The 278,068-nt window shown below is 52.0% G+C and overlaps 12 protein-coding genes across 25 annotated transcripts in view; 4 read left to right on the top strand and 8 right to left on the bottom strand.

Moving 5' to 3' along the window:
* GNPNAT1 (glucosamine-phosphate N-acetyltransferase 1) overlaps window positions 1-1,156 on the top strand; it is a 6,763-nt gene extending 5,607 nt beyond the window's left edge. Inside the window, exon 6 of the mRNA XM_074869187.1 lies at window positions 1-1,156. This exon is cut by the window's left edge and continues 326 nt beyond it. The gene's annotated coding sequence lies outside the window, so the exon portion shown is untranslated.
* A 4,583-nt stretch (window positions 1,157-5,739) lies between these two features.
* On the bottom strand, window positions 5,740-24,436 carry STYX (serine/threonine/tyrosine interacting protein). 2 transcript variants are annotated; one of them, XM_074869188.1, is made up of 11 exons: window positions 24,172-24,436; window positions 13,674-13,706; window positions 12,749-12,802; window positions 11,543-11,640; window positions 10,761-10,821; window positions 9,338-9,374; window positions 8,773-8,812; window positions 8,643-8,693; window positions 7,984-8,056; window positions 6,941-7,034; window positions 5,740-6,246 (listed from the first exon to the last, which is right to left on the bottom strand). In XM_074869188.1, exons 1-11 carry the CDS (start codon window positions 24,226-24,228, stop codon window positions 6,173-6,175), a joined length of 672 nt encoding a protein of 223 aa, XP_074725289.1. In that variant the 5' UTR covers window positions 24,229-24,436; the 3' UTR covers window positions 5,740-6,172. The 2 variants fall into 2 exon arrangements, with proteins under 2 accessions (XP_074725289.1, XP_074725290.1); XM_074869189.1 differs by lacking the exon at window positions 8,643-8,693.
* Window positions 24,437-26,604: 2,168 nt separating this feature from the next.
* On the bottom strand, window positions 26,605-39,194 carry PSMC6 (proteasome 26S subunit, ATPase 6). The gene is made up of 14 exons (XM_074869190.1): window positions 39,063-39,194; window positions 38,249-38,328; window positions 37,823-37,862; window positions 37,566-37,618; window positions 33,963-34,030; window positions 33,411-33,525; window positions 32,379-32,466; window positions 32,158-32,219; window positions 31,945-32,068; window positions 31,538-31,599; window positions 30,367-30,487; window positions 30,195-30,275; window positions 28,191-28,262; window positions 26,605-27,086 (listed from the first exon to the last, which is right to left on the bottom strand). Exons 1-14 carry the CDS (start codon window positions 39,187-39,189, stop codon window positions 26,968-26,970), a joined length of 1,212 nt encoding a protein of 403 aa, XP_074725291.1. The 5' UTR covers window positions 39,190-39,194; the 3' UTR covers window positions 26,605-26,967.
* Window positions 39,195-39,510: 316 nt separating this feature from the next.
* Window positions 39,511-61,229, top strand: ERO1A (endoplasmic reticulum oxidoreductase 1 alpha). The gene is made up of 17 exons (XM_074869192.1): window positions 39,511-39,533; window positions 40,824-41,190; window positions 47,934-48,053; window positions 49,202-49,285; window positions 51,184-51,222; window positions 51,674-51,750; window positions 51,842-51,915; window positions 52,380-52,500; window positions 53,248-53,289; window positions 53,852-53,859; window positions 55,543-55,569; window positions 55,739-55,831; window positions 57,780-58,026; window positions 58,779-58,848; window positions 59,212-59,298; window positions 59,755-59,888; window positions 60,820-61,229. Exons 2-17 carry the CDS (start codon window positions 41,080-41,082, stop codon window positions 60,878-60,880), a joined length of 1,395 nt encoding a protein of 464 aa, XP_074725293.1. The 5' UTR covers window positions 39,511-39,533; window positions 40,824-41,079; the 3' UTR covers window positions 60,881-61,229.
* Window positions 61,230-61,961: 732 nt separating this feature from the next.
* GPR137C (G protein-coupled receptor 137C) lies at window positions 61,962-78,956 on the bottom strand. Its single transcript, XM_074869191.1, has 7 exons — window positions 78,553-78,956; window positions 71,131-71,174; window positions 70,148-70,376; window positions 66,577-66,726; window positions 65,888-66,010; window positions 65,636-65,751; window positions 61,962-64,661 (listed from the first exon to the last, which is right to left on the bottom strand). The coding sequence occupies exons 1-7, from the start codon at window positions 78,919-78,921 to the stop codon at window positions 64,490-64,492; spliced, it is 1,203 nt and encodes a 400-aa protein (XP_074725292.1). The 5' UTR covers window positions 78,922-78,956; the 3' UTR covers window positions 61,962-64,489.
* A 414-nt stretch (window positions 78,957-79,370) lies between these two features.
* On the top strand, window positions 79,371-121,626 carry TXNDC16 (thioredoxin domain containing 16). Of its 8 annotated transcripts, none has more exons than XM_074869198.1 (24): window positions 79,371-79,549; window positions 79,840-79,950; window positions 81,321-81,593; window positions 84,579-84,648; window positions 85,311-85,537; window positions 85,629-85,832; window positions 86,778-86,860; window positions 87,534-87,607; window positions 88,414-88,488; window positions 88,824-88,945; window positions 89,450-89,540; window positions 91,617-91,773; window positions 93,231-93,397; window positions 94,748-94,808; window positions 96,192-96,342; window positions 97,145-97,291; window positions 97,781-97,840; window positions 104,689-104,857; window positions 105,397-105,533; window positions 110,367-110,451; window positions 115,430-115,568; window positions 116,195-116,355; window positions 117,919-118,109; window positions 119,478-121,626. In XM_074869198.1, the coding sequence occupies exons 6-24, from the start codon at window positions 85,664-85,666 to the stop codon at window positions 119,762-119,764; spliced, it is 2,526 nt and encodes an 841-aa protein (XP_074725299.1). In that variant the 5' UTR covers window positions 79,371-79,549; window positions 79,840-79,950; window positions 81,321-81,593; window positions 84,579-84,648; window positions 85,311-85,537; window positions 85,629-85,663; the 3' UTR covers window positions 119,765-121,626. The 8 variants fall into 8 exon arrangements, with proteins under 8 accessions (XP_074725299.1, XP_074725295.1, XP_074725296.1 ...); XM_074869194.1 differs by having other exon boundaries at window positions 79,371-79,547; window positions 84,558-84,648; XM_074869195.1 differs by lacking the exon at window positions 85,311-85,537 and having other exon boundaries at window positions 79,371-79,547; window positions 84,579-84,734.
* A 20,863-nt stretch (window positions 121,627-142,489) lies between these two features.
* Window positions 142,490-147,364, bottom strand: PTGER2 (prostaglandin E receptor 2). Of its 2 annotated transcripts, XR_012629002.1 has the most exons (3): window positions 146,513-147,364; window positions 143,848-144,206; window positions 142,490-143,309 (listed from the first exon to the last, which is right to left on the bottom strand). XR_012629002.1 is itself a non-coding variant. In XM_074869202.1 (2 exons), exons 1-2 carry the CDS (start codon window positions 147,362-147,364, stop codon window positions 143,961-143,963), a joined length of 1,098 nt encoding a protein of 365 aa, XP_074725303.1. In that variant the 3' UTR covers window positions 143,662-143,960. The 2 variants fall into 2 exon arrangements, 1 of the variants encoding a protein (XP_074725303.1); XM_074869202.1 differs by lacking the exon at window positions 142,490-143,309 and having other exon boundaries at window positions 143,662-144,206.
* Window positions 147,365-150,861: 3,497 nt separating this feature from the next.
* PTGDR (prostaglandin D2 receptor) lies at window positions 150,862-156,633 on the bottom strand. The gene is made up of 2 exons (XM_074865265.1): window positions 155,709-156,633; window positions 150,862-153,720 (listed from the first exon to the last, which is right to left on the bottom strand). The coding sequence occupies exons 1-2, from the start codon at window positions 156,522-156,524 to the stop codon at window positions 153,454-153,456; spliced, it is 1,083 nt and encodes a 360-aa protein (XP_074721366.1). The 5' UTR covers window positions 156,525-156,633; the 3' UTR covers window positions 150,862-153,453.
* Window positions 156,634-168,361: 11,728 nt separating this feature from the next.
* On the top strand, window positions 168,362-183,741 carry NID2 (nidogen 2). Of its 2 annotated transcripts, none has more exons than XM_074869203.1 (22): window positions 168,362-168,580; window positions 169,197-169,505; window positions 172,382-172,614; window positions 172,871-173,283; window positions 174,132-174,281; window positions 174,359-174,604; window positions 174,864-175,064; window positions 175,226-175,447; window positions 176,015-176,158; window positions 176,471-176,599; window positions 176,679-176,822; window positions 176,902-177,021; window positions 177,107-177,352; window positions 178,014-178,250; window positions 178,444-178,665; window positions 178,824-178,993; window positions 180,409-180,538; window positions 180,723-180,894; window positions 181,510-181,667; window positions 181,916-182,039; window positions 182,798-182,910; window positions 183,001-183,741. In XM_074869203.1, exons 1-22 carry the CDS (start codon window positions 168,365-168,367, stop codon window positions 183,009-183,011), a joined length of 4,110 nt encoding a protein of 1,369 aa, XP_074725304.1. In that variant the 5' UTR covers window positions 168,362-168,364; the 3' UTR covers window positions 183,012-183,741. The 2 variants fall into 2 exon arrangements, with proteins under 2 accessions (XP_074725304.1, XP_074725305.1); XM_074869204.1 differs by having other exon boundaries at window positions 175,229-175,447.
* Window positions 183,742-183,934: 193 nt separating this feature from the next.
* RTRAF (RNA transcription, translation and transport factor) lies at window positions 183,935-198,180 on the bottom strand. The gene is made up of 8 exons (XM_074869205.1): window positions 198,026-198,180; window positions 195,849-195,973; window positions 194,215-194,314; window positions 192,930-193,016; window positions 191,746-191,834; window positions 188,624-188,692; window positions 184,986-185,034; window positions 183,935-184,268 (listed from the first exon to the last, which is right to left on the bottom strand). The coding sequence occupies exons 1-8, from the start codon at window positions 198,084-198,086 to the stop codon at window positions 184,114-184,116; spliced, it is 735 nt and encodes a 244-aa protein (XP_074725306.1). The 5' UTR covers window positions 198,087-198,180; the 3' UTR covers window positions 183,935-184,113.
* Window positions 198,181-201,630: 3,450 nt separating this feature from the next.
* GNG2 (G protein subunit gamma 2) lies at window positions 201,631-226,571 on the bottom strand. Its single transcript, XM_074869208.1, has 4 exons — window positions 226,321-226,571; window positions 206,652-206,718; window positions 205,381-205,496; window positions 201,631-204,338 (listed from the first exon to the last, which is right to left on the bottom strand). The coding sequence occupies exons 3-4, from the start codon at window positions 205,465-205,467 to the stop codon at window positions 204,210-204,212; spliced, it is 216 nt and encodes a 71-aa protein (XP_074725309.1). The 5' UTR covers window positions 205,468-205,496; window positions 206,652-206,718; window positions 226,321-226,571; the 3' UTR covers window positions 201,631-204,209.
* Window positions 226,572-231,620: 5,049 nt separating this feature from the next.
* On the bottom strand, window positions 231,621-252,357 carry FRMD6 (FERM domain containing 6). Of its 4 annotated transcripts, none has more exons than XM_074869212.1 (14): window positions 252,312-252,357; window positions 243,592-243,774; window positions 242,687-242,777; window positions 242,328-242,407; window positions 241,488-241,564; window positions 240,590-240,776; window positions 238,909-239,064; window positions 237,888-237,953; window positions 237,733-237,801; window positions 237,400-237,574; window positions 236,051-236,386; window positions 235,810-235,935; window positions 234,709-234,800; window positions 231,621-234,589 (listed from the first exon to the last, which is right to left on the bottom strand). In XM_074869212.1, exons 2-14 carry the CDS (start codon window positions 243,688-243,690, stop codon window positions 234,305-234,307), a joined length of 1,839 nt encoding a protein of 612 aa, XP_074725313.1. In that variant the 5' UTR covers window positions 243,691-243,774; window positions 252,312-252,357; the 3' UTR covers window positions 231,621-234,304. The 4 variants fall into 4 exon arrangements, with proteins under 4 accessions (XP_074725313.1, XP_074725310.1, XP_074725311.1 ...); XM_074869209.1 differs by having other exon boundaries at window positions 242,265-242,407; XM_074869210.1 differs by lacking the exon at window positions 252,312-252,357 and adding an exon at window positions 248,329-248,412 and having other exon boundaries at window positions 242,265-242,407.
* Between the last annotated feature and the right edge of the window lie 25,711 nt (window positions 252,358-278,068).

The following is a 278,068-nucleotide window of genomic DNA, read 5'->3' on the forward strand; positions in this document are numbered from 1 at the left end:
AAGGGTCCTCTGCGTTAGGAAATAAGCGCTTAGAACTAATTTTTACTACTGTTCAGTCTAAGTGAAGCTTTTTTGTTCTAGCTGAGTTGCAAAGGACTCTTGTTAAAGGGATGGTTTTTAACCAAAGGTATATATTTTTATCTCAAATTTTTTCTTGCATTGTATTTTTCTAAAGGTTTGCGCTTCTTTTCTCGGTAGCCAAAGTACAGCTCGTGGGATTCTTCTGCTGTCTGTACTTCACGGAAGGAAGGCGAGGCTCGGGTAGGGACGACACTTCTCTTCTGGAGGATTAGCGATACAGAATGGGTATTTGTTCTGCTCTTTCCATGAAAGCTCACTGATGTCAGTGCACCTCGAGTTTTATAAGCACTATTTTCCAAAACGGAATTTGTTACTATTTGTGTGGGTAGAGGAGAATCCTTACAGGCTACGCTAAAGCTGATGTTCCAAGGCTAATAATGGATGTGTAGCTCTCACTGCAGGGGTCCTGCACTTTAGCTGATAACTTTGTTTTCAGGATAATTACTTCTTTTCTGACAAAAAGAAAAAAAATAACCCCATGGTTTGTGACAGGGCGAAGGTAACTGGGAAACTGGAATGTTTGACAGAGAATAGACTCCGTCTTGAGCGGGGCTCTGGGTAGCGCTCAGTGAGAACGGGATTTGGGATCAGCAGGAACATGCTGTATGTGCATTCCTGAGGGCCACGTGGGCTGTGGTTTTGCTGGTTATGGCGTAGCAAGCTGGCAGAGAAATCCCCCATTCCGAGGGATTGTGGCTGCTTCGGAGCATCCCTCTTGCTAAATGATTTTTAGCACTTTTGCCAGCGATGGCAAGCAAAGCATGTACAAAGCCCTGGTTTCAACAGTAGTGTTTTGTGCGAAGGGTGACAAAGCCTCCGTCTGTGAATAGGGCATTATAAATACGTGAAGGTTCATACAGAACAGCCAGTCTTGTTTGTGAACAGTTTAGGCCTCATAAAATGTCTTTCATTGTGGTGTGGAGAGCTACTTTAAGCTGTGGTGGGGGTTCTATTTAATGTTCGTGATAGTACTCCACTCAATATAGTGTTTCCTTGGTGATGTCTGTTTTATTTATTGATTATTTTTTAAAGAAAATTTTGGTTTAAGCTGAATAAATGAAGACTGCCAAACCTATCTGGTATGGGTTTTGTACTGCTGTGTTGTGCCTAGTGGTGAGGATCCCGGCTAAGTGTGTACCTGTTGTCTTTCAGAACAGTACTGCCTGCTCCATATCCCTCTGGGTTCCTTCCCCTAGGGGGAAAGATGCTTTTTGCGACTCCATGTGGATTTTAAGCATGTGTCTGATTCACATTTTGCATCTTTGTAAGTCTTTAAAGGAAATTCTCGGCTCTTTGGTGGTGGAGCCAGGCTGAAGTTTCTAACCCACTGACACCCCTGCCGTTAGGCCCAGGCACCCCATTTTCTTAGGGGTGTTCTACCCCTGAGGGTTCTGAAGATCTAAGAGGCTCTGAACTAATTGTATAAAATCAGCTACTGATTTACACCAGGCCCACATGACTACAGTGGATTTTCTTGCTTTGCACAGTTTTAATTAATTCTGAATTTCCACTAATTTGAAGTGGATTATTTGAATTCTGTGCTATCTACACCATCTAAATAGCTCCAGGCCCTCATTAAGAGTTAATGAAAAGATTAGTGCAAGTGAGGAGCAGGTGATTGTGTACCCAGCTTAGATCATTGTAAAACAAATGAATTAGGTTGAAAGCTTGGTTTTGTGGCTGCATGACAGTGCCTCTGCTGGGCGGAATCCAGCTCATCAGCATCCCTTTAGTTTTGAAGAGCTCTTTGTTCTGTCCCCGAGGTGACATTCCCGACCTCTGGATGCCATCACCCCTGCGGAACCGGCAGTTACAGAGCTGCATGTGGAGAGGAGCGGTGCTGTCACCCACTGCGTCACACCCGGTTGGCAGGAGTTCCTCCGGGGGAAGCCTGGCCTCGCTCAACAGCCTTTTGCAGGAGGAAAGGAAGGGTTCTGGGTGTCAGCTGGCAAACACCCAGAGCACTGACTGTGCCTGCAAACACCCTGAGCGCTGACTGTGCCTGCAAATTGCCGGTACTGCCCAGACTGACTGACAACCACCTCTGGGGTTTCAGGTGTACCCCAGCTGGCTGGATGAACACCTAGTACAGAATCACACAGAATCACCTCGGTTGGAAAAGACCTTGAAGCTCCTCCAGTCCAACCATGAACCTCACACTGACCGTTCTCAACTCCACCAGATCCCTCAGCGCTGGGTCAACCCGACTCCTCAACCCCTCCAGGGATGGGGACTCCCCCCCTGCCCTGGGCAGCCCATTCCAACGCCCAACAACCCCTTCTGCAAAGAAATCCTTCCTAAGAGCCAGTCTGACCCTGCCCTGGCGCAGCTTGAGGCCATTCCCTCTTGTCCTGGCGCTTGTTCCTTGGCTCAAGAGACTCATCCCCCGTCTCTGCACCCTCCTTTCAGGGAGTTGTAGAGGGCCATGAGGTCTCCCCTCAGCCTCCTCTTCTCCAGACTAAACCCCCCCAGTTCTCTCAGCTGCTCCTCATAAGACATGTTTTAAGTTGTCACAGGAAGCAGGAAAATGCCACAAATAACAGCATTTCACAGCAACAGGTGGTATGAAAATACCACCGTTAAAATGAAGCAGCCCTGATAATTTAGCTACAGTACAACTGGCTCAAGAGGAACTAGCAAGACCTCCCAGGGAACAACAGCACCAAGGATTGTGTCAGAAATCAACCCTCTCAAAACTACTAGCTTCTCCAGAGGTTTAATGTTACCCAAAAGCTGAAATCCCAAGGAGGAGGTAACAGCTCTCCAGCTCCTTCACTCTGCTTCCCTGAAGCTGGGAAGGGAATGCAGGCACCTTAACATCCAGCTGTGGATCCCCAAAGATCTGGGACCCGGTGAAGGGAGAAAAATTCCACCTCTACTGCTACTCTAAGGCCACAGCGAGGGATCCCTGCCACCATTTCCCACCTTTGGTTTAACCCGGAAAGCAAACTAATTGAAATACCTACTGGCAATAAGCTAATTGAGACAAATGTCAAGTTTTAAATAAAAGGCTTAATAATAGATATGAGGAAAACTAATCTCACAATCCCTCAGGATCTGAGAGGATGTTATCTGTGAGGCAGATGGACCAGAATGACTGTAGAAGGCATCAGCAGGGCGTAATGGCCTGAAAAAAAAATCAGATTGGTGGAAAATCTTTAGTCATGAAGCTTGTTAGTTTGTGAAAGAGGGTCCCCAGGGAAGCCCCAGGACCCCAATGAGGTAACAGAACCAGACTCCACATCAACCAGCCTCTCTGGCAGGAGATAAGTTTGATGAAGCAAGAGTGTTCTTCCAGCTGTGTTTCATCTCTACCCCTTCCCAAGGGAGCTGCAACAGAAAGCAATTTGATGCAGAAGTTCTGGTTCCCAGCCATGTTTCCTCAGAAGCTGTGAGCTGGCAGCGTTTGGTGAGCTGTGCAAGACAGACAGACACCCCCAAACCCTGCGGTAACCTCATGGGGTGGGGGGTGAACCATCAGAGCCTGTATTTCCCAACAGCCCCAGACACATTCCTGTAGAGAGAGTCAGTTAACAGCACATAATAAACCCTATGACCACACGGACAACTTGTGCTGCTTAAGGAGGTAACAGCAACGCTTCCCCTTTCCAAGCTGAAAGTTTCCTAATTAATCATACCTTTCTTAAAGGCTTTTTTTCTGAAGAATTTGCACAGCACCATCACTGATGTAGGTGGTAGAAGACAGACAGACAGCAAAGAGAAAGTGCTGCTGAACCCTCCCCATGTGCAGCACTCCACAGCATCCACATTCCACACGAAAAGATGTTATTAGGCTGGAAAGCCTCACCCCAGTGTCCTGGCTCAGCTAAAAGCCCTGACTTCCTGCAGGATTTCCTCCCCAGGTGCCACCAACAGCTGTTCTAGCAGCATGCTTTAACCCAAGCAGTTTTCAAACCAAAATCTGCTACTTGTAAGAGCCTTGAGAGGCCAAGAGCTCTGAGTTGCTCTGGAAGGGCTGCAAGACGAGGCGGAGGAACAGTGACTAAGCAAAGATCAACAAGTCCCAGGCGTGGTCAACTTGCCTTGAATACACAAAGCAAGGCAGAACTCCTACAAAGTAAACAGGCTCCTGCAAAGCAAACAAGGTGCTGGAGGATTCTCCAGCAAAAGGCAGCATCGGAAGAGATCCTCACAGTACAAAATGGCTTCGCTGTTGAGCTTCAGGCCTTCAAATTCAAAAATATCTGCCCTGAGAGTCAGCACACGTCACTCATTCTGAGGCCAACAGAGGACATTGGCCACATCAGAGTACAGGGAGATGCTGGATGCCCAGAGCCCTGGGTGTCTTATATGCACAGAATCACCTCAGTTGGAAAAGCCCTTGAAGATCCTCCAGTCCAACCATGAACCTCACACTGACCGTTCCCAACTCCACCAGATCCCTCAGCGCTGGGTCAACCCGACTCTTCAACCCCTCCAGGGATGGGGACTCCCCCCCTGCCCTGGGCAGCCCATTCCAACGCCCAACAACCCCTTCTGCAAAGAAATACTTCCTAAGAGCCAGTCTGACCCTGCCCTGGCGCAGCTTGAGGCCATTCCCTCTTGTCCTGGCACTTGTTCCTTGGTTCAAGAGGCTCATCCCCCCTCTCTGCACCCTCCTTTCAGGGAGTTGTAGAGGGCCATGAGGTCTCCCCTCAGCCTCCTCTTCTCCAGACTAAACCCCCCCAGTTCCCTCAGCCGCTCCCCATCACACCTGTGCTCCAGACCCTGCACCAGCTCCGTTGCCCTTCTCTGGACTCACTCGAGTCATTCAATGGCCTTTTTGGAGTGAGGGGCCCAAAGATTGATTCAGCTCTTACCTCTTCTCTGTTAAAATAGAGTCTAACTACAAGCCCAGATTTCCCAAATACACAAGTTTTTCTAACAGCTTTGCAGTGTGCTCGGTCACCACCGTACTCCGAAGGAGCCATCGTTTCATTCCTATCTTTTATGCAACTGACCGATTGGCAAATAAAGCAGAGATGCAGAACTGAAACTGCACTTGCACAACCCGAGGTTATCTGAGAAGGGAGAAGAGTTAAAGCTGCTCGAACCACCTCAGCAATTCCCAGTTTGAAAACGTTAAAGCACTGGTAAGTGCGTGGCCTTAATTGTCTCTAACGCTTTACAAGAGCTGAGGTGAATCCTTTAGGTCTTGATACTATTACAGCCAGTGCTTTGGGCCTCAGTTTTCAAACACCAACCCAATTTTTACCTCAAATGATGCAATTATTGTCTCACAAAGGGAACTATTCCTTCAATACCAGTTCAAAGATGCACTATTTCTAGTAGACAGACTGTACTGGCTCGTTCAACTTAAATCAGCCTATAACTAATTTAACAAGCAGCATCTTAATGCTGGCTAAAAGAATTCAGTCTTCTGTGTACAATTGGTAGCTGCCCTCTGTATTAATTCAGCACATGAGTATTTTATTAAGTGATTAATCAGTACTCTGTTTAACTTGCATAAACAGAGAGATTTTTAGAACAGTATTTTGTCTTAAATTGCTCTGAGTTCCGGTCCCTCAGTATATAAGAGGTTTTATAACAAGGCAGAGTTAAATACTGCTCAGATCACTGCTGTTGCTCAGTTGCCAGTAGTGCAGTTCATAAAGCACATTTCTACAAGCATGACCATAATATACACTGAGAACAAGGTGAAGTTTTAGCAAACTTTTTCTTTACTAAAGTCTCTTGTTATAAATTACACAAATAACTTTATAAACAAATCCCCCCAACTTGCATTTTGTTTAAAGTAATAACTTTATATCATACAAATAAAGAAATTTCAAGTATGAAAAGTGCATTATTGCAATAATACCTCTTTGCAAGTCCAAAAATCTTGGTTTAGAATAAAACTGTAAAGTGTAAAAAAGGAGTAAAACAATCAGTGCCATCTATTCATTCAAGAAGTCCAACATCTTAAAAATGATGCTTAGTGTGTTGCAGAGGCAGATTTACATCTGAAAGCAACATTTAATTGAGAAGAAGCTATGTCTGTGTTCATTTTGCATTATTAGTTCTTTTTCCCTAGTTTGCTTCACCTTTCTTGGCAGGAATTCACAATACAAACAGTGCTTGCCCTCGGATCTCATCCATTCTGTGCTGCTGCCACTTGCATGGTTCCGAGTTCTTCATCCTCTTCATGCATTCGCTTTAAACTTCCTGGAAAAGGCAAGAGGAAGGAGGACACATCTGAGAGCAGCGCTAACAACAGGCAGCTCCGAGGAGGACTGCAGGGCAGTTGCTGGTGTCTTCTGGCAGGGACTCTGCCCCTTGAAGACCTTCAGCTTTCGGATAGCCGGTTGCTGACAGCACTCTTCTTCCCTCACACTTCTCCACAGGGAAGAGAAATTTCCTAGAATCCACCCTTTTTCACACTCCTTTCACATCTCCCCCCAAGCTCCATTTTCCCTAACCTTTAGCAGGGGTTGCTACTGGCACACGTCTATATGATTAAGGAAACATTTTTTACATGCCCTAATCCGCTATTATCTGTTCAAAGGCACAGAAAACTTTTTTTTTTTTCAGATCAACTGCCTTAAAATTAAGGGCAGCAATTATGTCATGAACACTGGCTGCTTTCAACCCACCACTCTTGATTCCTGTAGGGCAGCCGGGGGTTTGGGATTTTGAGGCAGGGCCCTTCTCCCACATGGCAGGGAAGTTCAGCCACAAACCAGAATATTTCAGTACTGCAGACTGAAGTTTGACCACAGCTTGTACACCAACTGCAGCCATCCCCCTCCCAAAAGTCTGAGATTCACTGCCACTAGAGGTTTACTCAGGGAGTGCCAAAGTCACCCTGCAACACCAGGTAGGACAGGCAGCATCACACCCCCCAGGAGAGGCTTCTGACCTGTAGTTCCAGGTGGAACTGAGAGGGATCTCTCCAACTGCAGTGGTGACATCATCTGGATGGTTAATTTTGCTAGATAGATGGCTTCATATTCCTGAAAAAGTTGAATAATACATCTTGCTATTGATTTGGCATAATGCTTTGTAAGGATGAGAAGGATTAATTCAGAGACTTCACTAGGACAGAGTATCTTATAGTAAGGCAGAGATTTTAGAGGAGAGTTCTTTGTTGCTTTGATGTGAATGACAAAAACTGTCAGGAAGACAGAGCAAAAGAAAACTTAAAGGATGGCACAAACTGGCTTTAAGGAAGAAAGTAACTTTCATAAAAAAATTCTGTGAGAATGTTCAGAGAACTCACTGTTGCTCCCAGAAGGCAACTGAGACAGCAGAAACAAACCTGACTTTGAATACGGTAGCTTCAGAGATTTGTCCCAAGGACAAACCATACATGGCCTTGAAGTTGCGTTCTAGGGGCCTGTCACACCTCCAGTGCTACACAAGAACTCCTCACAGGAGTTCCTTTAAAAGTACAAAAACCCCCAAAAAAACTCAGGAGATAATCATCTTGCTGCCAGCCACCCAAGCAATAACAGAGACACTGCAAATCTGTTTCAACATACTGTCCTGGCATTTACCCACCCAGCGGACTCCTGGAATATGATAAAGCAACCTCATGATACCACCATTTGCCGTTTCAGACTTGTGAACTTCACCTACAAATCCAAGTGTCAAGAAGCATCACTGCTGCGTGCCACAATATTCACTTCGCAGTTTCCTTCACTGCCAATTAAGCTGTTTCAGAGCCTCTTAATCACTGCACAAACCAGGATTTTTATTCCTCCTGGATTTGCTTTGTCTAAAGCTTAAGTCTAATGAACTAGGGTACCCACTCATCTTCCTCCCAAGCTCTACTATAGCTTCTGACATTTACTTGAAGCATACTTTTACAGTAAATGTTATGCCTAAGTACAAACAGCTGTTTTGCAGGAAGATGATTCATCAAATAGATTCTGAGTTACAGCCAGAAAAATAAAAAGTCACCTGAAGTTGATGGACAAATCCAGCATTAGGATTAATACAGAATCTTCTTTCTTGAACGTAAGTAAATGCATCCCTTAAAAAGAGAAGGAGAGAGATAAAATACTTCAGTGGAAAACAGACTATGACAAAAGTCTCTGATTTCAGGAGTGTTCCTTCTGATTATCAGTTCTTAGGAAATACATGACCTCTAAAGACTCCTCAGAACTGGTTTGCAGGACTGAAATTGTTTGGGCCGAAGAGGAAGCAGTAGTTGTAAAATATGATTTTCCCACCCCCAGTCTTCAGCTTGCTGGTCTGTTTTCAACACACAGCTCAGAACAGCCTCTTGGGGCCTCTCCTACAGTTTTAAAGGCAGCCATCAATCTGCAGGCTGGTAGCCCGTTTCCATTAGCAGCAGGTACCTACTTCTGCTTAAAGAAAGGATGTAAACAAACCTGCAGCAAAGTGAAATGGAATAATCTGCCCCATGTAGTCTTCAATCTCAGTAGGCAACAATACACAACTGTTTGTGTTCCCTCCAGAATTATTATTCACTTACACCACTTGAATTACAAAAATGAACACCTACAGACGTATCAGGCTACTTCTCTGTACTAAAGTACTCTCACTTCAACCTTTTCAGACAAGGAGTTAACTACATGACCGCGCTCTGTTCTTACCTGTACTTCACCCCAAATGTTTCCATTATGTATGCAATAACTAAGGCAGCACTGAAAAGAAATTTAAAAAAAAATAAAATATATTTCCATTGTTTAAAAAAATTAATAAGCAGGATGAATGGTTTCCTACCTTCTAGAAATCCCTGCATTTCCATGGACAAGAACTTTTCCTGGGAAGGAAAAAAAAAAAACACCACAACCAACCATACTTGTACAGACTGAAGAAAATTCTTTGAAATGTATTTTTTTCCTTGGTATGGAGAACTACACAGTAGAAAGGTACATCCTAAGAAGTGTGTCTTCACTCTAGATTACTACCTACACTCTGTCCGTGACTGCCCTGGGATGCAGAAGCATGGATTCCCATTCCTCTGAGGATTTTGAGTAACAGAATCTGGATTCCAGGACCACAATGCAGATTTAAGGCCCTACATTACAGAGGGGGCAAAAAACCTCATGCACAGAACACAGCTGTGTTTAAAGTGGTAAAAAAACCCCCCAGATATACAAAGAGGTTTGTTTTCCCATCAGAGGCAAAAAGAAAGAAGACCACTTCACTCTGAACTTGTTCAAGTCAAGCACAATAAAACCCCAAATTTAAGAAAACCTCATACTTAAGAACCTCTAATACATACCACTAAGTTAGTTTTAGAGCTTTAACAACAATGAAGGAAAAAAAGTTAATATGATTTTACCTCCACTTTGTAAACTTCCATCAATAAATTCTTTAGTCTAAAAAGGAAAAAAATTACAAGACTCAAAGTTTCAGATTATTTTAGATGTTTGGATGTTACTGCTACTTGCATTTAAATTTGGTACAATTTTTGTATCTTTATATACAGTGACAATAAGTGACAATTATGTAAGTCTTTATATACAGTGACAATAATGCAATAATGCACTCATCATACAAACTTAGACATCATTTCAACTGGACATTTATATTTCTTTTGTACTTTTAACTATCCATAAAATTTTCCATGAAAACCTAGTGCAAGGCCAGAAACAAATGTATAAAAATCCACTATGTGTGTCTTTTACAATCATTATGTCACATGTTAAGTCACTATACTAAAAAGTAACTTCCAAACATCTTTGCTTAACAGTTGGGGGGGTAAAAAATTATCCAAAAACCCCACAAACTAAAACCCACATGCATCAACAGCAATCTGGCCCAGACCACTGTACTGACTCTGTCTTCCTAGAAGTTCTCCAATGATATTATCACTAATTAAAGTAGGTCTAATTGATCTATAAGGTGAGATGTGATGTAGTACCAGGTTGAAACAGCTGATGAGATGAAAAGCAAAAGCTAGATAATTTATTGTAGGGAAAACTCAGACTAGACTCTTAAAAATATACCAACACAGAGCTACTAAGGTGTCAGTAACTGCGAGATTTGCAGAGAATGTTGTTTGATCAAATGGTGTTATACATTAGAAAAGCTGCAGGCCATCAAGTGATCTGCTGCCTTGTTCTGCAAAAATATGACCGCCTCTGTCATACACAGGGAAGAGAGAAGAGATTTTTGGTGGGGGTTTGGGTTGGGGTTTTTTTGGGGGGGGGGTGGGTAGGGGAAGGAACAAAATGCTTTTGCTCTGTTGATACAAAATCATGGCTCAAAACTACCAGTTTATTCTATTTCCAAAGGTCAGTATGTAATGGTTACTGTTTAACTTAAAGCTACTTTTTAATTCCTCTACAGTAAACGCATTTCACGATACTGTAAAACTTCATTACATCAACTAGTTACTATTTTCTGTTGGATTTGTTTTAGTATTTGATACAAGAGATGTAAATATTCTTGGTCTCAAAAACTATGTTTCCTACAGGCCAAGTTCTCCAGCATTCTCTTCTCCCATGACCTGAATTCTTTGAGACTTTTTTTTTTCCTTTAAGATCATAAGAAGATACAACTCTGCCTCAGTTTCTATACTTGAAAAAAGGAGTTAATTACACTTACTAAAGTGGCAATAATAAAGTCACTTAAGAGTTCACAGCCCTTTCAGGTGCCTCAGGCTGGGTATCCCAAATTTGAAACTGGTATCTGTTAGTTCAGAAAACTCTTGCTGGGCAACTCCATTCCCCATCTGTTCTCATTAACACACAAATACTTACCATAGGGAAAAATCGTATTATATTCTCAACTGGATTATCTGCAATATCCAAGACTAAATACCTACAATGAAAACAGTTGCTATGAGTACACAGTAATACCGAGTTGCCACCACTGGCACATGTAGAGCTGATTCAACCCCACTACAATACTCAAACCTGCAGAAGGAAGCCAGCAACTACCCTCCCGGCTCTACTTTCTGGTCTGAGCTCCAGAACTTGGGACAATCAAGCAACCTCTGGAGCTGTCCTTATGAGGAAGAAAGTGAGGAACCTTCTCCAACATCCCCTGACAAAATCCCCTCTCGGAGTGGCAGAAACGCACGAGCACTCTGCTACAGGTGACACAACTTTATTTGAAAGCAGTACGCTACATACTCACAGGCTCCCCAGCAGGTTGTAAAATATGAGCCAGGGTTCTTTTCTGGGGCTCTATGCAACTTTCAGAGGTACACATATTCTGATTAAGTTACCTCAAATGTTTTATTAGCAGGACAAATGGTACTTAGAACCAACAACTTGAAAACTGAAGACTGCTACTGCAAACTAACAGATACTTCTCATTTGCAGACTTGCCAATGCCTAGAGTTTAGCAGGATGAAAACACTTCACAGTTTGGATTTAAAGAGTCTTTCTACACCTTAGCACATTTTTCATACAGTTCTGAGTGTGAAAATATTTGGGAAGAACACTAACACAAAAAGATTTTGTTAATACAGAATTAAGTTTCTTAAAAGTAAGACCTTTCATCATTTGCAGGTCTTCATGTTATCATCGTTTCTCACCTAAATAACTGTTGGAAGTTTGGTTTAATAAAATTTGCTTCAATGTTTTGCCGTATGCATATTACATGGGTTATTCCATGTTTCTGAAGTATAGGTAGCTGTGGAAAAGAAAAAGAACATTTTTTTTTAAATGACAGAATCCATCTGTTACACAGTAATAAAAAGCAAAGCTATGCTTAAATATACAGTAGGGCTATATCATGTCCTCAAGGAAAATCAAGAGCTAGTTTTCTTATACTCAAAGCATAGAGTGAAAAATTTTGTCTTTCAGAGACAAAACACAACCAGTAGGACCTGCAAGCAAAAGCATTCCTAATGATGATAAAAAGAACAGGCAGTAAAGGCAGCACTAAATGAGCTTGTTTATCCCTGCCCACCTTCCACTTTGCCTCAAATTGCAAGTCCCTACACGATGCAGTAATTTTCAGCTAGCATTGGATTCTTGCTGGAATCAAACCATTGAAAGGAAAATCGTTTAAACTGTAAGTCTGCACATAGAAGCTTTGTCTTAGCACTGCTTGACCTTCTTGTAGATGCAAGTCACTTTATTTTACTGTACAGGTGAGTTCCCAGGCCGATTTGTGCGGCAACACTTTAGCAAAGGAAACAGATTGCCTGATCGGTAACATGCGCATCTCAAATGGTTTACTTTTTTCTAAGAAAAATTCTATTCAAGCTTAACTCTAAGACTCAATTTTAATACAAAAAGCTCACACATGAATGCTCGCTGTAATTAGTGCACAAGTCACTTCAAACTTGCACTTTTCTCTGGTTTGTAAGGAGTAGGTAAAGCTGACTAGCTGAACTGAGAGTGTGTGCACGCGCACAAACGTATGCAGAACTTCAAGCCACACGAAAAAATTTAAAATCGGGGCTCTTTTTTAATTTTTCTCCTAAAGTAACCCTTTAGCTCACAAGATTGTTAAGGACAACGCAGTCTCATGTCAACTCTCGTGCCTGAGGCAGTAGTTCAGTCACTCTGCAGAGGGGAGGCATCGACACCAGCCCCAGTCAGATAATCCTGCAGGCTACAAGGACCCTCCCACAAAAGCACCACCTATTACTTCTCTGGCATCTTTCACATTCCAGTTCAGGATTGCAAGCAAATTTACACTTAAACAGATAACATTTGAACATATTCTCACAGTAACAAATCAAAGCACCACAGCAAAGTTTCCTTATGAAACACTATTCTGAAAATCATACCTTGCTTTTCATAGCTGAAGAATACGGGCCTAAAAATAACCCAGGTAAAATTTCCTAGGAGGCAGAAGAACAGACATTTAATACCAACTCAAAATTATCTGAAATAATACATTGCACTCAACTAGACTATGGCCATGGAAACAAGTAATTTACATATTAGTGAGAGGTGTGTTACCAAGTGTCATTTATAACAGGACAAGGGGAAAAAAAAATTGGTTTGGCAAAATAAAAGAAACATGATCTTTGTGCAGGAGATCTTGTTTTGGAACAGGAATCAAGTCCTTTATTTGGACTAAGTTCCAGTTTGATTACTGCATCTTACCCTGCCCCAGATCAAATGAAGGGAACTCTAACTTTGTATATAATTGTGTCTTGTAAGTAATTCCAAATCACTCTGATGGAAAAAGATACACGCATGGTAAGTCTTCTAGCTTTGTCCTAGTAGTAGGAAAATACCAATTTTTAACTATTTATCTCCCCACCAATAAAGACATGTAGGTCTGTAGATCTTATCTTGTGCAAGGATTCAGCTGACACCACCATAGGAAAATTTTAATTGTCCATCCTACTTGAGGACACTTCCAGCCGAATTTAAGTTAAAAAGCAAAGCTCCAATACATTTTTAACAACCATCTCTTAAGACAAAAATAAAATATTATGGGGATTCTGAAAAGGACATTATTTTATTTTTTTTTTTTTAGTACTTGCACAACAGAGGTCCAAGCACACCTGCACAATCCAGAATAACTTTAACTTTTTTTTTTTTTCTAACAAGCTGGCAATCCTCACACACCTCTCCCATGGTGCTGCCTGACACTTTACCCCTAAAGACTGATTTTGATATCAGCACTTCTGTAGGGCACTCTTTTTCCTACTGAATGCACTACGGGTTTTGACTCAAATGGTAAATGAAAGTGTGTCATACCTGCATCTCTCTCCTCATGGGATAGGTCCAATCCTTAAAATAAAACAAAAAATAATTATATAGGCAGATAGAGAGAAAAATAAATTCAGACAGAGATTTTGTGTAAAAGAATCAAAACCTATTTTCCACAGATTGAATAAGCTACCAGTTCTGCAACAGGCACACTGCTTACACTTACTGGTAACTCTCCACAGGGATACCAGCAACACTCGAGTGCAAGGAAAACTATTTTGAAAGCTAATGTGAAGAAACCTCAAGTACTCTATATCAGTAATGAAGCTGTGCAGAATAGCTGGTGTGTTATACATCCACACCTCAGCTTTCTGCTTGGAAACCTCCCTCTAGAGTGGGGAGGGGAAAAAAAAAAAAAAAGGAAAAAAGCTTTAGAACATTCTGTACTAGCCACAGAAGCAAAAAAACCTCTTTGACTGGTACAAAAAACCTCCTTTGGTACATTCCTACAGCCACTGAAAAAACAGAAGATAACAAGTATAGCAGGTAACTCCCTTAAAATCCACAATGCCTCACCTACTATATTCAAACTAACTCTGTTTTGAATATTCATGATTTAGCTTTAACAATTCTGGAAGCTTATGTTCTCCATGAACACAGCAAGCCATTAAAGTGAATCTCCACTTTTCCCCATCCTCAACAGTTAAACTGGGAAGGATCCTTGCCTAGTGAACGCATACGCTTGCGTTCAGCCCCAAGGAGACATTAATTTACATCCAGCACATCGCACCCTTCCACAAATCTCAGACCCACAAGTTTGTGAAGGTTCACCACTTGGGAACCACCCTTTCCCAGATGACTATTTACTATCATCCAACCCAATCTATCAGAACTGCCCAGAGCAAATGCCAGCATCAACATTTTCATCCTTTGCTCCATTTTACAGAGCTGCCAAAGCTGAACAGAAAAGTGCTCAGGCAGACGCTATTCCTGGCTTTCCTTCTTTACAACTCCCACTGTCCTCTATTAACAGGCTCTTACTCATTCTTTGACCCTGACACACGAAGGAGTTGTATCTGAGATCACAGTTACCAGCTGGAGAAAAAAAAAAAATAAAAGGGAAATAGTCAAACATATCAAATCAAATAAGACTGCATACATTTATTTACATAACTTTGTTGGTTGCTCCACACACACCGGCAGCTAAGAAAAAACTTTGCCATATGTCGTTCTTGTTGATGTTCCAATCTCCTCAAAACTATGAGAAAGTTAAACTCTAAATATTCAACCTCTGAAGTGAGATCAGGATTATATCAAGACAGATCCAGGACCTTAAACTGCATTACTGTCCACCTGCAGTTGTACCGGTAGCATCAATTTTGCATTAACCTCCTTTTTATTAAGCCACACAAGAAAAATCCAGTGCTTCCCCCAAACACACACAGTTACCCAGAGAGGTTTTGCTAGCTCTTGGCAGTGGAATTAGAAAGGATTTTAGTATCAGTAAAGTTATTCTGGAAACCACTTGAATTGAATCTGGGACAGCATTTCTGAGAAAGCAAACAAACATTAAGCCACTCAAAACAATTCTTTGAATACTACCTAAAATGGTAGTACGAACAGGGAAATAAAATAAACTGAAATGGTCTTTGCTAAAGACACAGAGGTAAGCTAAGTTACTTCTGTACGTTGCAGCTATAATAACAAAAGCTCCTGGTAGTAGAAATTCTGTGACAAAGGATATTTACAGAACCATATCCTTTGAAGCTTGACCTAAGAGTGTTTTAGCATAATCCCATTGTCTCACTGCGCATATGAAAGCATAATTCATTCACCAAAAAGAAAACACCGGTTTTGTCCAAGCATAAAAAACAGTATTATGAGAAATAAACTCTGAAAAGGCTTCACTCCAGGGGTATACAAGCACTTAAGTGGGTTTATTACTCTATTTAGATACTCATAGAATTTAAAAGTCTTAATGTAGAGCATAATGAAAACACAAATTCATCACTACTTTGGTCAAGGGGACTTAACAATACATTATAAATATTTCTTCCAAATGCATTAGAGGCAGGAAATTGAGTTAGTCCCGACAGCTGTACACTGTGCAAAATAAGTAGGCAAGAATTTAGCAATATACAGTCCAAAGGAAACCAAAACCCAAAAGACAACAGATGCCACAGATGTTCTGAACAAGAACAAAATGTCAGTACTGGCTCCAGACATTAGTCTTCAGTGCTCTTCAAGAAGCCAGAAAGGTACAGTTTCCAATGGGATTGAGTCTGAAAACTAAATATCTGAAAGATGATGTCTCAGATTAAATGTTTTCTTTACACAAGTACATGAACTACTTAAAGAGTGATTCTGGCGATTTCCTGACAGCCCTTCAAGGCTTTTAGAACTAACAATGCAAGATTATTCAAATATTATGCAAAATTATGTAAAAAAGTAATCTATTAATGTAGACTGAACCCAAGCAGAGGTCTCGTTTTAAGGCATTCATTCATCAGATGTGTTTTCCACTGTCTGAAGCACCCAGCAGACAAATAACAACTGCAAGTTTCTTTTTATCAGACCAAATACAAGAATTTTGCTAGGAAAACAACTGATGATGCCAGAGCTGGATAGATTAACAGCACTCCTTGCTGCTAAGTATTTGGTAGCTTCTACAGAATAAGCAACAACTCACTGGAAGACATGATCTTCAATACTCACAAGACACAAAAGTAAAGAGAAGGTAAACAAAAAATAACGCCCACAACTCCAAAGTTTTAAAGAGGAGCCACTCACCTGGGACAGATCTTCCCAGACTAGACTGTGATCCACTGACAGATAAGTTTAAGAGACTCCTCAGCTGTTTTGCTGAGGGTGTTCACAGCATGTTATCAGCTGTACATTGTATTCGCACAGATGAAAGGCCAGGGACTATCTAAAGCACTTCAACTACTGCCCCAGAACAGAGCGAGTAGCAAGAGAAAAGGGAATAAAGCACATGTCCGAGCCCTCCCGCCCCCATCTACAGCCAATCCCTAGCTGGAATAAATTGAAGATATTTATGAATAGGCAAGACTTCTCTACACTACAAAGAGCTTCTTGGTAACCAATAATCAAACTACATCAAGAATTACTCTGCCAACAGTTATGGTTATTTCATCAATATTTTGCCATAGCTATAGCTTTTCTCTAGAGGAACAGTTTAATGGCAAAAACCCCCGACACCTCACATCGACATGTGCAAATGCATGTACACGTGGACTTTTTCCTGAAAGAGTGACTTGGCTAGGACTTAATATAAAATTCATATAATTAATTTTTTTAATTAGTTTAACAGCTCTGACACTGAGAATTGTCTATGCTCAAGATCTGCACAAAAGCAAAGACTGTGGTTTTTTGAAGACAGCACCACAACATACCTCGTGCAATCTGCATATGCCTCACCGGAAGGAATGTAGTGAAATGGATATATGACTGCTCAACTGGTCCTTAACTGACAGTTTAAGTCTGAAGATCCATCTAATTTTCACATATAAAAGGTATATCCTAGTCAGTCTTTGCCAAAGCTCAGCTTTGGTTGAAAGGCAATCTGCAGTACTGCACTTTCATTATTATGGTTAAACTCCTGCTGCCTTATAATTAGCAAAGCCTGCAAACCACAGACTGCCCCAGATGAAGGAAGAAGCTCTCAAAGGTGCTAAAAAAAAACACCAGTAAAATAAATCAGATCAGTAGTTTAAAGAAGAAGAATCCAATACCAAGAAATATCTTTTCTAGATTGTAGCTGCTGTCCCTTATCTGCTCAGCATCACCGGGCATCAGCCACCATCTGCAATGTCTCCCCTTGCTTTCAAGACTGTTACTCAAGTCCTTTTGAAAAGCTGCACACAAGTCCCAGTAAAACCTTCCTGACCACTCCAGGCTTCCGACCCTTTTCCAATGCTCGGACAGCTCTTTTGTTGTTGATTGATAGCATCGCTTACCCCTCTGTACAGCTTTCTCTTCCCATCGCCATTCATCACAGCAAAGCTTCTGCATGATTGATCGTTCCTCATGTACCTCAAAAATCTAGAGCTGTCAGAATCCTCTTGCCTAAATTTGCTTCCCTGTCTAGTGGAATATTCATATAAGCTATAACACTCAGAAGTCTCTCCTGCAAACCTGGTGCAACGTTCTTCCACAAGTTGTGAAATCAAAGCTGAAGACAACTGTTACGGCAGTGACAGCCGCACATTCTGCTGACCTGCTTCAATTCCTTCATCTGCTCTGGCGAGCTGATCTCCTCCTTATAACTTTGTACTGTTCTGTACAGGAAATTAAAATTACAGTGTTATATCAGAACAGTCAGAGGGCATGATTATATTAACTGCCAACACCCCTATCACCCCCCCTCAGCAGGCTACAGCTTGGATTGTGGATGGGTCCTGATCCCTTAATGATTACCTTGACACAAAAGCTTTATGCTTAATTCTGAGGCAGTTTTAATTCTAATTTACACAATGAAATTAGAACATATCGTGGTTTTGAAAGTATTCTAGATGGTATTTTGAAAAAAACTCCCAGCTGATATAGTCCAAGAAAAGGGGAGGAGGGGGACATTATCATTAAAGACCTGCACAAAAATAGAGCTTTGGCCTTTGTAAAACGGAACAAACAATTGTCAAAAGAAATCATGAAATACTGAGGTAGTAATAGAGCATACTCATTTGCTATCTTTTAATAAGAAAACAAGACAAATTAAATGAAGTACTGAAAACATATTCAAGAAAAATATTTTACTGAAAGCTGTCATGTCCATCACTGTGAAGCACGCTACTTTAAGGGTCTCAAAATTACTACAAGCAAGAACAAAATGAAAGGCTGTGTCATTAGTTTCAGTCATGCTTCATGTTCTTGGACAGTTATTCCAGCTGGAAGCATTTTTATATATATATATATGAAAAATAGAATTATTTCAGTTGGAAGGGACCTACAACGATCACTTAGTCCAACTGCCTGACCACTTCAGGGCTAAAAATATAGATATATATAATTTTTTTTTTCAGGTAGAAGTCCTAGTGCAAGTATATAAAATATAAAAAAACGAAACATGGTCTTTTTGTTCCGTCAGGATGCGGGCATGCCACCAAGAACAGAGCTATATTAACAAGGTTAAGAAAGGCTTTGACAGTACTGCTAACCCAAAGCAGAGGCTGGTTAAAGGCTGAGCTTACATTCCCACCCTTGCCCAGTTGTTTAATCCTACACCTAGGAAGCTATAATGGCCCAAAACTAACAGCTTTTTTAGCAAAGCTGGTTGTCTACCGAGTAAGCTCCCTGCTCCAGGTCACCACAGGTCAGATAAGCATTGGGACAAAAACGGTGACAACACTGGACGGTTGGCAGGACACGTAAAGCCACTTTTTAGCAAAGCCAGCTATTAGATGGGCTTTGCTGTAATGGCAAGTCCCCCCCCTCAGTCACAGATCCCACTTCGGTCAGTCTCAACACTAGTAAACATGGGCTGGGAAGCGGTGTTTAACGGTGTTTTCTGTGTATTTGTAAAGAGTACTCAGACAATGGGAAGTCCTCATCGTACAGACATTTTTGGTTTGGAAAATACAAAGGAGTTCAAAAGCAGGAAGGTGGAGAGGAAAAACAATAGCAGGTGGGAAGGACGGAGCACATGGAGAAAGGAAGAAGCATTCAACAGGAAAATTAAGGTTATTTTAGCAGGGGGAAACCGCCACAGAAAAGGATAAAAGGTAGACTAAGGCAACTAAATGGAAAGTAGAAACATAATACAGGTGAGAAACAAATGTTTCTTATTTGTCCCACTCTAACACTGGTCCAAAATATACCTCTACTAGCTTGTTAAATACCAATTAGCACACAGGATTGTCAGCACCAGCTTTTATTAAAGCAGTGGAGGAAGAATTCTTCAGCTTATATGAAGCACATAGACAAGTGGCAGGACTACCACACTTCTTGTATTATTTTCTTTTTAAGTAGACTTGCACAGAAGCTGACACTCATCTGCATTTTTTTCTAGTAGTATTTCTCCTGCATTCACCCCACAGCATTTCTACCCACTACAATAAAAGGTCGTGATGATTCATGTTTTTTACAAAGAATCTGTAGAATGAGCACTAACGAACAAAGCTTTACTAGTAAAGGAAAAATTGTATTCAGATTATCAGAATTGTTTATAATGGTGCAAGTATGTAAGTATGTACTTTTTCATGGCCTTTGGTTTTTTGGTTTGGGAGTTTTTTTGTTTGTTTTAACTACAGCCTTGTGAGTTGGGCCATACTGAGACAGCCAAGGAACACACAGGTCTCTTCACAATCCTCATTTAGATAAAAAAAATAAATGCTTTAAGTCCCCAGTTCTACAAACTGCTCCAGTTGTGAGCCACCTTCACGTCTGTGTGGATGCCTGTGCACTTCAACAGACTTCCCACGGATGCAAGGCATAAGTTAATCACGACTGACAAGACTGCTCAACTTCAGCTGCCACAGTGCACTTTTGATATATGCAAAGTAGTCTGATAGTATCCTACAGAGCTACAATCAAAATCTGTCACCTGATTTACATTTCCCAGTATATCATAGCATTTGTTTCAAATTTCTTTTGCTCTGTTCTGTGGGCAGGTAAAATAAAATAATACAGGCTTCCTACTTATTTTGAAGTCTGCAGAGGAGGAGAATCACTATGTTTAAGGGGGTTATTTGTGTTTCCTATCCAAAGTAAGTAAAAAAGTTTAAGAAATTTGTTCCACCTTCAGATGGACTGAACTACTGCACAGTTTAAAAAAAGCAGTCAAAAATACATTAGCATTTCAGACTAAATATAGCTGTCAAGAAATGTAAATTTCTTCCAAAAAAATTATGTGCTAAAGAGAGCTCAGTTTTTACGCATAATAAAAAGGCAAATATGACTGTTTAGTCAATAAGCTGATAATTCCATTACAAAAACCATGGAGAGTCCTAAAAAAAATTCTAAACGCATCATGAATACTAGTTTACTCAGCCTGCTTGCAAGCAAATATGCTAATGTTTTAACAAAGAAACGAACTGGTAATTATTGCTGTGTTCCCATTACACATATCCTAGTGCTGTTCTCTGGTTTGTTTCAAATTTAATGGGAAAATAATTTCCCCTAAATTCCTTGAATTATTCCAGTCCTTATTTACCATCTTTCCAGAAGTGCTAAGCTGTCTCTAGTACTAATATACCAGATGCACTAATTGTTATTAACCCAACTCTTAGCCATACATGTTCATACTGGGGGGGCGGGGGAACCCAAACAAAACACAGCACTTCTCAAATGTAAGGAAGTTCGAGACCTCATCTTGGAAAATGTGCCAATTTTAGAAAGAGACATGTAAGTCTAAACTTAGAAATGTACCATCGCTATTACTCATAAGACTTTGACATGTTCAGTATCGCCAATCTGCAGAAGAACAACGTTCAGTTTACAGACATTCATGGCATATACCAGAAAAACTTTGCAAGAATGGCGAGTTACATGTTGAACATCCAAAGATGAAAAGTAGAACACACTCCCATGGCATAAGGACCTGTGAAAAAGCTTTTAACTGCCACGAAGCTGGTTTATCCCAGCCTTCATCAGCTCATCTTGCAGAACTGGACAATTCACCCAGACTGCAGCCAGCACACGAGCATGGACTAGAGAAATCACAACAAGCCAGCACTGACACACGCTCGTACCGAAGCGGGGCAGGCGCTGGCGAATACCTGTCTGTGCTTGACCTATAACAAATACGGTTTCACCACCGGAATGAGCTTTAAGTACACACAGACTGCAGGAGGGGAAAAAAAAAGAAAAAAAAAAAAGGAGTGACACATGTCGCTAAGAGTACTCAGAGGAATGAAATTCTGGTCCGTCAGTCACTGAGATGGTATCAGATTGGGAATGCAAAGACAGCACAACTCTTTCCAACTGGTAAATATCACCAGCGTTTCTTAACGTGGCATTTCACAAGTTCCAAAAAGAACCAATAACCAAGTAGTTTAAAAATCCAGCAATTTGTAATACTACATATGGATTAGGGACATTGCAAACAATCTACAGGCCAGAAAAGTGACCTCTTTATCTAGAGTACATGTCTGCAGTCTGCCTAAATCAATCCAGCCACAGGCTGCTGTCACCCCCTCAGCAGATAGCCTTGCCCACTCTCTGACTTCTCCTTGTGCCAGCACTAGGGAGCGTGAAGCTGTGCAATCAACCAGATCAGCTCACTGATTTGGCTTTTTTTTTTTTTTAATATTATTATTTAAGCTGTCACATGGTTACTAGTGTCAGCCAGGAGAAGGTTGCTGAGGGGTAGCAGTTAGATTGCCTTAAGATGACCACAAAGTTGTGCTTACTCTTGAGTGGCCTACATCAGGAAGTAAACCAGGGATTCCCCAAATTCTCCCTCCTCCCCTTCCCCCCCAGTAATCTGAAATCAGCAGATCTACCAAGAAAGCATTAAACCATACATAACCAACTTCCTGAAATAGTATTAGACAGTACTGCTCATTAAAGAACCTCCTCGCTGCAATACACAAGAGATGATCTTCAGCTTTCCATGAATAACTACATTTTGTGGGCAGAATGATTTTAGTTTCCTTAGTTTGCTTTTCCAAAGCATCTTGTTAAGGATTGGGCTGAAGGTTTTTATGCTGGAAAAAAGCTCTTACGCTTTGTTTAACAAGTTAGCTCCACAAGAACTCTGACATTCTCACACTGGCTTTAACTTTCCTGTTTCCCCCCCAATACTCCAACTATAATGTATTTAGATCAGGTCAGACACAAATGTGAGATGCTGGAAAAGAATTAACTTACAGTCTTTAAAAAAAGAGTCCTTGAAATTCTCCACTACAGTCTTGCAGCATGTGAAGTTCTAACATTCTGTACGTTATAATACTGAGAGATAAGAGCATGAAAAAAAAGCAAAAAATAAAATCTACTCTGAAGGACACCATATTATAATTTCAGGTTTTCCTCAGCTAAGAGTTGTTAAGACTGGCAGTGACCTCTGTTTTTAAAACTATTTTAACCACACACTCTTTTTCACCCATTCTAGTTATAAACAGGTTCAAAAAGCCATCCAGGCTAATTTAGTTAACCATTTTCAGAAGTAGCTGTAGATAATATGATTGGTTTCTCCAAAAAGAAAAGATATTTAAAAGCAAACAAATTATAAACCTCACAGGGTGGTATATGATTTGTGTTCAGATACAAACTGATAACAGCTTTCTGAAAACAAGATGACTTGTAAACACCTCCAAAGCTCTGAAGTGAAGAGGGCATTAAATCTTGACAACAGAACCAAAAAAGAAAAAAACGCAGTAACTTCCGTATTTCAGGTAGCTTGCCACAATAACAGCATTCAACAATAACTCCATTAAAACAGAAATAAATGCTGATGTTATGAAACATGCAACAATCTGTAGACATCTGAAGAGTTCAGATACTATCAACTTCCTGCACGAACACTGCGACATTCTGCATTAAGTATCTGACACTATCAAAGCAGGACACTTAGGGCTGGTCGTGACACATAAAAACACACCACCAGTATCCAGGGTCAGAAGTCAGAAGCTAAGCCAAGCTCAGAAATCAGACACCACACTGGCCCGGCTCCTCCTGACACCACGCAGGGTGCAGTTTAGTCTTAGCAGATATTGCCACCTGTCTTAGTTTGCAGAGAAGCCTTGGCAAACCGTAAAAATGCCTCCCCAAGAGACTCACCGGAGCGCCAAATTGTTTCTTGAGTATCTAAGAGTTACTGTGTGGAAGGGGACACGCAGGTACTCACTACTAGCAGCTCGTTACCTTTCTGCATGTACAAAAAAAAAAGGGCAAGCAGGCAGGCAGCAGCAGATGGACGACAGGACTGGTGACCATATAAAGGGATGGGGAACAGGCAGGGGAAAGCAAAAGGGCGGCTAACAGGGAGGCTGTGACCCCCCTGAAGCACAGAAGGGGGGACAGCAGAGCCGGCAAGGTGAGTGGGGGCCGCTCTCAGAGGGGAAAAGCCAAGGGAGCGGGGAGATAAAGCGGGGGGGGGGGGGGGGGTGGGGGTGGTGGTTCTGTGAAAGCAAGCACCCTCTCTTCAGCTGGCAGAGCTGGCTAACAGCCCCGGGAGCGGGCGGGAAAGGCCGGGGGCACCCGAAAGGGGCGATGCGGGAGGGAAGGGGCTCTACGAGAGCAATGGAGACGGCAGGGCCGGAGGATGGGGCCGGTGGTCTCGGGGGGGCGGGTGGCACAGAGCCCGGCAGCGGGGCCTGCGGACCGGGGTGTCACCGGTACGGGGAGGGGAAGTGGGGGGGAGAAGACGGCTCTGCGCCTCGGTGGGGACCCAGCGAGGCCTGCGCCGGGATCTCAGCGGGGACCCCGCGGCCAGGGGTGAGTGGGAGACACCCCACCGAGGCGGGGGGGGTGTGTGTGGTGTGTGTCAGCGGGGGGACAGGGCCCCACAGCCGGGGGGGGGCGGTTCTCCTCAGGCGGGGCCAGAGCGGCGGCCCCCGGCAAGTCTTCGTCCCCCCCCAGCGTCGCTCACCTCCGAGTCCTCTTTGGCCTGCGGCAGCGCGGGGAAGGCCGGCTTGGCGAGCTCCATGGCCGGGCGCTCTCCGGGCGGGGCAGGACCGGGGCAGGGCGGCTATTTGGGCAGCGGGCCCGCGAGCTCCGGCTGGGGAGCGGCGGCAGGAGGAGGCGGCGGAGGAGGCGGCGGCGCGCTCAGCCGCTCGCGCCCGGCCGCCATGCTGCTGCTGCTGCTACCGCTGCTGCCTCTTCCCTCCTCCTCCTCCTCCTCCTCCTGCCGCCGCCGCTCCCCCTCCCGCCCCCGGGCTCCGCTCCAGCGGCGCCTCCGCCCGCTCCGCTCCGCTCCGCCCCTCAACGGCCGGAGGGGCGGGGCCCGGCCGCGCGCTTCCCGCCGCCGCCGTGAGGCGCCAACCGGCGCGCGCGCGCTTCCTCCCTCCCCTCACGGGGCCGTTTCCCCAGGCCGGGTTCGGGAAGCGGCGTTAGCTCCCCGCTCCCCGCCCCGCTTCGTTAATTAACTCCTCGCAACACTAATTAGAACTTCTTCAACGGGCCCTTTTGCTGCCCCGGGTTCGCGGCGATCGAGGTCCGGCCGAGGCGCAGGCCTGAAGCGCCTCACGCCTGGGCCGCCATGTCGCGGCCATGAAGGCTTCCAGAGGTGTTCATCTCATCACCTTCCCCTCACCCTGCTCTTCCCTGTGGTCTCTTCCTCCTCGAACGCAGGTCAAACCGCATCCATTTTGGCGAGCAGGCACTCGTTTTCTCCGCCATCAGAAAGTCACCGCCTGCCTCAAATTTTAGCCGACGCCACAAGCGGGGTCATATTCAAACAGGTCTGCTTTGCACATGGGAGACGCTCTCTGACACACCAGTCTTGGGGCAGGAATCTATTTTTCTACTTTTTGAGGTTCCCTGATCCCATGTTCTGCTGGACTCCCAAGATCCTACCCCAAACTATTTAAACATTATGCTCATCTCCCCCTTGAGAAACCTTCCACAGTCACGTTTCTGCAACTGTTCCTTCAGCACTGCAATTTCCTTTCCGTGACAGATGAAAAATGAAACAGCGAAGGAGAAAGCACCAGTAAGACTGCAGCTCCTACTTCCAGCTGGCGTCGAGAACAGAAACAGGGGTTGGTAGCCTGAGCTTACGGCTCAGACTTCAAAAACTTGCTATAACCACTCCCAGGGCTTCAGTTTGCAATCTTTTGCCTTCTCCAAGGTAATGCCAGAAGCTCAGCTCACCGTTTACATCACCATAGTGCTCAGAAACTGATTTTTATTGAATTTTCTAATTGTTCCAAGTGCACTGGCTGTAGTGGCCAGACCTAGCAGCTCTGTGAGCTGCACTCAAAAAGGTGTTAACAGTGAACTGAGATTTGCGTCTTTACACTCATGACATGATCATGATAGGAAGTTCTCATACTAAGCAGTAAAAAAGTTCCATAATAGCCAGTGAAAATATTGTTGCCTGTCTTGTTGTAACTGTTCTACACTTCACACTACCAGTTTTGTCTCATAGGAATAAGAAAAAAAAAATACAACCACAGCTATTAAAATTGCCAGGAAGATGCTGTGAAGCTGTGTTTCCTGGTAAATCTAGAGTTAAGCTGATGTATTTGTCTGCCAGCTGAGCATGCCCAGAGTAATCCAATTAGGGTAATTAGAAGTGGCCAGAAGTACAGTCTAGTACACTCCTGTTCCAGTCCAACAAAGGGAAGGTGCACAGTGCAGGGATCCACGCACACCCCTCGGGGTGGAACTGATTAGAAAACAAAAATAAGGCGTAGTGAGAGATGCCCCTAGGAACACCAACATCTTCACCTCCACCTTTTTATTGCTGTTTCAGCGATTACTCAAACAGCCGCAGCCATCAGCTCCCAGGCAACCCCCATGCATCCAAATTCCAACCTCCTGAGGCGCCCGCAAAGCCGTGTTCAGAGCTCCAGAAGTATTAGGTACACCGCCTCGCGTGTCTAGAGCGGCACGGGTTCAAATGATCTTGATCAGTTCCTGTCTAATTAGAGCAGCTGAAAGGGAAACTTGGAAAGGAAATCCATCTCGCGTATCTTCCTCATCACCCCAAAAGCTGAAATCAAAACTTAGATATCAAACTGCTATCAGTTTTTCCACCTCCACTCAGATGCTTTTGTCTGCAACTGGCTTTCAGGATAGGAGTTATCCCAGCATAAGGGAAAACAGCAAATATTTTAAAAGACTTGTTTACTTCTTACAATAATTAAATGCTAGCTTAGCTAAACCCTCTTCCCAGAGCCCAGCAGCAAAGGATTAACCACCACTTGTCCCTCCTCTGTCCAAGGGAAGGGTTGCCTCCCGTTGGTTCCTAAGGCATAAGACCCCAATGCACTCCCTACGCCAGAGAAAAGTTGCTCTTCAAAGGCTGAAGACACATAATTTAACTCTCTTCAAGAGTTACAGAGAAGGAACACCAGGATAAGCAGATTTAAACAACTTTTATTCATAAACTGTTTGGGGAAAGGAAATTTACCGATATAAAAAAAGTCAAGAAACAAACTGACTTTCTTAGTCTAACTCATTCAAGCACATGTATAAACTCACACCGTAATTGGTAAGAGAACACATTTCCACACATTTTACTTAACCTGGGCTGTAGTCAATTTTGTGTTTCAGAATTATACAGAAAACACACTTCTGTGGCCAACCTGCAACTAGTGTTACCAAATTACTAGCTACATGTTACACAAACACAATAATAATCAAGAAGTACATTATTTCTCTCTTTTTATACAGTAACCCAGTATGATGTGTGCAGCCAATCACAAATTACATGGTTAATTTAAACAGGTTTGTAGTCAAGCTTGGACTCCAGCTTCTTAGAATCAGCCACTTTTCTAACAGCTTTCATGAAGTCTTCCTGAACTACAAAGTCATGATCGGCACGGATCGCAAACATACCTGTGAAGAATAATTTAACAGCAAGAATAAGTTGGTGCTCCTTGCAGCAGCGGTAGAGAGAAGACGGCACGTAAAGATTCACTCAAATTAAAGTGAAAACAGATCCACGTTACGCTGCCTGCATGTAGATGTTCACATGCAGGTCTTGGATGTTGGGAAGAGAGTAAAAACTTCAGCGAGGTCACCTTTCTGAACTAGGCAATCGCTAACGTATGACTTGTTTTAAACTACGAGTGTGTTATTTACTGTGTTACTCAGCCCGGCCATGCAGGCAAACCCTACGCGTACAATGAAAGTGTAAAATAGTATTAACTCTCCAGTCATCCAGGTACTCCTGCAAAAAGGAGAAAAATGTCTGTTTCTGGACTGTATCTAGTTCTTATGAGACAGTGTGATACTCAGCCAACAAGTGGTTAGAGGCCAGCTCCGGCTCAGAAACGCTACAGCTGGTTTTTCCCCTCCCATCGTGCTGAACCCGAACCACAGAGCTCTTTTATACCTCGGGTGTCACAGGACAGCGCCCAAATCCACCCAACTCCATGCGGATCCAGCCTGTGCACGGCCGGGGATACAAGCAGGCGTAACGTCACACGAATGCAGCACTGCCGCTCCTAACTGGTGGCAGATCTGCAGGTACCAGCTGGACTGGTGCTACGCCGAGCTGGTTTATCTGCAGGCCGGGCAAGAGACTTGTCTAACCTCAGAGGGAGGATGGAAAGAATCAAGCTCTGCGTGACTGTACAAGTCATAAGGAAACTTGGAAGAAAGAAAAGGGATTTTGTTCAAGTTGTTCCATCAAAGCTTCAGGGCGTATCACCAGGCTGCTGCTTACGCTTAACAGTCCCCACATGTGACATGCTGTGACATATGCAACTGTTTTGGCATTTTGGTACTGTCCAGATGCTTGCATTTCCATTAAATAAATGCTACCTAGCCCTTAAAAAAGGGGAAAAAAAAGTGAGCATCAGTGAACAAGCGCTGTGTTCCAGCAGAACATTTTTAGCCTCCTGATTTTAATCCATTGGCAGAAGTATCGGAGAAAGAGCTCAAACGTTTAGCGCTAACCAAGACTTAGCACATCAAAATTAAGAGTTAAGAAAATACCTGCTTCAGTACAGACGTTTCTCAAGTCTGCTCCGTTAAAGCCATCTGAAAGCTTCACAATTGCTTCATAATCTATTCGTAAAACATGAATGCCAATTAGAAATAAATTCACACTTCCCGTTATAGATGCCAACAAAATACATATTCAGCTGACAAAGAAAGACTTTGATTTCAGTGCAAATAATCATCAGCTGTATTAAAACAGAAATGTATTGCAGCCAAAAGCTTGTATTATATAATTAAATCCCAAAGTTACTAACTTGTGGTTACAGGCATCAACACGAAATGCAAGAAAAGCTACATCAAGGCAATGTTCTTATTTAAATGATGTAAAGAACCAGAAAACTTATCTCCAAGTGATCATAACTCAGTCCCTTTCCGCTTATAACAACTGCATCTACTAAAGGCATTTAATGTCTTGATATATTAAGCCTGATAATTTATGCACATATATTTACTAAAAAAGTGGCTACGGTTATAGTTTCTAGAATCAATTTCTAAAACACTGGGTCTGTTGAGCCTCCAGCAAGTTCTGATTTTAGCAAGGCTGTTATTAAAAAAAGATCAACTTTCTGCAGAATTTTTCAAAACGGTTCACCTTCCGTATGAAATTCAAAACATTTGAACTGAACATTATCATTTTAAGAATTCAAAGCCCCCTAGAGATTAGAAATTCTTCAACTGTATTTTAATTCCATGTAGCACAGTGTCCTACGAACAAGTCATCCCATAATTGGAAAGTCAAAAAACAGTAAGCGAGGGGACTAAGCAGTGTCAAACACTGCAAGGTTTGTAAGTTCAGAGTCTTCAGCAGACACCAGCGCTAGAGCAGGAGAATCTCATGCTGGAACCTGAAACGGGTCGTTATCTTTGGATTTTAACACAATTCACACCCCACCTTGCCGATACGTTCTGGCCTTCCTTTCAGGATCTCAGAGCTGAGCATTGCAGTCTTCCCACATCACGTTCAGAAATTTACCTAGTGCCCATCTGACATCTCACCTTGCTAAACGGCGTAAGGGAACGATCCTGCCCTGCTTCCACTCCAGTGCCCGAAGATACGGGAAAAAGGATGCAGTACTTTACCTCAGGTTCATGATTTGCTTTGGAGCTTCCTCTCTATCTCAGACTATCGTTGCGCGCATGTTTAAGCCAACACTGCTGCTAAGAAAGGCAACCCTCCTCCCTCTCGCCCTCCCCCAGCCTCCCCCTCTGCTGAGCTGCAGCTGTTTACGCAGCCAGATGGTGAACGAGATCAGTTCCACTACCCAGATCGTGCTGCCTGGCTGCAGGAATAGCTCGTGTCAGCAGAGAGGCGGGGAACAAGCAGGCAGGGTCTGCGGGGCCATACTGAAATAAATAAAAGGCAGCCGGCGTCGTTTTAAAGGCAAATCACAATTAGCTTTCTTGAGGAAAGCTCTGAAGGGTCACTGCGAAACTAAGACTCTGGTAGGCTTAGAGTAACACAGTCATTAAATAAACCTTCCTATCGGATAGATACTTCTGCCCCTTACGCTCTGGAGACACCACTAACCAAAGACAAGCTTTGTTTCACACAGTAGGGTTTTCATCACGCCATCTCCAAACTCCAAAGTAAGTTTCTCCATGACTTTTCAAGATTCTTTATTGTTTTTCAGACTTCTGCAGTAATAAGTTTTCCTTCTTTTGGGGGGGGTAATGAAAATGCTGTTTACTTGCACTGAGCTATTCCTTTTGAAACAGGAAAACACCGGATAAGAATCATGTTGATTTTCCAGTTTACAACTGTGCTCCAAGGGTTTATATTCTGTTTTCCTTTGCAAAGGAAGGCTTAGCAACAACTCAGTCAGGATGCATTAAAAAAAAAAAAACCACCAAAACAACAAAAGAAGTAGAATTCGAAGGGGAAGTTGTGTAGCCAGTGTAAGGGTAGGAATTAGAAGGGTAGAGTCACTGTAACAACTCACCCTCTTCACCTTTTTACACACAGAAGTAGGAAGGATATCCAGATAGCTTCCCACTTACCTATTTCACCGTGTTTAGTGATAGGACCTGCATGAATCTTCAAAATATCTAATCTGGCTTGTTCATTTGGTAAATCAATATCTAGAAAAGAATTACAGCTTTAATAAAAGCAGAAAACCACAACTCTTATGGAGAATACCCTGCTTCCAGCCACTGTGAAGTAGTAACTCACGGATTTTTCTATCCAGTCTTCCAGGCCGCAGAAGTGCAGGATCCAGCGTGTCTGGTCTGTTAGTAGCCATGATCATTTTAACTCTGTGCAGAGTATCGAATCCATCCATCTGATTCAATAACTAACAGAAAACAGAAGTTTATTTTTAAACAACCCAAAACCTTCCTAGTGTGATCTACTGTACTTAGTCTCTGTGTATTTTCATTAAGATGTAAAAGCAGTAAAGATAAATCAGGAAAAAAAAAAATGTAACATGAAAGGCCACGAGTGCCCTGCATATTCTATAAGCAATAAAGAAGAGCTTGGAAGAGTCACTGAAAATGCTTTGCCCAGAGAAAAAGATCTTGAGCAAAGCAGAGCTCAAATGTGAAAGACTTGGCTAAAATAATAAGGCAATGAAAACAGTGCAAGTACTAAAGGAGCCAATGCTTGGCTGACACATTTTGAGTGTATTGCACCAAGTCCAGGACATTCAAATTAGACTTGGAGAACAGCCTCTAGAATACTAATACACACATACGGAGACATTTCATTGTGAAGATTCAAAGTCCTTGCTCCCTGATCACAGTGATTTAATTCTTTATGTAAGGCAGACACATTCTTTTGAACCGGGCAAACTGTTTGCAAACATAGGCCAACGAAGTTTCCCATTAACTTCAGAATTTAATTGTCACCAGTGCTTTTAAAATTCTCTTCACACAACCCAGTTTACCAGAGCAATTAGTACAGAAACAACAAAACACAACTACTTCTAGTTTTGAAAAATCAAACTGTAACAGTTCTAAAATTTTACAGAGTTAAGTGTTTTTTGGACTAAGAGAGACAAGCTCTGCTTTCCCTTCTTGAGGAAACAGGGGCCCTCCAAACCTTCAAAGAAGATGCAGTAAGCAGCAGCAAAGTCAAGTCACAGTAAAAAGAGAAAATATCCCAAATAATTTAGCAATTTTAAAGATTCTTTCAATTAGTCTCCAAGTTGAATTCGCAGCTGGGTTATCAGGATGTGCAGCTGTCTTTTGTAAAAGCAGCATCTAGTTCACTTTTAGCTTAAGGTTATTAGTTCAGAAAAAGTTCTGTCAAGGCAGATCACAGTGTAACAATTCACATCTGTATTATTATTTAATGTGGACTGTACGGTACCTAGTCAGGGTACGGTACCTAGTCAGACACTCACCTCCATCAGAGTCCTCTGGATTTCTCTATCAGCTGAGGTGCCTTCAGAAAACCGGCGACCACCTGCAGCATACCAAACTCCTAAGTTATAGCACTTTATTTTTGCCTCCATGATACTAAATCTGAAGACATTTTAAACTGGGGGGGGGAAGGAGGGGTGGTTTTTAAAGTTTAAACACACACAATTTCAAAATGCTTTTTCATCTAGTCAAAAATATCCAAGCCAGATATGAACAGGTATGGCTCTCAGCTAGCTGCAACAGCTCCAGGAGGAAGCTGAACCACTTGTCCTGTTATGTTTCTTCTGAACAAACATGCACACTCCCTTTTGAGAAGACAGACTGTGGCTTTATAGCTAATTTCAGCATTAAAAGGAGATTCTAGCCACCCTCCAAGCATTAGCCTTACCAATAGCATCTATCTCATCCATGAAAATGATACACGGCTGATGATCTCGGGCATAATTGAACATCTCTCTGATCAGCCGAGCGCTCTCACCAATGTACTTGTCCACTATCGAACTCGACACCACCTTTTGAAAGACAAAAGACACGTGAATGAAGAGGCTGGAGTGCAAACGGATTAAGCAGGTGTGTGAGTGCAAGAATAAAATTACACTACCTTTAGGAAGTTGCAATCCAGCTGGCTAGCAACAGCTCTGGCCAGAAGAGTTTTCCCTGTACCTGGACAGACAAAGAGATTGAAGCTGTTTAACTAGTAACACAACATTGCAGGGTAGCGACTGGAGGGAAAAAAAAAAAAAAGAAAAAAGAAGGAAACAAGGGTATTGTCACAGTTTGAGCGCACAACTAAGCAATTCATTAGCCTTTCATGAGACTCACCAGGGGGGCCATAGAGCAAGCAGCCTTTTGGAGGTATAATTCCCACACGCTGGAATAATTCTGGGTTTGTAAGCGGCAATTCTATTACCTGTGAAGACACAGACAAACAAACGGAGGCTCTGTTTGAGTTTTATAATAGATCAGCAATCCCAGGAAGCTAACGGGATACTTGCCACCGTGTTTTCCAGACACCTGTACTCTTATTTTTCTGTGCAGCATATTTTGTACAAGAAACAGTTAAGTAAAAAACCAACAGACTCGTCTAGTGGATCGATCCACAACCCTGCCCTTGTTCAGGCTTCAGCTCCACAACGGCTTGTTTCTCTCGACGCTCTTCGCTCAAACCATGTTTTGCTACTGCCATAATACCACCACCCAGAGCGATTCTAGCAGTTTTTGTGCAAAATTCAAGTCTGGTTTGCTGGTTGTCAATCCTAACTATGCCCTCCCACTTGACTCTGTGGCACTCCCTTAGCCTAAAGGGATCCTTCAAACCCTCTTCTTTAGAGGATTTTCTTCATTTTCATCTCAACCCAAGCATCTGCAACAGTAGCAATAAGATACAACCCGTTTGAGAATCGGGTTTTGGTGTTTAGAATAATCTTTTTCTGCTACTACAAGGTGTGTGTGCAGCACACAAACAATCTCTGTTGCAGTCAGCGGGCTCCCAGCAGCACAAGCTCGTCTTCAAACACCCGCATTCCTGGGCAGGCTCGCACAGCCTGCAGCACCGATGCCCAGACTAACAGGATTACTTCAGTGTGAGCGCACCAGCACCCCGCAATCACACTGCTGTTTGCCACAAAGACAGTGACAAAGCTGGAAAACATTTAAACACTTCACAAATTCTCTTCTAGTCTAGGAAAATGTGGTCTAAGTTAATGAAACATGGAAAGCGCTAATCTCATAGGATCCTTCAACAGCCCATCTCATGATGGTTTAGGATAAACATCAGTAAGACATTTTTGTACTGAAAAACTTCACTCAGAACACATCCCAGAATTTGATAAATGTTTTTGAGATACTGGATACCTCTCGCAGCTCTCTGATTTGTTCCGACAACCCTCCAATCTCAGAATACGAAACATCCCCTGGGTCTTCATGAGACATATTATAAACCAACGGATCCACTTCCCTCGGCAAATATCTGGAATAGAGAGTAAAGAGTAGACATTTGTCATCGTGCAGACACATTTGTAAAGTTATTGCAATAAATTTTACAGCAAGTATGAAAGTTATTTCTTCTCCTCCCACCTTGATAAGTATGTTTGTTGAAAAAACAGAATAAACGTCAAACCTAGCAAACTTTTTCAAGTTTTAAACCAAACAAAAGCTTAAAAAACTGCTAAAATGCTGAGTTGTAACTGAATTTTTTTGAAGACCGACAAACTTTTTTTAAAATCTTATACAACAGACACCAAGCCTTCCCACAAAGTAATTGTCCTTATTAAAGCACTGCTTTGCAGAAAACATTTACACAATATTACAGAACTGATGATTCAAACCTCTGTGTAACCTACTCAGATCACTATTTTCCCCCCTTTATACGAGGAGCAGAAAAGCAGCTGTAGAGTGGAAACCTACCTCATAATCGTCAGAGTGGTCATATCCAGAGCAACTCTTGTCCCCGGTTTCAGCTTACTCTTGTCAAGCTAGTCACAAAGAAGGTATTTCTGTTAGAGCCACACTCCAAAACAACGTCTGGTTTTAGCCAAGATGTTTACTGTAGCTTGCACTCTTTGCTCAATCACGCACAAGAAGAAAACAAGGCTCCTGAGCCACATGCCAAGCAGCTTGTTTAGTAAACACTGTGTTCCCGTCACCACCATTTTTGGGAATGCTTAAACTGGGAAAAAGCTCGCCCACTGTTTCATGGGAACATGATCTTGAGGAGAAACGATCCAGGAGCTGGCCTAGACCAATGAACCTGATGGCTGTCACAATTGGACACAACCAGCAAAGCTAAACCAGACCACGGCAAGAATTTTTGTTAACATTGAAATAGATCTTGAACAGCAAGTCATTAATTTACCTCTACCACTTTTGAAAATAAATACAACTTTCTAGACTGTAAATTTTTATTTATTTATTTATTTTACTGCTGTCAATCTGACTGGATTAGTGAGAGATCTAGTCCTCCCCTCGGCTTGACACAGGGCAGAACCAGCTGGTCCCAAACAAGGAAGCAATCCTCCTTTGAGGACACGGGGAACAGCCCACCCACTTCAGTCCAACCTTGCCACCCTTCTACTCCATGGCTTTCTCACTTCTGGACTGACAGAAATGGTGAACAGATGTTCCTAATCTATTTTTCTCCAAGCCTGCCACCATTCGCACATTTTCACACATCCAGTTATACCCCATCTTCAAAGTCAGCAGTTGTTACTCTCTTGCTATCATTTACCTCAGATGCCCTACTCATCTGCCTCAGCAGTTTTTGTCTGCTTACCCCATTTTTATGAGAATTTTAACCATATCAGCAGTCCTATTCCAGTTCCCCCTGCTAAATTCTGCGGGGATTAAAACTAACTTGCATTTCTCACCTTATTTTTAAGAAACCTGGTCTAGGAGAGCAGTTTCACCTCTAACACAACACAACCTTGAACAACAATCACAGAATTACCTTGCCACTCTAATTTCTTCTTTTTTTTTTTTTTTTTTTAAAAAAAAAAAGGGTACTCAATCCACATGTGAAGAACATGAAAGCTATTTATTCTGAGCTTTACTGACGGCTAATACCACCTCTTTCCAGCTGCCTAATCTTAAGAGATCTGTAAAAGCTTGAAATTCTATCAGATTCAACATTGCCCAACAGATTTAAGTGGGAAGAAAACAAAGAGATACCACTTGACCTTGAATTCCTTAGGAAATGCACTTCAGACAGGGAAGTAATTTGGTTTCAATTTAAACAGTGTTGCTCCCCTTCCTCAGCACAGGACTTTGATCAAAAGTCAGTTCTTCTAGTCTGTGAAAACACTCCATATGGGAAATTATTTGCCTTAATATTTTGACATTTTGAAAAACAATCATGGATATGTTTTTTTAGTCTCTGGTACCAAATCAAGGATTTTTTAAGATCAAAGAGTGTTTTTACTGAAGAATAAACTTGAAAGTACGTGCTACAATGTCAGGCTCATTGAAGCACAACCTATTCCTTAGCATTCATCTGTTTCAACACAGAACCTCAAGACTATCTCAATGTCCCAAAGCCGAATTAAGTATAGTTATGTTCCAGAAAAATATTTTGGTCATTCTGGTGAAAGAAAATAGTGAGTTTGCCCCATAACGCCTTGAAAGGGATGAAGCTTAAAATGATGTATTTAAAGAGCATTTCAATGTTAGCAATTCTCGCAGATGTTTTATGCAAACAAAAGCATATCGCATCGGTATGCTCGGGGAAAGTCACGGATATCTGGGTATACACTACACAAACTAACACGCTTACAGGTACCCACATTTCCCAAACAGTTTGTCTCAAAAAGGAGGAGAAAATATCCATCCTTACTGAAAAATATACAGTCCATTGACAGAGCCAACACCATGTGAAAATACTTGGTGCATGAGTTTTGCTCCCTGCTTACTGCTAAGTATTGCTAATTGTGGGCCTTCACCTGGAATTCCTCGGACAGATAGAAACCCCTCCTCCCCCCCCTTCTTTTTCAATTCTTCAGAGTACAGCAGGGTCCCCACTCTGCCACCTGCTTGTTGCCTCTCGGCTCCTGCAACCACCACAATGCCATTACAGCTGAATCATCTAAATAGAGTTGGTTAACTTTTGTATGTTGGAGTTCCGTTACATTGTTCTTCAATTTAACATCCACATACAAACCTTAAGCTAATCCAGAGATTCTGGGTACTGCAAAACATTTGCACGTTTGTCCTGCAAACACATTTGGTTTCCATAGAATCCGTAAGAGTTTAAAATTCTGTAATCGGCATCAATTTCTCTTCAGGAAGACAAAAGAAAAGCATCTCTAACATGAATACCACACCTGTGCTCCTTTCATTGAAGGAGTATTTTTCACAACTTCCATAAGATAGGAGAACACGCTACAAATGTGACGTGTTACAAGCTCAGCTGCAGTTCTTTCTCCACCATAAAGGAATCCGTTCAAGATGCACTGAGAGGTCACAGCTGTTAAAAGATCTTACACTTATTTGTGCATTAAAATAACTATTAAATAAAATGCTGCTGCCTTCTCAGGATACACGATCCTTCCCTGGGGTCGCTATTCCCTGTTCAGAGATACTTTAGTCTCACATTTTATAAATATTCTTCTTTGCTTCCGTTTCTCAAAGTCAGGGATGAGTGTAATGAAATCTAACTAGAGATTTACTTTTGCTCCCCCAATGGCTCTGCAGCTGCAGAACACTTTCACTAAGTATTGTGGTTCCTACTTCATAGGCAGCTTTCATAAGGAATAGCCCCATCTATGGAGTTTAATTCCTGTAACTGGGTCACATTCAGTGTTCAATTAACCAACAAGCAGTTTTTAAGTCATGTCTGCATTACATCCCTTATACTTTTGTATAAAATAAAATGCAAAGAGTACCTCCTTCTGGCTGACTATAGCAGAAGATGGATTACGATGTAAGCAAGGTTCTGTATTAAAATAACTTCTGTAGAATTTGGTGTAGGTAAAAAAGCTGTTGTCTTGTAAAATAGAAGCGACAAAGCTTTTTTTAAGATAATACAGACAAATAAAAATCCCTCAGACCGTTTAGGACAGGGGCCTTGCCTACCACAATTACTTATTAGAGTGTAAAAGCAGTAGAAAAAAAATACATAAAGATATATAACATTAAATCTAAAGCTCAGCACTATGACAGTAATGGTCATACGTCGTGTTCACAACATAGCAACGGAGACCCTACAGAGCTGATTCACTTTCATAGCGATGACAAATTTTCAGAGTTGAAAATGAGGCAGAAAGACAGAGCTTCAACTCAACGAAAAGAATAAAACACATACAAGGTTCCAGGAATGTTGCGGACCCCTGTGTCTTTACTAGAGTTACACTACTACCAGCTACGAAGGGAGGGGGTGAGCAGATACCAGTATAAAATAGCTGTATACACCTTAAAGAAGAAAATACTTAATCCCACTAAGGACCCAGTTTATGAAAAGCAATGCCAATGCTCAAGACCAAAGCAAACTTTTAATGAATTTTCACATAGATCAGCTACCTGACGACGACAGCCAACCACGTATCTTGGTCCATTTGTAGCCTTCACAATGACTGGAGAGAGAAGATCAAAGAAAAAAATCAAAATTACTTGATTGACTGATCTGAATTCTGCTTCTGAACTATCCAGTATATTATTCTGCCAGTACCCAGATCACCAATATTCTAATTCTTTACTCCTCCAAATCTTTAGCCAGATTTTAACTACAAAATCTTATTTTCAAGATCTCAAAGAACGTAACAGTCCAACATACTTACATTTCTCTTCTGTTAGCTGTTTAAGAACCTCACCAACAATCTGCAAAATAATAAATGCCGTATTAGCCTACAGATAAATTACCATTGCAAAACAACATTTAACATGTTAATGTCACATATAATGTAACATGTAAATGTTGATGTAACATGGAAGATGGCTGTCAGCTTCGAAACTCTGTTGCTTCATGCTGTTTGCCAGCACTTTTATTTCCTTTAACACATCTCTGCCAGCCAGGACAAACACAGAAAACCTCTCTAACCCATATGCTGGTGTGTCTGTTGCTGGTGGTGAGGCCCAGTTTCTGTTAGCTGTACCATTCCCACCCACTCTTCCTCGATACCAAAAATGGACTTAAATGCTACTTCCAGGCAAGTTCACTGTCAACCACCACCACAGGCTGCTATGAACTCATTTCTCTTACGTACCTGCCCAACACTCTGCAAGGCCTTGAGATCATTTTCTGATTTTTCATATTGCTTGGTGAGCTCTTTCAGCTGTTCCCTTACTAGAAAAGGAAAAAAACACAAGATTTTGCTAATATTCAAACCAACAGTAACTCAGGAGCAGGCCCTTTTACAGCAGGAAAGCAGCAGGTAGAGCTAAACTGTGGGAGATCTGCACGCCCTCCTGCAAGCACAGCAGAGCCCCTGCTCAGCAACTCCAGGGCCTGCACACCTTCAACACAGTGACGTCTCTTATTAGCAAAAACGCTCTGCAAAAGGCGTCTAAAAATCCCAACGCAGAATTTAAAAACATCAAATCCAAAGGTATTAGTGCATCTGTACAGCACTGACGTTTGTATAGGAAGCCACGCTACTGCCAGAACAACATAACAGAGGACACTAGCAACAGGAAAATAAAAACCTGACAGAAAAACCTTACGGGGGAAAAGGCTGAGAAAAGAGAACTGCCCGGCTCGGCTGGCAGGCGGCAGGGCCTGACCCTCCCGCCCACCCCAAGGCAAGGGGGGTCCCCAGGGCCCGGGCAGCCCCGCGGGGCTCTCCCAAGAGGAAAGAAAGACAGCCGCGGCGCTGCCAAGGGGAGCCGCGACTCAAGGCCCTGCCGCCGCGACCGGCAATGCCTAGGTCCGCCCGCCCTCCCCTCAGCCCGGCCAGGCCCATGACGAAGCGCGGGCAGCGACGCGGCAGCCGCCGGTCTCCCTCAGGGCTCTCCGAGCGCTCAGCGGCGACGATCCCCACAACGACGACGACAACAACAACCCCCCGGGACGGTTCTCACACTCCTTGAGGCGGCCGTCGATCTCTTTATGCTCCAGCAGCTTCTTGCGGTAGTCCTGCAGCGCCTTGTCTCTCGGGTCCGCCATGATGAGCAGCCGCCGCTCATAGGGAATGCCGGGAAGGGCCATGGCCGCCGGGGGCAGGGCCGCGCGCCCGCCCCGCCCCACCCCGCCCCCCGCGCGCGCCCGCGCCCGCCCGCCCTTCCCCGCGCCGCAGCGCCCCCTGCCGCCGTGGAGGGGTCACCGCGCTCCGACACCACTGCGCATGCGCAGTGCGACGGGCGCCAACAGCCCGCCGCCTGTGAGGGCCGCTCGCCCCGCGACCCAGAGGGGTACCTGGGGCAGCCAGCCGGCTAAGCAGGAGCCAGCAGTGTGCCCAGGTGGCCAACAAGGCCAATGGCATCCTGGCTTGTATCAGCAATAGCGTGGCCAGCAGGGACAGGCAAGGGATCTTACCCCTGGACTCGGCACTGGTGAGGCCGCACCTCGATTCCTGGGTTCAGTTTTGGGCCCCTCACTCCAAAAAGGCCATTGAATGACTCGAGCGTGTCCAGAGAAGGGCAACGGAGCTGGTGCAGGGTCTGGAGCACAGGTGTGATGGGGAGCGGCTGAGGGAACTGAGGGGGTTTAGTCTGGAGAAGAGGAGGCTGAGGGGAGACCTCATGGCCCTCTACAACTCCCTGAAAGGAGGGTGCAGAGAGGGGGGATGAGTCTCTTGAACCAAGGAACAAGCGCCAGGACAAGAGGGAATGGCCTCAAGCTGCGCCAGGGCAGGGTCAGACTGGCTCTTAGGAAGGATTTCTTTGCAGAAGGGGTTGTTGGGCGTTGGAATGGGCTGCCCAGGGCAGGGGGGGAGTCCCCATCCCTGGAGGGGTTGAAGAGTCGGGTTGACCCAGCACTGAGGGATCTGGTGGAGTTGAGAACGGTCAGTGTGAGGTTCATGGTTGGACTGGAGGATCTTCAGGGTCTTTTCCAACCTTGATGATTCTGTGATTCTGTAAAAAGTGCGTGTCTGTATCAATCTATAGGCGTCTATACCTGTGTATACGTGTGTGTATACCTGTGTGATGCAGTGTCTGGCACAACGAACAGCCAGGCTGAGCCTCCCGCGGCTCCTCTCCTCAGCCGGGGATTCCTGTCAGAGGCAGCTCCCCCTGCGTTTAGGCCATTTGGGAGCTTGGAAGACATCAATGAAAAAAGACAAGTCACTAGACTACAGCTGAATTATAAATTGCAGTAACCAAATGAGCAAGGATTTGGTTTTGGTAGTAGTTTCTGGATTAAGGAGCAGCCACGGCCTGTGGGTACAGAACCCAGACCCATCTCTTGCGCAGCCAGAGCCAGGACAAAAGGCCTGTGGGTCCGTGAGGAAATGGGGGTCCGTGAGGGGATGAGTGTGGGTGGCAGCAGGCTGGGGGCTGTTCCCTGTGCTGCCATGCTGTATGCCCTCACCCTCCTGCTTGGAGGGAGGGAGGGAGAGCACCTTGTTGCCGGCACCTTCTGCAGAGCAGGGCCAGCTGCTGCCCTTTGCTCCGTGCGGGCCAGGGAACACCCAGGGCACTTCCTGGAGAAGACCCGCACCGATCACATCTCCCTGTTGGGACACCGGGGTGGTTTAGATGCTGGCACTGGAGGCAGAACTGGGGGGCCGGTGCCCACCCAGCAGTGCCAGGTCACTGGAGAGGGCTCCTGGCTCTTGCCAGCGGTCAGGAGGTACCTCTGCGGACGTGGGGCCCCGACTTTGGGCTGGCTTTCACCGGCAGGGCCACCCCATCCCGGCACGAATGAGTCACGGCGGCCCAGAAGTTGGGTAAGCCTTCCCCGGGGCCACCTCCCCGCTGCCCTCCGAGGATCCGGACGCCCTTCCGCAGCGGGCAGCCCCGCGGGCCGGGCCCGGCCGGGCTGCGTGCGGCTAGGCGCGTAGCCGGCGGCAGCCGCGCCCCCGGCGAGGGGCGGTACGCGGCGCTGCGCGGCTTCTTCAGCCGGTGGCGGTGACCGTGGAGGAGCTGGCGCGGTGAGATGGCGGCGGGTAGCGGGCTGCTGCTGGGGGCGCTGGGATTCGCCGTTCTCCTGCTGCCGGTGGTGCCCCGCGGGCCGCCCAGCGTGGCGGAACGACGCTGCTTCTGCCAGGTGGGTTCTGCGGGGAGGGGGGATGGGCACACACACACGTGGGGCGGGTGGTGGGGCTGGGGCTCCTGCTCTCGGGGTTGGGGGGTGCGGGCCCTCCTGTGAGCAGCGCTGGGTGCAGGTACCTCAGTGCTTCGACTCTTGTGCGAGCATCAGAAAGTCTGTTGGGAGGTGGCTAGAGGAAAGGGGGACTTTTGCCCGCTGTGTCCTCTGCCTTGCCTTCTTAACTGTGTTGTCTCCCTGCCCCCAGCAGGAAAGGTGAGTGTTTCAGTCAGGGGAGCAGTTCTCCCCTAACCACCCAGGTACCTCTCATTGGATGTTTGTGGGATGTATGTTACTATAAAGTCTGGGAGCTGCCTCATCCCCTCTCCTGCAGGTCTGCCTTGCTGTTCCTCCCAGCTCCGCTGGCCAGGAGGGAGCGTGGCTGCAGCAGGTGCCTGCTACCCTGCCATGCCCAGGGGTGAGCTGAGCTGCCCTTCTGTAAAGCTCTTCCAGGGTTAATTCCCCTTGTTAATGTGACAGGTGTGTTACCCTTCTCTGTTGATGTACAGGAATGAGCAAACGCGGTACAGTCAACTAAGTGAGGAGGATTTGGGGGAACAGTCGCTACGCAGATTCTTTTTGACTTAACTTTGCACAAGCACATTTGCAAGGTCAAGGAGTGAGTATGGCAGAGTGTATTTAGTGCTTTCTTTTTGTTGCCTTTTAAAAAAGGAAGCGATTGTAAAGCCTCCTCTTGCTGGATTAAAATTTTAGCGCTTAAATGTGAGTTAGAAATTGAGAGCAGAGAAGGAAAACAAATGCAATTGTGCACTTGGCTTTGGCTTTGCTTTCAGGGAGGCTCCTCACACTTCAGTTTCATGTGGAAATGGGAAATACAAGCTATGCTGATAAAGAATTGCAAAGCATGCGTTTTGATTCTCTATCTCTGTAGGGTTTCTGCTTGTATGCTTCCTGCTTTGCAGTGAAGTTTGTCTCCTGAGGGCTGAAGTCTGAGTGAGGAGTGTGGTACAGGATACGAAGCCCTAACCACTAAATAAAGGGGCACTCTGGCATAGCAGTGGCTTGCAGGCTGTTTTCCTTGGGTAGGAGGAACTTCCATTGTATTTTGTAAACTCTTGGTTTGTTGCAACACACTTCTTGTTTATGAGGTAGCATGTGCTTTGGTTTAGTTTTCAGTACAAGTGTTCAGGTTCAAGATTTTTTTCAGACTTGATTGCCTTTGTGACAGTGTGTTATGCAGGGCAGCATTTCTCGGCCTTACTAACCACCTAACCTTTAAAAAACACACCCGAGGGCTGCCTCCTCTTTCTGTAGAAAATAATCTGCTGATCATCTTGTGCAGAACTGGTCTGTTGGTTCTTACTTACCAACAAATAAAATACAAGGCAAGCCTTAAATGGTGTGTTTTCCCCTCCTTTGTTTGTATACTTGAAGGCCTGGGTATAGTTTTTTGCTTCCTCCTGCGAACCATCTCTTGAGACAGCTTGTCAGATTAAGAAACCTTGACGTAGGGTGAACGGAAGAGCCTTGGCTCATCTGTCAGCCCTTGTTGGGACAGTTGACAAGAGGCACTTTTACGAGCGCTTGCTCTAGCAGTATTTCACATGCTGACTTCAGCGGGCCGTCATTCTGGAATGGGTGTTGCGCCCTTGTCTGTACTAAGAGCAATGCCTCACCTGCTTTTTTTGACTGTTACTTTTAGCTCTTCATTTACTTGGAGAGGTTGCTAACCAGTCCTGAAACTCTCATTAGAATCGTCCATCTGTTACTAAAAACACTTCAGTTTTCAAATACTGTTTCTGCTTTCCAATCTGTCTCACTAGCGCTGAGTAATATTTCAATATCAGAGTTCCCTCGAACTTTACAGACAGCTCGTCCCCCACCCAGATATTCCTGTTTGCATTAATGCTTTCGTCAGCCATGAATCAATTCTCCATATTCCTAGTAATTATTACTCATTTGCTGTTTACAGACTGACGTAGCTGCGTTAAAGATGTGCTGCAGGTGTTTGGCAGACTTGGATTTTGATGAGGTTTCTGGGCTGGCCGAGGGCCGCTTTCCTTCGGGGGTGTTTCTGTAGCCAGTACACTGTCATTAATGGGGAGTCCAGGCACTGAGAGTTACCTCGCTGTTACCTGAACAGACTTTCAAGCTGCTTTTGCGTTCTTGTTGAATTGGTGTTCGCCCAACAGCCTTCAGGGCAGGAATTCATACCTAGCACGGTTCCCGATCTCAGGGGGGTGGCTCAAGAGGTCGCTTCGCAGCACAGAGCAGCTGCAGATCCTTCTTTGCTAGCAGATGCTTGGAGGTACCATCTGACAGCACTTCAGCCTCTGCGGTTTGACCCCATCCTGAGGCTCCCATGTGAGGTTTGCTTCTGTGTGAGCTCTGGAAGCCCCAGTCCTTGTTTTCTGGGCAAAAGATGGGGGAGAAAGCACCTGGGCCAACATATACATCTTCCAGGGCAGATGCTGGGCATGACTGGCTAGTGGCTACTTGCTCCAAGTGTGCTGGCAAGGATGAGAGGGAGACCTACCTGGGCTGGGTGCCGTGGGCAGGCAGAGCCACCGAGCGCTTGTGCAGGGCGACTGTAGGGAAATTTCTGCTGGGGCAGCAGGGAAGGCGTCTGATTGCCAGCAGCCTGGGAGTGGTGTGGCTTGTTCAGAAGAGCAGGCAGCTGCCGGTGAGGTTGGTACAGGCTAAAAGCAACTCTTCAGCTACTGTGGTAGTCCCTTCGCTGTGCCCTAGGGTAGCTGCAAGCAGGAAGGCAGAAGAGTTTGCCCTCTTTCCTGCCCAGCTGTGCAGTAGGTGGTGGTGTGTGGGTCTGGGACGGAGCCCCCATCAAGAGAAGCAAGCCCTCAATCCACTGCCCAGGGATCTGTGACACTGCGGGGAAACAGAAAGAGGTGGGGAGAGCAGACCCATCAGGAGCCTGGGATGGAGGTAGAGGAAGATGAAGCAAAAGCCAAACCCAGGCATTATGCAGAGTCCACGTGTGGTGGTGTTCCAAGCCGTGTTACGCACACGAGGTGGGTACGTCGGTGTTAAGAGATTGAGAGTGGCTGTTGCGGAGGTTCCAGGCGAATACCTTCCTCCCTGCTTACTCAGCAGCCGGAGCCTCTTGTGTCGCGTCTGTCCCGGTGGCTCCGTTGCGTCTCTTCCCACTGGGCAAACCCAGCCCTGCCCCTCGGTCTCATGCCAGGCTCTCCCACCTCTGCTGGGTGGAGCGAAACCCGTCACAGCCGTGCAGCTCAGTGATTCACGGATGCCAGCAAGCACATGGCATATGTTTGGGACTGGATCAATTTCTGTTTCATCTTAAAGAACTGTTCTAATTACTACAGGCTGAAGATGTAGATAAGTATTTTAGGGAGGTGGGGGGAAAGTGTTTTAAGGCACCACCCATTTCAGGGCACGTTTGACACATGCTGTAGCTCAACTGCTCTGACAGCAGGAATTGAAGTCCAAAACAAATGAGTGTCTGGCTGCGTGCAGGGATGAAAGAAACAGGTTCTGGGGTGGCAGGCGGTCAAGGAGCAAGAGGGAACTTCTGGGGTGAAGACCATGCCCTGCCAAGTGATCTGATACTGCCCTCTTCCCTGTGTCTTAAAGCGGGTCAGTGCTGTTTGGTGGTAGCATCGCTGGGGCTTTCACCTTGGTCTCTGAGGAGAGTGGATATTCTGCTTTCTGTACTCCCTTGGCTGTGAGCTTTGGTAGACTGGGCATGCACCCAGGCCTGGCCGAGCTTTCTCAGCAGCCTTAGGAGGCAGAGCAGGAAGGTAAGCCGGCTAGAGAAATTGCCTCATTCTGCACAGTCTGACTGAAATCCTCAGAGAAAGAAGTTTTCCCTCTAACTTAAGCAGAGCTCAAGTTTTCCCCAGCACCCCGCTTTGCCTGTGCTGCCCCCCCCAGGCATGTTCTTGGTGGTGTTGTGCCTGATCTTCCCACCAGTGCTTTTCTAAACTGAGCAGTGGATATTTTGAGATCTCCAAAGCATGACCCCCATCGACTCCTGAATACTGTGGGAGTGCTTCACCCTGGATTATTTTCAGCATGATGTTTTGCCAGGTTGGTTCTGGCTTGAATTGGCAGCTAGACAGGCCTGGTGCAAATGGTGTGTGTGTTTGCACCACGTCTGGGCGCTCTTACAGGGATGTCGTCCCCTTGGAGTGACATGTTTGTCTAGCGTGGATACAGAAAGCAGCTGAAGATTATCCACAAATCTTTTTGTAGGCCACTTTTAGACCCAATCTGTAAGCTGCCTGCCTCAAAGGATGCCAAGTTTCCAGGAAATAAAAAATGTGCTTGGTTGGGTTTTGTGTTGTGGTTGGTTTGTTGTTTTGTTTTGTTTTTTTTTTTTTGATTTTGAAACAGCTTTAAATTGGGTAACTGGATTAGCAAATTGCGGCTGTTTTTTTTTTTTTTTTACAGGGGTGATTCAGGCTAGTGGAAAGCTTAATTGCTATGCTGTTAACACCTGACAGAATACAGTACGTGTGTGAGGATGAGGACGAGGTGGTGGGCTTCAATGGGAACAGTAGAAATAGAAGTCATGGTGCCTTAACCAAAACGATTTGCTCAAGTGGAGTAGGGCATTCTGGCACGCTCGGATAGATTTCCCTTCACTCCCCCTTAAAACCAGCGGCAAAATATCAAAGCCCTTTTGAAAAAAACCTGTTTCCAAAATACTGCTTCCTGCTATGGAACAGCCTGGGTCTAGATTCCTTCCCTCTCTGTCCAGGCTGGCAGGAAGAAACTTGCTCTTGCCTTTAAGGTGCTCTATGCTTAATCCAGGCTAATTTTTTTTTTTTTTTTCCCCCACCTCCCCATTTCATGTGACTGAGTGCTTTGAGGGCAAGTGTTCCATTTCTGCCCTCCTTCTCGGAAGGAGGGCCGGGAGCTTTATTTCCACAGTAGTAATTATAATAGTTTTGCTTAAGTTGATGTGTAGCTGTTGCTGAATTATCTGAGGGCTCTCCGGAAATGCGTCAAGGCAGGTGGCTCATGCTTCTCACGTGGCGCTCTCTTTTCTCTCGGTACATATTTTTCCCTAATTGCGAAGGCAGGAGTAGCACCTTTGCTTTGGATTCAGGGAGGCTTTTTCCTGAGGCTTGCAGGATTTTACTCCTTTTCCTGGGTCTGACTGCTGAGATGCTCATGCCTTTGGTCATCTGCTGCCTTTCCTTCAAGAAGAGTGTTTCCTGCTTGTTTGCTGTCCCAGGGTGTTCAGCAGCCCTCAGGCTGGTTGGGTGCTTTAAAAGTCAAAAGAGGGGGAGCCCCTTAAATACAATCCAGCACTTCTTAGATCTTGTGCATCACCCCATCGCCCCGTTTGTTCCTGGCCTCCCTGGGGGAGCTTTTATGCCACCACTGGGCAGTGTGCCCTGTCACACTTCACAGGGGCTGCCCCTGACGATGTTTCCAGGGTTATTCTGCTTGTCTCTGCTTCCAGCTTTCTTGTGCACAGAGAGAAGGCAGAGCCTGGGCTTAACCCCCTAGAACAGCATCCTGTGGGGTACGTCGTTTCTGTGCTGCCTGCTGGCAGGATTTTATAGGCTTTCTGGGACAGAAGTGGCAAGAGGATTTCTTATCACAAACTCTGGCAAACATCCCATTCTTCACTTCATAAATTAATATTGATTTAAAACAACTGCCTGATCTTAAAACCCTGAATTTATCCGATACTGGGGAATAGCAGCTTGCCACATGTTGTATTGCTACATCAACATCCAGGAAAAAAATCCCTGGTGTGTTGTTGAGAGTGAATGAGTAGCAATACTTGATTTTGGCCAGGGTGATTTCCCCAAGCACTTGTCAGGGGGTGTGGGGGAAGCAAAACTACTTCTGAGTTGTGTGGCTTTGTCATCCAGACAGTAATCTACGTGTCAGAGAGCTGTAGCTGAATTGGTGCTATGTTGTTGTGTTTTGGTGTTGTTTTTTTTTTTTTCTTCAGGGCTTGCACACAGCTTATTGAGTTGTTCAGGACGATGCAAGAAGTATTGGCTTTCTACATCAGATTTAGAACAAATGTTTTCTTGCCAAATGGCTCTCTCAGGCGGGGAGAGAGACTGTTGCAGTTGCTGTGGTTCTGATTAAATCAAACAAATGGCTGCAGCGCAGCTGGTTAACAACAAGGACTTTCTTTGAGCGCTGTAATCTTCGGTGGCATTATTGTTGCCTAACTGGTCCCTTATGCAAACGCCAGCTCTCACCTGTACGAGAGTGACATCCTGAGGCTGGTCTCAAACGGGAACCTGAGCTGGCGCTGCGTGTGGCGCAGAGCTGTCACAGCAGCCGGTACGCAGCGTCGTGCTGGATTTGGCCCTGACAGAAACATCTGCCATCTGCACAACCGTGTCTGATGTGTGGACAAAGGGGTGGTGGGGGGGGGGTGACAGTCTAGTTCAATGTGTCTGTCATCTCTGCTTTTTAGAGACGGAAGTGTCCATCTGCCTGTTACTCTGACATCAGTGAATTCTAATATATCAATGTGTGTTAGAGGAAAAGTGTTCCCAAAGCAACAAGTATGGGACACATCCTCAAGGGTGTGTCAAAAGAAGTTCTCTGCCAATTCAGCAGAGCCAGGTTTAATGTTGTTTAATTCTGGTTAAACTGAACTAGTTGATTCACTGGTAAAAGAAAAAAAAAATGTGAATTTTTTCATTGTCTGCAGTGTTTAAGAGTATTGGCTAAGTTGTTCATATTCTTTTTTTGTTGTTTTGTTTTGTTTTTTAATCCAACAGGTTACTGGTCATTTAGATGACTGCACCTGTGATGTAGAAACCATTGATGCCTTCAACAACTACAAGCTTTTTCCTAGATTGAATGAACTTCTGGAAAGCGACTATTTTAGATACTACAAGGTAATTTCCTCATGCAAATTGTATTATTGCCTTAGTTTTGTATGCTGCTGCTTCTTATTTAAAAAAAAAAAATCTTCCTTGAAGTTATTGCTGGTCTTTTTAAAATCAGGTACCCCCATTTTAATGCTGATTTTTGACAATGCAGTCAGCAAGTGTGACTCTTCTATTGTCAGGAGAATCTTAATGTGATACAACACTTCTGAAATAAATTGCATGGGTTTTTTTAAAGATAGAGAATAGAATAGTTCCAGTTGGAAAGGATCTACAGTGATCATCTAGCTCAAACAAAATCTTGGTAAATGTTAATTGTTTTGGAAGAATGATACTTGATACCAACTCACAGAAAAGAAAGACTTAAGATTTGTCCAAGAAGTTAAGGTCCTTTCCCCTTCCAGCGCTGGGATTTGTAACAGAAATAGTAAGATTGGTCTGAATGATGCATGTTTGTGTATGAAAGCACCAGAAGAAACAGCGGAGCAAGGATTAAAAGAATAACCAGTCCTGATAACAAGGACAGGAGCAATAGCAATCAGTTTGGTAAATGCCAAGGAATTATTTGTTCCCGTCAAGCCCTTGCACACCGAGAAGCCCAGCACACAGATGACTTGACAGCAGAAGACCTGTGCTCTGGCCACAGGAGGATGGCAGCAAGGCTCCAGCACATCCTCCTCCTGCTCCTCTAACAGGAGGCAGGCTATAGTCCTAAGATGCCCAGAACAAGGATACTAAATCAGTGGGGAGAGAACTTCCCTTAAGATTCCCAGAGAATGAACTGAGCATCATTTCAAGGCCAAAGATTGCCCCAGAGTAACTGTTGGCCCCTAAAGGGTACAACCCCCCTGCCCAAACCCCAGTTTGTCATTGCTCAACAGGAGCCTCAGGATGTGATTAGGAATTGGTGGCCTGTGTGTCCTGTCCCCTGTGTTACCACAAACAGCCCTGGCCAGGCTGCGTGGGTGCACACATCTCGCTCCCTTTAAGATAAATAACTACCTGTTGCCACTCTCACTGCACTCAACCGTGCACCAAGTTTTGTTATCTGAAGTCTTGCACTAAGGCACTGAAGATGTGTGTTGGTAAACTGTGGTGTGGAAGGTTGGCTTGGCTGCATGGAGGAAATGTGTAATAGGATAATATGTTATTTGTAGGTAAACCTAAAGAAACCTTGTCCTTTTTGGAATGACAACAGTCACTGTGGAATAAGAGACTGTGCCGTAAAACCCTGCCCATCCGTAAGTACCAAATCTGTTCTTTTACCTCTTTTCTATATTTGGCTTTTGCAGGCCAAGAGAAAGAAGCAGGCGAAGGACTGATTTTTCTCATTATTGTAGCTATAGCAAAGCTGTGGCTCTGATGGAGCTTTCTTAGGTGCAGTCATACTGGTACCCATGAGAAAATCCCAAATGCTGAATTCTGAAAATTTAAGGAAAAGCTAGGCTTTTAATAGCTGACCCTCCATGAATGGCCAAAAACTTGTCCTGGTCCCTCTATTTTTGGTATTAGTGAGACAGTTCTTGGGCAGATCCACTGTCATTACAGGAAGTGCCTCTTGTGTTAATTGCCAGGATGTTCACACTGTTGGCCTGTGAGCTATGCTGTGGTTTGCAGTTTTGGCTGACAAATTTGACCTTTCCAGCCCTCTGTATGTGAAATGGCTCTTCCAGAGTCCTCTGTTTCCCAGTACAAAAGCAAACGCTCTTGTCCTCCTATCCTGGAGAAAAGGGTTTTGTTCGCTGAGCTAAAAGAAAGCATCTTGACTGCAGGTGTCTGCCTGAAAAGAAAGGGATGAGAAAGTCAGTGAATCAGAACTTGGTCGCTGGGTTGATAGGGGTGGTGAAAACACCACCCAGCCTGGCTTCTGCTCTCGTTCCTGGGTCTCTAGAGCGGTCGGGGTGGACACTAACGGTGCGTGGGGTACGCCCTGCCGACGGGGCGATGGGTGTTCTGGGTGAGAGAGCCCTCCTGTCCCTACCTGCACCCATTTTTCCAACTCGCTGGTTTCTTTTCACGTACTATTTAAAGTATGCCGCAGTGAAGTGGGTGTCTGTCCCCCTCACCTGGGAATTCTGCGATAACCTGACAGAGTGTAGTTGTTGGCTGAAAAAAAGATCTCAGCTGATACAACACCTTGAAACAGTCTGGTACAGGCATGTGTGGGCATCACTTAAATTCTGATACATATGTTAAATTCATTTGTCTTCTCGGCAACTACCCTACCCCTCAAACAAGTGCCCTCTGCTTCCCTGGTCTTCAAAAAGCACCTATTACAGACCCAAAATGGAATGATGATTATTTTTGTGTTCTCAACCCTAAATATTGTTTACTTTTTTCCTTAAAAAGGATGTTTTTGGTAATGAGTATGACCAATGTGACGGAGTAATGTTACAATTATGTTAGTAGTGGCTAGAAATTGTTCTTATTTTAAGAACTGTCTGTGTCACTGCTGGTTTTAATTATTTTGATTTGGGTCCATTTCATTCTGGAAGCAACAAAAATAACTCTTATTCATTGCTTAATCTTTCCCTTCCTGTGCTGCTTGCCATCTTAGTATTTGCTCCTGCAGCGTAGAAGTGGTTTTATTGCCTTCCTGCTGATGGAGGAAATGGAAGCTGAGGACAATTTAGGGCCTGATTGTCTTGTGTGTACTGCTTGGGCTGTGTGGGGCTGGCAAGCCTGACATTACATGATGAAGTGGTAAAAAGGAAGTATTTGAATGACATGTGGCAGGGGCTGGGAGATGCAATATCTGAGGAGGCGCCTGGGCTCCTGCCAGGAGCAGCAGCATCACTGGGAGACAGGACATCAGCCACCAGCTGACCAGAGGCAACTCCAGCTCCTCTGAAGTTTATGTTAGCTTCCCAACCTCACGCTTGGGTAAGCAAAACATAACCTGGCATAGCACCTGTGGAAGGCTGCTGACCTTTTGAGAAGAGGAGACTTGTGAAAAATCAAAATAAAACACCAAGAATATTGCTTAACCTTAGTCTGTGGAGGAGCCAGAAACAGGAATGTGTTGTAAGCTGAGCTGAGCACTTTGATTACCTTCTAGAAACTGTGGTAACCTTCCTAATCTTTCTCAAAGATCACACATCAGCCCCATGTGTAGCACAGGCTTAATTTTGTCTTTCAGGATGAAGTCCCTGATGGAATCAGATCTGGAAGTTACAAGGTAGGTGTGTCTGCATGCACAAAATGACACAGATTTGTGTCACTGCAGCTGATAAAAGCAGCCTTAATCAGATGGGCAGTATTTATGGCTAAATTTTTTACCCTTTTTAAGTGTTTGGCATGCTGTGGAGCCTTTGAGGGGGCTGTCCTGGAGTCAGGTATTCCCCTCCACAAACACAGAGCAGTTTAGCAGACTTCTCCAAGACCCCGTATCGTCAGGCACAAAATGCTCCTGTGGCAGTGCCAGAGGCTGCTGTGAGTCCCTGCAACAGTCATCACAATTGCATAAGCCTCTGAATATCTGCAGACATCCTGTGGAAATACAGGGTGGGATGAATCATAAAAGTGTTTCTGATGCTTAAACTGCTTAGTGCATTAAAGGTGGAATTGTAACAGCAGAAAAACTGCTTTTTAATCTTCCTCTCTCCCCACCCCTTTGCTTTTCAACCCAGTACTCAGAAGAAGCCAATAACCTTGCTGAAGAATGTGAAGAAGCCAAGAGGCTCGGAGCTGTTGATGGCTCTCTGAGGTTTGACTTCTTTTTCCACAATCTTCCCTTGTCTCAAAGGAAACCTAGTATCCGTGCTCTTTCTGACAGTCTTTTTCCACTTTTCTTGCAGCAAGGAAACCCAGCAGGCAGTGCTCCGGTGGACACGGCACGATGACTCTTCCGACAGCTTCTGCGAAGCTGATGGTATAGGGACCTGTTTGATCTGACAAGTCTTGTAATGGGATTTTAAACACCTCTGCAGAACTTTCAGGCCAATGTGTGATATTTCAGCAAGCCTGGAGTGTAGATAGCATTTCTTTTTTTCCACCACCACCCCCCCCCTCAGTATTTTGGAAATAATACGGTGCAAATATTTCTGACAAAGCTTTGTGGCTGCTCAGGGTCTTGCTGTGTTTAGCAAGTTAGCAGCTTGGATGGGACACACTCAGAGTTTGCTTTGCCATCAGCAGCCTTGCACTCCGATCGCTCCGAAGGGCAGAGCTTTGCCCCGCCGCAATGGGGTGATGCGTAGCAAATATTATTCACTTGCCTGGAGAGGGAGGAGCTGGTGTCTCTGCAAGACTGTTGGGGATATGAAAGGATCAGCCTGGGAAGGTGGCATTTTCCTGCAGAAGTTTTTGTCACTGACTCTGCACTCTGCTTTGCAGATGTCTATTCTCCCGATGCGGAGTACGTGGATTTACTCCTGAATCCTGAACGCTATACTGGCTACAAAGGACCGGACGCCTGGAAAATTTGGAACAGTATTTACGAAGAAAACTGCTTCAAGTAGGTGCTTTGGGAGACAGGTTCCGCAAGCCTGCAGGCGCTGACTCTTACAGCAGGGCTGTAGGTGCTTTAGCTGCTCCGTTAGTTCCCATCCTCCTATTGTGGCTGAGATGCCTGTGCAGCGCGGGCCGTCAGAAGAGGGGACAAGCCGTGCAGCTGCCCCACGAGCCCCCCTTGGCTGTCCTTCAGACCACAGCTTGCCCTGGTTTGGGCTCCTGATGTGAGCCCTGCCATGGGGTGCACCAGTGATGTGCTCCTGGGCACCCAGTCCTGTCCTCCCTGGCCGTTGCAGGGAGCACTCTCCCCAGTCTCTGCCCAGTTTGAATTCTGCTGTGGGCACCTCTGGGGCTGACACACTGTATGGGTGGGTGCTGGTCTGTGGTCTTGCCTGCTGGGATCTCTCTAGTGATTTCCTCCCCATTCGTAGTAACGTATCATGTTGCACCCAGGCCATGGGATAATGTCCACTAGCACCTCTGCAGACACTTGGGTTTTCCTAGCTGTTCTTTATAAAGAAAGAAGGGGGGGTGGGGAAGAAAGCCACATTTTGGAAAAAAAAAGAGAAAGCCACATTTTGCTCTACCCCTTTCCTGTCTGAGCAAAGCTAATGCACAGAAGGAGATCTAAGAATTCCTTAGGCTGACTGCAGAGAAATAACTACTTCTGCTGTGCTGTGTTTCTGCACAGCAATGAGACAATCACTTATTTACCTATCTTAGTGAAATTGTTATTTTTTTTTCCTCTTAGGCCTCAGAATGTAAAAAGACCTTTGGCATCTGGTAGAGGTGAGTCATCTATCTCACTAAGTGGTTTAGTAGTGTACTGATCCTAGCTCCAGGAACACTAAATGCTCTCCAAGCTACTTCTACTGAATGTGAAATATGTAGTAGCGCTTGATCAAGTGTAGAATTTTATAGCTAACACAAGGGCACCTGGCAGTGTGGCGCTCTAGCATCCATCACAGAGAAAGGAAGTCTCCTCCACTCCTGGAAGGAATGTGAGTTTTGGAGGGACTAGGAGCAGGACTGAACCCTGAGCTCTTCCCGGGTCCCTGGTTTCTGCGCTTGGCAATGCCAAGCCCTCTGTGACAGTCTGAAATGAGAACCTGGCTGGGATCCTCTGTGGAAACCATCCAGTAAGAGAAACTCTGCCCTGGAGGCTAAAGCCAGACAGCGTAAATGAAAGTGGGGAAGGGTTTTGTAAGCGTAAGAGCTTCTTGCCCAAGGCTGTCAAGAGACCCCATGTCATCCTGCCCAGACATCTGGAATGTCATCGACCCCACTCCCTGTTCGTTTGACCTGAACACCACTCCAGCAGTACCCTCTGGGGTGATCTCTTGCTTTTCCCCAAGCTGTGGAGGTGCTTTCCCCCCTCCCTTGACCCCTGTGCAAAGAAGAGGCGCTTCAGGAGCAGCCCTGGTGAAGGAAATGTACAATGTCCTTTAAAACATCGGTCCTTCCCTTGACCAGCTCTGTTTAGGGCAAGATCAGTATGAAATAACACAGGTACGTTGAGGGGAGAGGGAAGGACAGCTGCTTTGCAGATGAGGAAGCAGGAGGACGTGAAAATAGAGGATCTGACACCTGCCAGAGTTGTTGCAAGCAACTAATAAACTGCAAGAAGCGGGGATGAGGTCTTTGAGCATCCTGCCGGAGGTCATACAGGAGATCTCTGGCAGAGGGAGACATTTGCATCCCTTGTTTTCTGGTTTCTGCTTCAGCTGCGTGGTGGTTTTACTTCCTTTGCAAATATTGATCCCTCCTGCGTTGGTCAGGTTATTCAGTAGCATTGCTCATCTGGTATGTTCACTGCAGCCGTTTGAGATGATGTTTTCTGTGTTCAGAACATTTCTAAACCTCCCCGGAGAGGCTCGTTTTCTTGTCAGAGCAGATTAACAGAGCAATCTTAATGCTTGTGCTTTGGAGTTTAATTTTGGTCATGTGTAATTTTTATTTCCTCTTTTCTCTCCCTCCACCACTTGTGCCTTTTTTTTTCATCCGGAGATGACGGAGGTGAGTGGCACTCTGTTTGTTTTCACTGATAACAGAAACAAATGTGGTGTCTTTATCATGCTGTCACGAGCTGTACTGTTAGATAACGCACCTGGTTAGCAAAGTCATTATTCAGGCAAAATCAGAAATTGTCTTGAAATTCTGCTGTGTTCAGAATCCTGTAGAGAGATCCCTCGGAGCTCCCTGTCCCTGAGGCCAGCCCAGCCTTGTGTGGGGGCCTTAAAAACCACCAGCAGGTTTTTTTTTTTAAGAGTACAAGTCCCATTTGAAAAATCAAGTCAGTGAAGTGTCATAACCCTTCACAGGACTTGTGTTGTGGGTTTGGGTGTTTTTTGGTTTGGTGGTTTTTTGTTTGGGTTTTTTTTTTTTTTTTTTCAGTGCTTGTTATTGCTGAGAAAGCAGCTCTCAGGCTGGAGCTTTGCAAAGACTTGTAGTCCCAACAGCCTCTGGATGATGGCTGGTAGGAGCTGGGTGCCCAACTCCCTGAGGCCCTCTGGGGCTCTCGTTTGGGAAGAGCTGTGCCCCGCAGCTCTTCGCCCTCCGCAGCACTGGGCCTGTGTATCTGGCACGTCTTTGTCTCCAAATTATCTCCAAATCCATCTTTATGTTCTCCAGATGACTTTCAAGCATGTATTAGGGGGCAGTGTGAAACACTGGCTTGTGAGATTGTACATGCTTGGTTGCAGTGTTTTATTTTATTTTTAATAAAAATACCTGTCTCCCCATCCTGCCAGAAGATAAGTGACCCGTGGTCCTTGTTTCCCCCTATGCTGTGCCGTTCTGCAGCGCTTCTGCCCCTGCCAGCCCTTACTGGGAAAGGCCATGTGCTGTGTTTAGCTGCTGCCACACTGTTATAGAAGCATCAGTCAGAAGAGTGGGGAGGAAAACTATTTTCTTGCTCTTCTAATGCTCCTCTCCCTGCTTCTACAAACCAGAGTGGGCAGAGATCCTCTGGGGGCTGGCCTCAGAGGTGGTTGCAGGCTTGGGTAGTACTCTCAAACTGATGTGCTTGTTTTCCTTTTATTTCCAGGGCATATGTTTTACAAGTGGCTGCAAGGTAATCCTTTTCCTAAACTTGACTCATTTCCTGGGATAAATGCAAAACGGCCAGGGAGGGGGTGGGAGTGACTGGCTGCCCACAGGTGGGATTAGATTTCTGTCTGACAGCCAGGAGAGGAAAATTCAATGTATGTTTTCAGGCTCATGAAGTGCCCATTTCTTTTCAGGTGTCTGTGTAGAGAAGCGAGCTTTCTACAAACTTGTTTCTGGTCTCCATGCAAGCATCAACATCCATTTGAGTGCCAGGTACCTTTTACAAGGTAAATACAACTTTCTGCCTTGGCTCTCCTGCCTCGCTCCTAAATTGACACTTCTGTGGCTCTGCTAAATGCCAGCTGGAGCCTGTTCCGGTGGGGTTCAGGCCTACTTCTGGGCTCCTCTCTTCCCTCCCTCAGCAGGGACTGTGTAACAGAATTAGCAAAGCAGTTACCACAGGCCTTCAGGTCTTAAAGTGGCTGGACTGTGCTCTGTACCAAGACTTCCAGCACGTATTCCTGCTGTTCTTCCCCTGAGGTTATTTTGGAGTGGGTTTCTAACTGCGTATCAAGACTGTCCCTTCCTAGCCTGTCTTTATGACGGTCAGTTTAACAATAATCTCCTCTAGACCATGAAATGCTCAACTGGGCTTTCCTGAGACCCTCAAGCCATTTCCACCTGCCATTTCTGTTTCCTTTGTGTGCTTTCAGTAGTGATCTGAAGAATCTAAATTTCAACCCTGGGGTTGAAAATCGAGGGGGGATGTGAAAACATGATTTGCCTGTCTCGCGTGGCCAAAGGCTGCGTCCTGCAGCATGGGGTGCAGGTTCTGGGTGACTTCCCGAAGGATTTAGTCTTGGTAGTTTGGAGTGGTACCTGTGGACCAAGCCTACCACCTTTATTCTGCTAAACCTTACAAAAATCAAGGGTGGATTTAGAGATAGCTGTTGGAATTTGGAGAAGTCATTTAGGTTTAACTAAGTAATTATAGTTAAGTCTCTACGGCCCACGTAGGCCTCGCCTTGATGTGAGTTAGACTAGGTTAGAGTTGGGAGATACAATAACAAGAGAAACATCAAAGGCAAGAAGTGAGCTGGGACTGCAGAGAGGATTAGGAAAATAAGGTTGGCTACAGGCAGCCAAGTACACGTCATTTATCTGGCTGGTGTAGAAAGGGATCACTTCTGTTGGGGAGCAGCTATGGAAGATGATCTCTGCTTGGAGAAGACATCCCTTGGCACAGCTTGGGCCCACGTAGGGGTTTGGAAGGGGATCTCTGCTCGGAGAAGACATCCCTTGGCACAGCTTGGGCCCACGCAGGGGTTTCCACCTGCAGGCCCTGTGGTCGCCTTGTCGAGAGCCTACCTGGGCTCAAGAGTTGAGACTGGTTATCCTTTGGGGATTTGGAAGAGAAAACTTCTCCCATTTTTTCATTTTTATACAGCAGTTTGATATGACTGTATTATATCTTCCACTACATACTTTATATAATCTTAAGTACACAATAGGATGAGCAAACAGAAATATTCTTTGTGAAACCCGTGGGCTTGATAATGGAAAATAGAGCCTGGTCTTCTCTGATCCTTGGCTGCTTTTGTTCTCCAGCATTTCCATAGCAGAAGGAATTCTCCCGATGTCCCCGTTCGTTAGGGAGCCTCCCAACCTCTGGCCCCCACGCTGTGCTGGGAAGCAGCCTGATCCAGAGGCCTGCCCAGTCTGCCCCTGCAGAGGCTCAGCCTAAAGCAGAGACCGTTTCAGAGTTCTGCAGTGGGTTGGTGGCTTTTGTGGGCAGGAGTGCAGGAATGAAGGGACCTTCAGAGCCTGCCTGCGACTGCCATCCAGCCCTCGTCACTCACAGCGAATGTTGAGCTCTTGCCCGCCTCCATAGGTTTCAAAAACCATCAGCTCACCTGATCAGAAACTCTTCAACTGATTTAACTCCGTTTAAAATAGGAAGCTGCTGTTTTTAGCTTTTGCTTCTAAGCCTGGCTCATGTTTTCAACCAACCAACAAAGCTCTGCAGGAGTTCTGCATTTGTTGGCCTTTGAGTTTGGTTAAAAGCACGATTCTTTTGAACAATTTGAGGTTCGTGAAAGGGCTGTGACTATTCTAAAGCTCGGATCTCCCTGGTTTGAGTTACGGGTCCCCGTTCAGTGGGATGGTGGGAGGAGGTGAACCAGAGCTACGCCCATCCGCCTCACGCCGCTGTTTTTGGTTTTTTTTCTCTGTCAGATACGTGGTCAGAGAAGAAATGGGGCCCCAACATTACAGAGTTCCAGCAGAGATTTGATGAAGTCATCACCAGAGGGGAAGGTCCCAGAAGACTCAAGAACCTGTATTTTCTCTACCTGATAGAGCTGCGGGCCCTATCCAAAGTGCTGCCGTTCTTTGAGCGCCCCGCGTTCCAGCTGTACACGGGGAATAAAAGTTACGACGCGGAAATGAAAAACCTATTGCTGGAAATTCTCCATCTGGCCAAGTAATTACGTTCAGTACCCGGGGAGAATGGTTCTTTCAACCCTGGCATCTCTGAGCGTGCTTAACCTTTCGCTTAAAGCCCCTAGAAGAGCAGGTTCTGGGGTCATTCTCGTAGTGGGATAGCGTGATTTGTGTGGTAGTGTAGTATTGCTGGGAGTATGTTGGTACCTGTATTCAAATTGCAAAACAGGGTAATTAGGCCCCCAGTGTAATAGTCTAGGCTGCCTTTTTGATTTAGCAGAATTGAATTTAATAACTGCCTGCATGTCAGCCCTGAAACTGGCCACCTGTTTGACTCATCTGTGGAATACCAGCGCCAGCTTTGTGGTTTTGACTAGAAAAAAAAAAATCCTAAAAATGTTGGTAACAGTTTGGGCTATTGGATAGAATTTGGAGTAAGAGGAACGGAAGATACCAGAACCAGAGAGAAATGGGTGTCTCCTAACGTGATCAATGTTTGACTTTTATCTTGTCACACTCCTGTGCCTTCAGTCCTTAGGTCTGTTAAAAAACAGACTATAACTGCTTAGAAGCCATAAAGCAATGGCTGGAAATGTCTCCAAGGGGAGATGTAAGCGAAAATTTAAAACCTCCAAGAGATGTAAGAAACAAGCAGCTTGCCCTTCAAATACATCTAGAGCTGTCCAGTGTCTGACATGAGTTTCACCTGCACGCCTAACCAGATACTTCTGTGGGTCTGCACTTCAGCCATACAAGCTCTGGAGAGAGAAAACTCTTTTCATTCTGTTTCAGGTCCTTCCCGCTGCATTTTGATGAAAACTCATTCTTTGCAGGGAATAAAAAGGAAGCCGCAAAACTAAAGGTAATTGGCCAGCCCTTCCCTTTGGGGCACTTGCTACCTAAAGGGTATTTGCAGGTGTGTGTCTGGGATAATAGTAGATCTGAAAGGGCCCCCAGTAGGCTCAAGGTACTGGGTCAGGTATTTCCAGTTCATTTTGCTTTCTGAATGGTTTGGATACTTGTGGGTAACTACAGAGCGTAGGGTGAGCCTTGAGGAGTGGTGAGTGGCTGCCAAGCACCCCCCTTCAGGAGGTGTTTCCTAACTCGGGCCCATCAAATTTAGCCTGAATTCCAGATTTAATACATTATTGGATTTAGATTAATACATGGAAGAAGTTCCTAATTAGTGTATAACCACAATCAACTTGAATATCTTTTCCCCTAGGAGGAATTTAGGCTACACTTTAAGAATATTTCTAAGATAATGGACTGTGTTGGCTGCTTCAAATGTCGCCTGTGGGGGAAGCTGCAGGTAAGCTTTGTCAGCAGCGGGGGACGCGGCCGGACACACCTCGTGTGACGGCACTTTGGGGCGCAGACGCGGTTCTTGGATACGGGCCAGCTCCTGGATACTGGAATCGTGGCAGGAAGCTGTGTGCTAAGCCCAGCTTGCTGGGCCTGGCCAAGCTGGGGGGGGGGGGTTAACCTGCTACAGGGGTGCAGGGCAAGGAGGAGGGTGCTATAAAACCGAGGTTTTGAAAGCTGCGCTGAATTTTACACGCAATCACCGTAACGCTAAATAAACATAAAGGATCCCGGCTCTGTTCCGCTCCCTTGGTGGTGTGAAGTGAAATCCAAGTCTTGCTCTTTTGAGATGATGCCAACAGGAACCCTTGCAAAGATGGAGGCGGGGGGGAGTGAAGTTAAACTTGTGAGTCAGGCCCCAGATGCCTCCCCGCCATTAAATGATCTTGTTTGTCACGCACAGACGCAGGGCTTGGGTACAGCGCTGAAGATCCTCTTTTCTGAAAGCCTGATAGAAAAGATACCTGAAAGCGGCCCTTCCTATGGATTCCAGCTGACAAGACAAGAAATTGTTGCCTTATTTAATGCTTTTGGAAGGTTAGTTTGAGACTTTTTTTCCTCAACTTTCACCCAACCTGCTGTGTTACATCCCGTTTAAGCTTAAACACTCGGTTCTCATCAGCAGTATTGGTGTTAACTGCTCGCTCTGATCTCAGACAGACACTGTCAAATATCAGATGATCATGTGGGGGTACAACAGTTGGAACAATTTAAAACAACTTTTTTACACTCTGAATTTCTCTAAGGGGTTCAAGGAAGCATTTGTATTAGGATACAAAGATGGTGGTGGTTTTTAAGAAGCTGTGTCCCTAGCCCGGGGTTGCTGCTCTTGTTCTACGTTCACTTTGGAGTGTTCCTTTAAGCTTCTTGCTTCCACCTGGTTGCAATTTAGCAGGAATCCATCAGTCCAGTCCTTGTGGAGAGCTGGATGAGGAGTTTTGGGAGGGAAAGGAGGCCTTTAGGAGGGAGAAACGATTGCAAGACACCAGTTACAGGTTACCCCTTAGTGGTGTCAGTCTGATGCGGCGTCTTTGCTGCCGCTCCAGGGGTGAAATGCATTCAGCAGGAAAACAAGATAGGTGATTCAACAAAAAAACCAAACAACACCAAACCAAAAAACCCTTTAGAAGAAACATGCTTATACTGCAAGGAGACTCTGCGACCTGCCTGCACAGCTGGTAATATTATGGTCTGTTTCTTGACCTCTAGTTAATGGGTTTGACTGATCACTGCTGAGCTCGCTGTAACATCCTGTTCCACTGCGTTTCTCAGTGTTTGCTTTAGAGTCTGCGAAATTAGTGAAGGGCCTGGTTGTAACCAGAACCTAATTTAGCTGAAATTCTAAATTCTCTCTTCCCAAGAGCTCCTTGAAGCTTTATTTGATAGCGGTCCCTTTCTCCTGAATTTTAAATAAGGCGTGATGCATATGTTGCTCTAATGTTTCCCTTTTCACTTCCCTTGCACACAGGATTTCAACAAGCGTTAGAGAACTGGAAAACTTCAGGAACATCTTGCAAAATATGCGGTGAATTCATTGGAGAAAGAGACTTCAAGCTTTACTGCTTGGCTGTTCTGGGTTCTCTAAAAATGGACAAACACCATCGTTCCGTCACACTCTCAACCACAACATACTGAAGACCAGTTGATTGTCTGTAACCTGCTGATGCCAAATATTTTGTACAAGGGGGAAAAAAAACCTTTTATACAAAAAAAAAAAGTGGGGACTATATGTAAAGTTTATTTTATATATTGGAAGATAATTCTTATAAACTTCTTTAAATAGGGCTGTACTGTTTTGATGGATTAGATTCTCTCTTTGCCTTCAGAAGCTGGAGGTAGGGTAAGAACTGTGACACTGAATAAATTTGGGGAAGATTCCTTGTCTGCTCTGTGCTTCCAACCAGCCCCTCACTTCCAGTGCTAAAAAAAAAAACAATTACAAGGGACTTCTGATGCTCAAAGGCCAAGCAGCTGGGGCAGAGCCAGCCCTGAGGCCACCATCTGCCCTTGCAAGGGGGGCAAAGGACAGGCTCGCTGCCACAGAACAGACACCATGCGGCTTTTCACCCCGCACCCCCCCCCAAAACATGCCCTGGGGGCAGGTGCTGCTGTGCAGGACGATGCAGCATGTGCTCCAGCTGAGCTGCGTAGATAAACCTGGGCAAGGAAGTAAGGGAAGCACCGAGTTCCAGAACTGCACCTTGGCCTAAGGTGCAACGCTGCATCCCTCTGGGCCACAGCCAGCCTGAAAACCAGCAGAGGATAAAGCATGCTGGAAGGAAAGCTGCTCTGCCTTCTCCTGTCCCAGAAAACCACAACTGCAAAAAGGAGCTTCAAAAACCTTGCCAAAACCACCTCCAGGTGCTCTGTGCCCAACCAGGTTTAAGACCTCACGAGGAGGCCAGAGCTGTGTCCAGCTCGGCCCTCAGAGCCCAACAAGAAGCAGCTTTAGGTGGTCACCAGCCACACCCGGGCTCCTGTGCTGGCCCAGCCGAGCAAGCCCCTGGCCAGGACAAAGGTGGGCTGCAGGATCACAGCTGGAGCTAGCCCAGCTGGCTCCCACGGCGAGCAAACCGCAGCCAGGCCTGCGGTGACCTAGCCCAGAAAGGGTTTTTGGTTTTGTTTTTTATTTCAACATAGTGCTTGGTTACAGTTTAGTGAAGAACAAATAGGTACATTCATTAGCCACAGCTTCCTGTTGCAGCCAGCTGGTGCCTGACTGCAAAGCCAAAAACACTGTTAAACCATACCAAAAAAAGTTTAATGAAAGGCAACTATGCATTAAAAAAGTCATTGTACTTCTCAGCTATAAATTACGTCAGTAAAACATGGGACCGGCCCCAGCAGGAGCGGTCAGAGTTTTGAAATTAACGGCCATCCGTACAAATGAGGAAAACTAAAAACACTTTGCCAGTCACTCACGAATACATCAGCAACGAGACTCACTGCCCCGACCTGCCGTCCGAATGCCAGGAAGATCGTATTGTTGGTGTGTGCTTCAGTGCAATACGAACAATGAGCCTGTAGCCCTTTAATTTTTTATTTTTTAATATTTTTTTTTTTTGCACTACCCTCCTTTCCCTCCAAAGAAAAAACTTAAAGTGCTCCTAGTGCTTTGGAATTTAAGCAAGAACAGGGGCTGCTAGCGTCACTTCCCATCTTTGGTGACTTATGGGAGAAGAAAGAAGGGCAGGGCAAAGCGCCGAGCCCAGCTCCTTCGTTAGCTTTGCCCTAAGTCAAGCGGCGCTGGAGACGGAGCAGCCTGTTTCCACACCCCAGCCCAGGGACAGAGATGGGTCCCTCACGCCCCGCAGAGCAGCCGGGAGAGCCCTGGCCATCAGGGCAGAGCTCTCTGCTTTCCCTAGAGCCAGAGGGATGTGCTCAAAGTTGCCATCTCAGAGCCTTCTCCAAAAAGCAGCAGCAATTGCTCCTTTTTTGTTGGGGTTTTTTTTTTTTTTTTGGGCCAGCAAGAGCAAAGCAGGTTGGCAGGGAGAGGCCCACAAGCCAGCACAGGAGACCACGCAGAGGGACGGGGCACTCTCAGGGTGACAAGTGACATCCAGCTCAGTACAAGCGAGGTGGGGGAGGAGGGAGGAGGACCAGACCCTACATGGGAGCACAAGGGAAGGGAGGAGCGGCCAGGGCTGCCCCCCCTGCTTGGGGTTTCTCTCACAGGTGGCTGTCTCGGGGTCCCTCTGGCCCCCAGGCAGCGCCATACAGCTCCATGCAGGGGTACATACCCTCCCCAGGGTCAGATTTGGGGTCAAACAGCAGTTAAAAGCAGTTCCAGGTGGGGTTGGCACTAGAGGTCAGAGCAGCTGCACTCCCTGGCCAGGGCCTCCATCCAAGCCCACTCACCCCACAGCAGGCTCAGGCCTAAGCCAGGAATAACATCAAACCTCATCTCCCGGAGCCTAGCGGAATAGGCCAGCCCAAGCTTGGCTATTTTGGTTAAAGAGAGCCAGAAAAACCTCCTCCCAGCCTGACCCAGCACCCTCCAAGCCTGTGCACCCCCCTGAGTGCACAAGAAGCACAAGGCCCCAAGCTCTGCCCTGGCTGCCCCCTCCCTCGGTGACAATAGGCCTCACCCCCACGAGCAGCCAGACACCCCCTGCTCAGCAGGAACCACCCCCCCAACAGCTTCACACTTCCAGGTTAAACCGCTTAGTTATCTGCTCAATGTAATTTAATACTGAGGGGGAAGAGGGGAGCCCCATGCTGGGTGAAGAGGAGGGGGGAGCAGGACTGCTCTCATCCCCCTCCCCAGTTTTCCAGGCCCTGTTCCTGCACACAGGCTGGTGCTGAGCCAGCTCCAGGCTTTCCCTGAAGGCAACAGCCTGGGGAGTCTCACCCCGTCCCATCCCTCTTCCTCCCCCACAGGCAAGTGGGTTGGTTACAACACAGCCATCTTAATGCCAGTAGGAACACTTGATCTCACCCTCCCAGGCCTCTGCTAGGCTACACTTTGAGCTCAGCTTTGAGCCCAGTCCTAGGTAGGCCAGTTCAGCCATCAGGTGAAGTGGGGACCAGCAGTCAGAGCAAGGCCACGTTCAGGCCAGCAGCCTGGGCCCTGCCGGGGGTGAATATGGCACAATCTGCTCCAACACTGAGGGCGGGAGGCCCTGCCCGTAAGATGCTCTGTTAACAGAGCTTCCTGCTCCCCAGTGAGTCAGGGTGCAGAGGACTTCACGGAACACCTCTTTGCAGGAAGACAGTGCCTCTCCCAGCTATGGATGTGCAATTAAAAGAGTAACTAGAACAGTCTCAGACCCAACACAGTCTGAGCAAGATTCGTTCCTTCCAAGTGTGCAGATAAAAGTGCAAATATGCATTTGATGTTTCTTTTCTAGTGAGGAAGCTCTGGTGCATTTAGCTGCCAACATCTTGAAGACTAGACCAAGAAAAAAAAAAAGCTTCCCGAGAGAGTTCAGCTTCACTTTGCTACATGGTACCTTAAAGTCACAGTTCTCTCGCTTACTGCCTGCAGCCGTAGGCTCAGTCCTGCTTACAGCTGCAGCAGGTAGTGGAATGTTTGTGTCGATGAGTTAGATGCTTCGGGGAAGAAGGAAAAGAGAAAACCAGGTTACAATCCTATACATGAATGCCACTTCTGGGAAGAAAGGGACCTCACAGCCTCTTCAGTTCTGTGGTGCGGGGCATGAGCTATGGTGATTATTCATCTCCGAGCCGCCTGCGGCAAAGAGCAAGGGGGCACCATCCGTAGCGGGTCCGCTGAGGTGGGGGCCCACTGCGTAGCTGTCGTTCCCTGCCAGGGACCCATAGCAGCCAGAGCACTGCGGGGTGGCCAAACTGGGAGGAGAGACAGAAAAAAAAAAACAAACAACAAAAAGACACAGACTCTTAGAAAGGAAGAATTTGGCTGTGGCCAGTCTCCACTACTAGGAGAGACCTCTGCTCCCAGCACTGATCTGGGAATCTGAGTCTGCATGAGCAGGCACAGCATCTCCAGGGAGCCTGGCTTGGATGAAACAGGCACAAGAGCAGCACCAAGGTCCTACAACACCCATCAGCGAGAGCCAGAACCTCTGAGCCCCCCCCCACTGCACCGCAGGGCAGGTGGAGTTCAGACCCCTGCGCAGCACGAGAGGGCTGCCAGGCTTCCCCTCGCAGTTTTGCTGGGGATACCTGCCCATTTAATGGCTTTAAACTGCGACAGGGGAGGTGCAGACATTAGGAAAAAAATTTTTCACAGAAAGAGTGGTCAGACAGTGGAATAGGCTGCCCAGGGAGGGGGTGGAGTCACCATCCCTGGGTGTGTTTAAGGGTCATTTGGATGAGATGCTGGGGGATGTGGTGTAGGGGAGAACTTTGTAGAGTGGGGCTGATGGTTGGACTCGATGATCCCAAGGGGCTTTTCCAACCTGAATGATTCTGTGATTCTCCCCCACACCAGGTGTTCCTGCAGAGCTTGGTCCCTTGGCCCTCCCAAGACTTCACCACCTCTCATTTTCCAGCAGAAAGACTCCACTAGAGGTCACCTAAGAGCCCAGGAAGGATCCTAGCAAGATCAGCCCTCCTGTCTGGAGCCACTGCGTGTTTCTGTGAGCACCCAGGGTGATACCCACTTCTCTGAGCTGGTCGCCTCTAATAAAAATAGCTCCTTGTGAGCGGCAGAAGGGAACAAAACCAAGCTCAGTCAGAAGGCTCCTTGTCCCATCCACCTTGCCCAAGCTGCACCATACACCAAAATTATTTTCCCCCCCTCACAGAGCTCTGTTGCTTCCACACAGGGCAGCAGGATGGCAGCCCAGCACAACGCTTACCCTCCTTCTCTGGCCCCAAGCCGTGACAAGTCATCATCGCTGTCGTAGCGCCTCGGATTGTCGAAGAAGTAGGCTCTGGAGCTGTAACTGTGACTATTGACCATCCCCGCAGGGGTCTGTTAAAGAAAAAAAAGGGTTAGGCCAGAAGGGAGATATTTCTTTCTAAAAGCCTGCCCCCCCACTAAGCCCAGGCACCTCGGGGCTCCTCCCCACACAGGGGTACTCAAGCTACAGCAGCTCGCTCAGGCCTACCAAGTTCTGACTCAGTCTCTGAGCCCTGAAGAACAACACCACGAAAGTGGTTGGCACCAGCTCCCAGAGGAAGAGGACCACTCCAAACACCACGTACTCTTCACTGCTCACTTCCACATGCACCTGAGGAGAAAAGTGAGAGGTCTCTGTAGAATTCTACCCATCAGCAGAGCTGCACAGCTCCCAAAGCTGGACATAGCACACAGCTTAGAACTAGGAACGCAGAGAAACCCTTAGGAAGGCAGGAGTCCCTAAGCCAGACCAGTGACCCTCACCTGACTGCTGTTACTGTTTTTAGTGAGATAGTTCTCTTCAGTGTGCTACCAGGGTACTGGTAGCTCCCTCCCCACGCCAACAACTCTCCCTTGCACACAGCCACGCCTCACTGAGCATTGCTTTTCTGCTCTAGTTGATTCGTTCCTCCTCTCCCCCAAAAGAAGAGTTGGCAGGCTAAAACCAAAGAGCACAACAGGGAATCCCCTCCCGGAGCAGCAGCCAGATAGAGGAACATTCAGGTTTGCTCTGGTGGAGAGAACAAGCAGGGCTTCTGAAGGCAGAAAGGCAGCTCGGCTGGGGTTCAGCTAAACAGACACCCCCACATCACCCCCTTTTCACTGACACATGTTCTCACAGGACAGCAAACTGCCTTTTGCTTTCCTAGCTCTGGATTAGGGGTCACAGCCACTCACCTTGTCTGAAAGGTTGTCCCAGCCATAGTTAAAAGGACCAGGAACATTGTCTGGAGATATGGCCACAGCTACCAGGTTATAGCAAGCCCTTGAGGAATACAGAAGGGCAACTACAGATCCCACCAGAATAGCCTGGCAGACAGATGTTCCCTATAACAGGAAAAAAAAAAAAACCAGTTTTAATACAAACCTTCCTGCAGAGCTGCGATTTCCCCCGACCCCCCTCTTAAACGCATGAGCAGCTGCGCAGGCAAGAATGACCTAGAACATTTGTGTGTTGTTGCTAAAATATTCAGAGCTAGTTAAGAGCTTTCTTGTGTGATGAGTTCATTGCGGCAGCAGAGCTGCACAGCCAGTGTCACCTGGGAGCAGGGAAGACTTGAGGCACAGGAACGTCCTTCTCAGAATCTTATCAGTTACAGAATCATCAAGGTTGGAAAAGACCTTGAAGCTCCTCCAGTCCAACCATGAACCTCACACTGACCGTTCCCAACTCCACCAGATCCCTCAGTGCTGGGTCAACCCGACTCTTCAACCCCTCCAGGGATGGGGACTCCCCCCCTGCCCTGGGCAGCCCATTCCAACGCCCAACAACCCCTTCTGCAAAGAAATCCTTCCTAAGAGCCAGTCTGACCCTGCCCTGGCGCAGCTTGAGGCCATTTCCTCTTGTCCTGGCGCTTGTTCCTTGGCTCAAGAGACTCATCCCCCCTCTCTGCACCCTCCTTTCAGGGAGTTGTAGAGGGCCATGAGGTCTCCCCTCAGCCTCCTCTTCTCCAGACTAAACCTCCCCAGTTCCAGCTTCAAGCTGGTGGTCTGGAGAGCCACCATCCCACCCACCACCTCACTGTGGTTGTCTCCAGAAAGCAAATTAACAACCACTAAGAAAATCTACTCATTGCTTCTACAGCAGAGCTGTCCACCCAGCTCATTCACAGTTCAGTACCCCGACACTGAAAACATTTATCTAGGAAAAGCCCAAATATTTGGGATGGGCAAGAAAACAGGCAGAAAAACCCAGCACCTGAAGCCCAGCACTGGTGTGGGACAAACCAGGCTCTGCTGTACACAGTGTGCTAAAGGGTGGTGGGATGTTGTGGCACCTCTGCCTCCCGCTAGCTGATGAAGAGCTTTCTCCAGAATGTTTCAGATGCAGGGCTGTCAGCAGGATAGCTGCATGAGGTACCTGAAGGTCACAGTACCCACCTTTCCTGGACAGCTAGTCAGGAGAAAAAGCCATTTGAAGACCTGCAAGTGTGTCCGTTTCTTTGCTAAATACATCCAGGAAGCCTTTTAATAGCTACTGGTAGCCACCAAGTCAGTAAGTGGGCAAACTGATCTCAGCAGCTGACTCACCTTTGTATTTAAGCTCAGCTCATTGACCTGCTCCACATCCAGCTCTATTTTCCTAGTTTTACAGCTCTTGAGCAAGGCAGTATCTTGGAAGAGGCAGCATAAAAGCACTGCTGCCAGGTAAGTGCCGGTGACCCCCCCCCCCCCCCCCCCGCCCCGAAGCACGAGAAGGCCGCCTGCTCCAGTGCTGTTAGCCAAGCCCTTGGTGCCTTGGTGTTCGGGCCAGCAGAGAAAGAGGCAGAAAGGCCAGTGAAGCGAGTCACAAGGACCACAGCACCGGATCTGGCTGTAGCCCAAAAGCACAGCTTCCTTCTCAAGTGTCAAATGGCTCAAACGTTCCTCCCTCCACCTTCCTCCCTCCCTTCAGCAGAGGCAGCAGCCTCACCGTGCCCCTCCAGCCTGGCTGTGCTGCTTTGAGTCAGCAGGTTCACAGCTGGAGGTTAGGAGGTAGAACCACCTTTTCTGGCATTTGTGTAACACTTCTGCTCATCCCCACCCTATTTTTTGCAGCTCCTCCACAACAGAAAGTCAGGGGGTGCCTCCGAGGCAGGGAAGGGAGACAGCATTTGAATGCAAGAGACCTTTACCAGACAGCCAGGTTGAGTATTCAACGCTGAGCAGGCTTCTCTAGAGCATGTTGTACAAGAGCACAACCCTTCAGGCACGTAACTAGAGGAAGTTACTGCATTCGTAAACCACTGCTGGCTGAACTTGATAAGTTAATTAGTGTCCAGAGCCAGTCTGAGCTGGATACCTGGCCCGTGCAAGCAGGGATGGGAGCAGGTTCTCAGCTTTGTCATGGCTCTTGTCTCGCTTCACATCACCTGGCTGCAACCTGCAGCCTCTCTGGGCAGCTGTCACCAGCTGGGCAACTGCTCCTGGCCGCCCGTGGCCACACACTCTGGGTTCTGGGCAACCACTGATGCTCTCTGCTGCTTAAGAGGCCCAGACTTCTCCTACAGAAAGCCTGAGCTTCAGCCTGCCAGCACAGCTCTGGCCACCCTCTCGACTTTCACTCAGCTGCCCTAAGAGAAGGGGCAACGGACCACAGACACTTTGGGGGGTCATGCCAGGGGCCTGCTAAGGAGCAAGGAGGTGCCTCCAGCCGACATGAGGCAGTTGTCTGGAGCCAGAATGTTGCTGCAAGGCAGCTTGTCGCCCTCTTCATCCTCTTCCTGAGGGGGCACAGAGCCACCCAACAACCTGCAGGAGCTCTAGGCTCTGGGCTGCCTCTCACCTGAGCCAGCATGGCAGGGCTTTAAGCCCATAATATATATTCACCCGATCAAGGGCACACTGGAAGTAAGGTCTCTGCAGGAGGCCAGAGCCCCTCCTTCTGACACCCAGAAAGAGGCAATTCTGAGGGTATGAGGTGAGGAGCTGTACTGCAGAGAAAAGGCTCAAAAGCACTAAGACAGGCAGCTGGCCTCCCTGAGCCTGTGCTCAGGTCCTCAAGTTCTGCCTCTAGATGTTCGAGACCACTGCCTGCCCTTCTCAACAGGCTCAGTCCCCACCCCAGGATCACTGCATTTGATAAGTGACATGGTTTCCCAGAGGAAGAGGAGGCAGCTCAAGTACACACTTAATCGCAGCCTACTGCCACACTAAAATGAGGCTGCTGGTGGCTTATCCACTTTCCTACCTGCTTGAGGAGAGTTGTGTGTGTTCAGACCCTCACCCGTCCTTCTGCCCTGGGGCAGGCCCTACAGCAACTTCTCCCTTTCTAGGATGCTCATCTCACCCAGGACAGTGAGCTCTGCCTCCAGCTCAAGCAAGCAGGCAGCTAAAGCTGGACTGCTGGGGGGATCCCCTTTGCAGAGAATTGTTATGTAGCTGCCAGAGATAACAATATACCGCAGACTTCACTGTCCTTAGTGACAATATACTGCAGAAATCTGCTGCTCTTGGAGAGCCCACTCTTCCAGTCAAACCCTAAATTATACTTCTAAACCTGAAAAGCATAAGCAGCTCCTAAGTCTCCTGTTGCGCCAGCAAAGCTGCAGACAATATATTCCCCTAAAACATGCAGGGTGTCTCGTTCCTACAGCAGGAGCACGTGCTTTGCAGAGGGAGAGGTGCAGAGCTGCCACCTCCACTCTGGAAGGAGTATTTGAGGAAGAGCAGCTGAGGTGCCACCAGGCCAGCATTGCTCTGAGTAAACACACACAGATCCAGTTGATGACTGTGCAGTTCCAGTTTAGTTTACGAGGCATTTCCCTACCTTAGACTCGAGGTAGACGTTCGCTGAAGACATCTTTCCTAGTTTGCACATGCAGCAAGCCAGCGAGATGGCACAGAGGATGAAGAGGCTGTCGTTGACTAGGGCACGGGCAAGGACCGTCCACCTCAGCTGGTTCTCCGGGACCTCACCGTGGATTAGCATTGCACAAGTTAAGTTCACAACTAAGAAGAGGAGGCTGGTAAATATGGAGCCCAGATACAACAGGACCCTGGAGAGATGGGGAGGGGGGGAAAAAAAAAAAAACCAATGGAGTTCAAGTCAGACAATTCTGGGGTTGTTCTCCACCACCCTCCGGTCTCATCAGGCAAGAGGACAGCTCAGTGCTCTTTTTGCTATGAAGTTCAGACATTCCAGCAAGCTTCGGTGGTTGTACTGACAGCCTGAGTCTGCAGAGTATTTGTTTGAGCTGCTCTCATAATGCATGAGCAGTGTAAGTAGTCATGAGTTACAAGACTCATCTTCTGACAGTCAGGTTCTTATCTTGCAGATTTTAAGTGTTGCTCTAGCTCTGCATTAACTTCAGTCAATAAGCTATGAGTCATCACAACCACTGCAACTTCTTTATTGAAAGCCACTGGAGCTTGCATTTTCCACTGTGGGTTTCCCTGGAAATGGTTAGGAAGCACCTGGGTTGCACAAACACAGGTCCCACTGACTGCTTGAGCCTTATCCTGCAGATCTTTTTGGGGGTGGGACAGCTCAGAACAACCTTCAGAGTTCATCTAGTTTGCCAGCAGCACCAGTACTGGGACACTGATGACATTTATAGAGGCTTTAGCTTCCTTGTTACCCGCTCAAGCTCCCAGTCCTGCTCCCAGGCACAACACTGATCCTTTGTCAGAGCACAGCTAGGCACGCCCTTAGCTCTGTTCAGTCTGGGGTCTGAAGTCCCGTTCCTAGCACTGCAGCATGAGTTCACCTTAAGCCAGCTTTGACAGTGATGTTAGAAAAGTATCACTTACTTGTACTTGTTGAATTCAGCTGCACATTTCACTTTGAATATGACCTAGGGGAAAGATTTGCACAGCATTACTTAATGTCACCTACAGTACTCCCTTAAACTTTGTAAAGATGTATACAACAGGGGAGCCAGCATCCAGCTGGACATCTTGAAAGACTTAAATGATCTGTTAGCACCAAGTCTTGCACTGGACCCACTTGGAAGACAGACTGGTACTCTTCTCACAGCCAAGCCCAAATGTAGGTGTCCAACAGACATAAGCATATTTAATAACCCATGTGTGACAGGGACTTTAACATTACACCTAAGGACTTCAAGAAAAGCAGGGAGTTTAGAGCTCAGTAGTCACCAAGATCATTCAAAAATACATCTCCTTAGCCCAATGTTCTGTGGTGCATATTTTAGGCCCTCAGTCATGCTTGATTTCCCTGTTAGAGAAGGCTGCTTCAGCTGCTGTGCTTTAGCAAGACAAATAGCTGATCTAAAATAGCCCTCTGGTATTGGATTATGGACCTGCAGGCTGTAACAAGCATCTGGAGCTCACAGCTCCTCCACCCATAAGATGTTCATAGGCCAAATACACCTGAGAAGTAACTCTGAGATGGTAGAAGTCCTCCAGAGGTGGAAGGCCCAGCCTGCCAAGTCACACAGCACACTGACAGACAAGTGTATTAGATGACAGTGGGTTATTTGCAGACTATTTCACTCTTCAAATCACCACACGCTCTGTCCAAGGGTGGATCTGGGTTCTGTGAATCTCCTCACCACCCAAGGTATTAGGAGACTCAAGCTGAAATGGGCACAAGAAGAACCAGTGCTTCAAAGCAAAGGCTCCCAGGCCTCTCCTCAGTCTGCAGAGGACTGAACCCCTCCCTGCACCCCCAGCCACACGGGTTGGGAAGGCTGGAGGAGAACCATCACCTCCTACTCAGTCCTACAGCTCTTTCCAGTAAGGCAGATGAGCTTCCCTGTCCCTCTGGGCTGGAGAGTGGCTCCTGCTGAAGCATACAGATGCAGGACTTCTTGCCTAAGGAAGGATGGACGGTTTAGGAAGGTGCAGACACACTCCCAAGTCACAGCTCAGGGCACAGGCAGCCGCTGGCAGAGGTCAGGACAAGCAGCATGCTGGCAGAGCTACATGGAACTCCCTTGTCACATGCCAATTCAGCACAGCCATGGAAGGAACTGGGTTTTGTCCTGTGAAAAAACACAGCTCCTGGTACAGACCCCACTAGGAAGGATCCCAGAGCTGATGTCACATCCAGTCTCAAAGTTCATGTCCTGACTACAGACTTTGAAGGAACTTGGGAAGTGGTAGAGAACCATCTAGCCAGATCCAGCAGACCTGTGGGGTCAGCACAAGCCCACAGTGCAATCACTGCCCAGGTGTGGAGGTTTAGTTTCACTGCTCCTGCAGGGAGTCCTCCCTGTCAGCTTCCAGCCTGTGGCTGCAGGGAAGGATCACTCATCTCTTACAAGGCACCCTTAGTTAGCTTTTTTTCTGATGGGATTTTTTGGCTCCTGCCTTCCAGCCAGCACCAAGGTAGCAATGGCACTCTAAAGCTTCAGAAATCAGGCTCCTGCCAGGAGGATTTCCAGAGACATTTCAGGATTTGAGGGTTGTCTGATCCATTGTAGTAGTTTCAATATTTGAAAGCCTTCCTACAGGGCATGGGACAGCTTCAGCCACCCTGTTCTGTGAGCCAGTTTCACTGTTGGGCTCCTCTGCCCCAGTCTGAGGGAGGATGAACTCAAGCAGTGCTTGGTGGGGAAGACAACACAGCACTTCAGCAGAGGGAGGCATCCAGCCACCGTGGCTGAGGGCACAGTACCCTGAGCAGTCTCTGAAACCCTCTATCCTGTTGTGCTGGCTTATACCAACCCAGAGAAGTACACTAGTGTGGCATATCCCACTCTGAGCCCCAAAGTTACAGGAAACCTGGGTGCTGGAAGGATCATGTGATGACTTCAAAACAGAAAAATCTTCTCCTCTGTCCTTAGTTTGCCTGTAGGCTACATTCAAGCACTTTGGGAGTGTCAAAACAGACATCAAGGACATCCAGCTGGGAAACCTCTTGGTTCAGCACCCATTTGTGCAGCATGGAAATCAATTTGAGGTATTTGTAGTTCTGCTCTGACTCCCAGAAGAGCAGTCTGTAACCACAGCCTCAGAACAGCAGTGCAAACAGAGTCCCTGGCTTGTCTCGCAGATCACCCTGGGTGAGAACAGCCCCTCAGCTGAGCAAGGAAATGCCACTGGCTAGCAGAAAGAAGATGCTGACTTCTGCAGCAGCCTTGTGCAAGACAGTGTCCCAAGACCCTCCCCTAGGGCCCAGGGGACTAAAGCACACAAAGCTGTCTCAGGGTTAAGACTGCAGTGGCAACCCGAGACTCACACTTGGACAGCTGCCATGAAAAGCAGCGAGAGACCACGGCACCAGTTTACACTTTTATTAGCCCCCAGCTATTTAGTCCTGTAACTTCAGGAAGAGAACAGGCATCACTATTTACAATGGTTTTAGTTCTTAAGACACGATAATTCATCTGAAGGTTGCTTTTTTTTTTGCAGGGCAGTAGGTGACACCAGTAGTGGTCACACTGCGTCTTTGGGTTCTTATCCTCAAGACAACCTTGCAAATCTTTCAGCATCGGACCAGCTTTGCTGCTTTCAGAGCCCAAGGATGGCTGAGGTAGAGGGTTCTGCTGTGAAGAAGCCAGTGAAGAGGTCAGGAGTGGTCCTGTTCTTCATAAAAACAGGAAATACAGACCCCTGCCCTCAAACAGGTGCATTCTGCCAAGTTGCTAGTAGCAACCCTTGCAAACTGAACAATTCCTTCAGTTCCTAGCTGAGACCAGCCCCAGAAGTCACACAGTTGCCTGATGAAGATAAGGAACAGAAGCCTCTGCTAGCCCCAGGCAGCAGGACTGAGAACATTTACTCCTAAGCAAGCCTTTTACAACAGTTAGGCAATACTCAGTTGTCTTTCTGGAGCCACAAATCCTTTAGGCACTTTGCATCAGCCACAGATTTGGGATGAAGAGCTACAGACCTCAAAGTCCCCAGCAATGCTGGAGGCTTTTGTTTTTGTGATGAGAGTGGACATGTTTCACAGAAATGAATACCTTGCTGACATCGCTGAGCCCAGAAAGTGAACTTTGCTAAGGGCATGTTCTCAGAGCATTGTTTAAGACAGACTCATCCTTTGGAGGTGTACTGGAGGTGTCACAGCTGCTAAGGTGACAGACACCATACCCCACAGACAGCTCTGAGGACCACTTTCAGTACCCGAACAAGCCAGGACCTTAGCCCTAACATTGAGCCTCAGACAGCACTTCAGCCTGGTTTTGGTACAGCCCTTCACAACAGATCTGAAAGATCCAGGAGAGCCAGAAACTTGTCACTGCCTGATGGAATCAAAGTCTCTTTTGCTCCATAAAGAAGACATGAGGCTGGGCTCTCCAAACAGAAGACCTAACCATGGCCTGCCTTGACATGAACAGTCCTCTCTCAGTTGAAAGCATCCAGACAGATTCCTTCTCTCACCACAGTCATTCAGCAGCGAGCATCGGAGCAGAGCATGGACTATTTTGGGACTATACCCCATAACAAGTGTTCAAGCCCCCACCCGCCCCTCAGAGAAATAGTTGGAACAATCTGTGAGGAGGATCTCTCACCATCCCCACTAATACAGAGATCAGACTGTGCCATCGTGAACACAGGGTACAACGTGGCTGTACCCCCATTTCCTCAAATAGCTGGTTGCTGACATGTTATTCAGGAACTGTGGGAATCATCGGCCATGGGACGGAGCAGTTTTGAGTTTAAGTGACCCCTTAGCAGCTGTTCCTCCGAGGCAGAGGGCACAGTGCTAGGCACCTGCTAGACAAGGATGGTGGAAGAGCACAAGAAGGGATGGAGGCTTTTCCAGTTTTCCATCTGAGAAGGCAGGAAGATACAGGACAGCAAGGACAAACAGCTCCCAGGCTGGATGCTCTTTCCATGCATGTCTGCTCCAGTGCAATTAGAGAAGCAAGGGATGAAAGAGGCTGATGTCATCTAATCAGATGGAGCACTTAAAAGAAACCCAGACAGGTTAAGGGTTATGGCCACGCCGGTCTGGCAGAGCCTCACCACTCCAGCAGAAGGACTTACTCATTGTTGCACCCAGCTGCTGACTCCTGAGTGAGATGAGGATGCCAAGTGTTCAAGAAGGTCTTTAAAAGGGTCAAGATGGAGGTTGTTGTGGCTACATTTCCGTGTACTGTGCTCCTGACCATGACCTGGGGGAAAGCAGGAACTGGCAGGCTCTTGGGAAAGGTAGCATTACTCAAGCAGATGTCTAGCTGGCAGCAGAGGAGCTATTCCAAAAGCAAGGCAGAGAAGCACCCTGGGTTGGATATCTGAGCCATGGTTCTGCCAGTTTGAGGCAAGATTGGGAGTGATCTGAGGAATTCTGACCTGAATGTACTGTGAACTCCAGATTTCCTGAAAAGGAACTATTACAAGCTGAAACAGAGAGGAAGAGATGCTCCCAAGCAAAAGGGATGATGTTCTAGGTAAAAATGAGGCAACAATAAAAAGAAACTATCCCCACCAAATAAGCATCCCACATGCATTTTGTCAAGCCTCCACATCCCCTCGGGAATCTCAGGGGCCAGGAAGGGATAGGAAAAGGTTAGCCTCTCCCCACAGAGAGGGGGAACATCAGGCAGTTTCATGAGTTTGACTTCCAGCCCCAGAACAGCCTGGAGTACAAAATAATGCCAGCCCTCCATGGGTTTTTGTTGTTTCCCAGAGTCCTTCCCCCACCCAGCACCAGTTCATCCTCAGCTTGTACATAGCCTGAGGAGCTCTGTAAATCAAGCAAGATTAGCTCAAATAACATAGCACAGGCCACATTTTCTTCCACTGCTTAGACAGATGCCATTTCTCCAGCATCTCCACAAAGGAGGCACTGTGTACAAAGACAATCAGCCGGGCCTTCAGCACAGAAGCAGCCTATGCTTTTATCTGAGGACATCTCAGACCAGGACACCCCCCCCCCCCCCCCCCCCCCCCGAGTAGCAGAAGCCCAGTGCCCTTCTACAAGTTGCAACCAACTGGCCCTTAAGAACTGGGAACAGACAGGCCCTCCACAGCAGGTTCTGCTTCAAGTCACACTTGTAAACACACCAGTCAGCTCTAGATCTTGAGCCACTTTGGCTCAGCTGCTGTGGTTCCACCATAGCTTCTCTCCTTCCTCCCGGTAGTGCCAATTCTTGGTTAATTATGCCCTAAGCCCCCTTAACACAACTCCTCCTGTGCTTTAAGGGAATCCTGAACACAGCCAAGCCAGGCACGTCTCAGGTAGCTACCAGCACATGGCCCCCTTCTGTCTAGAGACCAGTGGGATAGTTTTATCAGCCTGTTGCCCACGCAGAGGCCAAATATCACCACTCAGAATCATTTCTTTTGTTAAAATGGAAGCCAGACAAGCACCAAAGGCTTTCAGACCGTGTCACTGCACTTTCTCCAAACCTCTGGAGCTGCAGGCTTCGCCACCCACCACCTCCACGAGATCACCCACAAACACCACCAAGCACTGGACACCAGTCTGCTTGTGACAGCCAAGTGTCAGACCCTCTCTGTAACTAAGCATGTGTTCCCATTTTAATAAGTCATTTTATCCTTCCCCACTCTCGATTCTGAGCTCTTATTTCCTCAGACAGGATTTCCCTTGGCTCTAGGTCTTCAAGGAGAAAGAAACGGGGTATATTCAGCCAGAGCCCACAGAACAACAGATACCGTGGGAGTAAGGGAAGCCTGAGAACCTAACTGAATTTACTTTGCTGTTCTTTAAAGGAGCCTTTTAATAAGCCTACAAAGAGGGAAATCTGCTGTCAAGTCCAGTGACAGAGAAAACCAGAAATCCAGCCACTTTGTGGTACCAGAACATGGGATCCCTTCCTCAGCTTGCATTTCAAGGGACACACAAAAACCTCCTGGCTGGAGCAATTGGTAGGGCAGGCTCCCTTTAACAGACAAGATGGATTATGCACACTATGCACCATTTGTTATTTTGCTGCCACTCGATCGGCAGCATACCTAACCCCGACAGCTTTTGCAACGGGCAGTTTCCAGGTGTTTGTGGCAGAAGGGCAAGAACCAAAACAGCTGAACAACCCAATTGCTCCAAGTCTCACATTATCATGTGAATGTTGATGTCCTCGGGAAAATGAAATCATAACTCCCATCGGTGACACATCGGAGCGATGGAGCGATTTCGCTGTGTGTTAGCGATTCCTTTGTGAGGCTGGCGAACAGCTGAGAGCTGCAGAGCAAAGAATCTGAACAACAACAACAAAGCTGGAAGGAAAGTACTGCCTATTTATGAAACAAGTCACCAAACTGGAAGGCAGGCAAGCAAAGGGCTGCTCACAAGAAACTGGAGCAGAAACAAAATATTCAGAGGAGGAAGGGGTGGGGGGAGCCACGGCTTTGAAAGATAGAGACAAGTGAAAGGACTAGAGAAAGGAGGATTAAAAAAATAAATCGCAAAACAAGTGATGGGAAAGCCAGGAAAGAAGGAACACAGCTCAGCAACAATAACAAGCAGGTCCGCACTGTCCCAGTAGCAATCATTGTGCGAGGAGGGGGCCCACCTCTCCAGCCCCAGGCTGTTGTCTGTGGAGGCAGAGGGATTTTGTCTGACAACAAGCTGCAGAACAACAAGCCCAGTTCACAGCGGAGCAGAGAGATGGAGAGAAGGAGGGAGCGCAGCAACAATAGCAGAAGAGGCTCTAGCTGGTGACGTAATGGTTGGCATCACTCCAGGCCAGAGCAGCCCCTGCTGCTGCCACTTTCTGGTCCCCTTTAGAGAAGGGGAATCAATTAAAAACAAGATGCAAAACAGTCCCCCAAGAGATCCCCGTGGCTCTGCCACCCCTTGCAGGGTTGCAAAGAGGAAAGCCCCACCCGGGAGCAAGGCACATCTCTGCACCCCCCACCCCCAGATTCAGGGCATGTGCCTGTTTCCCCCTCCCCACGCCACCCCACAGAGGCTGCATTCACGGCACACCCCTGCACCCCACCACCCTGTCACGAGGATTCAGGGCACACTTTTTGCTCACACACACACTCCCCACCACCACCCCACCCCCAAGCCTAGATTCAGGGCATAATCTCTGTGCCTCCCCCCCAAGCCCAAAGGCTACATGGAGGGCAGATCTCTCAGCACCCTCTGCCACCGAGCCTGGTCAGGGCACACCTCCACACACATCCCTCCTCACTCCACCCCACCCCAAAGCCTTGGCTTTCGGGGGACACCTCTGCGCACCTCCAAGTTTGGGGGGAGGGGGGGTGGCTGAAGAGGAGCCTTTAGCCCCTGCGTCCTGCAGGGTGGGGGTTTGGTGTGTCCCCTCCCCCTCAAAGAAAAAAACTTACCTCAGCGAAATAGAGGTTGAGGAGGCAGAGGCTGGAGAAGAGCAGGCAGCCAGGCAGGCAGTAGAGGAGCCAGTGGGCGAAGGGCTGCTGGAGGCGGAGGGCCTGCAGGGAGTTTTGCAGGTAGAAGGAGAAGAGGGTGGTCCTGAGGGCTGCCCAGAGCAGGCAGAGGAAGAGGCAGAGCGTGTGGTAGCTCAACCGCCGCTCCCGGTAGTAGAGGAGCAGCCAGAGCTGCAGGTAGGCGAAGAGGAAGAGGGCGGCGTAGAGCGCCGTGTGGAGCACGGTCAGACCCAGCTCCACCGCGTAGGGCACGGCGGCCCCCTCAGCCAGGGCCGCCCCCTCAGCGAGGGCCGCCGCCTCCGTCGCGCTCATGGGGCAGCGGGAGGCAACGGCCCGCCAACGGTCGCCGCGCCCTCCCCTCCCCTCAGCCCCGGCTGGACACCCCCATACAACAAAGGGGAGCACCCCCCCCACCTCTTTCTCCCCTCACTTCTCCCCCGCCGCCTCTCTCGCCCGCCCTCCTGGCTGCGCCGCCCGCCCGCCCGCCGCCAAACAACTCTCTGCCGGGGACAATCAGCTGAGCCCGATTATTTGAGGCGCTCGCTCCTGACAGCGCGCGCTCCCCATTGGCTCCCCGCCGGCCCGCCCCCACCGCGCCCATCCGCCCCGCCGAGTGGTCGCCGCCGCCTGTCACTCACGGGCCGCCCCCGCGGGTCGCCTCTTTGCTTCTTGGGTTGACGCCGCCGCCCGCTTCCCTCCGCTCTCCCGCCCCGCGGGCGGGAAAGGCACCGCCCGCCTGAGGGCGGGGCGGGCGCGCAAGGGCAGGCTGAGGGGTGCGCGGCTGTAAACGGGGGAGCCCCCAGCAACTGGGGGTGTCCCCGTCCCCGTCCCCCCCACCCCGCAGCAATAGCGGCAGGGAGTCTCCGCCTTGAGCGGTCGGCGCTGGGGTTCCTGTAGGAAGCAGAAGAGTTTTCCTGGAGGGGTCCCCGGAGCTGTCGGTGTGTGTGTGGGGGGAGGGGGGGGCGGATTTGGGCACCCCCAGAAGCCTCCGTGGGTGTGCGGGAAGAAGCCCCACGGGGGGTTGGTCTCTGGTGGCCTGGGGGATGTCCCAAGTGTAGCTCCGAGGCTGTTCTCTATGGGCAGGTGTCCCTATGGCTGTAGGGAAAACTCAGGGGTTGTAACAGCCAGGGGGGCGCTTCGGGGACACCCACAACCGAAAGAGCTTGGGGCTCTGAGATCCCACCGCTGCAAGGGCCGGACAGGCACAGCTTTATTTTTTTGGCATCCCAGATTCTCCAGCCGTACAGCCAGGCCGCCCACCCCAAAGGTCGAGGGGAGACCTCGAGGCGTGACGCTCTCCTAGCAGCCGTGGTGGAGGGACGAGGACTTCAAGCCACCCAGGTAGGTGACACCCCTAAGCTATGTGGGAGGTAGCTCAGCAATCCACCCCATTGCCAGCTGCTTTCCAGGGACTTTTGGGGGGCTGGTTCCCAGGGATGGACTAAATGGGGGCAGTGGGGCAGCAGCAGCGGGCGATGCTGTGCATGGGCATCGAAGCGCTCCTCTCCCATTGTCCCTCCTGCAGCCTTGGCTAGTAAGCGAGGCCCAACGGGGCTACTGGGTGCTGGGAAGTGGGACCTGGAAGTGAAAATGAAAGTGAAACTCTCCAGGAAGTGAAAGCAGACAGGGCAGCTGCAAAAAAAAACCCAGAGAGGCAAAGCACACTAGGCAACGAATGGGCTGGGATGTGTTGTGATGTTGATGTGTTTCCCACCTCTGCTGATGATCCTTGAGAAGGATCCCTGCGCTGCGCAAGGTGCTGCTCCCGCACCTCACTCCGTAGGCACCCTCGTCCCTTGACTGCAGGCCCCTATCTTTCATTTGCACTGAAAATCAGGCACGTCTGGTGCAGGGAAGGAGAGGCTGTGGCGCAGAGCGGAGCTCCGTTATCATCCGACATGGTGTGCCAGATGTGCCTCCAGTCTCGTGAGCTGCCCCGGCACAGATTTGCTCCGCGGGCTGATTACACAGCAATCTGCAATGTCCTTAAAACGCTGCTGGTTGAAAAGTGCCTGTGCACAAAAGGCCTGGCAGCGTTCCGGCTTGAAACAGCGTTTGTGGATAAAATGCAGGATAAATACCTCTGCAGCGAGGCTCTGGTTTCTGGCTGGAAGCAGTTCATGAGTCTGTTGTGACTCCTGGCATCGCAGCCTGGCTGGGAGGTTTGTTGGGGTGTCCAGCACGATGGAAATGTCTTCCTGCAGCTGTAGGGTCATGGCCACGGTGACACATGATGCGGGGACACGGTTGCAGGGGCCTCGCGGTTGTGGGTTGCAACCCCTGGCTCCATTGGCTGCTTTCCGAAGATGAGCAGGGAAGGGGAACATGTAGTGAAAAATATGCAAAATAATGCAATATCTGGTAAGGAAGTGAGGTTATTGCTGAGCAGCCATAGGATTCCATAAAACTAACACATAACCTCACCCAGGGAAAAAAAGGACTTAAATATTGCTTGACATAAGCAATATTTCAACAGTTGTCAGCAGTATGTGTCAACAATTGTCAGGCATGTGACTTGGGGCTGTGTGGTCTTTTGATGAATTAAAAACCTGCAGGGCAAACCTCGCCCCTCCCAGGCAGTGAAGTGGCTGCAGGGTGACATTTTCCCATGGTGGCTTGTCACCAGAGAGTCAGTGTCATCCAGATATGCTTCAGTGGGATCCCAAGGATGCTTTCTTTGGCCCTGAAGAGCCCATTTATTATCTCTACAGCAGAAAAGAAATTTGCAGACAATACAGCTGTTGGGACAGCTTCCATCTTCGGACAAGTTGGCTGCAAGGAAGTTGGATGCGTTTGGGAAGGGCTTATTGGTCGGGAAGTGACGTGTGACTGGAAGGATTCACGTGGCTCTGCAGAGCAGAAAGCTGGAACAGAGAGCTTTTCAGGGAGTTTTTCTGTATACCCTAAAGGAAACCTGTCTGCATGGTCCAAAGTGCCTGAGCCATCAGTGTTATGCTCTTCCGTGCATTTTTCAGCAGCAGCAGGTATGTTTGTGCTGGGGCATCCAGCCATGCCAGGGAGAGTGCTTTCAGCCTGTTTAGCCTGCTGTAGCTAAGGGGTTGAGTCAGCCCCACGTGGATTTGGGGTCTGTTATCACAGAATCATAGAATGGTTTTGGTTGGAAGGGACCTTAAAGATCATCCAGTTCCAACCCACAGCCGTGGGCAGGGACACCTTCCACTAGCCCACGTTGCCCAAAGCCCCATCCAACCTGGCCTTGAACCCTTCCAGGGAGGGGGCAGCCACAGCTTCTCTGGGCAACCTGTGCCAGGGCCTCACCACCCTCACAGGGAAGAATTTCCTCCTTACATCTAATCTAAATCTCCCCTCTGTCAGTTTAAACCCATTACCCCTTGTCCTATCCCTACACCCCTGATCAAGAGTCCCTCCCACCTTTCCTGTAGCCCCTTTAAGTCCTGGAAGTTAAGTTATGTGTCCTCCCTGCCAGCAAATTTGGGAGGGCAGCACACTGGTTAACTGCTGCCAGAAGGGCATGAAAGGCAGGCGAGCACGCTGCCAAAAAACTGTACCAGCTGGGTGCGGATGAATGTCCTGCTGCAACAAAAGGCCTGATCTGTGTCGATCATCACAGGAGAGGTTGAAGTGACTCCATTTAGGAGTGTCCAAAATGCCCCTGGTTTAGCAGCATCTACCTAGGGAGTTAAAACTTGCCAGCTGAGGGCTCTGCAGGCTGGAAGATACTGAGAGAATGAGATAAAATGAACCGGAAGCAGCAGTGTAATGTACTTGAACCAGACATAAAGTGTAGGTTTTTTGCAAGAAGGTAATTGATCACCAGGAGGAAAATATCCTGCTGAGGGGTGTGGGAGATTTTACATCACTGGTGTTTAAGTCCAAGTCGGCGGTGTTTCTCCTGAGTTCAGGGAGGCCCATGAATGATGGAGATGGTACCCGGCTGGCTGTGCAGTCCACAATTCCAGTGGGACAGTGGTTCTTCCTTGTCTCATGAGTCTTAAAAGCATCACCCTCTGTTGAATGAGATGTGCTGCAGCTTCCTTGATTACTGGGTTCAGTTTTGGGCCCCTCACTACAAAAAGGACGTTGAATAACTCGAGTGAGTCCAGAGAAGGGCAACGAAGCTGGTGCAGGGTCTGGAGCACAGGTCTGATGGGGAGCGGCTGAGGGAACTGGGGGGGTTTAGTCTGGAGAAGAGGAGGCTGAGGGGAGACCTCATCGCCCTCTACAACTCCCTGACAGGAGGGTGCAGAGAGGGGGGATGAGTCTCTTGAACAAAGGAACAAGTGCCAGGACAAGAGGGAATGGCCTCAAGCTGTGCCAGGGCAGGGTCAGACTGGCTCTTAGGAAGGATTTCTTTGCAGAAGGGGTTGTTGGGCGTTGGAATGGGCTGCCCAGGGCAGGGGGGGAGTCCCCATCCCTGGAGGGGTTGAAGAGTCGGGTTGACCCAGCGCTGAGGGATCTGGTGGAGTTGAGAACGGTCAGTGTGAGGTTAATGGTTGGACTAGGTGATCTTCAAGATCTTTTCCAACCGAGATGATTCTGTGATTCCTCAGTAATAAATATTGGGGGTCTGTGAGGCAAGGGGTCAGGGAAAGCAGCTGTGAACACAGGGGTGATGCAGGGATCCCAGCCTGTGGTTACAGCTGGGGGATTCCCAAGCAGAACTGATGTGGCACAAGCAATTTATGCCAACACAGAGTTTGTGCTGGGTGTCTTTGATGTATTTGGTCATCTACAGTGACCTTAACCACCTTGCCTACCTCTGCCTTGGAGGTATGACAGTGAAAACATGAGCCAGGTCTTGCATACCATCTATGCTGTGCTTAAGCCCCATGGCCTGTGGGCTTAAGGTTTCCCAGCAGTGACACAGAGCTGGTTCACACCTCCCTGGTATTTTCACACATCTCTGGTAATCCTGCAAGTGGCTGCGGTACAGGATTCTGGCTGTTTCCAGCCCTATGGTGTTAATTTTCCACTGATGGAATAGAGGTGACAGAGGAAATGACCTAAAAGCTGACTATTCGAGTCTGGATTGATGGGGCACAGAGGGAAGCTGCTGGGCAAGTCGGAGTAATGAGGAGGTGAGAGGACATGAGTAGGGAAGGAATAAGCACGCATTTTTGTGTCAAGGGTGAGAAAAGGATGAGGAGGAGAGGTGTCGAAGGTGGTGGGACAGAGTGAGGGGTCGTGGTGGGGCAGACAGGGCTGGCTTTGGGAGAGCTGCAAGGAGAAGAGCAGCAGTCACACAGGGATGTGGAGAGGGCAGAAGGTGGATGCTAGAAAAACTGCAAGAGCCAGAGGAGACATGGAGAGAGATCAGGGCTGGGTAGAGGCTGGAGTTGTGTTTTGAACTGCCGGTTCATTGTACTCCAGATATAATGCTGTGAAGTCTTTGAGTCAGTGGAGGCCGCTCCTCTCACCTCCTTGACAGTAAGCTCTCCAGTTTGACCTGGGCTGGTTCCCACATGCCAGAATTGAGTTTATTTTTCCACCCCACTGTAGCCAAGTTTGTCATTTAATAAACGTTGCCCCCCCTCCCTGATCTCTGTCCCCTCTGTAAGCCAGAGGAACAGATGGGAGTGCAAAGGACCAGAAATGCCTGGCACTTCCCAAAGCTGGAAAGGAGAGTTGAAAAGAAAAAAAATTCATGCCTTTCTCAGCCCTGTCTTTGTTCCTTTGTGCCATTCAGGTCTGATCCAAATACCTCACCTACATGAGAGGGAGCCTGTGGAGGTTGAGCATGCCTGGCTGTCACTAACTCCTCGCTCTTGGAGCAAGGCAGAGGGACTTTGCCTGCTTGTTTTTGAGCATTTGAGTTTGGGTTCATCACAGAGCAGCGATACTGAGCTGACAACATCTGACAGGGTGTTGGAGGGAATGACAGATCATGGACACAGGGGTGTTTGTTGACGAAAACAGCTGCAGCTCATGATGCAAAGCAAACAGCTTCTATGTGGCTTCAATTCCAGCTTTGTCTCTTTGTTGACCAGGAACCAGCCAAGCTCCAGCCCGCTCAGCAGCAAAGACCAAGACCTGAAGAGCAGGCTGCGAAGGAATCTGGTATTAAACAGGGGAGTGAAGTGGGAAGAAGGTGTTTTCTCCTCCTGTAGTGGTTGTTCACATGAAGAAATCCTGAGCCCTGTAATGTGAGCAAGAAGAGTTAAAGAGCTGTGGCAGGGCAGCCTGGGGAGGGCTGCTGGTGAACCCTGGCAGCAGGCTTGCACGCTCGGTCTTTGCTCCGTTCTCTGAAGCGTCTCCCAAATTTCTTTGGCTCCTCTCCTAACCAGCTCCATGTGGAGATCTGGTGTGGAAGGGAGACCGCCAGGACTGCCCTGCAGCCTGGTGTGAGTCATGGGTCATGGTCATGGTCATGGTCATGGGTTTTACTCCTGTGTGCCACTAATGTCAGAACATGAGGCTGGACCAAGCAAGGCAGGACAAGCCCGAGGAGTTTGCACAAACCCCTCTCCCATTTGGTGTAGCTGAAACCTCGAACAGTGGAGAGATGGGGCAGGCACTGGGAGAGGGCTCCTGAACCTCCCCGCATCATTTGGCACTGTCTGAAGTGAGGAATATGGGCCCCCACCTCTTTTAGTGACACTTATAATGCTAGTGGAGGCCTCAAAGCTTTTTAACAAGAATTGATACAGCCTGAGTAGGGTTTTTTTATATGATACTGTTACTGTTTTCTGCCTGTACATGTAATTTCTGTTTGACTCAAGAAAAAAAAAGGAGGGAAGAAAACCAGCCCTAAACTGCAAGCCTTGAGCATCTGTGCACTTGCAGATACCTCTCAGAGGGAAGAGAACGGCCTTTGCTGTCATCTTTACAGTTGTCTGAATCACCTGCTGTTCTAGTGACTAATTCATAACATCCTCGAGATGTTTGTGTCACATCTGGAAGTTACAGTCATGCTGCATCTACCTAAACAGAAGACACTCATATATATGTATGTGTATATATATATAAAACAGAAGACATATATATGTCTGTGTATATATATATAAAATATAAATATGTTTTTGATTTTTTTTTCCCAGTTGTGACTCTCCCATGCCTGTAGCTGATAGCAGCCATGTCAGCCCAAAAGGACAAATGGGTTTCTTCCTTCTCTTTCCTGCTCTTCTGTGCTTCCTCCATCCCAACATGGGGAAGTGCAAGGCTGCTGCAGGAGCTGAGCCCCCAGGAGTACTTCGGTAGCTTGCAAGCCGGCAGAGCATCCCTGGCTTATTTCAGCCATAACGGTATGTATTTAACAGTATGCGTTTACCTCAGCCTGGGTTTTCAGCAAAGAATTGTGTGAGGGTGTGTGTGAAAGTAGAACAATGAAGAGGCAATTCTTGAGATTTTTAAGCCCAAAGTGATTGGGAAGAGCCGGGCGAGCTCAGCTGGCAAATGTGTGTTTGCAGACCTCCAAGTGCTCCTGATAGGCTGAGACCTCTTGGGGCGGGATCTTTCCTGGCTGTGTCCCCAGGCACGCTCCTTCAAACCTCTTCATTAATTTTCTGGATTATTTTCTGGAGGTACCATGGAAAAAAAATCCAGCCTCCTAAGGAGTTGTCCCCTCAAAGGGGCTGGGTTTCTCTTTCATGGTACCTCCCAGGGAAAGGGGGATCTCTTGCATGCAGGGACCTAAGGGCTTTCAAGAATTAGGAGGAGATCCTTGGCCTTGCCTTTGTTGTTCTGCTCCTTCATGACCCCCAGGTATGGTTTCCCAGAGACATCGGTGTGTGCTGAGACACCAACACAGCTCTCACATCAGCACTGAGAGACTGGTGAAAGGGAGGGGAGACTGCAGGCATTCATGTTGTTGCCTGTAATTAGTTTTGTTTCAGTAAATACCTTATTCCTTGAGTAAGAGCAAGACCATATTGTGTCAAGCACTATCTCAGCACGTGGCAGGAGGATGCTCTTCACTCTGAGGACTTGCAGCCCAGCACAGCAGCACCAGTCTGACAAAACCAGTCCCAGTTCCTCTGTGTCCCCCAGCCCTGTCCCCGCAGGCACCTCCACCACCGGCAGGATGCCAGGGCTCCCTGTTTGCCCTGCTCACGGCTGCTCAGGTGTCCCAGGGATCTTTGCCTGGGGACCTTACCCTGCTGTTACTGTGCGCAGACGGTGCTTGCCCTGAGGGTGCTCTCATCTGTAAGGGAAGGGGATGGAAACCAGGGGCTTTTTTTGTGTTTCAGTTTCTCCTGGTGCCCAGCCCTTCTTGGAACAGATTGAGAACTCGGCTGAGGCCCTCCAGGACTATGGCATTTCCGTGGTGAAGGTAAATGGGGACAAGGAGCGGGACAGGCTCTTTCTGCAGATTATTTCTGCAGGGTTTCCTGCAAGGTGGGCAGAGCCACCTGGAGGACTGGCAGCGGTGGGACCCCACAAGAAAGCAGATCTTGGCAGACCAGGGCATCCCCTTTTATCCCTTACCCTGGCCTTACATCTGCTGCTTGTGGGTTGCATCACACCTTCTGCCTGTGGGACACAGGTGGGTTCCTGTGTCCCAGAGATGCTTGATGTTGTGTCCGTGTCTCCAAGCACAGCGAAGCAGAGGACTGGGTTTTTGGCTGTAACTTTATGTGGGTTTAAGTGAAGGACTTACAGATTCAGGCAAGTATAATTAGATTATAAGAACTGCTTCTATGTGTGTGCATATGTATTTAATTTCCTCCAGATACAGGCTGAGTTTAATAAGCAAGCAGCGATTTGTCACTTTGAATACGCTGGGCAGATCATGGTATCTCTTGATCCCAAATCAAGGCAGCCTGAGCTGAAGAACTGAAGTACAAACTCCAATCCCCATCTCTGGACTCCATTTTATTCTGTTTTCTCTCCCAGCAAGTTTGGAATGGCTGTATTTACACTCTTGAATGGAAGGAAGCCGTAGTGCTGTATGTTTGTAGTAATTTTTGGAGCTGAATGTCTAATTACATGCTTTCAATGTCTAGGTTATTTGTCCCAAAGAGGATGTCTCAAGATACTGTGGAAAAGAAAATGCATTAAGGAAAGCCTACCTGTTCAGGTGAGAGGGGGTTTCTGGGCACCACACTGTGATTGCTTTCCAGTGCAAACGTTTGAAGGAAATGCTGTCAGTGATCAGAGATGACTGTGTAGGAAGAGAGGAGCTGTGAGGACAGCGGTGACATACAGAGTTTAGCGAAAAGTACCCCCAAAAGGTCCAATGCAGGCAAAGCAGATGCTTTGTCCTCAGTGTGAAACCTCCCATCCTGCCCCATGTTCCTTGGAGCAGCAGAGCACTGTGCTGCTACATGAAACCACGAGAGAAATCCTCCATCAGTGTTCTTCTGTCCTTGTGGCCTTCCACCACCAGGTCCTCCACAGTTACCACCAGGTTTTGTGTCTAGTCCTAGAAAGAAACACCCTTAGGTGCTCTTCCTGTTGGTGTGGTTAGCTCACCTGCCCTGGATGCAAAGGTTCAGCTCTTGGTCTCTCCATGGGTTGTCAGCTGGAAGCTTCTCTGTGTATTGGCTCGGTTCTCACTGACTGTTGTACATGACCCACAGAAATATTTGCTCTGGTGGTGAGGGTCTACAGGGTGATTCTTGGTACATAGAGACCTTCTGCCAGTCTGTGCTAGGCTTATCAACAGCCCCCAGAAGCTGAGTGAACCGGCAGGGATAGGGCTGACTTCACTAAAACAACATTGCCTGGACACCTAGTTCTACAAAATCCCCAGACTGAATCCTGACATCTTTTCAGCCATACCTGCCAGCAGATCTATGGATGTATTCAGCAGAGTGAAAATTAAATTAGTACGTGTAGCTACTCTTTCATAGTTTGTCTGGTGATACTTTCTTCCTTCCCTAGAGGTAACATGCTGATCAGAGAGTTCCCCACCGATGCCTTGTTTGATGTGAACTCCATTGTTGCTAACGTTTTGTTGTAAGTACAGACCAGATGCGTCTCTCTGAAATCCTTTACTTTCCATTTTCACTTGTTGATATAAAATTTTGCATAAATACAAACCCCACGTATTCCAGAGGCTGCTCTCAGCCAAGCAGAAGGCTGCTTCTCTCTTTGGTATGGTTTGACCCTATTAAATCTGTGCCCTTGAGATGTCTCACCAGCACACATCTGGGCAGCTGTATTTGACTGTGAATCTTTGATCTGCCAGCAGGAAGCTGGAATTTTACCTTGTTTTTCCCATCGCGGTTATGTGGCTGCAAATTTGCTCTTAAAAGAAAACAGTTGGTAATGAGTTTTTTCTGACTTCTCAGTGCCCTGCTCTTTAATGAAGTTAAATATGTTGAAACACTGGCAGATCTTCAGAACATTGAAAATGCATTGAAAGGGAGGTCGAACATGGTCTTTGCCTATGTACCAGCTACTGGGACAGCAGGTATTAACACTCAGCTTTTCAGCTTTGCTCTCCTCCCAGAGCCTTTTCTACTAAGGTGCAAGGGAGCTGGGTTTCTGAGCCAAAATCCTGCAAATGGAGGATCAAGGAAACCCAGACACAGATTCTCCACCTCTGTATGTCTTGCTGTGTTTCCAAAGGGATCAGTTGCACCACAACAGTTTTGCTGGGAGCATAAACTTTCAGAGATGGACTTGAGAAGGAAAGCAAGCCAGCAGTTGCTGTCTTAAAAAATAAATAAACCCATGGGCAGATCTCTGGTTATGCAGTAGAATGGATTCACATACACCACCAGTGTGTTTACTGGGGACCAGCAACAGGGTCCAGCTCCAGTTAGTGAGTTACCTTCATAGCGTGTCTTCAGACAGCTGTGACTTTTTACTGAGAGTTTCTGAAAGGCTGCGCATTGATATTTACCCCTGGGAAGGATGGAGAGGGAGATCTGGAGGGAGCTGAGATGAGTTTGTCTTGCCTTTCTCTTTCCAGAGCACAGAGCTGTGATGGAGGCAGCTTTTGTCTATGGGACTGTCCACCAGTTTGTTCTGACAACCGAGGCAACGCTGTTGAAAGACACTGGGTATGTCCAAACACACACCCACGAGGTAGAGCTGCTCCCCTGCTGCAGGTTTCTCAGATTTCCAAGTCAAATCTGGGATGGTATTAGGATGTTATGCCAAGGGTGGACAGTCGGATCTGGTTTGCTTTTCCAAAACCAGCTGCTGCTTGTGTTCCTGGCCTTGGACTAGCCACGCCATTTGTGACTTTGCTGAATGAGATTTTACAGGGGAAGAGCCCACTGTCTCCTTTCCGTAGCTGACTGATCAAACCTCAGCCATGGGTTTTCAGGAGGGCTGATACAGCTGATGTTATAGTCTTAAAACACTCAGCCTTGTGCTTTGATGATCAAGTCTGGCCAGCTGAGAAGGGTAAGAACTGCTATAGTGAGTTGGAGCAGAGCCCAGCCAGCTCCATATCTCACCTCTGCAGTGGCCAAAGGTGCATCCTGAGGGATATGAGGAAGTGGCTGCGTGTTGCCTGCAACCTTCCATCTTCTGGCAGTCAGAGGTTTCAGGACTCTCCGAGATTACTGGGGTTGTTTAGTCTGGAGAAGAGGAGGCTGAGGGGCGACCTCATGGCCCTCTACAACTCCCTGAAAGGAGGGTGCAGAGAGGGGGGATGAGTCTCTTGAAGCAAGGAACAAGCGCCAGGACAAGAGGGAATGGCCTCAAGCTGCGCCAGGGCAGGGTCAGACTGGCTCTTAGGAAGTATTTCTTTGCAGAAGGGGTTGTTGGGCGTTGGAATGGGCTGCCCAGGGCAGGGGGGGAGTCCCCGTCCCTGGAGGGGTTGAAGAGTCGGGTTGACCCAGCGCTGAGGGATCTGGTGGAGTTGGGAACGGTCAGTGTGAGGTTCATGGTTGGACTGGAGGATCTTCAAGGTCTTTTCCAACCTTGATGATTCTGTGATTCTGTGAGATGGGAGCTGAACCTGTATCATGGTGTTAACAGCCACCAGAATTTTTTAAGCACTTTTAACCTCAGCAACTTCTGGCAGCAGTGAGTTCTGCAGGTCAGCTGCATGAGACACTGCTCATGTATTTGGGATTTCCCTCCCAGCTCTGGCCATCCCCTTCCCACACGGGAGGAGCTGCATTTGAAGGGCAGATCCTTCAACGCAACTTGCTGCTGATGTGACCTATTGCAGCCAGGAAACTGAGAGGGAAGAGGGTGGGAATATCATATAGGATGTTGCATCTTCAGCAGAACATTTACATAACGATGTGCCTGCTTTCACAGGTGACACCAGGGCAGGCACCAAAGTGGTCCTTCCCCGAGATGCCATCCTATCCTTGCAGGATCGTGATCAGGGACAACATTTTGTGGCTGCCACTAGATGGCACGGTTGTAATTTGGACAGGAATTGGCTTTATTCTGCTTAAAACAGAGGACACCAGCAGGCTATCTCCTTGGCTGATGAAATGGTGGTAGCTTCACCAACATAACTAGCTTTCAGCCAAGCAGGGCATCAGGCTTTGAGGTCTTTCTACTACTCTCTACTCTTCCATAGAGAGATCTTAGAACCCTTTACAAAGAAGGTGATCCCTGGTTTAGAGGTGGAAAATGGGTGCGTAGGAAAAGGAACGTGACTTCCCAAAGTTAACCCCCAACCCGACACCAGTGATGGTATCAGAGTGGGAGCAACTAACGAGGGAACCATCAGGGGAAGTTATCTCATTGCTTCCTTTGGCACAGCTAAAACCAACACTGTTCAAAAGGTGGAATATTCCTTATACAGTCTGTAAGGTGTCATCAGTGAGGTGAAAGACATGAGCAAAGTTGTAGACTTTTAACAGTGGCATGGCTGGTCCCACTGAGAAAAGCTTAACGAGTGTCCTTCTTGAGCTGGACCAACTGTTCTGGGGTTGGGGTCAGTTACACCTCGTGAGCCAGGGTCTTCATTAGATGTTCAGCACAGTTGTCAAAGGCACCTGGACACAATTGTACCTGTCAGTAGTAGGGTGCTTGAAGAGGTCCCACAAACCTCCCAAACCCTGCACTTGAGGATCATCTGCCCTGTAAAACATGTCAGCAAACATGGTCGTTCTGTCGGGGCAGGATGTCCTAGCTCAGCGTGGTTTTTGTTGTCTCTCTCACAGTGCTGATGAGCCTGACGTGTCATCTGCCCGGCTGTTGTTCTGCCACTGCCAGCGGGCCACGGACCTGGCGCAGCCCTGCAGGAGGACAGCCATGGGGCAGGCTCTGACCATGCTCAACATCCACAAGCACCTCAAGCTCATGGGGGCTCCTCTGGTGGTATGACAGGGAAAGAGGAACCGCTTGGGCTGTGGGCATGAGGGCAGCTGGGGTGGATGCAGGGAGGAGGGAGGTGTGAGCAGAGGGGAAGGCTGAGCATGGGAATCTGCTCCTTCCCCATTAAGTTAATGGCAAAGCTCCCAGGTTGGGTTCAAGCAAGGAACAGGCATCGGGCTGGATGGGAGTGACACTCCACTGCACTGCTCAGCTGCTTAGACCTTGCCAGGGAGCCCTGGCACCGGTGTGTGCTCCTCTAGTTGTCTGTAAGTGCCGTGCGTGGGAACGGGGTAGAGGTGCCCCTTGGACTTCACTGGAACATATAGAATAGAATATAGAATATAGAATATAGAATATAGAATATAGAATAGAATAGAATAGAATAGAATAGAATAGAATAGAATAGAATAGAATAGAATAGAACAGAATATTTCAGTTGGAAGACACCCACAGTGATCATCTAGTCCAGCTGCCTGACCACTTCAGGACTGACTAAAAGTTAAAGCAAAATATTAAGGGCATTGTCTAAATTCTTAAACACTGGCTGGCTTGGGGCATCGACCACCTCTCTAGGAAGCCTGTTCCAGTGTTTGACCACCCTCTTGGCAAAGAAATACTTCCTAATGTCCAGTCTAAACCTCCCTTGATGCAGCTTTGAACCACACCCGTGCGTCCTATCGCTGGATACAGGGAGAAGAGCTCAGCACCTCCCTCTCCACAGGATCTCCTCAGGAAGCAGTGGAGAGCCATGAGGTCATCCCTCAGCCTCCTTTTCTCCAACCTAGACAAACCCAAAGTCCTTAGCTGCTCCTCTAGGCTCCCCACAGGAGACTGAGCACCCTGGGGAGTTTGACATCAGTCAGTCACGCCTTGGTGAGCACAAGGGACAGGAGGTTCCTTCCCTTCTCTTCCCACAGAGCAATGAACTTCAGCAGGCTTCCAGTTCCCCCTGGTGACATCTCTGCCCAGCCGAAAGGACGGGTGGATGAGCTGGGAAGTGCCTCCTTCAGCCAGCCTCCTGGGTTAGGCCCACAGAGGGAAGGCACTTCGTTAAGCAGCTCTGTGCTGTCATGAAGCAGCACGTCCAAGGCAGGAAGGGAGAATGATGCCAGCTCTTGCATGTTGCAGCCGGGGTTTTCAAGCTGCCCCAGGGAATAGATGCCAGGTAAATAAAAGTTAATGGAGATTTGACATCTGGAGTTGCTAAGTCCCAAAGAACATGCATTATAAAGCCCAGGTTTTTAACAGGGAGGGTCATGACAGGTTGGAACAGTTTAACTGAGGTTGTGTGGGTTCTGCTTCAATGGATGTTTTAGAATTGGGGTTGGAGGCTTTTTCTCAAGGGTCTCCTTATTTCTCTGGCTGGGGAACACATGGTGGCTTGGGCTGTGCAGGAGAAGAGCTGAGGTACCTTCAATGGTGTGAAGATGCGCTGCAGTATAACCATGTCTATTCTCCAGACAGAGGTTGCTGAGGACCCAGAGAAGGTTTCCACCGTTCACTTACAGCTTGGGCTACCACTTGTGTTCATCCTCAGCCAGAAAGAGACCTACGAGGCTGACAGGAGGACAGCAGAGTTTGTGGCCTGGCAGCTCTTGGGGAAAGCAGGAGTTGCCCTTTTGTCCAGGTATGCTCTCAGGTGTTTTGGGGTTTTTGCTTTTTGTGGTGTTTCTGAGCTCGGTTACCCCACCGCCAGGATGATAGTCAGTAGGCTTACTTACATTTGGATGAGAGGCAGTAAAACTAAGCTATATCCTGCAAGAGGATGTCACATTTAAGGTCTTGTCCAGAATCAGATTAGTTTGGTTTCAAACTGACTGGAAGCGTAGAAGTGTTTGAGTCTCTTGCTGACTTAGAAGTAGAAAAACAGTCAGACTAAGAGAGATTTTGGAAAGGAAACTTAGCACGATGGAAAGCTTGTATTTTGCCCTCAGATTAAGGGCAAGAGGAGATGCAGTGAAGGAGGTGGACTGTGAGTGCTGGGATGAGATGGGGGTCCCTGCTCGGTAAGCGATGTCTCCTCAGTCAGCGAGGGCTCTCTGAGTTAGACCAGCACACTTGTTCTCCAGGAGGACTGGAGACATGCTGGTGGCTGGCCACAGGGCAGCTGTGCTGTGGAGGTGTGGCTTCCTCCAGAGTTAACCACCAGTTCCTTATCTCTGCTCCGTGGGCTATGGAGCAGCCTGCGTACACCAGACTGGCTTGAGTTTGCAAATGCTTCAGTGGTGTCTTGCCAAAGGAGGTGTGCAGCCCCTGTAAGGCATGGGTTGCACGGCCTTTGGGGGTGTATGGGAGGAGATGGAGGAAGGTTGGGTGTGGGCTTTCTTATTCCAGCTTTCTCCTATCGGGGTACCTCCCTGTATGGAGGCACTTCTTGGCTGCATTTACTCATGAATCTTTTGAACCAAGTAACAAACAACAGGACAAGAGGGAATGGCCTCAAGCTGCACCAGGGCAGGGTCAGACTGGCTCTTAGGAAGGATTTCTTTGCAGAAGGGGTTGTTGGGTGTTGGAATGGGCTGCCCAGGGCAGGGGGGGAGTCCCCATCCCTGGAGGGGTTGAAGAGTCGGGTTGACCCAGCGCTGAGGGATCTGGTGGAGTTGGGAACGGTCAGTGTGAGGTTCATGGTTGGACTGGAGGATCTTCAAGGTCTTTTCCAACCTTGATGATTCTGTGATTCTGTGATTCTATGAGCTGAAGTCCAACAGCAGAGCAGCTGCACTGGAATGTGACTGCCAGCGCATGAGCAAAAACCTGAATCACCGAGGGGGAATCCAAGCCCCTTTGAAAATAGGCACATCATGCAGTGCGGTCCCACCAGAAGGTCACTCGGAGCCTATTTCTCCACCACTGATGTTGATTCTTGTTTCTGCAAGTTCTCAGGGGCCCTGAAGCACAACTCTGTGAGGACATGGTGCTGCTGAGGGAGGTGGGCTTGCACGTTGTGCTATCTAATGTTGACTTTGTATTTTGTAAGGGACCTCGTAGATTTGAACATTCTGCTCCGGTCAAATGTCGCTCTCAAGACACCAGATGAGGTTAGATGGTGAATTTCTTTATTGTACAACTCTTATTTCCCTATTTGGGCATGGTGCTGTTGAGAGGAGTTGGGATGCTGCTCAGCTCTGTTGTTGTTTGACAGCCTTCCCAGAGGCTCAAGGGGAAGTGTCTTTCCCTAGATGCACGCAGGTATTTGGAACTGCCTGAGTTTGGCACTGCAGAGCAACTGTGCCTGCTGGTAAAGATAAAATATTGAGTTTATTTTGGATTCAAAACGTAGGGTGACATCTGCATTACACCCTAAGGCAACACAAGGTTGTGAACTGCCTAAGGTAGTAGTCCAAGTGCAAATTCACCAAAGATTTGGACTTCTGAAAGCCCTTGCCTCCATAGGAAAGGTGTTCAAAAGATGGGAGAGGAAATGAGTGTGAAACTAAGAGCAAGCTGAGAGCAAACAACCAAAGGTCTGTGCCGAACTGATGTAACCAAATGCCTTTGGCAGTGATCTAGGAAAAGGGCAGGGTGTAAGTTAAATGAGGTTGATCAAGATGAGCTAAACTCTGGAGGGACCTGACCCAGCTTGTGAGGCAAGATGGAATTCGGTGACGACAAATGCCAGGGAGCACACGTTGCCCCAGTTACCTGAACTGTCACACTTGTGATTGCAACGATGCAGGATCAGACCTGAACCTGAGCATCCCCTGAGGGCTTCCCATGCCCTGGTGAGAGACGTGCATGTTGTGTTTCTTGTCTTAGAGCCAACGGAAGGTGCCAGCAGTTTGTCATTTCTCTCAGTTTATTATAAAATTCATTTTCTCTGAAGTGCCTTTTGCTGAGACAGTGCCAGAACTGATTTTAAGCTGACAAGGTCTCATTTCTGAGAAATACGTTTTGCTCTTTTCTTTCCATGGGTTGGCTGCCCATGTACGCTTGGGAGCACTCTTCCTGGTTGAGCTCCATGAGATAAAGGCTTTTTTGTGGCAGTTTCCCAGGCTGTGATGGGCTGCTCTGACCCATCCTGACCCCTTTAGAGGCGGGAGAGCCAAGTGGACCCTGTAGCTCCCCACTCTCCTTCACTATTTGGCCGCTGGGCTTTTTCTTGCAGTGGTGGATCTATGTTAAAATGCTGGGAGATGGAGCAGGTATTCACTTTCTCCACTCCCAGCACAGGATCCTGCATAGCCACAGTTACTTCCTCGCAAGGAAATGTCAGTCTGGAGAGAGAAAAACTCATGCACGGGTGAAATTGGGCCAGAGAAACACCCTAGATACTCCCCTGTTCAGCAGCTTTAGGAATCTGTTGACATAACCCAAAAACAAGGAGTTGGGTGATGGTGCCCCATCAGCCTTGAGTTTGTTTTGGGGACAGAATGGGCGCAGGGTGATGTTTTGCTCCCACTGATTTATTCTGTTTTCTTTAGGGAGTGCCAATCAAATACCTGGTCTTGGAAGACACTGACGAAGTTATAACTCTGGTGGAAGATAAGAGCAAGGTCGAACAAATCCAGGAGGATGAGGAGAAGGAGGAGGAGGAGGAGGAAGATGAGGATGAAAAAGAGAATAACAATCAAGGTGTGCCACTAAACTGAAAAGCTGATTGTCAGCAGATAGGACACACAATCAGCATCTGCTAGAGACGTGCAGGCATGTATTAAAGCATTAGAGAACACTTTTGCAAATCCAAGGCCAACCATCACAGTCACATCACGGTTGTACAAAGTGACTGTTTTATTCTCTGCAGATCACTGGAGTTTAGTGACAGACAAGCATCATTTTTAGGGGAGACACCAGGGAAGAAAACCAGCAGCTGTTAGAGGAACAGTTGCAGAGGTGCTGCATGAGGGAGAGGGGTGCTTCTGCTTGAATGCATCCAGCTTCAGGGGCATGAGAGTTTGAAGTGGACCCAGAGCTGTCTCCTCTTCAAACATCAGACGAAGCACCTCAGAATTATCAGTCCCTGTGGAAAGGTTTGAGACGTGTTTTTCTGAGTGCTGTTCCAGACTTGCCTTCCCCAGGGAGAAAACACTGGCCCCTGCAACACTTCCTTGAAAACACATTTGTTTTCCATACAAAATTGGTTGTGTTTTCAAAGAAAAAGCAGCACAGGATCCCAGAGGAGCCAACATGCTTAAAGAATAGCATTCAAATCAGAGAGCACAACTGGTGTGAGATGGCATAAGTGCATTTCAGTAAGTTTGTGTGTGTTTGTGCCTGTGCCTCTGCTCCCCCACACGAGGCAGCTGCTTACCTGCTGCTAATAGTCACCGTGTCTCTGGTGAGAAGTGCTGGTTTACAAAAACGTGCTGATGGGGTGGCACAGGGGGCTGCAACTCCCTCTGCCCTGTGTTCACGCACGGCTGTGGGTCCCTTGCAGATATTCAGGACGATCAGGTGGTGGAAGCAGTTTCCAGGGACAAGAAGCGAGAGTTGCCACTGGAGCAGATCCTTGTCCTGACAGAGGAGACCTTTCACTCTGCCCTTTTGGAGACTGCCCGGATGGTGGTGCTGTTTTATGCCAGCTGTGAGTATGAAATGTGGCCTGACTGTCCTTTCTCTTAAGTTTGCGCTGCTCACCGTGCTTTCCATAATATGGTGATCCTGTAGACAAGTTTAAACGATAAAGAAGTGCCACATCCTGCCCTGTGGGCCTCCACCCACCCATTAGCAATCAGATTACATCAGTTCTTATTGCCTGATATTGTGTGAAGACAGTATCTCTCAGTATAGAAGATATTAATGTTCATTGGGTTTTAACCTTAATTTTACAGGGACCGCATGTAGGACAAGAGAGGAAATTGTGGTAGCATGGGCTCATGGGGTAGCCTAGACAACCTGGTTGCTGTCAGCTGCACAGAAGCATAAAGTCCAATTTTCCTTATTTCTTTCAAGTCTTTCAGAGCTTGAAGCACTTTAGGATGCAGAGAATCGTAACGTGACTTTGTCAGAGAGCAAGGTGGGGCTGGTCTGTCACCTACATGTCCCTCAGGGCTGTGTCTCTCCTGTGTTTCAGGGGAGGCAGTGTCGCTGGCAGTGCTGCGCTCTTACACCGAGGTGGCTGATCACCTGAAAGGTAAGGTGCCACGGGTCTGAGTGCTTTACATCTGACATGCACCTGCCCTGGCAGTAGGAACCACAAAACTGGGAGGATGTTGATGGTCCCTCACTCCCTCACCCCAAATATACTCATTTTCTCCCCTCAAACTCTGAAGGAAGGCATACACACATCAGGTTGCTTAGGAAAAGTCCTTTGTTTCTTATTTAGGGATCCTTGCGGTCCATTTGTGCCTCTGTAAAGTCATGGGACTGGGAATGCAAATTGGTACACACCAGCTGCCCAGAATGCCTTGCAGGTGGGGTGGTGATGTTGGTGGGCACAGTGACGGCATGATGGATGATGATGATGGTGATGGCGGGCACAGTGACAGCAGGATGGATGATGATGATGGTGATGGCGGGCACAGTGACAGCAGGATGGATGATGATGATGGTGATGGTGGGCACAGTGACAGCAGGATGGATGATGGTGATGATGATGGTGATGTTGGTGGGCACAGTGACTGCGTGACGAGTGCCCAAGAGCATGAGGAGGGCCAGGGCAGAGCACCAGAGGCAGTGGGTGACACGGGGTGGGCGTTGGAGTGAGGAGGAGCAAAGAGCAAGCACTGTAGCCTGCATCATGGAAACAGGATCCTGTTTGTGCCCCTCAGTGCCAGGTCCTGCACGGACCAAGGAGGTGCACTATGTGCTGCACAGCAAATGAATGTGCTGGGTGGCACATCAGATCTCCTGTCCTTGGAAGTTCTTGATCTGGAAAGGAGCAGTAATTGGCCCCAGCTTTGGTGGAAAGTGAGACAGGCAGGTGTGGGCAGGCCCAGATCCACCAGGGCAGGACAGTGTCGGGGGAAGAATTTACAATGATGGTGCCTTCAGGGCCTGGAGACTGGCATAATTACATAGGAAGTCTCGCAGGCAGCCACAAAACTCCATAAATAACACGTGACGGTGAAGAATCAGCACAGCACAGATTGAGTAGTCTGGTAGTAACGGCAGGGGGGAGTGATCCTTCAAAAGGGTCTGAGCAGTTCCTGAGCAGAGTAGGCCCCGATTCAGCTTCATTCAGGTCTTCAGCCCCATCCCTCTCTACAGTTAGTGGAGAGAGGTGGGTTCTTCTGCACATCCGTCATTCTCACATGGGCTGAATCTCTTCCAGAGATGCCTCTTTCTCCGCCTGGCTGCAGGGGACACTGAGGTGTCAACTCATTGCAGCACAGTGGGGAAGTCGCGTGGATCTGGACAAGAGCTGTTCTGGCACCCCTGGAAGTGGCTGGTGCCTTCTCTTGGTTCTTCTTCTCCATCAAGGCTCATTTCTCCTAGTGATGGCACTTCCCTGGGACTGGGCACCGTGTCCTGCAGTGTGCGAGCAGGATTGAGGCTGAGCTCTCAGCAGCGGGGACACGTATAGGGTCTGCAGAGGACCCAGCCAGCTTTCTGGGAAGCAGATGCAGTGGGAATTGCTTACAAGAAACCCTCCTGGGAATGCTGTGGACAGTGCTGTGGTTTGGATGAAAGCGGGTCTGCATTCGTAGTTTGCACGAAGGGAAAGTCACCAGCAGCTTTGATCTGGATTGAAATCCCAGGAGTAAACAGGAAAGCTCAGGGAAGGTTGTTGTTGTTAGAGATGTTATGGTTGTTGATGGTTTGGGGTTTCTTTTAGACTCCCCAGCGGTCAGACCAGCTAGAGGAGCAACCTGGGAGAGCCAGCAGATGAAACCCTGCCTCTTCTTGAGCCAGCGACCAAACCTTGGCTGATTCTGTGCGGCCAGGCTTTCGCCATTTGTTTTTTGAATCATTTGATAACAATCTCGGTATATGGAAGCAGCCACAGACAGATTCTCGACAGAGATTATGAACTGATTGGGGTCAGGGCCTTTTCTCTGTGATCAGTGAGATCCCACCAAAGACTTCTGGGCCAGATGTGACCTGTGGAATGACTCCAGTCTGTTTTCCTGACTGTGGCCTCGGAGAGGACGGGGAATGGCTGCGTTAGTGGATCTGGAGATCCTTTGTCTCTGCTGCTGAGGGACCCTCACTCAGAGGAGGGATACCAGGGGAGCTGGAAGACCTAAAAGGATGGGGGTCCCTGTGTTCTCAGTTTTGAGCAGAATGAGGGAAGATAGAGCAGTGCGAGGGACAGAGTCTGGATCAGGAAGATTTTGAGCTATGCAGGACTGAGAATAAAATATGGGGCATGGCTTTGTGGCAATTTCTCAGCTCCCCCAGAAGTGCTGGCATTCCTGTCTGCTCTCTGGGGTGGAGCTTTCTTCCGAAGGGCTGAGAAGCCAAGACCAGCTGTCTGAGGCATGAATCACCCGCTCTAGAGGCACATTTTGAGTTGCAGAACCAGGTCCCACTTTTGATGCCAATTCTTTGTGCAAAGTGGCACTGAGAACAGGCCATATGAGAGCAAGCACAAGGGGATGGAGGAGGCTGGAGACTGGAATGACCCTGTGAATCATCCAGTAACAGATGTTCAGCAGATCATCACAAAATTAAGTTTATAGCCCCCCGAGTGTTTTCTCTTTGTTGAGAGATGCAATCTAGCAAGAGATAAAAGAGAAGGATCTCTGTCTTACTGAACTGAGCACATTTTCTACTCTTGCAGCAAGAGCGTGCCATTCTCCCAGCCACTGGGGCTAACTGCTGCAGCTCTTGCTTTCTTTTGCAAGATGTGAATTTATGCAAACATGGGGGACAAGAGAAGAGGATGTGAAGGTGAGACAGTGCTGAGCATTTCTTAGGTGTGTCATTGGACTTTTTTGCAAAGAAGAGAGGAAACCGATATTTAAAAGCAATATACTGTGATGAAAAATCAGTTCTGCTTCCCTCTCCTGTGCTTGTGGAGTCTTCCTGACCAATGAATTCCCAAGAGAGGGGTCTGAAGTTGTACTTCAAAGGCATGAAAGTCACCTGTGTGATTTAGCAATGTATATTCATGGAGCCTAAACCTGAAGTAAGGATTTCAGAGTTCACTGTGTGATGCTGTCCGGGTGGTCATTTCCCATTCCATACTGGGTTCCTCCTGCAGCACTTCATACATAACTTACTTCTCTTTCATGTTGTAGCCTTTGGACCAGCTCTTCAGGTGAGCTGTTTCTAATGCCAGTCCTGCAATCCAAAGGATTAGAAGTTTAAGGGATTCTTGATTTTTCTTGTTCCCTATGGCACTGATGATTTGTCTTGTCCTGGTTTTATAAGACTCCTGGGACAGAGGTTCTCGCTGTTGCTGGTTTTAGTAGCACCTAAAATCACAGAACAGTAGGATCTTGTGTTCCTCTTTCACCTTTCTTCCCATCCAGCACCTCAACAGTGACCACAGGGCTCAACAGTCTGTTGCTGAGTTACTCAACTCCTGAAACTGCTGCTCGTTCAGTAATTAATAATATGGTGCAGATTGGGATGGGACAGTGATCATCCTGTGCAAGGGGTTCCTCAGGCTAGATGGGGCTCCTTTGGAGCACTTTCAGTACGTAATCCCTCAAGGTAGTATCCAAATAATGAAAGTCTTATTTGAGGGACATTAGGGCAGCCTTGCATCATAATTTTTACAAGGTATCAAAGCCCTATTTCCATGTCATTATTTTTCAGAGTTGGGCAAGACACAAGGTTATGTGGTAACAGATGATGAGAACCAGCTATACCGGATCAGACGTGTGAAATAAATCCAGAGGCAGGCTTTTAATATGAGATGTTATTTCAGAGCCTGGAGAATGACACAAACCATTTTCTGCTCTCGTGGAGTGTTTTGACAACTCCTGACTGTCTGAGTGGAATTGCAGACCCTTAGCTCCATGCTGCCACTTGCTTTTTCTGTACATGAGTTTGACACAAGGCAGAACAGCAGCAGAACTCCTCATGTGAGCTGCAAAGCCAAACCTAAACTGTGGGTCGCAGAAAATGGCCCAGTGGCATGTCAAGGACATAGGGATAGGGGATAGGAGCACACGCTAAGGTCACCTCTGCCTTCACCCTTGTCTGTGGAGATGCCTTGCCCATCCCTGGCAGGCACGTTTCTAACCTGTGATTAAAACCCTTCTGCAGCTTCTCTGCCAAGACGACTCAGCTGTGCTTGGTTCTCAGTAGCTTGTTTTAATATTTGGTCTGGGAATATTTAATACCTGGGAATGCGTTGTTGCTTGTCCTTGCCTAGCTGGCAAGAGAGAGTAATCTCACTGTCGCCTCCAGAGCAGACTTTACGTATTGTTAGATTTTATTGTTTCTTTCTTCCAGGCAATTTCCAATCAAAAGAAACACAGTTCTTTGGGTTTTTCCTCAGGAGGCATGTCTTTCAAACATCTCCAGATTCCCTCTCATCTGCTTAAGCCTTTCCAAAAACATGTTTCCCAGCCTGTCTTGCTGGACTCTGCAGAGGTCTCACAGGGACAGAAGAGCATCATTTTCCTCCCATGTTTTGCAGACACTGTTGAAAGTTCATCCCAGAATGAGCTTTGCCCTTTTCTGCAGCACTGATGATATCTGTGCATCCTGCTTCTCATTACAGAATGATGTTGTTACACTTTGCCCTTCAAATTGCTTTCTGCCCCTCTGGGCTTGGGATCATTCATAGATTGGATGCGCGTGGTTTTTTTTCCATCAGCCAGGCCTTTAATGAAAATAGTGATCAGAATCAAACCCAGGACAGACAGAGAAGAAAGCTTGGCTGTTTTGATCTGCCGTACTCTTGAGAAATCCTCATCACCTGCTCTGACCCTGGTTTCTGAAGGACACTGCGATGGTCTGCCTCCATGTGTGTACTTGTCTCTAGGTTTCATCCCATCTTTCCCATGTAACTCTTGAATCCTGTTCAAATAAATTTAGGGAAGGCATGAAGATGTCTGAGATACAGCATTCCTGCAGTGGGCATGGACGACGCGTGGCCTGAGGACTGTACGCAGCCCTGCTGTCCTTGGTTAAGCCTGTAAGTAGGTAGGAGGCAGGTTAGGAGAGGCTGGCAACCAAGGGGTGGTGGCTAGTGAAACCAGTGATGGTTCATCTGCCAGGCTTAGCCGTGGACCAGCAGCAGTGTGTGCTGGTCATTGCCCGACCTGCAGATGAAAGAAAAGCTGGAGCTGCAGGCACCATGTCTTGGGCTCATGGAGAGTGTGCACAGAACCGACCTTCATTTCGCAGAATCCCAGAATCATCTCTGTTGGAAAAGACCTTGAAGATCCTCCAGTCCAACCATGAACCTCACACTGACCGTTCCCAACTCCACCAGATCCCTCAGCGCTGGGTCAACCCAACTCTTCAACCCCTCCAGGGATGGGGACTCCCCCCCTGCCCTGGGCAGCCCATTCCAACGCCCAACAACCCCTTCTGCAAAGAAATCCTTCCTAAGAGCCAGTCTGACCCTGCCCTGGCGCAGCTTGAGGCCATTCCCTCTTGTGCTGTCGCTTGTTCCTTGGCTCAAGAGACTCATCCCCCCTCTCTGCACCCTCCTTTCAGGGAGTTGTAGAGGGCCATGAGGTCTCCCCTCAGCCTCCTCTTCTCCAGACTAAACCCCCCCAGTTCCCTCAGCCGCTCCCCATCAGACCTGTGCTCCAGACCCTGCACCAGCTCCGTTGCCCTTCTCTGGACACGCTCGAGTCATTCAATGGCCTTTTTGGAGTGAGGGGCCCAAAACTGAACCCAGGAATCGAGGTGCGGCCTCACCAGTGCCGAGTCCAGGGGTAAGATCCCTTCCCTGTCCCTGCTGGCCACGCTATTGCTGATACAAGCCAGGATGCCATTGGCCTTGTTGGCCACCTGGGCACACTGCTGGCTCCTGTTCAGCCAGCTGGCAATCAACATCCCCAGGTCCCTCTCTGACTGGCAATTTTTTTCACTGCTTTTGAATCCCTTGAGTTTATCGCTTTAGTCAGACCTGTAAAAAGCTTTTTAATACCAGAAACCAAAGTTGGACTGACTGCTCTGTAATTCCCAAGTGCTCTCCCTTTCCCTCTCCCTTACCTGTGAGACCCCAGGCTTGCTCTTAAGGTCCTAAAGGTACCTGCTGGTGGTGTGGAGATGAGCAGCTTGCGTAGGTGGGATGGGGTGAATGCTGTCAGACTGCCAGCCTCCGTTACATCTGTCATGTTTATGTGACCTTCAACTGCTCCTTGTGTATTGGACTCCGTGCTTTAGGTAGAACAAACACTTTTTCAATACTGGGCACCTTAAGAAATGAAACAGCCTTGAATACATCAGCCTCCTCCAAGCCAAGCTTTATCTTCCCTCTTCCTTCCCCCTTCCCCCTTCCAGTGAGGGCCTGCATAATTTCTTTGTCTTGGCGTTATTCCTACGGTATTTCCAGTACCTTTTCTTACTGCCTTTTATGCTCCTGGACAGTTGCCTCAGGGTTTTATGGTGTTGCTTTGAGTAACCAGCCAGATGTGAAGGTCTCTGGGAATTTCCTTTTGAGAAGTGCAACCTACCACTTCCCTGAGTTTATTCCCTCCATGGTCTGTTGCTTGGATCAATCCACACTTGCTGAGGTATTTAATACATTTGCAGGCTGGAAATAGTTACTCAAAATAGTTATGCTCAAAAGTGTAAGGCATATCCATGAATGATTTCAAGAGGAAGATAGCCTGTACTCGAAGGGATTGTGTATTAGGGGCTGGATTTTGATATCCTGCCCACACAAAGCAGCATTTGACTCCAACAACTTCTCAGCAGTAGCCCACCTGGGCTCGCTCCATGTGCCTGCAGTGTGTTAGGATCCAGCCCTGCAGGATGCATGCCAAAACAAATAGGAGTTCTGGCAGCATTAATACAAATATGTGCAGTAATATCCAAAGCAGCTAACAAAAACTTCTCTTTTTCAACCATTTGGGTTTTTTTTTTTTCATATTATTTTTACGTATTTGTTTTCCACTCCAGGAACTCGGGGGGTTTTGCTTTCTCGGGTAAACTGCTGGGACTGGCCTGGCGTTTGCACAGAGGAGAATGTCACTCAGTTTCCTACTATCAAGATTTATGAGAAGGGAGAGCGATCAGTGATGTACAATGGCATGTGGGGAACTGAAGAACTGACCAGCTTCATCATGCTGTAAGTGTCTGTTAATGAGTCCCCATGCAGTAAGATTGGCACATCTGCTAGATGATGTTCTGGATGCTTCACGGCCTGTGTAATCGAAATCCTTTTTGGAAAAATAATGTCAGATCTGATTGCAGACCTGGTTTGGAAGTTAGCTTAATAACTTTTCGTGCTTGTCAATGTCAGGGAACATCTGTTCTTGAACAGTGCATCCATCTGTTGTTGCTGTCCCTCTCTCTTTGATGGAATTCCTTCTCTGTTATTTTAATGGGGATTCCAAGGATCTCAGAGCAACCAGTTTGGCTCAGGGCTGTTCTCTCTTCCCCATAAGAAGCTCCAGTGCCTTTCTGTGACTAGGCGTTGTCCTTTCTTCCCAGGAGACTGATTTTTGTCTCTGAAGAGGCATAACGGTTGTCATATTGGGTTGGGGCGTTGTTGTTTTGGTTCAAGAAACCAATGGACATTTGTTGAACCAAAACATTGTTGTTTTGTCTCTTCATCCCAAAAGTGAAGGCGGCGTCAGCCCATGTTGTTTCTCTGCCTTTCCATAGGAGCCGAGTTCCCTGCCCTCTGAAACTGGCCACAATTGACGAAGCAGAAGGATATTTAAGAGGAGAGTTTCCATCTGAGCTGTCATCCTATCACCACACTTCGCTTCTAGGAGTATTCAGCACAGCCACGAGTGAAGGTTAGTGTGGTATTTGTGGGTTAAGCACTCAGCTTCATTCCTGATGGGAGAGGGGTGATTCCAGGTGCTTGGAAGTTCCTTGTGTTTACTTTTCTCTAAGCATTTTTGCTCACGTCACAGCCTGCCTGGCACCACCCTTTTTATTTTTGCAAATAGAAGACCGTGGGTGATTCCAGATGTGGGATCTAAGGTCCATACCCTGGCTTAGAGGACGTGCAGCTGCCAGGCATTTCTAGTACAGCCAGTGGGGTGGCATCTGACAACCCCAACCTGTCTCTGCAAAGACATTTTTGCAGATGTCCAATCTGAACTTACCAAGCCGTGATTTGTGGCTCCTGTCCCTCTTGTACCTCCTGCCCCTTACTGTGAGGAGTTTGACTCTGTCCCCTTTATGAATCCCCTTCAAGAGCGGTTGTAGGCTGCCATTAAAACCCCTAGTAACCTCAGACTGAACAAACCCAGATCCATCAGCCTCTTCTTGTAGTCCATATGCAACATGTCACAGCCTGTTCTTTCTTAAAGAAAGCCTGTTACACTATTGGATTGATAGTTATCTTGCTGACTCCTCCTCCTGCAAATGTGCTAGTCCCAGTCCTTGCAACCAACACACAGTCCAAAACCTTTTTTTTGAAAGAAAACCAACAAAGCAGCAATAAGGTAAACTACAAATTTCTTACATCAGAAGGAATGAAATGTGAACATCTCAATGAAATCCACTTGTGGACTTTGAAATAGGTGGACACAGCCCCCAGAGTGGTGAACGTCAACTAGAAATGCTAAACAAAGTTGCTGGCAGGAGTGTTCTGAACTTGTTTGAATTTGTCTCGCTTTGAAGTCTCGGTCAGTGTGGTCCTGGCCAGTGGCTGAAACTTGATGCTCTCCCTGCCCTGCCTGCTGCGTAGGGTGCTGTTGGTCACTCAGATGCTGCTCCAGTATAATTTGTTGCATGACAGAGCTGTGTCCAGGACCCGCTGGGTTTCCACAGCCTTTCTGAAAGATGGGAAGATTGACCCGAGAGCTACAGTGATTTTTCGTGTGACAGTCGTGTATGTTAACAAGGGAGAGGGAATGAAGTCAGTCTGGAAAGGGGACACCATGTCATGCTTCAGTCAAATCCACAGCGTTGAGCTAGGACCTTCCAACCCCACGGTCTCTCAATTACCAGCTATCCCTGGGAATTACTGCATTAAAAAAAAGGAGAATTTTCTGATCTGTCTTAAGATCAAAATTTCAGACTATTTTTCATTTTGAAGCTCTGTTGTACCTGCAAATTTTGATTATATGCAAACCAAGCTACTTTCTCACATAAGGAGGTCCAGAGGGAATCCACTGTGCTGAGAGGTAAGAACAAAGTAAAACGTCTGGAACCAACCAGAAAACACTTGGGCTGTGTTCACCGAGCCAGCTGCCAGCTAATACGCCTGCTGCCTTCTGGAGGGTCTAAGTCTGTTAAATATAGCAGAAAATCTTATCTCAAAAAACCTTTAGCCCATTTCCCCCTGGTTTTCATCAGCTGAGCTCCAAAATCTTCCCTCTGTTCCACATATTCCACTCTCTGCTGTAGTGAGTGGAGCCTGGATTAGCCCCAGGGTAGGACCTTGGACAACATGGGGATGGTGAGAGGGGTTCATGGAAGGAACCTGCCTGGATCTGGCTGGATGTGTGAGCTCAGACTCTTTCCTATGTAGAAACTGTTCATTTCCTTCCATGTAAAAAAAAAGGGTTGGAGGTTTCCAGACAGCTCCGTGTGGAGCCCACAAGATTACCTCTTCCCTCGGGCACGCTCAGTAATCTCGAACGGCATTCGCAGTCTGGGGTAACTCAGCCGCAGATGCCAAGGGAGATGAAACACGTGGTGCTTTCACAGCCTCTAACCTGCAGGGTGTCGGAGCGTCATGCAGAACAACCTGAGGGAGCAGAAAACTGGAGCCAGCTGTACTGGCGCCAAACCCAGGCCAGACCCAGGGAAACTGCATTGCTGCTCTTATCAGCCTGCAGGCTTATCTGGAATTTCCAATGATTGCCTCATGGCAAGAATTCCTGCTCTAACCTGAAACAGCAACGTGCCATGTCATTACCATTTCTCGTTAACTGAAACAGAGCAATGAGATGTCCAGTTAAATAAAGCCCTGGCTTTTTTCCAACACTTAGCATCAGAGCTATGTTAAGAAGCCCTTCAATGGGTCTGAGCTAAAAGGGGCTTATCGGAAAAATCATGATTAAAATTTATTACCAAGAGGTGAATGATTTTACCAGGGCAACAAATGAGCATTTTCCTGGAAACTTTGAGGACTTATAGGAGAGAAATTTGTTTGCTCTGCAGAAACTGGAAGCATACTTGGAAATAAGACTCTGTCCTAAACCACGCGGCAAATGTCTAAAAATATACCTGTGTTCTGCAAAGCTTTGGTACCATCCTAGGGCTTGCCAGCATCGGTGTAAACCAAGGGAAGGCAGCATGCAAAGATGCTACAGGTGCTGCTGGAGAGCATGGTTTCATGAGATGCCTTCTACTAGAGGGATAAGGGGTTGTGCTCAAATCCTGCCTCCAGAAACTCTGCAGGAGCTGTAGAGCCTTCCTCAGCTGGCAGTTTTGTTCCTTCTTGTTCACAAATCCAGCAGTAAAGCTGGGTTTGTGCAATTCAGGGCAGCTGTCGGGGAAGGCAGCTGGGACTCCAGCTCGAGGCATGTGCTGCAGCACATGATCAGGCCCCGTGGGGAATTAAACTAGTGCTCTCAGGGGGGAGCTAATTTTCTAGGAAATATTTAATAGTGCTTCTTGTGTGTGGTGGGGTTGTGTGAATTGGGGGGGTTTCTGGCACAGATCTAAGAGACTGTCGCTGTGAGCTGTTGAAAAATGAAGGCTGGTGCATGGGTCTGGCACAGTGTCCAAAATATGGAAAAATTTGGAAGCGTGATAGGGAGGGAAGATCTCACCAGGAATGACCCTGATGAAAGGAATAAGCCTCTGCTGAAGGTTGTCCTGATTTAGGACAGAATTCCTGCAGCCAGGGTCGCTGCAGGACAGCACTTCAACACGGGCTTATGTCTCAAGTGGGTGTTTAAAGTTAAATGCCTGTAGAAATGCTCTCCCGAGGAAGTGTGGATGTGAACCTGCTCTTTCCGTGTCAGGCTGTGTCCTTTAGTGCCTTATGGCACAGGCCATCCTCACGGCCTGCCCCATGGCCTTTTCTCCAGTGGCTGGGGCACAGACAAGTTCACAAAGGGCTTGTTGGTGAAGTTCTCGGTGATCCTTATCAGCTGCTCCTATGGGTTACTTTTCTCTCAACACTGATAAAATCAAGTGACCAAAGACCGAAGAGCTGGAAACCGATGTCAAACCCATCTGATGGTGGTTTCTCTATATCAGAAGATGAACCAGCCAAGCTGTGTCACCAGCTTTGTTGTATGTGTGTTGTTTCCTACCATGTCTGGACCCTCAGTGAGCCACTCCTTTAAGGATCTAAGCTTCCATTTGGAAAGGAAAATAGCATAAAGGGAAGTTTGTGGTCCCTGTGGTTCTAGGGAGACACAGTGGAAAATACGGCTTTGAGTGTAGCTGGAAAGCAGGAGGCAAAGAATCAAAAAGTGACCAGTTGTGAGCCAGCTTCAGTCTTTTGAAGTCTGAGTCACCGGTCCCCAGGGCTTGGGCTGGCCAGTTGTGATACGGCGGTGAACGTTACGAGAAACACTAAATAGTATCTGAATGAGATCTTATTTAAGTTACAAAGCAACGCGTATTGTGGCTGTATCTGAGATGTAACCTTAATTCTTGGGAAAACCTGACTTCTCCAAAGAGTGTGTCGGAAGAGCCTTTTTTGTTGCTGTCAGTTGCTCAATACAAAGGGGGAGGGGTGGTGATGTTGAAATGTGCCCCGTTCTCACCCTACCTTTGGCAGCAGTGGTTTTGATCTCTGATCTATAACCGTATTTTACAGACTCACGCAATATGGCTTGCATGTTCTCACAAAGCTTGTCCCTCCCGTGGATCCAGCTGCCTAAAACTGGATGTTTTATAATGGCATAAACCAGCTCTGAAATCGGCTTCATTCTGGGGCTCTGCTTTTGGTCTCTCAGCACGGATAGATTCAGCTGTGATGGATCAAGAGAGCCCCAACCCAGTCCTTTCCTCCCCATCCTCGACCTGCCCTCACCGTCTCGCAGTGGACTCCAGCAGCAACTGCACGTGGGTTTTGTGTCGACAGAGGTGCTGCCCTCTCTTTTTTACCTGTACAAAGCGGTGGAGCACGCTGTGTCTGCAAGGCATTTAGCTTTTTGACCTTCCCTATCCTAGCTGGATGCCTGTAAGACCCTGCCTGTTCTGAGGAACTGGATAAAATGAAAACAAACTTGGGGTTTATCTGTTTAACTTATTTGTTAACTTGGTTTATCTGCTGGGCACTTAGCACTGCTCCAGTTAAGTCATCATCAGTCATTTCCAAAAAGGAACTGGGATTTATAAGATTTCTGTTTAGATTTATAATTGCTCTCCTGTTTTAGAGAACACTTACGGACTTTAAGTCCTTAAAGACATTTCATTTTCCAGCAGTGCCTCTGTCGTGCGGATCCTGGAAACTCAGTGCTGGTGGCTAAAGAGCAAGTACTGTTCTCATAATAGCAACTTTCCTTCTGATCCTTTCTGCCAACTCCTCCTCCCATAGCCTGCAGCCACGAGATGAATCCATTTCTCATGAGCCTCTCATCGTAGTTCTGTTCCCAGCTGACAGTTTGCTGTGGGAGCGTGTTATGTATGCAGGCAGCCATTTGATTTCCAGGAGGAAGCTGACACTTCTCATTCTATTGTGTTATTTTGTATCTTTGTCTTTTTTACAGCCAGGGAAGCTTTCGAAGAGGCTGGAAGCATCTTAAGTGGCCATGTAACGATGGGGATGTATTTTGAAGATGATGCCTTGACTTTGTAAGTTGTTTCTCCTTTTCTTTGGGGAGAATTCAACCTGATCTGCATTTAGTGAAAGTCAATGCCTAGAGCAAGTGTCACTGGCCGTGCTGAGTGTTTAACAGCAGCCACAAACAGCTACAAGTGACTTAGTCCTGTAAGGAGATTGGTTGGGACTCAGCCAAAGGGAGATGTAGCCCTGGCTCTGCCACTGATTTGCAGCCTGTCCATGGTCAACTCATTTAGCCCGGTTGAAATGAGCAGCCACCTCCCTTCCTGCTGTTCAAGTTCATTCTGGGTTTTTTCAGTCCTCCAGCCCTGCCAGCCCCCATGCATCTGTTGGGTTCCTCATGCAAACAGGACTAAACTTTTATGGAGGAAAAAACAGGGTGGAAAAATGATAGCTTCTAGCTTGGATCTGTGTGTGAGGAAGAAAAAAACACTTCTGCCCTTCTCTTTCCATCAGGAAGAAGCGATGAATTGTAACTGGTCTTCCTCTTTCTGCAGTCCCTTCACCTTCTCGTCTCCTCTTCCCTGCCCTGATGCTGCAAAAGCACCCGCTGACCTGGGGATGGGGAAGGGGAGCGTAAGGCAGTTGCTGCAAAGCCAGGGGTGTATGTGTGAGTCTTGCTCTGATGGTTGCCCCCAGTTGCCAAGAGGAGCCAAAAGAGGCTGCTTGTGACTACTTGCAGGCTTTATTGGCTAGCAGGCATTGTGTCTGAGTGCTGGAAAATGGTTTGGAAGCCCTGAAATAAGTGCTGTCTTTCCGTGGAGCCACCTTGGTGTGGAGCAGACAGCCTTTCTGCAGCCCTGTGAAAGTCATTAAACCCCTTTGGGTCTCAACCAGCTTCCCGGTGGGCACTCGCATCTGGCTGTGAGATGTTTGCGACCGCCAAAGATGGGGAAGAACCTACCTTTATCTTTTCAACAGTTCATCTTACCGTGGATCTTTCTGTCTTGAAAGATGTGCCCACCTGTTTCCCTGCCTTTGGCAAGAGCAAGATGTTACCACCATTTCCAGATGGAGCTTTGGGGAGGTACATCCTCTTTCTGGAGGAAGAGTGCTAGAAAAATATAGCGACCTTCCTCCTGCACGTATGGTAAAGGCGAAGTCAAGGCTTTCTTGGTCAGTTTTGATTGAATAAGAACATCAGTTGTGGCCCTAACTTTAAGCCAAATTGGAGCTAATGGGATCTGAGCATGTATCAGTCTGTGCACTTAACGGTGTCATTAAGACTCACGCCAGCAAGGAGCAAAGCACTTTGGATTAGACTGAGAGATGCTTCAGTGCCTATAAATACAGCTGGATCCAGGGGGAATCTTCAGCTTGTCCTGGCATCTCGTTTCCATCAGGAATTAGCTATCAAGGCAGAGTTAAAAATCCCGGAAGGTCCTTGGCCTGTTTTCCAGGTGTGGGTTTAACAGTCAGTAATGCAACAGTGGATTATTTTCATTAGTTCCTTACAGATGCGATGCATCCCTAGCATGTCTGGTGAGACATGGGTATTTTTGTGGTATGCAGGGAGAATAAAAATGCAAATATCTTGGTAGTACAGCTCTATTAACCAAACTGTGCTTAAAGCACTGGCCGTGGTTGGGTCTTAGAAGCGAGGCAGTGCCAGGCTTGTTCAGTGCTGGCGTGAGAGGCCGCAGGGCAGGTACAGAATTCACAACCAGCAGCATCAGGGTGAAAAACCTGACCCCCCAAGCTAAAAGACCTTTCACCCCTAAGGATCTCAGCCCAGCTGATAGAAGGAAAAAAAGAAAAGGAGGGCAGGGTGATCTTACAAAACAAGATACCAGTAGAAAAAGCCTGTGTTCTCTCAGCAATGACACATGCAAGAACACACCTCCATCATCCTGCTCCAGCCGCAGTCTGCAGCGTGCTCCTGTTTAGTTGGAATAATTAATACAGTTTATATTGGTAATCATTCTGCCAAGTTTGGATTTTGGCTGTGATTTGTGGGTGAAGCTACTGTAGATGGTCATCTTCTCAACTGTAAGCAGAAAGTAAACACTTACAGGAATTCCTTATGCAAGAGCCAGGCTCACTTCCCTTTTTAAGAAAAGAAAAGCTATTCTTCTGCTAAACACTCAAGGAGGAAATGTTTGTGACTCTCAGGTCATGGAAAGCTGATTCCCCTCTTCCCAGAGAAAAAGGTATACAAAATACACAAAGAATGTTGTTAGCAAAACTGCTCAGCAAGCACCTGCTCGATTGGTAACTACTGAAAAAAACCCAACATGTTAAGGAAGAAATGCTTTGAATGAAGCCATTATTTATTTCTCAAATACTTAGATGTCATAGATTCCTGCCAAGTATTTGTTTGCAGATGTTTTTGATTTAAATGCAAGTCTCAGATTACCCATCAAATGCCCCTTCTGTATAAATAGAAAGCTACTGTAAGCAACAATACAACCACTCAGTACCAGTAAGATGAGAAGTGATTTCAGGGTAGACTCTAGCTATTAGAGGGGGAATTTATTGATTTTCTGGCCATAACTTCCTTATCAAAGGCTGCTGAACAAATTGATGTATTTAGACATAGGGAACAAGAGTCCTTACCTCCTCTGAGAAGCCAGAGAGTCTCTTTAAGACCTATGGAAGATTAAGGAGTTCAAAATCCCTGAATTTATAAATTTTCTAGGGTCTTACCATTCTTAATTGATTGCAAATAAAGGTTAATTTGAAAAACAACAGAGAGGAAAGGTAAGGACCTTCCTAATAGATCAAAGGATTCCCAGCCATGACCAGAAGTGCAAAACTCAACTTCCCTCACTGGTGGAGCTTGTGAGTCTGGGCAGAAAGGAGAAGGCTTAGCTCGGGGCTGGATTTACAAAGATAAATTAAAAAAGCAGAGGATACTGCAAAATGAAACTGAAATGGCTCAGATAAACCCAAGAACAGTTTAGCACCAGGATTCACAACATTTGAAGGCCTCAAGAAAGTCCAAGGTCATTCATTAGTGCTGCTCTTTGTCAAAACATGAGTGCAAACCCAGGGTGCCCATGAGAAATTTGCAGTGGACCTATCATTTCCAGAGAAGTGCTGCGATGGAGGAAGTGAAAGGCCTACATATGCGGTGACCATCATGGACATGTGTTATCTGCAGTTCCCTCCACTTGCTTTGTCATTGATGACTAAACCAGCAAACACTGAGACTTTTTTAAGCAAATTTGAACCAATCTCAATCCCATTCAGAACTGCTAAAATAAGTGTCCAAACTGAACTTTGCCTGGGCAAACCACGGAGAGAAGTGCAATTGGTTGTAACATGACTTTTCTATGACCTGCCTTTGCGGTAGGCTGAGTCTGTGTTGCATCTTTCTCATATGGAAAAAAAAAAACAAAGATGGACCAGAGTACTTTTGAAAAGGAAATCGAAGGCTTTGCACCTCCCCATCTCCACAACCCAAAACGTCCTTACACCTCACTCACTTCCCCAGCAATTCTGCTGTCACAGCCTTTGAAAAATTACCAGCAGCTTTTGAAAAATAAACTACAGATGCCCTCAAAAAACGTGTTGAGGCAGCTGACTTCCTCCGTCACACCCTTCCTCTGGGCACTGACATCTGGAGCCTTCAGGACTGAAGTTCCTCAGGCTTCCAGAAAGTTGCTCTCCCATCTTGGTGTACCCCCTGCCCTTTCATTGGAAGGCCAATGGCATCCTGGCTTGCATCAGAAATAGCGTGGCCAGCAGAGACAGGGAAGTGATCTTACCCCTGTACTCGGCACTGGTGAGGCCGCACCTCGATTACTGTGTTCAGTTTTGGGCCCCTCACTACAAAAAGGACATTGAATGACTCGAGCGTGTCCAGAGAAGGGCAACGAAGCTGGTGAAGGATCTGGAGCACAGGTCATACGAGGAGCGGCTGAGGGAACTGGGGTTGTTTAGTCTGGAGAAGAGGAGGCTGAGGGGAGACCTCATCGCCCTCTACAACTACCTGAAAGGAGGTTGCAGAGAGCTGGGGATGAGTCTCTTTAACCAAGTAACAAGTGATAGGACAAGAGGGCATGGCCTCAAATTGCGCCAGGGAAGGTTTAGACTAGATGTCAGGAAGTATTTCTTTACAGAACGGGTTATTAGGCAGTGGAATGGATTGCCCAGGGAGGTGGTGGAATCCCCATCCCTGGAGGTGTTTAAGAGTAGGGTTGATATAGCGCTGGGTGATATGGTGTAGATGGGAACTGGCAGTGCTAGGTTAATGGTTGGACTAGATGATCTTCAAGGTCCTTTCCAACCTAGTTGATTCTGTGATTCTGTGATTCTGTGATTCATTGCTTAGACTTCTCCTATTTTTGCTCTTTCCACTTTCTCAGCTTTTCTTTAAATACCCTTGAACCCTCTTAACCAGAAGAACATCAGGGAACAAAGGATGAGATGGCTTCTCCACCAAGAGTATACGTGCGCAGGTCGTGTGTGTGGCTCTAACGTGGGGTTGGACTTCAGCAAAATTGCCTGTGTTCACCAAGCCAAAAATCAGATCTTCTGAAGCTTATTTTGTGTAGGTTGGTGTCCCTCGAATGGGCTCTAAGACCTTCTGTTTGCCTTGGCTTGGGAGGCAGGGTGAAGCGCTGCATGGGTGTTTGCACCACCCAACCTTAGGTGTGAAAATGAAAGAGAAGTGCCAGCAAATAGTTTAGATGGTGATGGTTTGGATTTTTCCAATTATTTAGCTGCTGATGCCTTTTTGCAGAAGAAATGTCTGGATTTGTGTGTGTATGTATTTAGTGTCTGGTACAAGCTGGGTAAGTGGTTGTTTCAGAAGGGGACGAGGGAACACGTCAGCCCTGTCTCTCCCCATCGAATCAGGATGCTGCAGGGGCTGGAAAGGGGGTGATGGGGAACGTGACCCTTTCCTCCTCCTCTAACAGTAGCCTTTCCCTCCCCTACATCCCTGTCCCCACTTTTCCCCATGAGGATACCAGCTCTGCCTGCAGCAGATTTGGTGTGTGCCAAATCCCCTGGCCAGTTCGTGTGACCATCCCTCTTTTTCAGATCCCGTAAATACGCGGTTTCTCCCCCAGCCCTCCTCCTTGCCAGGAGTGGAGGTCAGAGCGTGGAAGGCATCACTTTATCCAAACAGAACACGCAGGACATGGTGCAGATGATCAGATATGAATTGCTGGACATTTTTGTAAGTAAAAAAAAAAAAAAAAAGTGTCCTTTTTCCATTGCGGTCATTTGCAGAAGCACTGGTTATAGCGTGGAGCTGTGCAAAATAAATATGTTTGCTCATTATTTCTATCATGCTGAGTTACGTTTGTTTTTAAATTTTATGGCTTGGATCAGATAGTCTGGACAGAAATCTGCTGTTTGCTGTGTGGTCTCATGGGAGGAGAGACCCTGGGAGTCGATGTTCTGGCTTGTGCCCGTAGTCACAGACCTGCTGCTGTGGTGGCTTGGCCTCTTGCAGTGTCTGCTCCTTGCTTCTTCCACATGCCTGTCAGAGACTGGTTTTAGCCGTAAGACGTGGAGCTGGGCTGAGCCGTCCTTGCTTCTGCCTTCTCTGCTCACGCCCCATCATCTCAGAGTGCACAGCTGCTCACACAGACTTGGCTTGCGACGGGCAGGCTTGGGCGTAGGCATCTCCAACATGCACCAAGATCCCAGCACCCACACTTGTTTTTGAGCTGCTTGCATTCAACATGAACCCTACAGCTTTGCTGAGCCCCTGCACCCCTCACCTAAGGACAGAAAGTCTAATTTTGTCCTGTGCTCTCCTCCCTATAAACCCCAACTTCTTGTTTTGATGTCTTGCAGCCAGAAATCACCGTGCAAAATCTGCCTCGCTACTTGCAACTCAGAAAGCCCTTCCTCATCGTGTTCAGTGATGGTGACATCGGTCAAATAGAAAGCAAGGAAATGCTGAAGCTGACAAAAGGAAGACCCCAGCAAGAGTTTGTGGCTTGCTGGTTGAACTTGTGAGTGTATAAAAACCTCTTTACTCTTTCCGTTAGCTTGCTCTTAGCGTTTCAGGGCAAGAAAAAACTGAGTCTGCAATTACTGAAAACACTATCTGGCTGGTAATGTGATTATTTTGTCTGAAGTCATCATGAGTTGGGAGGTCAAAGCATTTAGCAATGATTCAGTATGTGTTCTGGGCAGCTGCAAAATTGCATGACAAAGTAAAATTAGTAAAGGTTTAATTGATTGAAGAAATAATTTTCAGTAGAGTAAAATGTTCTCAAAGATATCGTGTGGTAGCTTGACCCTGGCTCTGGTGTTATTTGTGTTTTTGTTGCATGTGGGAGAAAAGAGTAAATTTGCCCTCCTGGAGTGTCTTAGGGTGATTTTTCCACCTGCAATTAGAGGGAAACTCAACAGGGCAATTACTGATTGTTGACTGGGGGAGAGTTTTCAGAAGAAGGGACAGCCAGAAGAAGCCCGTAAGGCAAACTTAAAAAATACTCAAGAAACCAAATGACTCCAAGAGCTAAGAAATAGAAAGTTGTAGGAGAGGGGATATTTTTTAATCCTCCCCTCCCTAGTTGCGTTTTCAATTTTTAGCCTCTGTTTGTTTTGCCCAAGCCCAGAGACACCTCACTGTCTTAATCATAGCGTGCTTTGAAGTCTGGGAAATGCCTCGCAGCGTGGGCTGAAGTTTAGCTAACGGGGAATGCACATGTTTTCAAAGAGAGGACGATTCGTTTGCCAGTAATGCACAAGAAACGAGAGCCCCTGGAACTTCCCCACCTACACATCTGCCTTTGCTCTCCCTGCGAAAGAGAGAGCTGTCCTTTGTCAGAACAAAAGTGCGTTACCACAAAAGAGGGCAAATACGGCCATTGGCTCAGAAAGAATAGCACAGTCCTAGAAAGAGGACCTCCTTCCCATAGCGAGAGCCAGCTCGGACCTCGAGCATCACTCTCAGCCTGAAAATAGTGCTGGAAGCACTCAGTGTCTTCATGGGCTTGCTGTGCCTCCATCTCCGTGTCCTCTCTTAGCTCTCTCTGTGTCACCTGGGGGAGTTGCCATCCCAGCTCCTCGGGCTGCAGGGAAGCACCCAGCAGCTGCCCAAGGGGCTGGACCTCCTGAGCACAGCCCTCGTCATCACCTCCTGCCTTTCCAGCCCCGGGACTTGCCGCAGCCGCGGGGCAGTAGCAGCAGCTGGGCTGGAGGGAGCTGGTAGCTCTGCCTACAAACAGCGACTAACCACGGGGGTTGCAGGATCTGTCCCGCTCCTGTCTCCCCTGTCCTTAAAAACTTACAGTGGAGAACATTTCACACCCACCTACAGAGTTTGCCCCAGCTCCTCCTGCTCGAGGATTTCTTTACACATCTAATCTGCTGCCCACTCGCTCCCCATTGGACCCCGAAGTCTTGCTTAAGGCATTGAGTTGATAAATACTGCGGTGAACTTCTACAGCTGTCCCGTAGGCAAAATTTGCTGGATGTGGCTCAAGGGCTTTGGTGCTTGCTCAGCTCTTCATCTTGTTGTGCTGCCAAACCTCTGGTGAGGAAGTTGAATCTCCTCTTCCCCACAGGAAGAAGACTCCGGTGGGACGCGGGGTCCTGAAGGCATATTTTGCCACCACGCCTTCGCTGCCTGTTCTCATCTGGGTGAACTTTCATGCTGGCGGTCAGGTATTCAAGTTCCCCTCAGAGCAGTCCATCACTGAATTGAACATCTTGTCTTGGCTGGAGAAGCTAAAAGCAGGCCTGGAGGTTCCCAGCAGTAAGTGGACGCGCGTTTGTAACGTTCCTAAGCACACACTGTTAGCTCTGGTCTGTTTATGAGAAGATGCTACGTGCAATAAATTGTCTGCCCTGGAATTTAATGATGGAAAAATTAGCTATGCTAGTTTCAGCTGGAGAAGTACAAATAGTCCGGCCAGAAGAGAATACCCGCACTCACAAGTTTGCTTTGGGACTGTTTAAGGTTCAGAGCCAAGTTCTGAATCGACATCTCTTCCCCGTGATACTCCCCAAACCTGGCTGTGCTCTCCGGTTGCTGTGAACAGCTTGCTAATAAAAAATCTCCTGAATCCCAGGTGTCAGCGTAAGAAATAGCTGCTCTTAAGGCACCTTCCAGCATTTTTTTTTGGATGGGAGAGGGTAAAGAAGTTGGTGCTTTGTTGTGGTCTTTGGGACATAAAGGGTTGGCTTGTACCATGGAGCTTTTCACTGCATCCCTCCTGCCTGGATCACCCTGCTGAAGGATGTGCCTTCCTCCTGTCTTACGTGTAGCCATGGGATGCTCCAGGGATCTTGGGAATTGCTGACTGCCAACCTGCTCCAGACTCCGGAAAGGCGATGGGGTGACTCCACTTGATCTTTGTGAATTTTAAAATAAGCCTTTCAAAGCAAGTGGTTCCAAAAGCTGGCGTCAGCCTGGTGTGTAGGATGTGTAGGCTCTTGCCGGAGCTGAAGACATCATTTCTGACCTAGGAATCGCTGGGAGAACCCCGTGAGCCAGCTGTGCTCCTGCACCTCTTTCCATTGCCACTGCTAAAAGCTGTCATGTAGGTCTCTAAGGCAGGGACCTTAGTTTTCAGGAGGGGTGAGCTGATGGCTGAGCAGCTCACGGCATGGCCGAGGGCTGTGCCAACCATCACATCCTCCTTCCTCAGGCTTTTAAGTGCTATGAACCGTGTGATCAGTCTTAAAAGCATAAATTAAAGAGCATCCTCACGTAATGGGACTGCTTCCTCCTCATATAGACAGCAGTCTCCCCTCACTCCTAATGGTGTCTCAGTAATGCGCAGTCATTAACACAGTTATCTGAGACCCGAATGAAACATCCCCCTGCTGGTGGACAGACCCCGGTGTGACCTTTGCAGTGGGGGTGTCTGAGGAGAGAGGACCCCCATAGCCTTCAGGGAGTGGAGCCTCTGCCAGCTCCAGTAAATCCTAATGCACCCCTGGTTTAATTGGGGTGGTGGTGTTAGTTTTGATGGAAAGAAGGTGATCTTTAAGAAAATATTTTCATTTTGCTTTCACTGGAAGGGCAAAAAAAGCCGTAATTCCTTTGAAAGAGAAATCTCTGTGGAGTGGGGCTGCATAACTCTTACCTTCTTAACCCGGGACTGTATTTGCTTCTCAGGTACCTTGTCTGAGGAAGACTGGAAACCGCCTCTCCCCGCTTACGACTTCCTCCAGATGATGGAGACTGCGGCGCCCGAGCTCCCCCTCCACACCCCCCAGCGCCAAGGGGACACGCCAACGGCACGGCGCCCACCCGAAAGCCCCGGAGGGGACACCACCACCCAGGAGGAACCATCCCAGGAGACCAAGGCAGAGAAAATCGGGTCCCCTGGGAGAGACCTGCGGGGGACAGCCCCCAGGCTGGCGGCAAGGGAGAAGCAGGGCAAGAGACACAGCGAGCTCTGAGAGCTGAGCATCCCCCTGCCCGGGGCAGTGAAAGATATGGGACAGTGCCTAGAAAACCTTAATCACTTTCCCACCCCTCCATGAGCCTTTACACCGAAGAGAGGAGTGCTTTCAGCTGTAAATTAACAGTGAAGGGATAAAACAGCCCCTAAGTCTCCGTGTGAGTGCCCTGCTGCAGTGTGCTAGTCATTCTGCAGTGGCTGTGATTTCTGGTGCCAGAAATGTGTCCGTTACACCCCACACCTTGGACCCCCCCGCCACGGCTGCTGTTGGGATTGTATTTCACAGCAAGAGGCAAGAGATCTGCAGGGAGTTCGCTGCAAGGAACTCAGCCCACCCCATAGCTGGGGGAGAGCTGGGGCGAGCTCACTGCACGCTGGAGGCTCACCTGCACCACAGACTACGCTGGAAAAGTCAAATCAGCTCAGCCCTGCTCTGTAGTTTCTGTATGTCTCACATAGGTGCCCCAGAGCAGGAAGGGGTGAGTGATTTCAGGATAAAAAGCACATCTCTCTCCCCACTGGTTGCAGTAGTGGCTCTAGTGTTGTGTGTCAGCAAGCCCTGCTCTCAAAAAGCAATTGCATCTGCACTGTAACCATGTGGAGCTGGGAGGGCAAGAGTGCCACCCACTCCAGGGCTGTTTAAACTGGCACCTGCTTGTGTTTGTTTACACCTGACTTGTGAACTGAATTCGTGAGCATGTTCATCCTCGAGGGTAAGAGGAATATCTGGTTAAAGCAGTTTTATTAGGAAGGCCAGAGCTCAGGTCATCACAAGAGCTGTGAATAGCTGGGACAAAAATTTGCCAGCAAATCCCCAGAGAGGGCAGTTGGAAAATGGCTTTGCTCAATGCTGGCATTTTCTTGGTTACAAGCCCAGGGGGTTATTTGCAGCCTTGATTTTTCTTTGCTCTCAGTGACAGCGGTGAGATTGGTGCCTCCTGAGCTGGGGACGGTGCGGGGAGTGAGGTTTGCAGAAAGCCCAGTTCTTTGGAAATGAGGGGAGGGAGATGAAGGGCAAGGCTGGCAGTGCTGGGGCCAGAGCCTTCTGAGGTGGAGTGGAGCTGCTTCACATCCATATCTGGGTGGAGAGACGCTGGGGAAGTGGCTTTCCAGCCTCTGCCCATCTCCTGGGGACAGCAAAAGGTCTGTCGTTCTTTGCTGGAGGACCTGAGGGCCGGTGTGAGATGTGGGCTGGGGAGAGACGTGTTTTTGGAAGGAAGCTTTGCCTAATCCCACCCATGCCATGATGATCTTCCCACCCACTTCAGTAAACCTCTGCTCCCTTCCACAGCACTGCTGAGGTGTGCCGGGAGGGTCGGATCCTCCTCCTCCTCCCCCTCCTCCTCCCCCTCCTCCTCCTCCATATGGCTCTGAAGTTACTGGGGAGGGGAAAAATGAATGGTAAGGAACTGCTGGGAGCATTGTAAAGTCTATTTCTCATCTGCAAGCGGCCCACATGGTTGGGAGTATTTTGAAATGCCCAGAAATAGACCATTAGTCCTGGGTTCTTCTTGTAGCCCTTAATTGAAACAGACCATTTTTGGATTTAATGACAGGCTTAGAGCCAAAATGTATGTATTTAAAGTAATAAGCTGGAGCATGCAGACCGTAGCCTGCCATGCAGCTGAGGATTCCCAAGGGAAGGAGGAGTAGGTCAGGGCACCAACTGATCCTCTGTGAGTTCCTGTCATTCCTCAGCTGGAAAAGGTCGTTACGCCGCTGTACATCAGTTGTTTCCCGTCCTGTCCCTAATGACGCCACTGCTGCTGTGACAGCGTTGCTCTTCCTCTTGGTGCAGGTGAAGTGTGACGTTTGGGCTTGTCATTGCTGTCTTAAATAAATTCTCTCTCGAGTACGGTCCATCTGCATCTGTCTTGGATGCAGTGTGGTGAGTGGAGGGGCTGGTGTCCTGGACTGGGGGTAGCAGAGGTGGACAAGTCCCTTCGGGAACGCTCCCCCAGCCCGCCGAGCCCTGCAGGAATGCTCCCTTCCTTCGGCAGGGTTTGTGCGAGACGAGGAGTGTCCCCACATCCCCGCTCTTCTTGGCCGCGCGTCCTTTTTCAGTTACAGCCCTTCTCTTCCGCAGCACTGAGCAGCAGCTTGTCACTAGGGGTCAGTGCCACATCTCCGTTATGGCTGCGAAAATTACTGCCTCTGCTTAATTGATGCTGGAGCGTCGACACCAAAGCAGTGGGGGATCGGGGAGCAGTTATCCAGCGGGGTCCTGTGGGGATGCTGGTGGCTGAGGGGCTGTTTGCTCCCTGTGACAACCCTGGAGGGCTGGGGAGTCCCGGCTCTAAAGGCTTCAGCCCCCACGTCAACAGCAGGATCACAGAATCACAGAATCATCTTGGTTGGAAAAGCCCTTGAAGCTCCTCCAGTCCAACCATGAACCTCACACTGACCGTTCCCAACTCCACCAGATCCCTCAGCGCTGGGTCAACCCGACTCTTCAACCCCTCCAGGGATGGGGACTCCCCCCCTGCCCTGGGCAGCCCATTCCAACGCCCAACAACCCCTTCTGCAAAGAAATCCTTCCTAAGAGCCAGTCTGACCCTGCCCTGGCGCAGCTTGAGGCCATTCCCTCTTGTGCTGTCGCTTGTTCCTTGGCTCAAGAGACTCATCCCCCCTCTCTGCACCCTCCTTTCGGGAGTTGTAGAGGGCCATGAGGTCTCCTCTCAGCCTCCTCTTCTCCACACTAAACCCCCCCAGTTCCCTCAGCCGCTCCCCATCAGACCTGTGCTCCAGACCCTGCACCAGCTCCGTTGCCCTTCTCTGGACACGCTCGAGTCATTCAATGTCCTTTTTGGAGTGAGGGGCCCAAAACTGAACCCAGGAATCGAGGTGTGGCAAGCTGATCCATCAGCTTGAGCCTCCTGACTGGGTTTGGGGGTGCCAGGAGCCCCAAGCGGAGCCCAGCCAGTGGGTCCAGTGCCAGAGCTGGTGGTGACACGGGGAAGGGACATGCTTGTCTGTGTCCCACACTGCTGGCATCAAACTGGGTTGGCAGCTGCGTTTGCTGGAGCTGCTGACTGTGAGCAGGGGTGCGGGTCAGGGACCCAGATCACATCAGCGTGCACGGGCCTGGCTTTGAGTTTGTTGAGATTTTTTTTTAAATACAAAATGTCATTTTCATTGTGTAGCACAAGCAGGCACTTAGGGAAATCTATCAAGGCATATATGTGCCAGGAAATGTATGGACAGGGAGAAAATATTAGGGATGCTTGGGACAGTTTGTGGCTGCATGCCGCAGCATGCTCATTTATGTGCTAGGTTGTTTTGAACACCTGTGGCTCTTGGGACAAACTGGTGCAGAAAGAAATATTTAGTGTGTGTTTATGGCCTTGAGTGAGAAGCAAGTTGGAGGAAGGAGAGCTCTGGACCCAGGGGGCAGCTGTGAGGGACAGAGTGCATCCCACCGGGCTGGAAGAGCAAAGGTGTGGAAGGCAGCCAGCGATCGCGGCGGGGATTGTGTCTGTATTTACCACTTTTCTGTGTCTCAGCACATACTGATGCTGAAGTGAGGCCATATCACAACGAATGCTGATGCTATTGGGTCCTTTTTCAACCATTTAACACTAAAAGACATGTCTGGCTGGGTAAACCACAGATCTGTCTTCCTAGATGATGGTAGTGAGGTGCACTCTGAGCTGCAGAACTGGTAGATTTCCTGATAGACATGGTATTGAGTACTTAAGGCTTCAGACCAAACTCTCCTTTTGATGGTACTTTATTTCAGCGTTACACCAAGGTGGCATTTGCAAGCATTTCTTGCACTTTGGGAGCCTTTCAGTGGCTGTTTAAATATCAGTGGTTGATCAGAAGACAAAATACTGATACAAAAAAAAAAAAAAAAAAAGGTTATGTTTGTCCTGGAGAGCAAAACAATTTAAATTCTTGTTTAAAACAATAGGAAGTTCCCCAAGTGCTGTGGTCTGACTGGTCTTTCGCCATCCTCGATGAGTCCTGCAGAGCCATCACCATCATTTAGGAGGGAGGAAGGCTTGCAGCAGCAGCGTGAGGGAACGTTAAGGGTTCACGTTGTGTTTTCCATGTTTAAAGAGCTTTTAGAGGAGAGGTTACAGAGATGCCCGCTGCACGACGGGGCCGAGGGGTGGTGGATTAAACAGCGTGAAAGCCCATTTGGTGGCAGCTGACTCAGGAGCTGGCACACTCCCGCCTGCTCCCACTGACGTCTCTGTTGGGTGCTCTCCAAACCGGGGGACATCGGGAGGCAATCCCGGCGTTTCTCCCAGTTTTTTCACCCTTTGAGAGGACAGTGAAAGACGTGTCCTTGTGGCGGAAGGTGAATTTTCCAAATCGGCTGTTCTCAGCCCATCCTGGACCACTGATGGTCACGGTCCCTCCCGCTAAGCCTCTCTTCATGGCCGGGCTCTGCTGTAGGGATACAGCTGCAGGACAGCGGAAGAGAAGGCTGTAGCAGGGAGGAGGTGGGAGAGGACATTGTCCCCAGGAGGGAGATGCTGCAAGGCAGGAGCGGGGGCACGGGAAGGACACATCTGCCTGTGCGCAGGCAGCTGCCGCGCCAGCAAGTCCTGGCAGCGCTGCCAGGATGTGAAGCAGGACATAGACCTGCTGAGCTGGCTTGTGTCTCCTGGGCTCGTCGGTGCCTGGTGCTGTGTGGGGACAGGGGGTCTGGCAGGGCTGGGGGACTGAGGACCAGTCACTCCATCTCATCTGGTGGTTCAGCCTGGCAGAGGTGCTTTCCCTGCTGCCAGCCGGCGTGGCAGGTTCCTCTCCGGCACGGCTTGGCCATGATCCCTGCCGTGGGGCACCCTCCCCTGCCACGGAGCACCCTCCCTGGCCATGGAGCACCCTCCCCTGCCACGGAAGCACCCTCTCTCACCACAGGGCCCTGCCAGCAGTGACAGAGCCATGTCTGGGGCGGTTTCTGGGTGAGGCTGGTCTCCTGCCGAGGCTTTCTCAAATCACCTCCGACAGGTGGACAGCCAGAGCTCAGCCCACCCAATTTTACAAGGGTTTTGCAAACCATCCTGGTACCCTGAGCTGTGATCCCGGTGCTGTTGGCATTGCCCGGGGGGATGGGAGAAGGGTCCTGTGGTTCCACAGCCCCAGGGATGGTCCACGATGGCCAGCAGGTTCCCCTGCCCAGACCCAAAACAGCTCCTTGAGCCCACGCGATGTCATGGCTGCTGGCTGATTTGGGACAGGGCTGGCGACTGAAGTACAGTGATGGGAAGCAACCTGGGGGGAATCTGGAGACAGACAGACAGACAGACGTTGGTCCGGGGGTGGGACAGGAAGCAGCCAGTGCTGTATTGGCACGGCTGGAGGTGGCAGAGGAGCTGCGGTGGGGAAGAGAGGGTGCAGAGGCAGGATGGAGCTGTGATGTGAGATAAGGGATGGTGTCTGGGCGGGATGGGTTTCCTCGCTGCGTAGGGTGGCTCTTCCGCCTGGTGTTTCCATTGCTAAAAATATAGCCGTGCTCCTGGTGCAGGCACAGGGAAGGTACCCGCAGCACCCAACCCCACGCTGCCCGTGGTAGCTTGCAGGGTGGCTGTGATGGGGGTCTCCATCCCTTCCACCCCATGCTCAGAGGTTGGGTCTCAAGGGCACCACTAGCTCCATCCTCTTGGAGCTGGAGATCAGGATGGAGCCGGGACAAGCAGCCTGAACCAGCTCCTCATAGGACACCTTCTCTTCATATTTTCCCAACAGAGAGGTGCTCCACCTCCAGCATCTCCTGGGACTGCACCCACGGCTACGGTGTCCTGCCCTGTCCCCAAGCTGGGTGATGTGGGTGTCCATGCAGGGACCTCGCTGTTCTCACACCCAATGAGTGAAGTCAAAGACCAGGCTGGAAGAACAGCAACCACAATGGACCATCCCATGGCAATCCCTTCACAGTGTCTTTCCCCACCCCCGCCACAGAAAACGGGAGCCCCTGGGCTTCCATGGGGCTGGGAAGGAAGCAGAGGTGGCACGTCCCCCAGCGCCACGTCGCTGGCTCCATTGTTCATTGTTCCCACTTGGCTTGGCAGAGCCAGCGTGGGGACGGGAAGCGATAAGGGGGAGAGGGCACCGCTCCGGTTCCTGCTCTCTGGCAGGTTATTTCCTCACTCATCTGACCTCTCCTTAGGTAAACTCAGTGCTTCACCTCCCTTAGAGTTTGCTTTGCTCTCCTGCACCCGTCCAGCACGGCCCAGGGCCCAGGGAAAACAGTACAGCTCTATTAATAGCCCATGGGGTTGCCAAATCCTATGTTGAAAGAGCAGTGGTGGCTGCAATACAGTGATTCAGCCCCCGGTGGTAACGCACAGGCTGGTTCCCTGTCAGGGCCGTGCTGGGAAGGCTCCCAGCTTCACTCCAGCCCTGGAGGGCGATGCTCAGCTCTCCAGTGGGGTGGGGAGGCAGGGAAGGGTCTTTGCTCTGTCAGCTGGGGGTTTTTTGGCTTGCTTGCAACACAAATAGACCTATCGCTAAACTTGGTGTTGTTCCTCTCCGTTGGCAGCTGCCCAAGCTCACGGGCTGGACTCACTCTGCACATGGACCCCTAATGAGTAAAAAGCAGGACCCCCGCTGAGGGCAAAGCCATGGACCTGCTGCTGCGGCTCCTTGTACCCAGGGCTGAAGTGGGCTCTGGGGGATGAAAGCCGTGGTGTCCCTGGCCCAGCCTTGCTCCACGCGTAGTCCTGCCTGGAGGAGAGTGGACAGCAGAGCCTCTGGGTGCAGTGCATGGATCATCTTCTCAGGCCCCTCTTGAGTTTTAAGTCTTGGGGTCTTCTCTCCCACAGTTGGGCTTGTGAGTGACCCATGTTGGGGAGTGGGAGCTCCGGGGGGTTGGGTTACGCTGGAGAGATGCTCTGGGTGATTCTCTGGAGCTGGGTGGGAGAAGTGGCCCATGGGGAGAGGTGGGATCCAGGACATGGAGGTGCCACGGGGCTGCGTGAAGGATGCTACAGCTGGCAGAGTTCCGCTTTGCACAGCAGTGAGCAGAGGATGGAGCCCCAGCTGTGGGCTGGGACTACACCCACAGCAGGCACTAACACCAAGGCAAATATTTGGAAAGGCAATTACTGCCCAAAAATAACTGCAAATGCTTTCAGGAGCAAAGCTAGAACAGTGTCCATGGGCAGTGGCCATAGTCCCCTGGCCCAGGCCAGCCCCCAGCATCGGGGACAGAGGTAGAGCAGGGACACTGCCAGTGCCTGGCCATTTATTACCCTTCCTGTGGCCGTGGGGGGTGAGCTTCTTTTGACTGAGCTCTTTGGAGACACCCCATCCCCCTGGATCTGACACCTGAGGAAGTATAAAGTAGCCTCTCCTCTCTTGTCGGTACGTGGATGATGAAATGGAGGTACCAGCATCCAGACAGTCTCCTTGTTCGCTCCCAGAAATCAGCACCTTTAGGTTCAAATTCAACCTTTCTGTTTAAGTACAGCCAAGGGAGGCTATTTGAGAGCCTAAATGGATTAGCACCAGCCGGGGAGGGCCTTAGGCAGAAGTCCCTGTCCCCACAAACCTGCCCAAACCCGAGCGCAGCAGGGCTGGAGCTGAGGCAATAGCTCAGCCTCATTTTGGGGGGGGGGGTCAGATGTGCTGCTGGTAGTTGCCCATGGGCAAACTCAGGACTGTGGAGGCACAGACTGTGACTTGCCAGCCTTTCACCAAGCAGCATCTTGCATCTTTGCAATGTGGGGCAGCCTGCTCGCTCCCCCTGGGTTTACAGGGCCCCAGGCAAAAGCAGGGTGCATGAGTCACCTGACCAAGTGCAAAGATTTTGACCCCATCATGAGACATCAGCCTGGTGTCTGGATCACCTGGGAACTGTCTGAGCTCAGAGGTGGCAGGGAGGGGACTGTCCCCTCACCACTGCTTGAGCAACCTGATCCCCCAGGGACTGAGCTTCCCTGGGAATCAGCCCCGCATTGGGGACAGGAAGGTGCTGGGGTGGCTCACGGGGACACGGTGATCCTGGCAGAGTCACTTTGATGGAGCATTTCCACCAGTGTGACAACCACAGGCTTCAACTAAGCTTCAGCCCCATCCTTGCCAAGCACCCAGGTGGCCCCAAATCTTGTCCCCAAGTCCCCAATCCACCCACTATCCCCAGCAGCAGCCCAGCCAGGCAACCCTGGGCTGGGACATGTGGGAAGCGCTGACAGCAGTCACAGGTCCACTGCCACCAGCTCCACTGGCAGAGACCCCTCTGGGGTGGGACCCCCCGGCAAGGAGCCAGGCCCCCCGAGGTGAGGATCCAGGCACAGCCTGCTCGGGGACATCCCACTGAGAAGTGTCCTTCAGTGCCCATAGGTGGGTCCGAGTTCCCCCAAGGGCTGTGTGGTTTTGGGGGGCATGAGGTGGTAGAGGGATGCAGCAGATCCCCACTCCAGACACCCAGCTTGGAGCTCCAACCAGCTCAGAAAACCTCAGCCAAATCCCCTGCCCACTCCCATTGAGCAGAGCTGGGCGTAAACCCGAGCGAGCAGCAGCAAAAGGCACCCGGGACATCTGGGTGTGATTCCTTGCCGGGGTGATGTGTCCAGAGCCCTAATCCTGCCTCTCCTGAACCGTCTCCAGGCTTCCATATTTCCTTCCTGTTGAACCCCCCTGTCTTTCCCCAAACCCCCACCCACTCCCTGGGAAAAGCACAGCTCTTGAAAGGACACACGGTGTTGAAACGCATCTCCCAGATGTGGGAATGAGCTAAGATGACAACCAGGGTGTGAACATCTGCGGTTTGACACGCTGGCCACTGTCCCCTACCGTGGTCCCCACCCTGGTGGCACTCATCCTTCCTCCTCATGCTGCAGGCAGCAACCCCCGTGGGTAGGCACTGCTGCCAGCTGCCAGCCATCTGGGCAGAGCTGGTTTTTTTCAAGGTTAATCAGCCATGCTCTGAGCCATCCCCATGTGCAGACCCCAGGGTCCAGCCTCTTGTCGCCCTTCGGCACCATGCCACCTTCTGCTCCTGCCCCTAATGAAGAGCATGAAAAATATGAGCTTGCAACCCTCTAAGACACCATCTTCAGAGGCTCTGGCTCCAAGGGGACACCAAGGCCAGCTAAGGACCCCAGAATGACAAATCCCAAAAGCTCCAGGTCTCTCTGCCTCTCCTGCAGCCTCTTGCTCTTCCCCTCAGGTCACAGAATCACAGAGTCTTCTTGGTTGGAAAAGCCCTTGAAGATCCTCCAGTCCAACCATGAACCTCACACTGACCATTCCCAACTCCACCAGATCCCTCAGCGCTGGGTCAACCCGACTCTTCAACCCCTCCAGGGATGGGGACTCCCCCCCTGCCCTGGGCAGCCCATTCCAACGCCCAACAACCCCTTCTGCAAAGAAATCCTTCCTAAGAGCCAGTCTGACCCTGCCCTGGCGCAGCTTGAGGCCATTCCCTCTTGTTCCTTGGCTCAAGAGACTCATCCCCCCTCTCTGCACCCTCCTTTCAGGTAGCTGTAGAGGGCCATGAGGTCTCCTCTCAGCCTCCTTTTCTCCAGACTAAACCCCCCCAGTTCCCTCAGCCGCTCCCCATCAGACCTGTGCTCCAGACCCTGCACCAGCTCCGTTGCCCTTCTCTGGACACGCTCGAGTCATTCAATGGCCTTTTTGGAGTGAGGGGCCCAAAACTGAACCCAGGAATCGAAGTGCGGCCTCACCAGTGCCGAGTCCAGGTGTAAGATCCCTTCCCTGTCCCTGCTGGCCACGCTATTGCTGATACAAGCCAGGATGCCATTGGCCTTCTTGGCCACCTGGGCACACTGCTGGCTCCTGTTCAGCTGACAGTGTGCCCAGGTGGCCAGGAAGGGGAGGAGGCAGCAGCTAGGCACCACAGGCTCCGGGGACAGGCAGGAACCCGCTTCACTTCTTGTTCTTCTTCTCTGGAGAGCACAGAGTGAGCTTCCCACCAGAACCTTCCTCACCAGGGATGCACTCAAAGTGCTTTTGAAGCCTTAATTATGTGCTGGCAAAAGTTGTGACTCCACATCGGGGCTGTGACATTCATGTGTGCCTGGGTCCCACCTGGTTCTCGGGCTGCTCCATCTTCCCACTGATCCCTGTCCCCAAGGGATCGGCAAGCCCCAGGATCCTCGAGGAAAAACCACCAGAAACAAGATCGGTTCTTCTATCCTCAGCCCACGATTCGCAGCGGGGTTTGAGTCAGGAGCTGGGGACGTTTGTGGCTGCCAGCTCGGCCATGATGCCACAGCCTCAGGCAGTCAAAATCCTTGGAGCAGGGCTTGGAGACTGGTCCCAAGGGGCTCAAAGGTTCCAGCACCCATGCTGGGGATGGGTCACCTCCTGTGTGGCACCCTCACCGGTGCTGAGGACCCCAGGTTGGACATCCTGGGTGGGACCAAGGCTGTATCTGCCGCAGAAACCGGCAGCAGCAGTGCAGGGCAGAATGGGGTTGGCATCCAACCTTGTCTTTCCCCATCCATCCAGAGGGACACCGAGTCCTTCCTCCCAGTTTGCAACTGGTGGGCACGGGGTTTTCTTTCTCGGAGGCAGACATCTCCCTCACTCCCTATGCCTGGTTGTAGCAGGGCCGGGACACCTGGCAGGGACTGTCCCCAGTGCTTGGACTGGGCAAACGGGGATCTCCCTGGGAGCGAAGCAGGTCAGGACAAATCCAGGCCACACTGTGGAGAGTGGGAACATGATTCAGGCTGTGTCACCCCAGCACTGGCCAGAGGAAATCCTGCTTGATTCATGGCTTGGGAAGTCCTGTGGCTTACAGGGACCACAGTGACCCAGCAATGCCACCCTACAGCGCAGAGGGCTCTCGGTGATGGGGCACCAGCATCTCTCCCCGGCTCGCCTGCAGCCTGGCCATGGAAGGTGAAGAAAGGCAGCGAGACGCCGAGGGTGACATGCAGGTTGCCAAAAGGGTGCACGGGCTGAGTAAGAGAAAAAGCTGGGATCTTTCACCAGGAGGGATTTCTCTCTTCCTATATCGCAACCAGGAGCACAGCACGGTCCATTTTAAGGACTCAGCTCCAGCTGGGACGAGGTCTCAGATATTTTACTTTATCTCTACAGTCTGATTCCCAGGGAATGGGAAGGGCTTCACAACACAGCCCAGCTGTCCCCAGCTCCCCATGGCAAAGCTTCAATTATTCCCCTGGCAAGCCATGTCCGGCAGTACTGGAGGAGCAGGGCCAGCTGGCTGCCCTTCCCAGCCTTTCCCCTGTGCTGATGGCCCCAGTGACCCAGCAATGCTGGGTGGGCTCTGGGAGAACACCCCACCACATCCCGTGTCCCCACAAGGTGGGTTTCCTGGCCATGGGTACATCCCTGGCTAGACTCCAAGCTCCTTGCTGTGGGGTGGTGGTCCCTTTGGAAAGGGGGTAGGTGAATTCAGAGGGGCTGGGTCAGCTCTTGATGACTGTTGACCATCTCCAGCCGAGGTTGATCCGACTTGCCCTGTCCTTGGACTCGTTCCTGAAATCCCAGCTAGCGTCTGCTGGTGGAGACAAGCAACAAAGAGACTTTCAACATGAGCCAGCAGGACCAGCCTTAACATTCCTCTGTCCAAACATCTCCCAGAGTAGATCTATGTTTTTAAGGATATGAGTTAAAGCCGTTTAATCACAACCCTCCTGCTGTCCGTTTCCTTTGGAGCTCCTTGGCTTTCCATGATTTTTTTCTTGAGCAACATCCCTCCAAGATCCTGAGGATGGTTGAAAACTGGGAACTGGGAACTGGGTTGTTTAGTCTGGAGAAGAGGAGGCTGAGAGGAGACCTCATGGCCCTCTACAACTCCCTGAAAGGAGGGTGCAGAGAGGGGGGATGAGTCTCTTGAGCCAAGGAACCAGCGCCAGGACAAGAGGGAATGGCCTCAAGCTGCGCCAGGGCAGGGTCAGACTGGCTCTTAGGAAGGATTTCTTTGCAGAAGGGGTTGTTGGGCGTTGGAATGGGCTGCCCAGGGCAGGGGGGGAGTCCCCATCCCTGGAGGGGTTGAAGAGTCGGGTTGACCCAGCGCTGAGGGATCTGGTGGAGTTGAGAACGGTCAGTGTGAGGTTCATGGTTGGACTGGAGGATCTTAAAGGGCTTTCCCAACCTTGATGATTCTGGGATTCTGTGAAATGGAGTTATTGGCAGTGAGGATGACTCTGCCCTGCTCTCCTCTCTCCCACACCAGGGTCTTCCCTGACCCACCACGGTGCGATGAAGGCAAACACCTCTGTGCATCCACCTCCTGTGGTGGATCAGGGATTTCCAGAGAAAACAGAGTAGTCCAGCAGTGCTGGGAAGCATCCTGCAGTCTTCCAGGAAAACAGAGCTGGGCTTTTAGCCTGAAGGGTTTTGCTTATTCTTTACGTACAGCCAGCCAACCCCAGTGACTGTCCCGGCTCCACCAGGGATGGGTGTCTGCCACACAGCCTCAGCAGGGAACAGGGCCAGTCTTCACACACAGAAATGTCTTATTGTTAAGAAATATTAGTTGTTTAGCTTAAATAAGTAAATATGAAATAGAATGGAACACTTAAATTCATAGTGTTGTGTGATCTGGTATACTGTTTGCTTAGTATTCACTTGCTTAGCCTGAGTAGCTGGATTTGCTGAAGCCTTAGTATCATAGAACCATAGAATCCCAGGTTGGAAGGGCCCTCAAGGATCGTCTGGTCCAAACTGTCTGGCAAAAGCACGGTCTAAGATGGCCCAGCTCCTTGTCCAGCTGAATCTTAGAAGTGTCCAGTGTTGGGGAATCCACCACCTCCCTGGGGAGATTATTCCAGTGGCTGTTTGTTCTCATTGTGAAAAATTTTCCTCTGGGTCCAGTCGGAATGTCCCCAGGAGTAACTTGTACCCATCACCCCTCGTCTTTTCCATCTGACTCCCTGTAAAAAGGGAGTCTCCATCTACTTTGTAGCCACCCTTTAAATACCGGAACATGGGGATAAGGTCTCCCCTCAGCCTTCTCTTCTCAAGACTGAACAAACCCAGTTCTCTCAGCCTTTCCTCACATGGCAAGTTTCCCAGTCCTTTGATCATCTTTGTGGCCCTTCTCTGGACCCTCTCCAGCGTGTCCACAGCTTTTTTATATAGCAGAGACCAAAACTGAGCACAGTATTCCAGGCTTAGGCCACAAGCTGCAAACTTTCACCTAGATTTGCTGAACTTCTACCTACTTGAGCAAACCCAGGCCTCCAGAGCCAGCACAAACCAGAAGATAAAGAGGCTTCCAGGCTACGAGAAGCTGCTCCTCAACAAGATAACGGCCTGCCTGGAGACAGTGAAGAAATCTAATAAAAGGTGTAAGAAGATCTCAGGTCAGAATCTTGACCAAAGCATGCGTGAAAGTCACGTGAAGATCACATGAAGGGTGGGGCCATAGTCTGTAGCTGTATAATTGCCCAGGGATTTCTTTTTTCAGGGTCCCTCTCCAAAGGCACTCAGCTGGAGCTGACTTTTTCCCAGCTGAACCTTTTGAATAAATTAATTTTATTTGTACTTTGATGCCCAAGACTCTGCTACGGGAAACCTAGGGATCAAACTGTGAAGAAACCTCTTTAACATTGTTTTACTCAGCCCAGTCCCCCAGTCTGGGCTCACTGGTGGTGTCCCACTGCCATGGGCACATTATTGTCCCTGGTCCCTGCACCAACATGAGGTTACTGAGACCCAGTTGCCCCGGCTCTTCACCCAAGCCCTTCCATCTGCTGCTCGAAATTGAGGATGGGAGGTATTTTTCTTGGAGTTAACAGATAGGTCCCCTCCATTTTCTTGCCCAAATAGAAAAAGGTATTTTTTTGTTCCTTTCAGCCTGCAAAATCCAGCTAGCAGCAAGCTGACAGCTCTGCTGTCATCATTTTATTCCCTGCAAATCTCATCTCTTGCTAACTGCTCGTTGCTCTCCTGGCCGTTGCCTTCTTGCGGTGACCTCCGCCTGCCCTGCGTCGCTCCAAAGCCCTTTGCATCGGGCTGTGTAGGTTTTCCCACACCACAGCAGCTGTGGGTCTGTGTTGGGGCTGGCTGGGAGTCCCACGAACCAGGGTGGGGTAATGCTGTAGACCTGTGGGCTAACGGGGAGTTTTCAACTGATGCCTCGTCCCCCTCCATCCGGGCTGTCCCCCAGTGTGCCAGGCCCTGGGATGTGGCTCCCTGTGGGAGGCAGCCCTGCTCCCCCTGGCTGCTGCAGTCCCTATGGACCCCCCTACGAGGACAGGGACCCCCTATGAGGACAAGGGCACCCTACAAGGGGCTTAGACCCTCTGCAAGGATGAGGACCCCACAATGACCCCCTACAAGGACAGGGACCCCTCTAGGAGAACAGGGATTCTTGTCCCAGTACAAGGACCCCACAGTGACCCCCCAAAAGGACCAGGACTCCACAGGGGACCCCTGAAGAGACAGCAATCCCCTATGAGGACAAGGCCACCCTACAAGCATCTTAGACCCTCTGCAAGGATGAGGACCCCACAATGACCCCCTACAAAGACATGGACCCCCTCTATGAGGACAGGAACCCCTATGCCAGAACAAGGACCCCATAATGACCCCCTAAAAGGACAAAGACTCCACAGGAGCTCCCTGCAAGGACAGGGACCTCCTAGGAGGATAGAGTCCGCTCTGCAAGGATGGGGACCCCAAAGGTGTCCCCTATGAGGTCTCCTGCTCCAGCAGCCATAAGGCCCCGCAGGCTGCCAGCACCCTTCCACTCCCAGAAAGGCACCGGCAAGTCCAAGCAGGGGGAAAGGACAATTAAATATGATTTTAAAAATGTGCTGGGCGCTGCTGTGTAAAGGCAAGTCTCAAAGCAAACACACCCACAAGAATAAATCCTTCCTGGCTTAGCACGTCCTTCTAAAAACGCAGAATGACTTCAGAAAAATGTGAGAAAACATGAGCTGCTCCCCCCTGAGAGAGGAAAAAATAGAGCAAAGCAGTAACGTGATGGTGTTTGCTGACTGGACCTGCATCCTTGTCCTGGCAGGGGATGCAGACTGGGCTCCCAGGGCCTTTGGGTGAGCTGGATGGAGATGTGGGGACGTCGGCAGCAAATACTCCTGAGAGCATCGCTGGAATGCCTGGGCAGAGCTGATCTCCCTTAAAAAGTTGTCGGATGCTGAATAATTGCTCTAACACTCCCAAACACCCCGCCGAAGGGCTGCACCACACCAGGGCCCTTCAGCTCCCTCTCAAAGGGAGATTATTGATTATAAACTTTTCAAATCTTCATTATTTATTGTAACAATTACAGCACATCGATCATAGTAATAAATAATTACAAGAATCAAGAGCCTCTTGCGTAGCTATTTGAGAAGCATTTGGCATCTCAGCTATTTGAAGCTGAGCCCAGCTGCTCCGCGGTGCGGCTGTAGCTGGTGCTGGTGGGATGAACTGGCAGGAAAATGCTGTGCCCGGGAGGAAGAGCTGGCCCCAGCATCCCGGCTTGTGCAAGCAGCTCTGCCAAGAAGGAAAGTGCTGAGCAAGATGCCCCAGGGAGGATGCTTGGAGGGAAGGACCTCTCCGAGGGGGTAACCAGCTGCTTGAACCAGCGGATGTCCTGCCCTGGATTTCCTGGTATTTGGTTTTGACCCCTGAACCCCTCTCAGACTTGTCAGGGGCTCTGTGTTTCGCTGTCCTGGGATGCCCCCCAAACCCCCCGGCAGCAGGAAGCCTCCAGCTCTGAGAGTGTCTTGCAGGGAGAGCTCGGGTTTCTAGGCTGATTTAGCTGCCAAAGCTTGGGAAGGCAAGAGGCAATGAACGGGGGGCTGTCGAAAAGTACTGCCTGTAGAGAAACCTTCTGAGCACGGCAGTTTCTGATGGCCAAACACACCAGGATAGAGCCTGGAAGTCTTTCCCCTGCCTCCTTTCTCCCTTCACAGAATCCCAGAATCATCTCGGTTGGAAAAGCCCTTGAAGCTCCTCCAGTCCAACCATGAACCTCATACTGACCGTTCTCAACTCCACCAGATCCCTCAGCGCTGGGTCAACCCGACTCTTCAACCCCTCCAGGGATGGGGACTCCCCCCCTGCCCTGGGCAGCCCATTCCAACGCCCAACAACCCCTTCTGCAAAGAAATACTTCCTCATATCCTAATATCCTTTCCTCTCTCCCTTTTCTCTTGCCCCCTTTCCCCTGTCCCTGTTTGCAGAGCTGCAGGAGGTTTGCAGAGGCTTCGTGTTACTTCTTCTCCACATCATGGACGCGGTTCCACAGCAGAAACAAGGGATGGTGACAGCCTTGCTGGGAACAGCCCCAGGGGATGACCCGGGGTACTGGAGGAAGCAGGAGCTCTCTCGCAGGATGCAAGAGGTTTCCAAAACCAATGCCTGATGCGATCACTCCAAGACCCTGAGCAGCTTCCTCCAGCAGCCCCATGGACCACTCGGCAGAGTCCCTCAGCCAGGGCACGGGCTGGTGCTGCCTTCCATGCACCCATTTGCTGAGAGTAAGCGCTAAGATCTCATCCTTATAGCGCTATGGGTCGGTCCAGCCTCCGCAGGGCCCTCGGAGAGTCCTCACAGCTCTAAATGAGTATTTCCCAGCCCCAACCGGACAAAAAAAAAGGTCTTTAGCAGAGGAAACAGCAGCTGCTCATGACAAATAAATGTTCTCTCATGTACACATCCACTCGGCATGACAAAGTCCATCACTCTTAATTAGCTGCGTGGCCAAAACTCTTAGTAGCACAAATGTTCAGGGATAAACACAGGCAAAACAAACAGCCCTGGAATGGCTTCTTGTAAACAGTTACTTCTCTTTTTAAGTCTGTTCAAAACGCTGTCTGCTTTGACATTTCACATCTGTCCTGGCCAGCATCACCTCCTACTGCCCCCCCCCATATATAGAGAGAAAACCTTGTCCCCAGCATACCGTGGCAGCGGTACTGGGTATATTGGGCTCCCAGTAAATGGCATCCTTAGTGGTTTTTATCCCTCCCAGTTCCACCAACCATTGGTACGCTGCTTATTCAGCACCTTCTAGGTGCTTTCTAGGGTTGAAATTACAGTGCAGGTGATAGCAAAGGAAGGAGGTAAGTGAGGACACTGGTGCTGGAGCAGGTTTGGGGAGGGTGGTGGGCTCAAAAGGCTCTGGGGGTTTCTCCCAGCGCCATTCGGTGCCTCCGGGCAGAGGGCGAGGAGGCAGCGAGGAGCAGAGCCCTCCTCCTGCGCATCCTTGCAGTGCTGTGCATTGATCCTACGCCCTCCCCAGCATCCCAGGTAAGCAAAGAGCCACACAAAAAGAAAATAATTCAGCAGCCTGCTGCAAAAAGCCCAGCTGGAGACGTCTGCATCTGGTAGGTGCTCTTTAGAGCAGCTGGTGGGAGAGAGAAATCTGTGGATGCTCAGCATCCCTGTGGGAACCTCTCTGAGCCAGGGCCGGTGTGGTGAATCGGCCAGGCTCCTCTTGGCCCAGCACGGTGCCGGCAACGTGGGGCTGGCTGTGGGAAGGGAAAGCTGAGCCAGAGCAGGGGCTGTTCGTTGCTGTGAAAGCTGCCAACGCTAACAGGAGCAAAACCGGTCACAGCTGGGAGCTGGAGAAAGCCGCAGGAAGCCAACAGCTTCAGGCTGGCAGAGCCCTGTGCCCTGGAGCAGAGGCCATCCCCAGCCCCATCACCGAGGTGGTTTCCCCATTATTATTTCTCCTTTTTACTCCCTTTATTAATTTTCTGGAGTTTCCCCAGCTGATGTGGGATGCTGGGGGAATGACCATGGGAGGGATGCGGCTCCCGTGCCAGGAAGAGATGCTCCCAGAGCACGGAGAGGAAACCGAGGCAGAAAAATGCAGTGTGCCAGACTTGTAGGACTGGAGGGCTGGTGTTTTGACTGTGACAGTCGACTGCTTCTCAGAGAAACAAGCTTTTTCAGGTGGTTTTTTTTTTAGAAGGTTTTTATTTCAGCCACAAACTGGCACCTTCTGCATCTGGGGCAGCTCAGCAGGAACCGCAGTGAAACCAGAGCAGGTGGTGGCTGCTCTGGACCAAAAAAGGAATCCAAAACCCTACGCAGATTTATAATCTGACTTGCTCGGAAACCCTAGGACCTTTGCTCTCCTCCTTGCATGAGCTCAGTTCACAAGGCTGCTAACAGGGTCCCTTTTTTTACCTAATAAACGGAGTTTGCAGGCGAGGTCGCAGCATTTAGCACGCAGGGCAGGGTAGCGAGTGATCCATCATCCTCAGCGATGCCTCGTAACTTTTATGGCCTTTTTGAAAGCCAGATGTTTGACATGAGTTTGACACTGTTTAGTCTCTTGTTTTTGAAGATTTAGATCACTTTGGGAACTGCACGAGCGCTGGCAGATCGGCGGCATTTCCCTGCGGGTTTGATGGGCGCAGATGTTTCCATGTTTCAAGGAAATCCGGTTAAAAAAAGCAGCTCAGCATGGGAAACCCTTGCGATTTCCAGGAGCCTCCCCAAACACGCTGCCCACCTCGGGCTTTTGAGTAGGGACCCGTTGTGCCCCTTCCAAACCCCTCGTGCTGCCTTTGCCTCCGTGGCAAAGCCCGCCAGCATCAGGGAAGCGTGGTCCAGCTCTTGCCACCCCACTCAGAGAACGGTGATGTGTCTCCCTTCATCAAGCATCAGCTGTATAAAGAGCAGCAAGTGAGAATATATATTATCGCGTGGCTCATCTGGATGCTCTTAACGGAAAGGACTTTCTCTGGGGGTGAGTACCAGGCCTGCCATGCATGCACATCACCGCAGCAAACAAAGAAGCGGTGGCCTTGGATGGCTCACCGCCTCTCCAAGCCACGGCAGCTGTATTTTTAGCTCCTCATCCCAGTTGGGTTTGTAAAACTTTTCCTCCTTGTGTTTTCAATCAGTCGTAGATCATCTCCAAGCTCTGGCTGGATTTTTCCCAGCCCATCAGTTGTCCCCTTGGTTGGTTTTCCTGCAGCAGCACGTCCCCCAGACTGAAGGGGAGGATGCTGGGGGGGTTCTGCTCCCTCCAGCCCTTCCCTTGCCTGTGTCTTTAGGCTCAAGATGGCTCGGGGGCCAGCAGGCATGCACGGCTGTCCTCACCATCCCAGGGCCCAGCGCCGTCCCCGGCATCCTCCAGCTCAACCTCCCGGCACACCCAGATCCGGCTGCAGGGAGAAACAAGCCCGTGGGACCTGTGGGCAGCAGGAGGGCTGCACCTCCACCCCACATTCCTCCCTCATGCATCAGTTCCTGCAGCCACGGCCAGGTACTGGGGAGGGACAGAGACCCACGAGAGTGCCAGGAACCAGAAAGTCCCCTGAGCAGCCAAAACACCAGCAATTCAACAAGTTTTGGGGAAAACTCAGATGAGACCTTCACTCCCCTGCAACGCTGAACCAAAAAGCCTGAATGAAAAAAATCGTTATTATTCATACATTACAAATAAAAGCTTGAAAATGTGGCTGCAGAGAGGTAATTCTGCCACAGCCCTGCAGCTTCCAAGGTCTCATAGCCCCTCATAATGACAGGGGACAGGCCACAAATTGCTCATTTTGGGTCTCAATGTTGGGCAAAAGGGTCTGATTTTAAGCCTATGACGTTTGGGGTATCCCCACAGCCTTACTGGAAAGGGTTGATACTTGCTTACTGGGCTGTAAGGTAAAATACAGCTTGATTTACACTATTTTCACTGCAAGCTCTCCCCTCTGGGGATGCTGTAGAAGGGCAGTGCTTGGTGTTAGTCCCCAATGACCAAAGAAAGGGACCTGGTGAATCCAGGACAAGGGGAGACATAGGGTGACCCGAAGGGCCCAGAGGAGCTGGAAAGGTTTCAGGTTAATACATCTGAAATCAGCTGCAAAAGCAAAAGGCAGCTACAGTAAAGCCAAATGTTTTTCTTTTCCCTGCGCTCGAGCCATGAGGATTTGCCGTCAGCTCCGACATCTGATGCCGAGGTAAGCGCTGGCACCACTGTAAAGCTGGTTTGGGAGCTCAGCCGTGCCATCTTCTCTTAAGTCACTTCCTTGCCTAATTCATTTAATCCGGTTTAATAGCTATCGCGCCACACGTCCTCCTGGAGCCCGGGGAGATGGGCTCACTGCCCATCCTCTGCCTGGAAACGCAGCCGCCCCGGCAGGGCAGCTGCCGCCCGCCTGGCTGTCCCCTTCTTCCCAGGGCTCTGCTTTCCCTCCAGCCTCCCGAAAGACCAGCCCAGAGATCCCAAAGATGCTCCGCAGGGATGCTGGGCTCGGACAAAACACCACACACAGCACATCGCATCACCCATCTTTGCAAGCTGTCCCCAGACGTTGCCCACGTTTGCTGACCCCCGTGAACGGGGCTGTGGGGCTTTCGTGACCACCACCATGGCTGAAGCCCTCAGGCTCAGATAGGAGGCCAAAACAGATGAAAAATGAGGGCTTGTTCCTTGCTGACAGCACCCAGATGCGGAGGAGATGTTCCAAACAAGACAAAAAAGAAGCAAGAGCAGCAAGATCCCCTCCTTCTTCTCTACTCCAAAAAATGCCCTTTTTCCCCAAAACGCTGCATTGCATCACCATCATTTCCCACCCAAACCATGCCCCACTGCCTGGAGCCTTCATGTTTTTATTTTTAAGGGACACAGCTCAGAGGAGAGGCAGACACTGGCCTCCCCGCTGTCATGGGGCGCAACTCGGAGCCACCCCTGGGCTGCTCCGTCCGACTGGGGAGGGTCCCAATCCCCCCAGTCCCACTCCTTCTGGCAGCTGCAGAAAGTCCCTCTCCATTTTTAAGAGGTCTGGTGGGCAGCAGGTGCCATCCCTTGTCCCCAGGGGCTGGCTTCTCCCTTGCTCCTCTTCATCAGCTTGATTTCCAGACGGAAATGCAGACGTAAAGACCTGCCTGGCACTTTCTTGCATCAGCGGGTTTCCGGTATGGAAATAAAAAATCATTAAGGGTCAGCACAGACAACAAAATGACACTTCAGCATCTTGTGTTTAAGCCAAGCAGACGTCAATTGAGCTGAAGAGAGTCAAATTAATTTGGCTTTTGTAATGGCTCCTGAATGATGCTAATAAAACCAGTGTTTTGTGGCAGCTTATGGCTCAGGATACAGAGAGATTCATGGCCCTCCTTGTCCTCTCAGAGCTCTAATTAAGGCCCTTTTCTCATCTGAAAGAAGGAGCAGGAGGGCTGATTGCTTTTTTTGTTTTCTGGGCTTGAGGGGGGCAGCAGCAAAAGGGGGTAACCCATGGCCAGTGGGCTCAGATGTTGGGCCCAGCCAGCACACCCCGCTGGGGGGCTGAGACCACATCCCTCCCTGAGGAGCGGCGTGTAGAGGGGTCCCCAAGCAGAGCAGTGTCCCACATCTCCAGGCAGGGGACCCATCTCTGCAGGATGCATCACTGCAGAGCCACTTGGCTCTCAAGAGAATTCCTCGTCTTGCATGCACCAAGCCTCTCCCCGGCTCACAACTCATTTCTCTTTTTTATTTTTGCATTAAATTTCAGCCAAATCATTTCCTTGACCCCCTTCTTGCCAGGATTTCTGTCCCTCACTGGGGACAGCTCGCATGAGAGTGACTCCACTGTAGCATTACCCTGCGAAAAGCAGATCCCAGCAGGCTGGATGCTGGGAGGTTGTCTCCTAGCCCTGCATTTCCTGATGAGGAGCCATAAAACCTCCAAAAAAAACAAGCAGCCAGCAATTAGCGGTCAGGAGCCGAGCTGGTGGCCAGCAGGAGCGGAGCTTCACCGTGAGAGCCGCAGGGAGCATCCCACCGTCGGGCTGTCCCCTGTGCTGCCACGGATGGCCCTGGGTCCTCTTCCCACCGCTGTCACACACCTCGGCAGGCCGGTCTCTGCGGGATGTGACCCCCCCCCTGCCATTTCCAAGCTTTTGGGGTTTTTTAAAATTTTATTCCCATTTTTGCATGCCGGGCAGCCTTTCCCCCTGGTTTAGAAGAAGATTAGGCAACTGGTCCTGAAATACCAGCATGAGCAGCCAGGTCACGACCATCCAGACAAACAAAGCACGTGGACCCACGGCTCTTCCCACAGTTTGTGGCTCCTTTTCAAGCCAAGCACCCGCTGAGATACAATGGGGTGTGCCGAGCCCTGAACCCAGAAAGTGTCTTTGCTGCTGCTGCCTGCACAGCTGGGGAAAAAATTGGGGAGGGGGTGACCTCTGAGCAGCGGGTGGGAGTCAGCCAAATCTGGACACCCCAGGCTCAGCGACAGGGTTAATGACTTAATTGCACCGGTTACGTGACAGTGTGGGGAGCACCCCCGCTGCAGCCCTGTGTACTGGGCACATCTTACAACCCTCCCCCTGAAACCCCCACTCGAAATTCCTCCCCCCGAAACCCCCCAGCCACAGGGCGCTGCCAGAATCCCGCCGGCGGGGCTTGAGCAATAGCAGCCCATGCCTGACATCTGCCCACGCACATTTCGGAGGCCAGTAAACTTCCTGTGGATATTGGCTGCCTGACAGAAGTGACATAAATTCTGCCTTTTTTTAGGGTGGGTATTTATTTTTTTTTTGGTATTTTGATAACAGGTAGGAACTTTGCCTGCCTCTCCCTGGCTTCAGGATATACAAGTTTTAGGGAAGAGCTCGGAGGTGGGGGTATTTCTGTAGCTCAGGTGCCAGGTTGCAGAAGGCAAAAATGTCATCATGCATCTATAAAACACGGGGTTTTTTCACTTTTTAGGAAATTGGAGGCATGCGATTCCCCTCCCAGCTTCCCCTCCTGCCCTCTCCCCCCACCCCTGAGGCTTCACCCCACCGAAGCTCCAGGCAGGTGACACGTTTCCTCCAGGAGCCAGATCTACCCTGAGGTGTGTCTGAAGCACAAACCCACACATGATCCAACAGGCTCCTTTGAAAGACATTTATTATTTAAATAATAATTATTTTTTTTTTTTACATCACCACAACTAATGAACCGCAGAAAAGCTCCAAATCTCAGCACCTTCGGGCTTTCTGAGCAGAGCTGCAGCTCTCAGATGGACAACGAGACACCCCACTGGGAACAGCACAATGACACTGTGTGTGTTGGACACTGCACAAACAGGAGCCACGACACCTGCCCCCCAGCAACCCCTAACAGCAGCGATGGCCTTGGGACAAACCCGGCTCGCCCGCAGGGTCAGATGCTCCTTACCCTGATGGGGACCAGCCCCAAGCCCCGAAGAGCAACAGGGATCCCACAAAACAAAATAGCAGAGCTGCAGGACACTGCCCGACGGGGCAGGATTGATGACCTGGATGTTTCTGCGCTTGTTTTTTTTTGTTTTGTTGGGTTTTTTGAGTTTTGGGTTTTTTTTCAAATACGACCTCTAAGGAAGTGATGCCCATGAGCAGGTTTGTCCCAGGCCAGCGGGAGGGCACTTTGCCGGGCAGCCCGGGAGGATGTGCCCTCCTCTGTGCCAACCCAAACCCCATCAGCAGCATCACCCTGGACATGGGTAAAGTGCACAGCTGTGATCAAAACCTCTCGTTACCTGGTTGGGCTCTTTATTTCCTTTGTCGGCTCCTGCACAAACTACAGGGCAAAGAAAATTGCAAACTGGGTGCTCAGGAGGGGCCACGCAGCTCTGCTGCCATCACAGCGCAAGGGAAATGCCACAATTTGGCTTTTTTTCTGCCCTGGTGCCCCTCAGACATGCTGGACTGGCGTCCACTGGAGCCTAAAATCTCTGGAGTGGGGGACAGACAGACAAACACATGCACACAGACCTGATAAAGTGCATTTCCTTAGGCAACCAGCCTACCAAATAAAGGGGAATATTTGGGGATACACTGCTCCCTCCCTCTCCTACCCAATCCCTATGGACCTGGGGGCAGACAGGGGTGCTCACAGCAACAGTGGCTGCCCAGCCCCGTCTCCAGGACCCATACCCCTGCCTGCACACTGCCTTCAGCCCAAAACAACCGCGGGAACCTTGCTGGGAAGCACACCAGCAGGAAGCTCTGCTCCCCGACACCCCCCCCCAGCAGTAGTGTTATTGTAAAACCCCCCCATGCTTCACCCCCCCGACCCTCCCGCAGCATGGCTGAACGCAGCCTGCACCCTTCGCCGGGTGGGAGCAGCCCCATCTGAAGGTGACAGCGATATCCAGGTACTCATCAGCCCTTCTGATCTTGTCCCACTGGATTTTTTGCCCTCTGAGAGACCTCACTGGCTTTCCAGGGGCTTCCCAGACACATGATGACACTTGGCCAGGCCACCCGTACCTGGCCCACCCTGCAGCAGATACGTCTCTTTATGGGCCATAAGGCAGAGCTCTGTGAACATCTGTCAGGGCCGTGCTTCACCTCACAGATGTCTCCTGGACTGGCCGATGGAGCTACGGCCCACAGGGATCCAGCTGTGTTGCCAGTTTTGTCTTTGCGGGGGACGGAGTCTGTCTGTCCTGGCTCGTGGGGGTCACCTGGCAGCACAGCGCCGAGCGCATGAACCGCAGGACCGGCGGCCTCAGGATGGCAAAGACCCAAGGGTCGACGATGGAATTAATAGAGAGAAATCTCAGGGCTAGGAGGTCCCAGTCGTGGTTGTCCTCTTCCTCTCTGAACTTGTTCACGTAGGCACGGATCTGTAAAACACAGCGGTGAGAAATAACGTTAGGTTTGGGCTCCCAGGATCCTGCCCCCGGGAAGTTTTTTGGGGAGATTTGGGCTGTCACAGCACACTTGCTGCCTCCATTGGTTTAAATTAACTTCTTGCTAACGAAAGCCAGACCTGTGCTCTGCTCTCAACACGCCGCAAGGCTTCATTTAGTCCTAACGCAATTAAGCCAGCAGCTGCTTAAGTGGTGGGTCTCACCTGGAAAAGCGCGCGGGACGAATAAACGTGTGAGATGGAGGGGATGCGGGGTGCTGGACCGCTCCAGTCCTTCCTGTGACGTGCTGACTCATAGCAGCTTACGGGGCTTCCTGGAATGGTGACTCAGCACTCCTTACTCATACGGGTCAAATCGCCACCCCCTCGCTTCGGGGGAGAGGGGATACTTGGATGGGGATGGGAGTTGGGGTGTGGGAGGCATGAGCATCCCTCCTCTGGTTGGGATTTGTTGGGTACCACCCAGGGATGGCGCATCCTGGGGCACGAGGTGGCTGCTGAAAGCGCAGCGCTTCCAGGGGCTGCCCCAGGATTTTTTTGGGAAGGATTTTGCGGTGCTGTGGCCTGATGCTCGCTGGGTTCACGTGCCCGGGCTGCTCCTCGCAGGGTGGCGGCTGTGGGCAGCCCCAACCAGAAGAGAAAGTGTCACACTAAAGAGGCACCAGCAAGCGTTCTGCAGCTCGGTTTGAGACGCTGCCAAAATGCAGCCCAAACCCAACCCCACATGGGAGCCGAGCAGTGGGAAAAGCAAAGCTGTGCTTCTGGATAAGACTATATCTGCTACAGGGTCCCCACCAGCGGCACTTTCCCAACCCATCAGCCCCAAGCAGACCCACAGGGCCCCGCCCACATGTCCCCACCAAGAGGTGTCACTTCGTAACAACCACAGCACCCAAGCCTGGGCTTTTTCGGGACACGAGGCGAGCTGCCCATCATGTGTGGGCCTATTGACAGGAGCTGAGGCGTCTCTCAGGATGTTGAGTCTGGCTCCTGGGATGCTTGCGAGCATCCGGACATTACTGCTTTGTCTTTTCTCTGTCTTAAAACCCAGGCAGCCTGGCTCAGCTACAGCCTGTGGTTATTTTCTTTTCCCTTGGGAAAAGAAAGGGAGCACGAAGGGAAGGTAGCATCTATTTAACTCCATGAGCACAAAATTAGCGCTGGCTGTGCTCCCAACCTTGGTGGGGCTTGTTTCTAATGGGAACAAAATGACCTCCCACAGCAGCGGGCTCGCACACACGGGCAGGGGACTCGAGTGGCTTGAGGTGCTCCAGGCTCCACAATGCTGCTGGTGTGGATGGATGAAAAATGGCCCTTTTGTGGGGAGAGTCAGGGGACACTCCCTCCACTTCCTCACTTGGCTGTGGTGGTTCGACCCCGTATTTCTGCTGGAAGCCTCGCGCATGGACAGAGCATGGGAGGCAGGAATGACCCTTAGGATGAGGGATGCTGAGGCCCATGTGCTGGATCTCCGTTCCCAGCAATCACCCATCTCCATGCCTGCATCCCAGTGTTACAGAGCAGTGGAAACCTCTGTCTAACGATGAGGTCGGTGCTGCCTGCCCACATCTCCAGCTCCATCCTTCCCTCTTGCCACAGAAATCTGGGATAACACTGCCCACCCAGCACAGATACCCACTGTCTCCAGCCCAGCAGCATCTCCTTCATCCCCATCTTTGGATTTCTGATTTATTCCTCTCCACCATGAGTGCCCAGCTCCCAGGAACTGCAGTGATGCTGTGTGGTCCAGGAGAACCCTAACCCAGAGCCTGCCTGAGCCACACTGCCTGGCCTCAGAGCCTCTGCGGGATGGGAGGGCACCTCTGCTCCTGTCACCCCATCTTCCTGTCACCCCATCCTCCTGCCACCCTGTCGTCCTGCCACCCCATCCTCCTGCCACCCTGTCGTCCTGCAACCTCATCCTGTCACCCCATCCTCCTACCACCCTGTCATCCTGTCACCTCAACCTCCTGCCACCCTGTCATCCCATCACCTCATCCTCCTGCCACCTCACCCTCTTGCCACCCCATCCTCCTGCCACCCCATCCTCCTTCTGGCATTGGGGATATGGGGGATAATTTTCCCAGTTCCCCAGTGGATGTGCAAATTGCCTAGAATTTGTGGCAGAGCGGGGGTCCCCCAAGCTTCAGGAGGAGCTAAGCTTTGACCACAGCCTTTGAGGTTTGGGCAGTGGTGGGGAAAAGCCTTATAAAGGGACGGAGAGAAACAGGGGTGCTGGGGAGAGGGACCCCACCCCAGGGAAGAGGCGGCCACACTCACCGTGAACGGCAGGGAGCAGATGACGAAGGTGATGGTCATGATGGAGAGGAGAAGGAGATGGTCAATCTCCTCGGCCATGGAGAACATGCGCCGGCCGCAGCCGCCGGCCGCCCGGGGCTGCTCGAGTGAGGCCATCCGGCGGGTCTTCTGCCCGCGGCGGTGCATGCGAGCCAGGTTGACGATGACACTGAGGTTGCAGAGCAGCACGGAGAGGATGAGGAAGAGGAGCAGGGTGGCATAGAGAAGTGAGAAGGTGACATCCAACCCGGACACCTCCCTGCCGCCGTTGTCCTGGAGGTAGTCCAGGTGCATCTGGATGAAGCACCAAGTGCCGGGGCAATACTGGACGTACTGCCCGAAGCCCACCAGCGGCAAGGAGCAGAAGGCGGCGGAGAAGGTGTAGATGGCGGGCAGGGCCACCAAACCCGTGCGGGGGCTGAGAAAGCGCTCATAGAAGTAAGGCCGCCCCAGGGCCAGGCATCGCTCCAGCGCCATGGCGAAGAGGATGAGCATGGTGGCGAGGCCGAAGAAGCTCATGGCGAAGCCGAAGTAGAGGCAGATGTGTCCTCCTTGAGCCAGGGCGGTCAGCGTGCGGTTGCGGTGATAGGAGGCCAGGACGAAGGGGCTAACGGAGCAGGTGCCCAGCAGGTCGGTGACCACCAGGGCCAGCACCAGGACGTGGAAAAGGGAGGGAGGGCGGGGGCGGGGGCCACGGCGGCAGCGCAGGAGTAGCCCCAAAGCCAGGAGGTTGCCCAGGAGCCCGGCCGAGAACATCACGGCGCTGATCAGCGGGCGGGCCCCGGCCGGCAGCGCTCCGCCGCGCTCGCACAGCCCCGGGCCCGTCCCGTTCATCCCGCCGCCGCCGCACGACTGCGCCGCCGGCACCGCCCGCCCCGCCGGCACCGCCCTCCGCCCTGCCCACCCCCTCCTCACCCCCAACCCTCCCCCGGACCGCCCCGCGCCGCGCCGGGGTGTCCCCCTCCACCCCGGTCCCCCACCGGACCCCCCCGCACCGATGGCTCCGGTACCGGGGCGGGAGTCCCGGGGCGGGTCCGGGAGCCCCTACGCGACGCTCGCCCCGGTGCCGGGCCGGGAGCCCCGCACATGGCCAGCCCCGGTGGCGGGCCAGCAGTCCCGGTGCCGCTCCGGGATCTCCGAGCGGGCAGCGAGCCCCGGTGCTGGTCCGAGAACCCCGATGATGAGCCCCGGTGCCGTCTCTGCCGGGCTGGTATGCGGTGGGCTACCAGAAGTCCCGGTAATGGGCACGTCCCAGTGCGGCTCTAGGAGCACCTCTCATGGCCAGCCCCGGTGCCGGGCCAGCAGTCCCGGTATCAGACCAGGAGTCCCGGTGCGGCTCCAGGAGCCCCGAGGCACAGTCAGTCCCGGCGCCGGTACAGGACCCTGTCTCATGGCCAGCCCTGGTGCTGGTCCAGGAGTCCCGGTACCGGGCCAGGAGTCCCGGTGCGGCTCCGGGAGCCCCGAGGCACTGTCAAACCCCATCCTGAGAGTCCCAAAACCAGGCCAGTAGCCCCGCGCACAGCCAGTCCCCGTGGCCATTTAGGAGTCCTGCTGCTTCTCCGGGAACGCTGGGCTAGCCCCGGTGCCGCGTCGGTAGCCCCGGTGCTGCTACAGGAGTCCCAACAGTGGGCTAACTTCAATGCTAATGTGGGAGCCCAACAGCATGGCCAGCCCCAGTGCTGAACCAGGAGTCCTGGTGCTGCTCCAGGAGCCCTGGGCAGGCAGTGAGCCCCAGTGATGGTCCAAGAACTCCAGTGATGAGCCCCGGTGATGGTCCACAAACCCCAGTGATGAGCCCCAGTGCCGTCTCTGCCAGCCTGATGCAGGGTGGGCTACTGGGGAGCCCCAGCTAAGCTGGGTCTGTGTGGGTGTGTTCCCCACAGCCCCAGAGGCACCCACAGAGCCCCAGAGCCCACAGAGAACACCCTACCCCATGGGCCAGCCCCACACCACGTCCCCACTGCCCCTCTGTCCTATATGTCATCAGGGTTCCCCGTGGGCGTGCAGCCTGCAGCCGGTGTCTGGTCATGAGTGGGGTGTGGGGGGGACATCAGAGGGAACCCCTCTTCCCCCTGCAAGCCTAGCTGAGTGCGGCTTATATCTGCCCTAAATACCAGCTCCAGGAAAGCTGGTATTTATCTGCTGCTGGGGCTTTGGGCTCCACAGCCAGCACAGGAAGCTCTCGCTGTTGCATAGTATTTCCCCACCCTGATCTTCTCCGCACCTTGCTGAGAGAAAAGCTTTGGTCTCTGAGCTGGGATCCGGCTCAGCAGGGGGCCAGGCAGGGCTCAGGTACGCTCCTTCATCTGTGACCTAACGCAAAACTGTCCTCGCAATGTGCTTTGCTCCCCCCAAACCCTGGGGAAACGATGCTGCTTTGAGCAGCTCCAGCACGGACACAGCAGGTGGCCGCCACGAGCACGTTTTGGCTGTTATTTCACTTTTGTAACAGGAACTTCGTAAAGGAAATATGGTATACGGCGAACTCCAGAGCCGGGCGAGCTGTGGTTTGTGACAGCACTTCCATTTCCGACGGCCCGCTCCTATTCCTCGCTTCAGTTTCTTCCATTACGCAGCTCGAAGGCTTCTTCAGCGCCTTGGCGAGGACGTGGTGTCACCTTGCTGGTGGCAGGTCACCCGCAGCCCCAGCCCTCCCCGTTCCCATGCCCAAAGCAATGGGTGTGACAGAGGGGAAGGGCTTTTAGCCAGCTCCCAGCCTAACCCTGCATGCAAAAAAACGCAAAAACGCACATCCCAGGACCTCTTTTAACCCCCAGAACCACTTTTAAACCCCCCTCCCAGCCCTGAAGACCTGGCAGAGCACCGAAGCTTGTGAACACATCTGGTGGTGGGAACGATCCTGTCAGCTTCCCAAGGGGACCCTGGCACATTCAGGCCCTCTGTGAAGTCCACAAAAATCAGGTTAAAAAATGGAGCTGAGGCCAAATCCTGGCCTGGTCTATCCGAGCAGCTTACGGAGGCTGCAGCCTGCTCGTCTGGAGACCTTTTCCAAGCAGAAGGCACCCCGTAGGGTGGTAGCTCCAAGGCTTTTCCCAGCCTCCCGCTCCTCTCTGGTGTTGCGTGTCACAGCTCAGGAAGGGGTTTTGGCATCTTCTGGAGCTCATTTTCCTGGCAGCTAATGGAGCCTTAAATACCCATTTGGGGCTTCAGGCTTCTCAACCGACAGTCGCTTCTGATGGGATATTTTTGCAATAATAGGAGAATTGCTGGGCTTTTTTTTTTTTTCCTCCCCCTTTGGAGCTCAAAACCAGGAACATGCCTCTTGGTACAATCTGTCCCTGTCTTGGGAAGTGTTTGCTTTCTTCCTTTTGCTTCCATGTTTATCTCGGGTGTCTTGCCTCTAACGAGGACCATATGTAATTGTTTTCCCTAAGAGAAGATTTCCAGAGTTGGCCCACTTGGAGAAAAAGCTTTGGGCTTGTAGAAAAGTTGGATGAATTTCATGTAAACCCTGAAGCCGGGAGGACTCAACCTCTGGTGTTTGCTGCCTATGGTTGGGGAGGGGGCTGGGATCCTGCTCCATCCCTGGTGGGTTTTCAAAGGCCACTTCGGCACCGCGGGCAGCAAGGAGACCCTTTTAAACCAAAAACCCCTCTGACTTGTGTTTAACAAAGCCAGACATCGTTTTTCTTCCAAAGTCTACCCAGTCCGGTCCCTTATCTCATGCACCGGTGCTGCCAGCAGCCCCAGTCACCACAATGGAAAAGCAGAGCTGAGCACCGGCGCGGCTGGTCCACGTTTCAGTGCCTTGGCTTGTCGTCCTGTGCAAGCACCTGGGCGAATGGTTTTTTTAAAAAAAAAAAAAAATCAAACCTCTCACCGACTGGTTGTGTCGTAGAGCCCCGCAGGCTGAGCACCCTGGCTCGGGTGCCTGGCAGCCCCGGCGCTGCTGCCTGCCCAGGCACGCGCCTTCCTGCTTCCAGAATGGCTGAAAAATGCAGGCAGACAATAATAAAAAAAAAAACCAAAACAAAAACCAACAACAAAAGGGCTTTCTGCAAGAACTAAACGATTTGCTGGGAAATGAGCTTGTCCAAAGTTGTGCCTGGATTTTACGAGCTGAAAAAAAAACCCAAAACAACCAAAAAACCTGACCGTGCTTGATTTATGTGCAGGAAAGGAGCAGGATGAAGGGTTGGGTGATGCTGGTGACACCAGTGACACCATGAGCGTGGAACAGGGCACCCGGCGCTGCTGGAGGGCAGCGGGCACGGCACAACACCTCCAAAAAAAGCAGCCTTGAGGCGAGCAGCGTCTCTTTATTGCCTCCATTAAGCATTAGGTCCATCCCTTTGAGGATCAATCTGGCACAGAGGAGGCCCGCGGGGAATGACTGAGCAGCGCGAGGAGCCTGGGAGGAGGATGCGATCGGGGGGCAGGGGGGGCCTTGCACAGCAGCTCTCACCTCTTCAGCGTTTGGCCCAAGAGCCCTGAGCCTCTGAGGAATCGTCCTGTTTAGTCACATTTAGAACTAAACGGCGCGGTTGCGGGGGTTTTTTATTTTAATTTTTATTTTCCTTTGTTTTCATTTTTTGCCAAGCTCAGTAACCAGAAGGGGCTCTGAGCTTTGATGTAACTCCTGCAGCCCCAAACCATATGTGTTGGGACATGAAAAAGGGGGTTGCCCAAGGGAGAGACTTGGGGTGGAGAGTGGCAGCCCCCTCCTTGCAGCGGCTGTGCCCAGCGTGCTTAGGCCGGCTCAGAGCCCAGTCCTGGCTGGGGACGTGCTGCCATCTCTGGAGAGGACCACGATATGGCAGTCCCAGGCCCCAGGAACAGGCCGAGGAGTGATTTATCCGCTCTGAGGGCAGCCTGGCCTTCAGCCTCGTTGGCTGGAGCTGGAGATTGGCTTGCCCAGAGGCAGCAGTGGCCGGCTGGAGACTCCAAGTCTGCTCCCAGGGCAGGTAGGACACCAGTAAGGGCAGAACCCTGATTAAAAGTGCTACCTAAGTCAGATGAGCACGTCAAGGTCGCCAGGATGTGCATGGGCCCAGCTGGGGAGTGAGGACAATGCGGGGACAGGGGGGTCACCCCAGCTGCCTGCAAGCCCCCGCTGCGCTCGGTTGGCTCCACGATTTCTTTCCTCTGATGATAAACTCACGGCTGGGTCAGACACCGTGGTGTGTGCATCATCTCAGGGCTCGGATGGAGTCTGTATTCATGCACTTTAATAAAGAAGCTGCGAGGTTTTTTTAATTTAATTGCTGCTTTCCACGGAGCATGGTTGCCCTGGGCTCTAAATACACATATCGTGGGGCAGGGACCTCTCCTGGGAGGCTCCCCAGGAGTGAATCCTCATTGGGGTCATGGGCAGATGATGGTCTGTCCCAGCCTGGACACACACTGAGCACCCACAGCTCACGCTCCCAGCCTGGCCGTGCCTGCTCCGTCTGTCCTGAGCCATGCGTGGATCCGTACGGTGGAGGAGACCCCAGCCTTGGGGGGGACAACAGCAAGATTTTGCAGAGCCATTATCTCACCTGGCCTTCTTCCTGCCGTGGCAAAACAGGTCTGGTGAAAGCCACAGCGCAGGCTCCGTGCTGTTGACTCTGCAGTCCCACGTGAGCCATTTCCAAGTCAATAACACGCCAGTAACATGAAACTGATACGCGGACCAACCCTCATTTCATTTCTTTCGCCTTAGAAAACCATGATGAGAGGCACCGAGCAGGGAGCTTGTAGGTCCCCCCAGTACATCCCCAAACACAGATCTGCCCTTTCCTCCAGCCAGGAGAGCCTGGCTGGTCAAACAGCCAGAGCCAACCCAACCAGATACCTCCAAAAAGCCCCAAGACAGATTTGCATGAGTTTCTTCCTTCAAAAACAGACTCCATTTGACACCAAGGGTAAATATCGCGTGAAAACTGGCAGGAACACGACTGCACCTTGCAAGGCTTAGCTAAATAGAGGGAGAGAAGTATTTGCCCTGTCTTCTCCAAGGACACTAAGCAGATGGGGACTTCGGTTATCATAATTTTTTTGGCCTAAATGGTCACTTGAGGCAAGTATTAAATCCAGTTAATACGTGCGGTTGAGGGGAAATGGGTCTTTCATTAAAATGAGTGTTTGCTTGCATGTTTGTGCCGTGAGGTTATACATCTCGGGCTCTGCTTTCTCTCAATTACTGCTCTTATTAGAGCTCAGGATGATCATAAATACTGAATTAAAATAATTACAGCAGGACAGGTAGCCGCCTGAATAACACAAATGCAACATTAGCACTTGGAGAAATCAATTTTCAAGTGAAGAGCAAGCCACAGCAGAGAAACCAGAGCCCTGCTCAGGGGATACGGGGTCAGGGGAGGGATGACGGGCGTCCCGGGGAGGGACAATGGGCATCCCAGGGAGGGACCCCCCCTGCCCTCTGGCTCCTTGTCGTGGCCATGAGCTGCTGCTGAAGTCTCCACAACGCCCAAAGGCTCCCTCACACCCCCCTCGCCCAGGCTGGGGACACCCCAAACCAGCTCTGGATAATCCCCCTTGGCGTGGAAGGGGTTCACGCACAGGACAAGGCGATGGTGCAGGGCTCCGAACCACTTTTATTTGACGGGGTGGGGGGGACACCCCCCGCCCTCTCCTCCCTGTGTGTCCCCTCTGCCCTGAAGCCACACCAAAACCCTCCTGCTTTCCTGGAGCTGGGTGCTCCCCAAACCCTCCACAAAGTGCTGCTGCTCAGAAATATTCACGGATACCTGGGAGCACCCCCGGTTCCTCTCCGGGGTGAAACGCAGCCCAGGGAGGGGGCAGAAACACTTCATGCCCACCCCTCGCTGCGAGCCAGACACCGTCCCCGCCTGCGACAGCCCCGTGCTGCCCCGGGATGCTCCGGGGTGGGGGCGAGGGGCCGAAGGCTCGCTCCTCATCCTCACCAGCAGCCGCCGGCTTCTGCAAAACCCACGCGCTCAGGGGAAGCCGAGCTGCGGGGTGTCTGTCCTGCGCCAGCCCAGGGGACAAAACTGGCCGTCCCCCTCCGAGGCGGACCCTTTCAGGGAGGCTTTTCGGGAATTCAACCTCCTGCAAACCCTGCGGACGAACATGCGGAAGACGGAGGTGCGGAAGATGATGAAGACCCAGGGGTCCACGATGGAGTTCACAGAGAGAAAGCGCAGGGCGCTGAGGTCAGCGTTCTCGTTGAAATCGGCGGCAAAAGCCCCCATGTATGCCCGGATCTGTCAAAAAACCAAAGAAATAGGAAAAAATGAAGAAAGATCTCACTGCAGCTCCCTGAGAACAAGGTCTCTGGACCTGACCTCCCGGTCTGGCCTGAAGCTCAGCTTATTTGAGGGCTTTCGCTGGGGTTATTACAAAACCAGTATGAGCCCCGTCGTGCTGGGGCTGCTGGTGGCTGGTGTGTCACCATATGGCTCCAGAGCATGAAGAGGGGACAGGGAGGAGAGGTGGAAGTTGTTACCCGGAGCAGTGGCAGCACCTGCACCCCCCCACCCCTGATTTTGGGATAGTCCCAGCTCTGCTCACCGTGGGTGACGGCAAGGCAGGATCCGGCCCCAGGCCGTGGGGCACTGCGGGGGGGCAACAAGGGCTCTGTCGTGCTGGGGGGGTCTCCCACCCTCACCCCACCAGCGGGGCCTTGTGAGGAAGAAGGGGGAGGATTCCAGGGAATATTTCCCCCAAGTGGGGAAATCCAGGGTGGTTTAAAAGGATCTAGATTACTTACTGGGACGGGGGGGTTATTGAAGGGTCTAACGCAATGAACCTCCCTAGGAATAGGCACTGGGGTGGGGGGGAGTTATTTCAAGGGGCTAAAGCTATGAACTGACCCCCCCAAAACCTTCAACACCTCTCAGGCAACCCCAGAGGAACAGGGGGGGTGGTGACGGGGTGGGGGGGGGGAGTTAGTCCAGTGGGATTAAAGTAATGACCAGATCCCTGGGATGGGATGGGATGGGATGGGATGGGATGGGATGGGATGGGATGGGATGGGATGGGATGGGATGGGATGGGGGGCACTCGGAGGGGGGCAAATAATTACGCGACCCCCCCTCTGACACCTCTGGGAGAGAGTGATGGTGATGGGGGGGGTTATTCCATGGGGGGTTAAAGCAATGAACTAATCCCTGGGGACATGGTGCTGGCTGTGGGTATTCGGGGGCGGGGGGAGCAACACCATGACCTGACCCTCCCCAGGACAGGCTGGTGGTGATGGGGGGGGGAACACACACAGGTATTCCCAAGAAGGTTTAGGCAATGAACCAGCCCCCAGGACAGCGTGGTGGTGATGTGGTTATTCCAGCAGGATTAAAGCAATGAATTAGCCCCCCCACCCTGTTACGGGGTGGTGGTAGTGGGGGGTGGTTATTCCACAGGGGTTAAAGCAACAGCCAGACCCCTGAGACAGGGTGGGGGATGCTCCGGGCGGGGTCAAAGTAATTACCCGACACCTCTGGCACAGAGTGGTGGTGATGAGGGGCTGTTCCACGGGAGTTGAAGCAATAAATTAACCCCTGGGGATGTGGTGGTGGGTATTCAGAGGGGGGCAACCCCCCCGAACAGGGAGGAAGGTTTATTCTGAGGGAGTTACAGCAATAACCTGACCCTTGGGGACAGGGTGGTAGTGGTGGCTATACAGAGGGGACTAAAGCAATGACACCCCCCCCCCTCGACCAACACCTCCGGGAGTGGGTGGTGGTGCCAGAGTTTATTCCAAGGGGCCAAAGCAATGAACTGACCCCCCCGGGCTGAGTGGTGGTGACGGGGGGGTTATGCCAAGGGGGTTTAGGCAATGACCTGACCCCTGCGGACAGGTGGGGGGTGCATTTGGGAGGGGGGGGTGGCAAATTGATGCCCCCAGGAGCAGGTGGTGGTGCCGGGGTTTATTCCAAAAGCAACCTGACCCCCCTGGGACTGAGTGGTGCCGATGGGGGGGTTATTCCAAGGGGCTTTAGGAAATGACCCAACCCCCATGGACGGGGTGAGGGACTATTCCGAGGAGGTCAAAGCAACAATCCAGCCTCCTTGGGAGGAGGTGGTGGGAAGGGGGGATTATTTTTCAGGGGGGGTAATACAACGACTGACCCCTGGGGATGGGGTGGTGGGTATTCGGGGTTGGGGGGGAGCCCAAAGCAACCACCCAAGCCCCCGGGGGTGGTGGGTGGTGCAGGGGGCTGTACCGGGGGAGGGGGCCACTGGGATTACTCACGATGAGCGGCAAGGAGCAGATGGTGAAGAGGACGGTCATGAGCCCCAGCAGGATGAGGTGGTCGAGCTCCTCCATGCGGGGGGCGGCGGCGGCAGGGGGCCCGCGGCGGGGCTGCCGCCGAGCCATGCTGTAGAGGTGCCGCATGCTGCTCACATTGCAGGCGCCGATGGCCAAGACCAACAGGCCCATCAAACTGGCGTAGAGGACGGGGAAACCCAGCTGGCGCGGCCCGCCGCCGGCCATACGGATGAAGCACCACGTCCCGGGGCAGTACTGCATGGGCACCCCGAAACCCAAGAGCGGCAGGGCGCAGAAAAGGGCGCAGAGCCCCGCCGCCGCCGGCCCCAACGTGGCACCCAAGCGCCGGGTGAGATGCCGTCGGTAGAAGTAGGGATGCCCCAAGGAGAGCCAACACTCCAGCGCCATGGCTAGCAGCAGCAGGGTGGGGGCTAGCCCGAAGAAGGCCATGAGGAAGGCGAAGAGCTGGCAGAGGACACCCGGCTCGCCCTCGGTGCGCCCGCCCGGTCCCAGCTCGCTGAGGCTGCGGTTGTAGGCGTAGGCAGCCAGGACGATGGGGCTGAGCAGGCACTTGCCCAACAGATCGGTGACCGCCAGCCCGCTCACCAGCACGTAGAAAGCGGAGACCCTCGGTGGGCGACCACCCGGGGACCGGGATCGCCGTCGGTGTTGACCCAGCAGCAGTAACGCCAACACGTTGCCCAAAAGCCCGGCGGCGAATAACACCGAGCTGGGCACCGCCGACTGCCCGCTCTCGATGTACCGGTTGTTACGGCACCGGTAACCCTCCGTCTCCATCGGGATATCCCCGACCGGGATGAGCCCAACCGGGATGGGATGTCCCGAACCGCACCGGGCTACGCCGCGGCTGCCGGCGGCGACTGGCCCGGCGGGGCGGGTGGCCCCCGCCGGCGGAGGGAGGGAGGGAGGGAGGGAAGGGAGGGGAGAGGCGGTGCAGTACAACCGGGCACGGCCCCCGGGGCCGCCCCTTCCCGCCCCCCGGCCCTCCCCGGCCCGTCGAAGTGTGGCTGGGGGGTGGGGGGACGCGCCGGTCCCCCCTCCTGGAGACCCCGCGGCTGGGGAGGGGTGGGGGGGTGGGGGGTGAGCCCCGGGAGGAGGGATGGGAAGGGGACCGGGGCTGAGCGCCGCGGGGTGGGGGGGTCCCTGGGCAGTGGGGGGGGGTTATGGGGTGGAGTCTCTGGGGGCTGTGGGTAAGGGGGACACGGCTGAGTCCCTGGGGGGGTTACAGGGTAGGGAGCTAGAGCTGAGCCCCTGGGGGGGGAAGGGGTTGCAGGTGAGGGGCAGGGCTGAGTGTCTTGGAGGGGGAGTTGGTGCAGGTAGAGGATGGGGGCTGAGCCCCTGGGGAGGGTACAGGTAAGAGGGACACGGCTGAGTTCCTCAGGGGGTGGGTTATGGGGTAGAGGACAGAGTATGGGTAAGGGGGGAGCATGGTTGAGTCCCTGGGGGGGACGGGTTACAGGGTAGGGAGCTGGAGCTGAACACCTTGGGGGGGTACAGGAGCACCCCGGTAAGGGGCCAGGGCTGAGCCCTGGGGATGGTTACGGGTAAGGGAGTTAGGGGCATGTCCGGGGGGGGCTAAGGGGGGTCGGGGCTGAGCCCTGAGTGGGGTTACAGGGTTGAGGGCTGGGGCTGAGCCCCTGGGGGGGGTTACAGGGTGGAGGGCTGGGGCTAAGCCCTGCTGCTGCACTGGGGTAGGGAAGGCAGGGAACAGTCAGAGGTACCCCAGAGGTACCCCAGGGGCCCCATCCGCTGCCCAGCACCCCACACTTCATCGGGGAGCAGTGTGCCATGTGCCCTTGCTCCTCAGGGTGCCCGTGCCTCTCCACATCTCGGGAGACTTGAGCCTTCAACCTGGCCAGGCATTGCTTCTACCTGCACCCCACCCCACGTGCCTGCCGTGCGGTGGTCCCCCACCCCAAGCCCCCCCGTTACGGGGCTCCCAGCCCCTCCGCGCCTGTGCCAGCACCTCGCCATCCCAGAAGCAAACTCCTGGAGAAAACCCCAGAGCTTCTTCCAGGAAAAGAAGTGGCCTTGCTAGCCACAGAAACTCCACTTCATAATGCATACCGCAGCTCGCAGGGTACATGTGATGATGAATAAGCACGGTTGACTGCTTTCAGGCCCCTTTTTGCTACTCTGGATGAGTGTACACGAAGCACAGGAAAATATCAAGATGACAGGAGGAGTGGGAAAGGTCTGAGGGGACAGACATCAGCCCTGGCATGTTTTAGTGCTCTGCTGGATTTCTCATGCTGCATGAAGGGAGCTGCTGGTTTCTCCGGCAGAGAGGGCAGGGACTGTGGCGGGTGCTCTGTGCCGCTGAGAGCCCCAGATCTGGAAAAAATCGAGGTAAAACTCGTTGCATCTCAGCCCTTGAACACGTTGAAGTGCTGCCCTCGCTAGGGCTGAACGCGAACCCAGCAGCTGCTTCCTGCTTGGGGCCCGGGGCAGAAGGAATTCAGCCTGCTCGGGGAAGAAATCTGGGTGATATCCTCCCAGCCAGCACCTCGAAAACGCACCCGCTGCTTTCTTTAGCGGGCCCAGCACCCTGGTCCCCCAATTGCTGTCAGGTCCCTGCAGATGACGAGCTGGGGAGGGCTTGCCAGCACCCTGTGAGTGTGCTCCTCTTTCCAGGCCTGGGGATCCTCCTTTTGGGGTGATCCTGGCAGCGTGGAGCTGGGAGAAGTGGGGATGGGATCCCTCAGGTTTTCCCCAGGATGAAGACTGGGAAGGAGCAGCAGCTCCAGAGAGCTGATTTACTGACTCCCAAGGGCTGGGAGGACAGTGGCTCTGAGAAATTGGTGCTGGCCCTGCTGCGAACACCACGGAGAATGGCCTTCACCCCAGGCTGGGGCTTGCATATCGCCACTCCTTCTTCTCCTTGCTCAGAGTAAAAACCTGTCGTCTTGAACCCAAAAGCCACCCCAGGAGCCGCCTCTCCGAGTGAAACGCCTGGGCTTTGCTCTCCTTCCTGCACCGAGGGCGTTGGGGGATGCTGTTCCCCATCACCCGGGCACGGCCGGTCCCAGGGACGTGCTGCCAGCCGAGCGATGACACCGCACGCTCCCTCGAAGGGCACGTCCCCGCCGGTCGGCTCTGATGGAGGAGAGACCAAAGTGCTGGGCTTCCCCACCGCCACAAGGAAGTCCCTCGACAAACACCAGCCTGCCAGACAAAGCCAGAAGGCCAAATTCAGCAGAAATGGGTTGCTTGGGGAGAGGAGGAGGAACTATGACAAAATTCTGCCCTTTCTGGAGGCGGGTGCTGCCCCTGGATGCACCAGCTGTCTGGAAACCCCAAAGGACCAGGGGACACTGCTGTTCCTGTCCTCCTGCTGCTCAGTACTGGGACAATGGGGAGAGCCTGGGTTGGAGAAGGTTTTTGGGGACTATCTCCTGGTCCAGCCATGCCTCCGAGGTGCTGGGTGCAGGCATGGGAGGCAGCCACCCAGTGTGGCCACGGCCGGGCAGGGGGATGCTTCTCACCCAGTCCCAGCTCCTTCCCTCACTGCAGGGGGGTCCGATGCTGAGCATAACTAGCCACGGTGACCGTCGTTCTCTGCGGAGGGCGATCCAGCCCCCAGCGCCGTTGGGCTGGGCTCGGGGTAGGTGTGCAGCTGGGAGTGTGACCACAGACTCATCACCATCCTTCATCTCCCCTGGGAGACAAACCAGTGTGGGCAGCCAGATGTGCCGAGTCCCCCTTCAGCTCTTCTTTTAGTTCATTTGCATAAATTGCAGCTATTTGGGTGTGTGTGTGGGGGGGAAACAATTTTGAGAAAGTCTCGTCACCATGTATGACGAAGCTCTCCTGTTCGTCATGCTTCCGACGTGACCCTCTTCTCACAGGTCACATTCCTGGCGGAGAGGGGGAAAAAAAAAAAACAGAACAGAAACAACCCAAAGCGGAAGAAAAAGCAGCAAGCCACAAACCCAGAAGATAAATGAGGAGCTGGAAAAACTTGAAGCATCCACAAGGAATTTCAGGGGATTTTTTTCCAAAACTCTTGCTGACCCCATACGGCTTCTCCTTGCGAGGGCTGGCGAGCGGGTGCCTGCTCCACCTCTGTGCCATGTTTTTGCCAAGCCTGGCTTTTCCCAAAGAGCCGTTTCGGCCCGGAGAAGCCGTGTCCATCTGCTCTTCGTCAGCGGCATGGCTCAGGGCAACCCTACTGCGATTTTCTCTCCTTCCTCCAGCTCAGTGCTCGCTTTGGAAGTGTTTGTGGCGGTGTTTGAATAACCTAATTTAGAGCCCGTTAGATGGGGAGGGTTTTGGCAGGCGGTGCTGTGCCGGGGAGCCGGATGGAGGGATGCGGCTGGCCGGGGAACGGCGGTTTTAGCAGCTCTTGTTGGATATTCGCATGTTGAGCAAACAAAGCTGGGAGGGTCCTGCGGAGAAAAGCCAACCTCCTCCCTGCCTGGGAGCGCTGGATCACCGCTGGCGGGTGCTTCCTCACCCATCCCAGCCCCATTCCCATTCCTGGGGGACCCCGGTCCCCCAGGGGAGGGGAGCAGAGCATCGCCTCCCCCTCCCCGGTGTCCTTTCCTGACTGTTCCCACGTCTTCCCCAGCTCCGGTTTTCCCCAGACTAAACACCCACCAGGTTTTTCAGCCTTCCACTCTTTCCAGGCAGTGGGATTTCGGGATTCACAGCTCTCCGGTGTGGGCAGGTGGGTGCTGCCACAGCCCCAAGTGCTGTAATAACAGGTTGGGGAGGTACCCAGGGTGCTGCTCCCGCGGGGGTTGGGGCGTGGGGATGGGGAGGACCCAAGCTGGTGATACCCCAGTGCTTTCCCTCCTAGGATTTATTCTTTGCTGGGAAGATGCACTGAGCATCACAAACATGCCCAAACACCCTGATTCAAGTTGGCAGAGAAAGGCAAAAGCAGCAGCTGGTGCAGCTCCCTGCGTACCCCCATCCTGACCATGACAGTGTCCTCTGAGAGTGGGGGGTTTTGGGGGGCTGCTTGGGTGCACGGTCCCTCCGAGTTGGGAACACAGACCCGCTTTGAGTCATCGGGTGACCCAGGCGGGAGAAACCCCGGTGATGGTTTCCAGCTGTGTTATTGCAGTGCTGCTCGGCTAGAGGAGAAAATAGCTCTGGCTGGCCGGGAAATCTGCCGAAAGCCGCGGCCGACTCAGGCCGTGGGGGGCAGCGGGTCCAGGTGTTGTGTTTTGGGGAGCTGCCAGCATCGCCGGATCCCAGCAGGTCTCTGACAGAGTGGGGAAAAGAAGGCGGAAAAATCAAGCAGCCCCTGGGGTGGGAAGGCGTTGGGCAAGGAGGGGCTGGTGGAGCAACGTTTCCCCAATTGCACAAGCCCCGAAAGCCTGGGGCAGGGCTTGGCCCAGCCGCCAGATGACCGGAACAAGCAAGGAAAGTGGTTTGGGCTTGGTGGTGTTTCCAGCACAACCAGGGGCGAGTCACAGGCGGCTGCTCCACACACTTCCCCTGGCTGGGGTGGGAGGCAGCAGGGAGAGCTGGAAGGGGGAGTATGGGAGGGGGGTCCTGGAGCTGGGTAAGGGGGTGTCCCCTGGGCCCCGGGAGTGAGAGTGGGTGGGAATCGGCACTGCTGGGGTGGGGGGAGAGGGGCTGGGGGCTGGGGAGGGAGGGGAGGGATGCGGGGGGGAAAGGATGGAGGAAGGAATGAAGGAAGGAAGGAATGAAGGAAGGAAGGGAGGAAGGAAGGAAGGAAGGAAGGAAGGAAGGAAGGAAGGAAGGAAGGAAGGAAGGAAGGAAGGAAGGAAGGGAGGAAGGAAGGAAGGAAGGAAGGAAGGGAGGAAGGAAGGAAGGAAGGAAGGAAGGAAGGAAGGAAGGAAGGAAGGAAGGAAGGAAGGAAGGAAGGAAGGAAGGAAGGAAGGAAGGAAGGAAGGAAGGAAGGAAGGAAGGAAGGAAGGAAGGAAGGAAGGAAGGAAGGGAGGAAGGAAGGAAGGAAGGAAGGGAGGAAGGGAGGAGGGAAGGGAGGAAGGGAGGAAGGAAGGGAGGAGGGAAGGGAGGAAGGGAGGAAGGGAGGAAGGAAGGAAGGAAGGGAAGAAGGAAGGGAGGAAGGGAGGAAGGGAGGAAGGAAGGAAGGAAGGAAGGAAGGAAGGAAGGAAGGAAGGAAGGAAGGAAGGAAGGAAGGAAGGAAGGAAGGAAGGAAGGAAGGAAGGAAGGAAGGAAGGAAGGAAGGAAGGAAGGAAGGAAGGAAGGAAGGAAGGAAGGAAGGGAGGAAGGGAGGGAGGAAGGGAGGGAGGGAGGAAGGGAGGGAGGGAGGTGTTCTGCAGCATGTGTGTGTGTGAGGTTTCTGGTCCTGGTGTGTGGGGGGGGGTTGGGGTGGGTGTAGCCTGATGACTGTAAGTGTGTGTCTGCCTGTGCAGCCTGGGGGCGGGGGGGGGCGGGGGCGGTGACAGGGCCTGACGTTTGTGTGTGGGCAGGGGTGGTCCCGGCGGTGGCAGGGGGATGGCAGTTGTGGCATGGGTGTATGTGTGTGCACTGCCGTGGGTCCGTGCGTGTGTGCCCACGCGATGGCAGGGCCACTTCCCCCGGGAGGGGCTGGCCCATCAGAGCACCCCCGCTGCTGTGGGGAAGGGACCCACATCCTGGGTGAAAAGGAACCTACGTCGGGGTCAAAGCACCCAAGAAACCCAAGCAAAGTGAGACAGCCCTGAGCAGGGTTAGACCCACTGCAGAGCAGCCTGTACCTCCGTGGGGAAAAATCCTGGGAGGTTTTGAAGTTCACTTGAAGGGGAGATGGATCCTGAAGTGAAAAAAAAATGAAAACAGAAAGGAAAAAAAAAATAAAGGAGTTAAATTAAAGCAACCTGCCTTTCTTCTTTAGGCATGGGAGGCTGGTCAAGCCTATATGTGAGAGCTTTCATCCCTCTGAAATTCGGTGGGTCCGCAGAGCTCCCCTGCAGATGCACAGCCCATCCAGAGGAAGGGGCTGGGCGGAGAAGGCGGCTCCCAAATGTGCTGCCCATGTGTTTTGCTATTTCCCATTGAATTTTAGACTAGCCCAAGCACTCTGTTCCCATTTCACCAGCTCGCTCAGCCCTAAAATCCCTTTTAGCATGTAACGCCCCTGGGTCTGCAGTTTAAAGAATGAATCTTATTGCCTCCAGTCAGAGCTGGCCTGTCCGCCGCCACGGACCAGAGCGACCTCGGCGCTGCTGGGTGCTTTTTTTGGTCACCGGTTTGATGACCAAAAAACTGATGAGCAGATGGAAGGGACACGTGTCAGGGGAGAATAACCTCTTCACCCAGCTCGGAGAGGCTCCGTGGGACAAAGGCTGGCGGGACAGCCAGAGCCAGGAAAATGTGGCTAAAAGCATATTTGCCTGGAGAGGCTGTCAGGGGGAGACAAAGGCAGGAAGCCGATAAACGCAGGCAACGAGGCTAATTGCTGGGATTAGTCACCCCGGAGCACTCTGGTGCTGCAGGGGTCAGGGCTGGAGGCCCGAGGAGGTCAGGCGAGGAGAGATGGGCTGCAGAGAGGTTTTGGGGAGAGCCTTGGATTTGTGAGAGCTGTGGGAAGGGCTGTTTGGGTGAAGAGCAAGGGGGGGGCTCAGGGCCTGGACCCCATCTCTGATGGTGCTCCCAGGGCAAGGCACGGGGTCCCAGCTCCCCTGGGACTCCCTGCCCACCCCCAGCTGGGGAGAAGCTGGGCAGATCCCAGGAGCACCTCATCCATCCAGCAAATAAAGCCTAATTCTGCAGAGGACACTTGATTCAGGATATAAACACACAGGAAAGTGTCTCAAAGCTGCATCAGCTCAGCCCGGTGCGTGTCGGAGGCCAGAACACTGGGATGGGGATGGGGATGGGAATGGGGATGGGGCAGGACTGGACCTGCCGCAGGGGGTGATGGGGAGAGGCAATCTGTGCCTGATGTGTTCTGGGATGTAGGAAAAAACACAAGACCCCCTTGGAAACACAGAGCATGAGCTGATTTTATCTTTGCTGTGATTTTCTCTTATCCCTCCCTGCTGCCCCGGCGGATGCTTCCAGCCCCAGCACAAACCCATCCAAGCTGCTCTCTCTGGCAGATGAAATCCCCTCTGCCAGGGAGTTTGCTGGAGCCCAGACCAAATAAGGAACTTGTGGCTAATCTTGGGGGAACCATGCGCAGGAATCAGTCAGTGTCAGGCAAGCTCCCTGCGAGCTCTGTGCCGAGCTCCCGGCATGCCAGCAGCACGGGGGGCTCGCAGGGCTCAGCACGCTCATCCAGCAGCCGCGGTACCAAAACCAGCTTTGCAGCAATATTTAGAGAGAGGAAGGAAGGAAGGAAGGAAGGAGAACTCCAGAGATTTAAAAAAACGCAACTTTTTCTTTACCTTCATGTCTTAAAATACATTCTACAATGGAGAATGTATTCTATTCTGGAGCCATCCTTTGGGCGGGTGTTCCAGATGCCTCGGGAAGCTTTTCCAAGTGGGAGCGGTGCTTCCATCCCATGAGTCTCTGGCTCCATGGGGTGCTGGGAGATCTGAGCTCCACTACCTTTCCAGCTGGGAGAACCCAGCACTCACCAGCTCATCTTTTAGAGTAGTGCCTTATTTCTCCTCTCCATGCACTCTGAGCTGCTTTCCCACACTTCTGCTCCAGCTGAGTCTCCCAGTGCCAAGAAACCCTCCTCTTTCTGTAAAAAACTTGTTTTTCCATACTAAGGACCCACCTGTGATCTAGCACCCCGTCTTCCCAGCTCTCCGTAAGGACAACCTCTCTCCCAGAACATGTTTGGTGCCCTGAGAGGAAAGATCTGTGCTGGGTCACAGCTGGAGCGTGTGGGATGGACCCTGCGTGTGGAAATCATCTGCAGCATGGGTGGGCACCCTCCAGGCTGCCGTGGCCAGGCCACAAGCCCTGGGTGCAGGCGGGTGGCTTGGGATCGCGGGGTGTCCGGTGGGTGCTCTTACTGCTCGGGGCTGGTGGCCCCGGGGTGAGTCATGAGGAGAAGAAGTGAGACCAAAGTTAACGAGAATCGCTCCCAAAAATAGAAATGGTGCTGCGCTGGTGGGAATCTGCCCCGCTGCCATGGCTTCCCCGCTGTCAGCACCCGGCAGGATGCTCCCAGGAAAGGAAACAGCCACGGGGAAGGCAGCGAGCCCAGCCAGGAGCCACTGGCCCGTGGATGGAGCCACCCAGAGAGATGCCTCGGCATGGCCTGAGGGGAAGCAGAGCCACTCCATGGCAGGGGCACGGCCACCCAGAGATTCCTCCTTTGCTCCCGACACAACACAGAGGTTTTTCCCGCTGCCGGCAAGCTGGGCTCACCCCAGCTGTGTACCCGTTGTGGAGTCTCAGATGGCTCGTAAGGGTTGAGCTCAAACCCAAGGCTGTGCCCACCTCCTCAGGTGAGGGGGCAGCTAACGGGGTCTCTCTTTCTTCTCTCTGGTTTTATAGACCCTCAGAGATCCTGCTGTCAGATTGGGCTGAAATTATCCCACAGATTCCAATTAGTAAGGATGAGGCGGGAAACCCCACAGACATCTCTTTTTCTGAGGACACGAGGCCAAAAAACTTGTGTGTGCTGATTTGGATGTGCACAACCCTTTCCCTGCGAGAGCCCTTTCCTACCAGAACCAGGGGGATGTTTAAGACACTAGTTTGTTGCCCTTTTTGCCAAATAGCTCAACCTCGAGCAGGACTGGTTTCTGATAACCCAGAGGAGAAACGCTCTGAGGGAATTATTACAGTGACCCACTAACCTGGCTGGCAACAGGACACTTTGCCGGAGACAGCCGAAGCCCCGCTCTTCCCGCACCCCCACATCCCCCGCCTGACACCCCAAAGCGCCGAGTGGCCCTGGTGCATCCTACGAGCGCCTGCTCTCTGCTGCAGTCCCCAGCCTCGGAATCAAATTTCCTTTCCCGGCTGCCCCAGGAGAGATGCACATTTCCTGCTGCTTCCCTTATCTCGGCTCAGCAATCCCAGGGCTGCCAGCCCTTGGGGAAGAGGCTGCCGGGATTTCCTGCCTGAAACAGCCTCCGCGCCAGGGATTTGCCTGCCCGTCCTCCTCCTCCTCGCTGGGAGCCCAGGGCGAAGGCCTTCAGCAGGGCAGGGGGTTGCCGGCCCACCCTGGCAGCCACATCTGGCAGGAGCACAACGAGGGGGGAGTTGCCAGGCACCGAGTGGTTTGTCCTGGTTTGCTCGGTTTAGCGAGTGGCCGTGGCGGTGGGGGCTTCTGGGTCCAGCTGGATCCCTCCCCAGCCCTGTCCCACAGAGCATCCTCCACCTCCTCCAACTTCAGCACATCTGTTTCTGCACAAAATGACGCCAAGTAAATGCCTATTGATTTTTTTTTTTATGCCCAAACTGTGAGAAGGGCTAATTCCCGCCCCCCCCCCCCCCCCCCAGCTAACGGCTCTGCCGAGGCACATGGAAGCGATTACAGGGATCAGTCCCCGCAAGCACCTCCTTTCCCAGCACATGCTGTGGACGAGCATAGCCTGTCCCCATTCCCATCCATATTCCTGTTCCCATCCCCATCCTCATCCTCACCTTCATTCTCATCCTCATCCCCATCCCCATCCTCACACCCAGTGATGCTCCAAAGCCGCAGGGATCTCCGTGCCAGCGTGACTCCGCTCCCAAGGCCAAGGTGTGACTCCAGCTCTTCCCAGCTGCTACTTTTTCAACTGACTGGTGCCAGTTCTGCTGAGGTGGTGCTAAAAAAGCATTTTTTAGCATCTTAAGGACTGTGCAAAAAGCTTGGCAGCTGCCCCTTCCAGGTGGCAGAGGGTCCTCAGGTCCCACAGGGCCACTTTTGCCCAGGCACGGGGCAGTGCTGGCTGCACCCAGCGTGGGGAATTTGTGGTTAGCAGCTCCTCCCTTGAAAACCCAAGTTAATTTGCCCCTTAAAAAATATATTCAAAGATAAATGCCTTAATGAAACTCCTCTGGACAGCAGCCACTGCAGCTTGCAAATCATCCCCCCCGAATCTTTCCCTTGCAGTAGCAAGACATTTTATAACTGTAACATTTCCACCCCACCAGGGATGGTTAGGTTTGTATTTTCAATAGCCCCCAAACATCCCACAGGGCAGCAAGGCTGTGTCCCCCCCACTTTCCTGCCCCTTCTGCCCATCGCCACCTCCTAAGTGCCACCAAATGTTCCCTGTGGGAGGGACATCCCTGCCAGGGTCTCACCGGGCTGTACCCGATTTCCCCAGAGGCCTGGAGGTATTTAAGCTTCAAAGAAAAGCCACTTTTCTTTGGCACAGGGAACTCCTCGAAGGCTGCGGACCACGTCCAGCTGGCCTGAACCCCACTCGAAGCTCTAATGGTTTTCCGTGGCCAGGCGAGGAGTCTCCCTGCGAGGGCCGGAGCCGGCCAGCTGACTGCAGACCAGGGGGCCACAGCCTGTCCGGATCGGCCCCCGCCATCGCCACGCTGGCCAGAACAGCCAGGTTGCCAAATCAGCTCATCCCCAGGCCCGGCACGGGTGGGAGCTGCTTTCCAGGATGGCTGGGATGCGGGATGGAGGGGACGGGGACCACAGTGACAAATCCCTGTCACCACAACAGGGACGGGGCGGAGGGCGTGCAGCCACTTTCCCTGCAGGATTCCTGCCGGGAATGCCACGAATGTGTCGCTGATTTATTTCTCTCGCCAGCTTACAGGGTTTGACACTTCTCTCCTTGTTATCTGGCATTCCTCGGGCATGTATACGTTTCGGGACAGATGCGATACTAACCCTGGCCTGGAGCCAGGGAAGCGGGAAGCACTCCAGGAAGATGGAGCAGAGCTTTTGGCTGCTCCCAGTTTGGATTTCCAGGAGCACTCAGTGAGGCCAGCCACATGGATTTAGGGGTGTCCTTTCACCCCACCACCCCAAATCAAAGCCAAAGAACCCCGCCGGCTGCCCCGTCCTCGAAGCCTTGACCCTTCCAGGCCTCTCTGGGCGGAGATGACGGCAGATGGGTCTGAGAAAGGATAAACAGCGGTGACCCCGCGCCGGGGCTGCCGTGCGTGCGTGGGGAGCCCACGGGGCGGCCAGCTCCGCTCGCTGACAACTTGCCAGTTGAGCCGCACGACATTATTTTGGCCGGGTCGCCGTTCCAGTTTTCCAAACACCACCCCCCCCGCGTCTTCCAACCCCATCCTGGTTCCCTGTGGATAAGGAGTCACGTTTCTGAGCGCCTCAAGGGAGCAGGATCCGAGGGGGGCGAGTGGGGAGCGGTCCGAGCCTCTCGCCCACGCCCCGGTTGGCTTCGGGCCCGGCTCCGGGGGCGTTACAGCGCGGAGGGGGGGGGGATGTAGGGTCCGGGGGGCAGCGGGGCAAAAAGGGGGGACCCCCCTCTCCCCCCGCAGCGCCGAAGCCCCCGGGATGCCCCCGCGGTACCCAGCCCGGGGTGGGGCGGGGGAAGGGCAGTTGGGGGGGGGGTTGCAGCCCGGGGCGGATTTTGGGGTAAGACCCGATTGGTCAGGGCTGGGGCCGGGGGATCCAATAGCAGCGCGACCGCCGTTTAGATCCGCCCCTCCCGCGGCGCGCCCCGTCCCGCCCCACCGGCTCCGGTTCCCTCCGGCGGGTCGGGGCCGTCCCGTCGGGTCCGCTCCGCTCCTCCGCTGCGCCGGTTCGCCCCGTCGGGGCGGGAGGTTGGGGCAGGAGGAGGAGGAGGAGGAGGAGGAGGGGGGGAGGGATGTGCCGTGGGCCGGCCGGCGGCGGCGGGGGGATGCTGGTGGCGGTGCTGACGGTGCTGGCGGCGGTGGGGGCTGCCCTGCCCCGCCCGGGGCTGCTGCCGCACGGCCCGGCCCGCGGCGATGCCCGGCTGCGGCCCGGCGACGACGAGAGCTCGCCCGGGGTGCTGCTCCGCCGCGCCCTGCGCCTCTACGGCCGCGCTGCCCGCCGCCTCTACGTGAGTCCCGGCTGGCCCCGGCCTCCCCCCGGCCCCCCGCCGCTCTTCCTTCCTCCTCTCCATCATCTCCCTCTGTCCCTCCAGCTGCCCGGCCTCCCCATCCCTCCATCTTCCCCGCTCTCCATCCCTCTGTCCCCCCATCCCTCCCTCCATCTTCCCCCCCCTCCCCACCTTTCCATCCCGCTAACCCCTTTTCTCCTCAGCCTTTACCCTTGACACCCCTCGCTCCTTCTCCCCACCCCTGACCCTCCACGTGTGTCTTTGCCGCCTCCAGCCCTGCACCACTGCACGTGTCTTTCCTCCATCCATCCCTTTCCTCTACCCATTTTCCCCCTCCCGCCCGGTGTCTCCTGCCGTGGAGAAACAAGAGGGCTTTCTCCCTTGCAGCTGCTTCCCCGCCAGCAGCGGCTGCAGCTGGGGCGGCCCCTGAGCTGCAGCTCTCTGGGGGACGGAGAAGCCCGAGGTCTTTGTTTTCTCCTTGGCCGGATGGGGCCATGCGGCCTCAGGACTCCCAGCCCTGTGCCCCACTCCACCGGGGAGAGGGGGGACACGGTGGGGGACCGCTGGTGGAGGCACCTCTGCACCTCCTGAGCACCCTGTGCCACTCTCCCCGCAGGTGGGGACCAACGGGGTCATCTCCACCCAGGATTTCCCCAGGGAGACCCAGTACGTGGATGACGATTTCCCCACAGACTTCCCCGTCATCGCTCCCTTCCTGGCCGACCTCGACACCTCCGGTGACAGAGGGAACATCTATTATCGGCAAGACAACTCTCCGGACGTGCTGGACCAGGCTGCGGGTTACATCCAGGCTGGGTTCCCCCGCACCGCCGGCTCCTTCGTGCCCACCGATGCGTTCATCGCCACCTGGGAGAATGTGGGCGCCTACCAGGAGCTCTCGCAGGGCGCCGAGCCCTCTGAGAAGGTGAGGCCAATGGGCCGAGGTTGGATGCCCACCCTACGCGTCACGGGAGGATGAGCTTTCCTCACGTAGCACCCAAAACGCTCAGTCTCTTCTTTCTGGGCAGTTAGATGGTGGGTCCAACCTTGGATGAGCGTTGGGGGAGATGTGGAGCTTTGTCGGTGGGTCTGTTGGCTTTGCTGATGGGCGGAAGAAGTTTAAAAGTTGCCTTCAACTCCATACTTGGAGGTGCTCAAGCTTTTCCCAGCTTTCCAAGCCAAGCTTTACAGTGCCGGTGGCTGTGGATTTGCAAGGCAGAGTTGGGCCAAGGGGAGAGCTGGGGGAAGCCCAGGTCACCCATCGGTCTCCAGACCTTGGGGCTGGTCCTTCTGCCCGCGCGCTGATGAACGCTGCCGGCGAGGAACCAGCTTCAGAATTTCCACCGTGGGTTGATTTTGAGTCTGGAAAACAAGCTCGTAGGTGGTCCGCCGGGTCGGGGAGGTGACCTGAGCTCTCCACCCTTGGGCTGATAAGGCTTCTGAGTGGGTGGACCTACAGTGCTGCCTTTCCCCGAAACTGCTGGATCTGCTGCTGGGGCAGGAGCCGTCACGTTAAGCTGATGACGTGCCGAGGAGGTGACGGTGACGCTCGGCGGCAGGACGGGCTTCTTGAGACGAGCTGGATATGAACAGCCGCAGGAGGAAAACGCTTGTGACGAAGACCCAGAGCTGTGCAATGGGTGACGGGCTCTCGCCGCAGTGTGCTGGGCTGAACCCAAAGCCCATCAGTAGCCACCAGGTCCCCACGGGCCACCAGGAGCCATCCCTGCCGGCCGTCCCCCCGCTCCGGGGCCCTTCGGTAGCGGGTTGCTGAGAGCGGTGGCCAAGCAGGGGAAGAAAACGAGGTTTGGAAGGAAACAACGCACATTTTTTCCTCTAATTTAAAACTTGGGAAAGCAGCTGAAGAGATGCCATCAGGGGCCTCGCAGCGACCTCGCAGCCGTCAAAAATGCAGCCTCCTCTTCTCTTCCCAATTGTTTTTTTTCCTCTCTGAGAAGTTAGATCGGGTTTTAAAATGAAACCGGTCTTGCTTGGAAACAGGCAGCTCCAGGGAAAGCTTCATTCAAGACGCACCGAAATGCAGCTTGTGCCTGTGCTTTGCCGAACTCCCCCTTAGCCCAAACTGCTAAAAAACTCCCCAAACACCACTTTTTTTTTTCTGACAAAATATGGCGTTTATTGAAACGCCGCCCTCCCGCTGCTCAGAACCAGGATTGACCTCTAAGCCTTTACCCCCTGCTTTGGAAAGTCGTTGCTCGTCCTTTTTGAGCCTCGAAAGCAGAAAGCTGGGTTAAGGCTGGGGGGGGTTAGAGGCTCCCCGGTCCCTGCCTTGGGGGTCCTGCCTGGCCGGGAGGTCTGTCAGTGCTGCCAGCAGCGCCCTGTCCCCTCCAGCTCCTTGGGGACTCTCTTAGTCCCTGCAGTGCCGCTTGCCAGGGCCGCGCAGCGGAGTGAGAGCTGACCTCGCTTCTGCGGGAGGAAAAATTGCCCTTTGAGCTGGAATTTGCCCTTTGCAGCTCTTTGCCAGGAGCAGCCGGGGGCTGCCCCCCCTCCCCTCCCCACCCTGCTCTCTGCCCTGCGTCCCGCCGTGCCAGCACGTCGGTGTCACCCACCGCGTCCCCCCTCACCGCCCACCACGAGGCAAAATGAATCCTGCAGCTGCCGCCGATTTGGCCTGCGTGGGGGAGGAATCCAGCCCCTGGGGTGGTGGTGGGGTTTTTTTTTTCCCCCTCCTTCCCCAACTTTTTGGCCGCGTTTGCACGGGGTCTCTGAATGCCCGAGTGTGCGACGCACACAACAAGGCTCTTTATATCCCGCGGGGCTGCCGGGAAACACTGCGATGCCCCCAGGGGCCCTGAGCCCCAAAACTGGGGCTGACGCTGCTGGGACAGGCTGAGGGGGGCTGCACGGGGGGAGCCCCCACCCCTCCTGCCCACTGCTCCCGGGGTGAAGCCGGGAGCTTAATCATTTTTCCTTCACTTGGGCGCTGTTCCCCGCTTGCGGCTGCCAGCAGCTCGTGGGGAAGGGCTGCTGCTCCGCACTTATATTTATTTTTTCGGACCTATGCCTGGCTCAGACGCTGCGAGCATTGGTCTCTCTGCATTTGGGGTGACTATGAGGGGGGTGGTGTGTGTGTGGGGGGGTTCTCTGGTGGCTCGTAAGGGTTGTGCTCGCTCCATCCATCAGTTATTGCTGTGGTCCCGCTCCCTGGCGCAGCCTCGCTCAGGGCTGGCACGTCCCCAAGGCTCGCAGGGCCGGCACGGCAGGCAGCCAGCGTGCCTATAGCGGGACGTATGGGTGCGGGGAAGGCTGGAGCACAGGCATGTTTTTTCCTGAGGAAACCAAACTAAAATTGTTCTCAGGGAGAAACGGAGGGGGAGTGTGGGGGTTTCCTCCGAGGCTGATGGGACAGAGGGGGGCTGCTGGTGTCAGGGACAGGGCAGGAGGAAGGGGACAGGAGTGAGGGGTTCCTGGGTGGCAGGGTGCCAGCTGTGGTGTGCTCCTGGGCATGGTATGGGGCTGTCCCCTCCCTGTGTGACAGCTCCAAGAGACAGCCCTGCACTGGTGCAGCTGAGAGGGGGTGGCCTGGCTGTGTCCTGGGGTCCCGTTTGGGGGATGCTGAGCATCTTCCCAGCACGATGGACTGGGCTTTGGCCATGCACGAGCAGCCCCTGCTCCTGCTCTTCTGTCTGCAGGCCAACAGAGGGCCCTTTCAGGGTGCTTCCGGGCACTGCTGTGTGTGAGGAGGTGGCTGTCACATCCCTCGTCCCCTTCCCTGTCTCAGTCCTCTGCTGGGGTCCTGCTCCTCCATGATGTCCATCTGTCCTGCTCTCCCTTTGCCAGCTCAACACCTTCCAGGCGGTCCTAGCCTACGATGACAAGGACACCTACGCCATCTTCCTCTACCCTGACGGTGGCCTCCAGTTCCTGGGGACACGGCCCAAGGAATCCTACAATGTCCAGCTGGAGCTGCCGGCCAGGGTGGGCTTCAGCCGGGGGGACGGCGACGACCCGAAGAGGGACGGGCTCTTCCACAGCCTGGCCAGCAGCGAGGAGGCTCTGAGGCACCTGGAGCGGTGCGTGGTGCTGAGGGGCTGTGCAGGGTGGTCTGGGGGAGCAAGGTCACCTTTTCCCAACCCCTGGAGCCTTTTGAAGGCTGGAAGAAGGAGGGGAGTGAGGTGGGGGCGATGGGCTGTGTTGGGGAGCTCGGCCCCACGTGCACAGGCACTTTTTGGGAGCTGTTTTGGGGGTCTGGGGGCGGTTGGTGTGGAGCAGGGTGGGTCTCTTTGGGGTGGGCACGATGGACATGCATGTTGTGCTGCTGTTCTGCAGGGAGAGCAACGTGGGGGTACCCGGTGTGTGGGTCTTCCACGTGGGCAGCGTGGCCCCCCTGGAGCACGTGGAGCCGGGGGGCGACGGGGGAACCGTGCAGAGCCCCGTGCATCATGGCCTCGGCGACTACGGCCGTGCGCTCTACAGCCGCAACAACCGCGCATCCACGGAGCTGCCGGCTCAGCGTGGCGCAGAGGCCACGTCACCGCATCCCGACCACGGACCCCGCGCCCCAGCGCTGCTGGGCATCGTCCCCAAGGGGCTGCCCGTGTCCCCGGGGCAGGAGCGGAGCCGCCGGCTGCACCCCGATGAGGATGGCGGTGCCCGGCAGAGGTACTCTGCCAACCCCTCTTCTTACAGCTCCGGGCATCACGGTGTCGGCGTGGAGGAAGACGTGCATTTTAACCCCGACGGTGAGTGGCCGCAGCCCTTGCGATGACCGAACGGGAACGTCTCGTGGCAGGTGGGGATGAGTCTCATGAGCCAAGGAACAAGTGACAGCACAAGAGGGAATGGCCTCAAGCTGCGCCAGGGCAGGGTCAGACTGGCTCTTAGGAAGGATTTCTTTGCAGAAGGGGTTGTTGGGCGTTGGAATGGGCTGCCCAGGGCAGGGGGGGAGTCCCCATCCCTGGAGGGGTTGAAGAGTCGGGTTGACCCAGCACTGAGGGATCTGGTGGAGTTGGGAACGGTCAGTGTGAGGTTCATGGTTGGACTGGAGGATCTTCAAGGTCTTTTCCAACCGAGATGATTCTGTGGGTGGCCCCCTAAAAAAGGCCTCTTTGCTGCAAGCTCGTCTCTTCCCGAGCAGCCGGGGCTGGAGCTAGCGTGGGCTGGCATCGCTCCTGCAAAGCTGCTGCCCTCCCAGCTCCTCTCCTCCTGGCCAAATCCTGCTGCCAAGGGGCTGCCGGAGCCATATGGCCATGCCCGAAGGCTTTGCTCCGTGTTGTGAGGAGGGAACCTCAGGGACAGGAAGCTCAGGCGACAGGTTGCGGAGCCGCTGTGGCATGTGCTTGGGGGAGCAAAGCCCCGTCCCGGGCCGGCTGTCTCCCAAAAATATGCAGGAACTCGATCTCTCACCCTCTGTCAGATCTGCCTGAAATCAGGCAACAGGTTCAAAGCCCTCCCCTATGCATCCCAGGCAGCTTTTTTAGGAACCGGCCTGTCTCCCAACGGTGGTTTTGGGGCCAGGGAGGCAAGGTGCCCACCCCCCATGAGGGGTGGCTTTGTCACCGTGTCCCCAACCCTCTCCCCTTGGCCCCAGTGTTCACCTACAGCGCGGCCAGCAAGGAGACGTGTGCCCAGCACCACGGGCGCTGCTCCCCGCACGCCTTCTGCACCGACTACGCCACCGGCGTCTGCTGCCACTGCCGGGCCACCTACTATGGCAATGGGCGGCAGTGCCTGCCCGAAGGTACGCGGGGCGGCCGGCGGGGATGGGCACCCTGTGCCCGGGTGGCCACTGCCAGGGGTGCCCATCTCCCCACCCAGGGGCCGTGCATCGCCTTAACGGGAAGGTGAGCGGGAGCTTGACAGTGGGACGGGCGTCCGTCCACTTCCAGGACGTTGACCTACACGCCTACATCGTGGGCAGCGACGGCCGAACCTACACGGCCATCAGCGGGGTGCCCCAACCCGCTGCCCGGGCCCTCCTGCCCCTCCTGCCCATCGGTGGGCTCTTCGCCTGGCTCTTCGCCCTGGAGGAGCCTGGTGCCGAGAACGGCTTCAGCATCACTGGTGAGCGGGGACCTGGGATGTGTCACCAAGCCCCATTGCTCCGTGGGATGTGGCTCCTGGTGGGGTGGCCCCGGGAGGCGATGAGGGGTGCGGATTTGGGGCAGCCCCACGGCTCCTCCGATCGTCTCCCCGGGTTTGGCATCACCTCCCTGCTGTGAGCCCTCGCGGGTGTGCCAGAGGAGCAGGGAAGGATGCTTTGGGGGTCGTATTCCCTAAAAATCCTGCAAGCAAACGCCGCCTGCTCCCTCTTCCTGCCCAGGCGCTGAATTCACCCAGAGTCTGGAGGTGACCTTCTACCCTGGGGAGGAGACGGTCCACGTCACTCAGACAGCCGAGGGCCTGGGGCCAGACAATTATTTAAACCTTAAGACACACATCCAGGGCCAGGTGCCATTTCTCCCGGAGAATGTCACCGTCCACATCGCTCCCTACAAGGAGCTCTACCACTACTCCAACTCAGGTAGGAGCCCGTGCTCAGCCCCACGTTCGCTTTCTTACACGCCACCCCGGAGCAGCCCAAAACCACCCCATCCCCACCATGCTTCCCCCCATGATCTGAGAGACAGCGGTGCTGAAGCCTCTTCTCCCACACCCCGTGGGGGGTTTTTTCTGGCCGTCCAGCAGCTGTGACATCCTCTGCTCACCGGGAATACATCCTGGCCGCGGGCACCGCCAACCAGACCTTGTCCTACCGCCTGCGCCAGAATGTCACCTTCGCCGGCTGCCCGCACGCCCGCCTGCCCGCCCGGCAGCGGCTGAGCGTGGCACGGGCCTTCGCCCTCTACGACGGCCAGGAGCACGTCCTGCGCTATGCCCTCGCCGCCCGCGTCGGTTCGGCACAAGGTGAGCTCCAGCACCCACCCCAGGGTGCTCACCCCAGGGTGCCAGCCCCTGCTTTGCTTAAAAACAGCCCAAAGAGAGGTTTGTTTTTTGGTTTTGGTTTTTTTTTTTTTTCCCAAGCAGCTTGAGCTGAAGCCTCATCACCCTTAGGTAATGGCCTCAAGCTGCGCCAGGGCAGGGTCAGACTGGCTCTTAGGAAGTATTTCTTTGCAGAAGGGGTTGTTGGGCGTTGGAATGGGCTGCCCAGGGCAGGGGGGGAGTCCCCATCCCTGGAGGGGTTGAAGAGTCGGGTTGACCCAGCGCTGAGGGATCTGGTGGAGTTGAGAACGGTCAGTGTGAGGTTCATGGTTGGACTGGAGGATCTTCAAGGGCTTTGCCAACCGAGATGATTCTGTGATTCTGTGAAGCACTCCCAGCACTGGATGGCACAGCCATGGGTCCCAGCATGGGACAAGAGTTCTGCATCACAGCAGTAATGCCGACATCAGATATAAATGGGAATGGTGATTCCCCACTCCATGTGTCTCCCAGGCCTTTCCCCCACACCCTAACACCCCCCCTTGCCCGCAGACGATGCCGAGAATCCCCCGGTGAACCCGTGCCATGACAACACACATGTGTGTGAGGTGACGGCGCGCTGCCAGCCCGGCGTGGGGATGGAATACACCTGCGAGTGCGCAGCCGGGTACCGCAGGGACGGACGGGGCTGCCGAGGTGAGTGGGGGCTGCAGGCAGTTGAGGGGGGCAGGGCTGGGGTACCCCGTCCCCCGCAGGGCATCACAGTGGCCACAGCCATTTGGGGTGCTGGTCTTCTGGAGCTACACACCAAGGATTTGGGTGAATCAGGGGGGGGAAACTGAGGCAGGGTGCTGGGGGCAGCAGGGGAAGCGCTCCAGGAACATTGTGGGGACAGAGGATGGGCAGCTTGAGGCAGGACACCCCCCCTCAAGGCTGGGAGCGGCCAGACCCTGAAAATAGGGGTGTCCCACCACTACCGGGGTGCCCGGTGTCTCCCCCTTCCTCCAGATGTAGACGAGTGCGCCGAGGGCCTGAGCCAGTGTGGCCCCTTCACCGTCTGCCTCAATGTGCCGGGCAGTTACCGGTGCGAGTGCCGCAGCGGCTACCGGCCAGCGGAGGACGGGCAGGCGTGTGTGCGTAAGTGCCAGCCCCACGGTTTTGGGATCCCTCCCATGGGATTCACCCCGGCCACCCCTTCACCCCATTGTCCCTGCAGCGCTGGCACCAGCGAGTGACCCCTGCGAGGACGGGAGCCACCCCTGTGCGCCAGGCGACCGGGCACGCTGCCTGCCCCGTGCCGGGGGCCGCCCCGCCTGCGAGTGCCTCCCTGGGTACACCGGTGACGGCATCGACTGCTCTGGTATGGTGGGGGCACGGGAGGGACCACGTAGCTGCCGGGGTGCCTTGCCCTGGCTGATCCCCATCTTCCCCGTGCGCAGACGTGGATGAGTGCGCCGAAAACCCGTGTGACCCGGCTGCCGCCTGCTACAACACACCGGGCTCCTTCTCCTGCCGCTGCCAACCCGGCTACGAGGGCGATGGCTTCCAGTGCACGCACAGTAAGGCTGCCCGGCTCACTCTCATTCCGGCTCTGCCCGGGGGGGCTTCCCCCATCCTCACTCTGCTGTTGCTTTGGCTCTCCAGCAGCAGAAGGGAGCACGCAGCGGCTGACCCCCTGCCAGCACGAGCGGCTGTACCCACGGGCAGTGCCGCCGGGACCCTCGCCTGTCAACAACGGGCACGTGCCCCAGTGCGATGAGGAGGGTCGGTACCGGCCCTTGCAGTGCCACGGCAGCACCGGGCACTGCTGGTGCGTGGATGCCGCGGGGCAGGAGATCGCCGGCACACGGACGGTGCCAGGCAGCACCCCGCCTCGCTGCGGGAGCCCAGGTCAGTGCCCCGGGGTGGGGGAGCACTCGAGGGGGTGAGGGGAGGTGGGGTGGGGTCCTTTGGCATCTTGTTGGCACCCCGATGGGATCGGCGGGCACCCAGCTGTTGGGGCAGAGCGTCTCCCTGCACCGTGGGGGAGGAGATGCCCTGGCTGGCTTGTGCTCGGGGGCAGAGGGTGTTGAGAAGGTGCTGGAGCAGGCAGAGCCCTGCCTGTCCCTGCCCATCCTGCCCAGATGCAGCATTTTGGGCCCAGCCTCCAGCAGAGAGGGGACAGTGGGACTGCAGCGAGCAGAGGGAACCCTCTGCCCAACCACCCGGCTGGCAGCTTCACTGCTGTGGCCTGGATGCAGGGTGATGCCAAATGGGTGGTTGGGCACTTCACGGGGGCTCCTGGGTCTTTAGGGTGACCTGGCCCCACGGGGTTATAGTGGCAGTGGCTGTTGGGGCACCTCCTCTGTCATCTTGCGATGGAGGGGACAGCCACGGGGTGCTGAGGGGGCTGGAGGGAGGGCTGCCCCCAACCCAAGGCGGGTGGTCAGGCAGTGCCGGCAGAGTATCACTCAGCCCTGGGTGACACAGGGCCAAACCTGGGTGCCAGGCGGGTCCAGGGGAGCTGCATGGCACCCCCTGAGCCTGAGGTGGGGGCGTTTGCTGCCAGCAGAGCCCGTCCGACAGCTGACCCCCTGTGAACATGAACGGCTGTATCCGCGGGCGGTGCCACCGGGACCCTCACCTGTGGGCGACGGGCACGTGCCCCAGTGCGATGAGGAGGGTCGGTACCGGCCCTTGCAGTGCCACGGCAGCACCGGGCACTGCTGGTGCGTGGACGCCGCGGGGCAGGAGATCGCCGGCACACGGACGGTGCCGGGCAGCACCCCGCCTCGCTGCGGGAGCCCAGGTCAGTGCCCTGGGGGGTGCTGTCCCCTCTCTGTAGCACCCCGACTCTGTGGTGCCCCTCCGGCATACTGAGAGCGTGGAGGGGCACCCAGCAAGGAGAGGGGGACGCAGGGCTCCAGCAAAGCCCTGAGTTCCCCCAAGCTTGTGCGCGGGGTCCATCACGGGAGGGGGTGACTCACCTGTCCCCATGCCAGAGCCCACGGAGCGGCCCCGTACCATGTGCGAGCGCTGGCGGCAGAGCTTGATGGAGCACTACGGTGGCAGCCCCCGCCGCGACCAGTACGTGCCGCAGTGCGAGGCGGGGGGAGCCTTCACCCCACTGCAGTGCCATGGGGACAGCGGGTACTGCTGGTGCGTGGACGAGAGCGGCAGGGAGATCCAGGGGACACGCTCGGAGCCTGGCAGCACCCCACCGTGTAAGAGCTTGGCACCCCAAGAGTGACCCCCCCCCCTTAAATCTAGCACAGCATGGGCACTTGGCACTGCACCTTGCTGCCGCTCAGGTGCGGAGCCAAGGGGATGATGCTCCCCGAGCCATCTCTCTCCCTTGTCCCCCCTTTTATTTATGTGCCAGGTCTCCCCAGCGTCGCACCACCCAGCGTCCGGCCATCTCCCCGACCCGACGTGTCCCCACCGGCCACGGGGACCTTTCTGCTCTACGCTCAGGGACAGCAAATCGGCTACCTCCCGCTCAACGGCACACGGCTGCAGAAGGAGGCAGCCAAGACCCTGCTTTCCCTGCATGTACAGTATCTCCAGCACCGGGCGCGGGGTGCGGGACCACTGGCGGGAGTTGGGGATGGGCTGGTGCCGCAGCTCCGTGTTTCGCATCACCCTGGCCCGCTCTTGCCTGAGCTGTGAAGGACCTGAGGGGGTTGATTGCCAGCCAGCTGAACAGGAGCCAGCAGTGTGCCCAGGTGGCCAAGAAGGCCAATGGCATCCTGGCTTGTATCAGCAATAGCGTGGCCAGCAGGGACAGGGAAGGGATCTTACCCCTGGACTCGGCACTGGGGAGGCCGCACCTCGATTCCTGGGTTCAGTTTTGGGCCCCTCACTCCAAAAAGGCCATTGAATGACTCGAGTGTGTCCAGAGAAGGGCAACGGAGCTGGTTCAGGGTCTGGAGCACAGGTCTGATGGGGAGCGGCTGAGGGAACTGGGGGGGTTTAGTGTGGAGAAGAGGAGGCTGAGGGGAGACCTCATGGCCCTCTAACTCCCTGAAAGGAGGGTGCAGAGAAGGGGGATGAGTCTCTTGAGCCAAGGAACAAGCGCCAGGACAAGAGGGAATGGCCTCAAGCTGCGCCAGGGCAGGGTCAGACTGGCTCTTAGGAAGTATTTCTTTGCAGAAGGGGTTGTTGGGCGTTGGAATGGGCTGCCCAGGGCAGGGGGGGAGTCCCCATCCCTGGAGGGGTTGAAGAGTTGGGTTGACCCAGCACTGAGGGATCTGGTGGAGTTGAGAACGGTCAGTGTGAGGTTCATGGTTGGACTGGAGGATCTTCAAGGTCTTTTCCAACCTTGATGATTCTGTGATGGTTTGAGGGGTCACCTCTTGATGTTGTGTTGTGGGGATATTGGCTGTGCCAGCTGCCTTGGGGCGAAGATGGAGGAAGAGGGGGGGGTCACAACCTGGGGCTGCAAGGAGTGCAAGTGCTCGCAGAGCTCCCTGGCCATTGGTCACAGGCCATGGGCTGCACATCTACTGCAAACTTGCCTCTTCCCTTCCTCAGACTCCTCTTGGAGCGTGGCCATGTGCATCCCCACTCAGGCCAGACCAAGGGAGAGGAACGCTGAAAACTGAGCCACAACCCCCGCGGCACCCTGGGGAACTGAAACACCTCGCCAAGTATTCCCTTTCCCCCTCCTGCTGGTCATTCCTGGGGCTGGCTTCACTCTTGGAGCAGTCTCTCCTTGAGCCAAAGGGTTTTAAACCCATCTGGACGTGGGTGTGCGCCTGCGACAGCTGGCCTCAAATCCTCCGCGGCAGGGTTCAGCCGGGGGTGTGCAGCAGGACCCCATCGCTGTTGGGTTTTGCCAGGAAAAAGGGATTCAAGAGTCGTTCCACATTACTGCATCTCGCAAAGTGCCCTGAGCAGCTCCTGGTGCTGGCTGGAGGGATGTGGGTGCTCGATTTCACCCTGTGTCCCTCTCCCAACCTTGACAGGGCTCCATCGTGGTGGGGATCGACTACGACTGCCGGGAGAAGACGATCTATTGGACCGACGTGGCTGGCCGGACCATAAGCCGGGCGAGTCTGGAGCCAGGCGCTGAGCCGGAGACCGTTATCAACTCAGGTGTGCTCCCACCACCCGTGACATCCCCCCAAAGCCACACGAACGGGTCCACACCAGTTTGTGCCCATCGTGGCACCGGGGCTGTCCCACCTTGGGGCTCCTCATCCGCACTCGCGTCCCTTGGCTGTGGCTCGGGGCACCGTGACAGGTCCCCAGGCACTTGACCACAGCCATCCCTTGGCAGGGCTCATCAGCCCCGAGGGGCTAGCGGTGGACCACCTGCGCCGAGCCATGTTCTGGACCGACAGTGGCCTGGATAAGATCGAGAGAGCCCGGCTGGACGGCTCTGAGCGGCGGGTGCTCTTCGACACGGAGCTCGTGAACCCCCGGGCCATCGCAGTGGACCCCGTCCGAGGGTGAGCAGCGGCATTTCCAGGCAGGGCTCTGGCACAGCACCAGATTTGCAGTAGGAGTCATATTTTAGGGGAAAAAACCTGAGAGGGGCTGTTTGCCTTCAGCCAGGTATCTGTGGTGGGACAAGGTAGGACCCTCAGGGGAGGGTCAAATGCACACAGCAGTGCCAAGGCCCCAGCCTGACCCCAGGAGCAGCTCTTCTAAGCTGCACACCCTGTAGGAGGGATTGGCTCTGTTCCCCACCCCCTCTTTTATTTAGTAATTCAACATTTGGCTAAACCTGCTGTTTCAGTGGCGGGATGTCCATTATTCTTAAAAGCTTTGAAACTTGCCCGGCCTTTGAAAACACAAGTTGGGCCTCTGGGGTGCTGTTGCGATACAAAATGTGCTACTCCTAAGACTCGCCCTCATCTAGGAGCCACGGGTCGGGTCGTAAACATGTTTGACATCGTTCTGGTTTTCTTTTAGGTTTTTTTCAAATCAAAGATTTATTTCAGGCACTGTTAAGGGGAAAACCAGGCCTCTCTCCTGACAAGAACCAGTAACGAAGCTGATAAGCTCCTACCACTCCTTAGTGTTGTGTGTCCTGCTTGTTCATTATATAATTATTTCCCAAGCAACCTTTACTGGACGGACTGGAATCGTGAAGCGCCCAAAATTGAAACTTCTACTGTCAACGGAGCCAACAGGAGGGTCCTGGTGAATAAAGACATCGGTTTGCCCAACGGCCTGACCTTCGACCCCTTCTCCAAGCTGCTCTGTTGGGCAGACGCAGGTAACTTCACCGAGAAGGGCTCAGACTCCAACACACTAAATCTTGAGGGTTAAAACCAGCTAAATCTGTCTTTAGCCTGTTGCTATCTGTGGGATTCTCTGCCCCCTTCCACAGTCCTGGTGTAAGAACACAAGTTGCTTCTCCATCATCATTAGGCCAAGAAGCTGTTTCAAAAATTAGTGAATACAAAGAACATGTTTGGGTGGGGGTTTTTTTGGTGGCCTGGTAACTGTCTTATGTTTGAAAAGGAACAAAGCACCTGGAGTGCACCTTCCCCGACGGCATGGGCCGGCGTGTCATACAGAACAACCTCAACTACCCCTTCAGCATCATCAGTTACGCCAATCACTTCTACCACACGGACTGGAGACGGTAAGGAAAGAAAAGCTGCCGCCTCCTGCGGCCAGGAGCGCTGAGCTGGCAGTTCCTGGGGCTCCAGCCTCTGCCACTCCCTGCCCAAGCCGTGCTAGTGAGCAGCTCCGAGGGGCTTTGAGCCAGAGGGGGGGAAAAATAAAGGCGGTCCCCAGTCCTGCTCCCCAGTCCCCGAGTCCTGGCCCCTCACCAGAGCGCTCTCTCGGGTCTCCTGCAGTGCCACATTCAGCAACACCCGCTTGTAAATCTCGACGGTTGTTCAGAAATAACCCCAGCTTCCTGGGAGGGACAGAAAGAGCTGGGTTTTGGGTTTTTTTTTTTAAAAGAAAACTTGGCCCAAGTTTCTGAATCTAGATTAAGTCAAAGAAAAGAAGCTGTCCTCGGTTGTTCCCTCTCCCCCACCACCCAAGGGCCTCGGCATCAGGAACTCGCCTCTGTTCCCCCTCCAGCTGGAAGCTCTCAAAACTTCCATCAAATCTTAACAGATTACAACAAACACTTAAGCGCTTGCCACACTTGGAGGAGACTCTCAGGGAGCTAATCTCTCCTTGGAAGGCTGGCTCTGAGACGCTGCATCACCAAGGAGAACTGCACTGAGTGAGCTAGATGTAGATTTTACAGGGCAAATTTCTTTCCACTTAGTTGTGCAGGTGTTCAGACCCATCTTTTGAGCCACGTCTGTTCTTAAATGCATATAGATGGGGAAAAAAAACAAGTTTCATAGATGGGTAAAGCACTTCTCCCCCTTTTATCACCAGGGATGGTGTGATAGCGATTGATAAAGAAACCGGCTCCTTTACCGATGAGTATCTTCCAGAGCAGCGATCACATCTCTATGGAATAACTGCAGTTTATCCCTACTGCCCTGGAGGTAAAAACGCAACAAAACCCACCCCCCTCCTTATTGTCTTGACAGCAGTTATATGCCTGACATGCTAAAAATATCCCTTTCTCTCTGCAGCAAGGAAATAATAACTGCTATTTTGAGAAACAACAATCTTTGCACCCAAAAGAACTTCAGACCCAGAAAACTGTCACTGCATACAACTATGGGGGAAAACCCTTAACCGAGGCCAATGAAGCGACCTACTTTCCTGCAAAAGATTATCAAGTATTTTTTGAAGTTATACCTCAAGTCTTTACTACTGTATTTTTTTAAAAAGCAAAAAACATTGATATATTACAAAAAAGAATGGTCCTGTGGATCTTAAGGCCATTACTCTAACTCTTGCTTATGCAAGCAAATTTAAAATGTAGCTTATTCAAATGTTTTTATTGGAAGAAGAATGGATTAATTTTTAATAGTTTTGACAATCTGACCAACGGGTCCTTTTATCCAAAAATAAGCGCCATGGGGGAGCTTTGGATGCAGTATCTTGCTGGGTCGAAGTAATCTACAGCCCTGAAAAGAGAGACTGTGCATGCTCCAGAGGTGTGCAGAACAGTTATGTGCTATGGCAAAGGCATTGAAGTTTTTCCAGGAGAGAATTCTGTATTTTCACCACTGCCTCAATGCATGTCTTTTAGTATTTATATTAGAAGAATATGCTAGAAGTGATCTGTTCATGGGTGTTGGTTCTAAGTGCCTTCATAGACCTACCCACTGTAGACCAATACATGTTCAGAAATACCATTTACGTTGTAATGCTTCACTTTTTCTAGGTTACTTCAATAATTGAATAAAATGGTTGTTTTCAGTTCCCCTTTGGATTTAGTTTTTAAATATTTCAGTTGTAGGGTAGGCTGTGGAGGAGCAGCAAGCCAGTTCAGATGGCAGGACCTCAGCAAAAGGGGAAGCTGCAGAGCCTTTATGTAACACTCCCTTCTCAACACAAAGCCAAACACAATGAAAAAAAAAAAAGTGGTATTTGCCAACACAGAGCTAATCAGAACAATTTGTCTATTCTCCCCAACTTCATTTATTTAAAGAAAAATGATAATTCATTAGAAGTCAGAATTCCATTTCCTGTTTTCTTTCAAAACAGTAAAATAATACCCTTTCAAACTGCATGCCAGAGTTGTACAGAGTTCCTAATTGCACTAAGTACACAAGAGACTAAAAGCTTTTATCTGTTCATCTCCCGACTTTCCCCAGTCTGTGGTCCGTCTTGGGATCAGCAATAATCGCCTGAACCGCTACAATCGCTTCATTAATTTTTGTTTGCAGCTCTCGGAGCTCCTCTATATGCAGCAGTCGGAGAATTTGGGCGGCTTCATTGAGAACAGCATCTGAGTGAGGTGCAAAAAGAGAAGTCGGATCAATCATTTTCATCTGACAAGAAGGTCTTAAGAAAAGCTTAAATCTAAGTTAATGCTCTGCGCTTCATTCGTGCTTGTGGTTTTCATACTTGAAATAGGAAACTTTCCCTGCTGCTAGAGAGGGACAGGGTGCTCTGCAAAACCTCGCTCAGCTTCCCACAGCCCTCACAGCAACCTACAGCCAAGCTGGGTCACTCCAAAGCATTCCAAGTAGTAATTTAGTTGTTCACGGGGCAAAAGTGAAGCCAGACTAGTGGAGTCCCAGGTCATCTGGCTATTGCTTACAAAATAATCTATCAGGTCATGCCAACTTGCACTGCCTCCAATTCGATTTTTGGTAAGTTATGCAGCTAAAACACAGCTAAAAAGCAGCACAGAGGTCCTCTGGTGGTAGAAGCAAGATTTACAAGACAACAGTAGTGAGATGCATTCCTTCCCCTTGCAAACGTGGCTGCCATTAGAAGCTGTTATTTAAACGTTACTCAAACATATCCTACAGCTAAGATTTACACCTTTCTGTTCCAAAACAAAATGCTTGGGAGTGCTCGTAAATAACAGGCTGGGAGGGAGCAATTCTTTCCACTACAGGCTTTTTTAACTGTACACATTAGCTATGTATTTGACAGTAATATACTTTGTCAAAGGCTAACATCACTATTTAAAAGTAACATTAAGAGAACTGCTTACCTCCTGTGTCAAAACCAAGAATGTGCTTTTCTAAAGCGACAGGCAAACCCTTTAAAAAGAAAAAGTGTGTTCAGATATAATTAGAAATATTTTGCATACTTGGAAAATAAAATCTAGTGCTCCAGCAGGTAACTCTGGAGGAGAGGACATGGGTTTTGCTTATACAGACATGTGTGACCACCTCAAGAAGTCATCGTGCTCGATTACACACGAGCACCTTTGTGTCCTGAAATGTCAAACCCAGAGTATTAATTAAAAAAACCAAACATCTTCAGGCTTAATAATCGCCCTACTTGTCAAGCGAACCCCATTGGATACACACTGCCCACATTCAATCCTTAAAAGGCTAACAACAGGGCTGCGAGAGAACACCCAATCCAGCGACATCGCTACCCAGACAAACAAAAAAGCACGCACAAACGGCTTTCTTCGAAACTCCTGCCTTCAAACAGCTGCTGGTTTTCAAAGCACTGCCTGATTTGAAAGCTATAAAAATCCTCCGTAATCAAGCGAGTTTCTCAGGCACTGAACTTGCAACCCTCCATCAACATCCTCAGAAGTATTTTCTCAAGTGTTAAACTTCGGAATAAAGCTAAACATTCAATTTTCTGAACACTTGCTCTAATAAGACAGTACAAGGAAAAGTTTTATTAGTGGTCATTTATAAGCATTGCTCTTTTACCCTCTCCAGCTGGGGAGGAGCTGTCATGCTAAACACTCACTCACCATGTTTCAACATGCATATAAAATTGGATTTAAACAATGCAAATCTTAGAATTTGCTTTTACTACCTCTATAACTTTTTTCAACATTTGCCTTGCACGACAAAAACATTCGAGCCCAACACCACTAGTTCCTACAACGATGGGCCACCAAATCTTCTAAACAGCATTTCTTTTAGAGGCTTTTATATACATGAAAAAAATTCTGAGTTGATTAAAACAACGCTAACTAAATACAAAATGCTGACTGAAACTAATACCCCATTTTCAGAAAGTGTTTCTTTTTCATGGCCTTTACTGTAAAATGGACGTTCACTGCAATCTTTAAATTTTAACACTGCAGATGTATTTTTAACAGCTTGTTGTTAAGAATGCCCCTTCAGATTCTAGCAATATCAGGCTTCGTACATAACACTTTTTAAAGAATCAGGTTATTTTTAAGGCTGCAAAGACTTCACTGTCGCTGCAGTACGTTCTCAGAGCCACAGGAGCAGCAAACCATTGGTTCAGTTGGAATTGCCCAGGACCGCTCAATGCTGAGTGACCACAGTGGCACCTTCAGAGGTGCTCTTTGAGACACCCTGGTAGCACAGTGCTCCTTCCCCTGCCTTCCTCCCACCTCTCAGTATTTTAGCTCCCTTTTGGCTGGTGAGAGCTGTCTTGGACTGACCTCTCCCAAGCCCCGTAGCCCACAGCAGCGATTTTCCAGCAGGCACTGGGCTGTACAGGCACCCACTGCTGCTACGACTACAACACACACAGCAGCTTCAAACAGGGAAGAGAAATGAGGAGCACCTTCAAATCTGCAACTACAGAGACTACTTCATTTCACAGCCTCATTCCCCCAAAATTTAATTTAAAAATGTGGCTCAAAACACTTGCAACGGGCCTGACCACTGCAGCCATCTCCCCTGAGCTGTAAGTGTCAAAAGGAAAACTAGATTCCCTGGGAGTGAGAGGAAAAAAAAGTTTCCAGATTTCAGAGCAGGGGGAAAATATACCCACTTTGTTGTGCTTTCAAATATGCCTTTGTGAGCATCCTTAAAGTGATCTTGAAGGATATTTGTTGTACTTGATCCCACCTAGGATACACTCATCAGGCAAGGAAAGCCCAGGACAGCGTGTAAGTCTGTCAGTATAAATCTCAATCCTGTCTAGACACCGAGTCCACTGAATTGCCAACCATTCAAAATACAATCTAAAAGAAAGTAAGTGTCATGTCTTATCTTGAAAACCATACCTTGACAACCCAAGATCAATCTATTTGGTACATTTAAACCACAAGCACAGCCATCTAAGTTTCCTCAGCACAGTCCTCATACGTATCCTTCAGTCAGAACAGCTTTGTATCTATTTTATCTTTTCCCACTCTATCTTGATATTGCCAAGAACGCAACTCATGACATTTTGTATATGAAGTTGTCTGCCATGCAGCAGTCAGACATTTATAACCTGTTTCCAGGGTCAAGGCTTAATATACAAAGTGTCACTGGCCAGTATTTTGGCCATTAACAAGCCAGCCAAAATCAGAAGACGTTTATTTTTCCTCTCCTCCTCCCCTGCAACCCAGCTATCCCCTCTGCTTTTAAGATATTTTCTTCATTCATCTGATCCATTACGATGTCGATGATCGCTGCTGGCACAGATAAAACTGTTTTCCTGCCTCCAACCCCCTGCCTTTCCTCCACCTCACTTGAAATTTAGCATTCCTAACGACAATACACTCCCAGTGACATATATCACATTCAGTGACACAGTGACATTTCAGCTACGACTTGATGATGCTTTGAAGACCTATCGAATATGAACGACTACCATGAAAAAAATTCACTGCTCCTTAAAGCAGCTAGTTCTGCTAAACACACAGAAAATCCCTGACAAGCCCTGCATGTCAGCTGCACAGCTATGTAAACAACAACTAAAAGCAGCTTTTTACTAATGTTATAGAACCTAAAATGAGTACAGCAGTCGCAGCTTTCATATTTTCCTGCTCTTTTAATGGTTTTATGGATATACAAGACCAAAGCTTTGATAGCTTTGATTTACTGATTCAACTCTTCTGCCAATTACCACACTGCAACTCAGAGCACCTGATTGCCACTTAGTAAACACCGTAAGCAGTGTTATGGTAACAAATAAAGAGCAGCTGCCAGAAAAGATGAAGGGACTTGCCCTCTTTGACCAGATCCAGTCCCTTTAGCAGGGACACTCCTGAACATCCACCTGCAGGGCAGGAGCCTTCCCCGGCTGCACCCAAGACCAGTGCCAGCAGCCGCTGCAGGCAAACGCCCGAGAGAAGAGCTGGAGAACTGGGATGTTTAAGAAATGACAATTTGGAAAACCACAGACATCCCCTGGAACATCTTACAAACAGACAGTTTGCGGTTAGAAAATAATTCTGTCAAATCTGAGGTTTAATTTTCTTTCACCACCTCTTTTTGGGGAAGGGCGGGAGGAAGGAGTCGGACGTCCAACATCCCGTTCCTCAAACACGTACGAGGTGTACGTACAAAGAAAAATACTCCATACAAGGAATGTTTCAACCTGTTTACACAGCCAGCGCTGCTGATTCTAAGGAAAAGCCAGGTCATACATTTCTTCTCATACTATAGGCCTGCTGCGCTGCACAGGAAGAGTAATCCTCCAACAAGTAACTAAGATAGGGGAACAGCTATTTACACGATATATCATACAGGTATGATATATCTGAAACAAAAAGAGCTTTGTACACAACTCTCCATAATCCTTTGGGTCTTTTAGAATCAGGATGGCGAAGATAAAGTAAGTTTCCACCATCCTACTAAACGAAGGGTTTCAAGAGACCCAGTTTTGACTGAGATGGCAGACATCTCCGCCTACGCTTCTCTACTCGATAGGGAATAATTAACACCAGACTCATGCAGTGACTATACAAACCTCCTTGGACTGACTGGCCTTCGCGATGGCATCCTGCGTCAGGCGCTCTTGAACCAAAATGCGAATTGCCTGGGAAAAACATTTAAAGGCGAGAGTAATTAATTTATGTCTTGATGCATTTCTTGGCGATTCCAAGGGAAACGGAGCCAACATTATAACTAGAATAACCTCAAACCCACAGTTTTGTGAAAAACTTTCTGGAAAACTCTTTCAGACCATAAACCTTTTCAAGTAGCACTGTTTTTCACAAGTAGTACCTTACACAAGTCTCTTTGGCAGCTTAACCAGAAGAGACAAGGACATTACATTATTAATTGCAGCCACTACTGGGCCAGAAACTGCAAAGTACTAGGAACAGTCAATAAAGGTTGTGATTTTTGATCTGGAGAAAAGGAGGCTGAGGGGAGACCTTACTCCTCTCTACAACTACTGAAAGGAGGTTGTAGCAAGGTGGGGGTCGGTCTCTTCTTCCAAGTAAGAAGTGATAGAAAAAGGGGAAATTGCCTCAAGTTGAGCCAGGGGAGGTTTAGATTGGATATTAGGAAAGATTTCTTCACCAAAACGGTTGTCAAGCACTGGAACAGGCTGCCCAGGGAAGGGGAGTCACCATCCCTGGAGGGATTTAAAAGATGTGTAGACGTGGCACTGAGGGACATGGTTTACTGGTGGACTTGGCAACGTTAGGTTTATGATTGGACTCTATTTAAAGGTCTTGTGATTCCAGAACGAGCTGATCACAATCCCAAAGCGGCAGCACCATTTTTATTCTTCTGAGATTACAGACTTTTAAAGCTGCAGCAATATAGCTTCTTCAGGAAGGAAATCCTGCTACCAGCATCTTTTAGTAGGTGCTGAACCATCTTCTACAGGCAGAAACCTGGAGCAAGGCTGCCCACCCAGGTTTTAAAAACACTGAGAGCAGAAAGGAATTATTTTTAGACACAGGAACAAGAACAGCCTTGATTTTAACAATCCTGCTGCTCATCTGTTTTTACTGGCTCCAGTACATAGCATGAAATCGTATCGGAGCTATCAGTTACTGATACCTACAGCTGTAAATGCCTCTAAAAATAACTGAAGGAATACCATGCAGGCAGACTTCCACCAGAAAGAACTGGGTCTGTCAAAAATATTCTTAAGACCTTCCCTGACGAGTAGCCAAATGTGACTGAAGCAGTCTTACCACTTCATCTTTCTCCTGCAAGATTTCTCCCGGTTTTAGTCATGATGAAAGTTGAAATGATACTAGAAAGTTGCCACTGAATACTTCTAGAAATCCTTCTAACTGAAGGGTGCAGACTGGACAAAAGTGTGATTTGATGAGGAGTTTAACTTTAAATTCCAGCAGTGAAGCCAAGCCTTGTATAAGAGAAGTTTGAGTGCCTTTTGCATTAGATAAAGGCTATCCAACTGTGTTACACAAATGCTTTCTGATCAACTTGCCAGATTTAAATTAATAAAATGGGACTCCAAGTATCTCTCTGCTCACTCTGGCCAGATGTCTGTAGCATCCTTGCACCCTTTGGCCTTCCCCAAGCACCCACTCCCGAGTGTCCAAGCCTGAATAGGGATCATAAATTCTCCACGCGCGCACTGCAAACCCGCTGACTGTGGTGTAGAATTAAGAGTTTCACTGACACATTCTAATACCATCAAACCCTGAAAACTAGCATTGCTGCTGTTCATGTGACACAAATTGCCACCACAGGAATCTATTCTCACTTTAATTAAAAGCAAGAAAATTCAGGCTGGTGGTTTTGTCCAACCACTGTCTGAAAAAAGTGAGACTAGCAATGTAGAAATAGCAACAGAAGTGTAAATACATTTATGCAGAACACACATTCTGCTATCTCTTCGAGTTAGCACCGAATTAGATGAATCCAGATGAAGTTTGATAGCCTCGAGACAATCCTGTAAGAAGACCTGAAGGAACTCTGTCTAATAAGGGCAGATCCTCAACATCGCCATTCACAGGGTCTCTTCTCTCTCTACCCAATAGCCCTTTTCACTGATTTTTGTAGGGTTTTGGGGTTGGTTTTTTTCTGCAGGGGTTTGATATATGAGATCTCCACCGCTCTCTAAAGACCGATGAAGGGTTCAAAGGCTATTTTGGGAAGGCAGAGGAGGATACCATAGCAGAGAGAATGAGAAAGTGGTTGATGGGATAAGAGCAGGCCACCATTTCCTTAAGCAGCCAGGCTAGTTGGGTAACACTGTGTAAGTATACCTGTTACAGACTTACACACACTATGTAAACTTCAACATCCACGGCATTTAGTTTCTCCAAAATAAGTTTAGCAAATATGGCAGCTACTGTAATGAATGGACCTTACTATCTTTTCAGTGAAATGAGTTTATTTTGGTGCCAAACAAAAGTAAGCTAATTTCCATATTATGACATGATCAATTAGGAACTCAGGATTGCTACAGTCCCTGTAAATATAGTATTTCAAAGGTACAAGTTCGACCCAAAATTTACAGATAACTAGAGTTCCACCAGCAAGTCACAAATTTTCTCAAAGTCACAAAAAAAAGATGCTTTAGAAAATTAATTAGCCGATATACTGCATTTAAAAGCCATGAATAGTTGTCAAGACTGAATTAAACTGACTTCAGTAATGACAAGGAGTAAACAGTTCATAGGACCAAAAGTAAGAGGAGGAAGATTTTAACTGTGGGTCCTCCCTAGAACATCCGATTTAAAACATCCTTTGCATCACTTAGCCTCTGTATTTTCAAGTTTCTCTTAATTTCTAGCACTGGAATACAATCTTCTCCTTTGAGTGTGTTCCTCCACATTTCTAAGGATCATTAAAAACACATAAAGCAGTACTTCAGCTAACCTAGAGCACTTCAAATCCTGAACAACAGTTCTCAGTGTAGGAATTCCAAGAACTCAGCTACAATTGAACTGTTTACTAAAATAATTATCCCTGCATTAATTTCCATGATTTATACTCTGCGTTCTTATCCGCTTGAAAAAGCACATACAGAATGAGTTTTACTTTCTGTTTGTGCCTAAAAAGTCATAGTTATCAGTAACCCTGCACCACAAGCTATTACACACATACCAACCACTGGGGAAAAGAAGGAAGAAAGGAGGTCTGAAAACTGAAACTCACCTTAAGCATTACCAAGTAATCATCATGTCGCTGAATTTGAAGCAGATTAGCTAAAGCCATCACTCCAGCCTTGAAATCGGGATTATTCACTGTAAAAATAATCATCATTAAAAATATATGCTAGTTTAACTGGCTCCAAGAGACAGAATTGGCTTCCTGACTCCACGCTATCGGATTGCTCTCAAGGATGGGCAAGGCCACGGATACACAGCAGTGAGCAACCATTTAGTCTGGCTACAGAGCAATCAGAGCGTGCACTAGGCTTTGTAACGAGGTTGCAGAACACCATCCAAGCACAAACAGCATTATTTTCAATGCCAAACACACTGCGTATGTCCTACCACACAGGAAATCTGTGTTAAGTCTTTGAAAATGAAACCAGCTACATAAAGGCATTCTCTTTTCTATATCTATCACTGCAGAGCAGAACTGTGCCTGCTGGGCGAGGGGAGGACCAATTCCTAGTTGTCTTCTTGTAGATGGAGCAATGGGAGAGACTTGGGGGATTCAGGGCTAATTTTAGTAGCTATTTTCCACCACTTCCATTTATTGTGAGCGTGCCTAGTAGTCAAAAAAAAAAAAATGATTATGAGACATACAGCTGGGGAAGGCAAGCCAACACGTAACACGTGACATTAGGGAAGTAAACAGGCTGTCATCGTGTTTCCTTAGCTTTTTTTTTTTTAAAGGTATGTTAAGAATCTACAGTTAAAAGGTTATCTTGCTCTTTCACCCTAAGCCACAGTAAGTACTCCTGTTTTATAGAGCTCTCCGCAAAGTTGTTAAGGTAAACACCCTTCAGGTGCTTCCTCATTGCTTGAAAAGAGCCCTCACAATTTATTCATATCTGATCAAGTCTCTGGGCAGGAAAGATCCTCCCCTCTGCCCTTCCCCTTTTTGCCAACAGGAAAAGCTCTGCATCAGTGCACAGCCAGACACCTGGGATTCACACAGAGCAGCTCCTTTTTCCTTTAGCAGGAACACAGACAGTTACTCAAAGTAACTCTCAAAATGCTGTTCACAGAGAGGCAGTTTCAGCCAACGGTAAAAATATACAAACCCTGCACTTCTACAAAAAGTTGTATGTATCATAGTATTGTAATCACATAAAATCTGAAGAACATACAGGCCACAGAACACATCCACATGCGATGCCTCCGTACAGTAGGTTGCTGCTCACTTACCATCCAAGTTAATCAGCGGTTCTGCATTTTTTGCAGTATTGTCAGTATTTTTAGCACCATCAGGGGTAGAATCCTTATACTTATCAGCTGTTAAATTAAGAAGCAAACATGAACACCATTAGAGCTAACGACAAAAGGTTTAGAACCAAGCTGTAGTTTGTGATAGCTGTATTTTGGGGGTGTGGTAATTGCCCAAGAGCCTTCTGGGCTCACCCAGAGATGTTTTGGGGCTCCCTACTAAGGTGCCCAAAGGCTGCCATTCTAGTGAGCTACCCTACCAGCTCCCATCTGCAGAGAGCTTATGTGCTACCCAAGAGCAGCATCAGAGCATGCTCCACACTTATGTAGGGCATTATGCTCTCGATTAAAGCTCTTCCTACAGTCTTCATCCCAGAAGGCTGAACAAGCTGCACCTTACAGCTCTACCACTTTTAAAACCCATCGGTTCAACTAGCATTGGCGCCCTGCCTCAATGCACAGCGTGTGTAGGGCTCAAGAACTACAGACTGGTTCTGACCAGCGAGTAAAACATTTCCAGGGAAGATTTTGTTTTATAGACTGCAGCATCCATCTCCAACCCACACAGGGGGTTTTCAAGCCTTTTGAGGATGGGACCTCCTGGCTCCTCCATCTTCACATGACCCTGAGTCACAGGCAGCTCACTTTCTCCATCATGAGGGACTGAGAACCAGCTCTACAGATTGCAGGTATTTATATCCTGTCCCTATCTTGGGCAGAGCTCAGCCCTGCAGGAATTCAAGGTAATGGAAAACACTACTTTGGCCATTATTATGTTTGCCACCAGTAATTACATTTGTATCTGCACTCTCGTTATACGGAACAGAAACTGCTGCTGACTGCTGAGATTTAACTCAAGTTTTTCATAACCTTGCCCTAGTTCCCAAGGGTTCAGGATCTACTCCCTGTAAAACAAGGGTCTAAGAATAGCTTATTTGAATAAATATAGTTCTAAAGAAAATGCATTTAATACACTTTAGAGTAAGTTCTCATAAAGGCAATCCCACAGGGAGAGGGGTATAAATATATACAATGGGTTTTGCTATAACCAGAAATAAAATAATAAATGCAAGATTGCTACTGCACTGTCCCGTGGGAGCTGAAGAGAAACAGTTCACATCTGAATACGGTGCAAAACCAAGCAGATGAAGTTATATTTTTTTAACAATATATATTTTTGACATTGTCTTATTTTGACAAATACTTCATAAAATTAAATAGAAAACCACATTTCCCTACCATTTTGAAATGTTAAATTCACTCATACCATTATCTCCATACTCGAGCCTGACCGCTAAGCCGAGAAGCCAGTCCACTGTTTCTTGTCGTTCTTGTATTTTGAAAGGACAGTTCACATCTTTCATATACTGAGGAGCAGAAAGAGGAGAAAACATAAATCTTACGACCTGTATGAATTTAGCTAGGAGCACAGAACTGTTTTGTAATCAGCCACGTTCCCACAGACCTTACAGTTGTTAGAAGATAGTTATTAACAAGAAGCATCATTTTGAAATGTTCTGCTGTGGCATCTGATCCATCTGAGACATTTTAGAGTGCTCTAACTCCACTGCTAACTCAAGCCTGACATTTAGTAAAGGCACCTGCTTTCTAATGAGCGCTATTCATGTTATTGTCAGACTGCAACCAGAGAAATCAAAATACCCCCTTCTTTGCTGTCTGTTCATGTTACACAGCAAGTGGAGGCAAGGGAAAGGGGAAGGACAGAGAACAAGTTACAGCAAAAACCTCCCATCTAAAGCAGGAAGGAGGAATGATGCTACCTAAGGCTTTCACAATACCGATATCAGAGGACTCTGAGTGGCAGCAGGAATCATTTTTCCCTTTCTTAGTGATTGTGTACAAGAAGAGAGGACAAAATGTGGCTGGGATGCTGCCTCTGAAGCCAGAAGATAGGACCAAGCCCAGCCTTGATGCCAAAACTCCCAAGTCCAGGATGTAGTGACATTCCACTGTGCCCCTTTGCTGGAGAGAGAGAAGTGCCACACAGCCTCTACTCCAGCAGCACGGAGGGAAAGGGCACAGGGGCTGGAGAGCACTAGCAGGCAGGGCTCTCCTGGCAGAAGGAAAGTCTGGCCAAGACAAGAAAGATACTGCTGATACCACAACGGTACCAGCTGCCAGTAATTCCACTATCACATACATTTATGTACATGATATTTGAATGCTTTACGCTCCTTTCTGCGATGCACGAGCACTGCAACTCCAGTCCTCCTGGGCAGCGAGTAAAGCAAGCGGTTCCACGGGGGGGAAATAAAAAAAAAAGTGAGATGAATGGACACCAAGAATTACAGAGCAGTGTTTTCAGCTCCTCGCAGGGCTGTTTGGAGAGAAAGGAAATGGGGACCAAGAGAGAAAGCTCAACAGCCCTGTGGTGACTCAGAACGCTCACAAGCACACAGGAGATCACTCACAAAACGATGGCTGCTTGCCATGCTTTGCACTCGCAGTGGAAAATCATCTATCTGAAATAACAAGAGGTGCAGAGATGAGCTGCAGTAGCTTGCCTCCACTCGCTTGCAAAGCCCAGAGTACATTAGCCTAATCCATTTTCCTTTGGGTACTTAAGAATCAGTAATGCAGAAAAAGCTGTTTATTTGTAGTTAATCTTCTTTGTACTTCGAGAGCTGCATCAAATCAGGCAAAATACAGATTAGGATGGATACCCCACCTATTGCAAAAACAAAGCTAAGTGAAAATTATGTGCAAAAAGTTCTACCATCTTAACTCCTACACTTTCGCTTCAATAATACATTTAAATTCCTAGAAATGTAAAAGTTCAGAGACAGGACAAATATTCAGTCATTTACATTCAACAACTACAAAAGCTGTTAATCATCATTTACATTTTCATTTAAAATTGTGCTAGAAATAACAAAATACCTTTTCAAACGATTTGGGCCAGTCATCACTGTGTATGTTTCTTAAATTCCCTCGGTCTTCAATCTTGTAGTGTCTGATTTTCTGGTCTTCGAGCCAGACAATAAAATTTCTGAATTCTGTTTCATCTGATGGGAGAAGTAAACAAAGCAAGAATTACCCAATAGCTTAAGGGCAAAACCAAGCCCTTAAGTTTTGATCCAATTCATACAGATACTTGTGATAGACAGTAAACTGTTTGTTCATCAAATTCCATTGAAGATACTGGGAGTAATAAGTAAAATAGCGTTGGGCGGCCGGGGATGGAGATGCCCCTGAGCGCTTTCATATTTTACCGTAAAAAAAAAAAGTTATCTCTTATCACTAAAATCAGGTATTCCAGGACAACCTCTGACCAAAACTCAACACTGAGTGTTTTTCCTTTTTCAAGTCACTTCAAACTGGCTATGGTTGACTGACTACACCAAGAGGCATCAGCCAACAGATTTCTTTGGGGGGAATATAGTTGTAACTTCTTAAGCGAAGAATGAAAGGTCAAACAACGACAGAGAAATTCAGTTCCTAACTCTGTTATCTCGACAAACACGTTACAGGTAGCAGTAACCTCCCTTCTCTTCTAAAGAGCAACACACACATCTCATGACTCTGCAAAGACATTTTCTTCCTTCGCTGTTGACGCAACTCTTCTTGGTTGTTGACCCAACATCTCATTATTTGGGAGCTGAAATTCCACAATACAGAGACTGTGGTCCAAACAAAGATATTTGTACTGGACAAAGCAATTAGCCTGCACCTGCGCTTCAGTGACAGAATTCATTTCTGGAACCAGCAGATCACAGCTCTGAGGTATCACCAGGCCCTCAAAATCCAGCTGTGATATTTTGGCTTTGGATGAGCTTTACTATCCTCCTGCATCTCAGAGGGGGGTAAGCACACCATTTTTGCCCATCAGGGACAAAAATTATATGTTTGCTTGTCAAAAAGTGTCTTCTAACTGATATAAGCGCCCTACTTTCACTGAATGTGCTTTAAGAAACAGAGACATGGTCACAACACATGCAAAGGAAAGCTTTCAGTAAGACCTTTTAAAACTTCTACACTGACAGGAATCACAGAATAGTTTGGGTTGGAAGGGACCTTAACGATCATCTAGTTCCAGCCCCCCTGCCACCAGCAGGGACACCTTCACTAGCCCAGGTTGCCCAAAGCCCCTTCCAACCTGGGCTTGAACCCTTCCAGTAACCTTAAAGTGATAAAAAAAAAGTGAAGGAGTGTTAACCATAAGGAACTTAAGACCCACAACAAAAGAAGACCAGTAGACAACATATTTTGGAAGAGAAGCAAGTCTACCAGAAGCACTGAAGGAAAAACAACCTATTACAGAGATGACCCAAAGCTTACAATTGATCACGCTGGATAAATAAACTTGTTACAGGGCCCTTTGAAGCAAGGAAAAAAGTTAAGCGTTGCAAAAATCAAACACCAAAGTATTGATACGTATCGGTGTATTAGGAAATGCTCTAACCATGTTATTAGACTACTCTTATTCACCACACTGTCTCTGCCTTGCTTCATGTACAGGACACACTGGGCTCCAGGCAGGTTAAAGCAGCAGCTCAGGGTGTTTTCCGTGGCACGCGTGACTCCGGTCCCTCGCACCAGGTGTCGAGACCCTTCACGGGAGGAGGCCGAGGCCGGCACCGACACTGCCTACCCCGGATCGCACCTCTGCTTCTGCTCCAAGAGCCACCGAAACCGAACAACACACGCACACCCACTGCAACGCCTGCGGGTCCCGGTTTTCCTGACCTAAACTAGGGTTTTGCCCTAAATACCGTGCTGCAGCTAAAACTTTTGAGCCCATAGAGCTGCACTAAGGCTCAGAGCCCAGCAGACCCTCCCGGCCTCAACCTTCCTTCCTCGGCAGCCGCCCGCCCCTCACCCCCGCCCGGAAGACACCACAGGGGTGAGGCCGGGAGGTTTCTGAAGCGCTGAGGCCAGGGGATGACAACGGGAATGGGGCGAGTTGCCCCGGCAGCCCCCGGCCTCGGAGAGGGAACCGGGCGGAGGAGGGGGGGGGGGGGGCAGTGTCGTCGGTGCGTGAAGAGAACGGCGGGAAGGCGGGGAGGAAAGGAAGCCATAGTGCAGCGGCCCCACAGAGCCCCGCCGCAGCCCCTCACCCCTGCAGTTGAAGCCGGCCGGGTTGTGGTAGTCGAGCGCCGAGAGCTTGCGGCGGAACATGGCGGCGCTGCCGCCGGCGGCGCCTCCGCTGACGGCCGGGCCCAGCCGCTCGCCCCGCTCAGACCGAGCCGACAGGAAGGAACACCTCCTACCACGCTCTCTGCTCGCCTATTGGCCAGCGCGCGACGAGCGGCAGCCGCCGCTACCAATCAGAGGGCGGAAGGGACTGCCGGGAAGGGAAGCGGCCCTTCATCCAGCTTTATTGACACGACGGCGGGCGGACAGCGACAGGGGCGGGGCCTAGGGCAGGGGCGGGGCCTGTGGGTAGGCCGCAGTGGGGAGCTGAGGGGGTGCGCTGGGCTGTACTGGGGAGCACTGGGCTGTACTGGGGAGCACTGGGGCAACCCCAGAGCGCTGCCCAGAGCTGCACGTGGGGCCGGGGGGCCTTCTGACAGCCCATATCTGCCCCACAGCGTCCCTGGCACCACCTGAGGGGCAGAAGGGCTTTAGGGGGCTCAGCCCGGTGCCCCCCACACTGGGACGGGCACCCCCAGCTCCTGGGCACGCTCTTGGGGCCATCTCCCGGGCCCACCATGCCCCCCATGAACGGCACTGTGGGGCCTGGTGCCCCTGAGAGCGTTTCTCAGAGCTGTGGGGCATGAGGGGTCACAGGCTGGGCAGCAATGGTGGGGGCATGGACTTGCTGTCGGCTTCGGGGGGTTGGTGATTCCACCTCTATTTACTCTCTTTTTAACGCCGCACCAACGCCACTGCAGCGTGGCAGTGCAGATGCCAAGAAGTCCCTCACAAAATTAGGCAAGAGCAGAATTGACCTTTCCGGAGGGGAAAAAACCAACCCACCGCAGAAGGGGCACTTGTTTTCCCTTCTCAGTATCTATGTTGCGTTTGCTTTCCAGAGTTTAGAAACCTGGCCTTTTTTACAGTCTTCAAACCACGTGTGAATTATCCTGATTTCACACAGATTTGCCCAAGACTGGAGCTGGCTCCATTGCCCTCCTGGGAAGCAGCAAAGGGGGTTTCTGGGCAGGGACGGGCAGGGGATGCAGCTGCCTGCCGAGCCTGAGCCCTCTCTCCTTTCTGTGCCACGTCCAGCTCGCAATTAAACCGTTTTCCATGTGAACGCTCCTGCTGCTGTTCATCAGGTTTTGGTCCCAGAGTTATTTCAGTCACCTCCGGATGGGTTATGTGTTTTACAGCCAGGAAAAGTTTCTGGTCTGGTGGCATCTTGCAAGAGGGCTCTGCACTAAGCGCCAGCCGGCAGGTGAAGGATGCCCGTTTAAGGTTTTTTTGGGTGGTTTTGCCTGGAGAAGGCAACGAGCCTGGGTTGGGAGTGAGATTCCCTCCCTCCCCAGCTCGGGTGGCACTTTGCAGACATAGTGCTGACAGCGCGACGAGCCGATGCAATATTCATCCTGACATTTCTCTCTGCGCCAGCCCTTCCCAGTGCTCCAGCTGGCAGCCGGCACAGCCACCGACTGCGGCACTGCCATGGCAGGGTGGCACGGGGCTAAGCCAAACCCCCCCCACAGCCGCCCCAAGCCCCGGGGGAAGCCAGGTGGGACAGTTCTGCCTCTCTTTCCCTTTAGGACCATTCATTTCCCATTCACCAAATTTCCTCTGGCTCGTTCCTGGAGTGGTGTAAGTAAGGGCAGGGGCTCCCTGCCCTGCCTGCAGCAGGCAGAGAGCCAGCTCTGCCTCCTTCAGCTTTTGCAGGCAGAGCCCACCAGCACTTCAGCGTGTCACCAACACGTGTGCGAGCAGTGACATGCAAGTGAGCAGTAAAGGCACAAAATCTCCGGCGTGGTTAAAAGGAGCTTGGGACCATCCCCGGGGTGTGTGGCTGCCTGAGGGGACGTGCCCTCAGCCATGTGAGTGTCACACATTGTTCGCCCCAGATGGAGGTAGTGAAACCTCTGTGTAGGTGTGGGGGGAAGATACGTAGCCCGTGGCCAGCACAGTCCCATGCCAGCAGCGGGATGAGGCTCTGCACCCTTCCTCCACCTTCATCACCCTCAGGACAGCCCGTGCCCTTCCTAACCCATCCTGTTTCACCCTGGGTTTGGGGATCTTCCCCTTCCCTGGGGGGTCCGACCCCTCCTGCAGCAACATGCTGCAAGTACCCCAGGGCAGAGCCATCCCCGGTAGCTGCAACCAGGGATTGTGCTTCTCCTCTCTTCTTCCCCCTGCATCCTGCAAATCTAATGGGCTCGCATCTAATGAATGCAATTACTGCAAATGGGTTTCTTCTCATTAGCAAGCCGTACCGGGCCTCGCGCTGGCGTCAGGGCGGGCAGCAGCGTGGCATGCGGGGAGCAACATCTCGCCTCCGCTTTCCCCGGGAGCTCCACACCTCCTCCGGCTCGGCAGATGCTGCCGGCTCGGCAGTGCTGCTGCCGCTCCAGAGCTGAAGCCTGGGGATGTGAGGATGACACAGAGCAAGCCTTGGAAATGGAGGAGTGCCAGCGAGGTATGGCAACAGCTGAGCGTCGCCTGGCTTGGCACACCGAGCAGGCGAGAGGCATCGCAGGAGCGACAGTTGGCTTGCTCCTTCGCAGCGACACCGATTTTTTTTTTCTTTTAAGCTGGCCCGACGGACACAGCAAGGGATGGGGAGCTGAGAGTTGAGCCTGCTGGCGCAGAAAAGTCAGGGCACGCTTCTGCCATCTTCCCAGGGGTGGGCAACATTACCCTCTTGCTGAGATGCTCTTAACCAGCGTAGAAAACTAAAATACCTACATGGCGTCGGCACCGGGCTCTGTGGTGATGGGTTTCATTGCAAAACCCACACTGCCACCTTGCTCCTGGCCCCAGAGATGACCTGAGGCTAAACAGACTCAAACTGCAGCTGGCTGCTTAGCTGGGAGATCATTCGCCTGTGAGGGCCCTTCAAAACCAGAGTGAAAATTCAGGACGTGCTAAATTTGGTAGGAGCAGAGCATCTTTCTGGAAAGCTCCGAGGAAGGGAGGTGGGTGCGAGGGGGAGCACAGGGGATGTTTTGCTTTGCTGCAGCCCAGGCGCAAACTGGGCGTGGGGCTGAGCTGCTGTCCTGCTCTCCATCACCCCTTCCCCGGCCTCCCACTGCAGCAAAGATCCTCAGAGTCTCCCCAAAACAGCCCCAAATGAGGCCATTCCGGCTCTGGGCTATGGGCTGGACCACAGTGGGCTGGATCCTGTGCTGGGCGTGCTGGAGGTGGCATTGGGAAGAGCCTGTACTCACTGCCAGGGAGGGGAGAAGAAGGAGAGCGGGTGGGAAAAGGGGTAGACACCAAAGTTAGAGCTTTTAGGCATCTTTCAATTTCTGCACAATGGTGATTTTGAGCAAGGAGCAGTGTCCCACCCTGAATGAGCCCAATCCCCCCTGAGCTGGCTCATTCTGCAGGAACAGAAAGCTGCAGCTCAGCAGGGGCTGAAACCCCTCAGAAACTTCACTTTCCCTCACCGATGAGCACCAAAGCTCCTGCCAAACCCCACGCCCCGGCGGGGAGCCCGCCTAAACCCACTGGGAACGGGATCCAGCCACAACCAGGATGGGAACCCACCTGCCCCAGAGGCCGGCGCACACAGAGCATCGTCTCCAAAAGCTTGAAACAAATTCAAAATTTTATTTCCAACGAGTACACAGACCACGTGGGATGGGGATGCGCTACATCACAACGCCGACCTCCCCGTGCTGGCTTTCAGTTACAGCCGCCCCCCTCCCCAAAAGCCTGGCAGTGGCAGGTTGGCACTGGCAGGACAGACTTGCCCCTGCCACCAGCAACCTTGGCAGAAAAAAAACAAAAGTCCTTTTCCAGTACTCCAGAAATTTTTCTTTAAAAGCCTGGGGGTAGAGTTGAATGTCATTTGATACCACGCTGGAAATACAGCATCGGGATGGAGAGATGACTGGTATTTTTGTTGTGAGGGGGGGGAAACGGTCTTGGCAGGCGATCTCTACTTGGCTAACAAAGACATATCTGTGTAAATATAAATACGGGGGTGAAATACCTGGCAGCACACCAATGTCAACACCACTACCAACATAAAATAAAGACCAGCAACGTAAAACACCTTCAATGAGTAGTTTAGGCTAATTCAAAATTCCTCCCCCCCCTCCCCTACTCTTCATGCAGCTTTTTAAATTCGTTTATTTATTAAGAATTCGAGTTGTAAAATACGCAAGTCGTTAAAAAAATTATTACAAACCACTTCATGACAGCATTTGAGAAGGGTTGGGGTGTGAGCCCTGGGTCAGACCGGCTGTGCTTCACCCTCTGTGACGGTAAATCAGTGTTAAAAAGAAAAGACAAACCCAGGACGGGGTATTTACATGTCTGCCTTGTAACACCAAGAGTGAAACCAGCTGCAGAGCAAACGACTTCATCCATCCTTCATCCTAAAGCTATGTGAGCTGTAGTAAAAAGATCAAAACAGGGAGGTTAGGGGGGGCTGAAAGCCACCGCGGGAAGGCTGGGACCATCTAGGCTACTCGTGTCATATAAACGTTCCCAGATGCCAAAAGTTTTGAGTCCAGTGTTAGAACAACTGGTCTTCTCTGTAGAAGACTAGAAAAAGAGTATGAAAAGGTAGAAAAACCAAAATGCACTTGTTAACGGGCTAGAAAGATTTGCCAAAAGGTACCCAGAGACTATTGCCCTCTTGAATCCACAGGGATTTTTAAGCTGATACCTGATTCAGAGCTATAGTTGAGTGGGGTCACTACAGACCCCCACAAACCCTTATGTGACACCCACCTAATTTTGTACTCAGATCCCCAAGTTATGATTCCCAAAGTTTCCCAGGAGCGTAGATGAGCGGGGAAAGCCAGGAGGTGTTTAGCAGCGGAAAGGAGAGGCAAGCCACGTCCGCAGAAGTATTAACCCGAGGCGGGGGCAAAAAAGGTGGCATGCGTCCCCCGAAACACTGACGGCGGATGAACCGGACCTGGGAATAATTTCCCAGCCTGACGCGGAGCTCAGGCTGCGTGTAAACAAGGTATCAGGCAACTCCGTGAAGGGGTGGCGCCGCGGCTCCCCAAACTGCTCCCCCTGCCCCTACCCATCGCGGCGGGGCAGCAGCGGGAACGGGGGAGCCAGCGGGTGTGGGAAGGGGCAGAAGCATCCCACCACGGGGCAGCATCCCACCATGGGGCAGCATCCCAGCCCAGACCCAGCGGGGAGGAGATGCTGCCGGGAAGCCAAAAGAGCAGGACAAGAACCAAGCGAGGAGGGCAGAGGCACAGAGGTGTAGGAGAAGAGGAAAGACCCGGAAAGAAGCGGTCAACTTTGATTTTCAGATTTCTAGCTACCCCACGTCGCCTGGGCTGGCACCTACCCTAACGCAGGAGGTATTTCAGGCACATCTAAGGCAGGAGTTGTCTTTGCTTTCGGCATCGCCTCGGTTTCCTCCCTACAGCTTCTCCCACCAGCACGTGGTGTCAAACGATAGAAAAGAAAAGTCTGGAGCGGATGAACAAAGATAAACTCTCATGCACTACCACTGAACGTCGTCACAGGAGTATGAAGCACCAACCACGACACATGATTCACTTTTACTTGCAGAGCCGAAGCTATAACCATATACAAAATGTTAGAAAGTGGGGCTCGCTAGAAACACGGAGCTGCCAGCACGTGGGGTGCAGGCAGGAGCTGCCGGCGTCCTCGCTAACCCGCTGCGGGGCCGCTCAACCCCTGTGCTACGCTACCGCCAGAAATTAAAAAGCACAAGACCAAACATTGAGTAACATCATAGTCATCTAACCTGTCGCTATATATCTGACAACTTAAATAAAAAATAATATTTTGGAAAGAAACCAACAATATCATTCCAAGAAGGTTATACACATCCTTAGCAGTTACTTTGCTCAGCACAGCTCTGGTGCTTTAAATATGGAACAATCAAACAATTTTGTGAGCAGAAAAGTGACACAAATTTATTCTTTACATATTTTTTTTTCTTTCTAGGCAACTCTACAGACTTCAGATCTTTTGCCTTGCAATGCAGATCATCTTATTCCCCCAAAGGTGGCCAGGTTCGTTAAACATGCACATCTCTGTAGCTTCCAGGCTGTGTATTTTACTTATTTTTGTTTAAATTCTGTGGACTAGCAGGTCGTCCCCGTTCCTAAAAACTCTACATCAGTGTTCAGGGTGGCCTGAGTGCCGGTCAGGCTCCTCAAGGGTTTACAGGATCACGCAGAAGAACTTCTTCTCTCTAAAGGGGTTTTCTGAGGCCGGGACGGGGGTCAATAGAGGGTCCTCCTTGGCGTGGGCTTCGCAGTACGCCATCAGGTCTGCTGCCGCTTTTGACACCTGGAATAAAACGAGCCCTGCGTTAGGGACAGGCTGCGCTGGGGACATCCAACCTGAGAGATCCTGCCGGTGGGGCTGGGCTCGCAGCATCCCCAGCCCAGGGGGTGTGCAACATCATACCAAAGACCCAACAGCACGTCCTCGGCGGGGCTGGTTTTTCACCTCTGGGCTCTAAGCTCGCCTGTCAGCGCGCGCTCCCGTGAGCATCCTTTACATCCTTCTCCCATTCGCATCCTTCACCCGACTTGATCGTAGCCAGGACCGCCTTTAGCAGGCACCGATTCCCTGCCAGCTCTCCCTCCATACCTCAGCGGGGATGCCCACAGCTGCTATAGCAACATTTGCTGCCTGCAGCCAACGACTTGGCTATTTATTCCGGACACGAGCCGCCGGAGCTCGCCCCAGCCCTGAGAGGGGAGGTTTTGCTTGCAAGAACCCAGACACGCTTGCAGCCAGCAGCTGGCCCCGGAGCACCTCTCTCCCCGGCACTGGCTGTCGTCCAAAACCACCTCAGTGGAGAAGACAAATCCTCTGGGCTCTCAAGTGTGAAGCCGATGAGCTTTCGCGTGCCCAGAAGCAGCAATTCCACCGGGGTGGAGCAGAAGCGGTCTGAGCAGAGGGGACATCTCCCAGAAAGGACTGGGCTTATCCATAAGAAAAAAGCTTCAGGACAACGTTGCTTTCAGTGGTTTCCCCGCTAACCTCAAAGCTGCGCGCCAAGCACTGCCCAAAGGACAGTTTTAACAGCAACTGTGACAAACAGCATGGGTTTAACCTGTTCCCAAGAAGGTGAGATGCCTCAGGGACAGTCACTCCTTCCCACCCCCCCGGCAGGACTCCAGGCGATGCTTCCCGCTGCCTTCCATAGCCAAGCATCTCCTGCTGCCTTCACCCCTGACCATCACTTAGACCAGCATCCTCCATAAACACCACCCTGCCACCGCGTCCCGGCTCCCACAACGTGCTTTTGGCAGCTGCTCAGCAGCAGACACCACCTCGCAGCGTCCCCCCGAGCTGACAGCCAACCCCCGAGCCACGCTACCTTTATCCTGTCGATATTGGCCTCCATCTTCAGCTGCTCCACCAGCTTGCGGGCTTGCGCTATGCTAGCAGTGTTGTTGCTAGCCATGGGCGGGCCAGGCACGCTCTCCGGATAAGCTGCGGGCACAAACACATGTTGGGCTGAGCACAGAGCTGCTCCCAGTAGCTGAAATCCTCAAAATGATGGGCTGGGGTTGCACGTGTGGAGCTGTTAAGAGCCGAGCCGTGTGAATGAGGGTGTGAGGATGGGAGATGCAGACCTAGGCATTACAGCCAGCATTTAATCCTGGGTTTATACAGGGCCAGGGAGCCGCCAGCCCTTGTGGGTATGCAGGTAGTCACACGCTGCCAGTGGTACCCTCCTGTGCCCTCCCCGTCATCCCCAGAGCACAGGATGCCCTATGAGCTGTGCTTCGGGGACACTGGGACCTTCTAGAGCAGCAGCAGGACCCCAGCTGAGCTGTACTTTGGCTTTTGCTGTTACAGGAAAGGCTGTGGTGGCAATAAAAGGAAATCAGAGAACGGGCTCGCCCTGAGCAGCCCTGCGCTGCCCGGAGCTGCCAGTGCCAGGCTCATTCCCCTGCCCCGAGCCAGTGCCCAGACTGTGTCCGGTGTCCCTCAGCCTTCCTTGCTTTGTCTCTGCTGCCAACTTGAACATTGAGATGCTAAACAGGATGCTGGAGTTTCCTGTTTCTTGAGATTTCTACCCCAGGCAGGCGGGGGATGCTCATTAAGTCCACGCAGTCTCGATCACGGATGTTTTTCCGTTACCTTATAACAGCCGCAAGCTCCGGCAGCGGTGGCCAGAAACCCAGTGTTCAGCTCCTCCAGCAGCTGATGCTTTCACAAGCAGCGAGTATTTTACAGTGGAGGCACAGCCGTGCTGTGCTGCCCCCCCCCTTCCTGGCTGGGGCTGCCTGTGAGCTCAAAAATAAGGGTTTTGGGGGATGTCCTACAATAGCAGGGCACAGTGAACCCCTCGCCAGCCCCTCAGGTGATGGGGCAAGGATGGCACAGCCCTCAAATGAGGAGCTTGTGGCGTTTTAGGGAGGACACCTTCAGCTCAAGCCCATCTTGGGGGATATAAGAATGTTTGGACAGAGGCCCATCCTGGGACTTACAGGAAAAAGCAACCTGGCACTGAGCAAGGTGCCCATGCTCGGAGCTGACCGGAGAGCGAGTTGTGCCAGGGCCAGCCAGCGTTTCAGGAGGAGACCCCTCCCCAGCCAACCCCTGCCCGTTGGGGAGTACAAGGAGGAGTTATCTTTTTACCAGAAGCAGGTCTCTCCGGTGATTTGTGCCTCTAGGGGAAGATCTGCTCCTCTCAGCCGTTCGCTACCTTTAAATAAAGAGAATATAAAAAAAAAAAGGAGCCAGATTAGGTTACTGTGATGCCAGTCAACGCAACAAGAACATTATTTATGGCACCAGGAAACCCAGAGCCCTTGCACATGCTGAGTTCCGTACCCCGCCGGGGAGGCAGAAAGGCTGTGGGTTTCCTTCCGTATCCCCCTCCTCCCTCCTGTGCCCTCCAAGCACAGCCCCCAGCAACATTATTTGTTTGCATTCAGCAAGGTTTTCAGCACAGGAAGAGGTTTTAAGTCAGCGGGCAACTATCCGAGGGCTGTTGGCAGCAGGGCTTTTAGCTGTTCCCCAGCTTAGGGCGAGCCCCGCCGTGGCACATCCGAGCAGGCTGTAGGATGCACGGCGAGAGGGGATGCAATTTAACCGTCTGATGCACAGAGCACGTGGAGGGGTGGAAAGAGCATCCCCCAAGAAGGCTGCCAAAATCCTCCCCCCTTTGCTGCAGCCCAGCTCCCACTGAGCATCCCCAACAGCCTGAGCTCCTGGCTGGGTCCGCTCTCATCAGGCAAAAAGCTCTGCGGCATCGCTTGAGGTTTAGCTCAAGGTTTCGCACTGTTTCCGCGCTGGTTTTTCTCAGCTCTCCCCCTTTTTTTTGGCTGGAGAGGCGTTTGAGCAGCAGGCTAGCAGGGTACCTCTCTCCCCCTTTTGCTTTCAATTCTCCCTGCAAAGCCATGAAGTGGACGGCGGTGGCGGTGCCACCGCATTTCTGACGTGGCAGAAAGATGGGAAAGACCATGGCCATATAGATTCGCTGAGGCGTACATCAACCAAAATGCTGTTGTGTGGTTTGGATGCTGCAGAGGCTTTTCTAACGCAGCAAATGTTATTCTCGGTGACGTTGTGCCATTTCATACAGAGGACCGTGGTCTGTTGCTGCTCCGGTGGCAGGGAGTCGCTTAGGGACTGAAGTTTAATGTCATGGAAGGAGGCACAGGAGCGGTGAGGACTAAGAGCTGCTGTACGGCTGCTACAGCCCTGATCTTTTGAAAAAATAGATGTATCTAACCCTGCTACCACCCTCATGCAAGGAAACGCTCCCATGCTCGTACTACATCTAGCCCTGGAGGCACTAAGATGGAAAAGAGCCCCGAAAACAAGGTCAGGGAAGTCCGAGACCCCACTGGGGCAGAGGAGGGGGCATCTGTGTGACCACCCCGCTGGGACTGGGCTGCTGGGACGATGCTGGGGACGCAGGGACAGCTCAGCCACCTCGCAGGACCCTGGTGTCACTGGGAGCCGGCCATGCTTGGCCCCTCTGCAGATACTTCATGTAGGAATTTGAACCGGTTTGGGGCCAGTGACGGTTTTACAGTGCTGTGAGCAACTGGGCATGCTTCCTTCAACATGAATAACAGAAAAATAGCAGGTGACACTTTGAAGCGAGCCCGTGAATATCCCCCACCGAAAAATAACCCCTGCAACAGCCCAGGCACCGCCTGGGCAGCCACGAAGCTGTTCAAACAGGGCAGCCACAAAAGCAGCTTTTTTTATCCCAACATGAGGACACCCCACCGTACCCCCAGGAGGTTGTGGAGCCACCAGGATTAAACCCAAAGCCTCCATGCCTTTTCGTTTGGATTTGATTTAAGCCAAGCTGCTAGAGCATCCTCCTCTCACCCCCAGAGCCTCTTTACTACTAATTGCAATCAATCAAACTACACCCTGGCAGGAGCCTCTGCAGCACCAGGGTGACTAAAACGCTTGCCCACTGCACTCACCCAGGAACAACGCTGCCCCACACCACAGCAATATCTGTATTTATTTCTCTTCCCCGGAACCCAAGGAGGTGCGGGGTTCTGCCGCTGGACCCTGTGCTGAACTAGAAAATACTTATTTAAGTAGACAGTGGGTAGATGCTGAGAGCATAAGATTTCAGACAAATTAAAACCACCCCAGAATGTATATAAATCCTCAGATTGGAGGAAAAATGCCAAAATATTTGAGAATGACTGTTAGAAGGAAATTTTCTTTTCAGGCAGCTTATTCCCTAGCGTGTCAGCCCTGGCAGAGCTCAGCTCCTGACCCTCGCCATCCAAATCCCAACCATAAGGCTAAAAATCACTGCGTTTCCCAATATTTCCCGATTCCTCCCATTGTCACGGGGCTGTTCTCACACTGTTGTGCTAAACTTTGCCCGCAAAGAAAAGGGTTTAATGACACTCACAAGGGAATACAGACGGCGTCTTATTTCACCCGCTTAATGGCTTGTGTGCCTGGATAATAGGATTCCTGCCTTGGAGCCCACAGGTTAATGAGTAAGGATGCTATTTTATTTTCACGCTAATGATGTTTAGCATGTACAGTACATGGATATCATCTCTTTTGGGCTCTGCACTGTAATTGCAACTCAGGACCTCACCAGGTTGTTTTGATACTTGTCTGTTATGCAGAGGGGTCACAGGTTATTTACTGCATGTGGCAAGAGGCTGAATTCATTTAAAAGGATGCAAAAGTGCTTGGAATAAACATCTGGACTTGGAAATTTTGGTGCTGATTTTTGCTAGCTGGTACCTACGCTCCAAGAAAACACCTGATTTATTTTTGTCTGTGTTTAAGAAAGAGCGATTGATAGTCAAATGATTTCCTTCTTTCACCAGCAGCACCCAGACAAAACAGGCACCAAAAATTGGGATTTAGTTGGGCAAACGGTGATGGATGCCCCTGATGTCAGGGCACCGATCCAGCATTTACAGCTGTGTCTGCTCTTGGTCTGCTTGCTCCAGCTTTGCCAAAAATCTTCAGCTTTTACCCATGACATGGAGTAACAAAACCCAGCCTGTGACCTGCCCACTGTTGCTGTTCCAGCGTGCGCACAGCGAGCTGCTGCCCAACGGGATGAGATTGGGGTTTAATTTGCTCTGAGTTAAAAGCCACCACTGCTTCAGGCCAAGGGACAACCAGCCCTCCTCCATCCCAGTAAGCTCAACACATCCACCTTGCTTTCTGCATGCATTTCTCCCTCCCAGCACATTTATGGATCCTTTAAATATTCTTCTCACCCAGGGGAGAGCATCGGCGCTGCTCCCGTCCCCTGCATCCCTCGACTGAGGCAAAACGCCCTCCACAACCCAAAAAAGCTGCTTGCGAAAGGAGCATTTCTTGACGCCGGAGGAACTGAACCCCCCTGTAAGCTGCCATCCTACTCCTCCCTCCCAAACTGGGCTCCTGTGGGGCTCTGGCATCCCGCAGCTGCCAGCCCTGCTTGCAAGAGTAATTAGCCTTCGTTTGCCAGCTCCTCGTCAGCACAGAGCTGTGCCGAAAGGCTGCAGAGCCAGCGCTTGGGCAGGGGGGTCCCTGGCCTCCGTGTGCCTTGCACCGGCTCCATCACCAGCCCTAAACCCACAAAATCTGAGCCTGGCTTTTTCCCCCCCTTTCGCTTGGGTTTGATATCAAGTTGCACATGGGTGGAGACTGGAATTCTCCTAAAATTTTAAAAATGGCATTTTAAGGCTGATTATTTAGCCCAATTACCTTAAATAGGCAGCTATCATTACAGAAGGGGTATCTCGAAGCACATTTTGCACTGGGTTGGGTCCATCGCTGTTCAAAGGCAGCGCTAACCCTGGCTGGGACACCCGGATCCTTGCAAAGCATTTTCTTACATTCTTGAAGGTGCAAACGAGCATCGAGTGAGATTTTCCAGGTGTCACGAGACACCTCCTGCGCCTCCAGGGGTCTGCAGCCTTTGCCCACCCAATGCTGGTCCTCTGCTTTTTTAAACCCGTGGATCACATCCTCTCCCATCGCCCAATTTTCCAGACTTTTTTCACCTCTCAGTGGGTTTTTCTCTGCTTGGCAGAAAAACATTCTCCCCACACCCCCTGGCTGAACCGAAAGGAAAAGCGGCAGCTCTGCGGGAAAGAAACCGAAAGCGCTGACACCTGCCAGGGTAAAACCTCTGCCGTAAAGACCGAAAGCAGCTCCCCAGAGCACCGCACGGCATCACCCACCACCGAGAGCAGCTCCTTTTCAGAGTGAAAGTAGGAGCCTCCCTGCTACTTGGTTTCAGTTAAAAAGTTATGTTTTCCATCACTGCTGCACCAGTATTTTCCATCCAGTTAGGAGCAAAGTGGGCGAACCCCACTGGGGCAGCCAGGATTTGGGGGAGCGCAGGACTCAGGCTTGTTCCTACCAGGCAGGCATCACCCAGAGGTTTTTTGGTCTAGAAAAGGTGCCAGGCTGGGTATTGTAATGGAGGGATTTGTTCCAGCTCTCATTGATGCTGGGATTCCTCCTGGCCCCTGCACCCAGCAGCTGAGGCCAGCCCAGCTCGCTGCATTCCAGGGGCGCAGGGCCAGCATGGTCCCTGCTGAGGCAAGTGGGTTTTCCTTGAAAATTGCCTTTTTCTCCCCAAAAACCAGGTGTGACGTGGCATCCAGAACAGATAACTGAGCGTACGGCCGTGCCGTCGTCCCCCCCGCAGCTGGTGCTGCCGGTCACCGGCTGGCTGGAGCGTGGGAATCCCTGGTGCGGGGCTGGCTGGCTTTTCAAGCCATCCTGTTGCTTTTGCTAAAAGCCATGGCTAAAAATAGGCAGCTCGGCTGAAAAATAATTACTAAATATATACAGAAAAATATAAAAATATTACAGACGAAAAGAAAATAGCAAAAAGCCACGTTTCCAGGGAGTGGGAGCTGGTGTAGTCGCACTGATCTCAACAGCAGTTGCAGACCTGGCTGGGAAAGGAGCTTTAATACACCCAAATTACATGTGTTTCATTATTTCCTTAAGCAAAGAAAGTGTTATGAGCTAGATTTGTGCCTGTGGGCTCCCATCACACCCCATCGCTGGGGCAAAGGACCTTAATCCTCAGTGGCTGTTACAGCCACAGCTCTCAGCCCCCATCCACAGGGATTTTATTCTCTTTTCAAACATTCCAATTCTTACACCCGATGGCCATTATGGTGTTTAAATCACCAAAAAGCAGCTTGCAGGTCAGAGATGTGCCAGCAAATAAATAAATAAATTAAAAGATGCCCGAGTGGAAAAAACAGCCTGTTTCCATGGAAACGGCTTCGTTATCACACCAGCATCCGATCCCTCCCGCCAAACAGGGGTGAGGTGGGATGGGTGCCCATTTCGGCTCTGATGCCGGTGTTTCACCCGTGTCAGGGGGTTTTAGTGCCTGGCCTCCCACTGCAATCAGGGAGGGTGCCAAGTCTGTTGCCCATCTTAGCCTTGTGTGGCCCTATTCAGCCATATTTCACCCCAAAAGCAGTGACTGGGGCAGACCCAGCCCGCCGCTGGCTCAGCCAGCCCTGGCTCCCCCAGCAAATCTGATTATCAAGGCAATGCAAAAGCATATGGAGCGAGAGGGAGCTGCTGCAAAGATTTTTCCCTTCCCTAATTTTGCTGGGGCATTAAATAAAGAGCTCAGCGCTGGAACTGGCTTTGCAGAGAGCCTGGCTCAGGATGTCCCCTCCACCCACCTTGTGCTGCCGGAGCAGACCACAACTCCAGCCCAGACCTCATTAATATCTGCAGTCGACAGCACGTTTTTCCCATGAATTCTGCAAGCAGTAAAGGTTTTAGCAACGTCCATCCCTTTGGAGATTCAAGTGTGTCCCAGCACAGCCCACCTGGGCTGAGGCTCCAGGAGAAACCTCCTTCCCAAGAGGCACATACAGACCTGGAGAGGAGTCGGGGAGGCAGCTGCGATGGAGCCAGGTGGCTCCGGCCCCACGGGGACATTTTGGGTCTCGTAGGGATGTCCCTTTTGCCTGGAGAAGTCACTGCGCCGTGGGCGTCACGCGAAAGTGAGAATCTCAGCTTTTTATTTTCTCACAGGCGTCTTAACGGCTCAAAGCGAAGGCAAACAGAAATCAACCTTGACTTCCTTTTCTTTTTTTTTTTTTTTAGTGTGGGGGGTTTTTTTGTTGTTTTTTTAAGAAATGATGCGGGTGAAGGATCAGCCACCAGCCAGCACAAACTGGAACATCTGCTCCGGTCCCTCCTGCCACCATTCATAGGAAATGGTGGCTCTCTCCAGGCGGGTACCACGGGAAAGGAGCATCGACCCAAGGCTCCAGCACTGCCGCCGGGGTTGCCAATCCCTGTGCTGAAGGTCAGGAGTTTAACAGCAGCATCATTTCCCCAGCTGATGAAGCTGGAGGTTTCCAGCAAGCCAAAAAGCTGTGTGACCCCCCCCACACAGCCTGCCCCAAGGCCTTTGGGGACATACCCTTGAAAACAAAAAGCCGCCATTTGGGGGAAAAACCTGGGAAAAAGTGTTTGTTTTTAATGCACAAGGGACAAACCCAGCAGTGCGCGCAGATCAGGCACTGGGAGGTCTTGTGCCCTGGGAGCTTGGCCAAATACCGGGGAATAAGGTTGCCCAAATACATGGTCCAGTGGTCCAAGCAAGCGAATCTGCTGCTGAGCATCGCCTTCTTCCCGTGGCCTGAGTTTTCATCCAGATTAAAAACACCCATCATTTTGCTGACTCACTTCTGACCTCCACTCAGCCCCTCGTCGTGCTCTCCATGATGCCTGCTGGGGACAAGCAGGGGCAATGCCTGCCGGGGCTGGGGAGGGGGGGGGCAGCCGGGCTCCTTGCTATCTGATTGTGCTGTGGAACAGAAAGAAAAAGGCCTTGGCTGTCACGTTTTGGTGTGACACACCAGAAGAGACAGATAAGGGCACACATCCTGTCACGCCATCCCTAGCACTGCCTTTTGGGCTCTCCTGCAGCGGAGGGCTTAAGCAGAGGCTCCACTCCTGCACTCCCCACCAGGGCTGAGCAACATCACCACTGCACTTCACTAAAAATGAAAATGATTTAAGGGATGGGAGGGTTTTTTGTTTTGTCTTGTTTTGTTGGTTTTTTTTTTTTAATTTAATGAAATATTAAAACACACCCAGAGGTCAGTGGGAAGCTGAAAGCTCGCTGCAGTGCATGTGAGCGGAGGAGTGGGAACACGGCGAGCCTCTGCCCTGCAAACCCCCGGGCAGGCTTACAGCAAAACCCTGGCAGTAAACGACACGGCTGCTCCCCTGTTCAAGCTGCAGTTAGTCTTCATCCTACCCAGATTTAAAAAAACACTACTGCTCTCAGCTGCTGGCATTTTATTTTTATGAAACTTGCCTGAGAGGAGAACATGCAGCTCCAGAAATTCCCTAAAACCACCGGTGCCCCCTGGAAAACCAGGGTTTCTCAGAAATGCCCCATTAGCTGCCTCCTGCAAAGCAGCACCCACACTGTCTAGGGCATCCCCAACCTCCCTGTTGGGCTGGAAGATGGAGACATCTCCACAATCTTTGAAGTGTCTCCAGCACACAGATGGCCCAGTAAATACGGAAAAGAGAAAGAGGAGGGAACCAGGCAGAGAGGAGAAGTGCTGAGGAGGGATGTAGATGGGTCACACTTCGCCCCAGGGTCCTGCAGGTGTTTTTTGGCAGAGGAGCTCATGGGAGCCCCTCGGCCATCAGCCACTGGCACACACCTCTCCTCCCCATGCATCTGCACCCCCCACAGCAGAGCTCTCACCTTCCTTCCCCCTCCACCAACATGCGGGGCTCCCCCGTGGTCCCACATCCTCCCTCGAGTGTGACACCCAGATTTCTCCCCATCAGGTCAACGAAACCATTGGAAAAGTGGCCGCTAAGCCTCAGGGCATGACAAACCCCCAGGTTTCTCCCACACTGGAGGGTCTCTCCCCTGCCTGGGGGTCAGCCCAGGCTGGAGGTCAATGGCATTACCTGCAGCCCTGGTCAATGCACCTTTTAATGTCAGTTAAAACACTACACAGATATCCTTGAAAATACTTGAGTATTATTTTGCATTGCTACTGCAGCAACGGCCAAAGAAAGACTAGTTCCTCTCTTATAACACCCTGTACCCTCGTTATATAGCACAGCAAACCCTGTCTTTATGATTATTCTCTGCCTGGCAAAATACTTCCCAGGCTGAAGTGACCCTGATTTAACCATGTCAAGGCAGCTGGTGATAACCCAGCTGTACCAACACCTCCGCACCGATGGAGCGGCAACTCTACAGTAAAAGCACGAATGAATCTACCAAATAAAAAAATCCCGTTGAAACCCTGATTGTCTCTTGACTACCAAATCCACCCCATGAAACTTGTTTCCTACTGAAGAAGTGGCAGCAGGCTGGGTAGTCCTTCATGGGGCAGAAGTTTCTGCTGTAAAGGAGACTCTAGGAAACATGCACCACCTCCCAGCTGGCCAGAAAAGAGCAGAAACCCTCAAAAAAAGCTCTTTTTTCCCCATGGAGAGACCTCTAGAAAACCAAAATCACCTTTTAGACACTCCTATGATTTCTCGATTCCTTCCCCAAAACAACTCAAATTGACTCTGAAATAAATTATTCATACACACCTTTCTCAGAAATCCCAGTTCCCTGCCCCTTCTCCCAGAAAAAAAGAGAGATGGTTCAAGCTGCCAAGGAAGCAATGAGCTCCCGTACCAAGGAAAAGGAGTTCAACATCTGTTCATACAGCTCTGAACTCCTGACCCTTAATTAAGGGAAGCAGCCAAGAGCTATTATTTCATGTTAATTAACTGATCCATTCCTGGGTTTCAGTTTTTAACATCCTGCTTGCCAGGGTCCAGATACAGACCTTTAGGGTGCAAAATGAGGTTTGAAAGCGAAGGGAAGGGAGAACTGCAGGGCGGAGGTGTTTAACCCAACATCACATTTGCAAAAGGGTTTGGGTATTTGGCTGTGTCAACACCTCTCCCAAAGGGACAAACCCACCCCGAGCCTCATGCAAAGTCACCCTGAGTTCAAGGCCACGGTGACTTACCAACCGCCTGCCCATCAGCATGGGGGTAGAGCCACCCTGAAGGAATTGGGGCAAGCCACTGAGTCGCCCTGATTTGGCTAAAATGGCATATTTTTAAGAGGCAGACTTCCCGTGACACCAGGAAATCAGAAGGAGCATGTGGATTTTGCAGTAGCTTGTGCCATGCTGCTGGGCTTATCCTTCTGTAAAAGCATTTTTCAGCCCAGCTAAAATAAAACCAAACCTCCTCCTTTAGCTTACGATGCAAGAGCCTCGCCTTTCCACCTGAATAACTTCTGCAGCACGTGAAGCCCTCAGCTGTAGAAATCATTGCAACGAGAAATCATTTCACCTGAATCAAACGTTTATTAGAATTTTATTTTAAGTAACACTCACACGAAGCCTAATAACCCTTTCCAGCCGCTGGGAATCACCCAACAAGTTACATCAGCAAAGAAACAACCCCGTTATCTGTCCCATTAGTTTAAGCCCCGCCAGGAATTACCTTAGACTGCTTTAATTAGGTATCCACCGTACAAAAGAATTAATTAATTAGTGATAAGCACCTGAACCACATTACTCATAAGGCTCTATTTCAAGCTTCAAATACAGCAAACAGGTCACAGCCTATCTGTTATAGTAGAGCAAAGCCCCGGTGCTGCTGCCACCTGGTATTTCTCTTCCCATCCCTACCATCAAAGCAGCAAGGCTGGGAGTTTTTTTTTTCCTTCATGATCTCCTTTTCAGGTTTTTCACAGCATCTAGAGCTCGTGCCTTTAGAGCCACTACTCAAACAGTGGGTGTAGCACATGGAAATGGGAGAGCTTTGTAATTACTTTCTGAGATTGGGTGTGCTTTAGGCATGGGCTGTGGGGTAAAACCCTGTATCTTGCAGCTACCCGTACCCTGCAAAGGTTTCACTACAAAGCTGTTGTGCTACAGCATCACTAAGATACCTATTAAATGAGTAAAGCCTTTGCTGATGGCCAGATCCCAAGCTGCAGGTGGAGGATCACCACTAAACACGGGTGATTGGGGGGGGGGGGGGGGGGAGAAAAAAAAATTCCCTGTGTTGTTCTGTATTTTCACAATCAATAATTTTGAAAACTAATTTATTGTGGCTTGCACTGCCTCTGGCATTTCATGGCCTGTTATTTCCCTGCTGGCAAACTTGAGGCTACCAGAGGGGTTTCTCCAAGCTGCCAGTCCCAGGCAGGGGTGCGGAGCCCTGGCAGTGCTGCAAACCAGGTTAGCTGGGGCTGGCTGGGGAGAAGTAGGTTGCTCCTCCGTCCTCGGTCGGTGAGCTGACCCATATTATCTCAATTAAATTTAACTTCTGCGGCCCGCTGCTGCCTCTTTTTTTGCCTGTAACCTAATGCATTTTGGTCTAAAGTAGGACCCGGTGACGGGGGCAGCGAGTACACCTGGGTCCTTCCCGATGCGATGAGGAGAGGAGGGCACGGCCACGGTGGCAGAACTGGGACAGGGCCATGGAGGGGGATCGAGAGGCGGCAGCACCATGGCCGTGGGCTCGGCAGCTTCCCTTTGCTCAAGTCCTCACCCACCTGCGTTTCTCCTGACCACGATGCTCCTGCAAAACAGCACACTTTGCTTTTCTCTCCCGAGCTGCTCCCTCGGAGCCTTTCCCACGCTATTCCCCCGGCTTACTGAGCCCATCCTCATCCCCTCCCCGGCATGCTCATCGCTTACTAACCTCCGTATACAGTATCTTGGTTTTCCCATGGAGCCTCAAATCCCTGAACCAGCCTGTTTGCCCCTTAAAACGCAGGCAAAGCATCCTTGCCACGCTTCCTGCTGAGTCAACGGCCCTGCTTTTACCACCACACGTTATTCTGGCTATATCGTGAAATGACACATGCTCAGCAAACACTGATATTACGCAGACGGGAGGAGAAAGCCACCCCAGAGCTGCTAGCCTGGGCGGTGTTTTTACACTTGCAATACCAAGCATTGCAAAAAAAAAAAAAAAAAAAAATTTAAAGCCAAAGAAACTCTGCAAACAGCGGATTAAGCAGCACAAGACGGCGCTGCCCGTGCCGGCTCGCCCTCCCCTCCCGTGCATCGATACCTTCTGTGCCGGAGATCAATCCATCCTGGCCATGCCGTGGGCTCCATGTGCTTCATTTATTCCCCCCGGTGCCCCCTCCCAGAGCTTTAATCCTTCTGCCAAACGAGCCAGAGCCACTGTGTTTGGGCCCCGCTGCTCTGCGAGCTGCCTTCCCAAGGACAAGCGCCTTTCCCTGCCTACCTGGCTGCTGGGAAACCTCAGCACGGGGCTGTACAGTTGATTTCTATATTTTTCCAACGTGAGCTATGAAAATCAATGAAGGCAGCTGCTCTTTGCAGGGCTGGGTTTTGGTTCCAGGTAGGATGGAGTAGCAGCATTGATTCCAAGACAGTCTAACTGTTACATCAATTAATGGAAACACTTACACAGAGCTTAGATTTAGGCTTAAAAAAAAAAAAATATCGGTGCCTCCCTCATTTGTTACTTATACATCCCTATAAGCCTGGGTTGCTGCATTAAAATCATCTTTTTATTCCCCCCTGGCACAGTGCAGAGGGAGGAGGCAGGGTCCCCCCCCGCCGGCATTAGCTGTGGAGTGAGGGAAGCACCGGACACAAATACAAACCCCCCAAGCGAGGATGTGAGGCTGAGCAGCAATTATATTAAATCAGCTGATAAATAATGCAACGTATTTTGATGGTCCAAGCCCTGCAAGCACCACACAAACACCATCACGTCTCCATGATATTAAAAATACAAGGGATGAAGCGCAATCAGGTCAGCGTGACTTGAATAATTGAACCTAAAGCCTTTCTGAAACGCTGTCCTCAGGGCACGCTGGAGCTCTGGCCCCACGGCAGAGCCACCAGACCTTTGCCTCTTTGCAAGGTCCTACACAACCAGAGGGACTCCACCAGACCTGGTCAACGTTCAATGCATTCCCATCCAAGGTGGGAGCCCTCGAAGACTAATTAGAAGAGGTCTGAATAGGTTTAGAGGATGGCTGATGAGCCCCCTAAGGACCCCAAATCACTGCAGACCCAGCTAAGGGGTAGGAGGTCCCCAAGAAAGCACATAGAGATGTGGAGAAGACCTGGCCATGTTTCTGTGTGACACCTTGGGGGCACCTGGACCCACATGGACCCATACGATGTCCATGGGGACAACACTGATCTGCCCATGGCCCTGCTTCGAGCAGAAGGTGGCACCAGAGACCCCCAGAGGCCCCTTCCAACCTAAATGAGTCAAAGACTATGCTGGTTCGCTACTGAAATCCCTGCTCACTCACTGCAAAGTGCCTGAGGGATCCAGAAAATGAAAACGAAGGGGAGGTGGCACAAATCCTCGAGCAGCTCTCCCCATGGCCACCAGCTCTTGGGACTAACACATCCTCCAGCCAAAACTGCAGCCAGAGACATCTTCCTTAACACACCTTCACAGCAAAGCTTATTCCCCCTCAGGCTGTCACAGAGAGGTAACCATCTCCCCAAGCTCTTCATCCAGCTCCTGCCAAAATGGGTCAAATTCAAGAGCTGATACAAGCAGAAGGAACCCTTGGAGCCAACGCAACCACAATGCAAGTGAGATAAAACTGCATGACGTGCCAGTGGAGCGTCTTCCAGAGCAGGTGAGGAAGCCAAAACCCAACCGTGAGGACAAAACCCAACCTCCTCACACATGGGCAGCCATGGGTGAGGAAGTCTCCACCACACAAATGCGATGGTCAGATGTTTTCTGCACACCCGCTGGGACCCCAGGAAGGAGGACACATCTCGTGAAGGATCTGCTGTCCTGCAGCAGCTCGGGGCTCACGAGAGCCTCGCTGTGGGGTGGAGGGGAAGCGTCAGCCCAAGACACCTCCCATGAGCGGCTGTGGTCAGAGCAGCAAGCAGCACAGCTCCACTGAAGAGAAACTTTATGGAGATCACGAGAGGTCTGGTCTCATCAGATAAGAAGAAAGAGCAGGAAGTGTCACAAGGTTTACAACCAAGCAGCTAAAAATCGAGTCTGTTCACCTCGAGGGTGACTAACGCGCTTTGTACAGCTCCCAGTACGTTCAGGCCACACTTCAGGGCTTCCCACGGCTGCAGAGAGGAAACACCCATGATAATCCCCCTCCTAACAGGTACCAGCACTAAGGCTGCCTGTGCCCCCATAATACCTTAGAAAAATGGGCCTGGTCTTGATGCCCCTCCATCTGAGATGACCCTTTCAAGAGGTGAAAGGCAGCGAGGACCTGGCAGGAGGGTTTGGGAGCAGTGATGCAGTGAGAAGATGGTGCCCCTGGGCTCCATGAGCACACAGGGACCTCCAGGGACATTTATTCTTCCCCCAAAGCCATAAACCTCAACAGGCTGGATGCAGCCTGTACATGAGGAGCCACTAACACCATATTGAGCTGAGAAGGTCTCTACAGACGCTGGGGACACACCTAATCCCCATCAGAATGGTGTCTGCAGATGTGAAAGCAAAAGAAGCAGTGGGGGAGAAGGTGGTCTCCTCAACTCACCCCCCCTACTTCTCCTGCCCCACAGCGTCCCCTGCGTGCACGGCCCCGGGCTCTCCATAGGACACAGCCTCAACCCCACGAGCAGATGATGGATGCTTAGTTACTCTCTGCACCCCTGACACCTGCCTGTTCCTCCCAAGGTCTGGTTGAGGAGAAACACATCAAAATGAAGAATAAACTCTTGTGAGGTGATTTCTGCTGAAAATGGCTCACTTGTCGCCTTCCTCCTGCTGACGGCAGTGGGGAGAGCAAGCTGAAGCCCTGGCCCCCCACCCCGACTTGGCTGGCAATCACCATCCTGATCTTCTCAGCCCCCATGAGTGATGGATAACTCGCCGTGGAGGGTCTGAGGCAATCCAGCCCAGCCCCACAGTGAGGCTGAGGGCACACAGCTCTTTGTGTTCAGCCCTTTGGAAAACCCAAACCCACCTGATGCTGTGGAGGAAGGAGAGGGACAAGCCCAGAGCCCAAAGCTCATCTTGGGAGTGCTCCTCACCCCAGCTCTACCCCAAATTTGGCACCACAGCTGTAAACATAACGAAGCCCTAACGATGATGCCTGCTACAGGCAGAGACATGCTGGCACTGTCCTGGCATCCCCTGTGACAGCAGGATCGTGAAGACACATTTCTGGCACCCCTGTTGCATTTGAGATCTGTTTCCTGACTCTCAACACCTTCTTTATTCTGATTCTCTCCCTTCACTGCACCCACTCCAAAGCAAAACCAAAGACACGGGGACCAAAAAGGAATTAAGTCAATACCGAGCATCTCACATCTGCTAGAAACTGGTGCTTTCTTACCCAAAATGGCCCAAAAAGCACAAATCCTCCAAACCCACAGTTAGTGCAGTGCACTCAGCCTGCAGGAATTCACGACTCGGGGGGGGGGGTTTTAAGGTGACCAAAGCCTGAAGTGTCCCTTCAGCATCTCCCTTCAGGGGATCACACCTCAGGCTCGTGACTCTCAGATGCCCAGTGCTCCCCACACCATCCCGGGTGGATGCTGCAACAGGTTAAATGCTCCTGCACTTCATCCAGCTTCAGCTCCCAGCTTCTCCTCTGGGACACGGCTCAGATGGAAGCAGGCAAGAGAGAAAACACAGCTCCTCCGTGTCCCTGCGGGCGCTGGCAGGTGCATGCGGACACCCTGCCTGTCCCCAGGCTGGGGGAGCTGTAAGTGCTCTGGTCCCACCACAACCACTGCTTCTCCCTGGCTGCGAGGACTCAACGCCACATTTCCTTATTGGCAAATAAGCCAAGAAAAATTTTTATTAAAAGAATCAGCAAACCCGGGCGTCAGCGTGAGCACAAATCCTGCCCTTGCACAAGCCCGGGGCTGGAGTGATGCTGGCATTTGCCACCACTTGCAATAAAACCCAAACCACTGGTGAACCCCTCCCCAGTTTGAGCCTCCTCGTGTGCCGGGGATGCTGTGGGGACCGATCCAGCTGCAGGATCCATCCCTGGCTGCGCTGCCGCTGAAGGAAGCAGGTTTCCTACCACAGCAGCGCTGACACGGAGAGGCACTGAAACGACCCGACTATAATTAACACACAAACCCACCCAAACCCCGTCACGGTGTTCCCTGAGCCAGGGGAGCGCTGGGGCTGCTGAGCTGCTCCCGCACGGGCAGGCGGAGGAAGGGGATTTAGCACCCACTTACTCAGGGCATCTGCCATAATCAGGTCTGTGTTTCTGTGCAGAGGTGCCGGTGGCACCGACGTCCCCACAGTGCCCGGCTGCAGCTGGTGGCTCTGCCCTCGGGGATGGGTACAGGCAGCTCTGCCTGCACGGATGGGCACAGGCTGCTCAGGGAGGCAGCTCAGGCTACAGCCAGGCTTCGGGGCTGGGGTCCAGCCCCCCCCCCGCCCAGCCCCCCAGTCAGGAGGATGCTGTAGGCAGCAGGAGGAGGGATGCTGACACAGCGAAGGGTAAAACCAGCAACACAGCAGAGTTTGCAGTGGGAATATCCACACAGAATCATCTAGGTTGGAAAAGACCTTGAAGATCATCTAGTCCAACCATTAACCTCACACGGATTGGACTAGATGATCCAATTCTGTGCTGGGGATTTCTCCCCTTTGGTGGGATCTCATATGATCCAAGAAGGAGCACTGATGCTTGAGATCCCCAAGGCTCAGGCAAGGCTGCTCCTTCCCACCCAAATTACTCCCTTTTACAAACCCAGCTGCCTAGCCGGGACCTTCCCGGCCAGGAGGGAGCATCACAGGAGGGACAGAGCCCACTTTCCTTCCCAAAGCCGTCAGGAGAGTAAGATAAACCTGTTAAACCAAGACAGCAACCCAGCTAAAGGAGCTTATCTGCTGCAGCAGTGCCTCCACCCTGCACCGCTGTGCTGGGTACGGCACTTTGGGGTTCACAGCAGCACCCCTGAGAATAACCAACCTGCTGCTCAGCTGGATTTTGGATGCTAGACGAAAGCATCACCCACCACCGGAGACCTCCCTGCAATGCTGGTACCTGCTGACCACAATCCGGCAACACCTGGACCTTCCCTTGGATAAACTAATTAGCCCAAGTTACAACAATAACAGACAAGAGGGGAGGAAAATTGCTGTGTGAAAAGGAAGGCAAGGACGAGATAAGGTGAAAACTAATTGTGTTTGCTGGGATAAGCAGGTCCTGGTGCAGCTCCTGCCCAGGAATTGAGGGTTTCTCAACTGTATGCGAAGAGCAAGGTGGTGATTTTTTTAAGGTTTGGTAAAATGCCATTTTGGGGATTTTTTTTTTTTCACCAAGCCTGTGAGAAATTGGGTTTGATGTCTGAAGTCCATCAAGCCTACACGAAAGGCAGGAGATGCCTGATTTCAGACTTCAGCCTCAGCACGGCTGCATCCTCGCACATCCTCGCCCAGCCCAGGGGCTGGCTGCATCCAGCTCCCGCTGCCTCCCAGCCCGCAAAGCGCTGGCGGTTTGCTTGCACAGCTCTGATCGAAGCCATCATTAATTAATCACTGGCCTGACCCAAAGCCCAGACTCACGGACACCATCCCAGCGACTTTGGGTGGGTTTTGGATCAAACCCTACTTCTGTGCAGAGCCAAATCCGTGTCCTCCCAGCAGCTGGAGCCTGTCCTTCTCCCCAGCTCAGACCTGCCTCTAAACGGGGCGAGTGCCAAACGGCTCGTGCCAAGCGTGTGCGGAAAGCCGGGAGAGACAGCCTGCGTTCCCCCGCAGCCATCACGCGCTCCCCCACGAGCAGCAGAAGCAGGAGCCCCCCCCCCCCTTTCACTTCTCCCCATGAGTTTGGGGGGGCAAGACTGCTCCTGCGCTTTAAAGGGACCAGTTTTGGGGGTGTTTGCACCATGCATGTTGCGTACCAAAGAAAAAAAAATACACACGAGGAAAGGCTGAAGCCCCACTGGAAGCGAGCAGGCAATAAAATTGTGCAAGGGCAAGCACAAAAATCCCCTTGCTAACGAACCCTGCTGCACCCCCATGCTCTGCCCTGCAGCGTGGGGTAGCATCTCCCTCTGCCCTTCCCCCCATCCCTCCGCCCAGCAGCTGCGGTGACCCCATGAAGCAGCTGAGCAAGAAACCGGAGGGGAAGAAACAGTGAGAAAAGAGTCTGAAAAGGAAGAAAAATTGAAAACCCACTCTAATCCCTTTGCTCGTTCCTCCCGCTTCTGCGCCGGCTGTGAACACACCCGGCCGTATCCTGCGCCCGCATCCCGCTCCGGGAGCAGGAATGAAACATTTGGAGAAGTCGCACTGAGAACTGACACAACTCGTGCCAAAACCGGTGCTTTTCCCAGGGCAAACCCCTTATTCCCAACCCAAAATGGGGAAATGGGCCAGCCGGAGGGAGCAGGCGGTGCAGCCCCGTGGTCCCAGCAGCAGCACACATGTCATGAGCGTGGCCGACCCCGAGCATCCCGGCACCGAGATGCGGGACGGAGAGGCACGGCCACCCCCGGGCAGCGCTTTTTGGGGGCGTGGGGGGGTCCGCGGGGCTCCGACGCCGGCTCACCAGCCCTAATTACTATGGTAACAGCCTGCGCCGGCGCCTGGCTGTCCTCCTTCGGTGACTCACTGGGTTTCAAAAGGAGAAGTGGTGCCTCGGCCGCCGCCGTTCGGAGGCCAAAGCACTGGAAGCTCAGCGGGCGCAGCCACATCTGCGGGGCCGTCAGGTGGGAAGGCATCACCCACCACCCTTCCAAAGTTTGCTTTTTTATGGTGTTTTCTGCTCGCAGATGCCCTGGCGCAGGGTGGCAAAGCAGCAGGATGGCTTGGGGATTCAAAATAATAATAATAATAATAATAATAATAATAATAATAATAACAACAGAGCTTCATCATCAGCTCGCAGCCATCCAGCTGTGGGAATGCCACTGGGCGCCTGCTCCTGCTCTTGATAACCCCCGTGGGTCAGAATTTCCCCAGTGGAAAACGATAACCCTGGTGCCATGAGGCAGCCCCGTGCCAGGCTCTGGTGCACGCCGGTTCTCATCCCCACCGGCGCCAGCCACGGCCACGGTACGGCCACTCATCCGAGCCCGCAAGCAAAATGTGCCCCACGGAGCCACCACCGGCTCACCACTGCGAGTAGCCCAGAGAAAATGCAATGAGCATCCTTAACACCGGTGCGTGCACCGCTGGGAGCAAAGCTGGCAGCTCCCGGGGAATTTGGGAGAGGATGGGCACGCGTAGGCACTGTGCTAGTAGCAGGGGGAGCTGTGGGTCCCCCGCAAACTGGGGATACCCCTTTTTGGAGGTGAGGCTGACTCCAGTTGTCATGCAAGCGATGCTGAGGCCGCCAAACTCGTGTCGCAGGTGAGCAGCTAGCGGCGCACGGTGCCAGCGGCAGCAAGCAGCAGCCCCTGCTTCCTCTTGCAAGCAAATGCAAGGCTGAAAAGCCAAAATAAAAGCACCAAAACCAGTTCCAAAACCGATGCCCAGCCTCGTGGGGAGCTGGGGCTGAGCCACGCGCCCCCATACCCCCCAGCACAGGTGGAGAAAGGCCCCGTTATAACCCCGGGAGCACCTCGAATCATCCTTCTGGAGGAAGGCTTCACCCCGGGGCTTTCCTGGCCATAATTAATTGAGTCATATTTCAATCCAGCCAGCGGCCATATGGTAGAAAAGAGGATTAAAATCGCATGCTCCAGCTGCATTCAGGGAAATCCAGTTATAAGGAAAAATCCTCCATGCCTGGCCCCAGCCTGCTGCCAGGGTACGTGCCACTGCCATCCACACAGCCCCGGCCCCTTTCCCTCTCCTGGCCAGGAAGCACAAGCTCGCTGGCGATGGTTATTCCGTAATTTGGGGGCCCAGAGGGGAAAAAGGGCAATAAATAACATTCCGGACCTGCAGCGATCCCCTTGCCCTGCAGGCAGCAGGTACAGGGGTAGTGGATAGTACGTGCTCCCAGTCACTACCCTTTGGGGTAGCAGGCTTTAAGTTCATTAGTAACTCATTAGTAATTGGGGAGGGGATCGCTGTGCTTCAAGATTTTCCTTAAATATAAACCCGTTTTCCACCGAGGAGGCAAGAAGGCAAAAGTTTTTTGCTGGATTCCCCTCCTGCTGGGGCAAGCGAGCCCTGGACCGCCTTTCCCCCAGCACATCTTCCCGGCTGACCGGTGATTTTCCCAGGGTTACTTTTCCCGAAGCGCTCGCCCCACAAACCAAAAAAAAGGATTTTGATGGAAATACTGGAAAGAGGGCGGCTGCCGTGGGGATGGCGGGGTGGGGCGTGTCATCACCCCCAAATCCCCCTTCCCTACAACCAAGGGGGGGGGGGGGGGCACATCCATCCCAGCTGAGGTTCCTGCAGGGATTTGGGGTTGGGAAAGTCTCCCCCTTTCTTCCCAGGGAGGAAAAAAAAGAAATAGAGCAAGAAAGAACACTACGCCTCATTCATCCACGGGAAAAAGCCTTTCCTGTGATGGCAAAGCCGTTGATTAACCGAGGATCAAACGCTCTAAATCAAACCTTTGTTGGGGAGGCTGAACTCTTTGTGCGAGGTACCTTTCCCCCGGCTCCCAGCCCCGGTAGCCGACCCCCGCCCCCCCCCCCGCCCCCCCCCCCCCCCCGCAGGTGCCACCGTCACCCGAGACTGTGGGGTCCCCGTGGGGCGGCCAGCGTGGGGTGGGGGCGATGCGGGGATTGTTGGCGGATTTTTTTTTTTACTGATTTGGGGACCCACTGGCAGCGGGCAGCCGGGGCTGGGGACCGCCCTGTCCAGTGCCAGTGTGCCCCAGTGCTGTCAGTCTCAGTCCTCCCAGTGCTCCCAGTGCCCCCCCTCACCCCCCCCCCCATGTGCCCGGCGGTACCTGGAGGCGGCCGGTGCTGCCCCGAGTCCCCCCGCGGGGCGGGCGGCGGCGGCGGGACGGACGGACGGATGGACGGACGGACGGAGGAATGGATGGATGGACGGAGGGATGGATGGACGGAGGGAGGGAGGGAGGGATGGAGGGAGGGCTGAGGAGGGAGGGCTGCGGGCCGGAGGCAGGCGGAGGGTGGTCAGCAGCAGCCCCGAGCGGCGAGTCCCCACCCAGCTTTGTCTGCGCTCATCCCTCTGCCTACAGGAAGCGGCTCGGCCCCGACTTCCTCCTCCTCCTCCTCCTCCTCCTCCTCCTCCTCCTCCTCCTCCTCCTCCTGCTGCTCCTCTCCTTTCCTCTCCTCTCCGATCCCCCGGGTTCTGCAGATCGCTCCTCTCCAAACCCCGCCGCCTCCTGCCCCTCGCCCTGTCCCAGTCCCTCTCCCCCTCCCCGGCCTGGTCTCTGTCCCCCTCCCTGCCCGTTTCTGCCCCAGTCCCTTCCGCTGCCCCTTGTCCCTGTTCCCCACCCCGCCGACCCTGCACCCCACACGTGCCACATGCCCACCCCACACCCTCACACCCACCCACTGTACCCCCATCCCTGCACGCCACACCCTCCCTGCACCCATCCCACACCCTGCACCCCACCCACCCATCCCTACACCCCACACCCCCCTGCACCCATCACACACCCCCTGCACCCCACCCACCCATCCCTACACCCCACACCCCCCAGCACCCATCACACCCCCCCTGCACCCCACCCACCCATCCTTGCACCCCACACCCCCCTGCACCCATCACACCCCCTGCACCCATCCCACACCCTGCACCCCACCCACCCATCCCCGCACCCCACACCACCCCTGAACCCATCGCACCCCCCCCTGCACCCATCACAACCCCCCTACACCCACCACACACCCTGTACCCATCGCACCCCCCCCTGCACCCCACCCACTCATCCCTGCACCTCACACTCCCCCTGCACCCATCCCACACCCTGCACCCCACACCCCCCCGAGTTCCATCCCACACCCTGCACCCCTCACCCATCCCTGCACCCGTAGCCCCCCTGCATCCATCCCTGCCCTCTCTCGCCCTCCCACACCTCACAGCTCCAAACACCCCATGCCTGGATCCCCTCTTCTGCCCCCCTGAGCCCCCCCACACCCCACAGCTCACACCTCTGCCCTGGTGTGGGGTATCCTGACCAACACAACCCCCCCCCCCAGCACCCCCAAGCCCTTTCCCTGCCCCCTTGAGCCCTTCCCAGCTCAAAAGTTCCCATTTGAGCCCCAACCTGCCCCTCCAGGGCACAGCTCAGGGGAACACCCAGCACTCAGTATTTTGTATTTTCTTTTTCATCAGTGTGAGCCCAAATGCCACGTTTTTTGGGTTTCAAGTGGAAGATTTTGGAAGCACAAGAGAGCTGGCGAGCACTGGTTGGGTTTTTCGAAGGCGGCCTTTTCCTTCCCTCCATCTGCACCCTGAAACTTCTGTGTGCTCACGGTTATCCCTTCAAATCTTTCCTCTGGAAGGCTCAACAGTCCCATCTCAAACAGGAAAATATGTTGATGTGCTCCCCGGGCAGGGCTGGGGAGTGCAGCAGAGCTGGGGTGCAGCACCCCCCCCCCCCACCCCAAACCAGGGCACTTCAAGCCGTGCCATTGCCCCCAGCAGCCGCAGCACAGTGGGATGCAGCTCCCCACAGACACGGGGCATCCCCCAAAAGGTGGCTAGTGGGAGCCCCCCGGGGCTGGCAGCGGTGGGCATAGGGTGGAGGGGGGCTGCGTGTCTCCCCTTGGCCAGCCAAGCTCTGTAGGGTTCGTGGCAGAGAGGCTGCCATAAAACCAGGTTTCCCCTCCCGTTTCCACAGCAACACTCAATGACTGATTTCTTTCGCTGCCCTGCTCAGCCCTGACACCCACAAAACCCACCCGCAGCTGCCCCCCGGGGCCCTGGCACCCCCCCCACCCCACCCTGGGCAGCACCCAGCATGGGGCCGGGGCTGGCAGGGTTCCCCCCCACAAACACAACGCAAGGAACGTGCAGTAAATCAAAGTGTTGGATCCACTGATCATTTCAGAGTGCAGAAGGTCCCCAGGCTAAAGAAACACCGGCACGTGGGGTATTATTGTAATTATCACCAATTAGTCGCTGGGGCCTGATTAGGGTGATGTCCATGGGTATGTCCAGCAAGGTTTGTTTTGGAAGGGCTGATAAAAGGAGGATGTTCTGTGAGGCACCCGCCTGGGGACAGCCAGCGCTGCTTAACGGCAGGAGAAAGCACCGCCTGTTTTGATCCAGCGGCAAAATTTAAAAAAAAAAAAAAAAAAGATGCTACCGCAACATTTCACTTTTTAAAGCACATTTTGCAGTTGGCTCCGTAAAAGTGGCGTTTGCACGTTGTCACCCTACATAATCTCAAGGCTTCGACCTCTCGGGCTGCCACGGAACGGTGACAGGAGGTGGAAAATCTGCCAGTGGAGCGACTGGAGATGAAACAACCCCGAGTGCAGCCTTTTTGTGAGAGCTTAAATCTGTGAAATGGTAACGCGGAGCAGCAGAAGGGCTGCCAGCAGCGGGGAGCATCCCAGGGAAAAGGCCAGCGTGGGTGCAAGGCTGCCTGAGGACACGCCGGGGTGGGAACTGGAGGACCTTTCCACCCCCGGGGACCTCTCCCGTGGTGAGATGAAGGAGCAACAGAGGCCAAGCCATCAAATGCCTTCAAAACGGAGGCGGATTCATTTAAAAGTGTAACTGGGGGTATGAGCCTTCGCCAAACAGAGCCTACGGGGAGGGGAGAGCCCCTTCCCTCTCCCCCCAGGCTGGCACGCTCTGCAGGCTCATGCAAAAAAACCATTCAACATCTGGTTTTAGGAAAATGTCGGTTTTTTATAGGCCAAGGATGAAATCTGGAGACTATACTTAGTAGCAGACAATGCAGCCCCCTTTCCCAGAAGTCGCTCGCTCCCTTGCGCTCCTCCCTCCTGCGTGAGGCAATTAGCTGACCCAAAAATGTCCGGTGTTAGCAGCAATCAGCAATTAGGGGCTGAGACCCAAAGGTCAGCACCCGCCTCGCCGAGGACGAGGGTTATTTTTAGAGGACAAAGGGAAATCGCTGATAACATGCAATTATTTTCAGAGCCTGTAGAAAAGGCACTGCTCTGCCACAGATGATGAGGGTGCCAGAGGAGGGGGGCAGTGGGGATACCCCAGGCCAGAGGGGCACAGCCCTACATCTCCATCTCCATCCCTCCTTCAGGGTGTTTGGGAGAGGGATGGGTGGCAAAGGCAGGCAGGCTCCAGCGCAGGTCCCAGGGATGCCCTGGGCTCCTGGGGGGGTGGTGGAAGCCCCAGCGGTCCCAGCGTTAGCGTGGCAAGTGGTCACATCCAGGCCCCCAGGACGGCGGCACGTGCTGGGAGAAACCAACTGCTCAGGAAGTTTTACTGATGCTGCTTCCCCATGGGAGAACAGGGGCTTCATCTTCACATAGAATCACAGAATCACAGAATCATCTTGGTTGGAAAAGCCCTTGAAGATCCTCCAGTCCAACCATGAACCTCACACTGACCGTTCCCAACTCCACCAGATCCCTCAGTGCTGGGTCAACCCGACTCTTCAACCCCTCCAGGGATGGGGACTCCCCCCCTGCCCTGGGCAGCCCATTCCAACGCCCAACAACCCCTTCTGCAAAGAAATACTTCCTAAGAGCCCGTCTGACCCTGCCCTGGCGCAGCTTGAGGCCATTCCCTCTTGTCCTGGCGCTTGTTCCTTGGGTCAAGAGACTCATCCCCCTCTCTGCACCCTCCTTTCAGGGAGTTGTAGAGGGCCATGAGGTCTCCCCTCAGCCTCCTCTTCTCCAGACTAAACCCCCCCAGTTCCCTCAGCCGCTCCCCATCAGACCTGTGCTCCAGACCCTGCACCAGCTCCGTTGCCCTTCTCTGGACACGCTCGAGTCATTCAATGGCCTTTTTGGAGTGAGGGGCCCAAAACTGAACCCAGGAATCGAGGTGCGGCCTCACCAGTGCCGAGTACAGGGGTAAGATCCCTTCCCTGTCCCTCCTGGCCATATCTTCATTTTCATCTTCTGCAGGAAATCAGGATTTTGCTGCTAATAACAGTGAACCCATCACATCAGACCAAGCACCCAGCCCTGATCTTCCTTCTCTCCCACTTGTATCTCAGCAATTAGGAGAAGGTTGGATGCGAGAGGGTAAATATGCTGAGAATCAAGAGATTCTCAGATGACTGGGGAGGTGGACATGGAAGGGCTGTGGTTGTTAGTACCTTACACAACAGTTTTCTTTAGCTGGAGGAAGTAGGTGCCAAGATCAGCAAACCTGGCAAAATCAAGAAGAAAAGAGCTGGCTAATTATGTTCTGAGGAGTTTAATTAGTGCTAGTGGCATAGGAGATTGGAGGGTGGCCCTGAGTGTTGGAGAAGGGGAAGGCTGCAGCACAAACCCTCTATCAGACACGGGAGACTCCACATGCTTCACCCAAAAACATCAACTCAGGAAAGAGAAAATGAGTCTCCCCTGCCCACGCGCTTGCAGAAAGCGGGGCCTCAGGAAATCCTCACGAGCAGAGGCGGCAGCTCTGCCAGCCTGCTCTGGAAACAGGGGAGCATTTTTTGGGGGGGAATCATTAGGAAAAAAGCAAATGATGCCTTGCTCAGCAGCCTGGCCAGGGCCAGCGTGAGGCTGCAGTGAGCTGTGGGCTGATAGTTTGTGGGGATGCTGGAGCCCAGCTGACGCCCCAGGGTGGCCCCTTTGGCAAGCAGGGGGGTGCCCCAGCCCCATGCAGTGCTGACCCCCCCACCCTTCCCACTGGGCCCACCCAGCTCCATGACAGCAGCCACCAAACAGGGCTGAGCAGAGCCCCCAGTGTCCCCCCCGCAGCTCCTACTGGTTGGGGACCCCCCTGAGCACCCCACTCATTGGGGTGCCCAGCTGGAGCCATCGGCGTAGCAGGGCTGCAAAGAGAGCAGGCACTCCCATCTGCGCCCCGCCCCTGCCGTGCCCCCACTTATTTCAGGAGCTTAATCCCGGTGACGGCTCCTGCAGGTCCCCCCGCGCCTCCTCCCAGTGCCGAAGCACTGGAACTGGGTTCCACTTTCATAGAAATCACCAAAAACCAGGATTGAAAGGACCAGCTCATCCATTCCCCTACCCGAGGCAGGAGTTGCCTTAACCTCTGCTCTTGCAGTGTCACTGGAAGGGAGAGCACAATAAATATAACACATTTGTTAAATTCATACGTGTTTCATCACTCACTTAAGCCCAGGAGCATTTTAAAGAGTCAAAATAATACAAACAACTGTCACTTTATTGTCATTTCCAGCCGTACCGCAAAAGGCACACAACAAACTTCATTGGTACAAAATAATTTCGCTGCGGGGTTTTTTGTATAGTTTTCCTTGTGGTTTTCTTTTTTTTTTTGCAACACAGTCACTGGCTCTCCCATCGCCCTGACGGGAAGATCCTTTCACAGAAAGGACTATTTCGTTCTTGCAGACAGATAGCTCATTATTGCCCGGGGAGCGGCACGAAGGGCAGGCGGGCACAGCCGCCCCCTGCCCCCGCAGGACCCGCGTGGCCACTCTGGCCACCTGCGGAATAAATGGCACCTCTGTGTCCCCCCCCAGCTCCCCGGCATGGCCCCGCTCCCGCTTGCCATGGGGTGAGCTCCATCGCAGCCCCCCCGACATCGCTCCATCCCTGGCTGGGCTGCTTCGGTCCGGGTTTGGCTGCAGGATAACGGGGCGGGGAGAGGGGGGGGCAAGAAATGGAGAGGCCGTGGTGTAGCTGCCCCCCCAGTGCTTTCTGAACAGCGTCGAGCATTTCTTTACTTTACCCTTTTGCTCCCTCCAACTACATGTTTCTGCAGAGTAGTGGGTGAGGGTCCCATGGAGGGCACCCAGGCTTGCCGGCAGAGGGGATGCCAGCAGGACCCCCCCCAGCTGGGTGCTGCGGCCCTGCTGCCTCACAGGGAAAAAAAAAAAAGAGGTTGGGGATGAATTTAGGGGATTTTCCAGCCTGTGTGGTTCCAGCACGGCAGACACAGGTTGCTGGTGCTCACACCAATCCCCTGGCACACCACAAACCCGGCTGTGGATGGGGGTCTGGAGTGGGGGTGCTGCTAGCAAACCCCAGCATCCCAGTCTGGGATGTGGTGCCCACAAGAGAGGCTTCTGGGGTGTTTGCTGGGGGCCCCCCAAAACCAGAGCAGGGCACATAGCCCCAAGCCCCCAGGCAGCACCCCTCTGGCTGCCCTGGGAGGTTTTAGGGGAGATAAAGAGGCTTTAGGGGCCACCAGCCTCCCGCCAGCATTTGGCTACCTACATTATTTTCCCATAATATCCAACGTCACCTCGTGCCGGGGGAGATCAAGCTCTGGGGTGGGGACACGCGGTGCTGGTGCCGCAGCACAGAGCCACGGCAGCACCCGGTGCTCTCCCCTACCAGCTCCCACATCCCAATAACACTGAGGTTTTCTGCACTGTGCCAATAGCTACGCTCCTTTTCTTTTGGTACCAGTTCCCCCTTCTTGGCTCCCTCCCCCAACATTTCTTATAAAAATAAGATTGTGCTTATTTATAAAATAATTATTTTTTTTTTTTAAGAAAAGTTTCCAGTTAAAAAAAGGTGGTATATCAAAATATGGCAAAACTTTGGCTGTCAATAGCTAAACTCTAATTAAAAATATCGACTAAAAAGGCATTGTGCTGTGAATATTAGCTGCTGTAATGCTTTACCCTCTGGTACCGATGGTACATCTTACCCCTGGGCAGGTTAGCTTCCCTAGGACACACTCAGAAGCTGCCCTTGGGTTTTCCTAGCACATCACCATCATCCTTTAGCAGAACTATTCAAACTGTAAGAGACTTAAAGACGCATGAAAAGCCTTGGTAAAATACAACGGCGACTGCACCGGGAAGAGCCACACTTACAACGCGGTTGCATACATATTCTTCTCAAGAGGAAAGGCTATTTTCTCACCTTAGTGCTTAGAAAAAAAATACGATTGTTTATATGGTTCATTAAAGAAGAGAGGCAGATCCTTTGTATAAAAGGTATTTTAGAGCAGAAGTAAAATGCAAATGGGTCTATAAGATCCAGACATATATAAACATACATACCTCGATATATTTATATATGTAATCTCTACATATTCAAAGTTTGGGATGCATTATTGCAATATCCTTATAGGTGACCTATTTTTTCCCATTCTCCTTTGCTTTCAGTTTTCTTGGGTGGGGTTTTTTTTTTTTGGTTTGGGGGTTTTTCTCTCAAAAAAAAAAATAAAAAGAAAAAAACCAAGCTGCAAACAGCTCCAAGAGCTCCCAGCCACCAGCTGCCGCACTGGGACCGCTCTGGTCTGACCTCCAGCATGTGTTTTTGGAAGAACTGGGTTGATGCTCTGCCCCAGAAGCTGCTGGCTATGCCTTCCTCCACGGTACATCACCCGTGCCCGGAGATCCCCGGCTGGTTATTGCTTGATTCTCCCTCTCCATACTGGCCTTTAGGGTATTTACATTTCTTTGGCTTGACTTGAACACAAGAGTCTGGCACTTCCTCTCCGGCGTCGGTTGCCACCAAGCCACCGCTGGAGCCACCGGCAGCACTGAGGATGGGGGCAAGGAGGAGAAGAGGCCACCTTGCCACGAGGCAGTGAGAAAACACAGGTTGGCTTCTGCTCGCTTAAACGAGTTGTGTTTCTCCCAGACGAAATAAGACAACTTGTGTTTGGCATCAACTCATCTGGAGGAGAAAGGATGCTGGGGGACCGCCGGTGGGACTCTGCCATGCCCGGGGGTCTCCACCCCGCCCACTGTTGGGGCGATCCTCCACGTGCAATGGTTTCCACGGCCTCTGTTTGCAGGGAGCAGCGCAGGGGGGGAAAGGCGGTGTTGACGGCCCCCGACACAGGGCAGGGAGCCCCAACCTCCCCCACTGAGGGCGTGTAGCCAGTCCTGCTCCCCGCGGCCCTCAGACGACGAACTCGGGGACTTCATCATGGGTGAGATCCAACGAGAAGTATTTGCTGGTTCTTTTGACGGGGAAGGTCTCCTGGATGTTGATGCACTGCTGGGCCAGGCAGCCGTTGCAGTAGAGCCCTTCTTCCTCCAGCCCGTGGGCACAGCCAAAGGTGTAGCTCTGGGCCGTATCCTGGCAGAGGTTGGCCAGCTGCAAGAAGTCCTTCTGGTACAGCCGAATGTCATCCAGGCTCAGGCTGTGCCGGTCCGTCGACGTCTTCGGTTTCCTGCACGTCGTCTGGGCAAAGCAGAGAGGAGGCTCAGGACCCGCCAAGGAGCCAAGGAGCTTGGGGAAACCCAAAACCCAGGTGCCAGCAAGACTTTGCGTTTCACCAAAGCTCCACCAGCACCACGTACCTGGGGTAAGGAGTCGGTGCTCTGGCCTCGCAGCTTCACCACCGTCTCCGAGGAGCTGGAGGTGGAGGAGCTGATCTCTTTCACAATAAGCCCTGTGCGGAGGAGAGAGGAAGAGGAGGGTGCAAAGGTTATTTTGAGGCTTCTCAGCTCTCAGGATCCATGCTTGCTGCCCCTGGGAGCTTGCCCTTGCTTTGGGGCGAAGGCACCCTCCACTCCATGGGGTGCCGTCACCCCAGCAGCTCCGCTTGCAACCAGCTTTACCTACAAAGCCTCACAGATTTGCACCAAAATGGCATCCAAAGCCAACCCCAGGAAGCCTGGCACCCCAGAGACCTCCCAGTAGCACACAGCACAGAGCTGGAAAAGTGGGCAACTCTCTGGGTGCAGGCACAGCTCCGGTGAAGCCGGGCACACACATGTCATAACAGCACCCGTGCTCATGGGAGCAAGAAGGGATTTTCACAAAAATGAGAGTGGAGGCCAGCAATTGAGAACATCACCAAAATGATGCCCATCACCCACAGGCAGCTCCTGCCATTATCCCCTGGTATCTCCAAATAACCTGGTGTGCCTGGGCACATGTCCCTGTGCCACGGGGCGGCTTCACGGAGCATCCATCCTGCTCTGAGTAAAACCTGCACCTTTCCTGGGCAACCCCTTCTTTTTACAGTTTCACCAAATTTACCCCATCCCTCCTTCAACCCACTGGGCGAATGGCTTTTTCTGGTGTCCCAAATGGATGTCTCGGGCTAATTTCGTTCTGCCAAACACCAAAGGTGTGACTTGCACTGGGGAATTACAAATGACAGGACAAGAGGGAATGGCCTCAAGCTGCACCAGGGCAGGGTCAGACTGGCTCTTAGGAAGTATTTCTTTGCAGAAGGCGTTGTTGGGCGTTGGAATGGGCTGCCCAGGGCAGGGGGGGAGTCCCCATCCCTGGAGGGGTTGAAGAGTCGGGTTGACCCAGCGCTGAGGGATCTGGTGGAGTTGGGAACGGTCAGTGTGAGGTTCATGGTTGGACTGGAGGAGCTTCAAGGGCTTTTCCAACCGAGATGATTCTGTGATTCTGTGAATTGGAACTAAAAGCAGCTGCCACCTTACCCGAGTGCCCGTTGAACTTGCGCGACAGCAGCATGTCCTCCGTGATGTAGACGCACATGTCAGGGCTCACCTCCATCTCGCCAGCCTGCTCCAGCTCCCGGGGGTCATCCACCAGCATCTCGATTTCTGGAGGCAGGGAGGAGGTGGGACAAGTCATTGCTGTGAACCTTCAGAGCACCCACCAACCCCAGTTACCTGGTGATAGCCAAGCTGGGAAGCCCAGGCTCCGCTGGTGTCTCACCATCATCCTGGGAGTCCTCCTCCAGCCGGTCCTTCCCACCACTCTCCACCCCGGAGGTGTGGGAGCTGCCGTGGCTGGTCATGGAGCTGCAGGTCTTCAGCTTGCGATGGGCGCCGGCGCCCGAGAAGCCATCCTCGGGCCCCATCTCCCGGGGTTTGGGGTCAGTCTCGATGCCCGAGGTGTGGGAGCTGCTGTGGCTGGCGGTGGAGTGCCGGGACAGGCGTTTGTGCCGGATGCTGCCGGCGCTGCTGCCACTGGCCCGCGAGCGTTTCTCCAGCTGCTCCATGTCCAGGTCCAGGGTGTCGCTGATGTAGGACTCGCGGTACTGCTTCTTCTCTGTGAGACCAGCGGCACGTCGTCGGCATGCGGCAGCCTGCACCTCAATCCCCTCCGCGGGGTGCCCTGGCCCCCCCCTGAGAAGGGCATGGTCCCCCCCCAGCACCCAGGGGCACCCAGGGGCACTGTCACCCAAATCCAGTGGGGTGGCACACCAGGAGCCAACCCTGTCCCGGTGGCATCTAGGGATGGTGGGGTGGGGAGCCTCAAACTTGCTGTGCTCTGTGCTATGCCATCCCTCCAAAGGAGGAGGAGGAGGAAGAGGAAGAAGAGGAAGAGGCAGAAGAGGAGGAGGAAGAGGAATAAGTGAAGGAATAGGAGGAAGAAGAGGAGGAGGAGAAATAAAATGAGGAGGAAAAGGAGGAGGAGGAAAAGGAGGAGGAGAAGGAGGAAGAAGAAAAAAATGAGGAAGAGGAAGATGATGATGAGGAAGAAGATGATGAGGATGAAAAAGAGGAGGAGGAAGAGGAGGAGGAGGAAAAGGAGGAGGAGTAAGAAGAGGAGTAGGAGGATGAGGAGGAGGAAGAAGAGGAGTAAGAAATGGAGGAGGAAGAAAAGGAGGAGGAAGAAGAAGAGGAGGAAAAAAAGGAGGAGGAAGAAAAGGAGGAGGATGATGAAGAGGAAGAAGAAGAGGAGGAGGAGGAGAAAGAGGAAGATGAGGAGGAAGATATCACATTTGCACAAGGGCTTTCTGAGCCTGGAGATGGGACACGGGGCACTGGGCAGAGCTGCGTGGAGGCACTGGGAGGAACTGGCCCACCAGAGACCGCAACGGGGCTTGTGCCCATCCCTAAGCAGCCAGGGGGGGTCTGTGGGCATCCAGCCCAGCCAGGATCTGCCTGTGGGGCAGGGCCAGGGTGACCCCTGCGCAGTCGAGGGGGACGTGGGGGCACCCACCCCCCAACACGCTCCCAGCCACGGGGCTGGCACAAGGACGTACAGGCAGAAAAGGCGTGTGGGAGCTGGGCTCAGGTGGGATTTTCACCGCGGGGAAGGGGGGGGGGGTCACCTACCCTCGTTCTCCTCCAGCTTGCGGACCTGGCGCAGGACGGGCTGCAGGTTCATGTAGAGCCGGTGGCTGCTGCTGAGCAGCTGCAGGAGGTGGCGGGAGCGCAGCGGGCAGCCCGTGTAGTAGATGAGCTTCCTGGCTGAGGGCAGCCCGTCCGGCAGGATCTCAAACTTCTTACCCTGCGTGGGAGAGGAGGGACATCAGCCCCAGAGAGAAAAATACTCCCCCAGCTTGCAATCACCCCCCTTGAGGTCTGTGCAACCTCACCCCCACGCCCAAACCAGAGCCCGGGAGCGACAGGGGCAGAGATGCTCTGCCCGGGGATGGTGGCACTCACCACAAACACCAATTTCCCCACGTTTGTCCAGGGGAAGTCGTAAAGCAGCTGTTTTTCTTCATCCAAGTTCTGCAAAAAGAGGAGAGGCAGGGGCTGCACACACCTGCCTGGCAGCAGGCAGGGAGCCGAGCCATCACCCTCGTTCAGCTGCCTACCTGGAAGATTTGGATGCCCCGTGTCGTCAGCCCCAGCGTCAGGGACGCCTCCACCTCCCTTTTGTCCTAAGGGGGGGAAAATTAGATGGTTTTAAATACACTATTTGCAGCACGAAGTGGATAAATCTGCCCCCCTGCCCCAGCCCAGGTAACCTCCTGCAGTCACCCCATCTCCCGTGCAGCACCAATGGCTGTAGGTGCCACCTTAATCGTAGAATCATTTAGATTGGAAAAGACCCTTAAGATCAAGTCCAACCATTTAATTAATGATGCACACAGACTGCACGCTCGCATCCTCTTAACACCCTCCCCAGTCTCACCCCCAGGTGCCTGCTGCCCTCCTCACCGCCCAGAAACACCCCAGCTGAAGGGTCTGGAAAAGCAGTTTAACCTCAGAAAACTTGGAAGGACCTTCAGAAACAGAGCTTGAGCCCAACCTGCTCCTGCACTGGCAGCACCACGGTGGCTGCGGCCACGCACACCACCACTGTCCCCCACGTGTATCTCCTTGGAGGGCTGGAAACAAGGTTTGTTTCTTTTTTTTTTTACAGCTCTTTTTAACAATGTACTCCCCTGCTGCGCTCAGATGCTCTCTGTACTTGTCATTCCCTGTGCTCTTCTGAAGGCTTCTCCTCTTTAACTTAAGGACGTTACAAAATGGGTTGTGAAGCACCAGCTCGCAGCAAACAAATCTCTTTGCTGGGAGAAAAAACCCAGCGTATATTTCTTAGGGAGAGGATACTAAAAGATAAGACCCCAGAAACCTTGAAGCTGCCTTCTCGCACCCTGGCAAGCCTCTCGCCTCTCCGTAACTTGTAGAAAATGGCAGGACTATAAAAAGCTGCATCTCGCTGCTTCTGGGAACGAAGCACTGCCTTGAGCCTGCTCTGCTCCAGCCAGCGAGTGTCAGTTCAAATGCAGCTCTTCCCAAAATACCTTAGAAATTGCTCGGCAGTTGCTCCTTTCAATAAAAAGCAGCCCTGAATCCGAAGCCGGGCCTGGGCTTGCGGCCAGGGCTCACCTTGTACAACCTGTAGTAGTGCACAGCCACGTCGTCCAGCCGGACGGCCTCCTTGATGTACTTGAGATGGGCTTCAGAGGCCGTCAGGGCGAACTGATCTTTGTGCATGTTTGGGACGTGCTTCAGGATGTAGTCTTTGCCCCGTTTTGCAACCACCTGTTTGAAGGAGAAGAGAAATTCATCCAGGGGAGCTGCTCCGGGCTTGCTCAGGGTCAGATGCCAGCCCCAGTGCTCCCAGGCAGTGGTGATTTCAAGGGAAAAGGGAAATTGGAGTGATACGCCCCGTTATAGAGATCTGCAAGCAAAAATAAAATGGATACAGCAGCCAACAAATTCTCAGTGCCTGTCCCGTGGAGCTCACACCACCGGTCACACCCGTGCCGGGGCAGGGAGAGCCATGCACAGGGTCCCTGCGTGGCTGGGGACACAGCCCCAGGGCCATCGCTTCTCAGTGACACGTACAACAAAAAGAGAAGCTGGTAAATTGGGGGAAAACTCCAGAAAATGGGCAACGGTGCCCACAACTTTTATTAATTAATCTTCCCCTTGCCAGGGAACCACGGCGGAGGTTCAGCTGTTTGGGGTTTGGGTACCCCGCAGAGGCTGGCGCCAGGCCGTTGCTGTGGGGAGGGGTGTCCCAACTGAAGGGGGGTCCCCGCTGAAGGAGGGGCCCTGCCAAAAGGGGGTCCAAGCCGGGACCTGCCTGTGTCACTGATGTGCCATACAGGACCACTCCCTACTCTGCTCCTGTGCAAAGTCATCGGGGTGGCATCACCCCGGCTCTGCCTGCCAGTCGGAGGTGACCCAGAGCTGGCTGTCACCCCGTGCCCTGCCTCAGTTTCCCTCCAGGACTATCTCAGGAGCTGCCTACACCCGTGGCCACTGCCAGCACAGAGGACACGCTCCCAAAGGGCTGCAAAGCCTGAGGGGGTGCACGCAACAGCGGTGGGCACGTGGCACATGGGGAAGCCCCCGTGAGCATCCCTGTGGCACGCAGGGAAATCCCCACCAGCGGTATGAGCCACCACACCGACCCCAACCCTCCCTGTCTGCAGCTATTTGCAGCCCTGCAGTTGTCTGAGGTTATTAATAACCAGGACTAAGCCAGAGATAGGCAGCAGGAACTCTGGAAGGCTGGGAAGCCTCCAAGCAGCCCAGCATCAGCAGCCTCAGAATCACAGAATCACCAAGGTTGGAAAAGCCCTTGAAGATCCTCCAGTCCAACCATGAACCTCACACTGACCGTTCTCAACTCCACCAGATCCCTCAGCACTGGTCAACCCAAATCTTCAACCCCTCCAGGGATGGGGACTCCCCCCCTGCCCTGGGCAGCCCATTCCAACGCCCAACAACCCCTTCTGCAAAGAAATACTTCCTAAGAGCCAGTCTGACCCTGCCCTGGCGCAGCTTGAGGCCATTCCCTCTTGTCCTGGCGCTTGTTCCTTGGCTCAAGAGACTCATCCCCCCTCTCTGCACCCTCCTTTCAGGGAGTTGTAGAGGGCCATGAGGTCTCCCCTCAGCCTCCTCTTCTCCACACTAAACCCCCCCAGTTCCCTCAGCCGCTCCCCATCAGACCTGTGCTCCAGACCCTGCACCAGCTCCGTTGCCCTTCTCTGGACACGCAAAACCTCGTGGGGGTTCACGCGAGCTTGAAGCAAGGACCTCATCTCAGCGCACTTACCCAGGCGGGGAAATAGGCTTCGGGCTCAAAGTACTTCCCGTAGTGCTTGTTACGCTTGAAGTCACCCAGGTCAGCTTGGAGGGCAAAGGCGGTGAGGAGGAAATAAGCCTCCTCGCGCAGGACACACTGCGAGTGCAGCACTTGCTTCCGCAGGTGCCAGTAGTAGTAGTAACGTGCTGTCCGGTCGCTGTTGGGGAGCAGAGGAGAGAGGGGAGGAGAGAGGAGCCAGCGGGACACCCACCCATGACCGAGACCAGGGGGTGGGAGACAACTCCAGCACCTTTGTCCCACTGGGAAACTCTTACAGAAGGAGCAGGGCTGGGTGCCGAGTCGTTCGCTCCCTTTTCCTCCATTCCTGAAAGCTGGGGCTCCCATTAAGTGGTGCAAAACTGCAGCTGCTTCACTGTGCTGAAATTTCCAGGCCTCCCACAGCCAGAATACCCCCCCCAAAAGCATCCCTGCATGGCTGCAGATGCCACCGTGTCCCCACGCACCCAAGACCCTGAATATCACTTTTTCCCCCAAAACAGGACCTGAAGCTCCCGCCCGGCCACAGGCACGCACGTGAATTAAAATCAGGTTGTTCCACGGGTTAAACTGTGACAAAACCTTCAAAACAATGTCCCCAGCCCCCCCCAAAAGCTTTGTTATTGCTGGCTGGGAGGAGTGTCCCCACCAGCTCCTGGCACCAAGCCACAAACAGGCCCAACAGAAGGGACAAGCTTTTGGGACGCACGAGCAGCATCCCACAACATTCCACAGGATCCCGCAGGATCCTGCAGCATCCCAAGGCTGTGCAGCCCAAGCCAGGGGCACCCTGGGGTGCTCCCCTGCCAGCTGCTCACCCTGGGGGGGGTGTCCACCGTGGTGGGGATGGGGTGGGGGGGTTGCACCCTACCTGATCAGCCTGCCGTTCTCCACGTAGTACTGCACTCGGAAGTGGATGATCATCGGGGGGCCAAACTGGTCGATCCCCTGAAACGGAGGAGATATTCAGGGCTCCTGCAGAGACCCCGGCATCACGCCTCAGCCCCCGGCCCCTTGCCTCGGCTCGCCTGGGGCCAGATCTGTTATGGCCACCCCCTTGCTCCCCACAGGGTGAAAGCCGCAGGGGAGAGTTCACTCGCTAACACCAATCACACTTTTTTCCTGAATTAGGGTTTGACACCCATTTTTTCCTCCCAATACGCTGAAACACAAAGGGGGTTTGGATTTAAAGAAGCAGACGGTTGGATTCAAGACCCCCAGGGGTCCGCAGGGCCCCGCCACCACTGTCCCTCTCCCACCCCTCCCCAGCCCGTTGCCCACCAGTCCCCATCTTGGGTGCCAGCACGGGAGCCTTCACACCAACCCCCTCGGCACATCGCATCGAAATAATTAAAAGGTGCTTTGCGGGGAAAAAACCCAAAGGCTTGTTTTTAGAAACTGGAAGAAAGGGACAGCTTAAAAATTCTGCTGAAGTGTAAGGAAATAAGGGATGGAAAAAGTCACAGCTCCAGGGTGGGGAGCGTGGAGGATGCGTCCCCAGCCAGGGCATGTGGTGGCACTTGGGTGACGGTCATCAAGCATCATCTAGGGGTTTCTTTTTGCACGCCCATCCCCCCGCCCCGTGCTGGCTAACAGCCTAGTGCCCCCCCCTCGCCCCTCAGCTGCGTTCCCGTGTCCTGGAAGTGACCTGCGACGGGGACAGAGGTGGCCTTACTGCCGTCAGCTCTCCATGCAAGACCTCACCGCTGACCTTGCTGGCCTCCTTCTTCCACTCCTTGGGGCAATACTTGTAGAGTTTCTGGGCCAGGTCCATGTACACGTGCTCATTGTCTGGGCAGGACAGAGGTGGCATCAGCATCCCCCCTGTGTCCCCTGTATCCCACCAAGCCCTGCCCTGGCCCCCCCCGACCCATCAGTGGGTGGTGTCAGGGGGGGACCATAACCTTCTCGTCACCCAACAAAAGGCCACCAAAGGGCTGGATAAATTTTCCCCCACTTTTGGGCAAACACTCCCCCCCTACCCGGTGGCATCACGCCTTGCCAAGCCATGATGGCATCAGGCTGGCCCGGCCATGGGCACCGAACCCACAGTGTAAACCCCTGACTTACTCTGGATGACGCTGAGCCCGAAGAGGTGACAGTCCTTCAGCCTCAGGAGGTCACACACCTGCACGAGTAACTCGTGGCACAAAATCTTCACCTGCAAAAAAAACCCCCACACGTGGTCCTCGCTGCATCTGTGCCCAGCTGAGCCGGGCAGGAGGCACCAAACCCCCCACTGGGTCCCCAAGCAGGACTGGGGGGGGGTGACAGGCTGTGCTGTGGGGCTCATTTTTCTACGGGGCCAATGTGGAAGACCCCAAAAGTAGGCTCCCACCCTGGGGTGCAGGATCAGAGCTCTCCCAGGGATGGGATATTTCAACATAGCGCTTAGGGATATGGTGTAGTTGGGAACGTCAGTGCTAGGTTAACAGTTGGACCAGATGATCTTCAAGGTCCTTTCCAACCTAGATGATTCTGTGATTCTGTGGGATGCACCGGGGGGACCATGGGGTAGCTCAAGAGCGGCGGATGGTGGTGGAGACCTCGCTGCAACCAGCCTGGGGCAGGGAGATGGCTTTGGGGGAAGAAAACAGAATATTGGGTGGTGGTGAATTAAAAAAATGAAAAGCGGGGGAATTTCACATTCAATGCTACATGCGAAGCAGAGCCAAACCCCCTCCTGTTTATTCACTGGGGTACACGAGGCTGAGTTGCCAGCCACAGCGGATGCGTGGAGTGAGGACTGAAAATCACGGCGCTGCCAGCAGCCCGTCGAGTCAAGAAGAAGCAGAAGAGCATAAAACACTGCTGCAGCCTTCAGGGGGAATAACTCGTGTGCATTTCTCCGGCTGGGCGAGAGCAGGCAGGCTCAAAATTAAACCCAGAAGCAAAACCAGAGCTTGCAAATGCACCCAGTTGTGAGGAAAACGTCGGTGCTCAGGGGGTTTTCCCTGGCCCCCGCACTGCCTTACGTTGATGATGATGTTGAGGGAGTCGTCGTTGGGGAGGAAGATGCAAACGCTGCGGCGGTCCTGCATGACTCTGTTGTTGTGGAAGGTCAGTTTGTTCATCGTGGTCCGGGCTCAGGGCTCGGGGCAGGTGGCGGGCACCTCACCGGCGGGCCGGGGCGGCCTCGGTCCCCGCGGGCGCCATCCCTGTGGGAGAAAGGGGGGGCTGAGCCCTGTGCGTGGCACCCCCAGCTTCCCGCACCCCGATGTGGGCATCCTTGCCACCCATCACCATTTCCCCCCCCTGAAGCGGGATGGTCCCCAAAACCCCTGAGCACACCCCACTGCAGCCACCCCGCATCCCACCCCCGGCGCCGCGGTTAGGGCAGCACAGGATCGCAGCCCAGCCTAAAAAACCTGACCCAGCAGTTTTATTCTCCCGGCTCACGCTCAGAAAAACCTCAGGAAAGGCTTTCCTGGCATAATTAACAAAAAAATAAGTCTATCTGCTGGGAACAAACCCAGCTCTGCCGAAGAGGAGCAGCGTGGTGAAAAGCAAAAAATTTTGTCAGCAGCAAAAAGACGAGGGGCTGGTGCAGGGCATCACGGCAGAACCCCCACATCTTTTCCAGCATCATTCCTCCCACCTCCAGCTCTTCACGGTGGTTAAATAAAACAACCCAAGGACTAACAGGGATTTGCAGATGGGAATTGTCATTTCCCGGCGTTCACCTAAATCCGCACCAGGCCAAGTGAGCGAATCCATCCCAGCACTAACCCCAGGCAATTCTTTTTAAGGGCAAATATTCCTTAAGCACTTTTTACCCGGTGACCAGCTCCAGGGACACAAATGCACGTGTGACGCCACCAGCAAGAATCTTTAAACTCTAAAAAGTAGTTCACCCTTTTTCTAACCCACAGATTTACGCTGGCACCGAGGACAGTATAGTGTCTCCCTCTTCATCAAATATTTGCTTTGGTCTACATGAGAAAACGCCTTTGGCTTCCAAAACAGTTTAACTTGCATATTTGTACAGCAGGGAAAAAAGTGCCCTGAGGTGACTTGTGTTAGGTAGTTACTGGGGTTTTCCAGAACTTGGGAAAGCCAGGGGTGATGCTCCCTCCCCACACCACTCTGGATTTGCACCACCGAGGCCTCGTGCAGCTGTGCAGCGTGGCCGTGCATTGCATCCACGTACCATGGCCATGCATGGCACGTGCATTGTGGCTGTGTGTTGCATCCGTGCATTGTGGCCATGCATCTGTGCACTGTATTTGTGCATCGTGGCCGCGCATCGTGACCATGCACTGCATCTGTGCATTGTGGCGGTGCAGCACGGCCATGCATTGCACCTGTGTATCACAGACGTGCATCTTGGCCGTGCACTACACCTGTGCATTGCATCCATGCACTGTGGCGATGCGTTGTGGCCACGCATTGCATCCAGGCTTCGTGGCCATGCATCGGAGCTGCGCATTGCATCCATGCGTTGTAGTGGTGCACTGTGGCCATGTGTTGCAGCCATGTATCCCAGACATGCATCACGGCCATGCATTGCATCTATGCATTGCATCTGTGCATTGCAGCCGTACGTTGCGGCCGTGCATTGCATCTGTGCATCATGGCCATGCATCATGGCCATGCACTGCATCCATGTAGCACAGACATGCATTGTGGCCATACATTCGATCTACGCATTGCATCCATGCATTATGGTGGTGCAGCGTGGCCATGCATCGCATCCGCGCGTTTGTGATGGTGCATTGTGGCCGTGAATTGAATCCATGTTTCATGGCCACACATTGCTGCTGCACGTTGCATCCACGCATCACAGCCATGCATTGCATCGGCGCATTGCGGCCATACGTTGTGGCCGTGCATTGCATCTGTGCATCATGGCCATGCATTGTGGCCATGCATTGCATCCATGTATCACAGATGTGCATCACAGCCATGCATTGCATCCATGCATTGTGGCAGTGCATCGTGGCCATGCATTATATCCATGCATCACGGCCATGCACTGCATCTCTGCATTGCATCCGTGCATCATATTTGTGCATTGTGGCCATACATCGTGGCTCTGCATTGCATCCATGCATCATGGCCACGCATGGTGGCTGTGCATCGCGTCCATGCATCGTGGCCACACGCTGCATCCGTGTACCACAGAGGTGCGGCACAGCCACGCGCTGCCTCCCTGCGTTGTGACGATGCGTTGAGGCCGCGCATTGCATCCGTGCCTCGCGTGCATCGCGGCCGTGCCCGGACACGATTGATCCCAGCGGGGAGCAAACAGCACAGCGGGCGGGTTTGGTTTCAAGGTTCACTAAAAATCACAGCAGTGAACAAAACGGGGCTGAAGGTATTTGGCAAACGTCCGCGCCCGACGCGGGGTTGGGCGTGAAGCGACTCGCAGGGGCCGTGGCAGGGAGGGCACCACATCCCCGGCAAAGCAGCCGTGCCTGGGGGCACCCTCCAGCACCCTCCGCACCCCGCTCCCACCCAAAGCTCTCCTGCAGCCCCCACGTGTGCACCAGAGCATCTCCCCACGACAAAACTACCGCCGCAGGCACGAACCACCCCTGATTTACCAGTAAACCCAACACCAGGAGGTTATTCTCTACCACCAGCCCTGCACACCTGCGGACGAGGGAACGAGCCCGGAGCAGCCTGTTGGGAACGGGTCATTCCTCCACCACAGCCTCTGCACCAAGCCCTGCTCACAACAGGCTCCCTGAGGAAAACAGCTTCTTAAAAGCACTTGGAAATGAAACCAAGCTTCAGGGCACTGGCGAAAACCCTGGTGTCACCGCTCATCACCTCGCTGCCTCCAAACTGCCTTCAAAAACCAGGCATCGGGCCCCACCGGTGTCCCCCGGGAGAGTTTCCCCGTGGCACCACGCTGCTCTTGGCATCCCAGGGCTGGTTGTCCCCATGCCGGTCAATATATTTACTCCTCCTCCTGCAGCCTGAATTGGTCCCTGAGCGTCAGGGATTAAAACACACATTGGTGTCAGCGGAGCACGGGCATCGTGCAACTCGGTGAGGATGGCACCGCTGGAGCCAAAGAAAACATCACCCCCAGCAGCAGGATCCTACCTCCGAGAGCAAGCAAAACACCAGAGGAAAAAAAAAACCCAAACATATATTTTGGTATTTGTATAGAAAATGCTCCAGTTTCTGCTGCTGAACGATAACACACCATCAGATGACCACATAGAGCACCATGAGGGTGGCCAGCGGCTTTGCGAGACCCCCCTCAACTCCAGGAGCTTCTCCCGGGGCTCTGCCAGCCCTCTGTGAGCTGGAGCCGCCACAGATTTAGCAAGCGGGCACAAAAAGGCCTTTCCAGGCCGATGTGCCTCCAGCAGCCTCGGCCAGACGCCGGCAAATTCTTTCTGAGCATCTGCTGCTCATTCCTACAATGTCAGCTTTGATTCCCCGGAACCCCGCGCCGCTGCCCTCACCAAGTCGCTTCTGCTCCGGCGCAAGCGCTGATGAGAGGCATGAACGTGTCCAGATCCGAGTTGGAAAAAAGCCTGGATTGCAGGGAGAGCCCCCCTGGAATGCCACGCTGTGGGGGGGGGACACAGGTCATCCCACAACCCGAGTGGGAACTTCCACCCTGGGCAGTTTTGCAAGGGGTTTTCCATCCGGAGAGCAAAGCCGGCTGGAAAAAACACTGGGAGTGAGGACTCAGGCACGGATCAGCCTCCGCAGAACTGGGAGATCCAGGTCTTCCAGCCACTTTTTCCCTGCTGTAGGGAAAAGAGCATTAAAACTCCATAGGAAGGGAGTACAAACGCCTTATATGCCTTGTAACTCCAGAGCTATGCGGAGAAAATTCCTCGATCCGCCGTGTTTTTCAGCCCAGGCTGCCAGAATATCATCTCCCTCCCTCGTACCAACGCCACAGGATAAACCCCGTCGCAAAGCTCTGCTGTAAAGAAAACATCACGCAATAAACCTGCCGGTCGGCGCGGCTTGGAAAAGCAGCTCGGGCTGTCGCTGCTGACTCGGCGGGGGATTTATTCAGCACGGGGTCTTGCAAACACGGCCGAGGGCAGGCAGAGGCTGGGCCCGGTTCAGGCAGAGGTGCCGGAGCAGCGTGCCAGGCTCTCATCGGAAATACAAATTCGGATGCAGTTCCAGGGTTGGGGATTTAACATCGCTTGAACTTGTCGGCTGAGATGGGTTTTTCTTCCAAAGAAGCAAAAGCGCGGCTTGTGCGCATGCGAAGGGAGGCTGGTTTGCATGTGCAGTATTTCTTCCCTCCTCCACGCATTTAGTTACATTTAAAAGAAGTGGCTGAACCTCCATGCTCACAGTTTTGCGCCAGGTTTGTACCCCCATGGTACCCACCAGACCATCACAGTGTCAACCCCTCAACCCAGCCACAATCCCCAGCCCCCAGACAGATCCAGCCCGTTTCTCCATCACCCAAATTCATCCCCTGCTTGCCAAAATTTTTTTTAAAAATCCTGATCTACCAGATACCTAACCCACCGCCAGACTTTTGTTCCAGCCCTCCCGGGGCGAGGGAAGGGACATGGCATGGGACCCCAACATAGACACGGGCTGTCCTGCAGTGAGAGACAGTCCAAAGTGCAGAGCGAGCTGGGAAGATGAATTCACAGGGCAGGAATTTCTTGTTTTTAAGAGTTTAGAGTCAGTTTTACCCCACATCACAGGGCGCAGGTATGCGTGAGCTGTTATTACAAGTTTTAAGGCCGTCACTTAATGCAGCTTCTACTAACCCAAAAGCCAGATTAATTCCTGCTTGTGGTTGCCCCGTAATTAAAATCGTCTCCAATTCTTCATGAACTCAACAGTTTCCTCCTAATGAAGAGAGGCAGATGAAAGAGACCTTCACTGGGAAAAAGGACTCAGTTATAAATATTACATTACTTCATCCGCCACAAAAGCTATTTGGATGCTGGAAACTCAGCCTGGGCAGCCGGGGGCCAGCCCCACCAGCCCCACCAGCCCCAGAAGATGCCCCCAAGCATCTTTGGAGGTATCCAAAAAGCCTCTGCAAGGAAGATTCCCCCAGGAGCTTGCCTGTCTCCACCTCTGCAACACTCCTCTTCCTCCTCCTCTTCTTCCTCCCCTTTGGCTGCTGCAATGGGACAATAGCGATGGGCAGAGCGGGTGCTGGGGACACCAGGGGACAGCTGCAAAGGGCCGAGCCAAGCGCATCATCCAAAAACTGAGATAATGGCCCCTCTGTCCCCTCCTATTTGTGTCACAGCTGCAATCGCAGCCAGCGCTGGGGACGAGCCCCGTGGGACATCACATCAGGGCACGGGGGAAGATGGGCTGAGCCACGGCAGCTTGGGAAAGCGCTCGCCCTGCCTGTCCTTCTGCCACGCACGGAGCTGAATCCGGCCTGGAAATGCTGATTTTCCATCCGCCTGCAGCCCACGGCAGAGCCATCCCAGGCCTCTTCGTTCCCTTCCTTTGGCGCACTAAAATATAAATGAAGCGGCACAGCCTCCGCCGAGGACGCACACAGAAATGGATTTCGCCTGGCACAGGCTCCAGAGAGGGAGGGACGGCGCCTGCTCTTCCTCTTCCCTCTTCTGCTACTGAACCAGCCCCTTCCATTTTATTTCCTTCCGGAAAACTGCGCCCCAAGCCTTTGGGATTAGAGCGGTATCTGCTAAGAGCATCCGGTTGTATCAACACTGGGTTGGGGGGCAAGGGGTCACGCCCAGGACACCCCAGCTCCCCCATCTAGCTCCGGATCCTGCCCCCCACCACGTTTCTGGGGGCTTTATGAACCATCCTCCAGCATCACCAGCAACAAGCCCAAACCTCCCAGAGCTCAGGTGCCGCTCCCAGGACCACAAGCATCACGAAGGACGCACGTGGACATGAAATGTGGCTTTTCTCCCCGCTCCGTGGGCAGGCTGCGGCCCACATGAGCAGCAGCAGCTGTAAATCCCTTGGGATTTTGCCCTGAGCCTTGCCCACAGGATCCCTGGACCGCAAAGCACCAGTGTCACCATCCCGCATCCCCATGCCGCAGAGAGCACAGTCCCGAGATTCCAAACCATGGACCTCGTCCTTATTTAACGCCCCCCCCAACCACGATGCTCTGGCCCTGGTCAAACCCTTCCTCTCCTGAGGGAAAGAGATTTTGGGGAGCCCCATCCCCAGCACTCCGCTCCCGGGCACACTCCTGTACATGGGATCACGCCCAAACCCATCCCTGCTCTGTGGAACGTGCGGCGCTTTGTGCACATGGGGAGGACAAAAAAAAAAAAAAAAAAAAGGATGCAAAACGCTCTGCAGACAGCCGAGAGCCCGAAAACCAGCTCCATTTTATGCCAAAACACACGTAACTGCCCCTGGACTACCCAGAGCCCCCTCTGCCCCTGCTGCCGTCCGTGGCGTCCTTGCCTCCAGCTCCAGATCCAGCAAAACGAAGCCAAACCAAGTCACTTTTTTTTAATCCTGGCGCGGGCAAAGGGGGATTTCTCTTCCCTCAGCCATGCCGCTCTCCAGTTCTCCGGCTGGGATTGCTCCTTGGCCACGCCAGAGCCTCCATAAACTTCCCTGCCCCAGCAGCAATTTTTTTGTTGTTTGTTTGAAAAATATCCTAAGCCTGCTTTTCAGACAAGGAAAAAAAAAAAAAAGCATAAAACTCAATTAACAAGCAGGCAGATATTTTAACCACCGCCATCATTTGTGTACTCCATCTGGAGTCCAAAGGCTCCTTTTTTTTTTTTTTTTTTTTAGCAGGAGGGAGCTGACATCATCTTAATTTGAAATTCACATTTATTTTTACATCTGGTCTGAATTAATCTTTTTCAGCGTACTGACTTTCATGTAATGGAATAATTGCTTACAGACTCGGGGTTTAAAGAGCCTGAAAAAACCCAGTTTAAAAAAAGAAACCCCTTTACAAAACGATAGTAAAAAGCCAGTACCTATAACCAAACCCCAATACGCCTTCGGGACTGGGAGTTTTAAACGAAACAACATCACTTTCAAGCAAGAGAGCTCAAATTAATGCTCACTCTATCCAAGAATTGGAGAGGGCGAACGAGGCCCGTGGAAAAACACCGACACAAACCAGCCCAGGAATTGGGCAGAGCAGCAAAGCTCTGCATGCTCAGCTCCATGTCGAAGCATCTCTGGAAAAACAGAGTTTGGCTTAGAGGGGGAAAAACATCCTCATGAGCAGAAACGCTTCGGCCATGAGCAGAAAAAAGCTGATTTGGGACCACAAGGCGACAGCAAAGGTGGCGGGGGGGGCAGGGGCACAGTGGGGACTGCCTTACTCCGTGTGAGTCAAAGGACACGGGAACACCGAAAACGGTCCTGAGAAACCTCAGCTCCATCCTGGGAAACCTCAGCCCCGATTTCCTCACTGCCACGAGGGCACGATGTCAGTTAAAACCCAGTTTAAGAGCTGCGTGGGTTTATCCTTGCCACGTCCAGAACCTGGAGGGGCTTTGCGTCCCCGGTGGGAAACATGAAGACCACCAGGTCCCAGCTTGCACCCCGAGCCACAGCACCCCCCTCAGCTCACCCATAGGTGAGTGGGACCCGTGGACAACAGGGCCCCACAGGTGACTGTGACCCAGAAACAGGAGGATCCACAGATGAGAGGACCAGGGGTGAGGGGACCAACAGATGAGGGGACCAATGGGTGAGGGGACCCACTGGCAAGTGTGGCTCATGGGCAAAGGGACCCACTGGTGGGACCCACAGGTGATGGGACCCAAGGGTGAGTGTGACCCATAAGCAAGGGGTCCCACAGGAGAGGGGACCCGTGGGTGAGTGTGGCCCAAGGGTGAGGGGCCCTGCAGGCAAGGGGGGACCCATGGGTGAGTGTGACCCAGGGGCAAGGGGTCCCATGGACAGGTGTGACCCAACAATGAGCATAACCCCCAAGAAAGGGGTCCCAGGAGCGAGGGGACCCATGGGCAAGCGTGACCCAGGCGTAAGGGGTCCCATGGGCATGGGGACCCGTGGGTGAGTGTGACCCGGGGGCAAGGGCTCCCATGGGCAAGTGTGACCTGGGGGTGTGCGGTCCTGTGGGTGAGTTTGACCTGGGGATGTGGGGTCCCATAGATGAGGGGCCCCGTGGGCGAGTGTGACCCAGAGACGAGGGGTCCCACGGGTGAGGGGATGCGTGGGCGTGACCCACAAGCAAGGGGTCCCATGGGCGTGGGGACCCGTGGGCGAGCATGACCCAGGGGCAAGGGGTCCTGCGGGCAAGCATGACCCACGAGCAAAGGGTCCCATGGGTGTGGGAAATTGTGGGTGAGCGTGACCCGGGGGCGTGGGGTCCCGCAGACGAGGGGGCCCCGTGGGCGAGCGTGAGCCGGGGCGCGCACAGCCGGCGGGCGAGGGGCGGCCGTGGCCGTGGCCGTGGGGGGGCGGTCCGGTGGAGCAGCCCGGCCGCTGGTCGCCCTCAGCTCCCCGCGGGCGGGCGGGCGGAGGAAATGACTCGCATTCCTGCAGCCGGAGCCTCTCGCACTTCTCCGGCACCAACTCATCCCCCGAGCGCAACAAGCAGCCGCGCCGGCCCCACGCCACCCCACGCCGGGCCCACCCGCGACAGTCCCGGGATGGGGGGGGGTGGGGGGTGAGGGGGGGGAGCAGCACCGGGGCCGGGAGGACGGCAGCTCCACCGAGCTGAGCCTAGCCGAGCCGGGCCGGGCTAAACCGGGCCGGGTTTAAGCCGGGCCGGGAGAGCGGTGAGGAGCGCCGGGCACGCACCTACCTGCGGCTCCGGGGACCGCGCTGCCCTGCCGAGCCGAGCCGTGCCGAGCCGAGCCGTGCCGAGCCGAGCCGAGCCTAGCGGAGCCGTGCCCAGCCCAGCCCAGCCCAGCCCAGCGCCCCCGCCCCTTCCCGGCCCGCACCGCCCCGAGCGGCACCGGCACCGCCTCCCGCCTGAGCGCCGGCCCCGGGACAGCCCCGGGGGTGGGGGGGGACGAAACGGGGCAGTCCCGGGGGGACACCCCAGCAGTCCCAGGGAGGGGACCCCAGCATCTCGCCCCCCAGCCCCGGCGAGGGGAGCCGAGCATTTGCCCCGGAGGGGGCGCGGAAATTTGCCCTCCCCTCCCGCCTCCAGCCCCGGTCCCGGGCGGGGGGGTGTGGGGCGGTGGGTGTCCCGTATTCCCTTGGCGGAACAGGAACCTGCTCTGGGAGGGACCTGAGCAACCCCCCGGGGGACGTGAGTAGGTCCTGGGGAGGGGGCATAAGCCTCCCCAGAGAATATACCCACCCAAACACACCCAGGGAGAGGAGCTGAGCATCCTCCTGGGGGGCCCTGGGCATCTCCCCGGGAAGGGACTCACACGTCCCCCGTGGGGACCCGAGCACCCCTGGAGAGGGGACCCCAACCACCCCCTGCACCCAGCCCAGTATCCCCAGTCCTGGCTGCACCCTTGGCTTATTATGGCTGCACCCCTGGTTTATTAAACCAGTATTTAGGAGCGGGATTAAGGCGGGAGAAGGATTAGGGCTAAATCCTGATTCCATTAAAGCCCCCCCCGATGTCCTGGAACTGGATCCCAGGTGAGTTGGGTTCATCTGTGCGCGGGCCGGTTGCTGCTCAGCACACGGAACGGAGCTAAGGCACACACGGGTCTCTCTCCATAGGTGACCCAGGATGGGAATAGCAGCAACAGCACCGTAAATTAGCAGCAAAGCATCTCCGAGCCGCTCCTTCATCAGAAGTGCCATCTGGTGAGATTGTTTTTGGAGTAGTTATTTATTCCGTGTTTTTAAGTGTCTATAGGCATTTTTCGGGATGACCTGCGAGGCCAGCTCTGCCCCCACAGTCTCTACGAGGCTCTGGGAGAGAACAGCCGCTTGTTCCCAAACCTAAATAAAGAGCAGCTCTGCTGCAAATACCCTGACACTCATTTCTAAAATCTGTTTGCAGCTCAACAGATCGTGCTGGGTAATTACATTATGCGAGTGCGCGGTACCAGCGGTGGGAATCCAACGTGTCGCTCTCCTCATGGAAAAAAACAGCCTGGCTTTCGGCAGAGCCGGGGCTGGAAAACCCTCGGCTTTGGACTCGCCCTCGTGCTCTGATCCATGCCACATGAAATTGAGAAAGCATTTCCACCCAGCAGCTCGCTCCTGCTTGTGTCGTGCCGAGTCCCCGCGAAGCCACCCGTGCCGAACACCACCGCAGCAGGGACCACCACGCCAGTCAGAAATGGCTTTTTTTTCCCCAAAAAAATTCACTCTGGAAACACCTCTCCTGCAGATAGCACAGGGGGCTAGCCAGTTAGGGGCCAGGTGTGTGGCAGAGCTGCCGTTTGGCTCATTTAGTCCAACTCATAAAACATTTTAGGGGTTGGGGAGGCTGCGAGCGGAACACAGCCCCATCGCTTTGGAGGTTGAGTCCATCCAGCTGAGCGTGTCCTGCACGGCCCCTGCCCCATCGCCTGCACCCCCCCGGCCTCGTGTAACACAGAAATACAGTAACACAGCGCCTGCCTTGCCGCAGAGGCTAAATAAAGCAGCAGGAAGAGCTCTTGAATACCAGCAAGGCGATATATAAACACGTACGTGGATGGCACGTATGCTAATGCTGATATGTAGCCTACGAGAAATGCCGGGTCTCGTATCGCTGCGAGATGCTCTCGTGGCCGGAGAAGTGTCTCCGGGAAAAACCACGCTCGGCATGAGCCATCCCAGGCTCCGATGTGGGGAGAGCTCGGAAAAATGGACGTTAGCCAGTGTCCGGTCTGCCTCGCCTCTTTGTGAAAGGAAAAGCCCAAAGACTCCGGTGACATTTCTCTTTAACAATTCTGGAATTAATCTTGCTCAAAGTCCCAAGAAGCGGAAACACAGATGGAAAATGTAATAAATGGAACTCTTCATTTTTTTGTTTTGGGCAAGGTTTCACTGAGCTAATTGCATTGCTAGGCGTATCTCAAAAAAAAAAAAAAAAGGTGTTGTGGTTATGACTGAAAATACCATTCACATAAAATATACAGATTTTTCTCGCACTAGATATATTTATATTAAGAGGACGGGAAATAGCAGCTGTTCACTGTGATCCCGCATTATCACCAGCCGAGTATCTTCCATCCCAGCATTTCAATAACAGCATTGTTACTGGCAGGGATGGTGGCACAAACGTGTGAGCTCTCTTATCTCATACATAGTTTCCTGATGATTTTGCTAATGGGATAAAAATTATAAACAAAGCAACAGAGTAACAACTAAATCCATCCGGGTCTCAGCACCCCGTTCTGTTTCCCAAGGGCTGACCCTCTTACAAGGATCATTTCCACACCCCCCCCCGGGGTGTGCTGGTGCTTAGCATCCACCCAGCTGATTTTTTGGATGTCCCGCTAGGAAAATTTACCCTGGACCAGCAGCACAGGGACCTCAGCGTCTGCCTGTGATGCTTGGTTTTTGGGGGGGGCAGTCAGCGAGCCTTGTGGGGTGCATTTGGGGACAGGGGGGTCACCGCTGTTCAACGACGCCTGGCACGGCATCAGGGCTCCAGCTCTGGCTGCAGCTGAGATTTAGAAATTCTTCCCTAGGCCAGATAGGAAAACAAATCCCAGCTACTGGGAAAGGGCTGTGCTTGGGCTGGGGATGCTTTCTCAGCCCTTAAGGGGAAGAAAATAAATAAAGAAACCCCGGCGCAGAGCCACAACAGCCGGTGCGTTGCTATAAACTCCAGCGAGGAGCTGGACCTTGCTCCGTTTCTTGCATTTCACGGGGGATTTCAAAGGAAGCTCTTCCTCCGGCCCCATCCAGGCCGGAGCAGACGTGTCCCCCCTGTTCCACCGCACGGGAGCAACCAGGGTGGAGGGATCTGAGCCACGTGTTGGGGAGCGGGTGCTTCCTCCAGCATTTTCTGGGCCCTTTAGGAGAACACTGATTTTTGGCCACTTCCCAGGGACGTAATCAAGCCTCCGCTTTAATTGGGTTTATGATTAAATGCCTGGGCACATATCAGGACCCCTCCTCAGAGTTTTTGCCCCGACATCACCCCGCTTTGCTATTTGCCTGGGTGTAACCCCCCAAGGCAGCGACCCCCCCGACAGCCCTGACTCCATCCATCCCACTCCATCCCAGTTGAACAGCCAGCGAGCTGGGAAAGCCGCTCCCCGGCGTGCAGCAGCCAGGCCTGGATGGTGCTAAACACCCCCAAGCTGGCCCCAGGGAAAGGGGGAGCTCCCTGGGGAGGTGGCCTGGGAACACCCCAGCTCAGTAGCCAGGGGGTGGCCAGGAGCGGGATGGCCCTGGCCGGCGGTGGCACGCAGCCATCGCGCCGCAACAGGAATGCCAGCAATGCAGAACTACCCCTGGCTCCCCCCAGCCACCCCGGGGATGCTCACAAAGGGGGTGCTGCCATCAGGTTTTGGCCGGGGATCATTGTATATTTAACTGGGACCCCAAATCTCCCTCTGTATTTACCCTGCCATCCTCTCTCTTCACGTGGGAAGGTGGCAAGGATGAAGATAAAAAGGGGATTCATGACATCTAAGTCAAACGGGGCTGGAAAGGGAGAAAATCCAGGCTGAATACGCAAGTATTGCAAACATCAAGAAAATCTAAGCGTGGATCCTGGCAGGGAGGCATCCCCCCCTGCTTGCCGCTCTGCCAGTAGTGCTGATACAGTATATTCTGCTAATCTACCCCGCAGTATTTACAGCTGCCTATAACCCAGGATCCTCTTTAACGTCGAGTCGCAGCAGCCGGATGCGATTAGAGTCTGTGAGATTCCTCAGGATGGCCGGACGGAAAGGTGGGATCGCCTCCCCCCACCGGACCCCCGGCTCCTCCCTGACCTGGGACCCCAAGCTGGGTTTTATTATCAAGTTATTGATAAATTTGGGGCGAGATGGGCAGGGACTTGACACAGGGCAGGTCCCCCCAGGCCCATTGCATGGTAAAACACAGGCTGCACTCAGCATCTCTGCAGCCCATCGGTAGAAAAGCCCATGACCCCCATCCTGTCCCTGCTCTCCCATCCGTTCCCTTTTCTGGGGCCCTAAAGGGGCTTTTTGGGGCTCTGGGCCTGGGGGTTATTCCCAGGGTTTGCTCTCAGCCGGCCTGAGCTGCTGAAAAGCCCGTGGAAACGTGTTATAAAGCAGGAAAGGCAGCGGCTGCTGGGGAGGGGCAGACAGGGAGGAAAGATCACAGAAACAGGGGAATATTTTTAGCCCGTCTGTGTGCCTGCTTGCTGGCTTCAGAGCTGCTCGGCTGACTTCAATCACATCCGACAGAGGGGCAGATGTCTCAGAGCTGCTCCTGTCCCCTGAAATAGGAGAGAAACCCCAGCGAGAGTCCCCCCAGGGAGGTCGCCAGCAGCCCCAATGCTAAGAGACATCAGAGAATCCACACCAGCCTGGTGGGGCAGGAGGAAACCCGGTCTGCAAATTTCTCTGCTGGAAAATTAATTGCGATCCATGCAATTTGGGTGGTGAAAGCCTGCAGAGGCCCAGGGCACCCATCAGGGCCCAGGGTGCAGGGGGTCCTGAAGAGGAGGTGGGGTGTGGGAAGCGCATCCCACCCCCGGCATCCTGGCGATCCACCTCCACGCTCCTCGGCGCTCCCCGGCACACACGTGCTTTCCATCGCTGCCCTTGGCCAGCGGGTTTTGATTATGGGCTTGGGGAAGTCCGTGGGGCGAACGCCAGAAAGGGAGTGACGAAGCGACACATTTCGCTGCAAAACGAGAGCAGAGGGAAGGGGAAAGCGTCGCTCCGGGATAAAGCTGGGATAAGGGGCCAGCGCCGAGTGGGGTAGGGGAGTGGGGCTGGGCTTTCTCCGTCCCTCTGCAAACTGCAGTGACAGCAGGAATGAATTGTGCACCAAGGGTCATGGACCAGCCTCCCATTGGCACTGCGGGAACTGGAGATCTGCCACCGCGCTTTCTCTGCCAGCACGACTCCAGTTGCACCCTTGTGCTCTAAGCCGATGGTTAGATTAAGCTCTCGCCATATCACAGACTCACAGAATCCCAGAATCATCTCGGTTGGAAAAGACCTTGAAGATCCTCCAGCCCAACCATGAACCTCACACTGACCGTTCCCAACTCCACCAGATCCCTCAGCGCTGGGTCAACCCGACTCTTCAACCCCTCCAGGGACGGGGACTCCCCCCCTGCCCTGGGCAGCCCATTCCAACGCCCAACAACCCCTTCTGCAAAGAAATACTTCCTAAGAGCCAGTCTGACCCTGCCCTGGCGCAGCTTGAGGCCATTCCCTCTTGTCCTGGCGCTTGTTCCTTGGCTCAAGAGACTCATCCCCCCTCTCTGCACCCTCCTTTCAGGGAGTTGTAGAGGGCGATGAGGTCTCAAAAACAACCAGGGCCAGCAGCTGGCTGCAAAACCCTGCAGCTGCCCATTGCCAGCGCAGGTTTCAGGCAGGCTTTGTGAGGTGGATGGATGCCACCTGTATCCCCAGGGAGGGTGGACAGCCGGGGGTGCAGGCGGGCACCTCTTTGCCCAAGGAAACAGGACGCTGGCCTCGTGCTTTGTAAATACGCAGGATTGCAGCAGGGAAAAGCCAGCCCAGGCCACCCGTCTGTCCCCCACCGAGGCGGCGAGGAGCTTGGCCATGGCCCGATGTATCCGTCACCCATCTATCAATGATTTACCGCTGCTGTGAAGTGCTGTTTGTGCTGCCGGGGCTTCCCAGCGGCCCCAGCCAAGGTCAGCGCTCCGCTTGGCTGGGGGACAGATGGACACTGAGGGGGAGAGGGGCTGGGAGCCCGCGCGGTGCTGGTGGGCACAAGGCAGGGGCAAAGCCCCCTCGCACCCCGCCAGCACAACGGGCTCACCCCCAGCATCTCTCCTCCCGCCGTGCTGGAGGACCGCGGGGCAGGCGGGGACATCCACCTAACCCCATTCTTACACCCCGAGGGGTTACAGGGCTGGTGTAAACAGCCCTTGCTAGGGCTCTGCGTCGCGGCAGGGGGGTGAAAATCCCCTTTGGAGGCCAGGAACCACTCCCCGCCGGGGTCACCGACACAGCGGCTGACACAGCCTAAAACAACCCCCAGAAAGCACCGGCGGCCGTGAGGCGCTGGGGTGTTGGGGCTGGGCCAAACCAGGCACCTCACCTGAAGGGTGCCGGCGGTGCAGGGCAGGATTTGTGCAATTGCTTTGCTTTTTGAAGCTGCCGCAGCATCCTTTACATGCCCAACCAAATGCAAATTGATTTTAAAGAAATGGACTGAGCAGGCCTCCACGAGGATCCATAGCTTGGCTAATATTTATCTAATGGTCTCCCACAAATAGCTTGCTAGTCCCTTTGTATTTAATTAACGGCCAGGCTGCTGCAGCCGAGCTCCCCAGGCACGTTACTGGGTCCCCGCAGCCCTGCGTCCCTTCACTCTGGCCACCTCCTTTTTCCTCCCCCCTCCACTCAGTGCCTCTCCTTCCCCCCTCCCTTGCTCCATCCCACCCCCACCTACACCCCAAGGAGATCCCCCACCCTGCTCCATCACCCACCCCGGGGCCAAAAAAGCCATTTGCATGGTGAACCAACACCGGGCACTTTGCACCCGGGGCGGGGTCCCTGGGACATCTCACCGGAGAGGTGTCACCACCGAGCGCACAGCACCCACAGGGGAGGCTGGAGGGGGACAGCATGTCTGCCCCCCACCCAGGAAAGGCTTGAAACCCCACAACTTTAGGCACCGGTTGCAAATATCTCACTGCAGCAAACGCTTTATTTATGTATTTATTTACTTATTTAGCCATGAAGTAGTATCAGAGATTCGAGAGCAAGGGAGCAAATGCGTTGGGGGGGGCTGCAAAACTGCAGTGCCTTATTTCAGTGTGCCAGGGCGGTATTTTGGGTCGCTCTTTTTGCATGGAATGCACATGCGATGCATGTGTACACATGTATAAACATATATATACACATACGCACACACACCTATATATAAAAAACCCAGGGAACTCAGCATTCCCCCCGTGCCCGCAGCTGTCATCTCCCCTGCCAGCGCCTGCATCGCTCCTGTCACCCCCACCCAGCCCATGGGCTCCTCAAGCCCCCAGCTTCAGGGTACCCCCTCTCCAGCACAAGCTTTGGGGTGCAAGGGGGTGCTCGCTGCCCCAGCAGAGCTAGCGAGGTGGCTGGAAGACGACGACCTCGCTCTTTTAATTACCAGCTGCCCAATTTCTCCCAGAGCGTGATGCTGCCGCCAGACCATGGCCTGGTGCGAAGGCAGCGGGTGCCTGAGATCCGAGCAGCGCTTCCAGCACCCGCTGCCCTCCCTCCCTCCCTTCCCCGCAGCAAAGAAAGGCACCGTTTTGTTTTGGTTTTAAGGGCACTTTTCAGTGGAAACATTTCCCAGACGCGCCATTTCCCCGGGAAGCGGCAGCTGGGCCGTCTCCGCCGGCCGCGGGTTTCCCCTGCCAGCTCGCACATGCGACTCCTAATTAATCGCACAAAGAAAAGAACATGTTTAAATGGTGAGTCAGGCACAGGCGATCAACCCCAGCTTTCCACCCAGCGCGGTTATTTTGCCCCGAAGAGCACGTACCCCCTCGGGAAGGCTGTGAAGCCTCCCCAGCGAGGTGGGGGAAGGCAGGCGCAGGCAGGGCAGGCAGGACGTGGGCAAACGCTGCCTCTCAGAGCACCACTGGATTTCAACTTACTGGAAAATACGGCCCTGAAACAACATCATCTCCCCTTGCATCTGGGGTGTGTGGGGTACCTGGATGGGTCGGGGGGACACGGAGGCCGGGTCGGGCTCAGGGATGTGCCTGCTCCAGGAGGACCAGATGTTTTCCATCCTGGATTCCCTCCAGCACTGTCTGACGTGGATGGGAGGTCCCCGGGGTGAACGCAGTGCCCAGGCCACCCACTGTTGGGTGCTGTGGGTGCCCTGGCATCCCGCAGATGGAGGAGTGGACCCAATGCTGACCCCAACCCAGGGTCCTACATCTCCAGGAGGGAGTTTCCTTGGTTTTCAGACCCCCGAGAACCCCTGGAGGGAGGAACCACAGCTTTGGGGACTCAGCTGCGCCACCCCAAAAACGCCCCAGCCCCTCGCTGCCCCACCAGCCCCCCTACCCCTTTTTCAGGATCCCACCCCAACACTGGGAGCTGCAGCCCTTGCCTACGTGCCCCAGTCAGTAAAACCCTGATCTGATCTCATGCATGCTCACGTTTTCATGACACCCGAAAAATCCCCAGGAGGTTTTGGGGGTGCCGCTAACAGCCTGTGGCAGCAGCAGGAGCCGGCACCGTGCCGCTGGCCCGGGCGCTCTCCACTTTGCAGACTCAAGCTGTTTATGAGCTATACGAGCACGATAAAGCAAAAGCAGCTGTGGCTACTACCACCTCCTTTTTATGTGATTTTTTTTTTTTTTAATTTTTCCTAGCTTCCCCCCTCTGAATTTTTATGATCCAGATATAAAGCCTTGGGAAACACAGGTTTAGAGTAGAGCGCTGACACCCGTTAATGCAGGGGCATGAGATGCAGTGCCCTGACTCTCATCCATCCCAGGAGCTGGAGGTAGGGATGGGGATTACGGTGGTTCCCACTGTGCCAGCGTGCACAGAGCCTCCGTGCCTCAGGGCACTTATTTCCAATGAACTTTTAATTTTTAAGAAAATACTAAAAATAAAGAGCCTGGAAGCCAGTGATGGGCAGCGGGGGAGAAATCCCAGGTGTTTCTTGTTTGGCCCTGCTGCGGGTTCTGTTTGCACAACACTGCCCCGTGCCAACATTTCTTTGCCCAAGGCTTTACCCAAATAAAGGTGAAGGGGTGAAGGATGCTGGGGGCATCCCAGGAAAGGTCTGGGAAACAGGTCTGTCACCCTCACCAAAATCCTGCTTCCAGCACCGTTGCTGGCTCCGATTGCTTTGTCAGCACTTGCTGCATTTAGGGTTAGTGTATTTTTGGGCTTTTGGGCTTTTGGAGAAGCACTCTCAGCTTCGGAGTGGTGAGCAGGAGAGGAAAGCAGGGCATTAATATCAGAACATCACCAACCCCTGGGGCCAGGGACACCCTCGGGGAGCGACCGCAGGAGGGGGTTTGCACCCACCAAGCACACAGCAAGCCAGGCCAGGGGAAAGCATGCTGGAATATAGATATATTTTTTCAGAGTATAAGAAAAACAGGATTAATCTGATTTCCCCCCTGTCCTTCGCACCCCAGGCTGTGGCAAAGCTGCTGTTTACTCCCCCAGCACCACTTGACCCCGGGGTGGAGCTGGCTGTGAGTGGCCTCAGCTCTCCCTGTGCTCACCTGCCATGACCTTGGTGCCGTCCCCTCCAACGTGGAGCAGAGGAACCGGGGTTCCTCCTGCATGATCCCACCCAATAACCCCATCCCGCTGACCCACACACCCCATCCTGCTCCAAAGCCCAGAGCAGATGGCACAGATACCTCCTTCATCTCCTTTGGGTGCTTTGCAGTAAAACAGGGTGTCCCCAAGCACAGCCACACCAGCTAACTGAGCCCCCTGCACTGTTTCCCCCTGATTTACACCCCTCCTGCTGTTGTATTTGACAAGGCAGCTCATCCCCCTCCCCTGATTTACACAGACCCCTCAGCACACGCTTCTGGCTGGCGGAGCGGCTCTTATTAGGTCGCCGGTGATTAGAGAGATGCTGCATGGCCCCATAGCCTAATTAATAATGGGAAATCTGTGCTGACCCAGCACGTTGAGGAGCTGAAGCGGTGCTGCCGACGCAGGCAGCAGGCTGTCTGCGAGCCCCGGATCTGGCCAGCGGTGGGTGGTTTTGAATCCCCACAACCAGAGCATCCCGGCCCCCCCGGCATCAGGCAGCAGTGCTGGCTGGAGATGGGCAGCTTGTCCCCGTGAAGGGCTGGAGCCTGCATGCACCCGAGCATCCCGCAGCCCCAGACCACAGCATGCGGCCACCTTATGTGAAACAGCGTCTCTTTCGGTCTGTGGTTTACACCAGCCCTTGTGAAATGAATTGGATAGTCATGGATACCCCACAGCGGGGTCCTGCACATCGTTGCTGGGACCCTCATCCCTTGGCTCGGCCCCGGGGCTGTAGGGTAGGATGGCTGTCCCATGCACAGCCCCTCTCCTCAGCTCGGCATTCCCCACCCTTTTCTTTGCCATGATTAATCTTGGAGAAGGGAAGGATTTGGCCTGTGAGAGTGGGGCATGATGGCTCTAACCAGCACCACGGTGCTCCGGTGAGCCTGGGGGTCCCTGGGGCTACGCTGACACCAGACGCTCCATCTCACCACCTACAAAACAAAGAGCCCTCAAAACCTAAAACTAAAAAATCAGAAAGCCCCAAAATATATGCTCTGTATGTAAGGAAAGAGCAACAGCATCATTCCCTGGAGCAGCCAGGGGCCCCTATGCCTGGCACAGGCTGCAGCCCTCCGGGCTGTGCCGGCAGCTGTCCCTGGGGCGAAGGCTGGCACTGCTTCTCCCCGCCACCCCCTTGTCCGACCAGCTGGGCTGGTGGGGACCTGCCGGTGCCAGGTGGCTGTGGATGTCCCCAGCAGGGGCTGGCTGGGCTCCGTCAGCTCCATCAGAGCCCCCGCGCCAGCCTTCAAGTTTCAAGAAGAGCCTTTTTGTGCTGGTACCAGTGCAGGGGGCTGGGGCAGAATAGTCCCTCCCGTGGTAGGACCCAGCCCAGGGGGGAGCAGCCCTCGCCCACGATGGGGATTTTCCCCTTTTTACAGCACGGCCAAGAAGTGATATGTCCCTTGGCTGAGGCTTTCTTAGCTCTGCAGGGGTATGGGATGCAGCTGCAGATGTGCACTGGCACAGCCAGTGATCCTAACAGGTGATCAGACAAACAAGGCAGAGAAAATAATGCTTACAGTATATCTTTCCAAGGATAAATCCCTGTTTTTCAAATATAATCAGACCGGTTTCCAAGGCAGAAAAGGCCTTTTCTATTTCTCCATCACTAAGCTCAGCAAACAACCCTACCTGTGGAGCAGGATCAGATGCTCTATCACACTCCCCTGTTTGTGTTTATGACAGGGCTGGATCTTAAGCTGTTGCATGAAAAATACCAAGCCTGCCCTCCTTTGCATTGGGCTTCACACCCAGCCTAAGCTGATACCACACCTCGTCCTGCCCCTGGCCATCAGACACGCCAATTAGCGTCCGCAGCAATTGCTCAGAGCTCTGCTACCAGCACCCAGGCTTGTGCTGCTCCTTCCTGACCCACACCAGCTCACTCTCCGCACGTGATGGAGTGAGATGCTTCCATCCCCAGCCATCCCAGCGACACCAGGGAAGGATAACACATCTGTGGGACCAGCAGCATCCCATCCCAGCATTGCCCCATCCCAGCACTGCCCCATCCCAGTGGCGTGGGAAGCTTCCCACAGCAGTGCCCGGGCCAGGCGGGTGGGGTGAGAGTGGAGGAGACATTTAATTACACAGCGTCGGGTGTTTTTCCAGTTGCAGAGGGCCGGCTGCATTTGCTCTACCTGCACCGGGTGCCATTAGTCCTGTTTGACAGCTAATTGGCAATTAATAATATCTTTGCATTATGCAAATGGCTGTTGAAGTTCTGCAGATCGATTTTGTTGATGCCTTTGCGTTTGCTTCTAAGTACAGTGATGTTTTGGAGCTTGTCTTATATATTTTTTTGCTATCAGCTAGAAATCAGGCATTTGAGGATGCTAAAGCAGGTAATCCTTCCTGCAGCACCTCGCATGAGTTGCCAGCCCAGGGGATGGCTGGCACAGGAGTTTCCAGGGCTGACCCAGCACCGGGTGATGGCTGCGAGGCAGGGCTGTGCCTGCTGCCACCACTGTCACTGCCCAGCTGATGAAAGGCCACCGGGACGCGTCTGCCTGCCCGTGCAGGCAGCCGAGACGTGCCAGGTTGGCCTCGTCACTGCTGGTAATGCTTTAGGTGGCCTGGCAGAGTAGGAAAGAGCATTAAAAATAGCCTCAAATACCAATAGGAGCGCAGCAGCTTAGCGCAGTCGAAAAAGAGCTTGCAGACAGCATCCAGCCAGCTTAGCTTTGCTTATGCTAATCAGGGAGAAGACGTCTGCAAACAGCTCGAGGTGAGAAGATTGGGCGTCGAGGAGTGAGCTGGGACTTTCCACAGGCAGGCAGCCAGCACCATCCCTTTTATCTGCTGTTGGGAGTGTCTGGTTCCTCGGGGGCTGGCTGCCCGGCCACCCCTCGCCCGGTGGGTGCCCTGCCCAAGGTGCCGGTGCTGGGGGTGAGCCCCGTCCATGGCCTGCGTGTCCGGGGTTGGGGTTCACGGCGAGGTTCAGCCTCCCCCAAGCATCTCTTACCTGCGCCCGGCTGCAAGAGGCTGGGGGGAAGTTGGACAACCAGCACATGGTCAACCTGGTGTCCTCTGGTGGCTTTGGAAATGCGGCACATGGGGGTTTATTGGGGAAGGATAGGAAACACAGCGTCATTTATGTTGTTTTCTATTTCCCAGAGCTTTAATGGGGAGCACTGTACAGCGCGGTCCTTTCCCCTGAATCTCCCCAGAGGGACCAGCTGTGTGACTGGGCTTGCAATAAGTAAAAGCCATGGTGGTAACAATCCCGGCTCAGCAATGCTCAGCCCTTTAGCTGCTTTAAATTCATCGGGATGCAAAGCTGAGGTGCTCTCTCAGAGCACAGGCTACTTTCTCATGCTCAAAGTTGAGCTCCCACATTGCCATTCCCTTTAATTTGGGGGGAGCAGATAGTTTGCATCAGCTCTGCTAACACTGCTGGCTGCCCAGTGAGTCTTGCTCAGGGCTTGAAGAGGCATCTTTAAGAAAGATAAGTAAGATAAAGAAATTAAACCACCCCCCCAAAAAAAAGAGGCATGCTGAGTGCAGTGTGAACACCTGCGCTTTTGTCTCCCTGAGTCTGGGACTGGTTTTGCAATCAGATCTCCCAGCATATGAACTTACACAAAGAACATGGAAAACCAGCAAAGGCCCCATTTTTCCCCAGTCTGGGCAATTCCCAGCAATAGGTTTGCAAACCTGAAGACCAGGAAAATGTAAGCCACTCATAAAATTGGCTGCATGATGCTGTCAAGTGCACAGGGAGATCTTTTGCAGGGGGAGAAAGCTGTTTGGGAAAAAAAGCAAAGGTACTTTTTTCCCTGCCTCTGCCCAAATGCTTTGTCTTACACTGAGCAGACCCTCCTCAGAGGAGCACCTCGATAAACACTTTGCTTTCCAGGCTACGCATGAACTTCTTAAAGAAACAATCTGTGTTCCTTTGATAAATCGTTTGCATTCAAGGTAATTAAACTTTAATCAGCAAAGCCAAAGAAATTGAGATTTTTTTCTGGCAGAGATGAAATAGATGGACCTGATTACCTATCAGACCTAACATGCTCCATTAAAACTGCCCAGCTCCCGAAAGTCTCTCCTTCCCTCTTGTAGTGCGAAATGAGATGAGGAAGAACAAAGGACAGGAGAAAACGGCAGGAAAATTCATGCATTTTCCAAGTGAAATGACATTGCTTAGTTCCCGGGGATAAAAATTACCTGCTTGTTCCCGTCTGCTTTCTTATGCCTCAGTTGCAAACCCTCGGTGCTGGAAAAATCCTCCCCACCCAGGTGGGGAAGCCGAGGCGCAGCTAAAGTGCTTATTAGCTGAGCTGGATGAGCCAGCGAGCAGGCAGAACCGCAGGCAGGCCTTGCACTGCGGGCAGGAGGGTGCTCCCTTTCCCTTTCCCCATTCCCTTCTTCTTCCCCTTCCCCAATCCCATCCCCTCTTCCCCATCGCCATCCTTATCCCCATCCCCACACCCATCCGCATCCCCCTCTCAGTGGGGGACAGACCCTCTCCTCCAGCAGCCGCAGTGAGATTGCAGGTTTTTTTAGCCAAGCCTGGTTTTTAGCTAAAGCTCAGGTTTTTGAGGGTGGCCAATGTGCAGGGCTCAGCCAGGCACCTGCCCTGTCTGTAGGACCCAGCACATGGGTGACAGCCCTGCTCGGTCACTTCCCCAGGGATAAAACCTCCCAAAAGCAGAGAAGAGCATGGAAACGGAGTGAAACCAGCCCTGGGGACAAGCTGTTTGCAAAGCCACTGAACATTCCTTAACACACGTCCATCTCTGTTAATAACTTGTCAGGACACCAAAATAACAGCCTGCACCCTTCCTGCATCACGGGGCACACCAGCTGCTCGGCCAGCATCCTTGTGCTGGAAATGGGGAGTGCTGGGAAGGGCCAGAAAATAATGGACAGAAAAACAAGTCAAAACCTGACATTGTTGGGGTTCTTTGAAGGGCCAGAAGTGGGTCTCAGGGGGGAAAAGGCTGGCAGACACCCCAGAAAGCTGCTGGGAGCAGCGTGGGTCCCTCCTGCCACTCACCACATGGACAGGGGACCAAAAACCGGTGTCCTGGGACCTGTCTGTGGGAAGCAAAGCCCAAGGGTGATGCTTTTGGGAGGGGGTGCTTGTGGGGTCTCCAGAGCATGGTTTGCTTTGCCTCTTTGCACTGAGAGAGGGGCAGGTGAGACAGGGGAGAGGGCTGGCTGGAAAGGGAAGGAAAGAGAGGAGGAGGAAATGAAAACTAATTAACTAATAAATGTGCTGGGTTGGCTCGGGGGCAGCAGGAGAGCAATCCAGAGGACTGACTCACTCTGACTCAGTCTGCAAAGAGTGGGTTGAAATCTGGCGCGGGCGCATCTCCTGCCCCGGCCACGCGGCCAGGCTGCGGGTACCGAACCCAGACCTGCCGGGGCCCGAGCATCCCCGCAGGGACCCGCCTCGCCCCGGCGCTGCTGCTTTTGCAGGAGAGAAATCACTTTCTTGAGGGAAACGAAGCCAGATTGGCCGGCAGGAGCAAACAACTTGGATGGAGCCAGGCCTTTTGGATGCAACTCCTTATCTCCCTATTTTCACCTCAAAACTGGCCAAGTGCAAGGCGGGTGGGAAATCCCCCCTCCGCACAGCCAAACCCACGGCCGCCGTGGGAGAAGAAGATGTAACCACCAATGCGGGGATCCCAAACGCTAACCCCGAAGCTGGCAAACACATCCAGAGCCATCAGGATGACCAAAGGGATGGCTTTGAAGGGCTGGATTGACCCCGGCGGGGAGGCAATGCCAGTGCTGCCTGGCGTGTCGGTGCATGCCGGCGGGGAGGCACTGCCTTCCCCTCCGCTCCCGTGCACCCCAGCTTCTCCTCGTTCCTGCCCGATGACTGGGTGCGATTGCTTCACCCCACAGGCTCTGGCCGTGGGGCCAAGGTCCCCCTTGCCACCCATTCCCTGCTCCCCGGGGTGCTGTCCCGGGGGGGGACGGGCATGGCAGGGGGATGCGTTATTTGGGAGAAGGGCGCAGGTTTAGATGCAGTCAAGAGCATCGCCCAAGGCTGGGGGGGTGTCATCTTTGTGCACCCCCATTTCTGAGGGTCTGTGCTGAAGGTTTCAGAGGAGATTGGGCTCCTCAGGGTGGGCACAGCTCCCATCTCTCCTCCTCAACCCACCGGGGACCGGGCTTAGCTGACACCGTGCTGTTTGAGTCGGATGAGTTAGGTGAGAGGAATCCTACCCTCTGCACAGGCACGAAGAAAAGGAGAGAGCAAAAAAGTTCTGTAGTTGAGTTGGTTTTTTCCCACCCCCGGAGGCTTTGGCACAAACTTACTTTTTTTTTTTTTTTTTATTTGTTCTCACTCTCTCTTTTTTTTAAAATATTTTCAACCAATGCATTACTGAAGTCTTTCACCTCCTGACAAAACCCGGGCTCCCTGCCAGCACATATTTCTGATAATTCATTCATTATTAAATGAAATCAAAGATATGAGCTAAAAAAAAAAAAAAACAAAAAAAGACATGGGACTGTTTGCATCCAAGAGAGGCTGTTTACAGCTGGGCTGGAAGTTTCTTTAACTGCAAAAGAATCTCCCCAAGGAAAACCCACCCAAAACGCTTGTCCTGCTCCTCAAACTGCAAACATCTCCGGGTGGCCATGCCAAAACCCAGGGAATCTATGGTGTTTTCCTGCCTGGATAAAGGCAATTCTGTCCTTGCTGGGCTGATAGAAGCCCTAACTGGGGTGGGTGCTGGCTGGATACGTCCCTCCCTGCCAGCGGGCTGCCCAGGGAGAGCCTGCAACCCATGGCCAGAGACAGCCTGACTGGATCAGCCGGTCCTCTCCAAACCGGAGAGAGAGGAAAATCTGATGGAGAGGGAGGGGCACAGCAATTACAGCCTTTTTGCTTTAATAACCCTCGCTGCTTCCCCGAGTCCATATTTACATCCTTCTCAGCACAGAAGTAGTAATTAAAGTCTCTCCGCTCAGGTCTAAACAACAGCAGACCCTCCTGTTATTAAAAGCAGAGAGGCAAAGCTGAAAATAAACCTGATTTTTATGGCTAGGGAGCCTCAAACCACTCTCTATAAGGTGGATAATCAAGGGGGGTAGCAGGATTTAGGGCTACGCGTCCATGCTCTGCTACACGTATCCACGCTCTGCATCGATACGCTGCATTTATCTCCACGGGATGCTGGGGATGGAAAACCACTTGGAAAACAGTTCCGTGCCACTGGCCCCTTCTCACACCATTTTTCAGACGTTTCCGCCACCCATAAGGGAGCAAATGGGTCTCGGGGTCTGCGGGCAGAGCCGTGGCCGTGCCAAGAGCCGCTCGGCGGCAGCTTGTGCCTTACTGGAGCAGCTCAGGCCCTCCTCTCCCTTTAAAGAAGCTATCAAAAAATTTTGAGAAAATTAATTATTCACTAAGACTGCTAATTAAGCTGATTTCCTCTGTGAGGGCATGGAAGGAAACGAGCTGGAGAAGCTCTTAATTGTTTAAAAAGAGCCGTCCTACAGGCGTTCCTCCCGAGCCGCTCTGCCCGCCGAGAGCGCCTGGCCCCGTGTTTTGCCAGGTCCGGAGGAGTTTGCTGGCGTCGGTGCCAACCTCACACCTTGCAGCTGCTTTCAAAGAAGCAAAGGTCAGCAGCGAGCCCTGAAGTGCTCCTAAACCCCCATCCTCAAACCCGGTGACCCAACACACCCGGTACCACGCTGCTGCCTCATCCCCAAGGAGCAAACAGAGCTCCGTGGGGTCCCTGGGTGAAACCAGTCCAGAAGAAACAGCATGTCCCTCATGCAAGCTATTTCTAGATGGCCCAAAAGCTCAAGGAAGACCTCATCCTCCCCTGGGTCCAACATGATGTGGCACTGGCTTCTGGGCAGCCACAAGCAGAGAGTGGGCCAGGTGTGCACCCTGGGCATCCCTCATTGCTACCGCTGGCTCACCGTGGGGTGCCCCATCTTTTGTCCTGGCCCCAGCACCATGGTCCAGGTGAGCCCCCTGCCCAGGGGAGCAGGGTCCCCATGGGGCAGCTGGGATGATCCCCCAGTGCCACCAGGCTTTCAAGGAGGAGTTGAAACTGCAGTGGCATGGTCAGCAAGACACCCAGTCTGCCGATACCCATGGCCAGAAGGAACCTTGAGCATCAGCTCTCCATGTCACGATGGTTTGGGCAATCCAGAGGGCCTGCCAAAATCACCCAAGGCATGGCTGCTATATATATAAAAACCCCAAAGCTACAGGCAGCTTTATAGTCCAGCAATCTGCAACTCCAGCTCATTTCTAGGTCATGGCACATGCATGAGCTGTTAGCAACTGGCACCTTGACCCTAAGGCATAGCCCTGCACCCACTCCCCAAAGCACCCTTGGGTGGGTGGGTGGGTAAGAGTGAGCCCTTGGTGCCCTAAACCAAGCGAATCGGCTTCTTCCTGGCTGCTGGGGTGCAGCGGGTGGGAGCAGAAGTGCCCAGGGATGACAATCCTCCGGAGGTGCCCAGGGACCACAATCCTCCGGTGGCCCCCAGGCCATCCGCCCAGCCTCCCACAGCAAGGAGCAGTCCCGCTGCCCACGCCGAGCCTTGCCCTCCCACTCCCACCACCATTTCATTTCGGTCCCCCTTTACCGGGACCTTCCCTTCTTGTCCTGTAGGGGTTGATGGAGAAAAACGCTCCAGGATCTCACATGGCGGAGAACAAAAGGAGTTATTTTAAACCAAATGGATTCATCTCCGAGTCACCTTGCCGAGAACAGGGCGATGCTGCACCAGCCTTGCTTCTCCCAAGGAAATCAGTCCCAGCACAAATGTGATGGGCTTGTGGCTGGGGAGCACATCCCCTCCACCCCAACCTTTCCCTCTCCGGCACCTGCCAGGACAGGAGAAATTTGGGCCTTGGCGCAGGCAACCGCTGGAGATCGTGCAAACAAAACTGAGAGAAAACCAAGCGGATCCAGCCAAAAGGCACTGCACGGGGAGCTCCGGGTTTTCCCGAGACAGCACCGTCCTCCACAAGCATCCCCGGGGATCTGCACCACTCCTGGCACAGCTCTTGTGCCCAAATGCCATGATAAAGGAAAAACACGGCCCTGAGGAGCAGGGCTGCCAACGCTTGGCCAACGGTGTCCTCACCAGGAGAAGACAAAGCTTGGTAACACCATGATTGCCCTGAGATCCTCTGCTGAGTTTCCAGCAGCTAGAAAGCATTTACAACCGTTCGCAAGCCACAGGTAACACATGGAAAGGCACTTCTCAGTCAACGCTGCAGCCCCACATCTCGGCCGAGAGCCAGCTAAGATGGCCCCTCCAGCACCAGGTCACCATCTGCACCACCTTTCCTTTCCCTTCCGCATCCCAACACCGTTAAAAACAGGCATTTGTTTTCCTACCTGGTGCTGGGAACATCTACGAGTCGGGTTCCTCCAGCAGTTCCATGGCGAGCTCGGGGTTATCTCAGCAGAGCTGGAAGGTAAAGCCACCAAGAGAAAAGCTCAGTGTCCCTGCAGAGGTGGGACGCTTCAAGGCAGGTTCCTCCTGCGCAGCTGGTGGGAGCCCATCCCGCGGGAGCTGGTGGGACCGTGGGGCTCTTCACGTCCTCCTGGGCTGGTGAGGCACCAGGATCCCTGGGAACTGTGCTCCGCTTGGAGGGACCTACCCTTTTTTGACTGCTGTCCAACCCCAAAGCGCATGTTCTTACCTGCTCAGTGGAAGAAGGGGGAAGGCTCGAGCACCTTTCTGAGAAACTCATGGGTCTCAGCGGTGCGTGGATCTCTCCTGGCTCCTCCTGCTCTTCGGCCAAATGATGGTTAGCAAAAAAGGGGGATGCAAAGTTGCAGCAAGCAGGAGAAAAGAGGCCGGTGGTGTGAAAGCTCCCCGCAGCTGGTGTCTACACAGCTCTGCCGGTTGGTTAACAGTGGAGCTCTGATCAACAGGTATATTGATGTCAAGCTGGGACTTGTCTCCTCAGCAAGGAAAGGGAACAGCAGAGATTACTAAGCAATGCAGGAATGTGGTTTGTTTAATATGAGCCATCAACACAGAAGAGTAAAATAATGACAGATGTGTAATCACATTTCCTGAGTCTAAAACCATGAGATAGAGAATTTAAACACCACTTCTCCCAAGATCAAGAAGAGGAGCCGTTTGGCTAAGAACTCATTTGGTTACTAATTTCCTCGGCATTAAATCAGCTGTTTCCCGAATCTTCTGACATACTTTGCTGAAGTGCTCCAAGGACGGGGCTGCTCCCTGGCTCACTTTGATGTGAGGGCAAGCAGAGCAAGAAGATGCTTTGGAAACACGGATACGCCAGCTGACCGAGCTGGCCCAGATCAGAGGTTCCTGAACATTGCTTAATTGGTTTATTTTAATGAAAGATGGAGAGATAAATTTCACGTGGCTCTTTATCGGGGGAGCAGCAAGTGGTAGAAATCAGTATCTGGGATAAGCCAACCCTTCGAGGGCAGGCTGGGGAGAAAATGGAGCCCTTTCCTCAGGAAAAGCCTGGCAATTGTGAAAAGCTGGAGTTTCCTTGGCTTTGGTCTCTCCTGTGAGGCTGGTCTGCAGAAGGCACATGGCCAAGGGACACCAGACCCAAAACCCAGTGAGACTGGGGGAAGAAATAACTTCTCAGCCTTGGTCTTCACCTCTGGCTGCAGCAGTTTTCCAAAGGTCATGGTTGCAGGTCCTGGAGGGGAAAGGTTATGTGCCCTCACTGTGCTGCAGATGGTGGGGAAGGGCTGGGAAGGAATGGTGTCATTTACTTGTCAGGTGTTTTTATTTGTCTCTTAAGATCAAAAGTGGGAAAAGCACCAGGCAAGTGGGGGAAGTGCCACCAAGCGCAGGAGCCAGCTGGAGAGGGACTCCGGTCTGCCTCTTCTCTGGATTTAGGAAGCATGCTGTTTGCCACTGGCCAAATTATCAGCCCTTCCTCTGCTTCCCCTCCCTGGCTTTGCAGGACCTGTGGTCCCACATCCCTTCACTCCTGTGCATCCATGGAATTTCTCAGGTGGCCCCAGATAGCTGCAGAAACAGTGCTGGAGCGGAAGAGCCCCCAGCGTATCCCATCCTCCTACCCCAGCACTGCAGCGAAGGGCAGGAAAGCAAGGGTCTGCAGACCCTGCAGCAGGCTCTGCTGGGGAATGGGGGCCTCCAAAGGATCCCCTGGTATGGTGGTGGCCACAGAGGGGTCGCTACACCAGCCTGAGATGCTGGGGAAGACACCATCACCATTCGACCTAGGTCAGGTGTATTTTTCATGTCCAGGAACAGGCCTGAGGGTGCAGGTGCATGGGCAGAGCACCAAGGATCCTCCACTTCCTGGCCTTGGACCCTTCAAATTGAGCTTCATCTTCTGGAGACTTAGATCTCCCCAGGGACCCTATCTCCAGGAAAGCCAGCCTGGCCCCCACACCAGCTCTCCACATCACCACAGTCTGGAAGAAGCTCCCAGACACTCATCCAGAGAGCCTGGAGAACACCAAGAGGGAAGCTAAGCCTTGGTAGCCCTGTGCCCTTTGCAAGCCCCTCTCTGCCCCCCACCAGGAGCTTGGTGGGGTGTCTGATCCTGCCTGTTAGTTGTTTCAGGGGAGCAGCACCCAGATGGGCAGGGAATTTGCAAGGCATATCCCCAGCCCAGAGACACCATGGCTGCCAGACACTGGCAGAGACTTCCAAAGTCAGGGCTTTAGGGAGCTGGGAAAGCCAAATAGGAGGTACCCACGGGTGCAGGATCACTCTCCCAGGTGATGGGAGACCTTGCAGGGCTGCAGTGCGCTGGGGCCACTGCAGCACACAGAGAAAACGCATGCCCTAACAGGGAGCTCGCCCAGGACCGAGTTTATACATTTATTTTGCATTTGCCATCAGGTCCCTGTGTTGGACACCCTCGCTGGTGCTGGCAGGGCTCCTCCCCGTTCTCTGCTGGAGGAGCTCCACTGACCATACAGCTGATGTCCTTACAGACCAGTGGTGCCATCAGCTCCCATCTCCCTGGCGTGAGCCAGGACAAGGTCCTTTATTTCCAGTTAATTGAACAAACAATGGTCCCTCCCCCAAAGGTGTCTAACGAGCGGTGTCCCTGTATCTGCGACCACGTCCATGACTTCAACTGAGTGCACGAAGCTGCTGCCTCCCGCCATGGGAAAGGCAGCTCCTTTCCCCTAAATGGACTTTAATTAGTCTGACCGCCTGCCAACAGCTATTCTGGTGACACCCATGCTTCAATTAAGTCTTGGTTTCACCCCAAATTGTGCATAACTCAGGCACGGCTTGTCCCTGGCTGGTGGTGCAGAGAAACGCCCGAGGTGGTGCTGGCAGAGCTCAAAGGCCGTGTTCAGCCTGGGGAACTGGGGGACAAACCCCCTTGGCCAGCACCAGGGTGGTATCGCTGATTGTTGCATATAATGCAAAGGGATAATTTGGGATATAGGGAAAACGGCCCATGTAGTGAATTTGGGAGCCCGCTGATGGAGCAGGAGCAGCCATGGGAGGCAGAGCGACCTGCCAGCCCTGCCTGCGCCAAGCAGCTCACCCCATGCCCGGGGCACAGATGGGTTCCCGGGTGTGTCTCGTAGCCCCGTGGCTTCCGTTCAGGGCTGCAATTTCATCGCCACTTACTTTATTAAGAGTCACCTTGGGTGGGATGCCGACATCGGCTGCGAGCCAAGCTGAATCACACCCTCCCAGCTGGTCCTCTCTGCACCAGGAGTCTAGACGGCTGGGTGATGTGGAGCCATCTCCTCTCTGAGATACCTGCATGAGGTCTGGGGTGCTCCCCACATCAAAGGGCCCCTGAGCTACTAAAGTGAGGTTATAATTAAGCCACCCCGGGGGCAAGAGGGAGAGAGTTTCTCCCAGGGCCAGCTGATCTCCCTCCATGGCTCCGTCACTTGGGGTGGTGTCCTCTGTCACCATCCTGGAAGGCTTTGGTGGCCACAGCAGGGGCTCCTGTCCCACAGCTCATGGGGATTGTGACTGCTTCATGCTGACCCTGGTCTAAAACCCAGAAAGCAAACCTTTCTTTGCAAGCTGGTCATGCTCCACTGCCAGCTTCTTGACTCTCTTGAACACACAGAGAGGAGCCCGGTGCAAGGGTGGGGACACAGATATTTCAGAAACTCCTTGTATACCCATTTTGCTGCCAAATTGTCCCAAAAGCCAAGGGACAGCCTAGGCAGCCACAGACTCCAGGAAGGGCTGTCCCGAAGGGCAGAAGGAAGCTGAAGCCCTGGAAATCCTTGCAAACAGCACCGCAGCCTGCCAGTGACTCTCACCGTAGGTGGCCAAGCGTTGAGATGCAGCAAGTTGCAATTTTGACTTCAGAGAAATCCCAGAAAAGCAGCCATTTAATTAACCAGTGGAACCTGCTTCATGTCACTCCTTGCTGCAAAGTGCTTTGGAGTCTCATCTTTTAGCTACGCAAAAGGCCCCAAGAAGCTCAACGCCTGGGTAGGACCCACAGCCTTGCAGGTGGGAGATGCTGGATAAGGATTTCTCTTTTTAGTGGGGTTTTGTCCAGCTGGACCATTTCACAGAGCCAGCTGGTGACCACAAAAAAAGAGAAAATCAGTGCAAGCAAGAAGCCTGTAAGCTCTGGTGGGCAGGGAAAGAGCATCAGTAAAGCCCACATTAAAGGACTGAAAACTGGCAAAGAGATCCCAGCAGGCAGTTGTCCACCAAAAAGCCTCCATGAAGTGGAACGTTGCTCCGGGGGGTTTCACTGGGCTGGGTACCGAGCCAGCCACCCCTCAGCCTTTTCCCCAGTAATCCAGGGATCGCTGAAAAATCACCGCTGGGAAATGGTGTGCAGCATCCCCCGTGCGTGCGGCAGAGCACACCCAAACCACCGGGAGGGTTGTTTTTTTTTTTGTAGGGAGCTTAAAAATAATAAAAATTTTAAGAAAATAATGTATTAAAAGGGGCATCACTCCACCATCCAGCTGGCTGCTCAGATGAATAACCCCCAAAAAGGGGGTTATTTGGTAGAGCGCCATTCCCCCCCCATACACAACATCGAGTGGCTGAGCCTTAAGTGACGTGTCCAGCGTCACCCCACGGCAGCCCCAAAGCTGGAATTCAAACCCAGGGGTCCCAGCACACCACAGCACGTCCTCCCAGCACAGCCCTCCTGCTTCGGGGATAACAACCTCTCCGTCAAGACGATGCCTATTCCAAAATGGAGGGTTGGCTGCTCAGGTGTAACTAATCCCCACGCAGGGAACCCCGTTATTGACGGGCCCTCCCCAAGCAGCCATGCCAAGGTGCACCAGGCAGAGTGTTTCTGCAGAGCAGTCGAAGCCATGCTGCTGTCCCCACGCAGCCCTGATGGCTCTGTGGTCATCGTCTTTTCCCGCCATGTCATTCGCTCTCTGAATTGCCTTGGAATGACTTCTCATTTTCCAAGAGAACAGTTTTTGCTTTGTTTTTTCTTTTATTCTATCAGCTGTTAAATCCAAACTCTGCTGTGAACACCATTTGGGTGCACGCTCACAGCTACACAACGGCCTCATTTCCCAACAGAGGCAACTGGGGAAGAATTACTTGGGAAATATACTGGGATAAAAAAAGAACACCCCTTTTAAATGTGGAAACCTTGCTTAAAGCTGAGTAAAGATTTAAGGTTAGGAATATGCAAGGAGCAAGCCAATGCAAAATGACTTTTATGATTCACTCTGTCTCCAACCTGGTCTAGAAGTTGTTGCAGACTCTGACTCAGATGATCAGCGACATTGAGATGAGAGGGACAACGTAGATGTAAAGATAATATACGGTGCAGTGCCATGATTTTATGGACTAATTTCTATTAGCCCCTGCCCAGCCAGAGTTCACCCATGGTTTGCTGTCTTCATCCCACAGGGTACAGTCATGCTGAAGGGGGTGGGCTGGGGCAGAGGACAAGAGCTGGTCATCAGGATGTGCCCTTGTCCAGGAGCACGAGGGGCCAAGGAGCAGCAGCGCAGGGTGACCAGGAGAACCACTGGTAGGACGCTCTGCTCACGGAGCCATTCCCCTTCCTCCCACGGCTTTTGCAAATTTGCTCCTCATATAGCAACACTGGTTTGAATTTGAGGCAAGAGAAATTACCCAACCTCACTGCCCTGAGCAGTTCCAGGGCAATGGGTAAATGCAGGAACTTGTTAGTGCTGCAGTTGATTTGCAGATTATTTATTTGCTTATTAGATCACATTTGGCTAATACTTTCTGTGATGGTCCATAGTACGAGCTAATAAATCTGCCCTGGAGACCCACCTGCTTCTTGCTCGATGGCCAGCTTGAAGGCACCCCTAATTAAACCAGTTTTGCCTTCCTAATAGAGCCCTAGAAGGCAGCCAGCAGAGCAGGAGGTGTTTACCTAGCTGCCACCCTTTGATGAGAGGAGTGGAGGTGAGGAGGAGGAGGCTGGCCTGCCCGATGCCGTGCCACGCGTCTCGTCACAGCCCTGACCTGCTGAGATCTCCTGTGGTGCCTGAGCTGGGGTCAGCGTGGCCGTGCGTGCTGCATGACTGTGGACATGGGTCCTTCAACGGCTGCTCCTCTCCCACCACCTCTTCTTCCATGGGATGGAGCAGTTGGGGGCAGGTGGAAGGGGCTCTTGCAGCAAGCGGGGGCTGGTGGGAGCCTTGCACGCAGGATCCCTGCAGTATTTTCCCAGGGGAATTGCTTTGTGCCTGCTCTGTGGGGAGAGCCTCTTCTTGCCTCCGAGCCATTGTACCCATGGATCATCCATTGACCTGCCCACCTCCGATGCATTGGGCACCTTCTTCCCATCCCAGCTTCTCCCCGTTTACAGCACCACCAACGGGCTCTTCTCCAGGGACCCAATGTCCCTCCCCAAACCCTGCTCTTCCCATCCCACTGCGACCTGCGCTTTGTCTCGTCTTGCCCCATCGAGGCACTCACCCCTCTGGCATGGGGAATGCCTCTTCCTTGACACAGTTCAAGCATTGCAAAAATGTGTCCCGGCTGGCTGGGGCTGAGCGCGCAGCACACCACGGGCAGGCATCCCGAACCCGCCTCTTCTCCAGCCCCGGGCTGACAGCCCCATCCCACCATCCCTTGCCCTTCCTCATCTGCCTCTTCCTCTCTCCTCTTCCCTGCCTGCGAAACAAGAAGTCTTTGTCTGCTGCCCCCGTTCGGAGGAGCACAAATGGCTTGAACTTTCCCTGAGTGTGTTTTTCCCCACCGGCACGACTGTGTGCTGTGCCGATGCCAGGTATTAACTAAGAGGATGACTCAACGAACCAGTTCAGACCAAGCAAGAACAACCCTTCACTTTCCTTCCAAGACTCTA

Source organism: Strix uralensis, chromosome 4, assembly GCF_047716275.1.
Source record: "Strix uralensis isolate ZFMK-TIS-50842 chromosome 4, bStrUra1, whole genome shotgun sequence".
Classification (NCBI taxonomy): Eukaryota; Metazoa; Chordata; class Aves; order Strigiformes; family Strigidae; genus Strix; species Strix uralensis.

Coding starts and splice junctions, on each gene's coding strand:
- STYX (XM_074869188.1), bottom strand. CDS start 24,228: ATGGAGCTCGCCAAGCCGGCCTTCCCCGCGCTGCCGCAGGCCAAAGAG. Junction 11,641..12,748: donor CTTCAGCTATGAAAAGCAAG/GTATGATTTTCA, acceptor TCTTTTCCACAG/CTACCTATACTTCAGAAACA. Junction 10,822..11,542: donor AACTTCCAACAGTTATTTAG/GTGAGAAACGAT, acceptor TTTTCATTGTAG/GTATTTAGTCTTGGATATTG.
- PSMC6 (XM_074869190.1), bottom strand. CDS start 39,189: ATGGCCCTTCCCGGCATTCCCTATGAGCGGCGGCTGCTCATCATGGCG. Junction 37,863..38,248: donor CCTTGCAGAGTGTTGGGCAG/GTACGTAAGAGA, acceptor ATTATTTTGCAG/ATTGTTGGTGAGGTTCTTAA. Junction 31,600..31,944: donor GGATGAGATAGATGCTATTG/GTAAGGCTAATG, acceptor GGTATGCTGCAG/GTGGTCGCCGGTTTTCTGAA.
- ERO1A (XM_074869192.1), top strand. CDS start 41,080: ATGGCGGCGGGTAGCGGGCTGCTGCTGGGGGCGCTGGGATTCGCCGTT. Junction 59,299..59,754: donor GCCTGTGGGGGAAGCTGCAG/GTAAGCTTTGTC, acceptor TGTCACGCACAG/ACGCAGGGCTTGGGTACAGC. Junction 59,889..60,819: donor TTATTTAATGCTTTTGGAAG/GTTAGTTTGAGA, acceptor CCTTGCACACAG/GATTTCAACAAGCGTTAGAG.
- GPR137C (XM_074869191.1), bottom strand. CDS start 78,921: ATGAGCGCGACGGAGGCGGCGGCCCTCGCTGAGGGGGCGGCCCTGGCT. Junction 65,752..65,887: donor AGAGACTGAGTCAGAACTTG/GTAGGCCTGAGC, acceptor TTTCTTTAACAG/ACCCCTGCGGGGATGGTCAA. Junction 64,662..65,635: donor CTTGGGGCCAGAGAAGGAGG/GTAAGCGTTGTG, acceptor CTCTCCTCCCAG/TTTGGCCACCCCGCAGTGCT.
- TXNDC16 (XM_074869198.1), top strand. CDS start 85,664: ATGTCAGCCCAAAAGGACAAATGGGTTTCTTCCTTCTCTTTCCTGCTC. Junction 110,452..115,429: donor GAAGATGATGCCTTGACTTT/GTAAGTTGTTTC, acceptor CCTCTTTTTCAG/ATCCCGTAAATACGCGGTTT. Junction 115,569..116,194: donor ATGAATTGCTGGACATTTTT/GTAAGTAAAAAA, acceptor GATGTCTTGCAG/CCAGAAATCACCGTGCAAAA.
- PTGER2 (XM_074869202.1), bottom strand. CDS start 147,364: ATGAACGGGACGGGCCCGGGGCTGTGCGAGCGCGGCGGAGCGCTGCCG. Junction 144,207..146,512: donor TCTGCTCCCTGCCGTTCACG/GTGAGTGTGGCC, acceptor TGTGTTTTACAG/ATCCGTGCCTACGTGAACAA.
- PTGDR (XM_074865265.1), bottom strand. CDS start 156,524: ATGGAGACGGAGGGTTACCGGTGCCGTAACAACCGGTACATCGAGAGC. Junction 153,721..155,708: donor TCTGCTCCTTGCCGCTCATC/GTGAGTAATCCC, acceptor GTTTTTTGACAG/ATCCGGGCATACATGGGGGC.
- NID2 (XM_074869203.1), top strand. CDS start 168,365: ATGTGCCGTGGGCCGGCCGGCGGCGGCGGGGGGATGCTGGTGGCGGTG. Junction 176,823..176,901: donor TGACGGCATCGACTGCTCTG/GTATGGTGGGGG, acceptor CCCCGTGCGCAG/ACGTGGATGAGTGCGCCGAA. Junction 180,539..180,722: donor GGAGACCGTTATCAACTCAG/GTGTGCTCCCAC, acceptor ATCCCTTGGCAG/GGCTCATCAGCCCCGAGGGG.
- RTRAF (XM_074869205.1), bottom strand. CDS start 198,086: ATGTTCCGCCGCAAGCTCTCGGCGCTCGACTACCACAACCCGGCCGGC. Junction 194,315..195,848: donor GGCCCAAATCGTTTGAAAAG/GTATTTTGTTAT, acceptor TCTGCTCCTCAG/TATATGAAAGATGTGAACTG. Junction 185,035..188,623: donor AGGCCAGTCAGTCCAAGGAG/GTTTGTATAGTC, acceptor TTCTTTTTAAAG/GGTTTGCCTGTCGCTTTAGA.
- GNG2 (XM_074869208.1), bottom strand. CDS start 205,467: ATGGCTAGCAACAACACTGCTAGCATAGCGCAAGCCCGCAAGCTGGTG. Junction 204,339..205,380: donor CCAATATCGACAGGATAAAG/GTAGCGTGGCTC, acceptor GTTTTATTCCAG/GTGTCAAAAGCGGCAGCAGA.
- FRMD6 (XM_074869209.1), bottom strand. CDS start 243,690: ATGAACAAACTGACCTTCCACAACAACAGAGTCATGCAGGACCGCCGC. Junction 242,408..242,686: donor CGGGCTCAGCGTCATCCAGA/GTAAGTCAGGGG, acceptor TGTCCTGCCCAG/ACAATGAGCACGTGTACATG. Junction 234,801..235,809: donor CAAGTTCAACGGGCACTCGG/GTAAGGTGGCAG, acceptor TCCTCCGCACAG/GGCTTATTGTGAAAGAGATC.